At 37.7% G+C, this 214,646-nt stretch overlaps 8 protein-coding genes across 11 annotated transcripts; 3 read left to right on the forward strand and 5 right to left on the reverse strand.

Moving 5' to 3' along the window:
* The first annotated feature begins 6,797 nt into the window (after nt 1–6,797).
* Nucleotides 6,798–22,573, forward strand: LOC126820395 (solute carrier family 35 member F6). The gene is made up of 13 exons (XM_050548313.2): nt 6,798–6,893; nt 7,728–7,813; nt 9,590–9,657; nt 11,135–11,190; nt 13,066–13,127; nt 13,696–13,775; nt 14,029–14,164; nt 15,468–15,562; nt 16,453–16,497; nt 17,050–17,230; nt 17,657–17,739; nt 18,742–18,784; nt 20,039–22,573. Exons 1-13 carry the CDS (start codon nt 6,799–6,801, stop codon nt 20,239–20,241), a joined length of 1,233 nt encoding a protein of 410 aa, XP_050404270.1. The 5' UTR covers nt 6,798; the 3' UTR covers nt 20,242–22,573.
* A 1,673-nt stretch (nt 22,574–24,246) lies between these two features.
* Nucleotides 24,247–30,389, reverse strand: LOC126820376 (ATP-dependent DNA/RNA helicase DHX36). 2 transcript variants are annotated; one of them, XM_050548281.2, is made up of 2 exons: nt 30,146–30,389; nt 24,247–28,427 (listed from the first exon to the last, which is right to left on the reverse strand). In XM_050548281.2, exon 2 carries the CDS (start codon nt 28,417–28,419, stop codon nt 25,195–25,197), a length of 3,225 nt encoding a protein of 1,074 aa, XP_050404238.1. In that variant the 5' UTR covers nt 28,420–28,427; nt 30,146–30,389; the 3' UTR covers nt 24,247–25,194. The 2 variants fall into 2 exon arrangements, with proteins under 2 accessions (XP_050404238.1, XP_050404237.1); XM_050548280.2 differs by having other exon boundaries at nt 30,250–30,386.
* A 314-nt stretch (nt 30,390–30,703) lies between these two features.
* Nucleotides 30,704–36,529, forward strand: LOC126820389 (kelch-like protein 30). Its single transcript, XM_050548304.2, has 2 exons — nt 30,704–30,775; nt 33,609–36,529. The coding sequence occupies exon 2, from the start codon at nt 33,620–33,622 to the stop codon at nt 35,357–35,359; it is 1,740 nt and encodes a 579-aa protein (XP_050404261.1). The 5' UTR covers nt 30,704–30,775; nt 33,609–33,619; the 3' UTR covers nt 35,360–36,529.
* Nucleotides 36,530–37,451: 922 nt separating this feature from the next.
* LOC126820398 (delta(3,5)-Delta(2,4)-dienoyl-CoA isomerase, mitochondrial) lies at nt 37,452–47,750 on the reverse strand. The gene is made up of 8 exons (XM_050548315.2): nt 47,635–47,750; nt 46,256–46,415; nt 44,973–45,061; nt 42,801–42,925; nt 41,440–41,553; nt 40,733–40,875; nt 39,520–39,670; nt 37,452–38,359 (listed from the first exon to the last, which is right to left on the reverse strand). Exons 1-8 carry the CDS (start codon nt 47,663–47,665, stop codon nt 38,264–38,266), a joined length of 909 nt encoding a protein of 302 aa, XP_050404272.1. The 5' UTR covers nt 47,666–47,750; the 3' UTR covers nt 37,452–38,263.
* Nucleotides 47,751–49,792: 2,042 nt separating this feature from the next.
* On the reverse strand, nt 49,793–141,421 carry LOC126820372 (histone-lysine N-methyltransferase 2D). 3 transcript variants are annotated; one of them, XM_050548276.2, is made up of 46 exons: nt 141,277–141,421; nt 140,841–141,051; nt 134,780–135,236; nt 133,518–133,717; nt 131,905–131,953; nt 130,845–131,063; nt 129,157–129,290; nt 127,575–127,726; nt 127,027–127,189; nt 126,201–126,372; nt 123,436–123,741; nt 122,201–122,312; nt 121,678–121,753; nt 120,621–120,742; nt 118,308–118,445; nt 117,196–117,303; nt 116,525–116,632; nt 115,932–116,036; nt 115,006–115,187; nt 114,284–114,448; nt 113,202–113,314; nt 112,696–112,776; nt 111,527–111,730; nt 110,806–110,961; nt 109,663–109,764; nt 108,654–108,760; nt 108,026–108,245; nt 107,573–107,650; nt 106,952–107,077; nt 106,420–106,494; nt 105,173–105,530; nt 104,276–104,549; nt 103,633–103,683; nt 102,092–102,347; nt 100,119–101,200; nt 98,188–98,265; nt 95,077–95,266; nt 93,339–93,488; nt 92,533–92,717; nt 91,342–91,720; nt 88,968–90,646; nt 88,046–88,191; nt 86,959–87,161; nt 85,717–85,871; nt 83,186–83,341; nt 82,055–82,736 (listed from the first exon to the last, which is right to left on the reverse strand). In XM_050548276.2, the coding sequence occupies exons 2-46, from the start codon at nt 140,845–140,847 to the stop codon at nt 82,341–82,343; spliced, it is 9,975 nt and encodes a 3,324-aa protein (XP_050404233.2). In that variant the 5' UTR covers nt 140,848–141,051; nt 141,277–141,421; the 3' UTR covers nt 82,055–82,340. The 3 variants fall into 3 exon arrangements, with proteins under 3 accessions (XP_055957134.1, XP_055957135.1, XP_050404233.2); XM_056101159.1 differs by lacking the exons at nt 98,188–98,265; nt 100,119–101,200; nt 102,092–102,347; ... (31 more) ...; nt 140,841–141,051; nt 141,277–141,421 and adding exons at nt 49,793–53,628; nt 54,382–54,564; nt 55,385–55,501; ... (17 more) ...; nt 79,435–79,596; nt 80,563–80,644 and having other exon boundaries at nt 82,407–82,736; nt 95,077–95,353; XM_056101160.1 differs by lacking the exons at nt 95,077–95,266; nt 98,188–98,265; nt 100,119–101,200; ... (32 more) ...; nt 140,841–141,051; nt 141,277–141,421 and adding exons at nt 49,793–53,628; nt 54,382–54,564; nt 55,385–55,501; ... (18 more) ...; nt 80,563–80,644; nt 94,785–94,819 and having other exon boundaries at nt 82,407–82,736.
* Nucleotides 141,422–144,176: 2,755 nt separating this feature from the next.
* Nucleotides 144,177–166,405, reverse strand: LOC126820390 (aspartate--tRNA ligase, cytoplasmic). The gene is made up of 15 exons (XM_050548305.2): nt 166,087–166,405; nt 161,486–161,591; nt 160,326–160,491; nt 159,870–159,972; nt 159,152–159,254; nt 158,504–158,578; nt 157,815–157,983; nt 157,189–157,323; nt 155,936–156,083; nt 153,827–153,895; nt 152,859–152,979; nt 151,618–151,698; nt 150,637–150,748; nt 148,806–148,877; nt 144,177–147,874 (listed from the first exon to the last, which is right to left on the reverse strand). Exons 1-15 carry the CDS (start codon nt 166,122–166,124, stop codon nt 147,783–147,785), a joined length of 1,590 nt encoding a protein of 529 aa, XP_050404262.1. The 5' UTR covers nt 166,125–166,405; the 3' UTR covers nt 144,177–147,782.
* Nucleotides 166,406–173,310: 6,905 nt separating this feature from the next.
* On the forward strand, nt 173,311–182,114 carry LOC126820383 (zinc finger protein 236). The gene is made up of 6 exons (XM_050548293.1): nt 173,311–173,333; nt 173,812–174,291; nt 175,193–177,303; nt 177,641–177,789; nt 178,979–179,062; nt 181,223–182,114. The coding sequence occupies exons 2-6, from the start codon at nt 174,091–174,093 to the stop codon at nt 181,426–181,428; spliced, it is 2,751 nt and encodes a 916-aa protein (XP_050404250.1). The 5' UTR covers nt 173,311–173,333; nt 173,812–174,090; the 3' UTR covers nt 181,429–182,114.
* An 8,805-nt stretch (nt 182,115–190,919) lies between these two features.
* LOC126820388 (sperm-associated antigen 16 protein) lies at nt 190,920–208,199 on the reverse strand. Its single transcript, XM_050548302.2, has 16 exons — nt 208,053–208,199; nt 206,633–206,710; nt 206,092–206,159; nt 205,261–205,385; nt 203,372–203,509; nt 202,598–202,705; nt 202,139–202,326; nt 201,470–201,603; nt 200,683–200,816; nt 198,165–198,308; nt 197,237–197,337; nt 196,065–196,276; nt 195,645–195,710; nt 194,892–195,018; nt 193,742–193,806; nt 190,920–193,092 (listed from the first exon to the last, which is right to left on the reverse strand). The coding sequence occupies exons 1-16, from the start codon at nt 208,111–208,113 to the stop codon at nt 192,982–192,984; spliced, it is 1,860 nt and encodes a 619-aa protein (XP_050404259.1). The 5' UTR covers nt 208,114–208,199; the 3' UTR covers nt 190,920–192,981.
* Between the last annotated feature and the right edge of the window lie 6,447 nt (nt 208,200–214,646).

A 214,646-nucleotide genomic window follows, 5' to 3' on the forward strand; every position in this document is an offset into this window, starting at 1 on the left:
AATGGAATTTGAAATAAAAGTAGGTGGTAGCGCCACTGTCCGGGCAAAATGTCCCTCATGCACACTGTATGATGTACGCCCGTTTTCTTTATCCCGGTCGTTGCAGAAAAGTAGGACATTAAACGCCATTTCATTTCATTTTCATTACAGTGTGTACTACTACTACTGACTGCTTCTACTACTACTGCTACTACTACTACTACTACTGCTACTACTACTAGGTTTTATACCCCCTTGATCGTAGGATGCCATCGCAGGCTTATAGCAATCGGTATTTTCACTCTGTTTATTTTTGGTTCGCGTTCCATTAAGATCTAGACACAAGTTAATAATAACAGTCGTGAGTTCAATTACATAATCAATCAAATCACCCAGACAATAATTCTCTATCAATAAAAGGTCGTAACTAGCCGATATTTCGTGGAATTGATTGTGTCGAGGGTTTTGATTGGTCTTTAGATTTGTCGTTGGACAATCACCTACATGTTACCAATTCTTTTGTGTTTTGAAATAAATTTTTTTTTTTTTTTCATGACGTACTTAAAGATACATTATGCAAGAGCTAAATCTGTCTGTTGAAGTTCTCTCTTTTGGACATAAATGTTATCTAAATTATTAATTAGACATTAATTAACTTAACAAGACCATAATCAACTCTCGATATCATCGGATGCCTGCGATATTTAGTGGATTCAAATACGTTTTGTGCTCGATGCGGTTACCATAAAATTGGATAATTTAGTGTGTTGATTTGAAGTCGGTTTTTACCTATATTTAAAATTTCAGACTCTCGAATATAGCCAATTTTGGGATATAACATTACGTATTCGAGAGTTTAAAGATACATTACGCAAGAATGGGATAAAGAGCTGGTCGTTCTTGCTATAATAGTTCAAAAAAAGATAATGTAAAATGAATATGTTGAAAATTTCATTCAAATTACTTAATTCTGATCGAATTTATCACTGTTTGAAGTTTTGACAAGATGTCGCATAGATTGTTCATTGTTGTAGTAAAGGTACTTGTTAATCGAGACTAAGCCTAGATTCTCCATTTTTATATTAAATCATTAAATGGCGATCGTATTCCAATCCGTTTAAATCGCCGCCATTCGGTGGTGTAAAGAGTTGACATGCGAATAATAGTTTATAATAACGTTTGAAGCAAAAAAAAGAAAGACCCGCAATAGGAAAAATTATCTCTTACATAATGCATCTTTTAGCCAACATGAAATTAAATTACTAAACAAAACAGCTTCCATTTAATTTTTCGTGCGACAATTTGAGCTTGTCCTGCGTCCTTACAATTTATTTTAACCTTAATCAAGTTTAAGTTTCTTTAATAGGGTCCATAGGTTTACTCAAAATAAATTTAATTTAATTAAAGATACATTATGTAAGATTTAAATAAAGAACTAGCCATTCTTGCTATAATAGTTCGAAAGTAGATGATGTAAAATGAATAATTTGAAAATTTCATTCAAATTACTCTATTGCAAGCGAAGATATTAGCCTTTGAAGGTTTGATAGACGTGTGCAATAATTTCAACCACCGTACTGGTTGATCGAAACTATTTCTCGGTCCTCCATATTTGATTAAATCAAAGTATCGCTGAACCATTCTAATCTATTTAATATCGGAGAAATCTGATGCCATCGAGAGTTGATTAAGGCCTGGATCAGTTAATTAATGTCTAATTAATACTTTAGAAAACATTTCAGGCCTAAAGAAAGACCTGCAATAGGCAGATTTAGCTCTTGCATAATGTATATTTAATAAAAGAATCAAGTTAAGAGAATAATAACCATCTTTACAGATAAAATATAAAAAAAAACCCATAAAGATGTCATGTTTAAAAATGAAAGAAAACTATGGATTGTTTTGGGTAATTAAAGTTGTTTGTGGTTGCTTTGGGTAATTCAAGTTATTTGTGGTTGTTTTTGGGTAAATCTATGGACCGTCTTTAATCCTCTTCAATAGAAGACTTAGTCTCGCTTTAACTACGTCCATCTTATCAAGGCCTTCGCGTAATACCCCCTCCCCCTCCGTTTTTCGGCACTAATTTCGATTTGGTATTCACCCACCTTGTGAGCCTCGATCAACGCGAATACCAAGTCTCGCACTTTCCAGCTAACATGTCTACCCAGATGTAAAATTGGCAGACATTGCTTCAAGAACATGGTCTTTAATAGGCCTACTATAGACCACACTGATCAGCAGTGAATTTTCGGTAGGCCGCTACGATCACTGATAAGGATGACATCGATGCGACTTAATGAGTTCCAAATATTAACTTTTTTCTTCCGTCAAATTAAATTCTAAGACATTTTTTTTTTTTCATTTATTAGAAAAATAAATAAAGACGTGTGAATTGTTTGTAGGTAAAAATCATTTCCTATTTAGTGTAAATGGGTATTAAAATAAGTAAAATTCACCATTTAGCCCAAATCAGTAATGCACGCGCTATTGAGCCAATGATTGACCCCGCGTGATGTGACGTCACGTGTCGAAACAGTCATCTCTGTGAAACAGATTGACTATAGACCTGTGTGTAAACTTGTGTTGTTTATATTATTAATGTATCTTTAAACTAACTGTGATACGATTGTCTCCAGTCATTATTTATTTATAGACGAATAAACGACACACTGGGGACATATTATCCCTTATACGATTCAGATCTTTGTGTTTCGCCCACCGAGACAATTCACTTGTATAATATAGCACCATGGAGAGACCATGATCAGTTGATAATTTTATTCATTCCTATCTCAGTGAAGCCAGTGTGTCGCATATGAGACTGTAAATGATTGTCAACACAGTTTTGAGTTTAAAGGAACCGCCCCAGAGAGAGAGAGAGAGAGAGGGAGAGAGAGAGAGAGAGAGTTTAGCGTCCAGTCTACACTTAACTAGGTCACTTTCGAACAAAAACAAGCTATTTGGGCTATTACTTCACTTTTTCGGGTTTAATATATATATATGCATACTTTAAGCCACAGCGATGGGCTGTGCAAAATCTGGTAGTGCGCCTTTAAACAAAAACCGTGAATTGTGTGTGAAAGTCTCGCGAAAACATTTGTCCTAGTTGGTGGTGAAATGTTGTGTGATTGAGAACCAATATTCTTACTTGTATATACAAAGGCAAAACACACACACACACACCCACACCCACACCCACACGCTCCTCTAAAGGTTTTATAATAATTTATATTTTCAATAGAAGCTCAGAACCTCGTTTAAGGGAGGCAACTCTTCTAACGCACGCTCCTATTTTTGCTATAGTAACGAATCGATCTTATAGTACCTAATTAAAGTTAACGTGTATTAAACTATAAATAGACGTCATAGAAAATCAGTTGAACATTATGCAGGCCTTTCTTCGGGTCTGAAATGTTATCTAAATTATTAATTAGATATTAATTAACTTATCCAGACCATAATCAACTCAAGATGTCATCGCTAGCCTGTGATATTTACTGGATTAGGATCCGATTTCTGCTCAACTTTCATTAAATCATGAAGTGGATAATCGAGACTATGTTATTTATCGTACCGACTTTACTAATTATGATCGAGGCTAGGCCGAAAATTCAATCGCTAAATTCTCGGTTCAGAGTGAATCAATTTGACTGAAATTTTCAGCAAATTGCCTTTGCATTATCTAGGTTTTAACTACATGTATTATATAGTGAGTACTGCCAGCTCTTTATCAAATATTCCTTAATGTTTCTTTAAATAGCAAGCATTTGGAGAAAAAAAAACAGATGACGACATTTCCCGTAATATTTTTCTTAGGGGATTGGGTAATTGCATTACTTTAGATTCTTGCTTTATTTAAAATTTAGATAGATGTGTTTAAACATACAGTCACAAGCATTTAATATCACTATCCAAATCATCAGACCGTTTTAAGGCCAGCTCAGTTTTTGTCAAGGTGATTGAGATGTATTTAAAGTTAGCCCACGTGATTGTTAGCGAGATTGTAGGTTAGTGTTAGGGTAAGCATTGGGACTAGGTTAGGGTTAGGGTTCGGATTAGCGCTAGCCCTGTTTACATCTCATGACCAAACCTGTTTCACAGAGGATTACGAAAGTCTTCTAATATCTCTGTAAAAGATGACTGCCTTCAACACGTGACGTCACATCACGCGCCGTCAATCATTGGCTCAATGGCGCGTGCATTGTTTAAATAAGGCGTTACTGGTTCGTGCAGATTGGTGCCTTTTACTCATTTTAATACCCATTTACACTAAATTAGGAAATATTTTTTACCTACAAATACTTCAAACGTCTTTATTTATTTTGTAATACATCAAATAAATTGTTTTAGAGTTTTATATATCGGAGGAAAAAAGTTAATATTTGTGGATCATTAAGTCGCATCGATGTCATCCTTATCAGTGATTGTAGCGGCCTAGAGAATATTCACTGCTGATCAGTGTGCTCGTGACCTATGACGAAAAATTGAGCTGGCCTAATCATTTAGTCTAACCATGATCAGATTTATAAATAAGATAAATTGACAATAGTTGGGAGACAACCTGTCACGAGTTTTAGGGGGGTTGGTTAGTGCGTGCGCACTGTATCATAAGATCTTCTCCTGGTCCTCCGGTTTCCTCCCACTGCTAAAGACCCCTACGCGCAAGCGAATTATTCAAATAAGATTGAACCATGTGTTAGTCTCGAAATGACCTAGTTTGTGTCGAGTGGACGTTAAACCCAATTTTTTTCTTTCTTTTTTTCCGTTTCATGTTATAAAGCACCCGAACTCCAACATGATGCTTGCTTAAATCATGTTGAATAACACTGGGGGCGTTCCGATTAGGCTTCTCAAATCATTAATTATTCTATATTCCATAGAATTTTGACCTGTATACTCCAGTTCAATTACTAAATGCCATTGAAACAATTTTGGTCAGGGCTAGGGTTCAATAGATGCTACATTTTGACTACCGAAACGTTGTAAATTCAGTTAGTTGTTAATAATTACATAGTAATTATAATTTAGTCCCCATTTCAAATAGGACAGTCTTACTATGTAATAGTACTTTAGCGTGAACATAAAAATCACATAAAGAACAATTTGATTAAAACACAGTTCCTATTTCGTTTCATTTTATATAGTTCAAAATTTCGTTTTACTTGTCTTTACTACACTATGATCTGGAAGAGTTGTTGTCATTGACGTGTTCTGGATAGTGTTAAGGATTGCCAATGAAACGGTCTGTTACGGTGGGCTTTAGGCGTGTTTTGCACGGAACTGTGGGTAATCCATTAGAAACATCAATGCTGATTGGTTAATCAAATGTCTGATGTCATAGGGTCAAAAGTCGCTCGTATGACCTCTGACGCGACCTATCGCTACAACTTGTCAGATCTTCATGTAGTGTAGGCCATCGAAGGTATAAAAAACGAAACGAAATATAGATCTGTATTTTAATCAGATTGAAACAAGAATATTTGGATTTAATATTTAAAATTAATTTTAATTAAAGTAGCCAAGTCTCTAACTCAATATCATCCAAAAACATTGAAAACACAAATTATTTGTCAATTTAAATCAACATTGATGGTGTGATCTTACCGGGAAAAGATGGGCTTCTGATATCCAATATTTAAGACAAAATAAACGTTTTACCACTGGTACACGAATCGTGTACCACAATGTGTTTCAGCGCTATTTTTGATAACAAGGGAGTCGAAGAACGGGCTAGACATATTCTACCAATCTGTTTCACAGAGAATTCCGTCGCGGCCAAGCAAATATTCACTGCGGATCAGTGTGATATTCTACAAGTCATGTAAAACGGTGACGTTAATATTCTTATCTGGAGAGCATGCGAAATAAATACTACCGGTGTAGGCTGGAATAATCAGACGCTAGGGATTGCCATTCGATTGGGACTTCTGGCGTATTTCGCCGAACATAAAGAATTTCAAATTAGAGTAAAAACGGAAACGATTGAATGTGAATCAGTTTATATACATTCATATATCATTATTATATGCGTTGCGACCCATTTGTATCAATTTCTAGGTCCCAAATATAAGCGATTTATTAGGCCCGTTACATCTGAAAAAAGACATTGAATATTTCATTGAATTTTCTTATCCTATCCTAAAATGTCCTTCGATAATCCGTGCATAAATTTGGGCAAAATATGGCAGAATTTGTTTATTGTACATTAACTTCGACTGTAACTATGTTTTGCTTCTATTTTTGTCACACACACTAGTCCAAACATTTAATAACGCTAACATTGAAAAATAAAATCAATCCAATATCTGGTCTCTTTTTGATAAAAATCAGGTTGGATTTCTTTAAAGGCTCAATACCACTCTTGTTGTAACTGAATAATATGTCACAATCTTTATTCTGGTCAACAAATTGTACTATTTTACAATATTCCAATTAATTGGTGATGTAAATTTCATCTTAACACACCTAATTTAAAAAATTGGAAAAATTCAACTAAATGATTTGAAAAGCCTGACGTAAAGCTTTTTAAATGTGACTTGGATTTAAAAATATTTTTGAACCCTCTCGACAAGTAAAATAGGGTTTAATGGATAATTTACACAACAGGTAAGACACTAACACATCTAGTACTTAGAATAAGGCTATTTTTTATTTTCTGGAGCTGTCAAGCCAGACAGAGTGTTATTGTCCCTTTAAAGCAAGAAATGGGGAAATAACGCCAGCTCAATGGGGTTGGATACGTCCCCTGTGACAAGTCCCTGTGATCTATAGAGGTTGGAGCGGTCCTATCACGTGATGTGCATCACATGACTTTTCAAAATGGCGTTGACTTGTATCCAAGTTTTGTTGATGATTGGGATGCTTGTCACTGGGAGCATAAATACAATCAGTAAAAAGGCACAGAATGATTGCACGTGAGTAGAACAGGAAATGGAACGAAAGGGACTTTTCAAATTGATAATATCTGAGTGCTGACATGGTCTGTTGGCGGAAAAGAAAGACTTTTAGTCACTGACATTTGTGACCTCGTATGACCAAATTAGGTTTCAATTTCCTGTGTGATTAATAGTCAGCACAATACTGTACAGGGAATCGTTGCCTTCATTGTGGATTAGTGATCGGATTTTCATACAAATATTTTGTATTAAAATATGAGAGAGAGAGATGGGGTTTTAACCTCCACAGGACACAAACTATGTCATTTCGAGACTTGCACATTGTATCATTTAAGGCCTGTCATTGAGTCAAATGGCGTGGTTTCGAATCCCCGGTTGTACGTGACAAGGAGTAGGGTCGCCTGTCCAACCTCGTTTATTTTCTCCAGGTTCTTCAGCTTCCTCCCACTGCTAAAGACCCTTCAAACAAACAAATTATTGAAATAAAATTGAACCATATGATAGTCCCGAAACGACATAGTTTGTGTCGAGTGGACATTAAACCCCATTTCTCTCTCTCCCTCTCACTTCTGCTAGCTGACAGCTGAAAGGGTGCTTGTTTGCGTGAACAGAGTTAAACTGTTTTGAATATGATATCGACATAGGCCTACAAGTTTAGGAGGGACCTATGGAAGATTAGTTTTTTTTTGCAAACTAAATACGTTGCCTCATTAAATAAAGTTTTTATTATTATTATATTATTATAAAACATTTGAAATATTTCAGAGTAAAATATTTGAATTGAATTATTTCAGAGTAAAATATTTGAATTGAAATATTTCAGAGTAAAGTATTTGAATTGAATTATTTCAGAGTAAAAGGTTATCCTGGTAAAAATGGAACAAATGAAGAACATGATTTTGATCATCCTTGGTTTCAAACATGGATTATGTTTATAGGTAACTACCAAGATCTGTATCTTTAAAGATCCTCCTACACTGTCCACCGTCATGGATAAATCAGAATGAAAAGTGCCGAGAAACTTTCACTGATCTCACTGAACCCAGTCATTGTTGTTTGTATTTTAGAGGAGAGCCGCAAAAAGCTCCCCTTAATCAACTCCCTTAATCGCTCCCTTAAAAAGCTCTCCCAGTTTCGATAAGAAGAGTGATTTAGAAATTAAGGAGAGTGATCTGATATTAAGGAGAGTGATTAGTTGTGTGTACGGAAAATGATTCTGAAGATCAATAACTGCATGTTAGGGGGTCATTCCTGGATTCATAAATGATAATAAACCCCCCATAACTCTGTAATAGTAAGTGCAGGAGGACCGTACTACACGTAAAACAAAAATCTACAAGATAAACCTGCGGACAAGACAGCGATTTTCAATTTTAAGGAGAGGGAAAAAAAGCTCCCCTCGGTCGACATTCAGGTGAACGGCAGGCGCTTGAGAGCGATAGCTCGCCTTAAAAAACAATGACTGTGAACCACAGTGGCTCCTGCTCAGTTACTGTAACCTTAGTATTGTGTACACATTATATAGTGGTTTTACAAAACCTGAGCGAAGATTCGTAAATACAAGCCAGTTTTTGGATGCTTGATAGTTAGTATTTTTGTATTCTGAATATGAATATTATAATTCCAGTGGTGTATTGGTATGCTGAATATTTTCAATATGATATTATATCAAATTAATTAAATTTATTTCCTTGTTGAAAGTTTTAAATCTGGTTTAAAGTTCAACTATAAAGTCTGCATATCAAATCCTGAGTTACGGGGACAATTTATATAGCATATTACTTGGATTATAGGCCTATATAATATATCGTATCTCCTAGACTTTAGGCCTATATGATAATGCTCCTATACAATAGGCCAATATAATATATCTCCTAGACTGTAGACCTATATAATAGATTATATCTCCTAGACTGTAGGCCTATATAACATAACGTATATCCTAGACTTTAGGCCTATATGATAATGCTCCTATACAATAGGCCAATATAATATATCTCCTAGACTGTAGACCTATATAATAGATTATATCTCCTAGACTATAGGCCTATATAACATAACGTATATCCTAGACTTTAGGCCTATATGATAATGCTCATATACAATAGGCCAATATAATATATCTCCTAGACTGTAGACCTATATAATAGATTATATCTCCTAGACTGTAGGCCTATATAACATAACGTATATCCTAGACTGTAGGCCTGTATAATAGATTATATCTCCTATATAGACTATGTGCCTATATGATAGATCGTATCTCCTAGACTGTAGGCCTGTATAATAGATTGTATCTCCTAGACTATAGGCCTATATGATAGATCACATCTCCTATACAATAGGCCTATATAATAGGTCGTATCTCCTGGACTGTAGGCCTATATAACATAACGTATATCCTAGACTATAGGCCTATATTATAGATCGTATCTCCTAGACTGTAGGCCTGTATAATAGATTGTATCTCCTAGACTTTAGGCCTATATGATAGAACGCATTTCCTATACAATAGGCCTATATAATAGGTCGTATCTCCTGAACTGTAGGCCTATATAACATAACGTATATCCTAGACTATAGACCTATATGACAGATCGTATCTCCTGAATGTAGGCCTATATAACATAACATATATCCTAGGCTATAGGCCTATATTATATATTGTATCTCCTACACTATAGGCCTATATAATCTATGTCATATATCTACAGGTGAAATGTTTTGTTTGATTGGTCTGCTGATCGTTAGAAGAAAGGAAATACAGACATGGAAAAAACTGGTTTGTAATTTTTACGATCAGTTGGGTTTAAAGTTTGAGTTCAATATTCTGTACTTCAGACAGACACAATTTAACTAGTGATGGATCAATCATTGTTTGTATGGTTGACTAACAGAGTGGTCTGTATGGTTGAACGACAGAGTTGTCTACAGTGAGATCTGTATGGTTGAGTGACAGAGTCGTCTATTGTGAGGTCTGTATGGTTGAGTGACAGAGTGGTCTATTGTGAGGTCTGTATGGTTGAGTGACAGAGTCGTCTATTGTGAGGTCTGTATGGTTGAGTGACAGAGTTGTCTATTGTGAGGTCTGTATGGTTGAGTGACAGAGTCGTCTATTGTGAGGTCTGTATGGTTGAGTGACAGAGTGGTCTGTATGGTTGAGTGACAGAGTTGTCTATTGTGAAGTCTGAATGGTTGAGTGACAGAGTCGTCTATAGTTGTAATCTCCTGACTAATCCTCTTCTGTTTCTTCCCACTGATCAACACAGAAATGAAGATATATAATTACCATGACCTAGATGTTGAGTAGATGTCTAACCTAATTTCTCTTCTTCTGATACATAAATAAACTGTCTATACCATGGGTTGCACGTTGGCCGTATATGCCGGTCAAGACCTAGGACTATGGAAAATGACTGTAACTAGATCTGACCCAACTGTTATTTTGCAATCCGGAAAGAGAGCTTTTTTTTTCAAAACCCAATTTTCAAACATGGCTACGATCGACCTCCACTATGTAACTATACAATTATACGGCCAGTACAGAATAATGCACATGTATAGAAGCCACATAATTTTGTGTTTGGCGTTATAGAGTTGTATGCGTAGTCGTCAACATATTATATTGAGTGTTGTGTTGATAATTAATGATGAGTGTCTGGTGAAATGAAATGAAATGAAATGGAGTTTAACGTCCTACTGTTCTGCTCCTAACCTGGGCTAATGAAGACGGGCATACGCCATACGTGTGCTATGAGGGAAATTTTGCCCAGACAGCGGCACTACAACCTACTCTTATATCGAATTCCAACTGCCAAGGGATCTTTTACGTGCACGCCAATGTGTACACGGGACCTCGGTTTTCCGTCCCATCCGAACGACTAGACAGCTGTCAGCCCCTCCGTCCTGCATCACTGACAAGGGAGAATCACGCCGGAAAATGAGTGTCTGGTAGTAGAACAATAAAAGTTAATTGATATGTGGGAATCTAATCTAGACTCTATACAATCAGTTGACAAATTTTCAGTTCATTTTATCTTTGTAAATACTCAACAGAATTTAACTTTTTTGCGGGTTGGTATTCCTTTTTTGCGGGGGCTGGGGATGGTATTCCTTTTACAGATGCACCTTTCACACAATTATTACAAGATTAGAAATCTCCGAATTAGAAATTTTAACACGGTAATTTAGTTATTGAGGATATGGACAATGATATTCCACATTATATCTTTTATTATTTGTTATTTTTTTTTTTGTAGTCCAGTTGGACAGAGAAAGTGGGAGGAGCCCCATTAGAGCCACCAACCCATAAAAGGTTTGTCCAGTTATATTTACTAATAAATATATGGTATTAAAAATGATCCTGGTAAAACTATAGTATTAAACGATCATGGTAAATCTGTAGTATTAAATCATCATGGTAAATCTATAGTATTAAATCATCATGGTAAATCTATAGTATTAAATCATCATGGTAAATCATGGTAAATCTATAGTATTAAATCATCATGGTAAATCTATAGTATTAAATCATCATGGTAAATCTATAGTATTAAATCATCATGGTAAATCTATAGTATTAAATCATCATGGTTAATCTATAGTGTTAAATCATCCTGTTTAAACCATGTTTACATGTGATAAGGATGGGGTACATTCCCTAAATTCTCGAGGTAGCCGTGCATAGCTGTTACTGGAAAGTCAAATTTTGAAATCTTTGAATCCTACTGCTCCTCAACAAAATCCAGTTTTGGGGGAATCAAACCATATAAGAACTAGGTGAAGTTTTAAGTTTATGAAATGAAATGGGATTTAACATACGAGTTGAAATGAACCAACCAGATTCGATTACGACAGGTGTCATTATATGATCAAGACTGAGGCAATAAAGATACATTGGGTTATGTTATAGCCCGTTCAGACGCTTATTTTTAAACCAGTTCATAATCGCTGGGGTTTTTAAGACAGCATCGTGTTGCGTTCACACGTACTATAAGCCAAACCAGTTTAACTATTCTGACCTCTTCGGTCGGAGGTTAGAGTTAACTGCGCATGGGTGGCTTCATATTCTTTATTCGGTTCTCGCACGCTTTCGATAACATTGGCACTGTCTGACCCCAATATTTCCACAGGAATGTAACTAACTGCGTACTGCGCATGCTCAAAGCAAGCTGGAGCTGGGTTTTTTAAGTCAACCCGTTCAGACGGCTAAGATGAGCCAGTTTAAAATAAAAAGCCTTCTCGAAGACAGGTCGCGAGCAGGGGTTTTTAAACTGGTTTATTTGACCCACATCTGCGTTCAGACGCTTAAGTTAAACTGGTTTAACGATCCCCAGGGTTTTTAAACCAGTTCAACTTAAGCGTCTGAACGGGCTATAAGAGCTGTATCTGCCTATTGCAGGTCTTTCTTTAGGTGTCGGAGGTGGATGGCTGAATGGTCAGCATGTGTGCGCTGTATCATAAAGTCTGTTATTGAGTCAACTGGCGTGGTTTTGATTCCCTGGTTGTGCGTAACAAGGAGTAGGGTAGCCTGTCCGCAATCTGATTAACATACAGATCTATATTTCGTTTCGTTTTTTTTATACTTTCGATGGCCTACACTACATGAAGATCTGACAAGTTATAGCGATAGGTCACGTCAGGGGTCAAGAGACCGACTTATGACCCTATGATGTCAGACATTTGATTAACCAATCAGCATTGATGTTACTAGTGGATTACCCACAGTTCCGAGCAAAAAAAGGTCAAACACCCGACAGACCATTTGATTGGCTGACCCCTCATTTCAAGCAGAACACAAGTTAAATAACAAGTCTTCCAGATCCAAGTGTAGTAAAGACAAGTAAAACGAAATTTTGAACTATAAAAACGAAGCGAAATAGGATCTGTGTTTTAACCAGATTGGTAGCCTGTCCAACCTTGTGGGTTTTCTCCAGGCCCTCCAGTTTCCTCGCACTGCCAAAGGTCTCAAATGTTATATTATTAATTAGACATGTATTAACATGCCAAGCCTATGATCAACTTTCTAGAACATCGGATGATTGTGATTTTGAACAGACTGTAACACGATTGCAATTTAATAATTTAATTTAAAAATGGATAATCAAGATTTTGTTTGCTATCGTAACTATGGTAGCAGTGAAAATCGAGACTACGGTATTCATCAAATAGTCATTCTGTTTTATTACAGGGTTTTTCAGTGGATATTCCTGATTCCCACTGTGTGTGATTTGATCGGAACATCTTTAGCAGGTAATATTAGTTTAAGTATAAAATGTGTTGTCATGGATGGAGGAGAGGTTTTGATAAAATATTATTCATGCGAGAAAGAGAGAGAAATAGAGTTTAACTTCCAATCGACACTACCTAGGTCTTTTCGGGACTAACACATGGTTCAATTTTATTTCAATAATTCACTTGGGCGTAGAAGTCTTTAGCAGAGGGAGGAAACCAGAGGACCCAGTGAACGCCCATGAGGTTGAACAGGCGACCCTACTCCCGGGGAACCGGGGAATCGAAACCACACCAGTTGACTCAATGACAGACCTTATGATATAATGCGCACCTGGCCATAGCCACACCCCTTGACCATGTGACAAGAGTAAACATAGCCACGCCCCTTGACAACAACATGACAAGAGCAATCGTGGACACGCTCCCTTGACAATGTGACAATGCCTCTTTCTCTATGATAGCCTATGTTTTATGTTGTATATTACAGGTATTGGGTTATTATAGGTATTTGTATATTACAGGTATTAGGTTATTATATGTTGTATATTACAGGTATTGGGTTATTATAGGTATTTGTATATTACAGGTATTGGTTTGTTATATGTTGATGCTTCAGTATGGCAGATGTTAAGGGGCTCTATTATAATATTCGCTGGTATTCTATCGGTAAGTTGATGTTATATTATTTGCTGGTATAAGTTGATATTCTGTTACAATATTTATGTGTAATATCACTTAGAAATATATTTTAAAAAACAATAATGTTAAAAATTGTCACATTTGTTGAGGTAAACAAAATTCATAAAAATTGACTAACTGGGAAAATTTTAAATGAATGCTCCGATTGGAACTAACTTATGTTCAAAATTTTATTGTTTGAGGTTTGGAATGATTATTAAACTTCTGTTTTTATTTTCAGAAAGTATTTTTAAAGCGTAAATTAGTATTAAAGCATTGGGCTGGTATGTTGACGGTGATGATTGGTTTAGTGTTAGTTGGTTGTTCTAGTGTGTTTAAATCTAGCGGAGATAATAAAGGGTCTAAAGCCTTATTAGGTCAGTAAAATAAATAGAGAGAGAGATAAAGTTTAAACTCCCCTCAACCTCCACTTGACACAAACTAGGTCATTTCGGGAATAACATATGGTTCAAATTTATTTCAACAATTCGCTTGCGCATAGGGGTCTTTAGCAGTGGAAGGAAACTGGAGGACCTGGAGAAAACCCATGAGGATGGACAGGCAACCCTACAACTTGTCACATACAACCGGAGAATGAAAACCACACCAGTTGACTCAATGACAGACCTCATGACACAGTGCGCCCGCGCTAACCAATCGGCCATCCAACCCCCCTCCACTCAACACAAACTAGGTTTTTTCAGGACTAACATATGGTCCTATAAACAATTCCTGGAGAAAACCCATGAAATGAAATGAGAATGAAATGAAATGGGATTTAACGTCCTACTGTTCTGCTCCTGACTGGGCTAATGAAGACAGGTAGACGCCATACTGTGTGCTATTAGGAAAATTTTGCCCTGGCAGCGGCACTATGGCTTACTCTTATATTGAAATCCAACTGCCAAGAGATCTTTTACGTACACGCCAATGCATACATGGTACCTCGTTTTTTTGTCTCATCCGAATGACTAGACAGCTGTCCTTGTCAGGCCCAAAAACCCATGAGGTTATGCAGGTTTAAAGTGATTTGAAATTTAAATGGGGTTAAAAGTCCTAATTTTCTGCACCAGCCGTGCTATTAAAGACGTTTATTCCATGTATTGTGTAGACCTATATATGCCATGCAGTGTGTAGACGTATATATATGCCATGCAGTGTGTAGACCTATATAAATTATGTCATGCAGTATGCAGACGTATATATGAGGTGGACACAGCACGGTGCCAGGCACGACACAGTTGAATATTAGTAGTGTAAACGCTATCCGGTCTGACAACAATTCTTAGTACGGATTACAGCGCATGCTTCAAATGAACCATGACCTTTTCTACCACGAACTTTGACATTTCTGTCATCAGTTCTGTCAAAATGGCTGCCCAAACTAAATCAACCGCCATAATTGTTTTCATCCGTGTGATTTGCACAATTCTGGTTAAACATTTGGCGTGCCTAGTACGGTTCCGAGATCAGTTATTTTAGAGTAATCTAAACGTGTCAATTTCTTGAAATTTATCACGGGTTGGTACCATGCCGGGAACGGCACTCTTATCATGGCCAAGTGCAAACGGGGCTATAGATGCCACCCTCCTGACAAGTGAGGACCACAGGTTTCCTCTCAGCTAATGCCACGATAGTGATAATCATTATGCCTCTGTAACTCTTTGTTCTGTTTTTCAGGAATTGCTTTAATTTTAGGAAGTCAAGTTGTTAGTGCCAGTCAAATGGTTATAGAGGAAACGTTTCTCAAAAATAAAAGTTATCATCCTTTACAGGTATTGAGTTAATCTTTATACAAGTTATTTCACTGGAAATGAAATGAAATGAAATGGGGTTTAACGTCCTACTGTTTTGCTCCGAACTGGGCTAATGAAGATGGCCATACGCCATACAGTGTGCTATTAGGAAAATTTTGCCCGGGCAGTTGCACTATGGCTTACTCTTATTAAGAATTTCAACTGTCAAGGGATCTTTTACGTGCACGCCAATGTGCACACAGGACCTTGGGTTTTCGTCGCATCCGAATGACTAGACAACTGTCCTTAGCAGGCCCTCCATCCTACATCACTGACCCTTGCATCTGTTATCACTCGTCACTTCAGTCAGTTATATAGAAGGATAACTCATGTTTTCCTTTTGTGTTTGTCACTTCCTTTTGTAGAAACCTTCATTACGCATCTATCATAGCAATGATCTCTGTGTTAAAATTATATTTGGAACGTATTTATGACAGACACCAATTAATATTGTCCTTTAACACCCACCGATTGAAGGCCATTTTATCCGATGTTAATTGTACGTAAATCGTGTGAGGGGACCGCTGATTGATGTCGTAATTAGGAATATTCAGAATCCGGATTACTCAAAACTTTTTTGGCTGAAATAATAAGGAAATAAATCGGGACAGGAAAATGATGACGTAGTATTCAGATGTTGGATGTGACAGAGTCTACTGTACTTCTTGACTATATATCTTTATACAATGTTTATCAACATTTTTATGGAGACTGATGGAGAAATGAATCTTATAAGATATTTTTTGAGGTGACTGATGTAGAAATGAGTCTTATAAGACACTTTTTGAGGTGACTGACTGATGGAGAAATGAATCTTATAAGATATTTTTTGGGGTGACTGATGTAGAAATTGATCTTGTATATTTCAGGTCGTAGGTATGGAAGGTACATTTGGTTTTCTACTTATGTCTGTGGTAAGTAAAAATATATATAGTTATAGTAGTTTATATCTTGCTATGGGGGGTTGGATGGCCGAATGGTTAGCCCGTGCACGCTGTATCATAAGGTCTGTCATTGAATCAAATGGCGTGGTTTCGATTCCCCAGTTGTACATGACAGGGAGTAGGGTCGCCTGTCCAACCTCGTGGGATTTCTCCAGGTCCTCCGGTTTCCTCCCAGTGCTAAAATCAAACCATATGTTAGTCCCGAAATGACCTAGTGTGTGTCAAGTGGAAGTTAAAGCCTCTCTCCCCCCCTCTCTCTCTCTCTCTCTCTCTTGACATGGCCTTTATTGTGTTATGTACTGTGACATATATGGTAAGTAAATATATATGTGCTACTACGATCACAAGTTCTACCTGTGATATTACAGGCCGTGTTACCTGTAATGTATTTGATACCATGACCACAGGTTGATAATAATTATATATTTATAATTACAGGTTGAGTTACCTGTAATAATAGTTATATATTTATAATTGCAGGTCGTGTTACCTGTGATAATAGTTATATATTTATAATTACAGGCCGTGTTACCTGCAATGTATTTTATACCTGGACCACAGGTAGATAATAGTTATGAGAATAGTTTAGATGCGATATATCAGATGGGTAATAGTGTTAGATTGTTGATATTCTGTCTGCTGTATCTATTCTCCATTGCTTTCTACAATTATTTTGGTTTAGCAGTCACCAAATCTTTAACAGGTTTGTAACATTTACACATTCATTTCTTACTTATTTTAGAAATGAAATGAAATGGGGTTTAACGTCCTACTGTTCTGCTCCAACTGGGCTAATGAAGATGGGGATTCGCCATACAGTATGCTATGAGGGAAGTTTTGCCATGACAGTGGCACTACGGCCTACTCTTGTATAGAATTCCAACTGTCAAGGGATCTTTTACGTGCACGCCAGTGTATCATGTTTTTTATACTACTCTGATTACCATAAACTCGATGACTTGTATTTGCCAGGGGTGTTGGATGGCCTAATGATTGATCATACACAGGTAGTCAAGGTTGTAGTCTGTCTGTATTTATTTCAGATGTTCATAGTACATTGATTATACGCAGGTAGTCCGGGTTGTAGTCTATTAAATCGACAAATAACGTCTGTCTGTATTTATTTCAGCTGTTCATCGTACATTGATTGATGCCTGTAGAACTATATTGGTTTGGGTAGTCGATCTTTTTATTTATTACGCCTTTGATAAAGTAAGTACAAGGAATTAATGTTTATACTCAGACCAGTCTTAGAATTACTTTTACTTACAATCCCATCCTTTAACTTACAATCCCATCCTTTAACTTACAATCCCATCCTTTAACTTACAATCCCATCTTTTTACTTAAAACTCCATCCTTTTACTAACAATCGCATCCTTTAACTTACAATCCCATCCTTTAACTTACAATCCCATCCTTTTACTTACAATCCCATCCGTTAACTTACAATCCCACCCTTTAACTTACAATCACATCCTTTTACTTACAATCTCATCCTTTAACTTACAATCTCATCCTGTATCTTACAATCTCATCCTGCATCTTACAATCACGTCCTTTAACTTGGAGCCAATGTGAATCATTGAGTAAGATGTAGGCTCACTAACACGATCCCCAGTCTGTATGATTTTCATACACAACTTGTGATGTATTTTGTGTGGTTGAATAGTCCAACACATGGAATATGTCGTCAATGTAAGCCATTGACTCGATGAAACTATTAAGTGACTCGCAGCAGTGTAACCTGTCAAACCTTCTGTGATTTCTCAATATTTTTACTTCCGGTTTCCTCCGACAGCTAAAGACCTGTACATGCAAGTAAATTATTGAAATAAAATTGAACCATAGATTAGTCCCAAAATGACCTAGTTTGTGTCAAGTAGACGTTAAAAACCCTCCCTCTCTCTCTCTCTCTCTCTTCAATATTTACTGGTAAAAAGCCCTGAGCACATCTAACGAAATGTCAGGTGTTAGTCTCAACTTCACCCAGGAGGCTATACTTAACTTTCCATCGTTATACAACTTCACCCACAAGACTATACTTCACTCTCCATCGTTATACAACTTCACCCAGGAGACCATACTTCACTCTCCATCGTTATACAACTTCACCCACAAGACTATACTTCACTCTCCATCGTTATACAACTTCACCCAGGAGACCATACTTAACTCTCCATCGTTATGTTTATATTATTTTGTTTTATTTAGAATTTTGGTGAACCATTTGATAAACAGTATGGAATATTACAAGGTATAGTCGAATTAAATATCCATTATAACCTAATTAGATTTATATGACATATTATGCCTAATTAGATTTATATGAAGTATGCCGTGTTAGATTTAATTACCTCAATTAATTTAATATTCTTCATTGAATTAAAGTCTAATATTCTTAAACATACATTATGGAAGAGCCAAATCTGTCTATTGCATGTCTTTCTTTAAGCCTGAAATGTTATATAAACTATTAATTAGAGATTTATTAACAAAACAAGACCATAATCAACTCTTGATGGCATCAGATACTTGAGTTTTTAACTAGATTAAAACGCTTCCCCATTTAAAGATTTAATTTTAAAATAGGTAAGCGAGGCTAAGTCTCGAATATACCAGTGCACTGGTTATCCCTATGCACACATCATGTAAAAACTACAAACAGTAATAACTTGACTCAGAATGAAGTAATTTGAATGAAATTTTCAATATTTTCATTTTACATTATCTATTTTTGAGCTATTATAACAAGAATGGTCAGCTCTTTATCTAAATCTTACATAATGTATCTTTAATTAACTTAAACTCTAATATTTTTCATTGAATTACAGTCTAATATTCTTAATTGAATTAATGTCTAATATTCTGAATATACACAATTTGATTGGTCCGTAAGTTTGCATTAATGGTCTGAACACCGTCTAGGGAGAGGGGTTTAATATAGGCAATGCCTGTTTCCCAATCCCTATTCAGATACAAATCTGAATAAAAATATTGCTTTAAAAAAAACCCCACCCTCTTCAATGAAATGAAATGAAATGGGGTTTAACGTCCTACTCTTCTGCACCTAACCTGGGCTAATTGAAGACGGGCATACGCCATACAGTGTGCTATGAGGGAAATTTTACCCGGGCAGCGGCGCTACGGCCTACTCTTATATCGAATTCCAACTGCCAAGGGATCTTTTACGTGCACGCCAATGTGTACACAGGACCTCGGTTTTTCGTCCCATTCGAAGAACTAGGCAGCTGTCCTTGTCAGGCCCTCCGTTCTGCATCACTGACAAGGGGAAACCACGCCGGAAAAACGAGATGAACTTTCTTGGCCAATGCAGGGATCGAACACCCGACCTCCAGGCTAGCGAGCCAGCGCCTTACCCACTTAGCCACGTGATCCCCCGTCTTCAATGAAAATATGTCAGATGTTAACATAAACAATATAACAACACCTGATTTTATTCATATTAACGAATTTATTAATTCCGTTAAATTCTGTTTGTTTTTTTCAGTGGATGGTTTTATATTTTTAATGATTGGAACAGCTTTATACAACAATCTAATAGATTTATCATTTATACCTTGCTGTAAGGCGTCGGAACAGGAATTACAGGCCATCAATAGAAATCGCACGATACAGGATGACGATTCTGCTAGTGATGTCGAAGATGAGGAAGAACCGTTGATTAGAGAACGACCAAATGTTTATACTTAAAATATTTATAACCACGAATATCATATTCATGTTGTCATGGTGATCATTGAGCTTCCAAGGCAAGAAACAAGTTACCTGTCACAAACACTGACTCGGCACTGATTTGTCTTTTTCTAGTGTTATTATTTATGGTTCAACACAACTAAAATCATTATATTCCAGGCCTTTTCATTAATCATGCATTATACAAGAGCTAAATCTGCCTATTGCAGGTCATTCTTTAGGCCTGAAATGCTATATAAACTATTAATTAGACATTTATTAACATGACAAGACTATAATCAACTCTTTATGGCATCGGATACTCACACCCAACCGTGATAAGTATATACTCACACAGTTATCATAATATCTTTCTTAAAACATACATTATACAAGAGCTAAATCGGCCTATTGCAGGTCTTTCTTTAGGCCTGATATATTATATAAACTATTAATTAGATATTTATTAACATGACAAGACTATAATAAACTCTCTATGGTATCCGATACTCATGAGGAGTATAGCATCCATGTTATTCATTGTAACATTGTATTTATATACCTCCCAGTTAGTTATATTTATCAATTGTGAATTTTATGTTTTTAATATATACATTCATCCATCTGTGAATTTTACGTTATATATTCAGTTATTAGGTTGTTATGATTACTATTGAAGACACGTAAAAATGGCCGCATGAAGTCAAACAGAAACCAATATGATAAGATAGGTAATATAAGATGTTTATTGCATCAAAACGTCCGTGAAGGACAGCATGCATACATATACACTTAGACATAGTCATATACATTCAATAATACATATTACATAGACAACTCAATACATTCATACAAACAGTATACTTTATGTACAACTGTACATGTACATGTATATCAAATAGTAAGTGGAGGAAGACCGCACTACACACAAAACAAAAATCTACAATATGAACTTAGTAATATAGCTCACTACGGTTGTTTTAGGTTGTATCAGATTGATTTATTGTGTAATACTCGTACCATGTGTGTTCAGGCCCGTAACTAGGGGTTGCAAAAAGTTTTGGGAAAAAATAGATATACATTGTCCGTCAATATTACAGCACCCCCGAGAACACTACCCGCCCCCCTCGTTGCTCCAAGCTAGTTACGGCCCTGTGTGTGTTGTCTAAATTCTTGTATGTTAAAGTAGCTAAGTCTCGACTCAGTGGTTCTCAACCTTTTTTTGCCAACGACACACCTTGGAACACATGAAAAAATAGCCGCACACCTGGCTAAAATATATATGAAAATTTTTTTTGAATTTTGCAAAATAAAAACATGGCAACTCATAGACAGCATACAACCGTAGACAGAGACTAGTCATAAGACACATAGAATGACTCAAACTAAATAAAGAAAAACACAGCTATGAACTTATCAGTAGACACCAGTTAATACTCAATTGGGATCATGTGTTTTTTTGCATTTTCTTAGTGTGCCGTTCAAAATTCCACGGCACACTGGTTGAGAATCACTGCCCTAACTCAATATCATCAAAAGTCTTTGACATTGAAAACATGAATTTTTTGTCAATTTAAATCAACATTGATGTTGTGATCTCACCGGGGAAAAGATGGGCTTCTGATATCCAATATTTAAGACAAAATAAACATTTTACCATTTTTTACATGAATCATGTACCATAATGCGTTTCAGCGCCATTTGTAACAAGGGACTCAAAGAGAATGAGGCTAGACATATTCCACAAAACATGTCAAACTGAGACGCCATATTCTTATCTGGAGAACGTGCAATAAATACTATCGGTGTAGACTGGAATAACCAGATGCTAGAGATTGCCATTCAATTGAGACTTCTGGCGTATTTCGCTGAACATAACTGATTAGAAATTAAAGTAAAAACAGAAACGATTGAATGTAAATCGGTTTACATCCATTCATATTACATTGTTATATGCGTTGCGACCCATTTGTGTTAATTTCTAGGTCCTAAATATTAGCGATTTAGCTCCTATAATACATTTACTCTCATGTTGTAATAATTTTGTGTTTTTTGATAAAAGTATTGAATTTAGAAGAGGACATAGAATATTTCAATGTTTTTAGTGGCTACCTCAGTGTATATATAAGGTGAAACAGCTGCTGGTTTATTTTTTTAAATTTATATCATCATAATTTGTACATTTTATATGTTTGAAACTATTATAACTTGAACTCAGTAACTAATATGTAAAAATACCATTTCATTGTTGTATATACTGGGACTGCACCATGGAGCAGTTTCATTGCTCTATATATTGGGACAGTAACTTTGTATACTTTTTGTATATAAAATATTTTTTTCAAACTCATTATTTAATTGATTCTGTTTTTTTCCATAAATCTTTTGTTCTGTATGTTTATTTTTATACACCCACATTGAAATGTGGTCGCATATTGTCCTCACCCCCATCCTTCCGTCAATCCGGCTTCCACAATTGCCAGTGGACGCTCTAGAGACTAAAGTGAATATCTGATTAACTTTAAATTTATACACAGTGTTTAAGGTCATTTTTGATTACTGCCAGAGTTATGGCCCTTGATCACTTTGGAAGATCTTGTGGATGTTTTAGAGACAATAGTTATCATCTGATTGATTTTATATTTATACACCGTGTTTACGCCTATATATAATCGCTTTGATTGACATTAGATTGATACACAGAGTTTTAAGGTCTTGAGATGAATAAGTCTATTGATTTTCAATAATTTTTGAACAGCTAAATCCATGATATTAAATGTTTTGTATACTAAACGTTAGCATGGGCCAAACAAATTATAATGTTTTTCAGATAATGACTTGATGAGTTGTTACTCTTAATCAGATTTTAGTGTATTATAAATGTTTCATTACCGACAAATAAAAATATGCGACAACTCTTGTTGACTGCTCTTGTTGACTGCCCGGACGACTTTAGCTGCTGTTAGCATAGGTTTTGTTGCCTGGCAACCTATCTTTTTATGCGTGAGCCATTAACAGATTAAAACTGTAACATTAATAAAGATCTAATTTAAATGAGAAAAAAATTTATTGTTTATTCCAGTCAAATTAAACATGCATTATGCAAGAGCAAAATCTGCTTATTACAAGTCTTTCTTTAGGCCTGAAATGTTATCTAAATTATCAATTAGACATTAATTAACTTATCCAGACCATAATAAACTCTTGATGTCAAGGCTAGCCTTCGATGTAGGCTGGATTAGATTCCTATATGCCGCTAACGGCCAAAGATAATTAAATCAGAAAAAGTGGATAATCGAGACTATGCTGTTTATATTAATGATTTTAGTAATGATAACCGAGACTATGCAAAAATTTCACCGGCTTCTTTCTCGGCTCATAGTGGATCAATTTGACTGAAATTTTCAGCAAATCACCTTTACACTATCTAGTTTTTAACTATTATAGCGAGAAATGCCATCTCTTTATCTTATCTCCCATAATGTATCTTTAATAGGGCACCTACATAGTTTGGAAATCGCGGTTAGTAGATTTGAATGGGCATAATTTGACAATATGTAGATACTTCTGCTTGTGTTCACCTCTAGTAACCTACCATCTCTAGTGCTAAAATTGAAATGAAATGAAATGGGGTTTAACGTCCTACTGTTCTGCTCCTATTCTGGGCTAATGAAGACGCGTATACGCCATACAGTGTGCTACGAGGGACATTTTTCCCAGGCAGCCGCACTATCGCCTACTCTTATATCGAATTCCAACTGCCAAGGGATTTTTTACGTGAATTCCAATGTATACACGGGGCCTTGGTTTTTCGTCTCATCCAAAGGACTAGACAGCTGTCCCGATGAACTTTCTCGGCCAATGCAGGGTTCGAACACACGACCTCCAGGCTAGCGAGTCAGCGTCTTAACCAACTAGCCACCGTGGCTCCCTCTCTAGTGCTATCCCCTCCCCAACACTTCTCCAGTTATATCCCCCCCACCCATCTCTAGTATACATGTAATAACCCCCTCCCGCCCAACCGTGATAAGTACATACTCACACAGTTTTCATAATACCTTTCTTAAAACATACATTATACAAGGGATAAATCTGCCTATTACAGGTCTTTCTTTAGGCCTGAAATGTTATATAAACTATTAATTAGACATTTATTAACACGACAAGACCATAATCAACTCTCGATTCCATCTTATATATCTGAGTTTCATTAGATATGAATCCGATCTGCGGTTCAATGCCCACTGTTAATTAACCGCAAAAATGGTTAATCGAGACGTTCTTCATTATCGTTACAGTGGTAACAATGACAATGAGGTTTTCTGGGCACCGAGTGAAGTAATTTGACTGAAATTTTAAGCATATTCTATTTACATTATCTATTTTTTAGCCATTATAGTGAGAACTGTGAGCTCCTTAATCTCCTATAATGTATCTTTAATCTCCTATAATGTATCTTTAATCTCCTATAATGTATCTTTAATCTCCTATAATGTATCTTTAAGTATCTATGTTTTAACTATTATAGTGAGAACTGTCGGCTCCCAAAATACATCATTAAGTAAATAAACAACATTTTTTTTATTTAAAATGAATTGGGAGGGAGAGAGAAATGGGATTTAATGTCCACTCGACACAAACTAGGTCATTTCGAGACTAACATATGGTTTAATTTTATTTACATAATTCGCTTGTGCGTAGGGGTCTTTAGCAGTGGGAGGAAACCGGAGGACCCGGAGAAAACCCCGGAGGTTGGACAGGCGACCCTACTCCTTGCCACGTACAACCGGGGATTCAAAACCACGCCAGTCGACTCAATGACAGACTTTATGATACAGCGCGCGCATGCTAACCTTTCAGCCATCCAACCCCCCCAAATGAATTGGGTATACATGTGTATGTATAGCCTCTTTAACAACATGTTATGTTTAGTAATGGATAATCAAGTCTCAATTCACTTTACTGTAGTCTCTAATAATCAGCCTCTTCATCTGCCCAGTTTATTTGATCATCTTCTTTGGTGATTAAATCTATTATAACGTTCATCAATTTGGATTCCTTACTTCCCGTCGACCAATCAGTCGATCCTGGACGAGTTATCTTTCTTTCCAACAGACGATCCAACTGAAATCTCATATCTTTCACGAGTTGAGCAGTTTCGGGAGAGGCCTTGAAAACTATCCAATCATCAACAGACACACAATCACCCTCGTCATAAATTAGCCGAATATCCCCACCAAAAAACAACAGAGGATACGGAGAAATCGTTGTACAGTCGTGGACATAAATAGCACTAGTTTTTAACATCTGGTGGAAAATAACCCACCGCGATTTAAACGAACTACATTTTGCGTTAACTGACACGGGATGCATGGCGGCCTTTTGACCGCCTTTTAGATTCAATTTTACAGTCGTTGTCCCTTTGCCTGACGCTCTGGGTGTTTTGCCGATTTTTGCAACATTTGGATACAGTCCGGCACACACAACTGCTTTGATTAGACTCAGATTACTAGAATGGATGTTGGCAGACGGATCATTGGGATCCGAACTTGTAGTAAAACCAACTTCCTGTAAAAGTTTAGCCAGTTGTTTTTTCATCTCCTTTAATAACCTGAGAACATTTACCGACAGAAAGAATTCCCGACAGAATTGGTATTCGTTTCCATTGGATTTAGCTTTCTCCCATTTTTTAAGCGCGTTGATAAGGAGTATATGGTCACTATGACTGTCAGCGGAGAGCAGACGACGAGCTTCGTCTGCTTCCGATTCTTTACCAAGTGGCGTATAGAAAGCATTCTTATAACTCAAACTGGCCGCGACTGATAATACTGGATCGAGACATCCAAACATTGCTCCAAATAGAATCATTTTACCGGTATGAGGATCTACAGGCATTCTCGCTAGATGATATCCCAAGGGCAATAACTCCTCGTGCTTATCGAGAGCGTTCAAATCTTGAAGTGTTGTAATGGCATGATCTAGAGCTAGAATTGAAGGTGGTTCCATGGCTTTACTAACAAACGGTAAAATCTTTCCTAATTTCAGGATCTTTATTTGGAGACAGACTTCCTCTAGTCGCGTTCGGAGCATCTCCGGAGGAAAACAATCAATCATCATGGATTCTTCTTGTCGTGTGTAGAGACGATAACATACCCCAGGCTGCACTCTTCCTGCCCGTCCACGTCTTTGTTTGGCGTTGGCTAACGATACTTGTTTCGATTCCAAAGTACTCAGGTTGTTCTCGGGTTCGAAATCTTTAACTTTAATTTTGCCAGCATCGACCACGTACACAACATCGTCTATGGTGATACTAGTCTCCGCGATATTTGTTGCTATGACGATTTTACGTACACCAGGGGGAGGTCTATCAAAGACCTGTTTTTGGTTCACAGTTGGCATGAGGGAATGAAGGGGGATAATTCTAAAGTTACTAGAGTTGAACATTGGTTGATCCAACAGACATTTGTTTAAATTACTGATTTCACTCCAGCCGGGAACGAACACAAGAATAGCGCCATCTGGTTTGTTTTGAACAATATACGTAATTAAATTAGAAATTAGATTTATATTGACTTTATCCTCATCAGCCATCAAGTTGCGTAAACTACTGATTGTGTTATAAGAGTAATCTCCCTTTATTGTTTGCAGCCAGGATTCTTGAAGCTGAATTCTGTTTTGTGCCTCATGTTTCTTCAGTCCAAATAGGCGTTTTGGACGAGACTGAGCCGCTTCAACGCGATAATTAAGCATTTCTAAAACATCCTCAACAAAATATTCTTCAACGGGAAACGTAAATCCGGGGATATGCAGCATCGGACAGTTGTGGAAATATCCAGAAAACATCTCCGCATTCAGGGTGGCGCTCATTAGAATAACTTTAATGTCTGGTCTTTTGGGAAGAAGATCTTTGAGAATAATCATCAAAAAATCGGAGTGTAAATCGCGTTCGTGGATTTCATCAAGAATAACATGCGTAGCTCTGGTCAAGGATGGATCAGATTCAAGAAATTTCAAAACACATCCGGTTGTACAGAAGAGGATTGAACCGCGAGGTCTTGGCAAACGACTTTCTAACCTTATCATATACCCTACATCCTCTCCCCCACATCGGACCGCACGTTCTTGAGCGACCCTTTCGGCAACCGATATAGCACTGATTCTACGGGGCTGAGTACAGATGATGTGACACTGCGACCCGCGACCTTGACGTATTTCTTCATCCAAAATAAACTGGGGAACCTGAGTTGTCTTTCCGCATCCTGTCTCACCGCCGATGACAACCACCTGATTTCTAGCCAACGTCTCGATTATTTCATCCTGCATCTTAAAGGACGGGAGTTTTTCACGAAATTTCAACATTTTTTGATATTCTGGTCGCATATTTTTGTTTTCCAGTTCAGATTTATACAAACTATCCAACTCACTAGACGGACTGAAGGCGTAAAATTCACTGACGTCAGAGTCCAATTCGATGAAGTCTGATTCAAATTTAGAGAGTTCTACCATATCTTTAAAAGCTGAAATATCTAAATCTTCGTCATCTTCCTGTGTAAAGCGTGTATGAATACCTTCCGATTTATCACCGCTGTATTGTGATCCTATGCCTAAACCTTGCTGTGATGCCGCTGAATAACTACTGGAAGCTGCTCCCGTTTCCAGATTCAATGGTTCTGAATATTCTGATTTCTGATCACAGTTGTCGAACCAGTCACTACCGTAGGATATCTTTGTTTCAGTTGGCTCGTAGGAATTTTGTTTACTCTTGGATGTGGAATCCCTTAGATTGTAAGAATGTTTTTTTAAAGATACAGGTGGCTTGATGTCGAAATTATTTAAAACAGATCTGATTTCCTTTTCTTCCGTTCTGTTCATATGTACGACTGGTCTATGACAACGTTCTGTTTTTTCTTTCTTGGCCCTTGATTTGGCAGCATACCACAACCCAATATCTCGTCCCTTCAACCCAGGTGGTCTTCCTCTTCCTCCTCTTCCTCTATCCCCTCCTCCTCCTTCATGCCTATGACCTTGACCTTCTTCCCTGTCGTAACCTCTGTGACCTCCAAATTCATAGTCTCTTTGTTTATTTTCTGAATATTCCTTATCATTATATCTGTAGCCGCGACCTCGACCTTTGTATCCCCTGTAACCTTGACCTCTACGTCCATAACCATCACCATATCTTCCATAGTCCGACATGTCACAAACTGAAAAATAATGAAAAATAAAAACAATATTATTTCAGTAAAAAAGCTAAGATGAAATAAAATGGTGTTTAACATCCTACTGTTCTGCATCGACTGGGCTAATGAAGACGGGCATACCCCACACAGTGTGCTAAGAGGGGATTTTATATCGAATTCCAACTGTCAAGGGTTCTTTTACGTGTGGGGGGAACTATGCCAGAAAATCAAGAGTAAGTTTTTCGGCCAGCACTGGGAGCGAACATGGGACATTCAGGCTAGCGAGCCAGAATCTTACTCAATGAACCACTGTGCCCCCCCCCCCCCCGACCCCTTTGTCTAAAAGTGCTTAAAACTCAATTATCATTAATTACCCACAGGCTCTGCTACGGTGCATGAACCATGAATTGGGGATAGGCACTCTGTATTAAGCCTAATTCCTTTTACAACAGTCTTTCACGGGCAAATTTATAGTCTACAGATTGGTAATAATCCAACACTATATTAAATATACATTATGCAAGAGCAAAATCTGCTTATTACAAGTCTTTCTTTAGGTCTGAAATGTTATCTAAATTATCAATTAGGCATTAATTAACTTATTCAGACCATAATAAACTCTCGATGTCAAGACTAGCCTTCGATGTTGGCTGGATTAGATTCCTATATGCCGCTATAAAATGGCCATTGATAATTAAATAAAAAAAAAGTGGATAATCGAGACTATGCTGTTTATATTAATGATTTTAGTAATGATGACCGAGACTATGCAAAAATTTCACCCGCTTCTTTCTCGGCTCATAGTGGATCAATTTGACTGAAATTTTCAGCAAATTACCTTTACACTATCTAATTTTTAACTATTATAGCGAGGACTGCCATCTCTTTATCTTATCTCCCATAATGTATCTTTAATTGTAATTTCAAGTAGAATTTTGATATTAAAATACATAAACAAAATACGTTTGAATTAGTTCTCTATTATGAGACTCGCATCCTCCATCTGGCACTACGGACAATGGAAAACCACGCCAGAAAAACCCAGAGGGACTTTCTCAACTAACAGTAACACCTGGAGCGAACCTGAGATCTCCAGGCTTGTGAGCCATGAGTCACCAGGCTCCCTAGCATATAAGAGAGAGAGATAGTTGAAGTCCACAATACACAAACTAGGTCATTTCGGGACTAACATATGGTTCATTTTTATTTCACTAATTCACTTGCGCATATAGGGGTCATTAGCAGTCAGAGAAAACCTGAGAAAACCCGAGGTTAGACAGCAGGGAATCTAAACCACGCCACTTGACTCAATGACAGACCGTTTGATCAAACGCGCACCCATTCACCATTCGGCCACCCTACACCCCCTCTAGTCTATTAGAGAAATGGGCACACGACACAAAATCATTTCGCGACTGACATATGGTTCAATGATTCGCTTGCGCTGTAGGGGTATTTAGCAGTGGGAGGAAACCGGAGGGCCCAGAGAAAACCCGCGAGGTTGGACAGGCGACCCTACTCCTTGTCATGTACAGTGGGGAAGCAAAACCACAAAAGTTGACTCAATGACAGATCTTATGATGCAATGTGCACGTGCTAACCATTCGGTCATCAAACCCCCTCGTAAAGCTGCGAATCAAACCACACCACTAGTTGACTCAATGAAAGTCCTTGATCTAAAATGCAGCCATGAGACCATTTGATCACCCAACCCCCATAATATGGGCCATTTATCAACAAACCTTTTTAAATTTTGTCAGCTGATGAACTGGTGAAGTTTGATTTGTGAAAACTAAAATATGGTAGGTCTATTCATGGTAATCTACTAATGTATTTGATCAGGTACCTGGGGGAAAGAATTTGCTTCCAATAAAGCCACTTCCACTTCTATAAAAGACGAGTCGAAATGGAAACATTAATTATGATTAGGCCTAATAATCGAATTGTTCCATCTTACAAAAAGAACCCAGCGTTTCACAAACGGAACATTCCACATGGAAGCAAAACCTCGACCACGAGTTGTTTTTAATTTTTATCACACGAAATTTTATTGGCTAGCTATAAATAGCTTGTAATCAAATTTCTCGTAGCAAACATCTACGGTTATACAAAATTTTATGAGACTTAAATAATTTGCTTCCACAGCATATCAAATAATCGGGAACCTCGAATAATTTAATTCAACATTATTTATCGTGAAATAAAATCCTGCATAAATTTATCCAAAACTGCAAAAATATGAAAGACATGAAAATAAAAAATAAAATGTGACTTCGTTTTCCATCGACACCGTCTCGTGTGTAGCCTTCATCTTCCGTTTTGCTTCACCTTCAAGTTGGACATTTGACTTGTGTATGTTGGGTTGGTTACATGTAGGCCTACTTTTAGATTTTATTTAAGATGACAAATATGATATTAAACTGTATTCGAGAACCTGCGAACTGTAGGCCTTTCGGTACTGCTGTACCGAATACCATTATATTAATTAGGCGCAGCGCAATCAGACAATTTCAATGACCGGAGTCCGAGATTTTTCAGGCCCTTTTTTTCTGATTTGTCAGGCGGGGCTGACAAGAGATTGAAAGAAAAATATGCCTTGTCATTCGGATGGGACGATAAAATGAAGAACACCTGTTTACATGGGCATGCATGTAAAAGAAACCTTGGCCTTGACATTCCAGCTAGGAGTGGGGGAGTTTCATCATGAGCAAGTTGATTAAATTCCGAACTTTCAATCAATATTTAAGTCCAAATGACCCATTCAAATTCATGCATGCAGCCATTTGCAGGTTTTCTCCGGGCCCTTCAGTTTCCTTCCACTTTTAAAGACCCCTACGAGCAAGCAAATTATTGAAATAAAACTGAAGCATGTGTTAGTCCCAAAATGACCTAATTTGTGTCAAGTGGACGTTAAACCCCATTTCCCTTTCTCTCGATCACAGGTCTTGGCAGTGAATATTCGTCGGGATTTTCCCTTTGGCAGTGGTTTAGGATATTGGTCGTAGCAAGAGAAAACATATATAGTTGTTCAGATGGGAGGAAGAATTAAGATTCCTTGTGCACATTGGTGTGCACGTCAAAGAATCCTTTGGAAATTGGAATTCAAAAAAGAGTAGACTGTTTAGTGCTGCTGTCCAGGCAACATTCCTCTCAAAGCACATTGACATTGTATGGCTGTGTTCATTAGCCCAGTCAGTGCAGAACAGTAGGATGTAAAACCCTATTTCATTTCGATCGTTTCAGTTTAAATTTTACCTTATGCATGAGCTAAATCTGCCAATTTCAGGTCTTTCTTTAGGCCTGAAATGTTATCTAAATTATTAAATAGACATTAATTAACTTATCCAGACCATAATCAACTCTCGATGGCATCGCTAGCCTGCGATATTTACTGGATTATGATCCCATTTGCTGCTCGACTTCCATTCATAATTTAATCATGAAATGGATGATCGAGACTATGTTTTTTATCGTACAGACTGTAGTAATGATGATCGAGGCCAGACCCAAAATTCAATTGCTAAATTCTTGGTTCCGAGTGGAACAATTTGACTGAAATTTTCAGCATATTCCCTTTACATTATCTAGTTTTTAACTATACTATTCAAAAAAAGTAGGGGATATTTGATTTTTAAGTGTTATTAAAGTCACCTAATGAAACTGATGAAGAAACAAATGACAAAATGAAATGAAGTTCACATTCATCGATTTATTCCAAATGATCGTTAGACTAAGTAAGGCACAGACTGACCATTATAAGGGTAAAATGATACCCGGGGTCAAACAGCAAAGTTACCACAGCATCACAACCAAGTCAGTAACAGGTAAATCCTCCTCTGTTTGCCAAACAAGCATTGATCCGACGTGGCATACTCCTAATGAGACGTCTAAGATCATTTTGGTCCAGATTGTCCCATTCCTGTTGCAACGCAGCAGCAAGTTCTTGGACATTGGCAGGACGTTGATGACATTGACGTAACCTCTGTCCAAGCATGTCCCAGACATGCTCGATGGGGGAGAGGTCAGGACTCAGTGCTGGCCAAGGTAATGTGGTGATGTTCTGTTGTTGGAGGTAACCTGTAACGATCCTGGCCCTGTGACATCTTGCGTTGTCATCCTGGAAGATGAAACGGCGGCCATGACGTCGTGCGAACGGCACAACATGGACTGCCAAGATGTTGTCCCGGTAGTACTGGCCTGTAACACGCCCTGCAACAACATGTAAAGCCGTTCTTCCAGCAACAGTGATGCCTCCCCACACCATAACAGAACCACCCCCAAATAGATCATGTCTGATGACGTTAACGTCTTGGAAGCGCTCCTTTCGACGACGCCACACCCTCCTACGTCTGTCCAAAAAATCAACAGTGAACCTTGACTCATCTGAAAACATCATATTGCTCCAGCGTCGATTATCCCAGTGTTGACGATCCCTACACCAACGACGTCTTGCCTGAATGTGATGATCTCTCAAACAAGGGATCACGCGAGGACGTCGGGCGCGAAGGTGACCCCTATGCAGTCGATTCTGAATCGTCTGGCCACTCACTCTCACACCAGTGTCTGTTTGAAGACGAGCGCTGATCTGATTTGCTGTGATGACACGATTTCTCAAGGCCAAGGTACGGATAAATCGATCCTGGGCTTGAGTTGTCGCTCTTGGTCGACCTGAGCGTGGTCTGTCCTGTACAGATTGTGTATCACGGTATCTGGACCATAGCCTGCTTATGACAGACTGAGAAACATTCATCGTCCGCGCCACAACCGCCTGTGTTGTGCCGATCTGTAGCATGCCAAGGGCACGTAACCTTTCATTTTGGGTAAGCCGACGCATATCAAAATTTGTTTTCTGGTCACTAAAACAATTAAACTGATGTTTCCACCCTGGAATTCAATGCCACAGTGACTGTAACATTCAACGTCAGAGTCGTGCAAATCTTGGGTTGGACCCCCATGATGATCCCAAGCATCACCTGGATTCCATGCGGTAGCTATTGGTGCGTTTGGGCGTCACATGTAACTTGAAATGTTTCTTCTGTTAGGTTCTATAGTGACTTTTTTCGTAGTCATTTGCATATTTTAGTATTATGCCCCCAAAATCAAATATCCCCTACTTTTTTTGAATAGTATATTATAGTGAGAACCGCCAGCTCTTTATCTAATCTCCTATAATGTATCTTTAAATTAAATATTCATTTATTACAGAATTCAAGAAAATGTCGATAGAGGAAAGCCGCAGCGTCTTAGATGAGTTCAAAACTCAACAGTTTGTTTTCCAGAACTTTCAATTGTCTTCGTCAATTCTCAATCATTTTTACGAATGTCGAGAGAAGGATTTGTACACAGATGTCAAAATTAAAGTTGAGGATAAAATATTTTCCTGTCATAAAATTCTTCTTGATGCAGCGTGTCCATTCTTTGCGTCGTATTTCTCGTTTTGTAAATATCAGAAAGACAAGGACGATATGGTTGTTTTAAACGAAGTCAGTGCCGCGGCTTTTGGTCAGTTACTGAATTACATATATACATCAGAACTGACTATCACCTCGGAAACGGTCGTCGACATCCTTCATTGTGCCGACTTTTTGCATTTTAAGACAATTGTTAAAACTTGTAGTGGGTTTTTGCTACAACATATGAATTACGAAAATTGTTACAAAATTCACGAAATCGCTAATCGGCATCGGATGAAACATCTAACGTTACAAGCCTGGAATTATATCCTACAAAACTTTGAAAATCTGGCACAAACCGAAGATTTCTGTAAAATTCCAGGAAATGTTTTAATCAAAATTTTATCCAGTGATTTTCTTAAAGTGTCAGAAGAAAAGGTCCTATTAGCTGCCGTTGAGAAATGGATTTCGTATGATAATGAGAACCGAAGAGCTTTTTTACCTGAGTTAATCAAGTCTATACGTCTGGATAACCAGATGATAATGAACGTTTATCCAGATGTGAATCTAGATTCTAATTTTGAGAAGTTGGAAGAATGTAGTCCACGATTAAAACAAGTTCTAGTGGTGATCGGAAGAGATACTAATCAGTACAACCGTGATCACACACGATACAATATACTCTGGTATGATCCAGACTACAAACGCTGGGAAATGTTAACTAGTTTTCCATTTGATCGTCGTTATCTTTTTGCGGCCTCCGTTGTCGATAACAAAATTTTCTTAACTGGAGGTGTAGGCACGGATCTTCCTTTTGACGATCCTAACAGACTAGTCTACAATGAATGCTGGGAATATAATGTGAGATCATCCAGTTGGAAGGAGTCTAAACCAATGAAATTTTCTCGTTTTAATCATTCCTCGGCTGGTTTTCTCGGTTGTTTATATGTTGTGGGTGGGCGGGGCCAGCAGGGAAAATATTTTCATGCAGACGGTGCCCGGTATGATCTTGAAACTGATCAGTGGACGTTGATCGAATCATTGCGTGGCGTACAAGGGGTAGCTAACTCTGCATTGGTGCCACTCGACGGTCGACTCTTTCTCTTAGGAGGAATGTACAGCCATAAAACTGTAAGTAAAGATCTTGATATTAATACTTACAAAGAGAGTCAATATTACGATCCTGAGGACGGTTTATGGCATGAGTTACCCGCCCTTACTAGACAAATAGATCAGAATAAATTACACATCAACAGTCTGGACTGTTTATCAGTTGATGGATTTTTAGTTTGCGTAGATGACAATCAAGGGAAATATGTTCATACTTATAATCCTGTTACCAAGACGACATCCAAGTTCATACAATGTCATGGTTACCATAGGTATTCGGGTTGTGCCGTGTTTGAAAATAAACTTATTTTGATTGGTGGAATAGAGAGTCGATTTCAACCACATGACATGGTGCATTATTTTGATTTCACGAACCCTTCACAAGGCTGGACGATGATGCCTCCACTTCCTGTAGCGATGTCAAATCTTGTTTGCCTAACTATTTTTAAATAGTATAGTAGTGTTATAGTTACGAAAGCTCTGATTGTTAAAATGCTTAATTGATTTTGATAAGATCTGGATTATGTTACAGGACTGGATGATGATTTCTCTACTTTCTGTGCCGATGTCAGATTTTTTAACAGCAATGTTTAATACTAAAACCTGGTTGTTAAAAAAATGCTGAAGTAATTTCGATGATACACTGAGAATGTTTTTAGCACATTTTCAGATTCCTAGAAATTATCTTGGAAAAACATACACTATGGTAGCACAATTTTACTCTTTGATTTGGTTGATGATTACAAGAGGCATATTCTCTCGAACAAATAAATTATTAAACATACATTATGCAAGAGCTAAATCTGCCTATTGCAGGTCTTTCTTTAGGCCTGAAATGTTATATAAAATATTAATTAGACATAAAGATTTTAACTAGATTACAACGGTTCACTGTTTAAAAATTAAAAATTAAAAATGGGAAAGCAAGGCTAAGTCTCGAATATACCAGTGCCCTGGTTACCAATATGCACACATCTTGTGAAAACTACAAACTTTGATAACTTGGCTCAGAATGAAGTAGTTTGAATGAAATTTTCATTTTACATTATCTGTTGTTGAGCTATTATAGCAAGAATGGCTAGCCCCTTACCTAAATCTTACATAATGTATCTTTAATCATCCATCCATAGGTTTGTGTTAGACTGACTGAGTCATGTGATGATGACGTTAATAGTTGTGCGGCCCCTAAATATACAATCCTACAATACAGAGAGCTGTTGACATAAAGCGTGGACACAATAGCCAAATGATTCAGCCGAATCAATCGGGGTCGAAATTCGCCTAGTGTGTCCACTGTCATTCGGACGAATCAAACATGTTTGATAGATTCGCCTAGTGTGTGCGCTTCGCTGAAGTAATTGCCCGAATGTAGAATTTGTTAGCCAATCAGCACTCATCATCCACTCATATTGAGAAGTCATGTGATTGTCGCCGCCATGTTTAATCATGTGACATGAAATGTGATGCAATCGACTAGTGTGTCCACTGATTCAGGCGAATGATTCAGCTAATGTGTCAACTGCTTAACACATGTGGTTTGAGGGGATGTAGGAAACAGTAACTACACATTATATTATAACTCTTATTATTGGTATAGATGTTACAAGGTTTCAAGATATATGACCAATGTTTTTTTAACCCGATGTCATATTTGTTATTCAATTGTTATAATCTATGAAACAATATATTTAAATTACCAAGAACATGTTATTTTGTAGATGTTTTTAAATTGTTATAATCTATTAAAGAATATATTTAAATTATAAAGATGTTTATTGCGGTTGTCTAGGGTGTATGCAATTAATACACTCACTGTACAAAAATAGATTTAGAGAGAGAGGTGGGTTTAACGCCCACTCGACACAAACTAGGTCATTTCGGGACTATAACATTGTTTAATTTTATTTCAATAATTCGCTTGTGTGTAGGGGTCTTTAGTAGTGGGAAGAAACCAGAGGACCCGGAGAAAACCCACAAGGTTGGACAGGCGACCCTACTCCTTGTCACATACAACCGGGGAATCGAAACCATGCCAGTTGACTCAATGACAGACCTTATGATACATGCTTACCATTTGACCATCCAACCCCCCAAATAGACTTAGAGCACAGGCTTTCAAACTGTAGGCTGACAATGAGAATATCTTGCATTCTAAACCAACGTGGGCCGAATCTTGGTTTCAAACCATAAACCATGGTCTGACAAGACACTGTACACGCAATCTCATTTAAAATCCTGTTTCGTTTTTTATAGTACAAAATTTTGTTTTACTTGTCTTTACTACACTAGGATCTGGAAGAGTTGTTATATAACCCGCATTCTGGATGATGTGAGGGATTAGTCATTGAAACGGTCTGTCACAGCAAGTTTTTGGCTTGAGGTACATGGAACTGTGGATTAACAACTAGAAGCATTAATGCCGATTGATGATGTCATCGGGTCAAAAGGTGCTCGTATGACCTCTGATCTGACGCGAGCTTCCACTACAATCGTTCAGATCTTCGTGTAGTAGAGGCCATCGAAATTATAAAAAAACAAAACGAAATATAGATCTGTATTTTAATCAGATTGTTGTATTCCCGATGAGAATATCTTGGATTTTACACCCCACCCCCAACTTGTCGAGTAGTTTATGGGTTATGGCTCGCAGAAAAATAAAACTGACACAATTTAATTCTTCTAACTACAACAAAATATTTACGACCATTATTTTCCGTTTTTAGAAAAATAAAATATGAATATGATTATTTCTTTCATTACAAAAACAGACCTAACAAAAAAAATAGCCACCACATATTTGAATTTTACGAATGCAGGCTTTTGGTCCACATTGTCCTGAGCTGATTGTTTTAGTTTTAACTGATGAGGGTTATTCAAGGGGTGGTAAGCATGCTTTAAATCGTTTTTAACTGCAAGAGGGGAGAGAGAAATGGGGTTTAATGTCCACTGGACACAAAATAGGTCATTTCGGGACTAACACATGGTTCAATTTTATTTCAATAATTCGCTAGCGTATAGGTGTCTTTAGCAGTGGCAGGAAACCAGAGAAAACCCACAAGGTTGGACAGGCGACCCTACTACTTGTCAGGTACAGCTGACGCAATGACGGACCTTATAATACAGCGCGCATGTGCTAACCATTCAGCCATCCAATCCAACCCCCCAACTGCAAAAGAGGTAAGAATAAATTTACAAAGCTTCTTGGTGCTGCAAATCCCACACAATTTTAGACTGAACAACTGTAACTGGCTAGCCTCAATAATTTTAACTGTTCCAGAGATTGTTATTATTAGAAATTATTAGTCGGTTCTTTCCAAATGGATGATTCTCAAAAATAATTTATCAACAAAAATGTTTTTATAATTTAGAGAAGACAGCTTCTTTCTTTTCCATTCCTGCCGTCACTGCCTTCACTATATCTTCACTCTGTAGCATGCTCTGGTTCCATGTCGCCTGAAAGACAAATTATTTGATACATGTTTATGCAGTCAAAAGCATGAACAGACAAAGATTTACAACAACCTTGACCATAGCCAGCTTAGCTTGACAGGGGGATGGATGGCCGAAGGGTTAGCACATGCGCGTTGTATCATAAGGTCTGTCATTGAGTCAACTGGCAGGGTTTCGATTCCAAGGTTCTATGTGACAAAGAGTAGGGTCGTCTGTCCAACTTTGTGGGTTTTCTCTGGGTCCTCCGGTTTCCTCCCACTGCTAAAGACCCATACGCGCAAGCAAATTATTGAAATAAAATTGAACCATATGTTAGTCCCGAAATGACCTTTGTGTCGATTGGACTTAAGCTCCATTCCTCTCTCCCTCTATCGCTTAGCCTGACTTCCTGGGGCAGAACCGCAGCAGGACACCTGTTACCACTGTTTGTCGTGTATTTTGTACACGAGGAGCAGTCCATTTGCTGATTACACTATTTTGCTTTAATACACTATTTTGCCTAAAACGTTTTTTAGGACTTCGAATTCTGTCTTATGGTTTGGATTGTTCGTACTTGTTCGTTTTATTTTATGGTTAATCACGACCAGAAACACACCAAGTACAGTATGGTTAATGACAGCCAGAACAGGTATGTTTAATCCAAGAAAAGGCATACCCACCACAAATTTTCAATATATGAGATATACGGAAGGACGAACATTACTTTCTCCTCCGTAAATAAAAGCGGTACGAAAGGACGGACATACCTTTGTTCGGTATAAATGAAATGAAATGGGTTTAACGTCCTACTGTTCTGCTCCGATTGGGCTAATGAAGTCGAGCATACGCCATACAGTTTGCACTATGGCCTACTCTTATATTGAATTCCAACTGCCAAGGGATCTTTACTTGCACGCCAATGTGTACACAGGACATCAGGGTTTTTTTTTTGTCCCTTCCGAACGACTAGACAGCTGTCCTAGTCAGGCCCTCCATCTTGCTACACTGACAAGTTGAAACCACATCGGAAAATCACGATGAACTTTCTTGGCTAATGCAAGGATCACACACACAACCTCCAGGCTAGCAACGAGCAAGCGTCTTACCCAATTAGCCACCGTGAGCCAGTGTCTTACCCAATTAGCCACTGTGGCTCTCGTGATCGATATAATAATTAAACTTACCACATGATCGAGACCTTCCGGTACACTGTGATCGCGAGAATAAACCAAACTAATTTTACTTCCCTGTACAGCTATCGGACTTTTAGTTGCTATTAAACTGGCTGTATCCAATGCCCCTTCCACCATCGACTCTTTCGTGTCAAATATACGACTGAAGAATAAAATGGTTAAAATAATAAATGTGCAGGCTAATTGCTTTGTTTCTTTTTTTAACAGGCCCGGGGTAGTTAAGCAGTCAGAGCAGTAGTGTCATGTCAGTTGTCAGGACTCCCTAAACTTGAGGTAGTCGAGTCAATTTGTGCAAATTTTTAAAGATACATTATGATAAAGAGCTAGCCATTCTTGCTATTAGAATAGTTCGAAAATAGTTAATGTAAAATGAATAATTTTAAACATTCATTCAAATTACTCTATTGCGAGCGAAGATATTAGCCTTTGAAGGTTTGACAAGACGTGTAAAATTTCAACCACCGCACTGATTGTTCGAAGCTAAGTCTCGCTCCTCCATTTTAAATTAAATAAAAATATGGCTGAACCGTTCTAATCTATTTAATATCGGAGAAATCTGATGCCATCGAGAGTTGATTATGGCCTGGATCAGTTAATTAATAATTTAGAAAACATTTCAGGCCTAAAGAAAGACCTGCAATAGGCAGATTTAGTTCTTGCATAATATATGTTTTTAACGGAACAACGAAGAAAAAGAAATGTTAGATTTTACACCAAGAAATAAACACATGCAGGGGCCCAACACTGCTCTCAACAGCCCTAACCTCAAATACAATATTAACCATACATTATGCAAGGCCTGAAATGGTATCTAAATTATGAATTAGACATTAATTATCTTATCCAAATCATAAAAAACACTCGATACCATCGCTAGCCTGTGATATTTACTGGATTTTAATCTGATTTGCTTGTCAACGGTCATTGATGATTTAATCAAAAAATGGATAATTGAGACTGTTTTTTATCGTACCGACCTTTGTAATGATTATCGAGGTTAGGCCTAGAATTCTAAAGCTAATATCTTGGTTCAGAGTGGATCAATTTGACTGAAATTTTCAACAAATTGCCTTTACATCATCTAGCTTTTAACTATTAATGTGAGAACTGCCAGATCTTTATCTAATCTTCCATAATGCCCCTGTAACAAATAATTTCAGACGATTCAAAATTTTGTATTTCTGTGATTTTGAATTACTCTTACCTGACTAATCCAATCTCTTTTGCCTCATTAGAGTAGAATTTTCTTGCTGTATAAGTTAGTTCTCGAGCTAGACTATCGTTTCCAGTGATCTTTGGTAATCTTTGTAATGTTCCGACATCAGCAGCCAGGCCAATATCAACTTCCTATAAAATGAGAGGAAGAGAGAAATGGGGTTTAACCTCCACTCAACACAAACTAGGTTATTTCGGGGCTAACATATGGTCCAATTTTTTTTCTCAATAATTCGCTTGTGCTTAGAGGTCTTTAGTAGTGGGAGGAAACTGGAGGACCCTGAGAAAACCTGTGAGGTTGGACAGGCGACCCTACGCCTTGTCACGTACAACCAGAGAATCGAAACCATGCCAGTTGACTCAATGACAGACCTTATGATACAATGTGCACACCCTAACTATTTGGCCATCCAACCCCCCTCCTTGTCACGTAAAAGATGGGAATCCAAACCATGCCATTGAACTCAAAAACAGACCCTATGATCTTCAGAGCACAAGACATATCACTAGACCCTCCTCCCATCCCCCCAAGCAGCTAAATGCCCCTCCAATCCTCCAGACAGCTAAATGAGTCAGAAGTAGTAAGTCATTGTTTTATGATGTAAAAGAATTTTTAAATCTTTTTTTGCATGTTTCAACTTTGGATTGTACAAAACAACAAAACTCCCAGAAATAAACAACCAGGTTGAATGTTACCTTGATCTGAAACCAAGCATCAGATGTACAATATCTGATATCACACGCCGTTATCATATCAATACCACCGCCAACACATGCGTTATGTATAGCAACAATCACTGGTTTACTACACTGTAAAATATAAAAACAATCACTGTAAAATATAACAGCAATCACTGCAAAATACAACAGCAATCGTAACAATCACTGTAAAATATAACACCAATCACTGTAAATAATAACAGCAATCACTGCAAAATATAACAGCAATCACTGTAAAATATAACAGCAATCACTGTAAAATATAACAGCAATCACTGCAAAATATAACAGCAATCACTGCAAAATATAACAGCAATCACTGTAAAATATAACAACAATCACTGTAAAAAATAACAGCAATCACTGTAAATAACAACAATCACTGCAAAATATAACAACAATCACTGTAAAATATAACAGCAATCACTGTAAATAATAACAGCAATCACTGTAAAATATAACAGCAATCACTGTAAAATATAACAGCAATCACTGTAAAATATAACAACAATCACTGTAAAATATAACAGCAATCACTGCAAAATATAACAACAATCACTGTAAAATATAACAACAATCACTGTAAAATATAACAACAATCACTGCAAAATATAACAACAATCACTGCAAAATATAACAACAATCACTGTAAAAGATAGTTTTTATGGCAGCATGATTTCTTTATCAAGAATAATTCTCATTCTTTGGTTGTTTAAATATCTAAAATCTAAAATATAGGTATAATCATCATGCAGTTTAAAATTTACTTTCTTATGACTTATTTTTTGCAGTAAAATGAAATGAAATGGCGTTTATCCTCCTATTGTTCTTATCCGACGGGGCTAATTAAGACAGGCGTACACCATACAGTGTGCTACTCTTATATCGAATTCCAACTGTCAAGGGATCTTTTACGTGCATGCCAATGTGTACACAAGACCTTGGTTTTTCATCCCATCTGAAAGACTAGACAGCTGTCCATCCTGCACCAATGACAAGGGGAAACCACGCTGGAAACTCCGGATGAACTCTCTCGGCCAATGGCACAACCTATTTTTTTGCAGTCTGGCAATGTGTCAAAAGGCCTAAACCATGTAAATAGGACAAAAGCAGAGCTATTAAAATGGGGGGGAGGAGGAGAGGGATGGGATTTAACATCTGCTCAACTCTAAGCCGGTCATTCCACGACTAACATGATATCAATCTTTATATCCAGCATGATCAAAGCCTACACATAAACCATTTAGCCACCCACCCCTGATGAAAGAACTTAGGATCTAAAGCAGTACAGCCACCCACCCTCCCACTCTCAAATGGATAATGTTGGGTGATCTCACCTTTTCAATGACTGTAAATGTTTCTTGGTAAGCACGAATCAGTTTTCTAAAAATAAAAGCTTTCCGACTGACATCTGTATCTGACTGCATGATCTGAATTCCATCAAAATCCATCAAATCCAATCCTGAAATATGCGGTAGAGCCTACTCATGTTTGCATTAAATATTAAATAAGTATTAAAAAAAAGTAATTTTCTCAGCCAACCAGTGGCAGCGCCAGCCGTCGGTGATTGGAGGGGAAAAGCTGGGGCAAAGTCCAAGGTTAAGGGGGCAAAGGCACGAGCTTCAATTAGGGGTAGGGGGCCTCCCCCAGAAAATTTTGAAAAACAGGTTGCCGGAAAAGCAGTCTGGCAGTATTTCAGGCACTGATCGATGAGGTAAAGTGTCAAACGAACGGACTTGCGAATCACGACGAAGCCCACTTACGAGCGTCAAAGTAGGGAGTCCTCCCCCAGAAAATTTTGAAAAATAGACTGCCGGAAATGCTGTCTTACAGTATTCTGTCAGGCACCGATCGTCGAGATAAATAGATCTGCCCAGATACCGTTCGTCGCCTGTTCACTAGTTTATCCGACTAGAGAACAAAATGTCAAACGAACGGACTTGCGAACCTCAAGAGAGAGAGAGAGAAATGGGGTTTAGCGTCCACTCGACACAAACTAGGTCATATTTCGGGACTAACATGGTTTAATTTTATTTCAATAATTCGCTTGTGCGTAGGGGTCTTTAGCAGTGGGAGAAAACCCATGAGGTTGGACAGGCGACCCTACGCCTTGTCACGTACAACCGAGAATCGAAACCATGCCAGTTGACTCAATGACAGACCTTATGATACAATGTGCACAATGGCCATCCAACCCCCCTCCTTGTCACGTAAAAGCTGGGAATCCAAACCATGCCACTGAAGCCAACAGGGGGGGTTGGATGGCCGAATAGTTAGCCTGTGCACGCTGTATCATAAGGTCATCATTGAGTCAACTAGCTTGGTTTCGATTCCCTGGTTGTATGTGACAAGGAGTAGAGTCACCCGTCCAACCTTGTGGGTTGTCTCCGGGTCCTCCGGTTTCCTACCACTGCTAGAGACCCCTACGCCCAAGCATATTATTGAAATAAAATTGAACCATATGTTAGTCCCGAAATGACCTAGTTTGTGTTGAGTGGACGTTAAACCCCATTTCTTTCTCTTTCTTTTCCTAGCTAGCATTTTACTCACTGAGTCACTGCGGCTGGGTTTTATTCTACGACAAAACAAGACCCTACTCATTGTATCCTCCAAGTGGGGAATCTAATCCACACCACTTGACTCATTTACAGACCTTACAATCTAAAGCGAATGTCTCAGATCATTCGGCCATCAAACCCTCCTAAAATGAATGGAGAAAGAGATTTATTGGAATTTTAGTACGAGCCAAAAAGAATTCCCATGATATAAGCAATATGAAGTATTTCTAAACTGGAGGCACCCTATGACAGAACAATCTAGGTGTCACCAGATATACATACAATCACACACCACATAACACCCCTGCTACAAACAATCACACAGCACACCACATCACACAGTACACCACATCACACCCCTGCTACAAACAATTACACCACATCACATCCCTGCTACAAACAATCACATACCACATTACCCCCGGATACATACAATCACACAGCACACCACACCCCTGCTACATACAATCACACAGCACACCACATTGCACCGTACCCCTGCTACATGTACATACAAGCACACGACATTACACCCCTGCTACATACAAGCACATGACATTACACCCCTGCTACATACAAGCACACAACATTACACCCCTGCTACATACAAGCACACGACATTACACCCCTGCTACATACAAGCACACGACATTACACCCCTGCTACATACAAGCACACAACATTACACCCCTGCTACACACAAGCACACGACATTACACCCCTGCTACACACAAGCACACGCCATTACACCCCTGCTACATACAATCACACAGAACACCTATTTACACCCCTGCGACATACGATAACACCTCATTACATCCCTGCTACATACAATTGCACATCACATTGCACCCCTGCTACATACAACCACACAGCACACCACATCAAGCCTCTGCTACATACAATCACACAGCACACCACATCACACCCCTAATGGGGAGTATATCTCACCTGCTGTAAAGATTTTTCCTGCTCCTGTTAGCACGACAGCCCTACAATCACTATCTTCTGATATCTGGTTAAAACAGCCGACCATTTCCCTTTAAAATATAAAAACAGATTATAATCGTCTTCTATAATAATATCCTATAACTATTTTTATACTGGGACATAACGAAAGCCCATCAGATTATAATCGTCTTCTATAATAATATCCTATAACTACAGGTATATACCTTTTATTTACATGTGTATACTGAGACATAAAGAGAATGGGGTTTATGTCCACTTGACACCAGCTAGTTCATTTCGGGACCAACATATGGTTCAATTTTATTTCAATAATTTGCTTGTGCGTAGTGGTCTTTAGCAGTTGGAGGAAAGCGGAGGACCCAGAGAAAACCCATGAGGTTGGAAAGGCGATCCAACCAGGGAATCGAAACCATGCTAATTGACTCAATGACAGACCTTATGATGCAGCACGCACACACCAACCATTCGGCCATCCAACCCCCCCCCCCCCAACACTGAGACATAATGAAAACACATCACTGATTTGACTGGCAGTGGCGACCAGAAACAATGCAGCTGAAATATAATTTTTGTCAAGATCTTAGGCCGAACATCTACTAACACAAATTATGTAGCAACCCATGGAAGGTAAGAACAAGGGATTAAATAATTAGACGTCAGTAACACATTCATTTTTCTAACGTTAAGCTGTCTGAGTCCGGCACCAGCGAAAAGTGTCAGCCCTGATAAACCCATGTGGACCCCTGACAGGTACGATCATGCAGATCCTGTCCAGAAAGCCAGGATTAGAGCCTGAAGCTAACTTGCTAATTTCACCATATTTTCTCTGTTACAATAAGGAGGAAGTGGTTCAATCTGATTAAAACACAGATCCTATTGCGTTTCGTTTTTTATAGTTCAAAATTTCGTTTTACTTGTCTTTACTACACTAGGATCTGAAAGAGTTGTTATATTACCGGTGTTTTGGTTGAAGTGAGGGATTAGCCAATGAAACGGTCTGTTACGGTGACTCCTTGGCGTGTCATGCACAAAACTGTGGGTGAACCACTTGAAATGTCAACGCTGATTGATTAATCAATGTCTGATGTCATAGGGTCAAAAGCCACTTGTAGACCTCTGACACGACCTCCCACTACAACTTGTCAGACCTTCATGTAGTGTAGGCCATCGAAAGTATAAAAAAAATGAAACGAAATATAGATCTGTATTCTAATCAGATTGGAAGTGGCTAAAACTGATGTTAATGAAATTTTAAATCTAACCGCCAGAAAGCCTTGTTCATGGCATTCCTCTTCTCTGGTCTGTTCAACTCAACTTGGATGACATTTTCTCTCGGTTTCGTTACTTTTAATGTTTCAAAATTATAGGTGGATGAGCTACACGATCTTTTGGTAATATTGGACATAATAGGAGATGACAATCCTGAAATAAAACAAGTCCTTTTAATACACCATATCGTTGAAGTGGTTTCTGGCTGGGATGGAAGGAATGGAATGGAATGGAGTGGAAGGGATAAGATAGAATGGAATGAATGGATGGAATGGGAAGGCATGGTAGGGCTGGGAAGGCATGGTAGGGGATGGAATGGAATAGGAAGGGATGGAAGGACTGGGATGGGATGGAAAGGGATTCAAGATCTTCATTGATCAACAACCCAACACGGTACTTAAGTCATTTTAAGACCAACATATTGTAATTTCTTTTGGTTTATGTAATGAAAGACGGGAGAATTTTGTCCAGGCAGCACACAAAGGGCAGCAATGTCTCTGACTGTCATACCAGCCAAGGGCAGCAATGTCTCTGGTCAGTAACAACCCTGCACATAAATAAAACCTTGGCCTAGCAACAATGCATACCCATAGCGCATGACGTTACTGACTCAGTGTACGATATGCATTATGTAAGTAGTGCAAGTAGCTAAAGTTGTTTTTTTTTTTTAGCATGCCACGGCAGCTGAACAAACTGACGTCATGGGCTGGAATCGGCCCGCGGGCCGTAGTTTGGTGTCCCCCGATTTAAATAAATAGCCAATGCCATATTTTGGTCTCGAGATATTTTGAGTTGAAACATTCAGACAAATATGTAAAATATACAACAGTATAACTAGTATAAGAACTGACATTGATGAAAAGAAAGTGGAAAGATGCATTAATACAAAAATTACATAGGACTCTAGTAGAAAATACAATAAAATGGACTTTGCCCTGGGGGTAAAAATGGTTCAGCATAATAATCCATTCAATAGCCTAATTATACCAAATGGACTTTGCCCTTCACACTCCACAGGGCTTCAGTTTCTATGTGTATATAGGTAGTTGGCTTACCTAATACAGTCAGTTTTATAATTCTGATCCATAATAAAATACCAAATGGACTTTGCCCTTTGGTTTCTAGACAGTCAGTTTTATAATTCTGATTCATAAAATACCAAATGGGGATCGTTTTTATATAATTGCTTATTCATCAACTTATCAAATTCAATCAACTTGTTGTGATCAAAAACTGAAGTCTTAGAATTTGAATAAAAATAATAACTATCGTCATTATTTAGTGATCTGTATTGTTAAAAATTATTTTTTCAGCCAGAATTAGAAACTATTATTTAATTGCAATATAAATAAAATATCAATTAATTAATTACCCTTGAAAACTGCACGCAAAGATGTGTTCATAATAGATTATATACAAGTTACCAACCAATGTGAATGACTTGGTTGAAACACTACTTTCACTTCAAAACTTAGAGTTATCCCCCCGTTACAGTCTCAAGCCAAGAATGTGTAATTGAATTTCATTGGTTGTTAGAAGTATCTAGGGGCGTGTTTAATAAAGATCCCTTTAGGCTTTCAAAGATTTTGTCCCCTTGGACGAATTCACCCGAACTAAATTCAGACAATTAATTAACTTTACAGCATAGTTGCTTTTCCATCTCAAATAATGTATTTTTCCTGGACTTCGCCAAAAAGAGAGCGTATCCAGGAATTTTGTGTCTTTATAGATTGATAAATTTTATTACATAATAGGCCTACCCCCTTTTCGGGCAGCATGTAAATTATACATTACACAGTCAAGTGTATTAATACATTATAAAAGTGGATGAAAAATACATGTACACACAAAACATAAATGGATCAAAAATATATAAAAAGTGGATGAACATTTCATAAAAGTGGATGAAATGTACATTTATATACATTGAGTGAGCAGGCCTGTGTACAAAATATAAACCAAAGTTTTGAATATATGTCACAGTCGCTTGAACTAAACTTGAAGATGTCTTAAATTGTTGGTTATTTTATTTTTTGGGGTTTATATAGAAGTGGGTGCCACATCCCTTATTTTGAAAGCATGGATATTGCACAAAGTTGCTGAGTGTTTTTGCCAGAGCAATTAACGGCGGACTAAACATGTTTTCGATTGGGTCTCAAATGCCCCATGGCATAAACAATTGTCTTGCGGAGTTCCTCATAGCGGTTGGCCTCAATGAGAAAATGGTACTCATTTTCAACTTTCTGTTGAGGGCAGTTTGTGCAAAACCGCAGATGTGCAGGTATATTCTTGTAACGCCCTCTCTCTATTTTAAAGAGACAATAACACTCTTGCTGGCTTGAAAGCTCCAGAAAATAATATCTCTATCTAAATACCGTACTAGATGTTTAAGTGTCCTACCTGTTGTGTAAATTATCCATTACATCCTATTTTACCTGTCCAGAGGGTTCGAAAATATTTTTAAATCGAAGTTTCATTTGAAAAGGTTTACGTTAGACGTTTCAAGCCATTATGTTGAATTTTTCAAAATTTTTGAATAAGGTGTGTTAAGATGAAATTTGTATCATCAATTAATTGAAATATTCTAAAATAGTACAATTTGTTGACCAGAATAAAGATTGGGACATATTCAGTTACAACAAGAGTGGTATTGAGCCTTTAAGGGAATGTGTGCTTAGTCTAAGGCGGGACATGGCGGTTTTAGTTTTAAGATTTTTAACAACTTGCAGGTATGGCACCGTAGCATTGACATTCTTTTTAAGCCTATAAAATGTTTTTAGTTTCTGGGTATCTGAAGAGCATAGATTAGTATAAACTTCATCGAATTTGTTTTCAAGGCATTTAGTAATTTTCCATTCCAAAATCATCTATCGATGAAATATGAAATTAAAACCCATTCCGTGAAATCATCATTGATGAAATTAATAAAGGAACATCCATATCTGAGTTACGTTTCGCATTTAATAATCTCCAATGCAATAAGTCCAATGGACCCGATCTTATGCTCAATGAAATGCTCATGCCATCACGCGAAATCATGATCGATCAGTATTTAAAACTTTTTAATTTAATCTTATCGTCTATAATTCCTGAAATATAGCAATAATTACAGGGGAATAGCCCTTGCTAGTTGTTTGAGTAAATGCTTCTTATTAATCTGTTTCACAGAGAATTACGAAAGTATTCTAATATCTCTGTAAAAGATGACTACCTTCTGCGCGTGACGTCTCATATGCAGCGTCAATCATAGGCTTAATGGGGCGTGCATTGTTTACATATGACCTTACTGGTTCGGGCGGAATGGAGCCTTTTACTCATTTTTATACCCATTTACACTAAATAGGAAATAATTTTTACCTACAAATACGTCAAACGTCTTTATTTATTTTTCTCATATATAAAAAAAATCCACCCCCCACTGGTATCGAATCCTAGACACACAGGTGTTAAGCCATTAACCCCGCCCATGCAGGTGTTAAGCCATTAGCCCCACCCCTCCCCAGGTGAAGTGAGAAACAAGGAAGACTGAATATATTTATTATATTGAGGTGAGAATGGTTTATTTACATGTTTTTAGTTCAACTGTTTTACACACTCTATATATGGTAAACACGACACAAACAAATATATATATATAAACAAATAAACATAGTAACTATAGTAACAACAAGGACATTATTATTATTATAATTGGCACCAAGAGATCTAGAAGTTGGAGAATATTCCCAGTTGTGAACTTCAGGAATCAATATATGATCTTCCACAGGGGCCTATCATATTGGGCATCTCAAAGCTCTAATAGGAGAGCCCAATAGAATAGGCCGTTTAAATATATGATATACAGATATAATTAGTATTTATCAATAAAATGATGGGAAATGATGTTTCTACATACAAACTACTTGGTACTTACGTATTAATAAGATCTATATTTAAGCTCTGTTGCATAAAATATAAAAATACGCACAAGTTCAATGTAGATGCATTGTAAAATATTTTATATACGCGTATGCATTAGTGTTTTTTTGAAGAGTTTAATAAATAGATGGCCACATGTACTTTTTATTTGATTCAGACAGAATGAATAATTTTACTGCAAATCAAAGATCGAACCCATCCGATTCATTTTTTAATTTATTCCAAGAGAAGATAATTTCTATATGCTGCCATTTGTATGTAAAAAATTTACTGTGTAGATTTTTTATTTGGATAAAATATTCCCAATAATCTTTTTAGCGAAACCTAAAATCTCTCGACCTCGCGTCTAGATTCAAGATTTAATCTTTCTGCAATAAACTCTTGTTGTTCTGTATTCTGACGTAAAAGGATTATAAACAAACAAAAATGTGAAAACGTCCAAAGCTAAAAGCCAGAATCTATTTCTCCTTTATTGTTGAGTTATGTTCAGCGTTTAATATCTCTGTGCATATAGTTTATATGTTAAATTGCGTGTGCGTAAAATTAGAGTTATAATGTGAATATGACTGAACAATCAACGAGAAATAAACCCCTCTTACAAAATATTTAAATAATTTATAGACGATAAAACAAAATTCAGGGAATTGATCCAGAATAAATGGATAAATACCAACTATTATTACAACTTTGTATCAATTTCAAATATCTGAAATGGATAAAATAAAGTTTTAAATTAAATTTAAATGAGAATATGAATGATTCAATATATGGGCCTGATAACTGTTGAACAGGCCTATATATAAATGGCTACTCTACTACAAGTGGGCCTAGAAAATTAACAGGCCTGTATAACGTGTGCTGCACTGACATAGGCCTAGATATAAATGGCTACGATAGGCCTATATAACTTGATACTATATAAAATGAGTCTAAATGTAATGGACCTATAATTAATTATCATATATGTACTGAGCTATAATTGATATTATTATATAAACCTAGTGAATATATGAACACAATGTGTATAAATTATTATTATCATATATAACTTCATGATATTATATAATATATTATAAACATATACAAATAATCTATAACTATACCTAAATTAATCAACCTGTTTACATTCAGATATCCACCTGTTCACAATTAGATATCAACCTGTTTACAATCAGATATCCACCTGTTTACAATCAGATATCAACCTGTTTACATTCAGATATCAACCTGTTTACATTCAGATATCAACCTGTTTACAATCAGATATCAACCTGTTTACAAAACACCATGTTTTGTTTAGTTTTTATCTTGTATTCCATTAAAATATTGATGACTGTTCATCAGTCTCATTGCTGACGTTTCAATTTGATCCAATTTTTAAAATACATTTCAAATGCCAATTTATAAAACTATAAATGTAACAATACTTATTCTTTGAAATTTTAATTGAATGGCATGCCATATTGACTGACAGGATGGTTCTGCTGTCAGTCAATTTCACGATCGGTCAATCAAGACCAGTAAAACGTGTGTGAAATGAGAAGCCTGGTTTAGACATCATCATATCATTGTAAGATAAGTTATAGATTAGAATTTCTATATTGTGAATGTTTATTATTAATAAGAGAATATGCTGATCTTCACATTGAACCTTAGAATTATGTAAAAGTTTAAATTGTAAATGAGAAATAAGAGATTGCTGACTTTTAGGTCCCGCCTATTCAATATTTAAACGAATCTTAGAACACATCACAGGTGTATTCTTTTCTTAAACTGGTTATGATTGGTTGTTCCATATGATTGACAGACAAGTTGCCTTCATTGATTGGATTATTCCAGATGATTGACAGATGCCTTCATTGAATTATAAAACAAAACTATACATAAAATTCTCTTAACAAAAAGTATTGGTTTACATTTTAAAATTGAAAGTAGCGTCATAAAACTACCATACAAAGATATACAAATCACTTAGAATTTTCAGCAGATTGACTTGATTAAATGGAATTCAAAAATCAGGAAATCAAAAAATAAATCCTCATGATTTCCCGAGCTTAAAAGTTCACTAGATCAAGTCAACGACCAATCGAACAATCGAATTGAATTGTAAAGTTCACTAGATCAAGACAACGACCAAGGAAAGTAAATCGTAAAATAGAATTTAAATATAAGAAATTAAACAGTGATTAACCTGCAGTGAATAAAGATAAATTACAACACCCCTTTTATATAAAATAGACTGATCTAAAACAGACTATAATCAGTACCAAATTGAAGAATAGTCCACTACTCTTTAGGGGGGGGGGGGTGTTTCACCTACGTAAATATTAAATAGTTAATTACAATATATTATATTATAAAGATGAAAAACCAACATCGCGAATCAACATTCAAAATGGACAACTGTTCGTAAATGAGATACAAAATTGAAAAAAGTTCTGTTGTATTTTACGTACAAGATACATGGACCATAAAATGTGACAAATCTATTTACAAAAAAAAAAAAAAAACAAACAAAAAAACACACACCTCCACGTAATATTATTGCTTTGACAAAATTCTTTATGAAAAAGACTGAAATTTATTTACAAAATTGTCTTATAGATGTAAAAGTAGTTTGTAATTTCACTCCTGTTTCGATTCTCCGTATAAAAAGCTGTCCAACTACCCCGACTATATTAATATTAATAACTAATCACACTACAAATTCAACAACAAGGGTGTCAAGAGATACATTTCAAATTTCAAAAAAATGGCCACTTTCATGATATTTCTGAGAAATAGTGATTAAAATATGCAATAATTTAAATTACGAAATTTCCTGAAAGTGACCATAGAGCTCGAGAAGACAATAAATTTCTATTTTACAATGAATCTACGAATAAAAAAAATACAATGTATGATAAAGATATATAAAAAAATTAACTCTGAAAAAAAAAAAAGCTTATGTGAAATGTTGTCTTATGTACAGTTAATATAAATCCACCTTTCTCAATGACGTTATTCTATGTAAAAAGATTTAATTATTTAAAAAAAAACATGAACTGCATAGCACTATCGTTAAACTTACGTAAAATGAAATGTTTTATAAACAAAAGGATATATATCTGTTTATATAATTGAATAATGTACGTATATATGTTATGATGTATCCATAGTAACGGTGAAATCTAGGCAATATGATGAACCAAATCACCCACTTGAATAATAAATCATCTCTAGTATAAGTTTTTGTCGTTATAACAAATCTTTAACACTTGAGGTCCTGCTCTCGTATTGTCATTATTTACACAGACGCAGATATATATTTATTGATAAATTAAATGGAGAAAACTTCCTGTATTATTTTGTCTCTTTAATTCATCCATTTTCGACAGCAGCCCGCGCCGCAGCTACAAGGAATCTTGTGTTGGTCGTCTTCAAAATCAAATTTATAATCATACGTCAACTGAAATTATAAACATTTTATTATAGATGGAAATGAAATTGGGTTTAATGTCCTACTGTTCTGCTTCGAAGTTAGCTAATGAATACAGGCATACGTCATACAGTGTGCTATGAGGGAGATTTTGCCAGGACAGCGGCACTACGACCTACTCTTATATCGCATTCCAACTGTCAAGGGATCTTTTACGTGCACGCCAATGTGTACACAGGACCGCGTTTTTTCATCCCATCCGAACGACTCGACAGCTGCCCTTGTCAGGCCCTCTGTATATTGACCCCCAGACCACCGCAGTTCCCGAAATTACAAACATAATATATTTAAAGCACCGAGATCACATCATACAGATACTATTAAGCTTATGTCTAGCTCTCCACAATATTTCTCACAGAACTGACAAGTATTGTGACCCACACAGAGTATGCTGACTACATGAAGCTCATGTTAAGCTTATACCTAACTCTGAGGGAGCAAGAGAGAGAGATGGGGTTTAACGTCTACTCCACTCAAACTAGGTCATTTCGAGACTAACATATGGTTCACTTTTATTTCAATAATTTGCTCTGCGCATAGGGTCTTTAGCAGTGGGAGGAAACCGGAGGACCCAACGAGGTTGGAAAGGCAACTCTACTTCTTGTCATGTACAACCGGGGAATCGAAACCATGCCAGTTGACTAAATGACAGACCTTACGATACAACGGACACGGACTAACCATTCGTGACCCACACAGAGTATATTTAATGTTTTATCGTACCTCCTCTCCTTTGCTCAATCTTCGGTTTGTGATGATGATAATTTTACTGTCTTTTTCGAACGGCACGACTTCAGCTACACAGTTAGGAGCGCAGGAGTGGTTGATATAACGTGCCGGTCCACCAGCCATCGTGGCATCTATTACGCTATCTTCATCTATACGGAACATGTAGATACCGCGATTCTAAAACATAAAACATATTATTATATCTCCTCTAAATACAGATAAAACATCACCTTGATTCTAAAATATAAAACATATTATTATATCTCCACTAAATACAGATAAAACATCATCTTGATTCTAAAATACAAATTATATCATGATAGCCATGTCTTCAATTCATGTGAAATGAAATGGGGTTTAGCGTCCTACTGTTCTGCTCCGACTGGCTGAGGAAGACGGGCATACACCATACAGTTTGCTATGAGGGAAACTTTGCCCGAGCAGCAGCACTATAGCCTACTCTATATCGAATTCCAACTGCCAAGGGATCTTTTACGTGCACACCAATGTATACATGGGACCTCAGTTTTTCGTCTCATCTGAACGACTAGATAGCTGTCCTTGTCAGGCCCTCCATCCTGCACCAATGACAAGGGGGGAAACCATGCCAGAAAATCCTGATGAACTTTCTCTGCCAATGCAGGGATCGAACACGCGACCCCTAGAAATCCTGATGAACTTTCTTGGCCAATGCAGGGATCGAACACGCGACCCCTAGAAATCCTGATGAACTTCCTTGGCCAATGCTGGGATCGAACACGCGACCCCTAGGCTAGTGAGCCTAGAAAGTGGTGCTACAACCTATTTTTATTTTAAAAACTGACGGGATCTTTTACGTGCTTTCACTGATATACACAGGGCCTAGTATTTCCGTTACCTTTAAACAAAACCAGGAACTTTTATCAGTGAAAGCTGGAATTAACCTGGGTTAGGGCCATACTCACAGTCACCATTTTTACCCCCCCCCCCCATGCGCCAGTATTAATTATATATTTACCTGTTCTTCATACGTCTTCTCACGTCTGTTGGCCACTTCGTTACGTATTAAATCTCCGATATATTCTATCACCATCGTATGTTTCTCTAAATCTCTAGCAGCGTATAAACCCAGACCCTGAAATATAAACCCAAACCCTAAATAATATAATACCCAGCCCATGAAATATATCAGTATTATAACCATATTATAAACTATTATGTTTTAAAGTTAAATTCATTGAAATTTTAATTTACACATAAAAGCTAAACATTTAAGTGTATTTATCATATTTTAAATTTAATTTCTTTGAAATTCAAATTTTATGTGACATAAATTGACTGATGGTAAGTTTTTAGGATCGGTAATATAATGTGAAATATTCTATATTAAAAATACATTATGTAAGATTTAGATAAAGAGCTAGCCATTCTTGCTATAATAGTTCAAAAATAGATAATGTAAAATGAATAATTTGAAAATTTCATTCCAATTACTCTATTGTGAGCGAAGATATTAGCCTTTGAATGTTTGACAAGACGTGTGCAATAATTTCAACCACCGCACTGGTTGTTCGAACCTAACTCTCGCACCTCCATTTTTAGCTTAAATCAAAATATGGCTGAACAGTTCTCATCTATTTAATATCGGAGAAATCCGATACCATCGAGAGTTTAAAAATAGATAATGACAAATTACTTTATTCTGAGTCTCTGTCATCTGATGACATTGTGAGTTGATTATTGGCTTGTTATGTGAATAACGGTCTAAATAATAGATTAAATAAAGAAAACACCTGCAATAGGTAGATTTAGCTCTCACTTGATTTAGCTTAAACATACATTATGCAAGAGCTAAATCTGCCTATTGCAGGTCTTTCTTTGGGCCTGAAAACTGATCAAAATTATTAATTAGTCATTAATTAACTTATCCAAACCATAACCAACCCTCAATGTCATTGCTAGCCTGCGATATTTACTGGATTAGGATCCGATCTACTGCTCTACGCTCTTTCATGATTAAATCAAGAAATAGATAATCAAGACCTATGTATAGCGCCAGGCAGGGTAAGCTTACTCTTCTGGACACCTGTTACCACTGTTTGTCGTGTATTTTGTACACGAGGAGCAGTCCATTTGCTGATTACACTATTTTGCTTTAATACACTATTTTGCCTATAACGTTTTTTAGGACTTCGAATTCTGTGTTATGGTTTGGATTGTTCGTACTTGGTTTTATTTTATTATCGTATCGACTTCAGTAATGATAATCGAGGTTAGGCCTAAAATTCAATCGCTTAATGCTCGGTTCAGATCGGATCAATTTGACTGAATTTTCAGCATATTCCCTTTACATTATGTAGTTTTTAACCATTATAGTGAGAACTGCCAGCTATTTATCTTATCTCCCATAATGTATCTTTATGTAACTGTTAACTTTACACTTAAAGTTTTTCTTTTTCTTTTTATTAATTTAGATATTGTGTCAATGAAGCATATAATAATTTCAATTCAAACCTTACCTGAATTCTGGATCTGTCTAAATACACGTTGGTTTTCCATTCGGTCTTCAGACGACGATATTGTTGAGATTTAGAATGAACAAACTGTTTCATATATGGTGAGTTGACATCACCGGTTACCCCGGTAACAGACGATGGTAGGGAGCGAGTTGAGCTGCTGGTTTGTAAGGCATGAGGTCTAAAATTAAACAACAGATAAATGTTCTAAAACTTGAAAACACCACGATAATTTTTGTGAATTGAATTACGTCAGATTAATGTAACGAAATGAAATGAAATGAAATGGGGTTTAACGTCCTACTGTTCTGCTCCTAACCTGGGCTAATGAAGACGGGCATACACCATACAGTGTGCTATTAGGGAAATTTTGCCCGGGCAGCGGCACTATCGCCTACTCTTATATCGAATTCCAACTGCCAAGGGATCTTTTACGTGCATTCCAATGTATACACGGGACCTCGGTTTCTCGTCTCATCCAAAGGACTAGACAGCTGTTCTTGTCAGGCTCTCCGTCCTGCATCACTGACAAGGGGGAACCACGCCTGAAAATCTGGATGAACTTTCTCGGCCAATGCAGGGATTGAAAACCCGACCTCCAGACTAGCGAGCCAGCGCCTTACCCACTTAGCCACCGTGATCCCCAGATTAATGTAACATCTCTAGGACAATTATTATAAAACAACATCATCTCGTCCACTCAACACAAACTAGGTCATTTCGGGACTAACATATGGTTCAATTTTATTTCAATAATTTGCTAGCGCGTAGAGGTTTTTAGCAGTGAGAGGAACCCGGAGGCCCCGGACAGGCGACCCCATTCCTTGTCACGTACAACTGGGGGAATCGAAACCATGTCAGTTGACTCAATGGCAGACCTTATGATACAACGAGGAATGCACTAAACATTCGGCCATCCACCCCCCCCTGGTTATTATAAAACAATGACCGGCCGTCCACATGACAAGACAAGTGACACTAGGATAGTCATTATAAAACAACATTATCTCATGTTAACGACTACCCTCCCCCATGTTTGTAAACATACCTTCGGAAATGAGTTCTAAGTTTTGGTTCTGTTCTAGCGGAACCAGTTGGGTTTATGGCCAGTGGCATCTCAATTAATGGTGATCGGCCAAATTTGAAACTGTAGTCTTTCAGTAAATCTGTACCGGGAAGCTGGAAAAACAACACAAAATATTTATATTAAAATCTATTTTATTCATTTGAAGAGCGACCACTATAGTGTGTGTTATCTAAAATCTCCTGGAATTGACAGAGGGAATGAGACCATCTGTTTTAATATCGTCTGATCAAAAAGTAGAGAAGACATAATTTTTTAAACAATATAAAGGGCGATAATCCAGATGGAATTTTATAAAACACTAAAAATAAATAATAAAATGTAGTGAGCAAACATCTGGATAATAAATATCTCCGTGAAGCAAAACAGAGAGAGAGAGAGAGATGGTGTTAAATGTCCACTCAACACAAACTAAGTAATTTCGGGACTAACATATGGTTCAATTTTATTTCAATAATTCACTTGTGCGTTAGGGCCTTTAGCAGCCAGAGGAAACCGACAACCTAGAGAAAACACACAATATTGGACAGGCGACCCTACTCCTTGTCACGTACAACCGGGGAATCAAAACCACACCAGTTGACTCAATGACAGACCTTTTGATACAACGCTCACGCGCCAACCATTCGGCCAACCCCCCCCCCCCACACCCCCCACAGAAGCAATATAAAACATGTGGATGACATTTCAATATCTGATCATTTACAACACAAATCTAATAATCGAGTCAGAAACTCTACTCACCGATTCGAGAACTTTTACGATGTTGGTTTCCGTTAATCCAAACATTTCCTCTCCCGTAACAAATGATGGATAAAGTTTTACAAGGTCGTTCTTTCGCTTCATCCTCTCGATTGGTTCAAATACATTCATCCAGGCACCTGTTGATAGACAGAATACCAATTATGGATACCTCATTGAATCTTCTGGCCCCAATATCACAAAGCATTCTCAAGACTTCAGTTAAGAATTTACTCAAAACTGTTCGCCCTATTTTAACTAAAATATAGCTCTTTATAAAACTTTTGTTGTTTTACTGTATCAAATACGTCAATAAGAAACTATGTACAAATGTTTGTGTTTCTAGATCAAAGATATTTTCTCATAAACAGTGATTGAAAGTGGAGTAAATTCTTAACTTAAGTCTGAGAATCGAAACCACCCCAGTTGACTCAATGACAGACCTTATGATACATTCGGCCAAAATAAATCTTGGGCAGATTTAGCTCTTACATAATCTATGTTTAACTTCGTGAGAGAATTAAATATATAAAATTTACCTTTAGGATTAGAATCTTTGATGATGACGTCGTCAAATCCTGATTCGGTTATTTTAATGACAAATTCAGGTCGGCCTTCTTTATCTTGTATATAACAGGTGTATCGACATCGTTTATATAACGCCCTCATACTCCAATAAAATCGACTAGTACGGAATCCCACAGGATAAATATACTCCCGGGTGTTAAAGTTATTTGTCTGGATCTGGTGTGGTAATAGTTGTCCGATACAATGTAACGTTAACGATCCGACACGTAAAGTATGGTTTCCTTCCTCTTGATGGATCATACTGTAATATATAAACAAATAACTAATAATGTAGCACAGATCAGAAATTTCCTCGATTCTGATTGCTCAAAAAGTATTGAGAGAGAGAAAGAGAGAGAGAGAGAGAGAGAGAGAGAGAGAGAGAAATGGGGTTTAACATCCACTCGACACAAACTAGGTAATTTCGGGACTAACATACAGTTCAATTTTGTTTCAATAATTCGCTTGCGCGTAAGGATATTTAGCCATGGGAGGAAACCGGGACAGGCGACCCTGCTCACATACAACCAAGGAATCGAAACCACAAAAATTATGGTCAAATGGCCAATAAAACACCTCTATTTTAGCAAGTTGTATAAAATATCACTGTGTACTTTTTTTCATTTTTGTGCCGCCACTGGGTAAGACGATTTCCTTTCTGTACCAAAGACTGAGGAACTTTCTCACCGATGATAAAAATTAAAGGAGAAATTACCTGGCTATCTGTCTGTCGTCATCACGATTGATATAAACACGTCTGCTGACTACGAGTGACGTCAGTTCATCTTCAACATGTCCTTTAGGTAAATGATTCGGACACAGAATTGTCTGAAATACAGATACATATATATTAAAATAACTACATTTAACAATATCATTATTAATATATTAAAACCTGTTATTAATATATTAACCAGCAGTTGCCAGGCAAGATACGCCAACATTTTCCAAGAGATGGACAAAGAACAAGCTCAATAAAAAAAGCAATTTTTCGTACAATCAGGGGCCATAATCGATATACGTAAATATCTACAGGAACCTAGATCTTAGGATATAAACATATTTAAAGTTTCATCAAAATCAGATAAAAATTGTCAATTTTCCATCTCATCTGAACCACCAGAAATTCTTGCCAGTCTCGGCAGTCCCACAACTGGGGAAAGCACGTTGAAAAACCCTGAGGAACTCTTCTGGCCGACACTGATTGAACCAGGGATCTTCTGCTTCGCAAGCCAGCATCTTACTGACCTAGCCACCATGACAACCCTCATCTTGGAAGAACATACAACCAACATCCTGCTGCGTGAGCCAGTGACTTACCCACTGAACCACTGTGGGCCACCCCTCATTAAAATTAATTTGTATATTTTCACTGGACTTACTTTATCTTGGAAGAACATACAGCCGACATCCTGAGCACACGGCAGATGATACGAGTTAGCACATCGAACTTTAAAACAGCTCATTGTAGCTCCGACCTTTCTACATCGTGAACATTCTACCGTTAATCCCCGTTTATAGGCGATATCTACGGACATCAAGGCCCCGTTTAACGTCTCGTAAACTTCACTCGACCACAGGGAACAGTTTAAATGGGCCCATTTGTCTACATCCAGATTCAGCAATCTGCAAAATTACAAAACAATAAGAATTGAAACAAATACTTGAAGAATATGCAACTGCTTTTCAAGTCTCGGATGGCTGAAAGTTACAAAATGAAATGGGGTTGAACGTCCTACTGTTCTGCTCCGACTGGGCTAATGGAGACGGGCATAGGCCATACAGTGTACTATGAGGGAAATTTTGCCCGGGCAGCAGCACTATGGCCTACACTTATGTTGAATTTCAACTGATGAGGGATCTTTTCTGTGCATGTCAATGTATATAGCCAATGAAACGGTCTGCTCCAGCGAATTCTTGGCATGAGCTGCACGGAACTGTGGGTAACCCACTAGAAACATTAACGCTAATTGATTAATCAATGTCTGACATCATAGGGTCAAAAGCCGATTGGATGACCCCTGACACGACCTTCCACTAAAACCGGTCATATGTTCATGTAGTGTAGGCCATCGAAAGTATAAAAACATGAAACAAAATATAGATCTATATTTTAATTAGATTGTTTGTAACTTATCTTATAAATGAAATAAATAAGTTATAACAGTTGGTCAGAGCCTATAAACCATTTATAAATATCACAACTCTTCTAGATCCTAGTGTAGTAAAGACAAGTAAAATGAAATTTTGAACTATAAAAAACGAAACGAAATAGGATCTGTGTTTGAATCAGATTGACAAATGCAAGAATTTTGTTACCTGCTTGGTCCATCTGGTTCACCATCACCCACAAGACCACAGAAAGCACAGATTCGAGTATCTTCAGGCATCGGATCTGGTTTATAGGCTAAAACTAACTTCGCCCATAACTCCTCGATCTCTATAGTCGAATGTTTTTTGACTTTGATCAGACACTCGGCTGATTCCAGATCCCAATATTTCCATCGGATATCTTTCCATTTCTTCACTAAGGGCTGAAAATACGAAAATATTTATACATATCATGATGGCAAACGAGAAGTTCCCAACTTGAGAATCCCAAGAAAGAGGACTAGGTCATTTTGGGACTAACATATGGTTCAATTTTATTCTAATAATTTGTAGTATCTTTAGCAGTGGAAGCAAACCGTAGAAACCAGAGTAAACCCACAAGCTTAGACATTGCAACCCTACTCCTTGTCACATACAAGCGGGGAACCTAAACCCCACCACTTGACATAAAACAGACCTTATGATAAGAAGCAAATGCCTCGGTCCTTGTGTGTAGCAGAATAAGGTTACGATCCACAGACCGAGGCATGCCCTGGGTTTATTGACCCAGTACACACGTCCAATGCGATGTGAAAAGCCTGTACTAAGATGAGAGAGAAAAATAGGGTTTATCGTCTACTCGACACAAACTAGGTCATTTCGGGACTCACATATTGTTCAATTTTATTTCAATAATTTGCTTGCTCGTAGAGGTCTTTAGCAGTGGGAGGAAACCAGAGGACCCAGAGAAAACCCATGAGGTTGGACAGGCGTCCCCTACTCCTTGTCACGTACAACTGGAGAATTGAAAGTACGGCAGTTGACTCAATGCTCCTTGTCATAGAACAACCAGGGAATCAAAACCACCCCAGTTGACTCAATGACAGACCTTATGATACACTGTGCACGTGCTAACCATTCGGCCATCTACACCCCCTGTACTAAGTTGATTTAAATGGCCATGTGGGAAGCCTGTACTAAGATGATTTTAATGGCCATGTGGGAAGTCTGTATTAAGTTGATTTAAAAATAAAACTTACTTTTGGTGGTTCGGATGAAATACTGGACATTCTCTTCAACTTTCTGTTCATCTTCTCCTCAAGTTTGGGTTTAATCTGAGGGCTGAGAGTATTAGGGGACAGACTGTCTTTAGGAAGGGTTATATTAGGGGTTAATAATGGAGTGGTAGGCGTGGTAGGTTGGGTATGACTAGATGAACCACTAGGTGGCGTTGTATTTATCGATAAAGCAGATAAGGTGTTACGAGGAGAAGCTGTGGGCGTTGATTCCACGCTCTTGTGCTCTACGATGTTTCCGCTTTCCTTTGTTTCCATGGTTTGGTTTGATTGATGGGTGATGGAGAACTGCATGTAACAATTCATACTACAGAATGTTACATCATCCCCTTCCGATTCCTGCTCAAATAAACAAACAAAAAATTATAACTCCAATCTTTTCTTGATTTTATAAATTATAAAATGGGGTTTAACATCCCAGTTTTATGCGCCGACTGGGTTAAACATAAATTATGCAAGAGCTAAATCTGCCTATTTCAGGTCTTTCTTTAGGCCTGAAATGTTATCTAAATTATTAATTAGACATTAATTAACTTATCCAGACCATAATCAACTCTCGATGTCATCGCTAGCCTGCGATACTTAGTGGACTGGAATACATTTTTTGAAAAGTAATTAAACGTAAAAATGGATAATCAAGACTTTGTTTTTTTTATCGTACCGACTTTAGTAGTAACAATGATCGATTCTAGCCTAAAATTCAAAAGCCAATATCGCGGTTCAGAGTGGAGCAATTTGGCTGAAATTTTCTCGTACAATTAGGGAATCGAAACCACACCAGTTGACTCAATGATAGACCTTATGATGCAGAGCGCACGTGCTAACCATTCCGAACTTCAAACCTCCCTACTTGACCGATGACTTTTCGACGTTCTCTGTTCATATGGACCCTGGGTGTATTACCAAGTGTCTACATTATAAATTACGTTTAACTTTAAACAAGATAAGATTCAAACCTGCTCCTCCTTAGTTAAAACTGGTAAATCAGCTTTCTTCTTGATGATGCCAGAACTGATAACCACGACATCACAATGACGACAAAACTTAGGTTTAGCTTTTACTAGAGAATGAATACTCAGGGCTTGTTCCTTATCTATTAAAAATAAATTATTTTATAAAATATCTGATTTTGCTGTAAACATAAAACATTTGTAGAAGACAAATGGGGTTTAACGTCCACACGACACAAACTGGGTCATTTTGGGACTAACATATGGTTCAGTTTTATTTCATTAATTCGCTTGTGCGTAGGGGTCTTTAGCAGTAGGAGGGAACCCTCAAGGTTGGACAGACGACCCTACTGTTTGTCAGGTATAACCTGAGGAATCGATAACTACACCAGTCGACTCAATGACAGACCTTATGATACAACACGCATGGGCTAACCATTCGGCCACCCACCCACCCAGTATCACGTTTAAATACTTCTAATTAAGGCTTTAATTTTATGTTTTTTAAAATTATTTAACTTACGAGTCATCTGAACTTTATAGGACTCAGGCGATGGAGTTCTTCTGACTTCATACGTTGGGGGTATGGCAATCTGTAGTAGATCAGCTATCCCAGCAATCACACCTCCAATATCCTCAGCAGCAGACGCTGATAAGGTCAAGGTCACCGATACTTGTTGGTCGGTGTTAGGATCAGTGAATGGACTAACTAATCCAGAAGTTATGGGTAATTTTGTCGTGATCATTTCATCTCCTTTCGTTAGTCCTGGGCTTACTTGTGTTAGTGCCACAGAGTTTTCAACTTTTGGGTCGATCTGTTGTTCCGCCTCTTCTTTCACTTCGTCTGATTTATCTTCGAGTTTTATTCCTGGTTCGGACTTGATAGGAATCGGATGAATGAGCGGAACAAATGGTGACGTTTTCCCGTCAATTGACAAGGCAGCAGGTTCAATTGGTCGTAAAGCGGGATAGTCGCCGTCTTGTTCACCGAAACCAAACTCAGGCGACGATGAGGAGATAACTGTGTCAGGACTATCACTGAAATAAAGAACAACAAATTTTAGTACATATTTGCGATTCGTTTAAAAATGATGATACTTATAATGGGCTTTCTTCACATTTTTTAAAAAAAACTCCTGGGAATGCATTTATGAGTCAGTTATAGTGAGAGAGAGAGAGAGAGAGAGAGAGAGAGAGAGAGAGGGTTTAAGTCCCTTCGACACAAACTAGGCCATTTTATTTCAATAATTCGCTTGCGCGTAATGGTCCTTAGCAGTGGGTGGAAACCTGAGGACCCGGTTGGACAGGCGACCCTACTCCTTGTCATCAGTTGTAGTATTTAACGAGATAAGGATGGAGAACAGAAGTTGTGACACAATGACAGTAGAATGGGGTTTAACCTCCACTAAACATAATCTAGGTTATTTTGGGACTAACACATTTAGCAGGAGAGTAGGAGAAAGAAGCCACACGGTGAAGTTTGAGTGGGAGACGGTCTGTTGCGGCGAGTTCTTGGCGTGTGGTGCATGGAAAAGTGGGTATCTCACTAGGTAATGCACTAGAGACATCAGCGCTGATTGGTTAATCAAATGTCTAACGCCATAGGTAAAAAGCCACTGCTATAACCCCTGATGTGACCTTCCACTACAACCGTCAGACCTTCATGTAGTGGACGCCAATGAAAGTATAAAAACATGAAGTAAAAAATAGATCTGTATTTTAATCAGATTAGTTTGAGATGTAATTAATGCGCTGTTTGTAAAACTTACCTTTTAATATCAGCAAGTCTAGAATCTATTCTAGGATGGGGAGGTAACTCTAACTGGTTTTTAGTAAGACCATGTGATAATAGAGCACTGTGTGAAAATGGTTTATCAGGCATCAGTTGATATCTCTGTTGTTCTAATACACCTTCTATAATAAATAATTATTATAAAACATGGACACTAGTAAATAAGGAGAGAGAGAGAGAGAGAGAGAGAGAGAGTTTAACTTCCACTGGACACAAACTAGGTCATTTTGGGACTAACATATTGTTCAATTTTATTTCAATAATTTGCTTGCCCATGGGGGTCTTTAGCAGTGGGAGGAAACCGGAGGACCCTACCCTTTGTCACATACAACCCAGGAATCGAAACCACATAAGTTGACTCAATGACAGACGTCATGATATAGCGTGCACGTGCTAACCATTCGGCCATCCAACCCCTCGGAATGTGATTAAACATCTGCCATAAATTCAATCTGATCGTGGTCACTGTCTCCTGTTTCAGAAGATCAGTAACATCAGTTGCACCAAAGTTCCACGAAAAATGTCTTCAAAGTTGCAACACAGTGTCTAACACATGATACAATTATATGGAATACAAGTTACTTGAAAGATTTCAGCAATGTTACGACAAGGGTTTTTTCATCTTTATCAAGCATATAGCCAGTAATATAACACAGTGTCAAAAGCATATAACCAGTAATAAAACCCAGTGACTGCAGCATATAGCCAGTAATATAACACAGTGTCAAAAGCATATAACCAGTAATAAAACCCAGTGACTGCAGCATATAGCCAGTAATATAACACAGTATCAAAAGCATATAACCAGTAATAAAACCCAGTGACTGCAGCATATAACCAGCAAATGAAAATAGGGGCTGCCAGGCAATGAATTATACGCCCCCACAGATGATCAGACAAACAACAATATTCGACCACATTTCAATGTGGGTGCATTAAAACTGACTATATGACTTATTCCAATCTGTTCTTGTATACTGCTTGACAATGAAACATACACACACAGACATGACAGGTGACATGACATATTCAGTCAAGCTTTTTCAATGTGTGTGTATTAAGTCAAAAATATTCTTTTGTGTACAGATTTTCAGGAAACCCCGTAAAATTTTACCTGGTATGCTACTCTCTAATTCTCCTAAATATCGCCTACGTGATGTTTTCTCTAGGACGGGTAAAGTTCGTAAAGATTGTGGCGACATCTGTGATAGGATAAAATGTCCGTAGTAATCGGGTATGTTCTCCAAGACACCTCGACCATAAACACCGGTTAGCATAGGATCTACATCAATATAAAAATAGATACATATTTCATAGAAGGTAAATGTTAACGTGAATATTCATGACCATCTGTATATATAATTAGTAATGAGTTTTATGAATATTCATATGAGAAATTTATTTTGTGCTTATGTGTAATTCAATCTAATAATTACTGTCTTACCTTTAGATAACGCAGCCCCTTTAATGGGAACGATATTAAAACTAGTCTCTAGAACTGGTTCCTGGAGCTGAACCGGTGCCATGCTGCGAAGCTGCAGTAAAAATGTATCAACCAGAGATTCCATCTCATTTTCTGGTCCCACACCAGCTTTTACTTCTTTAGATAATTTTGATTTCCTTCGTTTTTTCACGACACCCGGCATGTCCATATTGCCTTCCAGTTTCTTTCTACGTTTTGGTTTCGTTTCGTTGGGTTGACCAACTTTTTTCTTGGCTTTTCGCATCTCCTCGTATTCTCGACGCTTTTGTTCGTACTCCTGTTTGCGTTTTTCTGAAATATAACAACAGGCAAATATTATCTCACTTCAATCAAGATACATGTAATAAATTAAATATCTCATTTCAATAAAAATGAAATTGAAATCGAGTTTAACGTCCTACTGTTCTGCTACGAACTGGGCTAATGAAGACGGGCGTACACCATACAGTGTGCTATGGCCTACTCTTATATCAAATTCCAACTGTCAAGGGATCTTTTATGTGCATGCGAATGTGTACACAGGACCTCAGTTTTTCGTCCCATCCGAACTACTAGACAGCTGTCCTATTGTTCTGCTCTGCTCCAACTGGGTTAATGGGAGACGTCATTTCGGGACGTAACAAATGGTTCAATTTTATTTCAATATTTCGCTTTCGCGTAGGGGTCTTTAGCAGTGGTAGGAAACCGGATGACCCAGAGAAAACACATGAGGCTAGACAGGTGACACTTCTTCTTGTCATGTACAACTGGGGAATCGAAAAAACAGTGCGCACGTGCTAACCAATCGGCCATCCACCCCCTCCTCCATATTTCATAGAAAATGAATCAATAACGGTCAAAAAACATCAAAAATCAACGCACTTGAATATTCTTGTAATAAAAACTTTAAAGAAATCAAGCAAGGTCTAAACTAAGAATAATCCATAAAATTTGTATAATTTACCCTCACCCATAAGGGTATCTTGTTCTGCAGCTGTTTTATCCGTCCAGTCTTCCATTGATCTTTCTGCTTCCTTGCACAGCGGCATTTCTTCGATCATCTGCAACTGTCGCTGTTGTTCTGGTGTCAACTCAGGTAACGCTTCATCCGTCTGTAATATAAATAGGATGGATTGCTTTAGTTTGTTGCAAAATATTAATTTACTACACCATTAATTGAAAGGTCGGATCAAAGGTCGCGATTGTCCAGTACTGGCTAATTTCATCGGCCGAAAGTGCTTTACTTTCAAGATACACGTCTTACTCCCTGATAATATACTAGTAAATGATCTTACTCCCTGATAATATACTAGTAAATGATCTTACTCCCTGATAATTTACTAGTAAATGATCTTAACCCCTGAGAATTCGCTAGTAAATGATCTAACCCCTGAGAATTTGCTACTAAATGATGTTACTCCCTGAGAATTGCTACTAAATGATCTTACTCCCTGAGAATTTGCTACTAAATGATCTTAACCCCTGAGAATTTGCAAATAAATGATCTTAACCCCCTGAGAATATGCTAGTAAATGATCTTACTCTCTGAGAATTAGCTAGTAAATTATCTACCTACCCCCCCCCCCCCACACCAAGAATTTACTAGTAAATGATCTTACTCCCTGAGAATTTGCTAGTAAATGATCTACCCCCCCCCCCCCCCTGAGAATTTACAAGTAAATGATCTACCCCCCTTGAGAATTTGTTAGTAAATGATCTAACCGCCTGAGAATTACTACCAAATGATCTTACCCCCTGAGAATTTGGTGTTTCTGATCTGGCCACCATCTGCGATAGATTATGACCACTACTTGTAGCTAGAAGTTGTTTTAATAAAACATTCTGGGTTGATCTTTGTTCACCATCCATTTCCTCTCCTGCAGCTTCTAAAATAAACAAACATGTCTTCATTAAAATCACTATATAACCCTGACCCCTCAGACATAATGATTGATATTTGAAGAGCTCTATTCCAATGGCACATCAATTTTAAACAAGTTCTTTTTAATAGCAATCACATTCGTCAGTCGTCCACTCTAGATGCAACTAACAAAATAGTTGAAATTTAATATGCTTGTTTGTCTCGCCAATATAAATAAGATATATAAAGCTTAAAAAAGATTGGATGATTAAAATATTCAGTAGAGTCTTCACAAGAAATTGTGGATGACGAACCAATGGACCGTGGACTTATTGACCAGTAGTGGTGGTCATAGTACTTACCTGCAGCTCTCAGTTCTTCTGCTAATCCTGGTTCTTGTTTGATGTTGAGGCAGCTTGGAGGAGTGCTGGAAGCTGGACTTGTCAGATGAGGACTTGGAGTGGAAGCACCGGATGACGACGTCTGATTAATAATAGCAGATGGCATATTGGCAGACGACACAAATTGTTCCAAGTTTGATACAGCTGGTGATGTGGAAGGATGAAGAGGCATGGAAGCAAAGGTGTTTGTGAGCTGGTGCGATAGTGGAGGAGGCTGTGGACCATGTTGGTAAGATACTGAACCAATAGTTGGTGACAACTGACTAGCAGCAGAGGCTCCAGGATGGTGGTAGGCCATGCTTGTATGAGGTCCAGCAACCATTCCTTGTGAATACGGTGGCATTGAAACACTGTGGGATAATGGAGGACGGGTTGAAATACCAGGATGACCAGGATTAAAATTATGGGCAGCTGAAGACATAGGATGTTTCTGAGATGCAGCATCTTGCTGTGCAAGCATCTGTCGATGAAGATCTGACATATTGGAAGGAATATTGTTCATCTGATGAGGACCACTTGCCCTTGGTGATGGATATGGTTGACGAATTTGTCCTGGCATAGACTGAGGTACAGAAGTAGCCATTTCTGAAGAAACATTTGGATGCTGATGGTGACTTGTTGCCAGATCCATGTTCATCATAGGTCTTTGCTGACCCATTCCCATTGGCTTTCCAGATGACTGGTTGTGCATCATGCGAATCATATTGGGATCCATGCCCGGATGCCTGAATTGCATTTGCTGTGGATCCATTGGGTTTCTCAACTGGTATCTTTCTTGACAATCTGGGTCTTGTCCCTGTCCTTGACTTTGGGATGGCCGCATCATCATTCTTTGTTCCATGCCTGGTCTCATCATAGATTGATCAAACCCATGGACCATTCGGGGTCGGAATTGTCGAAGGTCAATACCAGGTGGTAGCATTCCAGGTCTCATCATTCTCGGATCAAATCCATGTCGAAATTGAGAAGGGTCTTGACCAGGTCTAATCATCCTTGGATCAAAACGCATCCTCATCATTCTAGGATCCATACCACGAGGAAACATTCTTGGATTTGTCCGTGGTCCAAGAGCCGGATCCATTCCAGGAGGCATATTATGTCTCGTAGGGGAATTTCCTGGATGAGCAGAAGTAGGCACTCCAGGCCTTTGGGTCATCAACTGATTACTAACAGACCCTGGTGGAAACTGAGGAGGTGTGCCAAGATGTCCCGACGTGTGAGGATAAGGAGGTGGTGGTCCTTGTGGCATAGCAGGTGGTGTGATTGTTTGACTTGCTAAAACAGGTTTAGTGGATTCAACTGATGATACAACTGAAGTCTGACTAGAAGATGGTGTGGACTGAATAGTAGTGGACGCTTCAGTACCACTATCCACTTGAAAGGGTTGAGAGGAGATAACTGTAGCTGATGTGACAGCTGATGATGGTGTGGAAGCTACTGATGATGATAATGGAGTGGATGATGGAGTAGATGCAGTGTTTGAGACAGTAATATCTGATGTTACTTGAGAAGATAATGCAGATGACTGAGAAGATGCTGGATGAATTTCAGGAATTTTAGCTTCTTCCTTGGTTACAGTGGTGGCAGTAGAGATTACTGGTTCAGGAGTCATGGCTTTGTCAGCTTGAATATTTGTTTCGGGAGGCTTTGAATCTGGATCTGGTTTGATAGATTTAAGAGAAGCAGCAGCAATTTCTGAACTAGCTGCTGTACCCTCTTGTTTATCTTTCTTCTGAGATTCTTGAAATTCTTTCATCGGTTCACTCACTAGGCTTTCATCCATAGGTTCTATTTTAACAGTAGCTTCTCCAGGAATCTCCTTTCCATCTTCTGTAGGAGTATCTTTTAAACCTTCTGCAGTTTTCTGCTTCAGATCTTCTGTGGTCTCCGTAGTTCTTGAGGAAGAATCCTCAGACTGTTGAGGAGTGAATGTACTTATGGATGTTGTATCCTCACTGATAGTTGTTGAAGCATTTGTCTCAATTACAGTCTGAACTGTAATTTGATTTGCAGAAGTTGTCACATTTATAATTTCACCACATGAAACAGAAGCACTTGATGTAGAAATGATGCATGGCTGTGGTAATGGCAACTCCTCACTGGCACTCAGGGTAACATTTTGAAGAGTCCCTGTTACAACCGTGGCATGAGATTCATCCATTTCTAAAGATACATCAGCACTTCCAATTTCTTCTTTTATAGTTTTACTTGCTGCTTCAGCACCACCAGATGATTCAGACGATTCACCAACTTCTTTTGACTCTGTCACATCTTTAAAATTCTTCTCTTCCTCTAATGGTGTCGAAGTCGATTCTTGGACAGTTGAGGGATCAACAGCAGCTGGATGATCTGTATTCTCAGAAGTTTGTTGATCTTGTTCTGAAGGCTGATCATTTTTATCTTCCATCCCCTCATTATCATCCTCATCATCAGTACCACATCCATGTCCATCAATACATTCTTTCTTCTTAGGAGGATCTTGTGAAGTAGCTGAACCAGTTGCTTCAACAGAACTTGGTGTAGAACTAGAAACAACTTGCGTTTGTTGCTGGCCAGAACTTTCTGCTGTTGAGTCTATAAGAGCGTCTCCAGTTGTAGCACTTGGTGCCTCAGTTGGGACACTCGAGGACGATGTTTGGACAATTTCCGTTAAAGGAGACTGCAATGTGGTTTCTGATGCTGGCTTGGTTGAAAGTTGAGTTGTTGATGAAGACAAAGTAGTAACAGGTGGAGTTAATTGTGAAGATGTTGGCTGCCCTTCTGAAGGTTTTGGTTTTATCTGATCCTGTGAGACCCGACAAAGCTGCTCTGATGATGGTTCTAAATTTTGTTGGTGTGAATCCAATTGTGGTCGAGAGCTTTTCATGTCAGCTTCAGATTCTAAAACAGGTATTCCTTGTCTTACATTAACATTGGAGCCTGGTATTCTAGGTCCTAAATTTGTATGTGGACCCTGCACCATGGGATGAGGGGAAGGTACCATTTGTCCTAAATGAGGATGACGAGGATTGAACTGAGGATGATTTCCTTGAATAACATTAAAAGGAGCACCAGGTCTAAAATTAGGATGAGCCATTGGACCACCTGGTCCTTTGTTATGTTGGAAGCCTGGAGCTGTGCCGGAATGGGCTTGAGCCATGGTAGTGTGCGGGCCTGATTGAACTGATCCTTGTAACACTGAAGAACTTGTCAGTACTGGACCTGAAGATGATGCTGGTGGTTGTTGTGGTTGTTTTGGTGGTGCCTGGGTTGTGGTGGAATGAGGCCCTTGGGAAGAAGCTGGAGAAGTGGAAGTAGCTGGTTGACCAGCTGTAGACATTGTAGGTACAGATGCAGCTTCTCCTTGAGATGCTGAAGACTTTTGTTGAGCTAATGCTGCAGTATTGCTGAGAATCTCCAGAATTCTACGTTCAGTTTCTGAATGTGGTTTAACTGGAAATTCAGGTTTAGATGTTGTTGGTGTGGAACCAGGCTGATTTCCCATATGACCTGCAAAAAAATTTCACATAAACATAGTTTCAATAAACTGACTCTACTAAGACAGGATGATATATCAAGCATTGACCGAGAGACTTAGAATCATTCGTTAAACTAGAAAATTGTAAACTGAGTACTTATAAATCAGAATGTAAAAATGCTACATGATTCTCAATAATTTGTGTCTTGTTTGGACACAATCACAGAAATATAGATCTTAGGTTCAAGAAATTTGCACAGTGATGAGCTGAAACATGCACAGAGCATTTGAAAGACAAACAAAACATGCATGAAATACACAGGGTGATGCCATAATACATATTTTGTATACATTGTCGTATTTGGGCAATATAGAATAAATACATATTTAGCATATATCTATGCTCCAAAACAAAATGCCCTTTTAAAGACAATTTTATTGTTCTGATTTGGAACAAGAATTAAAGTGCACGTATCAATGTGGTTTAATTTTATTTCAATAATTCGCTTGCGCGTAGAGATCTTTAGCAGTGGGAGGAAACCGGATTACCCAGAGAAAATCCTTGAGGTTGGACAGGCAATCCTACTCCTTGTTACATACAACTGGGGATTCGAAACCACGCCAGTTGACTCAATGACAGGCATGGTCGCTCAAGGACCAGTTGGTGGTCCAAAAATTAATCTCTGGGAGAAGTAAATTCAGCTGGCCCATCACCAGTTAACAACCGACCCTAGACCACTAATTTATTGTATACAAAAGATTTACCACATCATAAATCATAGTAACACATCAGATGAAACATATAGGCCTACAGTTCAGTTTGACTCAAATCAATAAACCTTTGACCCAAATCAATAGGCCTACATTACATTTTGACCCAAATCAATAAACCTACATTTCATTTTGACCCAAATCAATAGGCCTACATTTCATTTTGACCCAAATCAATAAACCTACATTTCATTTTGACCCAAATCAATAGGCCTACATTTCATTTTGACCCAAATCAATAAACCTACATTTAATTTTGATCCAAATCAATAGGCCTGCTTCATTTACTCAAATCAATAGGCCTACATTTCATTTTGACTCAAATCAATTGGCCTACATTTCATTTTGACCTAATACTGGACTTGTTTTAGGTAAAGTCTCTCATTACAAGATTTTGTCAGACAAGATATGTTACGCATTTTTGATTAACTCCTGATGTAATAGGATACAGGGTGATTGGCAACTAAGAATAGCAAAGGTGGGACAAGCCAACAGATTTGTGTAGCTGTTGGATTTGTTTACAAAGAAATTATTATAGTTCTTCAAATGGCAAATTTCGATACCAGTTAATCTAGACCCGTGATTCTCAACCAGTGTGCCGCGAGATCTTCCTAAGTGTGCCGCGAAATTTTGTATGGCACACTAAGAAAATTGCTCACTAAATAAAGAAAGAAGCCAGCTATCTGAAATTCGAAACACTGCAATAAAGTATGTTCATAGCTGTGTTTTTCTTTATTTAGTTTGAGTCATTCTATGTGTCTATGACTAGTGTGTGTCTACGGTTGTATGCCGTCTATGACTTGCCATGTTTTTATTTTGCAAAATTCAAATATTTTTCATATATATTTAGCCAAGTGTGCCGCTATTTTTTCATGTGTTCCAAGGTGTGCCGTTGGCAAAAAAAGGTTGAGAAAAACTGATCTAGACAGACAATGGTCACAGCCTGGACATCGCTTAATCATACGATCTCTGTTAACCAGACTCGTTTCCCTTCCGTGTCACAGTTCAAGGTCATGATAAATGAGATAATCACTGGGTAGATCAAGGTGGGTTTTATATGATGCCCGTGTCACAGTTCAAGGTCATGATAAATGAGATAATCACTGGGTAGATCAGGGTGGGTATTATATGATGACGGCGAGAATTCTCTCATCATAAAGTCACAGGTTTTATTTCAAAACAACAAATTACTTCAGTTTCAACCTCTTCACTGAAGATCCAAAGAGAACGAATTTGGCAATTAACTTGAACATTACAGCAGTCTGGTTCCTACAGAATCAACTGGACATCGAAAATTGTCTCAGAAATTCCAATTAATGCTAAATTATAAATTTTTTCCAAAAATTACTTCTGGATTTTTTTGTGAAGTGAATTTTTAATTAAGATGACTTTGTTTAATTAAATCATGAATCGCCAGAAAAACAGAGCCAGAAATGAGAGCAGACTTTAGATTTTTTCATCACAATGAATTCATAGTTATATTTTAATTTCAAATTTCTTGACATGAAAGAATAAAAATATATTGAGACGTGATCCTCTAGGAACCAGTTCCTAGATTTATACATCACAATGTGTACAAAAAGATTTTTCGTTCAGTTAAAAATTTATAAATAAAAAAAACACATATTTCAGTTACCAAAAAATTGTTCGTCTTTATTTTTTGTTGTTTTTTTGTAAATTCTGCTATCATTGATGAGAGTTATTCCCCCTTGATGAAAGAATTGTAAACATGTTATTTTATACCTAACAAAGCTGCTTGATTTGGTAGCGAGGGAGGTAAAGGTTGCGATTGGGCGTTCTCCAAATCATCAGCTTTCTTTTTCTTTCGTCGCTTTTTGGTTTTTTCTTTTCCCGGTGTTGCGCCCATCTCAGGGGGAAGGGTAGCGGGAGGAATACCGAAGCCTGCAACAGCCACGTTCAATATGAAGCAAAATGATGGAACAGCCTCCAATAATTTGTAATTCAGCACAGCAATCACAGAATATAATCAACCAAGAGAATTTTAAATAAAACACTTCCGCAAAACTCTCTATCTTATAGATGCATTATGTAAGATTTAAATCTCACGATGGTTCAAATCCATTTAAACCTCGGCCATTCTATGAGAGAGAGAGAGAGAGAGAGAGAGAGAGAGGTTTAAGGTCCACTCGACACAAACTAGGTCATTTCAGGACTAACATATGGTTCAATATTATTTTAATAATTCGCTTTAGCAGTGGGAGGAAACCGGAGGACCCGGAGAAAACCCACGTGGTTGGACAGGCGACCCTACTCCTTGTCATGTACAACCGGGATGCCATCCGATGAGCTAGGGAGTTTATTATTGGCTAGTCGTGTGAATAAATGTCTAAATAATAATTTAAATAACATTTGAAGCCATAAAAAAAGACCTGCAATGGGCAGATTTAGTTCTTACATAATGCATCATAATTCAAAATATATCTCTTTTAAATCTAATTTTGATAAGGAAAAAGATCAATCAGGAAAAAAATCAAATCAAATTTTTATTTTTTTAAACAAATGAAAAAAAGAGAGTCTTTGCTGTGTTTTATTTAAATTCTATTAAAACTGTAAAAATAACTTATAGTAGCTGACTTTTAAAATTTATAGTTTTACTGTTAAATTATGATTAGAAATATCATTAGTTTCAGTTCTAACATAGAAAAGGTGTTAATTATTTCTATGCATAAAAATAAAAAGCGTGCAAAAAGAAATAAGTTAAACAAATGTAGAAATAATTAAAACTATAAATTGACTAATGATTTAAATCAGCTAGCAAGTTATCATTACAATTCTAATTCTCCAAAAAAAATAAAAAAATAAAATAATAATATAAAAATGAGCACATGCAAAAACAATGAAAATCAAACAGAATCAAATATGGTAAAACAAGCCTTGCTTTAAATAAGAAGTACGACTATATTACATCAACTAGGGAAGTCATCAGGCAATTGTCATGTAATATCTAAAATTTGAACTGCCAAGGGCTCTTTTACGCGTCTGCAAATGTGTAATCAAGTTGACCTTGGGGTTTTTTTTTGTACCATGCAAAAAAACTAAACACACTTTACTTATGAGTTTGCAGGCATCACCCATGACATGTGTTAACTGGACCAATATGGTTAAAACACAGATCCTATTTCGTTTTGTTTTTTAAAATTTCATTTTACACTAGGATCTGGAAGAGTTGTTATATAACCCAAGTGAGGGATTAGCCAATGAAACGGTCTGATACGGCAAGTTTTTGGTAACCCAATAGAAACGTCAACACTAATTGTTTAATCATATGTCTGACATCATAGAGTCAGATCTTCATGCAGTAGAGGCCATCGGAAGTATAAAAAAAAAAAAAAAAAACGAAACGAAATATAGATCTGTATATTAATCAGATTAGAACAGGAGTGGTAAAATCCCTAAAGTTCATCTGAACCCATGTGGGGATTCGAACTCAAGATATTCAAGTAAAGATATGAATCGAAGAGCGAATTTTGCCTGAGCATTTTTTTTTTTTCTACTTTTCTCGAAATGTCAAAAGCCAAGAGCTTTTACATGTGGTTCTACATCAGATAAATGGGTGTTTTATCAAATGAGAGAGAGAGAAATGGTTTAACGTCCACTCGACACAAACTAGGTCATTTTGGGGACTAACACATGGTTCAATTTTATTTCAATAATTCGCTTGCGCGTAGGAGTCATTAGCAATGGGAGAAAACCCACAAGGTTGGAAAGGCGATCCTACTCCTTGTCACGTACAACCGGGCAATCAAAACCACGCCAGTTGACTCAATGACAGACATTGTGATACAGCGTGCACGTGCTAACCGTTTGGCCATCCTTCCCACCCCCGCCCCCTTTTTCAAATGAAAAGCAAAGCTTGTTTAGCAACTGAATATGCTTAATGTGTGCAATTGTTAGTAAAATTTTGGGTCTGGAAATAAATTCATTCGGATTGTTAAATAAAGTTAACGAGGGAAGTGTATAATAATAAATATTTGCACATGTGCCAAACATAGGGAAAGGAATGCAGATAAACATTGAAGGCGATAGAAAAAAAGTTTTACATCCACTCAACACAATCTAGGCCACCTTGAGACTAACACAAGGTTCTATTATGTTTTTATTTCGGTAAACTGACTTGCGCCTAGGAGTCGTTATCAATAGGAGGGAGAAAACTGGAGAACGCAGCACGAAAACTCACAAGGACAGACCCTACTGTCACGCTACACCTGCATGCAAAAACAACATCTACTATTTTATTCAAAGACAGACTCTAAATTCTAAAGCACATGCATGTGAACTCCCAGCCTCCCAATTTATACGAAAATTATTTGAAAGCCATAAAAACTAAGCAATCAGTTGAATAAATTTGTATCCAAAGATTATCATAATTAGGGTTTATGGGGCTGGGACCATAATGGTCATATTTGATTTGGGTTCCCAAAACACATTTTACAACTAAAAGGTTGAAATAAAAAAAAAGGTAAGCCTGAATTCAACTTAAAACAATTAAACAGTAAAAAAAGAAGCTACTAAATCATGGTTAAAGCATGGCATCTGTTTAAAACCAGAACGAGGACTGGTCAGATATAATGTCACAGAGAAGAGAGAAATGGGGTTTAACGTCCACTCAACTCAAACTAGGTCATTTTGGGACTAACACATGGTTCAATTTTATTTCAATAATTCGCTTGCGGGTAGGTGTCTTTAGTAGTGGGTGGAAACCGGAGGACCCAGTGAAAACCCACGAGGATGGACAGGCAACCCTACTCACTGTCACGTACAACTGGGGAATCGAAACCCTGCCAGTTGACTCAATGACAGACCTTATGATATAGCACGCACGTGCTAACCATTCGGCCATACAATGTCACAGCATCTTAAATTCTATGCCAGTTTTAATAGATTTACGAATTATGTACTGTGAAGCTTGCTTGGTTGAGAACATATCAACTCAAAAGTAGAAAATTTCAGCAACGTCATACAAATGTTGACAATCTCATCAGCCTTTGTAACGTTACAGGATTTCAAACAGATGCCTTAGGTTACTAGTAATGACTGGCGTACACATGGCAAGTTTAGACTTTCAAACTTTTTGGAAAATATCAGACCCATGTCATAGACTGATCGTCTTCGTAGTCACGGTGATTTTCAAAGAGAAAGAGATAGAAATGGGGTTTAAAGTTCACTCGACACAAACTATGGTCATTTCGGGACTAACATATGGTTGAATTTTATTTCAATAATTCGCTTGCACATAGGAGTCTTTAGCAGTGGGAGGAAACCAGAGGACCTGGAGAAAACCCACAAGGTTGGACAGGCGACCCAACTCCTTGTCATGTACTGTCTGTTACCTGAAACAGTCCCATGAAATTTTGATATTGGTGTTTTAAAGTCTAAAATAGTCTTGTGTATGCCGGGCTTATACATTGTAGCTACTACCACTAGGGGCCGGGTATCATTCAGATTTGATGAAAAAAGGAAAGAAACTGAGCTTACCATCTATAATCTAATACACATATTCAGTTAATAGATTACCATGCAGAAAGTATTAAATACCATCAAGATTCATCAAATAACGCCCAGTTTGTGCTACCGTTTAGTTTAAGAAACACCATTTAGTTTTGACATCGGTCATCTAGTTTATGACCATTTAGTTTAGTTTTGATATTGGTCATCCAGTTTATGAACATTTAGTTTCATAAACTAGACAACCGATGTCAAACTAACAGTAGCACAAACTGGGCGGTTTTTGATGAATATTGATAGTATTTAACACTTTCTGCATGGCAATCTATTAACTGAATATGTGTATTAGATTATAGATGGTAAGCTCAGTTTCTTTCCTTTTTTCATCAAATCTGAATGATACCCGGTCCCTAGTGTACATTACAAACAAAAATTAATTTACAACACTAATGTCTACACATGGTTTTATAATAATAAAATTCAATATAATTAAAAACATATTTAATATCAATTATTGAAATTCCACAATAACTTAAACTGTGGAATAATGGTGAAGATTATTTCCCACCGTAATATAAATAATAATAATACAAGCAAAGATAACTCTATCTTACCTGGATGCATGGGATTAAAACCCTGAAATCGCGGATCTCCCATCTGAGCCCCGGGTATCCTGGGATACATAGGTCCAGGTTCGGGATACGGAGGAGGGGGAGGGGGTGGAGCCTGTCCATGTTGCTGCTGCGCTGGATCGAATGGTCGAATTATTTCGGGTACTACAACAGAACATAAATCAATAAATTTCAGTTAAATACACCTACACTCAAATAACAGTTTAATTACACCTACACTGAAATAACAGTTTAATTACACCACCTACACTCAAATAACAGTTTAAATACACCTACACTCAAATAACAGTTTAAATGCACCTACACTCAAACCACAGTTTAAATACACCTACACTCAAATAACAGTTTAAATACACCTACACTCAAATAACAGTTTAAATAAACCTACACTCAAATAACGGTTTAAATACACCTACAATACACCTACACTCAAATAACAGTTTAAATACACCTATACTCAAATAACAGTTTAATTATAAATACACCTACACTCAAACAACAGCTTAAATACACCTACACTCAAATAGGTACAGCTTGGGACACCGGTCAAATTTAAGTTGTTGGAAAACGTATCACATATATTGAGTTAGTTGCTAGGCCTTAAGGTAGGGGATTTTAAGGGCTTTTAAACACAAAATTAAACAGTTTTATTCTCCAAAATATTATCGAGATTGACCCTTTAAATACACCTCACTCAGGTACTTTCCTCAGCCCACAGCGAGACTGAACATGGAACCTCCATATTGAGAACCAATGTCTTATTCACTGAACCACCACGGCTCGTATATTTTTTTTTTTTTTTTTTTAAATGGGGTTTAACTCCACTCGACACAAACTAGGTCATTTCGGGACTAATACATGGTTTATTTTAAATTTCAATAATTCGCTTGCGCGTAGGGGTCTTTAGCAGTGGGAGGAAACCGGAGGACCCGGAGAAAACCCACGAGGTTGGACAGGCGACCCTACTCCTTGCCACGTACAACCGGGGATTCGAAACCACGCCAGTTGACTCAATGACAGACTTTATGGTACAGAGCGCACGTGCTAACCATTCAGCCACCCAACCCCCTCACGGTTCGTATAATGAATATAAATATTTGTCAGACTTACCAGTAGGAGCTTCTCCTATATTAATCTGTAACTTCTCCATGTGTTCACGTTCCTGGAACGCTTCACTGAATGGATTATTGTCCTAGTAAAATATATCATATCATATATCATCATCAGCACCAAAAGAATGGAACAAATTACCTCTGGAAGTCCAAAATAGTCCAAACTTGACTATATTTAAAGGAGCTAAATCGCTAACATTTGGGACCTAGGAATTGACAAAAGTGGGTCGCAACGCATATAATACTGTAATATAAATGTATATAAACTGATTTACATTCAATGGTTTCCGTTTTTACTCCAATTTCAAATCAGTTATGTTCGGCGAAATAAGCCAGCAGTCTCAAGCGAGTGCAAATTTCTAGCGTCTGGTTATTCCAGTCTACATACGCCGTTTCATTTAGTGCAATGTGTCTAGCCTTGTCCCTCTTGATACAACTGGGGCTGAAGCGCATTATGGTACACGAAAATGGTAAAATGTTTATTTTGTCTTAAATATTGGATATCAGAGGCCCATCTTTTCCCGGTGGGATCACAACATGAATGTTGATTTAATTTGACAAATAATTCGTGTTTTCAATGTTGAAGATTTTGAATGATATTGAGTTAGAGACTTAGCTACTTTAAATGACGTCTAAAAACCCTGTTATTTAACCAAACTTTTGAACTATAATTTAATTGTTTCACTTTCCATTTGTATATTGTAATTTGACTATTGTTTTGTATGTATTTTTATAATCATATCTACATTGTAAAGCGCCACAGAGCTTTCAGACTGACTGAATATTCAGCGCTATAGAAAACGATTATTATTATTATTATTACATCACATATCATATCATTTTTATTGAAGTATACACAGGACCTCGGTTTTTCGTCTCATCAGAATGACTAGACAGCTGTCCTTGTTAGGCCCTCAGTCCTGCACCACTGACAAGGGGAAACCACATCGGAAAATCCTTATTTACTTTCTCAGCCAATGCAGGGATCGAACACCCGACCTCCAGACTAACGCGTCAGCATCTTACCCACTTAGCCACTGTGCCCTTCCCCCCCTATGATACAACCCATGAGGTTGGACAGGCGACCCTACTCATTGTCACGTACAACCTGGGACTCCAAACCATGCCAGTTGACTCAATGACAGACCTTATGATACAGCGTGCACGTGCTAACCATTCGGCCATCCAACCACCCCATTAATAATAAGAAACGATATTTTTACAGATAGACAAAGAATTAGCTAGATGAAGTCAGGGATCAAGACAAGAAACCAAAACCAAGACGATCACGAAAGACATGATCTAATACGCTCTCACATCAATAAATCATAAAGGATGTTTTAGAGATTGAAGAGGAATAAATCTGATCAAAATACCGATCTGTTTGTTTCGTTTTCTTATATTTTCGATGGCTTACACTACATGAAGATCTGACCAGTTGTACTGGGAGATTGAGTCAGAGCTCATATGAGCGGTTTTGGACTCTATGAAGCCAGGCATTCATTAATCAATCAGTGTTGGCGTTTCTAGTGGTTTACCCACAGTTCCATGCATGGCACGTTAAAAACTCGTCATAACAGACCGTTTCATTGGCTAATTCCTCACATTAACCAGAATGCAGCTTATATAACAACTCTTTCAGATCCTAGTGTTGTGAAGACAAGTAAAACGAAATTTTGAACTTTAATAAACGAAACGAAATAGGATCTGTGTTTTAACCAGATTGAATCTGCTTGGTAATCTTTATGGACATGATCCAATATGCTATCCCTAGAATCAGGGACCAAGAGGAATAACCCTGCAAGATGGAGATGTAGTGATATAGAGAAGAAGGCAACTTACCCCGACTACAGTCATTGCAGCTGGAGGTTTAGGAATTGCGGGTATCGAAGGGTTGGGAACAGCAGGATTAGCCATACGTAACCTACTCTGCATATATACCTCATACTCTTGCCGAGCGCTGGGACTCATCCGCACAGAGTTGTTCCCTGGTCCTCGTGGAGCACGGCCCGGCTGATTCGGTCTCGGTCCTTGAAATCTTGATGGTGTCGGCATTCTAGGCGTGGCACTTATACGACCTCCAGGGGACATCTGACCCTGAGCTGGAGGTGCCATTTGAGGGGAAGCTATTGGTGTTGGGAAGTTTGGTTGCCAGTTTCTACCAAATTGTTCCTTCAAAAAAAATAAAACAATTTAATATTATAATTTGTTTCTACTAAATATCTATTTGTTCTGTTAAATATCAATTTGTTCTGCTAAATATCAAATTTGTTCCAGTAAATATTAATTTGTTCTTCTAAATATCAATTTGTTCTGCTAAATATCAAATTTGTTCTGTTAAATATCAATTTGTTCTGCTAAATATCAATTTGTTAAAGTTAAAGAGAATTATTTAAATAAAACTGGTACATATGTAAGTCCAGAAATAAACCTAGTTTGTGTCGAGTGGGTGTTAAAACACCATTTCTCTCTCGCTCACTGAACACAAACTGATCTTTCTTTATCTTAATAACTTGATTTCGTAATGGGCGTAAACTGATGACACTGGGAACCCATGTCTGGCAAGCAACCCTACAACCTCTCAATTCAATATATTAAAAAATCTGGATAACCTTGCCTACCTTTTGTTTATCACGGTAATCTTGTAAAAGTGACTGATGATTGCGTAATTGTTTACGATAACTATCCAGTTGTTTTTGTAGTCCCGATTGTTCAGTCGAAATACGTTCTAACTCCAACACATCTTGTGGGTTTAATTCATTACCAATCTTACGAGCCTAAAAGCAAAAAAAGAAAAAAGAAGATGACTAGTCATCAACATCAAGCGCCCTTGCACTTGTTTGGAAGAAATAAGGAAAAATAACTTGTTTATGCTATTGGTAATCAATATAAAAATGTATCAGATTTCGCAAACAGTGTCACTGGTCCTAATATTGTGGCCCTGTTTAGTAGATATTGCTCTCTATTTCTGAAAACAAATGACTGATTGATATTTACTAGAAGATTTGAGATAAGTTATGACATTGAGCTCTGGTTTTAAAAATTAGACATGACTACATAGAAAATAGAGATATTTTGCACAGAATTTCATACTCTGATCACAGTAGCTCGGCAAGGCACGGTCGCTACTCCCTGTAAGGTTTGCAAAACAACCTCTGCCTACCTCAATTAGCTGCTGTATGTTAAACAATAAACTTATACATCAGAAAATAAAATACTATAATAGGTTAATGTTTGTACAAAGTTTCAAAAAGATTTCTTGAACAGATAATAAAATATGCTCCAGAAACAAAATCAGGATGGAAGGCTGGATTTCAGAAAATAAAATAATGGGTAAAATTATTTTACAGGTATCTTGAACAGTCAAATGTGTTTCCATGGAAAGACATAAAATTATCAAATCTAAGAAATTCAAAATAAGTGCCATGAAAATATCTTGAACGATTTATGAGAGATGCTCCAGAAACAAATTTGTACACCAAAAACTAAGTAAAATTTGTTTCCATGGAAACACAAAAAATATAAATCTCAGAAATTCCTAAATAGCAAAAGGCACAACTACTGTAATAGGTTGATGTGTGTGCAAAGTTTCAGAAAGATATCTTGAACGTTTTATGAGATATGCTCCGGAAACAAAATTATACACCAAAAACTAAGTCAAATTTGTTTCCATGGAAACACAAAAAATATAAATCCCAGAAATTCCTAAATAGCAAAAGGCACAACTATTGTAATAGGTTGATATGTGTACAAAGTTTCAGAAATATATCTTGAACGGTTTATGAGATATGCTCCGGAAACGAAAACGGACGGACGGACCCCATTTCAATATCACTCCCTAACTTCGTTCGGCGCGGGATAAAAAAGAAATTAGGACTGTTAAAATTTTTGTACATAATCATATGAGAAAGGCCTGGCAAGGAAAACTATTTAATCATACCAATGACAGACATAGACAAACCTGCTTCAACTAAAACCGTTTTTCCTATCTTTTAACATCCCTTAAAGATACATTAGGCTGACCTTAAAAATATCTTTGTTTCGCCTAACGCGACCGACTAACTAAAACCACCCCCGACTTAAATTATTTTATTGCACTTTTCCGCGATCTTTTTATTTTATTTTGTGTGTCAACCTGAAATATATCACGAGAGTTATTTCCCTTTACTATGGCTATGGTTTGATTCATTATTGAAACTGGTTATTCAAGACGAAAGCGTCATAGGTGTCGCTTCTCAACAAAATGGTTGCAGACGAAAGCACGTCCATTCCCACGAAATGATTCTGCCTCTATGTCTGTTGGCGTCGTTTTAAACATGACGACGATATTTTCAATATCCGTTTTCGAGAAAAATAAAGGCACAACCCGCACGATCGTTAAAAACGTGTTGAGGGAGTTTCAAATGTGAGTTTGTCGCAATTTGTGTGCGAGTCGTGCATCAAGAAAAATCCCGATGTCATTGATTTGTTTGCCAATAAAAGAAGACGAATGTTTGCACCCGGAAAATTATCAAGCTGTCAAATTAGCTCTTAAAAAAAAAAATCTGAAAAAAAACCCGACCTACCGACCCTTCTCCTTGATTGTGGGTCGGGTTTGGTGAAACAAAGATATTTTTAAGGTCAGCCTTATGGGAGATTAGATAAAGAGCTGTCAGTTCTCACTATATAATAGTTAAAATCTAGATAGTGTAAAGGCAATTTGCTGAAAATTTCAGTCATATTGATCCACTCTGAATAGATAATTTAGCGATTGAAATTTCGGCCTAGCCTCGATCATCATTACTAAAGTCTGTACGATAAAAAACATAGTCTCGATTATCCATTTTATGATTAAATCATGAAAGTTGAGCAGCAAATCAGATCCTAATCCAATAAATATCGCAGACTAGCAATGAGCTAAAGAGTTGATTATGGTCTGGATAAGTTAATTAATGTCTAATTAATAATTTAGATAACTTTTCAGGCCTAAAGAAAAACCTGAAATAGGCAGATTTAGCTCTTGCATAATGTATGTTTAATTTCAGAAAGAGCACAGATTTACCGCTTGTATCTGGCTTGTAACCGCCCTAATCTCACAAAAAAGTAGAAATTTACGTATCATTGTCGATCTTGTAACCGCCATAAAGTTATAAAAGTTATAAATGAAATTTACCTGTCGTTGTCGAGCTTGTATTGATCGTTTTGCCCGTTTTTGTTTCTGTGTTTGTTGTTCAAAGAGTTTGACTTGCATCTCGAGGAATTGACCCTGTTTCAACAACCAATCTTCATAGGGTATTCTCTTCGGGTCTAATTCACCGGGCATATCACCTGTGAATAAATTCATTCAAAATCTATACAAATCCATCGGCCTTTCATGTGTAAGACACGCTTTTGCTGCTGCACCTCGACTTGATTTCAGGAGAGTCATTAAACATGAAGGACTGATCCTTTATCAAAACAAAGTCATTGAATTGGAACTGATTTCTGATAAATGACTTTTCAATTTAACTATTATTATTATCGCTTTCTCCTTGAAAATGAACAAAGGTTTATCTCGACCCCCGCTAGGGTTAGATACTGGGATATTCTAGTTCGTATAACTACCACAGACCCTTATCGTAATAATCAGGTAGAATTGATAACGGCATTGCTTCTTATCATAGAGAGAGAGAGAGAGAGAGAGGTTTAAGGTCCACTCGACACAAATCAGGTCATTTCATGACTAACTTATGGTTCAATTTTATTTCAATAATTCGCTTGCGCGTATGGGTCTTTAGCAGTGGGAGGACATTGAAGGACCCAGAGAAAACCAACGAAGTTGGACAGGTGACCCTACTCCTTGTCACGTACAACCGGGGAATCGAAACCACAAAACAGTATCATCAACTGAATGGATCCATATAGTATAGTATCCAAACAACACTTTTGAGTTGCCATGGCGAAAGGTTGCTGACATTAATGCTAAGTTAGTCTCTATTGAACTCCTGGCTGGTGTGAAATGAAATGGTGAGGAAATGGGGTTTAACGTCCTACTGTTCTGTCCCTACTGGGCTAATGAAGACGGGCATACGCCATACAGTGTGCTATGAGTGAAATTTTGCCCGGGCTGTATCAATATGACCTACTATTATATCGAATTTCAACTGCCAAGGGATATTTTACGAGCATGCCAATGTATACACACGTCCACAGTTTTTCGATCCAAAGGACTAAACAGCTGTCCTTGTCAGGCCCTCCATCCTGCACCACTGACAAGGGGAAACTATGTCCGAAAATCCCGATGAACTTTCTTGGCCAATGCAGGGATGGAACACGTGACCTCCAGGCTAGCGAGCCAGCGTCTCACCCACTAATTCCACCGTGGCTCCCCTCTGACGGCTGGTATATGACTAAAAATAAATACAGGTTAACTTACCACTAGGGGGAGTGACTGGTGGTTGCGGTGGTAACATAGCCATTGGGTTGATAGGAGATTGCTGTATGCCTGGTGACTGACCACCGAATGGTGAAGGAGTTCGAGGACTTAGTTGACTGACTGGAGGTCGAACAGGAAACTGTGAAAACTGCTGAGTCATCATATCAATTGGTTGCTGGATACCCTGATCAGGCCCTGGCATTCTAAATAAAAAAACAAAAGAGATTTTTTTAAAAATAATTTTAACAACTGGGAGTTATAAATAAATTTGATGGTTTGGATTACACGATGACACACACATCTGATGAAAACAAACAATAAATGAATTGAGGTTCTACTGTTCTTGCTTGTTCTCGCCTAATGGGAAGAGAGAGAGAGAGAGAGAGAGAAATGGAGTTTAATGTCCACCTGACACAAACCGGGTCATTTCAGGACTAACATATGGTTCAATTTTATTTCAATAATTTGATTGCACATAGGGGTCTTTAGCAGTGGGAGGAAACCGGAGGACCCAGAGAAAACCCACGAGGTTGGACAGGCTACCCTACACCTTGTCACGTACAACCGGGGAATTGAAACCACCCCAGTTGACTCAATAACAGACTTTATGATACAGTGTGCACATGCTAACCGTTCGGCCATCCAACCCTCCAACAATAAATGAAATGAAGTGAGGTTTAAGTCCTACTGTTCAGCTCGGACTGGGCTAATGAGAGAGAGAGAGAAAGAGAGAGAGAGAAAGAGAGAGAGAGAGAGAGAGAGAGAGAGAGAGAGAGCAATGGGGTTTAACATCCTACTGTTCTGCTCCCACTCAATAATTTACTTGCGCATAGGGTTCTACAGCAGTGTGAGAAAATCGGAGGACTCAAAAAAAGTCAAGCAGGGAATTGAAACCATGCAACTTGACTAGACCATTCAACCCCTCCTGGGCTAATAAAGACAGGCATACGACATACAGTGTGCTATGAAGGAAATTTTTCCTGAACAGCGGCAGTACAGCCTTTTTTTAAACTTAGTATATAAAAATGACTTTTGTTCCAAACATAGGTAACAACAAAATAAACCACACCAAGCAAATAAAAATTACCTTTGTTCCATTCTGATTGCCATGCCTGGTAAACCTGGTTGCATACCTGGGCGGGGCATTCCTGGCATCATACCTTCAGGTGTCCCAGGTATATCTCTACGGGCGATCGCTTGTTGCTCTGCTTGACGTTTCTGTTCTTTCTTCTCCTTCATCAAAAAACATTTTACTCATAATAAATATCACAATAAATATAGCTTTTTAAATTCTAATGGGAGAAAATTTGGAAGCACAAGAAAACAAAACAAGAAGGTAGATATACTACAATAGAGATGGAAAGAGAGAAATGGGGTTTAACGTCCACTCGACACAAACTAGATCATTTTGGGAATAACACATGGTTCAATTTTATTTCAATAATTCGCTTGCACGTAGGGGTCTTTAGCAGTGGGAGGAAACTGGAGGAACAGGTAAAAACCCACGAGGTTGGACAGGCAACCCTACTCCTTGTCACGTACGACCGGGGAATCGTAACCATCCCTTATGATACAGCGCGCACGGACTAACCATTCGGCCATCCAACCCCCCATACTACAATAGGCTGATATGTGTAAAATCGTTTCATAAGGATATCTTGAAAGGTTTAAGAGATATGCTCCTGAAACAAATGAATCGGAAAAAAAGGGTCCAGTTCACGACCCTCCTTTTAGTTTTATTAGAGTGAGGATGCCGCTGATTTTACACAGATGGTCCATAGGACATTGTCACAGACGTTGATCTGCTGACATTGTCCATGATGAATCTCAACCAAATACACATGCAGTTAGATCCATTTTAGGGATACATTAAGGAAACAAATGCATTATTGGGTGTATTTTTTTTTTCTTTTATTGGGTGTTGTATTCGTAAAAACTTAAAACACCTTTGATCTCTAAATGAGATGGTCGTAAATTCCCAAAATTAAAATATACAAAGATGGACTCACTTCTTCTACCAGTTCATCCAGTAGTGTTTGAGGTTGAGCTGCTCCTGGTGGAAACATGCCAGGTCTTGGCCCCCCTGTAAAACCAGGAGGACTGGAACGAGGTCTTGGTCCTACAGGTCCAGGGAATCCAGGCGACCCTGGTGCAGCTTGATGTGGTCCTTGCATCCTCATTCCAGGAGGAGGTAACCGCTGTCCTGCATTAAATCGTGGTGAACCTGGTCTCATGTGCATCATGGGTCTCATTCCTTGAGCGGCTAATTGTTGCTGAAGAGCTGCTTGTCCCATATGAGGTCTCTCTGGTCGATAGAAACCTTGGGCTTGGGAAGATGGGGGCATCCCTCCAGGTGACGTTGGACCTTTACCCATTTCCATAAGACCCTGTTGGATCTTCTGTATCATATGCTGTGGTCTTGTATCAAGGGTTGGAGATGTCATCTGTGGTTGGGTCTGACTTACATTTCCTTGAATATGAGAAAATGCTATCCTAGGATCTTGAGAAGGATCCATTCCTGGGAATGGAGATCTCATACCTGGTCCAGGTGTTCTCATGGCATGCTGAGCTGCTGCTGATTGTCCATACAGGATGCTGTTTGGAGAAGGTGTGAGTGTTCCTCCTCTTGGCGGCATGTAGGGTTGTCCATATGTTCCCTGAGTGTATTGATTGGTTGGGGTGATAGTCGCTCGTGATGCGTGCTGCATCGGGAATGTTTGACCTGGTGTGGTGGGCTGCGAGACAGAATGCGAAGGAGATCCATAGGGTACTTGTCCAGGCCCTGGATGGCCGAACTGAGGTTGAGAGACGTTGGGTCCAATTTGAGGGAATGGTGAGTGAGGACCTGAGGTAGTTGATGCAAACGGTGAGAGCGGACAAGATGATACTGGAGGACTGAATGGTGAATGAGCTGAACCTGCTGGGAAGGGAGACAACTGTTGGTCTGGGTTCATGGGTTGACTCATCGGAGATAGAACTGGTCCCAGCATGGGACCAAATGGACTGTGCATCCCTGGTGTTCGTGGAGATGGCTGACCACTTCTGGGAAGAACTTTAGGAGAATGTAATCCACTGGCATCTGGGTTGGACAGTGGTATTCCAATACTGGGAGACTGATGGGGGCTGGCAACATGATGTAAAGGTGAAGCCATTCCAGGGCCAAAATGAGGCCTTTGACCAATCAGATCTTGTTTGCTTGCCTCTTGACGACGTGCCTCCATATCTTTCCGTAATGCTTCAACAGTTCCTGCTAAATTCTGAATCTCCTGTTTTTCAGCTTCATCCATTCTATTCTCTACAGGTTTAGTGCCTTGTAGCAGAGCTGCAATATGACTCACACCAACAGGACCTTTACTTTTGTCGCTGGATTTAGATGTCCCTGCTTTCACTTCCTCTCCATCTTTTCTCTTCTGGCTAAATTCTAAAAATTTGGACTGGAAATCTTTAGATTCTGTTTTATCGTCTTCTGTTTTAACAGTTGAGGCCTCTTCAGTCTCTGCTGGTTTCTTCTCTTCTTCTTTAACTTCAGTTTTCGGTTCATCTTCTTCTCTCGGTTCATCTCTAGTAGGTGGTTTTTGTTCGTCCATGAAATCTAAATTTTCGTCTAACAGATTACTCTCTTCCTCTCCAAGTATTTTATCCAACTCGGGATCAGTGAATCTCAGAATATCAAAAGTTCCATCCGCACCTAAAAATTCAAATAACATCAGCATATAATTATAATACAGAGAGAGAGAGAGAGAGAAATGGGGTTTAACGTCCACTCGACACAAAGTCATTTTGGGACTAACACATGGTTCAATTTTATTTCAATAATTTACTTGCGCGTAGAGGTCTTTAGCAGTGGGAGGAAACAGGAGGACCCGGAGAAAACCCATGCGGTTAGACAGGCGACCCTACTCCTTGTCACGTACAACCGGGAAATCGAAAAACACCGCCAGTTGACTAAATGACAGACCTTATGATACAGCGTGCACGTGCTAACCATTCAACCATCCACGTACCCTCATTGACAGACAGTCTGGTGATCACTAGTCCAGGGCTTGGACTTCAAACTTTTGCTTACTGATCAATTTTTAATGCATCTTAAGTACCTCTGATAAGCAAGATATTTCTAAGATTATGCCAATTTCTAACATTACACGTTATTACAACATATTTTTAAGTGCATTTACACATAAAAACTGTAAATAGAACTGTATATATTATGTTATAAGGTTCAGTAATTTGTAAATCAAGGGATCTCTGACGTGCATGTCAAAATGTCCAAGGAACTTGTGAACAACAAGCAGTCGTTTCTTGTCCCATAACACTGAGAACAAACTGGTTACTGAGTCAAAGCCACGTGGCTCCCCTGGAAACAATGTAAACACTTTTACTCACTCAGTAAATCATCGTCAATTAGTTCATGTTTATCATCCTCCGATGATTGAGATGGTTTTGAAACTTTGGGATCAATATCAGGTAGATTTATCTCCCCTTCTGGTGGTACCACAGGCGTCACAGGAGCTGCCGATTTTAACACAGGGTTTGAAATCATAGCTCCGGCACCGGCTGGTCGGAAAACATCGTCATCAGAGTTAGTTCCTTCTGATGTGGGAGGGAATGGTATGCCAGGACCCTGAGGAGGAGGAGGAGGACCTGGTGGTCTGAATACTTCTCCTTGTGGTTGGGGTCCTGGTAGACCAGGTGGAAGCTGACCAGCTTGCTGGGCTTTTTGTCTCATCTGTAAATATTGGGCTCTACGTTCAGCTATCATTTCCTGAAAACAATGAAGACATGTATATAGAGAGAGAGAGAAATGAAATGGGGTTTAACGTCCTACTGTTCTGCCCAACTGGGCTTATGAAGACGGACATAATCCATACAGTGTGCTATGCGGGAAATTTTGCCCGGACAGCGGCACTTCGGCCTACTCTTATATCGAATTCCAACTGTCAAGGGAACTTTTACGTGCAAAGAAAATGTGTACACAGGAAATCAGTTTTCCATCCCATCCGACGACTAGACAGCCGTCCTTGTCAGGCCCTCTATCCTACATCACTGACACGGCGGATGTAGAAAGAGAGAGTAATTGAGATTAACGTCCACAAGATACAAACTAGGTCATCACGGGACTAACATGTGGTACAATTTTATTTCAATAAATTGCTAGTGCTAAGGGGCTTTTTTTTAGGAGTGGTAGGAAATTGAAGTCACTCAACTTGACTCAATGACAGTGTATATGACCTGAAGTGTTGGTATTTGATCACTTGAAAGATATGTGAACTGTACTACTGAGAGAGAGAGAGAGAGAGAGAGAGAGAGAGAGAAGGTTTAACGTCCACTCAACACAAACTAGGTCATTTCAGCACAAACATGGATCAATTTTATTTCAATAATTTGCTTGCACATAGGGGTCTTTAGCAATGGGAGGAAACTGGAGGACCCTACTCCTTGTGACGTACAACCGGGGAATATAAACCACGCCAGTTGACTCAATGACAGACCTTATGATACAGCGCGCAAATGCTAACCATTTGGCCATCCAACCCCCCTTTAAAAAGAATGAGTGAGTGTGATATAATACAATACCTGTGTCATGGTTATCTGAGGTGACGCAGGCCTTGTAAATCCAGGGTTACTGCCATCTGGTGATGGAAATGGTCTTGGGGGCATCCCTCCTGGACCTGGGGGTCGCATCCTCATTCCTGGTGGAAACCCTTGCCGTACACCATCTCCAAACTGTCCTGGGGTTCTCGGATGGAAACCCTCACCATCTACAAATACAAATATTGTTAAATATACTAGCCTTATTCTAAAAAACATAAACTTAACCTCATATATAGATAGAACTCAATGAGTGTATCACTGCGCAAGTATTCCACTGTTAGATTATCTCAAAAAAAAAAAAAAAATCATCATCAACAATGACGTCAAAATCCATCATAGGTTCCGCCCCTTTTTGCGACAGTATTTTGTAAAAAATTGTCTGGATAGTCCAACAGCAGTATAGCCTACTTTTATTTCAATGAAATGAAATGGGGTTTAACATCCTACTCCGACTGGGCTAATGAAGATGGGACTATGCCATATAGTGTGCTATGTGGGAAATTTTGCCTGGGCAACAGGACTATGGTGTACTCTTATAACAAATTCTAACTGCCACGGGATCTTTAATGTGCACACCAATTTATACATGGGACCTTAGTTTATCATCCCATCCGAAAGACTATACTATATGTTGTCCATTGTCAGGCCCTCTGTACGCACAACCGATAAGAGCAAACCACACTGAAAAATCCTGATGAACCTTCGCAGCCAACACTAGGATCGAACCAGGACCCCCCGGTTAGCGAGGCAATGTCTTACCGAGTCACATGATAGATAAAAGAACAAACCTGGCGTAAATTGTCCTGGTTGTGGTGGTCGAACCAGACGCTGTCCCACTGGCCATTGTTCATGCTGCAGTGTCATGGTTGAACCCTCGGTAAACGGTGGTCTAGGGCCTCGTTCTGGACCCATCCCATAACCTGGCATTCTTGGCATACCTGACAACATATATTTTATAGATATATTCTCCTGGCAACTTTATTATTATTCAATTAAGATAATTAGGAGATCCAAGACGGCGGGACAAGTTAACTTCTTACGAAATGGAAGAATTTCTATACTGTACTGGAATAATCCAATATCGCCTGGAAATAAGGCACCTGTCACAGACAATGTCAGGCACAGATTCAGGCTCTGTCAGGCACTAAACCTCTGGTGCCTGACATTTTGTCCGTCACTGATTTGTCTTTTTTATTAATATTATTAATACATGTCCGGCACTAAGATGAAAATGTCAGGTACTATTTCATTAGTGTCTGAAATTTTGTCAGGTACATCTAAATCCATTATTTCCAGGCCTGAATATCAGTGAAACGCTTGGGGATCCAAGGAAAATTATGGAAAGGTAACATAAAAAAAATGAAATGGGGTTTAATATCCTACTGTTCAGCTCCGACTGGGGTAATGAAGACGGGCATACGCCGCACAGTGTGCTATGAAAAAATTTTGCCCAGACAGCGGCAAATTCCAAATGTAAATGGTTCTATTACCGTTATACAACTTCTCGGCCCACACAGGGACAGGCGACTGGACCACCTTTTACCGTGCCACTGTTCAGTTAGAGACTCAATTTGAAGATATTTTAGCATGCATTAAGTTATGGAAGGTCAAATTTTGTCCGATGAGCTAAATTAATTGCTTGCCTAAAAGATAGGTTGCTAGGCAACGAAACATACGCCCACAGCAGATAAATCGTCCAGGCAGTCAACAAGTGTGGTCGCATATTTTTACTTCTTTCGGTAATGAAACATTTATAATACACTAACAACTCATGAAGTAATTATCAGAAAACCATTAGAATTTGTTTGGTTTTTATAAAGTTCTGCCCCATGCTAACGTTTTGTATACAAAACTTTTAATACTGTATCATGGATTTAGCTGTTCCAAGTCATAAAAATTCATTGAAAATCAATATACTTGTTCGCCTCAAGATCTTAAACTCTGTGTATCAATCTGAAGTCAATCGGATATTAACTTTGGCCTCTAGAATGTCTACATGATTTTTCAAGGTGATCAAGGGCCATAACTTTGGCAGTAATTATCAGAAATCTTTGAAAATCAATAGGATTCTTCGCCTCGTGACCTCAAACACTGTGTATAAATTTAAAGTCAATCGGATATTAACTTTAGCTTGTGGACGCCGGACCGCCGGCCGGCCAGACGGACGGGGGCGACAACAATATACGACCACATTTCAATGTGGGGGTATAAAAATAGAGGCTTCTAATAAATACCTGGATGTCGTGGCGATCCATCAGGTGTCCAGCCAACAGGTCAATTGGATATTAACTTTAGCCTAAAGAACGTCCACAAGCAATTGTGGACGCCGGACCGCCGGCCGGCCAGACGGACGGGGGCGACAACAATATACGACCACATTTCAATGTGGGGGTATAAATATAGAGGCTTCTAAAAAATACCTGGATGTCGTGGCGATCCATCAGGTGGCCAGACGGACGGGGGCGACAACAATATACGACCACATTTCAATGTGGGGGTATAAATATAGAGGCTTCTAAAAAATACCTGGATGTCGTGGCGATCCATCAGGTGTCCAGCCAACAGGTGGCGCACCAGGCATCTGCATCATTTTTTCACGATCTTCCAGCTGTTTCCTCATCTGGCGTTTTTTGGTCTGATGTGCGAGAATTTCACGTAATTGTTGAGGAGTTGTTGCCCCTGGGGTAACTCTGTCCATGTCCATTCCTTCCATACCCTGAACAAAAATATCAAATAAATGTGATACTTCGTCATTTTATAACCATGTGACAAAATAATCTCATAACTTAACTTTTACCCACAATACCCTCCAATTGTACCAATTTCTATCAGAGAGAGAGAGAGAGAGGGATTAACCCCCACCCACTCGACACAATCTGGGTAATTTCAGGACTAACATATGGTTCAATTTTATTTCAATAATTCGATTGCACGTAGGGGTCTTTAGCAGTGGGAGGAAACAGGAGGACCCGTAGAAACCCCATGAGGTTGTATGTGACAAGGAGTAGGGTCACCTGTCCAAAGGCTTGGGTTTACTCCCACTGCTAAAGACCCCTCTGCGCAAACACATTATTGAAATAAAGTTGAACACGTGTTAGTCCTGAAATGACCTAGTTTGTGTTGAGTGGACATTAAACCACATTCCTCTCTCTATCTCTGTTGGATTCTCAATGTCATAAGGATTGAATTCCAGAACGGTCAATTGAGTATTTTCTGTGTGTATATATATATGATATAATATAGTTGTATAATATAATAAGGAAGGGGTTCTGGGGGACATGACAATGATATAATACAAGGGGAGGTGGGTGGATTATTTATATCTTTATATCAGTTATAACACATACCGAACCGTGCATTATATCAATATATCACATATCTCTATCAGGTTTCTACTTTTTCTGCACCAACTGGACTAATAAATACCCCAATACCCACCCAATCTCAGACTATATCCCCAATTACCCGAGTATGAGGGTCCCGACCCCATTTTCCAGACAGACTGACAATCCAGACCACCCTCTCTGCTCCCTTCCACCCCAATATGACTAGAGATGAAGACCATTCACCATCCAACTTATCTACTATCCATATACAACTCCATGTGTCAGTCTGTATTACAACTGTTTCCCTTCAATCTAATTAAAATACAAATCTATATTTTGTTTCGTTTCTTTTTTAATACTTTCACTGTCCTACACAACATGAAGACCTGACTGGTTGTAGTGGAAGGTAGTGCCAGGGGGTCATACAAGTGGCTTTTGACCCTATGACATCAAAAAATTGATTAACCAATCAGCGTTGATATTTTTAGTGGTTTACCCACAGTTCCGTGCACCTCACGCCAATCACTCACATCATCCAGAACGCGGGTTATATAACAACTCTTCCGGATCCTAGTGTAGTCAAGACCCGTAAAACAAAATTTTAAAAACGAAACGAAATAGACTCTGTGTTTTAATCAGATGGAAACACCCATCAGTAATAAAGCAGTGCTTACAACATCTACCACATTACAATATATATATAACAAACAACATCAAATCTTCAAAATACCTGGCAAGGTTAATGTCCCACTATCACGACCCGTGCTACAATTAAAATCGTGGTTTTAATCGTGGAGTAACCGTGGTGATCCTATCAGGTCTTATCCTATATTGAGGTGAGTCAATGCGCCACCCATCGATATTCAACGAGCCACTGCACCACCCACAGGTATTGGCACTCGATTCGTTTTGTCTTAACTTAAATTTTGGGTATCTGTTCATGGTAAGATAACGACATCAATGTTGCAATGCCAAAGACTGTGGATGATACTGAGTTAGTGACGACTTTCCTCCTTTAAACTCCATTCCATAAACCTATATTTATTTTTTTTATGTTGATATTTGAAAGAACGGGCTGCGTGGGTGATGCAGGACGTGGGAGCACGTGCCCAGTTAACATTGATCGTTAGATTTACGTTAAGTTTACGTCATTTTGGTTAGCGTCCAATAATGGTAAAGGTATTGTAAAGATTTGGATGTTATTTGCTACGTTACATGTAAATAAAGCTGTCAACACCAGACTAATAGAGTTAGCTACATCGGTACACACAGAAAACTCATCAAATATAGTAGATGATGAAGGATTGTAAATATCACGAGTAGGTGATCAAGGAACACTTTTCAGTTCTAAATATCGCTAATATTAAAAAACATAAAAGAAATACTGGTAGGTTCTCTAGAAAAAATCTTCATAATTACCCCAAACTATCAAAAATATTTTTATCTATTTTAATAATTTTTCAACAGAGAAAAGCATCCACTCCAAAATTGATGGTATTAATTCAAGACCTTTTCTCCAAAGATTACAAGCATCTTTAACATTACTCTAATTCAATATAAATTTAATCAAATTGATTGATAGGTAAGCTTTCCAACCATCCAATTTTACTCCCAGACAGTAAACAAGAGCCCTAATCTCATTTTTGACTAAATATTATTCAACTAAATATAAACTTAAACATACATTATGCAAGAGCTAAATCTGCCTATTGCAGATCTTTCTTTAGGCCTGAAATGTTATATAAATTATTAATTAGACATTAATTAACTTATTCAGACCATAATCAACTCTCGATGGCATCGATTTGCTATTCGACTTCCATTCATAATTAAATCATGAAATGGATAACCGAGACTATGTTTTTCATCCTACCGACTATAGTAATGATGATCAAGGCTAGGCCAAAAACTCAATCGCTAAAATCTTGGTTCATAGTGGATCAATTTGACAGAAATTTTCAGCAAATTGCCTTTACATTATCTATTTTTTAACTATTATAGTGAGAACTGCCAGCTCTTTATCTAATCTCCCATAATGTATCTTTAACTAAATTGACAGGTAAATAAATGCAAGTTCTCAAGCTGGTCATTTTTACTGCCAGACAGTCAAGACCAGTAAATATCACTCAAACAAAAGCCCCCTAATCATCATGGCATTTTTTAACTAAATATTTTGGGAAAGTTTTATTTTCAAGTTGAAAACAATCAACACCAATAATGTTTTCCAAATAATGAAAAGACAAGTTTCAAATATTTTGGTTAATCAAATCTGTTTTTTGTTTTTTTCTGTGTGTACCAACGTGTGACTTACGACTAAGTAATGGTTATGAGAAAGAGGCCAGACTCCGCCAGGATAATAAGATTCCCTTCTGTCAATCAACTGCTGTAACTAGTAGCAACGAAAAATAAAATAAAAACAACTACAAAAAAAATAAAGTAAAATCTACTAGACGTGTAACCATAATCAAACTTCTCTTCTTTCACATGTCACAAGATTGTCAACACTACACATTGTCCATCCTGCTCTTCCAGGATTCCAAACAGGACACCAATTTTAAATGGATGAAATGAAATTGGGATGTCCACTCATTTTTGGGACTAACATAAGGTTCAATTTTATTTCAATAATTCGCTTGTGCGTAGGGAGGAAACCGGAGGACCCGGAGAAAACCCACAAGGTTGGACAGGTTACCCTACTCCTTGTCCCGTACAACCGGGCGATTTTAAATGAATGAAATGGAATTAGGGTTTCATGTCTGCACCAATCGGGCTGATGAAAACAGTAAAGAGTTTAACAAAATTCATGGCTCACTACATGTATAAAAAAGATGAGAATACGCCATTCAGTTTGCCATGAGGGAAATCATACCCAATAAGCAGCGATACAGCCTTTTCTCATTTTTTTTTCTCCAGATAAATAGGGTTGGGAAAACCCAAAGAACATTCTCGGCCAATACCAGGGACCTTCGAGTTTGTGAGTCAGCCAGTGCCAATTAACTTATTACAGTAATTAAATGCGATCCAAAGGCAACTTTAGGGAATGTGATCGTGATCCAAGATAACTCTCAGACTCTTCACAAAATGTGATCGTGATCCAAGATAACTTTCTGACACTTCACAGAATGTGATCGTGATCGAAGATAACTCTCAGACACTTAACAGAATGTGATCGTGATCGAAGATAACTCTCAGACACTTAACAGAATGTGATCGTGATCGAAGATAACTCTCAGACTCTTCACAGACAGAATGCGATCATGATCCAAGATAACTATCAGACTCTTCACAGAATGCGATCATGATCCAAGATAACTATCAGAGTCTTCACAGAATATGATTGTGATCGAAGATAACTCTCAGAATGTGATTGTGATCGAAGATAAGTTTGACTAAAGTTAAACATAATTTATTTAATCTATTCTACAATTAATATCACTGTTGTTAATAACACATGTATCTATATCTACTTGTATTAATTCTATATTTTAAAACAGTAATCCACAACCACACAGAGATAATTAAATAATATATTGTGATTTAAAGCAACCACAGTTTACGGGAGAACCTTACAGAATCCCTAATAATGTAATAGGAGCCTTGTTATACATATATAATGATGTCTAAATTAAACAAGTCTAAGAGAGATTGTTAATGAAATTGGGGATTAACATGTTACCGGGGTAATGAAGAGGGCAAAATGAAATGGGGTTTAACGTCCTACTGTTCTGCTACAACTGGGCTGATGAAGACGGGCATATGCTATACAGTGTGCTATGAAGGAAATTTTGCCCGTGCAAATGGCCTACTCGTGTATCGAATTCCAACTGCCAAGGGATCTTTTACTTGTACACGGGACTTCGAATAATAGAACGCATAAGTTTTTCTTGACATAGTTTCACATCGAGGGTGCTCAAATCAGATTGTATGCTAAATCTTAGATCAATTGATCAACCCCCTATCTCTGGGATATAGACCTTTAAATGTTTAATCTACAAGGATGGACCAAGTAAGACACTGCGTAATATTTTGATACATCACTCAGGCTAATACCCTCGTGCCATATCAATATATCAATACATGGCATGTCCATTCATATTATTCCATTATTATTTCTTTTTTAAAGCTTCTTAAAATTATAAACGATGCTAAAAAGCGTGTGACCTATTTCTACACAGAAAGCTTCATGGTGCAGAACTAATCAGCATGCGTAAAAAAATAATTAATCTACACACACAAACTTACCATGGCTGATTCGGGATAATTAACACCTGGTCTACCTACAGGACGATATTGAGGCATTCCACCTTCACTACCACCAACACTAACTGGTCTAGACATGGGTGATCCCATTCCAGGATGAGGGGTACCTGGTTGATGACTGTATGGATCTGGTTGACTTTGTGATCGAACTAATGGATGACGGAACTGACCTGGTGGCCCCTGTATTTGGGAAGGGTCTGGATGCCGAAGAGGTCCAGGAGCTCTGGATGTTGGTGAATGCATCGGTGATCCCATTCCCACTGACGATCGTGGTGTCATTGGAGGTTGTGCATAGGGATCTTGACGTGGAGACAATTGGGGATGCATAAATCCTTCCGGAGGAGGGGGTCCGGCTTGATTAAAATGATCAGGTGTGGAAGTTGGTCGAGGTGTTGACGGTGCATGACCATATGGATCTTGTGTCGATCTTGGTGTCTGGCTGAAAGGGTCTGTGGAACCCGTAGATGGGCTTCTTGCTGGGCGAAACAAATTGTCTCCTGTACTGTCAACGGGTCTCGGAGTCATAGGCTGACTGAAGGGATCCCCAGCTTGAGAAGTTTTTGGGGTCATAGGAGGTTGAACTTCTAATAAAGTTGCTGAGATGCCAGCTAGGTCTGGAGGAAGACTTCTGGATGTGTCTGCAGCAGATCTTGGTGGACCCGGATTGTAGGAATCCTCCGCAGGGGTCGGTGGATGCGGGGTACTTGGATTAAATGAATATGGATCGGGTGATGGAGGAGGCATTCTGGGACCAGCAGCACCATCAGGTCTTGGAGTCGGGGGATGACGAGCGTAAGGATCTGATTCAGTACTGGGATGACGTTGAAGACCTCCTTGGTGATATCCTGGTGGAGGCATTCTTGGTGGATGATTTAAAGGTCTAGTTGGTGGTCCACACGTGGGGCTGGGTGGGGGGAACGCGTAGGGGTCGGAATTCTGTCTCTGTAATCCACCTGGAGATGGCTGCGATTCCGGCTGTCCCCCTGGCTTCTGCTCATCACCCCAGATCGGTGGCAGGTTCATAGCTCCAGGACTGTGTAAAGGACTATGGAGAGGACTTTGTCCTAAAATAAAACAAGATGTACATAATGATTTTCAGCTGATAGTCATTTGAGGAATTTTGAATCTCTTGCAAACTACAAGTTGAATATTGGTCTAAAAACGATTCAAAATAAGATAAGATATATGGGACCTCGGTTGTTCTCCCATCTGAACGACCAGACAGCTGCCCTTGTTAGGCCCTCTGTTCTGCATCACTGACAAGGGGGGAATTAAGTCGGAAAATCCTGATGAACTTTCTCGGCAAATGCAGGGATCGAACACCTGACCTCCAGGCTAGCGAGCCTGTGGTATTGTTTTTAAACTGATATTAGATTGGTTGTGAATATGATAGAATAAGTAAAGGAGAAACTCCAAATCTATTTACTTCGTTAATTGCTAGGCCCTTCATCCTACACCACTTATATGCAGGAACCACGCTGGAAAAATCCTGATAAACGTTCTTGGTCGACACTGGGATGGAACACGGAACTTCCAGGTTAGCGAGCCAACATCTTACTCACCAAGCCACCGTGGCTTCCAGATAAAACAGTAAAGGAGAAACTCCAGATATAGAGAGAGAAATGGGATTTAACGTCCCCTCGACACAAACTAGGTCATTTCGGGACAAACATATGGTTCAATTTTATTTCAATAATTCACTTGCACGTAGGGGTCTTTAGCATTGGGAGGAAACCGGAGGACCCGGAGAAAACCCACGAGGTTGGACAGGCAACCCTACTCCTTGTCACATACAACCGGGGAATCAAAACCACGCCAGTTGTCTCAATGGCAGACCGCATGATACAGCGTGCACATGCTAACCATTCCGCCATCCAACCCCCCCCATCCCAGATATATTTGACAGACGGGCTGATAGGGGTTCACATGTGGTTTAGATGAAAATATTGACTTACCGTCTGCTGGGGATATTCCTGGCATGACTTGACGATTAGGACTAAGTGGACCGGATAGATCTGGTCTAGGTGACATCATAGCTTGTTGTGGCGGCATGTTGGGATGACCTCCGGGTGGGGGAGGATGCATGAAATGTTCTAATCCCATTTGTTGTCCGGGTGAGTGAAGAGGTGGGGGAGCTGGGGGTGGGGGCATTACTTCACTATCGTGTCTCAGTTGAGCTTCTTGTCGCCGTTTTAGTTCTTGCGTTACCTGCTGAATAACAGAAATATCAAAACATTGAATTTCATCAATATTCAATTTTATTCATGCTAATTCTTCTTACATTCACGGACAAATAAATCTTTTCCAAGGATGCAACAGACAGTGCTCTCATAGGATTCTTTTATGTGCACTCAAATATGTACAGAAATGAAATAGGGTTGGTTTAACGTTTTACTGTTCTGCTCCTATACTCGGCTAATGAAGACGGGCATACGCCATACAGTGTGCTATGAGGAAATTTTGCCCGGGCAGCGGCACTACTGCCTAATCTTTTATCGAATTCCAACTGTCAAGGGATCTTTTACATGCACGCCAATGTGTACACGGGCCTCGGTTTTTCGTACCATCCAAAGGCCTAGACAGCTGTCCTTGTCAGGCCCCCCTGCACCACTGACAAGGGAGAACCACCAATGTGTACAGGAAGAACTTCTGTTTTACAGATCATCTAAATAACTAGGCACAATAACGTGAAAACTGACATAAAAAAAATCTAAAAGTTCATCAGGCCCATGTCTACAGCTAGAATTGAGAGAGAGAGAGAGAGAAATGGGAGTGAACTTCCACTCGACACAATCTGGGTCATTTGGGGCTTAACATATGGTTTAATTTTATTTCAATAATATGCTTGTGCATATGTAAGGGAGGAAAACAGATGACCCGGTAAAGTTCCACAGAGTTCGACAGGTGATAGTTCCAATTGACCTCCTGTCCATTTAACTCAGTTTGTGTTTAACCCTAACACAAAATGCTTTTTATAGTCAAACCTTGGACCTTATAGTCAAAACTAGGACTTTACAGTAAAACCTTGGACCTTATAGTCAAACCCAGGACCTCAACCCTAGAATCTAGTAGTCAACCCTAGGACCTTATAGTCAAACCTAGGACCTTATAGTCAAACCTTGGACCTTATAGTCAAAACTAGGACTTTACAGTAAAACCATGGACCTTATAGTCAAACCCAGGACCTCAACCCTAGAATCTAGTAGTCAACCCTAGGACCTTATAGTCAAACTTAGGACCTTATAGTCAAACCTAGGACCTTATAGTCAAACCTAGGACCTTATAGTTAAACCTAGGACCTTATAGTTAAACCTAGGACCTTATAGTCAAACCTAGGACCTTATAGTCAAAAGGCCAGTGCTCTATCGTTCCACCAATGCCCCTAGCCATGTGGAATTAACCTCCTACTGATGTTGTTCATTTAACGCCGTGATTAACCCTAACCCAAACCCTAACCTAAAATCTATTTTTTTATAAGATCAGACCTATTACTTACCCTTTGTGCTTTTTGTACACGGCTACTTGTACGATTCTTTCGAGCTTGAGCCTGAAAACAAAAAAATAAATTGTAGTATTTTACAGACAGACTACCGAGAGAGAGACTACCCGGAGAGAGATTACCCATAGACAGACTACCCATAGATAGATTACCCATAGACCGATTACCCATAGACAGATTACCCAGAGAATTGACTACATACAGACTAGTCAGAGACGACTACCGAGATACAGTTGTATTTTAAATGTTGATCAATTAAACATACATTATGCAAGAGCTAAACCTGCCTATTGCAGGTCTTTCTTTCTAACTTATCTAGACCAAATTCAACTCTCGATGTCATCGCTAGCCTGCGATATTTAGCAGATCGGAACACATTTTTTGAAAAATAATTAAACGTAAAAATGGATAATTGAGACTTTGTTTTTTATCATACCGACTTTAGTAATGATGATCGAGACTAGAGTGAAGCAATTTGACTGAAATTTCCAGCAAATTCGATTTACATTATCTAGTTTTTAACTATTTTAGTGTCAACTGCCAGCTCGTTATCTAATCTTCCATAATGTATCTTTAAATAATTCGAACTACTCAGATAGTCTCTATGAAACACATAATTAATATTGTTAATAGAACTAACCAAATAAGGTGCTTTTTGATCATGTGACAATTTACGCCATAACTTGGCAATCTGTTTGGCTCGTTCAGGCCATTCTGGATACTCCTGTATAAGTGTAGGATAATTTGTGTTGACAAAAAGGATCGAAGATATAGTAGCGTTCTCTCCCAGCTTCTCGTCTGCTTCCCATTTCAATATATTTCTTCTACTTGAACCTAGTGATGACCCCTCTCCGTCATCCAAACCCCACATGTTAGGATCGTTACCATAGGAACCACCAGTCATCTGTTGAGGGCTGTGAAGTAAAGGTAATAAAATTAATAGTAACAAGAGAGAGAGAGAGAGAGATAGAGAGAGAGAGAGAGAGATGGGGTTTAACGTCCACTCGACACAAACTAGATCATTTCGGGACGAACATATGGTTCAATTTTATTTCAACAACTCGCTTGCACGTAGGGGTCTTTAGCAGTAAGATGAAACCAGAGAACCAGAAGAAAACCCACAAGGTTTCCAGTAGTATTCTCATCGCTCACTAATAAACAACAATATTGTAATCTGTATACTCCAGTTCAATTACTAAATGCTATTAAAACAATGTATGTCAGACCTGTGTTTTTCATCTCATCCAAATGACTAGGCAATGTTTCTTGCCAGGCCTACAACTTGCCAGACACTCTCGTCCTACAACTCGGCACTTGGCAGGACTTACCGTCATACAACTTGCCAGACTCTCTCGCTCAACAACTTGCCAGACCCTCCCATCTCATCCCACAACATTGAAAAGGGAAAACCAGGGGAACTTTCTCGACCTTCACCGTGATCTAACCTGGGACATCTTGTTTCGTGAGCAGATGCCTTACCCCTTAAACCACTGTGGCGCCCAGCATGACATAAAACAAATGAAAACAGTGAACTTACATGAAATTTTGAGGAAAACCAAGTTGTGGTATATTCTGTAATGCATCGGGAGACAATCCTGGAGGTGTTGAAACCTGTCGAGCTCCAAGAGGGTCTGACCCCATTCCGTGATTTGGAAAGGGCAGGGGAGGTTGTGAAGGCATTCCTGGCGGCTGATGATGTCCCACTGACGATAAACTTTGTCCCATTCCCGTCAGTTTGATCATGGATCCTGGGATTGAGGCAGGGTGTAATTCTGGTAACGGTCCACCATCGAGATTCTTTACCATACCACTCTGCCCTAAACCTGATGGACCTGGAAGACCTGATGTATGTGGCTGAAGACCTGATTGTCCAGGTAGATTGTACTGACCAGGACCTAAAATTATGAAAGAATGTCAATAATGGCTGAATCTTAAACAAAGGATGTCTTTAATCATAGCACAAAAACATGATAATTTTGTATGAATGTTTTTTTTATACATATCAGATTTGTGAATACATATACACAGTAAGTTTTATAGTTTTAGCTGTTCCAGTGATATACATGCAAATTTTGGGGGGTAATTGGAGACCTTAATATCTTGCTTGGGGGAATTCACTTTGGAGACTTTAATTCTTTTTTTGCTCTGGGCAAATTCAGTTTGCATCCATAATTGTTTATTTTTAGAGGTAATTTACAAGATGCCTTTATTTATGACCAATAATCTCCACTACAATCTGATAAAAACACAAATCCTATTTCGTTTCGTTATAGTTCAAAATTTCGCTTTACTTGTCTTAACTACACTAGGATATGGAAGAGTTGTTATCATTGAAGTGTTCTGGACAATGTTAGGGATTAAGTCAATGAAGCGGTCTGTTACGGCAAGCTTTAGGCATGTTTTCCACGGAACTGTGGGTAATCCACTAGAAACATCAATGCCAATTGGTTAATCAAAAGTCTGATGTCATAGAGTCAAAAGCTGACCTCTGACACGACCTATCCCTACATCCGGTCAGATCTTCATGTAGTGTAGGCCATCGAAAGTATAAAAAAACGAAACGAAATATAGATTTGTATTTTAATCAGATTGTCTCCACTCCACACCAGAAACAATCCTAGCCATAGCAACACATCCTTGTTGTATAGGCATAGCAACAACTAGACTCATCCTTGCTGTGTAGCCATAGCAACAACTAGACACACTCTTGTTGTGTAGGCATACAAACAACTAGACACATCTTGTTGTTGGCAACGAGAAAAAAATATATATATATATATATACCTTGTTGTGGTCTGTTACCATCATGGCCACCACCAAATATACTCTGTACAGCCTTCGGATCGATCTGTATCAAACCTGGGAGAGAGAAAGACGGGGTTACAAAAAAACTCAACAATTATCATGGTTAATCTAAATAAATATATCGATCGAGCAGGGGTAGCCAGGGATCTGTATTAAACCTGGGAGAGAGAAAGATGAGGTTACGATTAACTCAACAATTATCACAAATAATCTACATGAAATATATTGATTGCAAATCATGGTTAATTATTTTGAAAAATAATTAAACGTAAAAATGGATAATTGATTCTTTCTTTTTTATAGTACCGACTTTAGTAATGATGATCGAGGCTAGCCTAAAATTCAAAACCTAATATCTCGGTTCAGAGTATATTCTACTTATGTTACTATTATCGTGAGAACTGTCAACTCTTAATCTTATCTCCCATAATGTCCCTTTAAGTGCACTGCCGTGGCCATCCTAACCATGCAAACTGCCCTGTATAATTATAAATTATTTATCTGTTTTTACCTTCAGATAGAATTCTATCAACATCAAGGTTTTTCTCATCTAGGTGTGGATCTAGCAAGTTATCTAAATTATCTCCTCCCTCTGTTTTATTATCAACGGAATCTATGGAATTTGTAATATCCAGGTCTGTAAACAAATAAAGTTTTATCGTCAACAGAATCGGTAAATAAATAACAGAATCGGGGAAAAGAAAAGAGAAAATGGGGTTTAACATCCTCTTAACACAAACTAGGTCATTTTGGGACTAACATATGGTTCAATTTTATTTCAATAATTCACTTGCATGTAAGGGTCTTTAGCAGTGAGAGGAAACCGAACAGGTGATCCTACTCTTTGTCACGTACAACCAGAATCGAAACCACGGTAGTTGACTCAATGACAGACCTTATGATACAGCGCGAATCCAACGGCCATCCAACCCCTTCAAAAGAATCGGAACTATCCATACATGTAAATATACAGCTAGTTTTATTATGATTTGATATATCTTCTCTCAGACTGAAAAAAAAGGAATGTCAGTCCAAAAATATTTACAGAGATGATGAACTGACGATCAACATCTATAAGGCATAAAAATAGGCTTATTACCTTGACCATCATCTAATATATGTAAAATATTACCTTGACCTTCATCTAATATATGTAAAATATCCTCATCATGTTGGAAATCTGGTAATATATCTTTAAAATCACCAGCATCTACAAACAAATAAAATATCTCAGTTACTATCATGGCATTGAAACTTTATTCAGAGGGAGAGAGAGGGAGAGGGCTGGGTTTAAACTCCACTTGACACAAACTAGGTCATTTTGGGACTAACATATGGTTCAATTTTATTTCAATAATTTGTTTGCACGTAGGGGTCTTTAGCAGTGGGAGTAAACCGAAGGACACAGAGAAAACCCACCAGGTTGGACAGGCGACCATACACCTTGTCCCGTACAAACAGTGAATCGAAACCACACCGATTGACTCAATGACAGACCGTATGATACAATGTGCACATGCTAACCATTCGACCACCCAAACCCCTTTCATGAAGTACAAGAGGAAAATAAAGTTAAATGGCGTACCTAGATTGTGTATATCATCACCATGTTCAGTTGACGCTTGACTCTGGGTTTCATGTTGACTTCTCGCTCCAATATTACCCCCTTGATTAATGGACGGACCCTCTAACAATAAAGGGTAAGGGGACATAACTCTGAACTTATCATGGTCTGTTTCTGTTTCGGCCAACGTCTCCTTGTTTTCTTTCACGTGATCCAAAACTTCACGACCAAAAAACGCTTCCTGAAGGCAGAAATATTATAATTGTCATAATAAACAAACTGTTTCATAATAACAGACAGAAAGCAAACTGGATCAATAATTGTTATTTAAAGGAATTTGATGTTTAAACATGGTTTGTCTATATACGAAGTTACAATGTTTTGACCACATAGGTGTTGTTAATTGTAACCATTAAAACCTGGTGGGTGTTGTTTATTTTGTCAGGCCTTCTGTCCTGCATCACTGACATGGGGAAACCAAGTCGGAAAATCGCAATGAACTTTCTCGGCAAATACAGGGATGGAACATGCGACCTCCAGACTAGCAAGCCAGCGTCTTACCCACTTAGCCACCATGTCCCCCACCAAACAATGTTCAAACAATCGGAGATCTACTTTGATTTTAATTGTTGACAAATCGTTACATTACCTGTAAATATGCTGGAAATTTTTCTTCTAATTTACTTTTCTTTGATACACGTTTCTTTCTCTGTCTCTTGAACACGCCATCTTGACCTTCCACTGACCCTTCATCAACTAAAATATTGAAAGATAAAGACATGAAATAATCTTTGTTGACCGTAACAAACTGGAAAACAATTATAGGACTGATCTTAAACGAAATGAAATGGAGAGAGAGAGAGAAGAAATGGGGTTTAAATCCACTTGACACAAACTAGGTCATTTCGGGACTAACACACGGTTCAATTTTAATTCAATAATTTGCTTGCGCGTAGGGGTCTTTAGCAGTGGGAGGAAACAAGAGGACCTGGAGAAAACCCATGAGGTTTGACATGCGACCCTACTCCTTGTCGATTGCAAGCTTGGAATCGAAACTACGCCACTTTACTATATGACACATGTTTAAACCATTTGGGGGGGGGGGTTGGATGGCTGAATGGTAAGCGTGCGTGTGCTGTATCATAAAGTCTGTCATTGAGTCGACTGGCGTGGTTTCGAATCCCCGGTTGTACGTGGCAAGAACTAGGGTCGCCTGTCGCAAGCGAATTATGTAAATAAAATTAAACCATATGTTAGTCCCGAAATGACCTAGTCTGTGTCGAGTGGACGTTAAATAACATTTCTCTCTCTCTCTCTCTCTCTCTCATTTGGCTAACCAACCCTCCAGGATAATAACATATATTTTAGCTGATCTACAACCGGGGAATCAAAAACATGTCAGTTGACTCAATGACAGACCTTATGATACAGTGCACAACCGAACCGCTCTTAAAGTGGAACCAAGCTGAATAATCATAAGGAACTGGATCAAACTCTAGCCCTCTTGGTAAGCTAGCCAAGGCCTACTCACATAGCCATCATGGCTCCCGTAAATAATTTTAAAGGAAAATCATAGAAAATGTATTTTATTCAATAAGACCAAGTAATAAAACCATGCTCATCTCCCCCATGTACAAAAAATAACCAGTAATAATTACCTTGAAAAGATTGATGGTCATCGGCAACCTCCATTGATGCCGACATTTGGCGTTTATATGAAGTCATGCGAGATCTCTGACGAACTATAAATCCTCCAACACCTGATAAAATATAATATCAATAATAATGCTAGGTTCCCACTATCACGATTCGTGCTATGATTGAAGTTGTTGCATTAATTGTGGAGTAATTGTGGTGATCCTATCAGATCATATATTGTGGTCAGTCGTAGCAATCTTCTTGATCGTATCGAAACGTATCTGAACATATCAACACGTACCAGATCGTGGACTCAATAAGGACAATCCTATAGTAACGCATCGCACGACAGTAGTTATATTCCACAGAATCGTATCCTGGGTAAAACGATTGTGGTAGCTTAGAAAAAAGTCTGATACCGCCTGGAGAAGTCTAATCATGTCTAATGCATTAAACAGAAAACTAATATAATGTTGGTAGCTTACAAAATCTAGAGTGTCATTGTATATCAGAGAGAGAGAGAAAGAGAGAGAGAGAGAGAGAGAGAGAGGGGTCTAACCTCCACTTGACACAAACTAGGTCATTTCGGGTTAAACATATGTTTCAATAATTTTATTTCAATAATTTGCTTGCGTGTACGGGTCTTTAGCAGTGGGAGGAAACCGGAGGACCCGGAAAAAACCCACAAGGTTGGACAAGCTACCCTAATCATTGTCACGTACAACCAAGGTATCGAAACCACACCAGTTGACTCAATGACAGACCTTATGATACATTCAGTCATTCAAACTCCCGTTGTACATCAAGTTGTCATTCATTTGATACTTGAACCCACTGGAACAACACATGCTCTCCAATCAAAGTTATACCTTCGACAAGTAAGGGGAGTGCATTTCATTATCAACTTTTCTATTCCCACTGTCTTCCTTAGAATTAATGTTTTCCAAATACAAAATATTTCAAGAGTTTAGACTATTAATGAATTGAATTTCTTTAAAACAAAATGTTCCAGACTAAAATAAGGCAAATACTGACTTACAGACCAAACCCAATAAAAAAAGTAGTTTGCAAAAAAAATAAAATAAACCATAACAGCAATACAAAATTACGAAAATTATCAATACTCATTTTTATCCATTATTTTAAAATTTCCAATTACGAACCTATTTGTCTTCTCTGTCTCTTTTTCGTTCCATCTTTATTGAAGCCTTCTGCAGCCATAGTTGCCATGGCACCAGCCATAGGATTCTGTCCCGGAGGTAATACGGGTGGGGACAGTAACGACGACTGATCCTGACCTTCTAATAACTCGTCTCCTTCTGAAACAAATTGTTGGGTTTTTTAAATTTATGCAAACAAAACTAAAAGTTGGGAATAAAGTGCAATATTCGGATCCTTGGATCCTGGGGTGTTACACTAATCTTGTGGGTGAAAGTGAAAAACAACCATTCTCCATCTCATAAAGGCAGAAGAACTACAACATAAGGGAGACAACTTATATCCACTTAGAATAGGTTTCTGACCACAATATTTAATATACCACTATATGACAGAAGTCACAGCGTAGAGGGTCTTTAGCACTGGGAGTAAACGGGAGGACCCGGAGAGAACCCATGAGGATGGACAGGCGACCTTACTCCTTGTCACAAACAACTGGGGAATTGAAACCCTGCCAGTTGACTCAATGACAGATCTTATGATACAACACAAACGTATTAACCATTCGGCCATCCAACCTCCTTTGAATTTTTAAAGAAAAAATCTCTCACATGATTCCAGTGGCTCTTTTTTATTTACCAAGACCATGCGGAACTGCAAATCAAATCAGTGTGGTCTCATTCACTATCAACTCTCCTTCCTGTGAGGACATCGACAATAACCTACCTTTATCATCATCACCTTCCTGTGAGGACATCGACAATAACCTCGCTACGTTAGGATGACGGATGTGGGTCTCGGGGTCAGATTTCTTCATCCTGTTCCGTCGCTGTATAGGTTTACGAGGCATGTGTAAGGCCAGATTTTCCAGTTGTTGCATTCCAGAGGCAAACAGGTAGACACCATCAACCAGATATTGTTTAGGTGGTTCTAGAAATTGAAAAAATAAACAGATGCTCATATCACAATCAGAATCAAATATTCAAACATAACTAATGAAATTTGAACCATATTTTTCGTACTATAAAATGTTGAATAATGTTCAATAACTGACATCAAATGATATTCAAAAATAAAAAAAAACAATCACGGAAATCACTGATTTAAAAGATTAAACATACATTATGCAAGAGCTAAATCTGCCCATTGCAGGTTTTTCTTTAGGCCTGAAATGTTTTCTAAATTATTAATTAGACATTAATTAACTTATCCAGACCATAATCAGCTCTCGGTGTCATTGCTAGCCAGCGATATTTAGTGGATTAGGATCCGAATTTAATCATGAAATGGATAATCAAGACTATGCTTTTTATCGTACTGACTTTAGTAATGATGATTGAGGCTAGGCCGAAAATTCAATCTCTAAATTCTCGGGTCACAGTGGATCAATTTTACATTATCTAGTTTTTAACTATTATAGTAAGAACTGCAAGCTTTTTATCTAATGCATCTTTACTAGTTTCTGGAAATCTGAAAATCTATCAAAAATTGATCATTTCAGCAGAATGGAATATTCAAAAAATGACTTAGAATATCTGAACAGTAGAATCAGCTTTTGAGGTTTTTAAATTTAACACATCAGATTAATATGATAATGTACACAGTCAATGAAGTTATCTTAATCATTAACAAGTACGACAGGCCAAGAACCAAGGTTGTCGTTTTGCCGTTATCCAGGAATTAAGACATCCTATCAAAGATCAAAAGTCTGTCAATAAGTGGGCAATTGTCCAAGGAACATGTATCCCAATTTTCGTGCCGATCATACTTGAATTCGTTGAGCCTTAGGCCTTTTTTGATGAGTGTTGCCCCAAAAAACAAGATGAATAGATCTTTGGGCTCAGTTTCTGTTAATATATTTACCTGGTTCTCTGGGTATAGGTTAATATATTTACCTGGTTCTCTAGGTATAGGTGGAGGTGTGGGTGGTTTGATTTCTTTAGGTTCAGGAGGAGGTGGTGGTGGGGGAGGGGGTACTGAAACAAAACAATGAAATATGTCACACAGGTCCAATATTTCAACTAGTATAAATAATGTACGCTTGGCACAATGCCTGTACTATTATTTGAAACATTATTTGATATAATGGTACGCCAACATCAAGGATTACGTCACATCTGTATTTTAAATTACTGTTAATTACATATTCATAACACTTAATTACCTCTGCCTCGTTAAAAAGGAACAGATCATCTCAATTTTTGATATAACATTAGAGAGAGAGAGAGAAATATGGTTTAACGTCCACTCGACACAAACTAGTTCATTTCGGGACAAAAACATGGTTAAATTTTATTTCAATAATTCGCTTGCAGTGGGAGGAAACCGGAGGACCCGGAGAAAACCCACGAGGTTGGACACAACATTAGAACGAAGAGTAAAAATTAGTGCCGTTACTTACAAGGGCCTGGTTGTCCTGTTTTTGGGCGACAAAATAAACAATGATATCCGTAATCAGCCGCTAATTCTGCTTCATCTTCATTCTTTAAACCATCGCAAGCAGCATGTAACCACCTAGAATAGTAACAAATATTCGATAATTTCAACTATAATATTTAACGGATATATCCTTTATAGGCCAAGAGTTCAAATTTATAATCTTCAGCCAATGAAAATGATCTAAAATATTTACTTCTGGTTAAAAAGCGTGCTGCTGCGGAAAAATGACTTTTCAAGGGGACTTAATATTACAGTTTATTATGTAAGCGGTCTGTTCTGCTTTGAACTGGGCTAATGAAGGGAATTTTACTCGGACAGCGGCATTACGGCCTACTCTTATATCGCATTCCAACTGTCAAGAGATTTTTTACGTGCACGCCAATGTGTACATGAGACCTCGGTTTTTCAACCCATCCAAACGACTAGACAGCTGTCTTTGTCAGTATAGGCGTACGAGCTGGGGGGGCTGAGCACCAAATGCTGGGAAAATTTGGGCACACAATTGTACTTTGTAAAAGTTGTATAAAAAAATATTGTGTTCTTGAATGCGTCCAATAAAACAGCGAATTTAAATTCAGAGTGTCTATAGTTAGGCAATTGAATAGAAATCTTAAGACTCGAACCCTCTATTGTTTGGAGTACAGTAAGCCACGAATTACAGTTACATAAACAACTGTTTTTAGTTGTGTATATTACAAGTAAATAAAATTTAGTTCTCTTTTATTGATGATTAAGAAATTAAGAACTTATTCATCGCAAAAGAGATATTATGATTATTATGTAACATACTAACCTAACTACATTTTTGGGGCACCAACCACCACCGCCCCCCCCCCCCCAGTAAAAAATTTCCCCGTACGCCTATGCTTGTCAGGCCCTCGGGCCTGCATCACTAACAAGGGGGAACAACGCCGGAAAATCTGGATGAACTATCTCGGCCAATGCAGGGATCGAACACCTGACCTCCAGACTAGCGAGCCAGCATCTTACCCACTTAGCCACCGTTCTTATAAAACAAACGACGTTACAATGACAATGTATTACCTGTCACATTGAACACATTGTATGATGATCTCTTCCTGTTGATACGAGCGACGACAAGCGGCACAATTAACTTTACTAGCACAAGGTCCACACTGGGTATAATTATTCTTCCAATTACAACCAAAACCTGGAGTCGTAGATCCACAATTTAAACAGTTTACACACCTGAAAATAACCATCAAATATCTTATTTACCTAAAATATACAATACTGAGAGAGAGAGAGAGAGAGAGAGAGAGAGAGAGGGGGGGTAACGTCCACTAGACATAAACTAAGTCATTTCGGGACAAACACATGGTTCAATTATATTTCAATAATTCGCTTGCACGTAGGGGTCTTTTTAGCAGTGGGAGGAAACCGGAGGACCCGGAGAAAACCCATGAGGTTGGACAGGCGACCCTACTCCTTAACATGTCCAACCGGGGAATCAAAACCACACCAGTTGACTCAATGACAGAGCTTATGATACAACGTGCACATGCTAACCATTCAGCCATCCAACCCCGCCCCCCCCCCCCCCCCGAAATACTAAAAGGAATGAAGATAATAAATCTGAGAATCTATATATTTTGAAAATTCATAAAATGAAATTATCTTAAGCGTCATGTGCACGCCAATGTATACACGGGTCCTCGGTTTTTCGTGCCATCCAAATGACTAGACAGCTGTCGTTGTCAGGCCCTCCGTCCATGGATATTATTTAAATAGAACATGTAACTCACCATTTACATTTCCAGTTTCCTTTAGGAACATGTTCTAATGGTGGTTTTAAACAGTATGTATGATAACTGATATCACAATCATCACATAGTAATAATCTTCCTTCATCATCTGGCTTACCACAACCTTCACATACAGTACAATCTAAACATCGCCATCCTTTCATTAATATCACCTTGGTTACCTGAAATAACAATGAATATATCACCATGGTTACCTGTAATAACAATAAACATATCACCTTGGTTATATGAATAATAAAATAATATCACCATGGTTACCTGTATAACAATAAACATATCACCTTGGTTACCTGAATAACAAAAAAAACTATCACCTTGGTTACCTGAATAACAATAATATCACCTTGGCTACCTGAATAACAATAAAGTTTAAACTACTAGTCAGTTTGTTTTCAGGAGGTTTAAATGAAATGGGGTTTAACAACCTCCTTCCAACACAGTGATGTTTACAACTGTCAAGAGTACGCCCATGAGAACAAACAAATAGATGCCCTTTCCTTGGTCAAATGTCCTGACATCGGGAAACCAGGCTGTCAAATCCTGTGTAGTATTTGCTAACCTGGGACCTTCTAGTTAATGAACGTGCCACTGCAGATACACTTTAACTCTAGCACAATAAGGATGACAACATTGTATTTACCTTAACTTTAGTACAATAAGGATAACATTGTATTTACCTTAACTCTAGTACAATAAGGATGTATTTACCTTGAATCTAGCACAATAAGGATGATGACATTGTATTTACCTTGATTATAGCACAAGAAGGATGATAACATTGTATTTACCTTGATTCTAGCACAATAAGGATGATAATATTGTATTTACCTTGACTCTAGCACAATAAGGATAATAACATTGTTTTTACCTTAACTCAAGCACAATAAGGATAACATTGTATTTACCTTAACTCTAGCACAATAAGGATGATAACATTGTCCACATTGAGTACAGCCGATTAATTTACCATCTTCTTCAGTTCCAAAACTTCCACAACTTTTACAAACATCCTGATAAACAAATAATATAAAAATACAAACACCCTGATAAATAAATAACTAGGTCATTTCGAGACTAACATATGGTTTAATTTTATTTCAATTAATTGCTAATGCTTATGTGTCCCAACCCTCCCATCTTGATAACAGAGAGAGAGAGAGAGAGAGAGAGAGAGAAAGGGGGAGGGGAAGAGAGAGAGAGAGAGAGAGAGAGAGAGGGGCTTTAATATCCACGCCACACAAACCAGGTCATTTTGGGACTAACATATGGTTCAATTTTATTTCAATCAATTGCTTACGCTTATGTGTCTTTTTCTGTGGGAGGAAAACTGGAGGACCCAGAGAAAGCTCACTAGGTCGGACAGGTGACCCTACTCCTTGTCAAGTACAAATGTGGAATTGAAACCACGCCAGTTGACTCAATGGCAGACCTTTTGATACAACGTGCATACGCTAACTATTCCGCCACCTAACCTCCAGGATAAAAACAAATGTTATACCTGATCTAGACTGAAGGGATCTTTAGAATTACAGAGCATTATGGTTGAAGGATGATCATCACCACTGTCATCACTTTTATCATCTTTAGATGAACCTGTACTAATTATCTATAAAATATACACAAAATATCTATAATCGTCTATAAAACATACAACAGATATTCACATCAAAATAATAGTATATACAAAATATACACCAGATATTCACCAGATATTTAAATATAGATCAGATATCAGAATTCAGATATAGACATCAAAAACCTATTTTTAACGTGTGGTTTAATTGTCGAGAGCGAGACATTAAATAATATATTGAAACAACATAAGGGGCGTCAATATATGTCTTAAGTTCGAGACCATTAAACAACTTAAAATACTGAAACTCGCAAGTGCTTTGCAATGAAATACGTCACACGGGTTCAATATTTGAACTAGTTACATTGGCACATTGCCTGTACTATTATTTGAAATAATGGTAAGCCAATATCAAAGGATGACGTCACATCTGTATTTTAACATCTGTTATTGTTGAAACTGTAATTGCTGTATATTAGGAGATAAAATTCTAGCTAGAACAATGAAAGGGCTGCATTCTTAAAACGATTTTTGTAAATGTAACTCGAGGATGGTAATTTAGTGAATGTGAAAGGATAACGGTAATATCTACAAACCTGACTAGTTGGTGTTCCACCACCAAGTTTGATTTTAACTTTAGGTCCTCGTCTTTTGTCACCATATTGTATCGGATCACGGCGCCGCTTCTCCGAGAATGGTCGGCCCTAAAATAAACGGTTGTAATTTCATCAATCTTCATTCTTATTCATAATTTATACAAATTAAACTGTCAATTCATCAAACTAATTCAGAATCCTTACGAGATTCTACAATATTTCACTCTTTTGTTTTTAGAATTCAAACTGCCAAGGCATCTTCTGTTTACACTGTCAATTTGTGGTCTAAACCCTTATGTTAGTTGACATGGGGATCAACTAAGTGGGTAAGACGCTGGCTCGCTACCCTGGAGGTCGGGTGTTCGATCCCTGCATTGGCGAGAAAGATCATCCAGATTTTCCGGCGTGGTTCCCCCTTGTCAGTGATGCAGGACGGAGGGCCTGACAAGGACAGCTGTCTAGTCATTCGTGTATATATTGGAATGCACGTAAAAGATCCCTTGGCAGTTGGAATTCGATATAGAGAGAGAAATGGGGTTTAACGTCCACTCGACACAAACTAGGTCATTTCGGGACTAACATATGGTTTAATTTTATTTCAATAATTCGCATGCGCGTAGGGGTCTTTAGCAGTGGGAGAAAACCGGAGGACCCGGAGAAAACCCACGAGGTTGGACAGGCGACCCTACTCCTTGTCACGTACAACCGAGGATTCGAAACCAAGCCAGTTGACTCAATGACAGGCTTTTATGATACAGCACGCACGTGCTAACCATTCGGCCATCCAACCCCCCGGAATTCGATATAAATGTAGGCGATAGTGCCGCTGCCCGGGCGAAATTTCCCTCATAGCACACTGTATGGTATATGCCCGTCTTCATTAGCCCAGCATAGGAGCAGAACAGTAGGACGTTAAATCCCATTTCATTTCATTTCATTTCATTTAAGTTGACACAAGTTGTCTCCCTTATGTTGTAGCTCTTCTGCCCTTGGAATTCTAATATGGAGAATGGTTGTTTTTCCTTTTCACCCATGTGACTGTGTAACACCCCAGGATCCAAGGATCCAAATATAACATCATAGTAACTTAATAAATATATTGTACAACTCACCCTTGGTCTACCAGATCCAAATTTTTTCTTTCCTGCCACACCCAGTTTTCCACGATCTATTAATTTACCCTTGCCACCGTGACCTTTGCCGCCCTGAGGTGGTGTTGGATGATTCGATGTTATCGCTGGTGGTAAACCCTAAAATAAAATCATGACATGAATTGTATTTTTCGGGGTATGCGTCCAGATTTTTTTTCCCTCAGAAGTCAAGTTTTCATCTACTATGTATCGACTTAATATGGATTGAGGTAAAAAATTGATACCCCCCTAAAAAAAAAAAATTTTCAAAACCTTTTGCTCTTTAATCGGTTGGAAGAATCAAGAGAGAGAGAAATGGGGTTTAACGTCCACTCGACACCAGGGCTCACGCTGTCGGTTGCCAAAGTCGCAATTTGCGATAAAAATATGAAACTGGCGATTAAAATTTGATTTTGGCGATAATTTTGGCGATAATGTTTTGCGGTACTGGCGATTCTTTTTGAGAACTGGCGGAAAAAAATCTTAAAATTCTAATCATATTTATCCTAGCTGGATTAACCATTAATTGATCGAGTGTCAATCAACTGGCTGATAATCCGGATTGCGCGTCAAGGACTAATACTAATTAGTTGTCTTGGATTAATGATTAGTAGATTGATAATTGCCATGATGTATATAAAGCCTATGGCAAGTCATTATTTACTTCTACTGATTAAACCAAGCGGTGATTATTTGATGTTTCGTTTCATCTTAAAAAAAATGGTAATACATGTAATCAAAATGGCCAACAGATCCTTTCGAAGAGACTTAAATATTTTGATAGTTGAACTGTGGCTTCATATACGGCATATACAAGCATGCCGATCGGATATCATTATTTCAAATTATATCATCACCTGGTCGAAAATGTAAGAAAGAGTTGAATAGCGACGATTCTTGAGCGAGAAACCATTTCGCCATATGTATCATATTACCGTCGCAAAAATGCTCTAAAGGTGAACGACGGGTATAATTGTAAACATCTCTTACAAATAAAATCAAAATTTATATCGTTCTATCAGGGATTCAGATTCTGATACCTTTACGGTACCTGGAAATAACTATAGGCCTATTGTACACGCAACACATAAATTTACTGAAAATATATTGTGCAGTACGGTGTTCAAATAGACTAAATTCACCCCCCCCACCCCCCAAAAAAAGATCTTCTTAAATCCACAGTTGTTGTATATTGTATTGTATATATCGGTAATTGTATTAGAATGTTAATAAGCCTAGCTGAGACATAAATTCGTTGGATGTTGTCCTTTTTATCATACATTTTTGGCAGATAAAATTTCTAGTTGGCGGAAAAAAAATATGAACATTTTTTTATATAAAAATCATCATCCATTTTGGTGGAAAAAAATTGAAAGCCAGTGTGAGCCCTGCTCGACACAAACTAGGTCATTTCGGGACTAACATACTGTTCAATTTTATTTCAATAATACGCTAGTGTGTAGGGGTCTTTTACAGTGGGAGGAAACCGGAGGAGTGGGAGGACCCAGAGAAAACTCCAGAGGTTGGACAAGTGACCCAACTCCTTGTCACGTACAACCAGGGAAAAAGTCAAACCGTAATGTTTACCCAACTCCATAGCATAATATTACTAACACTATACCAAAGACTCATCGACATTTGTAAACACACACAGCTTATTTAACATTGATTTACAGATACAACCCCCATTCAATTCATACCAATAAAGCCTAGAAAATGCCATTAAAACAGAATCCTTCTTCCGACACTGTCCGAGAGAAAGCAAGTAACAGACTAAGCGTGTTAAACTCAAACATGCTTTCTTAACATACTGCCATAAGAACAGAACAAAGCACATGTATAACTAGGCATGTAGATATAAATTGTCTACAGATAAATAAAGAGTAATCAAACTTATCCACAACTGACGGTAGAGATGACTGGTTAGTTATTTGATTTAAAGATTTTCTTCATTTGAAATTCTGGTATTCTGTAGCCAATCGTAAGAGGATTATTTATAATGCTAGGTTCCCACTATCACGATTCGTGCTGTGATTGAAATCGTGGAGTAATCGCGGTGATCCTATCAAGTCTTATCATATATTGAGGTCTGTCATACCAATCATGGAGTCATCGCGGTGATCCTATCAAGTCTTATCATACATTGAGGTCAGTCTGAACAATTGCGTTGTCCGTATCGCAACGTATCCAAACATATCTGCACGTAGCAGATCGTGGACTCAATAGTAACAATCGCACGACAGTGGGAAGCTGGCATTATCAAAGATATATTAAACTTATCAATGTGTTGTCTACCTGATCAATAAGACTGAAGTCGAAGTCCATGCTAGAATCTTCATCATAAATAGATTCCTGGGAGCTGGCTGTTAATAAACTCTCATTTAAAAACGAGTCTTCTTTTATCAGAGTTTCAGATTCTGTAATAAATAGAGTAGAACGTTAAACCCCATTTTATTTCATTTATACAAGGCAGGGTTGTTAATCCATTTTGAAACAAAGCGACCAGAATTGGGTTCAAAGAAGTCCAGACAATCTGAACAAAACACAGTTTAACAATTTTATACAAGGCAAGTATGACGATAAATCCCATTTTATTTCATTTATACAAAGCATTAATCCATTTTGAAACAAACCGACAGAATTGGGTCAAAAAAGTCCAGACATTCTGAACAAAACACAGGATAGGACAGAGTTTAAAGTCTCTTCAACACATGTTGAGCCAAATGTTTATTTTTTTTCTATGATCCAGTGTGCAATGCCAGTAACAAGAATTTTACCCATTCTTCATTGAATTCGAACTGAATGGATTTTGTTTTTTTGCAACATTCAAATAACTAGACAAATCTTTGCTAGTCAGCGCTATCCGAGACAAATGGGAAACTTGATAAGAAATGCTATAATTTTTCTGAGCTCCCAGAAGAAAACATGACAATATGTAGGCCATTATTATTACTATGGTTACTCAGATTTACACCTATTCTTTTTAAATTCCAACTGCCAACAAATTGTTTCCAATATTTCAGCCAAAGGCATGGTGTCAAGTCTAGAACACTTGATACCACACCTCATAGAGAGAGAGAGAGAGAGAGAGAGAGAGAGAGAATTCCAGGACTAACATATGGTTCAATTTTATTTCAATAATTCGTGTAGGGGTCTTAGTAGTGGGAGGAAACCGGGGGACCGGAGAGAAAACCCATGAGGTAGGACACTATTCCTTGTCACATAGGGGTCTATAGCAGTGGGGGATAACCGTAGGACCAGGAGAAAACCCATGAGATAGGACAGATGACCCTACTCTTTGTCACGTACAACCGACCATACCCCAGAGAAGATATTTGTATATATAATTTACCTTTTAATTGAGGAAAAGCTTCAAGTGATTCCTCTTCAGCCAGTGGTAGGGTAAACGGACCAAGATCCATTTGTTGCTAGAATATAAATATAACAAATATCTTTATATAAAACACATCTTTATACAAGAAATTTGGATGGCAATCGAAGGAATTCAGATAAACTAAGGCATTCATAAGCAGTTTAGATAAATTAAGGCATTTAGACAGCAATCTAAGGAATTCAGATGAACTTAGGAATTCTGTTAAGCTTAAAGAAAACAAAGGAATTTACAATCAAAAATGCAAAATACTGGCAGTATCCGAAAGTTGATTATGGTCTTGTCATGTTGTCATGTTAATAAATGTCTAATTAATAGTTTATATAACATTTCAGGCCTAACGAAAGACCTGCAATAGGCAGATTTAGCTCTTGCATAATGTATGTTTAATGTCTAATTAATAGTTTATATAACATTTTAGGCCTAAAGAGGCTATGTTTATTGGGATGATTTTGTCTGTTTGAGCAGATTATATTCAACCTACCTCTTGTTCCTGTTCAATACAGACGGAGCAAACATACTCTGTAGGTCGGCCATCTTTTAATTTCTGTAATATTGTAGCATCGATAGATAGATCACATTCGCTATGAACATATCTGAAAAAATAATATTACTTTTAAAGCTGAGGCACTTTAGATATGTTTGTAAATTTTGTTGATATATAAAACAACTGAAGCTACTGTTTAACACTGAGAACAAAAGGTTTGCATTATTACAAACCAAATCAAGGCTTTAATGGTTAGTGCTAAAAGATAAGGCCAGATCAATTTTTGGTCATAGGTTATGAGATGTTAACAGGGCTAGCACTCAACCAAGAGCCTCAAATTTATTCTTTTTTCTTCAGAAATCAAAATATCAGAATACCAAAAGCGACACCGAAGGGAGACCATCAGCACCAAAAAACAGCGAAATCAACTTTGTACATAAACCTGATGTATTGCATGTATTTTTAATAAAACAAGGAAATATCACGAACCAAATTTTCATCATCCTAGGTCAGTGCTTATGTGGAGACTTAACCTCTCCCCCAAATTCTTAAACCTAACCCTGGACCTAGTCACAATGCTTACCCTAACCCTAACCTACAATCTCGCCAAAAATCACGTGCCCTAACCTTATTTACATCGCAGCGACCTTGACAAAAATTTAGCTGGCCTTAACAAATAGATTTAGCCAGGTATAACGTCTTATTTTCCCACCACCAAGCGTGCCAATGAAGACAGGCACAAGCCATGAAATGTACCATGAGGCAAATTTTCTAACAAACAGAAGCACTATGGCCAAATCATACTTCAAGTTCCAAATTCTTTAATGCGATCTTAATCTTTAAGTATCCTCTTATCGTTAATGTGTTTCAAATAGTATACAATCGATTTTTCTGTCTCATCCAAAGGATTAGACATCTGTACCAATCGACAAGGGGTGGAAAACAAAGTTAGAAAATCAGAAGCAAAAATCACATAAAAAAAGGAAGAGTCCAGGGTAAGAACGATCTAAGTCACATGTTTGTCTTTTCGCATAAAAGGCAAAACAGACTTTTGGATGAGAATTCTTTGACGCGAACAACTTCAAAATGATGTTTAATACGAATCATAATAACCAGTACAACAACTGACTTATACAATTTGCTACCAGATGGCGATATTAACTGCGGTTCGTTGAAAAAGTGACTTAGATCGTTCTTCCCTGGGGCTCTTCAAAATTTTTTCTCCTACTTACTTTTTACATTTATTGCATGGTACCATTGTTTTATTATGAAAATGACGATAAGCTTTTCCACACAGGGGGCAGCACAAGCCTTTATTTCTTTGTTGATAACAACTATCACAAACAGAATAATTGAGATGCCATCGTGAGCTGGGTCCATTACCCGGAGTTCTCGCTCCACAGTCGCTACACACTCGACAGTTCTTGCACTTCCAGCCATTTTTAGGTATGGTCGTCATGGCTGGTTTTAAACAGAACGTATGGTAGCCTTTATCACACGTGTCGCAAACTAGCATTTTACTATCATCACCAGGATGTCTGAAATATCAACAACGAAAAAATGAATGAATTCAAATAAAATTTTCGGCACAAACCCATATTCCTGAAGCAATGGCCTGAGAAATCCCTCTCTGGCCATTGCTGGATTGGCTTCTGATACTTAAGCTTTTGAGGGAGTGTGTCTATTCTTCCCGTTCAATCAAATCTATCCCAAGTACAGCAAAATGACAGCCCTTCGTTTAATCTGGAGTCTTCCTTAAAAGTGATTTACGGTATTAAAAACGGCAAAAGTATTGTTCGTCTACAAGCAGTATTGTTTACAATGTACAGTAGCCTAGTTTGTCACGCAATTAGTTTTTCTGCAATAATCTGCTATGCACTGGGTAATTGGCCGCAATAAATTTCATGAGTCATGACGTAACGTCATGTAAACATATCTGATATTGTTACGCAGTTAGGTATTGGTTGTTAATTGGACTATTGACCAGTCATAAAGTGGAACAGAAATTTGCTTTCATTACAGCAGTGTGAGTGGGATTAGGTCTAATCAAATGAAAAACTGCGAGAAGTATGGCACAAACCAGGCCTTATGAAGACACCATGCGGGAAATTTTGTCTCCACATGAAGTGAATCCAAACTGTTACGAGTTCTTTTATATGCATGCTTGACCTCAGTCTTGTTCCTCTCAGCCCTCCTCGCCCTGCACCACTGACATGGGCAAACCACAAAATATCAAGATGATAGTGCGTAGGGGTCTTTAGCATTGGGAGGAAACTGGAGGACCCAGAGAAAACCCAAAAGGTTGGACAGGCAACCTCACTCCTTGTCGAGTACAAGCGTGGAATCGAAACCACGCCAATTGACTCAATGACAGACCTTATAATACAGTGGGCATGTGCCATCCAAACCCCCCTCAACATATACTATTCAAAAAAAGTAGGGGATATTTGATTTTTAAGTGTTATTAAAGTCACCTAATGAAACTGACGAAGAAACAAATGACAAAATGAAATGAAGTTCACATTCATCGATTTATTCCAAATGATCGTTAGACTAAGTAAGGCACAGACTGACCATTATAAGGGTAAAATGATACCCGGGGTCAAACAGCAAAGTTACCACAGCATCACAACCAAGTCAGTAACGGGTAAATCCTCCTCTGTGGCGTGGCATACTCCTAATGAGACGTCTAAGGTCATTTTGGTCCAGATTGTCCCATTCCTGTTGCAACGCAGCAGCAAGTTCTTGGACATTGGCAGGACGTTGTTGACGTTGACGTAACCTCTGTCCAAGCATGTCCCAGACATGCTCGATGGGGGAGAGCTAGGGACTCAGTGCTGGCCAAGGTAATGTGGTGATGTTCTGTTGTTGGAGGTAACCTGTAACGATCCTGGCCCTGTGACATCTTGCGTTGTCATCCTGGAAGATGAAACGGCGGCCATGACGTCGTGCGAACGGCACAACATGGACTGCCAAGATGTTGTCCCGGTAGTACTGGCCTGTAACACGCCCTGCAACAACATGTAAAGCCGTTCTTCCAGCAACAGTGATGCCTCCCCACACCATAACAGAACCACCCCCAAATCGATCATGTCTGATGACGTTAACGTCTTGGAAGCGCTCGTTTCGACGACGCCACACCCTCCTACGTATGTCCAAAAAATCAACAGTGAACCTTGACTCATCTGAAAACATCACATTGCTCCAGCGTCGATTATCCCAGTGTTGACAATCCCTACACCAACGACGTCTTGCCTGAATGTGATGATCTCTCAAACAAGGGATCACGCGAGGACGTCGGGCGCGAAGGTGACCCCTATGCAGTCGATTCCGAATCGTCTGGCCACTCACTCTCACACCAGTGTCTGTTTGAAGACGAGCGCTGATCTGATTTGCTGTGATGACATGATTTCTCAAGGCCAAGGTACGGATAAATCGATCCTGGGCTTGAGTTGTCGCCCTTGGTCGACCTGAGCGTGGTCTGTCCTGTACAGATTGTGTATCACGGTATCTGGACCATAGCCTGCTTATGACAGACTGAGAAACATTCATCGTCCGCGCCACAACCGCCTGTGTTGTGCCGATCTGTAGCATTTCATTTTGGGTAAGCCGACGCATATCAAAATTTGTTTTCTGGTCACTAAAACAATTAAACTGATGTTTCCACCCTGGAATTCAATGCCACAATGACTGTAACATTCAAAGTCAGAGTCGTGCAAATCTTGGGTTGGACCCCCATGATGATCCCAAGCATCACATGCATTCCATGCGGTAGCTATTGGTGCGTTTGGGCGTCACATGTAACTGGAAATGTTTCTTCTGTTAGGTTCTATAGTGACTTTTTTCGTAGTCATTTGCATATTTTAGTATTATGCCCCCAAAATCAAATATCCCCTACTTTTTTTGAATAGTATATTAAACAAACTTCAATATATTGGAAAGCATGATTTTTTTGAAAATGTTTGACAACAATCAAGTAAAAGATTTGTTGACTAACCGGCAAGTTTGACATATTTTACAGTTTGGACACTGCCACCCTGCTCGTACGATGGCCTTGACCTCTACTGCCGGACATAAACATGTTCCGTGATAGTGCATACCACAGCTGGTACAGAACAGTTGTTCGGCTACGTTACCAACGGAACTACATAAAACACAAATAGCACTTTCTGAAAATATAAAAATATTACAACCATTAGAAACAGAATATTATGTCAACCATTATAAATTACCAGTAAAAAAAAAAAAAAAAAAAAAAGAGAGAGAGAGAGAGAGAGGGAGAGGGAGAGGGAGAGAGAGAGAGGGGGGGTTATTAACCACTCTACATAAATTTGAGACTAACATGGTTCAATTCTATTTCAATAATTTGCTTGCGGGTAGGATTCTTTAGCAGTGGGAGGAAACCGGAGAAAACCCACGTGGTTGGACAGGCGACCCTACTCCTTGTCACATACAACCGGGGAATCGAAACCACGCAAGCGGACTCAATGATAGATCGTATGATACAGTGCGCACATGCTAACTATTCGCCGTCCAACCTCCCGAAATTACAAGTAACAGGAAGAACAGGTATTTGGCGTGTAATTTGTTTTTGAACCAAGAACTATTTTACTGTTGGGATGACGCTCTTCAATAAAAAAAACCGGAAACTTGTTCTTTGCACAATTTTGCATCCTTGATCTTTATTATGACATCACAAATCCAAGAGATGGCTGGTTTCTGGTTCATAGTACCGTCCTACCTGTTAGAACTGCACACAACTATTTATATGATAATTTAATATTTTTGTGGTGAATACAATCAAAAAAAGTTTTCTAACTCACCAATTGTCTGTGCATGTTGAAGATGAAGAGGACACCATAATGATAGGGAACTATAATCTTGGTATGATCCCCCAGCAGCTGCACACGGATAATGATAAAACAAGCTACATTCGTCATCACGACATAATAATGATGCTCCATAACGATTGCAGTAGTTACATTTCTATAAATAGAAGCAAATACCATATGAAAAATACAATCAAATAAATACAAAAATAAATTAAATAGAAAAAATATAATGAAATATATATAAAAAAAAAATAAAAATAAAATAAATAGCAAAATAGCAAAATACAAAAAAAATAAATAAATAGAAAAAATACAAATAAAAAAAAAGAAGAAAAATAATACAAATAAATAAAATATAAAAATACAAATAAAAAAATAAATAAATAGAAAAAAACAAATACAAATAAAATAAAATAGAAAATTTTTTCTTTTTAGAAAAATAAAAATGAAATAAAATAGAAAAATGCAAATAAAATAAAATAAATAAATAGAAAAATACAATAAGATATAACAATATGATAAATATTTTTAAAACTTACACGAGTGAGACCATCGAAGACAGCTTTATCTATAAACAATAGATTACTTCCATCTTCACCTCTTCTTACACCCAACGATATACTACCAACATCATCATTTCTTCTTACTCCTAACGACCACCTAGCACAACATTGATGAGCCCAAACATGACCTTAAATATAAACACACAACAAATTAATCATTTTCTTTGAGCGGCATTTAGAAATGAAATTAAATGAAATGGGGTTTAACGTCCTACTGTTCTGCTCCTATACTGGGCTAATGAAGACGGGTATACGCCATACAGTGTGCTATGAGGGAAATTTTGCCCGGGCAGCAGCACTATCGCCTACTCTTATATCGAATTCCAACTGCCAGGGAATCTTTTTACGGAGCGGCATTTAGCAAATGAAACACGTAATAAATACAAAAACATAATATGGAAAAATTTACTAGTTTAAAGGGGCATTATGGGAAATTAGATAAAGAGTTGACAGTTCTCGCTATAATAATAGTTAAAAAATAGATAAAGTAATAGAATATATTGAAAATTTCAGTCAAATTGCGCCACTGTGAACCGAGATATTAGCTTTTGAATTTTAAGATAGCCTTCTTGATCATCATTACCAAAGTCGGTGCGATAAAAACAAAGTCTCGATCATCTATATTCACATTTAATTATTTTTCAAAAAATGTATTCCAAACCACTAAATATCGCAGGCTAGTGATGCCATCAAAGGTTGATTATGGTCTGGATAAGTTAATTAATGTCTAATTAATAATTAAGATAACATTTAAGTATACAGGTCACAATTCTATGGATTACAATTACTGCTTATTACTTTCGACGTTTCGAGTAGGCTTCTCTAGTCATTATCAAGCTATGATGATAATGATAATGACTAGAGAAGCCTAGTCAAAACGTCGCTCAGTAATAAGCAGTAATTGTATGCCATAGAATTGTGACCTGTATACTCTAGTTCAATAACTAAATGCCATTGAAACAGTTTATCAGTTTAACATTTCAGGCCTAAAGAAAGACCTGCGATACAGTTAGTATTTGAGTATATATAATAAATAAAATTAGTATTTGAGTATAGAGAGAGAGATAAATGCGGTTTAACGTCCACTCGACACAAACTAGGTCATTTCGGGACTAACATATGGTTCAATTTTATTTCCATAATTCGCTTGCGCGTAGGGGTCTTTAGTAGTGGGAGGAAACCGGAGGACCCGGATAAAACCCACTAGATTGGACAGGCGACCCTACTCCTTGTCACGTACAACCAGGGATTCAAGTATTTGAGTACATGTATATATAGTAAAGATAGTTAGTACAATGTATTTGAGTATATATAAGTTGGTATTTGGGTATATATAGTAAAGATAGTAAGTACAATGTATTTGAGTATATATAAGTTAGTATTTGAGTATACATGTATATAGTAAAGATAGTACAATGTATTTGAGTATATATAAGTTAGTATTTGAGTATACATGTATATAGTAAAGATAGTTAGTACAATGTATTTGAATATATATAAGTTAGTATTTGAGTATATATAATAACGATATAGTATTTGAGTATTTATAAGTACCAACCTGTTGGTTCGAACACATGACCTAATTCAACATCTTCGGTGAACCCAACCTGAGACAATTCATCGATAACATGACATGAGTTCGGATCTTCTTCACCACCAAGAGACAGTTGACGAGGTGAACGACTTCTCTCTCTGATAAAACAAAACAAATTCAAAGTTTTATATCAATAAGAAATGAAATGGGGTTTAACGTCCTACTGTTCTGCTCCTAAACTGGGCTAATGAAGACGAGCATATGCCATACAGTGTGCTATGAGGGAAACTTTGGCGGGGCAGCAGTGCTACGAGTTACTCTTATATCGAATTCCAACTGCCAAGGGATCTTTTACGTGCCCGCCAATATTGACACGGGACCTCGGTTTTTTGTCCCATCCGAACCACTAGACAGCTGTCCTTGTCAGGTCCTCCGTCCTGCATCACTGACAAGGGGAAACCACGCCGGAAAATCTGGATCAACTTTCTCAGGCCAATGCAGGGATCGAACACCCGACCTCCAGGCTAGCGAGCCAGTGTCTTACCCACTTAGCCACGTGATGATCATGATCCCCCATGTACATGTACAATAAGGTAATGCTAAAATTCCCCAAGCAACGAACTTGACAAGACAGTATAAAATCTGAGAGAAATGAAGTTAAATATCCACTTGAACAAACTAGGTCATTTTGGGACTAACATGTTTTAATTTTATTTCAATAATTCACTTGCGTGTAGGGATCACTAACAGTGGGAGGAAACCAAAGGACCGGAGAAGACCCACAAGGTTGGACAGGGGACCCTACTCCTTGTCATGTACAAGCGGGAAATCAAAATCACATCACATGACTCAATCGCAGACCTTATGATCTAGAGCACACATTAAGCAACTCGGCCACCAATTATTATCAGATTAGTTTTATTTTTGTATTTTGGTCCCCAACCTATCACTGAGGTCTGATCTTGCCTTCACTGTAAAAGGGATTGTTAAACCAATCAGATGTATTTTTAATACGGAGTTAATTCATTTTGACGATGATTCTCTCATCTTTATCTAGCTAGACTTGTTTTTATAACATTCAACAAGGAAACAAAAAGAACAGTCCACAGTGCAACTGACTTTTTTCTATCTCCTACTGATCACAGATACATTCCATTCCCTGTATTGATCACACATTCCATCCCCTAAAACAATCACAGATACATTCCATCCCCTATATCGATCACAGATACATCCCATCCCCTATATCAATCACAGATACATTCCATTCCGTACCAATCAGAGATACATTCCATCCTGTACCGATCACAGATACATTCCATCCCCTACTGATCACAGACACATTTCATTCCCTGTATTGATCACACATTCCATCCCCTAAACCAATCACAGATACATTCCATCCCCTATATCGATCACAGATACATCCCATCCCCTATATCAATCACAGATACATTCCATTCCGTACCAATCAGAGATACATTCCATCCTGTACCGATCACAGATACATTCCATCCCCTACTGATCACAGACACATTTCATCCCCTATATCGATCACAGATACATTCCATCCCCTATACCGATCACACATTCTATCCCCTACTGATTACAGATACATTCCATCCCCTACTGATCACAGTTAATGTTCAAAATTACCCCCACTTTAATGTAAAATTGTTTTCCTCAATAGAGCTAAAATATGCTGAACATACCTGCAACCTTTCGGTGGTCCTCTCATTCTACGCCATGTTAAATGCTGCTTCGGGCTTTTCTCTCTGCCCTTTTCATCGTACTCTAAAACACTACGATTAGCTTTAGGTAATATGTTAGCGAACACGTCATAACCTTCCGTAGGTTCAAACTGAACTATCCTTCCTTGACCCAACAAACTCTTCTCTCCGCAAGCACAGAATGCACAAATATGAACAGGCCTGAAAAATGGACAACAATTGTGATTAAATTTCAATGATATAAAATTTAACTTTAGAGTTAAACCTTGTGGGGATCTTCATTGGAGAAGGCAGTTTTTATTGAGAACATTTTACTGTATTTCACAATTTGTCAAGCCCACATTTTCTAAGAAATGAAATGAAATGGGGTTTAACATCCTACGCTTCTACTCCGAACTGAGCTAATGAAGGGAAATTTTGCCCAGATAATGGCACTACGGCCTACAGTTATCTCGAATTCCAACTGTCAAGGGATGTTATTGGCGCGCGCGGGACCTTTTTTAAATACCATCCGAACATCTAGACAACTCTCCTTGTCAGGCCCTCTGTCCTGTATCACTGACAAGGGGGAACCACGCCAGAAAATCCGGATGAACTTTCTCCGGCAAAGCAGGGATCGAACAACCGACTTCCAGGCTAGCGTCTTACCCACTTAGACACTGTGGCATGGTTTCGCCTTGTCAGTGATGCAGGACAGAGGGCCTGACAAGGACAGCTGTCTAGCCTTTTCGATGGGACGGAAAACCAAGGTCCAAAGTACACATTGGCCTGCACGTATAAGATCCCTTGATAGTTGGAATTAGATGTAATAGTAGGCTGTAGTGCCGCTGTCAGAGAAAAATCTCCCTCATAGCACACTGTATGGCATATGCCCGTCTTTATTAGCCCAGTTTGGGGCAGAACAGTAGGACGTTAAACCTCATTTCATTTCATTTCACAAAAATACAAGCTACACAATTAATCAAATAAAATGGGGTTTAATTTTCTAAATTTTCTGCACAATGTACTGTTCCGAAAAAAGACCAAGAATTAAGTTCCTTACCCTTGTAATTCCTCTTCCATTTCTGCAGCACCAACAGATTCAGATAAAACTACAAACAGAAAAATTATAAAAATTTATTCATTTAATAATTAATTCAAAACATTTACTTAAGTTTATCGAACATAATATCAGTTTTTTGAAAGTATCAACAAAATGGTCCTGTCTGAAATCGAACCAGGGAACCCAAGCAATAAATCCACACACCGCACCTACATGTAGTGTGCCAAAAGGAATTCCCCACAACCATGTACAGACAATAGGGAAGAGGGGGAAAGAGAGAGATGGGGTTTAACATCCACTCGACACAAACTAGGTTATTTCGGGACTAACATATGGTCTATTTTATTTAAATAATTCGCTTGCGCGTAGAGATCTTTAGCAGTAGGAGGAAACCGGCGGACCCAGAGAAAACCCACGAGGTTGGACAGGCGACCCTACTCCTTGTCACATACAACCGGGGAATCAAAACCACGCCAGTTGACTCAATGACTGATTTTATGATACAACGCGCTTACATGTAGTGTGCCAAAAGGAATTCCCCACAACCATGTACAGACAATAGGGAAGAGGGGGAAAGAGAGAGATGGGGTTTAACATCCACTCAACACAAACTAGGTTATTTCGGGACTAACATATGGTCTATTTTTATTTAAATAATTCGCTTGCGCGTAGAGATCTTTAGCAGTAGGAGGAAACCGGCGGACCCAGAGAAAACCCACGAGGTTGGACAGGCGAGCCTACTCCTTGTCACATACAACCGGGGAATCAAAACCACGTCAGTTGACTCAATGACTGATTTTATGATACAACGCGCTTACATGTAGTGTGCCAAAAGGAATTCCCCACAACCATGTACAGACAATAGGGAAGAGGGGGGAAAGAGAGAGATGGGGTTTAACATCCACTCGACACAAACTAGGTTATTTCGGGACTAACATATGGTCTATTTTTATTTAAATAATTCGCTTGCGCGTAGAGATCTTTAGCAGTAGGAGGAAACCGGCGGACCCAGAGAAAACCCACGAGGTTGGACAGGCGACCCTACTCCTTGTCACATACAACCGGGGAATCAAAACCACGCCAGTTGACTCAATGACTGATTTTATGATACAACGCACTTACTATTCGGCCATCCACCCCCTCTGTGCCATTAATTCCCCACGACCATATATAAACAACCAAGAAGAGAACAATCTAAAGATCAAGGAACAATCACACTATATATTTATACGTTACTAGCGGATAACCTGGCGCCGATGTCATTCCCTGGTCGGAGCAAACCCCATACTAGCAGATAACCCGGCCCTGCTCATGTAGGCACCTAGCCGATGTCATTCCCTGGTCGGAGCAAAGCCCATACACCAAATGTCAGCCTCAGGCCAGCCCTAGTGTACCCGACAACCCTGAACAGACCTACGACAGTCACAAATATTTATAAGCTACTAGCAGATAACCTGGCGCTACCCAGGTAGGCCAATGCACCTAGCCAATGTCACGCCCTAGTATAGCCGCCAACCCTGAACAGACACAAACGACAGTCACAAATATTAGTATAGATATGCAGACATCCCTGTAACGTGTATATATAAAGAACAAGAAAGAAGAGTCCTTACCTCCAGGTAAATCAAAGCCAGTTGTCTCCCCTGAAAAGGGAGAATGTGACGATGACGAACCCAGATTACTACAACTTCCAGAATCCATCAGATCTGGTTGAATGGCTGATGACATCACTGGAGCTGTAAATGCCTGTCGGAAAGTCAAACTCTGGTAAGATGCAGGACGTCCACGACGTCCACCACGAGGGCGAATTCCGCTGAAAAATACAAAACAAGATCTTTACTCCTAGTAGACCCATGCACATGATTGATATACATGTTGTTCTAAATATGTTTTCTAGTCCAACACCATAATCAACTGAAACAGAACAGCTTTCAATTAGACAACAAAGGTATGCTTGTACACTGCTCAGGTAATAAAGAGAGAGAGAATTGGGGTTTAACGTCCACTCGACACAAACTAGGTCATTTCGGGACTAACATATGGTTTAATTTTATTTACGTAATTCGCTTGCGCTTAGGGGTCTTTAGCAGTGGGAGGAAACCGGAGGACCCGGAAAAAACCCATGAGGTTGGACAGGCGAGCTCAGGTAATAAACCTTTTTAATAGAGAGAGAGAGAGATGGGGTTTAACGTCCATTCGACACACAGCAACTGCAACCGGCATGTAGTGTGCCAAAAGGAATTCCCCAAAACAGGGAAGAGGGAGAAAGAAATGGGGTTTAACGTCCACTCGAAACAAACTAGGTCATTATGGGACTAACACATGGTTCAATTTTATTTCAATAATTCGCTTGCACGTACATGTAGGGGTCTTTAGCAGTTGAAAGAAACCAAAGGACCTTGTGAAAACCCACGAGGTTGGACAGAAGACCCTACTTCTTGTCATGTACAACCAGGGAATTGAAACCACGGCAGTTACTCAATGACAGACCTTATGATACAGCATGCATGCACTAACCAGTCGGCCATCCATCCCGCCCAAACCCCTTTTAATGTCATCCCAGTAAAACAGTATAAAAAGGTAGACATTATTTTAATAATTTGCTTACACACCAAGACACCAACAAGTAAAATGAAAACTAATTCAAAACTTCACGTCGATTTACAGGTGTTTAGCAGTGGCAGGAAACCAGATAAGGAGCAAACCCACATGGTTTTAGGCGTCCACCCCCACTTGTCACGTATAAGTCTGGTATCAAAACATGGACACATGACTCAATGACAGACCTTCTGATCTACTACGAGCTCATCAGACAACTTGACCAATGACTTACTCGGCTCCCACATTAAGGCCTACAACGAACTTAAATACTTACACTTTACGAGGTATTGGTGATTGTCCATCTTTTCTTGGTCGTCCAGGACCGCGTTTTTGTTGAGAAATAAATAAAGGAAGCTCGGAAAACTTTTCACCAGTTGGTGGCGAACTGAACAGTCCGAGGGGATGAATAGAGGATCTACCAGGGGAAAGACCTACTGGAGTTAAAAGAGGGTTTATGTCAGAAAAATTTGAATAATCTTCCGAATCCCCTAAATAATCTTGATCAAATAATCGGGGGTCGTTTGATTCATCAACTAAATAAGGGGATTCTTCGCCAAATCCAGGGGGAGTAACTCCAATATGACCAGCATCAATGTTTACAGGACGGTGCAACGAAGCAGAATAATCTTCGTGGGAGAAGTTTGTAAAATCACTGGGGATTAGTGGTTGATTTAAATCTAATGACTGGTCCCCAACATGATGTGGTACTCTCCGGGGATCGTTATCATTATCTGAAATTAGAAAACACATTTCTTTTTTTAAATACACATATACATGCAAGCCTGGAAATAAGGCACCTATCACAGACAATGTCAGGCACAGATTCAGGTTTTGTCAGGCACAAAACCTCTCGTGCCTGTCATTCTGTCCGACACTGATTTGTCATTTTTACTGATATTATTAATACATGTCTGGCACTAAGTTGAAAATGTCAGGTACTATTTCATTAGTGCCTGACATTTTATCGGTTACATGTAAAACCGTTATTTCCAGGCCTGTGTACATGTATCACTGTAATCCGGGTATTGTTTAATATCGTGTATTTAGCACTTATTTCTTTCACATTCATTAAATATCAAATCTTTGTTTAAAAATTCGTAAAAATCGTTTAAAATCACAAAAAATCATCTAATTTGTACTTGTGTCCAGTTTAAAGTTGACCATTCAATTTTAAAAATATGTGTCCAATTTACAAGGGTTCAATTTTTCGATAACTGTTAAAAAATAAACAACCCAATTGGTTATTGATGTATAATGATTAATTTTTGAACAGTGGTCAGGAAATTAAATACTTGTAATTTGGACACTCATTATCAAAATTGAATGGTCAGCTTTAAACTGGACACAAGTACAAATTAGAATAATTTGGGTGATTTTAAATGATTTTTACAAAATTTTAAACAGGGATTTGATATTAAACAAATGTGAAAGAAATTAGTGCTAGATAAACAAGATTAAATGATAACTGGGTTACAGTGTATGTAGTGAACAGTTTATAACAAAATTTTCAAGATATGGAAGAAAATGATTCAATTTAGAATTTTTGTAATGTGTCCTATTTCTAATATTATTATTAAGCGCAAGAAAACTGCAGCACACATAAGCAAGCAAAAACCCAGTAAATATTTTATAACAAAATTTTCAAGCTACCTGAACAAAATGAGAAAGAAAGAGAGAAATGGGGATTAACGTCCACTCGACACAAACTGGGTCATTTTAGAACGAACATATGGTTCAACTTTATTTCAATAATTTGCTTGTGCATAGGTCTTTAGCAGTGGTGGGAACCGACGGACCCATAGAAAACCCATGAGGTTGGACAGACATACAATCGGGAAATTGAAACCATGCCAGTTTTCTCAATGACAGACCTTATGAAACAATGCGCACGTGCTAACCATTCAGCCATCCACCCCCCTGTCGAAGAAAATGATTGAACTTAAGAATTTCTGAATTTTTGTAATTAGTAAATACATGTAAGCCTACAGCAAAACCGCACTCAAACCCAGAAGACAGGACACATCGACATTGCAAGTCAAAAATAATAACAGTAATATTAAATTAATGGATTCGAGAATCAGCCATAAGAGTCTACTGCGCTCAAAATGAAAACAAACTCCTTAAATTAAGCTAGCAACATCAAGGGTAATAATTCAAGAATTTAAACAAATATAGGTACATGTATAATTAACGATGGCACGTTTTTGGATAGTGTCACTATGTAATGATATTTTACCTTGAGCGATAAAAACCATTGATTCAAATCTGAGTCAAAATAAATTTTATGGCCTGAAGCTCTTGATTATCGGCAACGATATCGTCTAGTCTGCTTGTCACCCAGAAATATGAAGGCAAAGTCGACTTGTGGGGTGGAGACAGCTTGATCAAGTAGTAGAGAGAAATGGGGTTTAATGTCCCCTCGACCCAAACTAGGTCATTTCGGCACTAACATACAGAACACCAAGGAAGTTGGACAGATGATCCTACTCCTTGTCACGTACATGTACAACCGGTGAATCGAAACCATGTCACCTGACTCATTGACAGACCTTTAATACAACCATTCGGCCATCGGATCCCACTGATTAAGTCATACTTAAATGCGCGTATCTAGAAATGGTCATTTAGGTTGAACCTGATCGACTGTCAGGCACTAGTACTTGATATTCATGACTTTGTGCCGGACATTTATTAAAAATATCAAAATCACAGATAAAAGGCAAATCTCTGTCAGACAAAATGACACCAGATACATTGTGTTTGATGACAATGCCTTACTTCAAGGAGGAGTTCAATTCTCCACAAATTTCATGATCTCACTCCTTACCCTTAGTGTGAATAATGTCAATTCTACTGTAGTGAGACCCCCTATCAGTGGTGCAAGATGGAGGAGAAATGAAATGAAATGGGGTTTAACGTCCTACTGTTCTGCTCCCACTGGGCTAATAAAGACCGGCATACACCAAACAGTGTGCTATGAGGGAGATTTTGCCCGGGCAGTAGCACTATGGCCTACACTTATATCAAATTCCAACTGCCAAGGGGTCTTTTACGTGCTTGCAAATGTATACACGGGATTTGTTGGGGTTTTTTTGTCCCATTCCAACGACTAGACAGCTGTCCTTGTCAGGCCCACCATCCTGCACCACTGACAAGGGGAAACCAAGTCGGCCAATGCTGGGATCGAACACCCGACCTCCAGGCTAGTGAGCCAGTGTCTTACCCACTTAGCCAATGTGGTTCCCCAAGATGGAGTAGGGGGATCTGACAAGGGCAGCGTCTAGTCAAGTCTACTGCCCTTCATATACAGAATATGTACATTTTAGATACCATATAGGGTGAAAACTTCAGGTCATAATGACACAGTGAAGGTTAGTGTTAAAATTTAAAACATGTAAATAACACAACTTCTAACGTGAGAAAATCAAATTAAACAACAAATTTAAATAACCTCAAAATTTGTGAATTGTAAGCAGAAAAAAATATAAACAAAAAAAGAAAACCTTTAAAATTTGACAACTATTTAAAGATACATTTCTTCCTTTCGTTTCTGGAGTTTCACGTTCACTTCCACCAAGGGTGATATCGTAGTCAAGTATATTTCTTTATATACATTATGGGAGAGTAGATAAAGAGCTGACAGTTCTCATTAAAATTGTTAAAAACTAGATAATGTAAAGGGAATTTGCTGAAAATTTCAGTCAAATTGATCCTCTCGGAACCGAGAATTTAGCGATTGAATTTTCGGTCTAGCCTCGATCATCATTACTAAAGTCGGTACGATAAAAAACATAGTCTCGATTATCCATTTCATGATTAAATCATGAATGAAAGTTGAGCAACAAATCGGATCCTAATCCAGTAAATATCGCAGACTAGCAATGCCATCAAGAGTTGATTATGGTCTGGATAAGTAAATTAATGTCTAATTAATAATTTAGATAACATTTCAGACCTAAAGAAAGACCTGCAATAGGCAGATTTAGCTCTTGCATAATGTACATGTATGTTTAACAAAACATTATGCACACGAACAATATTAATTGGGTTTGGTCCTAATCTTAGTTTCATCTCTAGCTTATTGTATCGATATCGGAAGATAAATCCACTTTTATCTATACTGTAGATTTAAAAATTTCAACTCACAAAATAAAACAATATTTATTATATTCAATCAAATTGATAATTTTAACCCAAATCAAAGGTGTCTAGTTACATGTACGATGTTTATCAAGGGAAATGAAATGGTATTGATAGTCCTACAATTCTGCACTGAGACGGACATACCTGTATGCCATACAGTGTATTATGAGGCAAATTTTCCTCGGACAGCATCGCTGCAGCCTACTCTTTATTTCAAATTTGATTTATCCGCAAAAGAAAGAGAAAGATATCTTTAAATAGAAATAGGGTCACATGACCTCATCCAATCTGTTATCCCTACTTTCAATTTTCGTCCAGTTTAGCCGACTAATTTTTTTTTAAAACCACAATAAAAGACGACCCTTATAATTTGATCAAATTTGTTACTGGGTACAGATGATGTTATTAACAACAATTGAATATTGCTTTTTAGAACAAACAAAAACGTTTTTTTTATAGAAGTCACCTAATGTTACTATACCATATAGGGGGAAGAACCTAAAAACAAAGATATCAAGATATTCTTATAAAAGGAGCCATTCAAATTCATCTTGTCACTGATTTCACTAACTAGTAGTCAATCAACCGACTGTTCGATGATTCATGTTCCATTCAATTAATGGATTATACAGTATGTACGTACATGTATTTCAAACAATTAAAACCTCAAAACACAAAAAGAGAGAGAAAGAGAGAGAAATGAGGTTTTGCGTCCACTCAACACAAACTAGGTAATTTCAGGACTAACATGGTTCAATTTAATTTCAATAATTTGATTGAGCGTAGGGGTCTTTAGCAGTGGGAGGAAACCGGAGGACCAGGAAAAAAGTCAGGAGGTTGAATAGGCGACCCTACTCCTTGTCATGTACAACCCGGGAATCGATATCACAGCATTTGACTTAATGACAGACCTTATGATACAACGCGCATGCGCTAACACATTCGGCCATGCAAACAAAGTACCAGTAAATACAACTTAAACTTATTGTCATGTGTAAAAACTGATTTATAAATAGCGAAAATGATAAAAATTGTCACATTTTGAATAAATACATGCAAGGGGGAACCACGCCGGAAAATCCTGATGAACTTTCTTGGCCAACACCCATAGTGAACTTGAGACCTACAGGCTTGCAAGCTACAATTACTTAATGAGCCCTCGCAGCTCCCCTTTTGTTATCAAGCTACAAGCTTATAACTGTGGAAGAGCAACATTAGAAAACTAGTCCCAGTACATGTATATTTCAACTTGCAATTTTAAGTAAACTGGCTAAATACAGACTACTTCGTCAAATATTGGCATTTAATTTAAATCCTGAATGCCATTTTTATTGCCGATGTCCTGTGATTCTGTGACTGTTCGTATATATCCAAAGATACTATGTGCATATATACTATATTTGAATTCCTGTTTAATTAGATGTAGATCAACAATGCATCCTGTAGTTTACATCCTAGACAGAATAATCCAGCCTCTTTTACATTTTGTTACCCAACTCTTTATCTTTCCATAGCATTATGCTGGATTTCAACTAGGTCTTTTATTTAATTGGTTGACCTATTTTCCTAATTGTATTTTCACTTTGAAACTAAAAAAAACATGCTAAAATCCAGCAGAGTGCAATGTCAAGACTTGAGGTAGATAAAGTATGTGTAAAAGATTGAGCAGTTAACTCTGGCTTAATATTTGGATTGATTACTTATGCACGTTTAAAGTACACAGGGATATTTAATAGTTAAAACTTTTGTTTTTCATGTGCGTCCAATTTAGCCGACCAATGCATAACTGACATTACCAATTTCAGTCTCTGGTATGCGACATATCATTGAACGGAATCGGAAGTTATCAGAGGCTAGATTATACATGTACAGTCTATTTGGATCCTTGTTCATTGGGACTCAAATATTATTATAGCAGTATACTGTATAGGTCAATGTGAAGTTTTTGAGAAATAAATAAATAAAATACAAGAGCAAAGTAAAACTACAAATAAATGTGTCAGTCAGCCAGACTATATAATAAACCGAGGACAAATGTCTAATTAAGCTCAAGCTTGATATTGTAGGCTAGCATTATTAATTGCAGGAAATAGGTTACTACTAGTATATATTCAGATAACAATTTCCACACAGAATCTGAGAATTACCCCCCTCTACAAAAAAATGGTTAAAAAAGGCAAATGATAACATACCGTCCATTTATATTATTAGTTAAATTAACACGACATCCATTCAGAATATACAAATTAATGTATATATCTGCAACTTAGTTAATTTGGTTAGACAAATTTAGGGGAAGGCCGCCACGCCGTGAGACAATGATCGCTCCTTGCCAATAGACGTGACACAAATTTCAGCCATAAAATTTTTACGTCCACAAAAGTTACAACATCTAATAAGGATCTGAAAATAAAGAGATACAAAAAATAAACCAAATTAGCTTGAAAAGAACCAGGTTAAGAAAGTGACGTGTGGTGCACAAAAAGAGAAAATTGAAAGTGATATGTAACTCAAGGAGGGTTTAGATTTCTATTCGCCCGGGACAATTCCTTTACTTGACGTACAAACCTAAAACCATCCGAATACTCATTGTCAATCACCCGATTTCAACCTGCTTTTTCTACTTACCAATTTTATCTATGTACAATCCAGTTGATTAAAACGCTACACTATTCCCACTAATTCATGATTCCAATCCAATATAAAAATTCCTAATTTGAAATATGGTAAATAATGTGGTCTAAGGGGGAATAAGGATGAACTCCCCTTTCAGATATCGGCCATTTTTGTTAGTAATTAGGTCATAACATTACCGCGCCAAAACATAGGTCTGTGTAATTAGTTTTAAAATGAACAAAACTAAAAAAGAATTTCCTAAAGCAAATGAATAAATCTATGGACTTGTTAATACTTTTGTAGGAAAAGTCATTAATGAGTTTCTATGGCTTTTAATTAAATTGGGTCATTAACTTTCAATTGGCGGAGTAATATCTGTGTAATATCGGCATGAACTAAAGAGGATTCAATCGTAGAAGAGCGATCTGAAGCGTCGGTCTTTTTCCAATTTTTAGCAAATTTTATTAAAATAATTACGATGAAAGTATCTCAGTTTGGACAAATAATCAAATTCTATACGCACACGTGCATCGGTGTATGCGTTTTGAATAAACGACGCAGTTAGAACAAATCCGATTGGGTATTAATTACTCTCGTGCACAAGCTTGTTTGATTTTGACCTCAATTAACAGGGAGCGGTTATTGCGAATTATATCAGGTCAAAAACTGAAAGTAGAAAAATGCAACAATAAAGCATGTTTTCTTGTCTGTTTGTTTTTGTTTTTTTGTTTTTTTTATCATGGACACGACTCCCCAAAAACTAAGATTTCTCCGTGTTTGAATAGAATTGTATTTTTCTAATCTAAAAAAATAAAACGAAAATTATTCTGTTGGTTTAATTTTTAAATAAATGATGTAAAGTGTTCTTACACTATCTTAGTGGGTAGAAAGTTTGGGTGGCCGATTTGTGTAAGACACGCACTTTAGATCATAAGGTCTGTCATTGTGTCATGTGACATCGTTTTTATTCCCAGCTTGTATGTTACAAGGATTAGGGTTGCCTGGCCAACCTTGTGGGAGGGGTTGAATTTCCGAATGGTTAGCACGTGCATGCTGTATCATACGGTTTGTCATTGAGACAACTGGCATGGTTTCGATTCACCGGTTGTACGTGACAAGGAGTCGTCTGTCGAGCCTCAGGGGTTTGGATGGCCGTATGGTTAACATGTGTGCGCTGTATCATAAGGTCTGTCATTGTGTCAACTGGCGTGGTTTCAATTACCCGGTTGTATGTGACAAGGAATAGGGTCGCCTGTCCAACCTCGTGGGTTTTCTTCGGGTCCTCCGGTTTCCATATCACTACTAAAGAACCCTACGTGCAAGCGAATTATTGAAATATAATTAAACCATATCTTAGTCCCAAAATGACCTAGTTTGTGTTGAGTGGACGTTTAACAACATTTCTCTCTCTACAACATCGTGGGTTTTCTCCGGGTTCTATGGTTTCCTCCCACTATTAAAGACCTATGTGCAAGCGAATTATTGAAATAAAATTTGTATTGAGTGGATGTTAAACCCTATTTCCCATTCTCTATAAATAGTAAGCCTACATCCACTGCCTCATGCTTAACACTCTTCACTATATATAACCATACAAGGTAGTATTTGTTCCGACGTGGTTTCCCTTGTCAGTGGTGCAGAACGGAGGGCCTGACAAGGACAGCTGTCTAGTCCCTCGGATGACACGAAAAACTGAGGTCCCGTGTAAACATTGGAATGCACGTAAAAGATCCCTTGGCAGTTGGAATTCGATATAAGAGTAGGCGATAGTGCCGCTGCCCGGGCAAAATTTCCCTCATAGCACACTGTATGGCGTATGCCCGTCTTCATTAGCCCAGTATAGGAGCAGAACAGTAGGACGTTAAACCCCATTTCATTTCATTTCATTTATTTGCATTTCAAAAGTCTGAGCCCTGGTCCACAGTCTGCCTTCATTGCCCTGTTGGTGCGGATAAGTATGGGCTAAAATAAACTCCATTTCAATTCCCGGTGTGCAGTTTTAATACGTTTCTAATAGATATTGAGTGAAACTTGACACCTGTAAATTTGATTCTGTACCTCATATTGGATATCTACTCGATACAGGACCCCTTCTCGATATGGGACCTCTTCTCGATACGGGAACCCTTCTCGATATGGGACCTCTTCTCTCTACCCTTCACATTTCAAACACATCAGATGTTAACTCGCAAACCAGGAGGTCATGTGTCCAATCCCAGTGTTGGTCGAGAAAGTTCATCTTGATTTTTCGTGGTTCCCCCTTATCAGTGGTGCAGGACAGCGGGCCTGGCAAGAAACAATGTATAGGCATTCGGATGGGACAAAAAAAAAATCGAGGCCCCATGTACACATTGATGTGCATGTAAAAGAACCATTGACAGACCTTATGATACAATGCACATGCGTTAACCATCCGGCCATCCAATCCCCCAATATTTAATACGTGACTGGCACAAAATTCAAAATGTCATATAGGTCTACAAGTTGAATAGTGCCTGATATTATTTCCAGAATTGTTTGCCAACAAGATAATTAAATTAATTTAGAGGTGGCATGATGTTAAAACAAGAAATGGTAATACTATTGCATTTCTCTGTACAACGATTGTTCCCTGTAGGTCTGAAAAGGTTATCTACAATAGAGGTGGTGTGTGTAGAATCATGAGGTCTAAAAATTAAAGCCAGCTGCAGATTTTGTCAAGGTCACGAGATGTAAATTGGGTTAGGGCTCTGATTGTTGATAAGATTGTGGGTTAGGGCTAGATCTGTTGACATCTCGTGACCTTCGACTAAATCTGCAGTTGGCCTTAATTTTTAGACCTAACCCAAATGAATGTGTTTCAGTCATCCAACCCTTTGTATTCCAAAAACTGGGACAGGCATAGGGGGGCCCATTTCAATATCTCAAACATGTTCATTTAAATTTTTATTACAATATATTTTTCCAATTTACAAAAACAAATTCATTTTCACATCAATCAACAAACAATTGTTTCATGTATTTCCGATAAATCGTAATCATAGCTAAATAATCATGCAGCATGAAATTAATATTATTGAAATTTTTCATTTCCCGACAAAATGTTTGCGAAATTTTTAAAAGAAAACAAATAACATGTAATGAATTAAAACAATTTACTTTCTTCAACTGACAACAGACAAACCTGTTCACTATAGATTCATTGGCCGATTCAGAACTGATGAACCAGCAAATTTGCATATTAGATTCTGTAACAAATTATTATTGCTACTATTCTATTTAAACATACATTATGCAAGAGCTAAATCTGCCTATTGCAGGTTTTTCTTTAGGCCTGAAATGTTATCTAAATTATTAATTAGACATTAATTAATCAATCCAGACCATAATCAACTCTAGATAGCATCGCTAGCCTTTGATCTTTAGTGGATTATGAGCAGATTTACTGCATAACTTTCCTTCACGATTTAAGGATTAAATGGATAATCGAGACTATGCTGTTTATCGTACTAACTTTAGTAATGATGATCGAGGCTAGGCGGAAATTTCAATCGCTTAGTTCTCGGTTCATAGTGGATCAATTTCAATGAAATTTTCAGCAAATTGCCTTTACATTATCTAGTTTTTAACTATTATAGTGAGAACTGCCAGCTCTTTATCTTATCTCCCATAACGTATCTTTAAAGATGCATTATGGAAGATTTAAATCTGCTTATTGCAGGTCTTATAACTAGCTTAAAATTTTATAAAAAATTAACATGACAAGACCATAATTAGCTCTCTGGGCCTTCGGATCGCTCTGATTATTAAGTAGATTTGAATACAGCGGCCATTTAAGAGCTAAAGCTAAATCTTGTCAAAACTTCAAATACTCATAACTTTGCACAATCGGTCAAAACTTCAAATACTCATAACTTTGCACAATCTGATTAAAATACAGATCTATATTTCGTTTCGTTTTTTTATACTTTCGATGGCCTATGCTACATGAAGATCTGACAAGTTATAACCATAGGTCACATCAGGGGTCAAAAGACCGACTTTTGACCTATGACGTCAGACATTTGATTAACCAATCAGCATTGATGTTATTAGTGGATTACCCACAGTTCCGGACAAAAAAGGTCAAACACTCGATTCGACAGACCATTTGATTGGCTGACCCCTCATTTCAAGCAGAACATGAGTTAAATAACAAGTCTTCCAGATCCAAGTGTAGTAAAGACAAGTAAAACGAAATTTTGAACTATAAAAACGAAACGAAATAGGATCTGTGTTTTAACCAGATTGAATCTCCCATAATGCCTCTTTAACCTGTATTCTCACATGTTCAGGTTTTACTCTAAATACACCTGAATTTATTTTTTCGCGGAACACAATAAAACATATTATTCTTCTAATTTCAAACTTGTAACAAACAAAATATCAACAACAAAGCCACAGGTATCCAACAATGTATGATCCCAATAGAAACTATCATGGTGGAATCAGGTATTTCAGGTGCTCCTTAGTTAACAATATTCATAGTACAAAGAGAGAGAGAGAGAGAGAGAGAGATGGGGTTTAACATCCACTGGATACAAACTAAGTCATTTCAGGACTAACACATGGTTCAATTTTATTTCAATAATTCTTCTGGCACGTAGGAATCTTGATCAGTGGAAGGAACCCGGAGAAAACCCACGAGGTTGGACAGGCAACCCTACTCCTTGTAACCTACACCAGGGGAATCGAAACCATCCCAGTTGACTCAATGACAGACCTTATGATACAGCGTATTCATAGTACATAATTCTACAGATACAGTATGGTACATAAAGAAGGATGTTTCACTGGAACAATATCTAATATACAAATAGCTTTAATCATAGAAAGACACACGGTTTAAATTCAAATCAAGAGTTTTTTTAATATTGAGCGAAACATGATATATTGACACAATCAATCAAATAACCCTACACAATAGTTTAAAAATATATATCACCTTAATATACAAATTAGTCATTCTGTTAGATGTTAGGCCTATTGAGCCTTATACAATCTAAACTAAAATATGTTAAAGGCTCAATACCACTCTTGTTGTAACTGAATAATATATCCCAATCTTTATTCTGGTCAACAAATTGTACTTTTTTTACGATATTCCAATTAATTTGTGATACAAATTTCATCTTAACACACCTAATTTAAAAAATTGGAAAAATTCAACTAAATGATTTGAAAAGCCTAACGTAAACCTTTTCAAATGTGACTTGGATTTAAAAATATTTTCGAACCCTCTGGACAAGTAAAATAGGGTTTAATGGATAATTTACACAACAGGTAGGACACTAACACATCTAGTACTTAGAATAAGGCTATTATTTATTTTCTGGAGCTGTCAAGCCAGCAAGAGTGTTATTGTCCCTTTAAGAAAGCAGCTTTTTCATTGGATAAGAGCTACAATTTGTACTAGAATTGTAACTGTCAACCAATGAAAAGTCTGTTTCTTATTTGTAAATAAGGCCCCTGATTTTAATATGATTTTTTGCCCCAATATTATCTCCCTTTTGTCATAAATCTGTATTCACCTGATGTCCAATGTCAATCAATCATAAACTTTGTAATAAATATCTTAAATAAACTAACTATCCCTGTGTATTGATGTAAATATTAAAATCAACTTGGAAGCCCAATAAAAAGCTTTCACATTCATTTTTGGTGAATTTAAACGATTTTTACGAATTTTTAAACTAAGTTTTGATATTAAATGCATGTTAATAGAAATAAGTGCTAGATACACAAGATTAAATGATAGCCGGGTTACAGTGTTAGTATCTTTCAGAAAATGTCTATTTTCTCACAGCTTAAACCACGTTAAAATTACATTCAAATTGATTACTTAACGAAACCAAAATATCAAGGGGAGATAACCTTCTGACTTGGATTCAGTTGGATTAAAAATTTTACCCAATACTTAGAGGTGACGATGGCATTTTTTATATCGTCTGCAGCCGATGTCAAATATTTCAGAATTTTATGTTCATCATATCTTCGTAAGTAATACAATTTGATTAAAACAGAGATCCTATTTCGTTTCGTATTTATGGTTTAAAATTTTGTTTTACTTGTTTTAACTACACTAGGATCTGGAAGAGTTTTTATATAACACGAATTCTGAATGATGTGAGGGATTAGTCAATGAAACAGTCTGTTACGGCGGGTTTTAGGCCTGAGGTGCATGGAACTGTGGGTAACCCACTAGAAGCATCAACAACCCCTGACGCGACCTTACTACAACCAGTCAAATCTTCATGTAGTGTAGGTCATTGAAAGTATAAAAAAAAAAAAAAATGAAACGAAATATAGATCTGTATTGTAATCAGATTGTAAGTAATACACAGAAGTGAACCAATTTTAGAGATTCAACATTCACAATATTTTAATTTCGAACAAATCTTATATCTCTCAAACGAAGATGAGTGACTTTAACAGTTTCAGACATTTTGAAATGTAGTAGATTAATTGAGGCTAAGATAAATAAACAATATAACAATAAATTAGGGCGTAAGTCGTTTAGGATCGCGGGGAAATAGAGATGTTTTTCGAACGTTATCCAGTCCCAGATATAACATCAGTACTCGTTCCATACCTGAAAAATACACCAACAATGGCTAAATTGTTAAATTCTCAAATGAAATGATTTGGGAATCAAGAGAAAAGATCAACGTGAATAACTCTACTTGCCATCCCAGTGTTGTAACAAGCAGGACTATCAAAAAGATAGAGAATAGGGTTGAACATTCACTCTACGAATGAAACGGGATTTAACGTCCTACTTTCTGTACCAACTGGGCTAATAAAGATGGGCATATACAGTGTGCTCGGGTTGATATTTTTCCCGGACAGCAGTGCTACTGCCTACTCTTATACTGATTTTCAACTGTCCTGAGTTAAGACCTTGTTTATTCGTGCCATTCGAACAATTATACGCTGTGCATTGGCCGGCCGGCCCTCCATCCTACACCACTGACAAGGGGGGAGAGAGAGAAATGGGGTTTAACATCCACTCAACACAGACTAGGTTATTTTGGGACTAACATATGGTTCAATTTTATTTAAATAAAGGGGTCTTAAGCAGTGGGAGGAAACATAGGGGTCTTTAGCAGTGGGAGGAAACCAGAGGAAACGGAGAAAACCCACGAGGTTGGACAGGCGACCCTATTGCTTGTCGTGTACAACTGGGGAATCAAAATCACACAGTTGACTCATTTACAGACCTTATGATACACCATGTACATGCTAACCATTCAGCCATCCAACCCCCTTTGCAATGAAATGTGTTTTTCGTCGTCTGTCCTATGTTACATGAACCCTCTCTGCATGATATATCAAAATATGGTTCTTACTTTTTGGCACCTACCGGGCTAATGAAATGTGGTTTAACATCCTACTTTCTGCTACGACTGGGCTAATGAACACAGGCATACGCCATACAGTGTGCTAACCATTCGGGACACCCCCCCCCCCCCCGATCTATAAAAAGTTTCAGACCACTATTTGACCAGAAAAAGAAATCTTACCTATTCCACCACCAGCATGTGGTGGGGCTCCATATTTAAAGGCATCTATATAAGCTTTTATTTTGCTGACATCTGAAAACAACCAAGATTTAAAAAAATCAACATCATGATTTTAAAATATAAAAAATTGTCACATTATTATTTTTTTGTATCAATCCATGAAGTAATTATGAGAAACAATTAAAATTTGGTTAGCTTCCTGTTCTTGGTCTAACATTTATTATACAATCAGATGATAACTTGTGTGAGTAATCGGTGTAATGTTCAAAATCTATATATCGCAATATAATATGTCAGTGCATACTTGCAGAATATCAATCTGTTTCACAGAGTATTACGAAAGTCTTCTAATATCTCTGTAAAAGATGCTGCCTTCAACACATGACGTCACATCACGCGGCGTCAATTATTGGCTCAATGGCGCGTGCATTGTTTACATAAGACGTTACTGATTCAAGCAGAATGGCGCCTTTTACTTATTTTAATACCCATTTACACTAAAATAGGAAATAATTTTTACCTACAAGCACTACAAACGTCTTTATTTATTTTACAAATACATAAAAAAAAAAGGTTTAGAATTTAATTTGTCGGAGGAAAAAAGTTAATATTTGTGGCTCATTAAAGTTGCATCGATGTCATCCTTATCAGTGATTGTCGCGGCCTAACGAAAACTCACTGCGGATCAGTGTGGCAGAATATTAGGTTAAATAAGCGTTTAATCAGGTCTTATTACCATCATGTAGAATAGTATATAGTGTCTAGTAAATCAAGTCAATTGCTTAGCAACCTAGCGGATGTTGAGAACATGTGCAAAAGGGAAGCTGAAAGTGTGTGATGTGAGCAGGTGACAGCATACTGTTTTCTACCGCAGTCCGTTACGCAACGTTTCGCTACATTATATCAACTTTATGTTGGACATTTGATTATCTATGTATGTATCTAAGAATGTGACCTGCAACCTTTGAACTTTTGTGTTATATGTGACAGTGAATAAATAGTTGTTATTGTTTTCAGCATCGTGTTTCTTGGACATGTCACAGGTTTTCGAGCATGTATACATGTAACGATATGCTGAAAAGGGATAAGACAGCGCGTGTCATGTGAATATTTTAGTGAAGTCAACATCATCGAACTAGTCTTCGCCCACTCCCTATACAATCGGGAATCATTGACCATAAACACCGTGATCACATGTCAAAACTTTGGAAATGGTTCAGAATTAATATTTTCATGAACATAAACGCTGTGTATAAACTTCAAGTAGATTGGATGATGATAACATAAGAGTGACAAGGGTTTTCGTTAGCGCTAGAATGATGCATCAGGCCTTTAAATTAAAAGAGTAGATAACTATAATAGTTAAAAACTAGAAAATGGAAAGGGAATATGCTGAAAATTTCAGTCAAATTGTTCCACTCTGAACCAAGAATTTAGCGATTGAATGTTAGGCCTGCCGTCGATCATCATTACTAAAGTCAGTACGATAAAAAACATAGTCTCGATTATTCATTTTAGGATATAATCATCAATGAGCGTTAGAGTAGAAGATTGGATACAAATCCAGTGAAAATCCAACACATAAGACGGCATGGAGAGTTGATTATGGTTTAATCATTTTCACTGCATGCAATACCTAATCCAGTAAATATCGCAGGCTAGCAATGACATCGAGATTTGATAATGGTCTGGATAAGTTAATTAATGTCTAATTAATAATTTAGATAACATTTTAGACCTAAAGAAAGATCTGCAATAGGCAGATTTAGCTCTTGCATAATGCATGTATAATTCTGCTCAATAATAACAAACAACAGAAACTGAATATTACCTATTTCATGTTCCTTGGCCCGTTCCATCAGGAATTTTGGGTCATGAATACGTTGAGCTCCTGATAATATTTCTTCACCTCTCATAAACATGTCATACGAGTTGGACCATTTCTATCAATAAAAATAAAATTAAAACTTACGAAAGAAATCACTAGTATTATTTGGAAATTAATTCATGATAAATATTCTTTGTGGTATATTGGGGACCACTTGCACCAGACTACTATGATATATAATATTGATTTCCAAATGCCGCAAGGCCCGCCCCGTCCTGCACCACTAACAAGGAGAAACTATGCCGAAAAATTCTGATGAACATTCTCGGCTAATGCAGGGATCGAACATGCGACCTCCAGGCTAGCTAGCCAGCGTCTTACCCCCTTAGCCACCATGGCTCCCACCAGGCTAATGAAGATGGGACAGCCTATTCTTATTTCAAATTCCATCTGTACAAAGAACATCATTTTTTTTTCTTCCTATACGACTGACCCTTAGTTACCAGTCTCTCTGTCCTGCACCATCACTTGTTTAAGCGGGTAAGACGCTGGCTCGCTAGCCTGGAGGTCGGGTGTTCAATCCCTGCATTGGCCGAGAATGTTCATCAGGATTCTCCGACGTGGTTTCCCCTTGTCAGTGATGCAGGACGGAGGGCCTGACAAGGACAGCTGTCTAGTCCTTCGGATGAGACGAAAAACCGAGGTCCCGTGTATATATTGGAATGCACGTAAAAGATCCCCTGGCAGTTGGAATTCGATATAAGAGTAGGCGATAGTGCCACTGCCCGGGCAAAATTTCCCTCATAGCACACTGTATAGCGTATGCCCGTCTTCATTAGCCCAGTATAGGAGCAGAACAGTAGGACGTTAAACCCCATTTCATTTCATTGCACCATCACTTTCTGGGCTTTAAATACTCCACCATCACAAAATCAACGAGACAAAAAAAAGAGACTAGATTAGTAGATATTCTTAGCTACTTACCTTATTGTTAGGATCAGGCATGGTATAAAATGGTCGAACAGCCAGAGGAAATTTATCTAGGATGAAGAAATCAGTATCATACTGAAAATAAATAACAATAATTATTACCTCCCTTGTCCTATATTATCATGGGAAAATCCCGAATGGATAGAATTACAAGCTTGTCATATGGAAATCAGTATCATACTGAAATAAATACCAATAATATATTACCTCCCTTGTCCAATATAGCCATAGGGGGTGCTAGATTGTCAGTCCGGAACGTCCTGAATTGACACAATTGTCACAGTTCTGCCAGTCCCGACAGTTGCGATGATGTGAGTAGAATCGTGACGTATTCTAATTGAGTGGGGCGGAATTCAGTCCTGTCACAGTTCTGTCAGTCCCGACAGTTGAGGTGGTGTGTGTAGAATCGTGACATATTTTAAGTAACAAACATATTTCAGCTGTCATGATTGGTTGAGATATTTTTTTATGCAGTCGGCACATGTGTTGTACTCTGAGATTCTCCTTTTCACTCGATTAACACTATTTTTGGAATTAAGAGAATTTAATTCCGGAACTTTCAATCGAGTATCCCCACAATGACATCAGCCCTCCCCCCCCAAGTACTGCTGATTAAGTAATTTTGTAATCATAACAGAACAGAATAAAAGATAGATTTAGGAGATGGTTGATTGTCAGTTTGGAACGTTCCGAATGGACAGATTTACAATTGAGTGGGGCAGAATTCAGTCTTGTCACAGTTTTGTTCTGTCAGTCCTGACAATGGAGGTGGTATGAGTAGAATCGTGACGTAATGAAACACAACGAATATGTTTCAGCTGTCATGGTTGGTTGAGATATTATCTAAGCCATTTGACACACGAGTTGTTACCCAAAATGCCCTTTTCACTCGATAGTTAACTATTTTGGGGATTGAGAGAATAAAATTCAAGAACGTTCAATCGGGTATCCCTGTTTAGACAAAAGAGCATGGTACTGTAATAAGAACCCACCCCCAGAACATGTATGCCATGTCAACTGGCTCCCCGGACCATATACCCTAACCCACCTGTTGTTGCCTGCAGGAACCGTATACAGTAATATCTATTTCTATGGCAACATGTGTAAACAAGGTATTTCTATGGTAACATGTGTAAACAAGGTATTTCTATGGTTACATGTGTAAACAAGGTATTTCCAGTAACGTCAGAACCCAAGATGACAGTGAAATGATTTAAATCAACTAACGAGTTTACCTTTGCTTTAACCAGACGACCCAGTAATTTTTCATTGGGCGTGCTCAGATCTTCATCTTCCTCCATTTCTATCCCAGCAGACCTCAACATCTGAACTCCTTCGCTGTAATCTAGTCGTAAACTGATAACAAATAAAACATGTTTAATTATTTCTAAGAGTTAACTTTCAATTTAACAATGTACATATGATGCAACTAATGGAATTCCTATTTGAGGAGAGAAATGGAGTTTAACATATACTCGACACAAACTAGTTCATTTCGGGACTAACACATTAAAATATTCGGTCACCCATCCCCGAATTTCACTTGATTTGATTTAAGAGATATATAGTTGAAATGCTTGTAACATGGACGGGAAATATTCCTTTGTTATTTTCGTTGAATAGGCAGATTGTTTTCCCTCTAGCAGGCTGGCTGGAGCATAACCGTGCAATAACTAGACATTTTCAATGTTATTACACACTTTTGCTAGTTTACGCTAGTTTTAGTAGAAATCATGTAGAGAAGTGGGGGGGGGGGGGCGGGGGTGTTTCTGTGCAATAACAACGACCATGTTAAGTAGTTGTCAATGTTAAAAGCCATTTATAGCACGCTTCATTCATTAACAGGTTTAACACCTCAACCTACGTCGTCATGAAAACCGTGCTATAAGCATGACTTGTCCTGTGGATTTTTGGTTGAAGCAGTCAATATGCCAAGCTTTTTCAGACTATATCGAATAAATCACGTCTAAATGATTAAACAGAGCTAAATCTGCCTATTGCAGAGAGAGAGAGAGAGAGAGAGAGAGAGAGAGAGAGAGATGGGGTTTAACGTCCACTCGACATTATCTAGTTTTTAACTATTATAGTGAGAACTGCCAGCTCTTTATCTAATCTCCCATAATGTATCTTTAACATAAGCATTTGACGTAAATCAAGGTGATGCATCTAACTATAATAGCCTATGAAATAAATCCCTTTTTACCTGGGTTCTAAAAATTTAAAAGGTTCAGCGGGAAATTGTTTATGTACCATTTCTATTTCTTCAACAAAACTACAAAATATACATCAATATATATATATATATATATACAAACATTATATATATACAACTACAAAACATACATCAATATATACTCTTCAAAATATACATCAATATAAATATACAAACATTATATATACAAAACTACAAAATATACAATAATATACTCTTCAAAAAAGTAGGGGATATTCAGAAACAATACAAAACTGCAGAAATGCACTTCAGTTTTTATTAGAGGTAACCAGTGTATGTTAATGAAAGGCCATTTGCCTAAACATGAACATAAACAGTTCATATGGGCGGCTTATCTGACAGCCCCATTTCACTCGCAAAGAGATACACTGTCAAAAGTGAAAATGGACGTTTTTAATTTTTGTCTTAATAATGAGTAATTGCTCCACCAATCCTCAGATATTCATCAAATTGTTGTGGCATGCTCCTAATCTGACCTGCTCCTCTTGCAGTGCCACGGCCAATTCTTGCAGTGTTGCCGGTTGATGTTGACATCGACGAACATGTCTCCCGATCAAATGAAACGTAACACACTAAAGCAAAGATATGTTAAACAGTAAATCTTATGCAAGAACCCATAGGAGAGCAAACATGTCAAATTTGACAATGAATCCCTCCCACGTGTATGGCACTACTGCGTGTCGCATCTGCAGCTCAGTGGTTCTGTTGGGGCGATAAGTTCTTCATTTGTGAACATACTCTCAAAGCATGTCAAGTGTCCATGACTATTTATCATATCACAACCTGCATAGGTATTTGCATTTCAATATCCCCTACTGTTTTTGAAGAGTATATATATATATATACAACTACAAAATATGGAAAGCATTTCCACAAACTCTTCTTTAAATTTGAACTTCCAAGGGGTCTCTTATGCGCACACCAATGGGCTTCTTCCCATCTGAACAACAAGACACTTTCATGGTCAGACATTTGGCACAGTCTCATTGACAAACCCCGTGATCCACACCAGTAGTCATGACAACAATGGGGTTTAACATCCACTGGACACAAACTAGGTCATTTTGGGACTAACATATGGTTCAATTTCATTTCATTAATGCGATTGCGCGTAAGAGGTCTTTAGCAGTGTGAGGAAACCGGAGGACCCAGAGAAAACCCACGAGGTTGGACAGGCAACCCTACTCCTTGTCATGGACAACCGGGGAATCAAAACAACACAAGTCGACTCAATGACAGTCCTTATGATACAGCACGCACGTGCTATCCATTCGGTCATCAAACCCCCCAATAAACCATTTAAATGAAATGAAATGAAATGAAATGGGGTTTAACGTCTTACTGTTCTGCTCCTAACCTGGGCTAATGAAGACGGGCATACGCCATACTCTTATATCGAATTCCAACTGCCAAGGGATCTTTTGTGTGCATTCCAATGTATATACACAGGACCTCGGTAAATCGTCCCATCCGAACGACTAGAAAGCTCTTCTTGTCAGGCCTCCATCCTGCATCACTGACAATGGGATAAACCATTTAACCTTGTGATCTAAAGCGCAAGTGTTAAACCATCTGGCCACCGAATATCCTTTAAATTTCTACCCACACGTACATTACGATACCTACTGACCCTAGACAATAAAACGGAGGGCCTGACAAGGACATCTGTCTAGTCCTTCGGATGAGACAAAAACCGAGGTCCCGTGTATATACATTGGAATGTACGTAAAAGACCCCTTGGCAGTTCGAATTTGATATAAGAGTAGGCGAAAGTGCCGCTGCCCGGGCAAAATTTCCCCCATAGCACACTGTATGGCGTATGCCCGTCTTCATTAGCCCAGTATAGGAGCAGAACAGTAAGACATTAAACCCCATTTCATTCCATTTTCTAGACAATAAACTACCAACTTTTGTTGTAACCCTATATATATAGAACAAAATAGGTTTCCTATAACGAAAACCCAAAATAGCTTTCCTGTCACAAAATAGGTTCCCTATCACAAAATAGGTTCCCTATCACAAAATAGGTTTTCTATAACAAAATAGGTTTCCTATGATCCTAGACAATAAACTACTAACTTTTGTTGTAAACCTTTGAATATAGAACAGAAGAGGTTTCCTATAACATCTAAAACTTCATGATAATGATAGCTAAATGCCATCTCCATATCTAGACCCACAAACTCTGTTAAATGACGATGTGTGTTAGAATCTTCTGCTCGGAAAACTGAAAGTAAAAATAACATTATTAACTTGTATGTTCCCTTTTTTCTGTTTCAATGAAGTGAAGTTTTTCTTCCAACATCTGCTAGTATTTCACTAATAAGGATCACATCGAGTAACACGTTTCTTCAACACAAATTTTTCTAAAAAAAGATCAAAACCACTGAACCCAATTGATCAGACGCTGTATATTGTAGGCCATGTGTTCCAACTAAAAAATGACCTGTAATTTGCATCACAATAAAACAATGGCCACTTGACCTGCAATTTGCACGCAAGTCTAGAAATAAGGCACCTGTCACAGACAATGTCAGGAACAGATTCAGGCTTTGTCAGGCAATAAACCTCTGGTGCCTGTCATTTTGTCCGGCACTGATTTGTCTTTTTTCATTGATATTATTAATACATGACTGGCACTAGATTGAAAATGTCAGGCACTAGATTCAGGCTTTGTCAGGCACTAAACCTCTGGTGCCTGTCATTTTGTCCGACACTGATTTGTCTTTTTTATTGATATTATTAATACATGACTGGCACTAGATTGAAAATGTCAGGTACTATTTCATTAGTGCCTGACATTTTGTCAGGTACATTTAAAACCGTTATTTCCAGGCTTGTTTGCACGACAATGTAACACATTTGATGTGTGATCGTCTTTGAGCATTGAAAGTTTATAAAAGAAAGCAGATTCATCCTACGATTGTAAAGACAATTAAGTTCACATGTAAGTTTATGATGATATTAATAAAACAAATTTGTTGTTTTCATTTTAATTATCTAGAACACTTAAGGGAGATAACTTAAGTTGTCCTAGACAATTTTGTTCACATAGAAGATACTCAAGTGAAAGTGAATGTTCCTGAATTGAATTCTCTCAATCCCAAATACTGGCTACAACACAGGCACCGACTGAATAAGAAAATATCTCAACCAGTCATGATAACCGAAACATGTTTGTTGTGTTTAATCATGTCACGATTCTACTCACATCACCTCAGTTGTCGGGACCGACAGATGCGGTTTCAATAATGCCCATTCGGGACATTCTGGACTTATAATTGAGCATCCTCATAATTATTTTCTTAGATGATGAAAGGGAGATAACCTACCAGCACCAACTGTAAAAACTCTGTCAAAATCTCCACATATGGCCATTTGTTTGTAGAGTTGTGGAGACTGGGCCAGGTAGGCCTGAGTTTTAAAATAGGATACAGTAAAAACATTTGCTCCTCCTTCTGACGCAGCTACAAACAGAATAAAAACAATATGAAAGATTCATTATGTAAGATTTAGATAAAGAGCTGACCATTCTTGCTATAAAAGCTCAAAATTAGATAATGTAAAATGAAAATATTGAAACTATTTGTAGTTTTGACAAGATGTGTGCATTGTGGTTACCAGGGTACTGGTATATTCGAGACTTGGCCTCGCTTTCTCATTTTTAAATGGCGAACCATTCTAATCTAGTTTAAATCTCAAGTATACGATGTCACGTACAACCAGGGAATCGAAACCACGCCAAAATAACCTAACTAGCTGTTATTCAATTTTCACTAACATGTCTATTGTAATTTGTCTTTCGAAATTTGTCATTGCATTTGGTGAGACCAACAACCTCACTAACTCCCCAGATATTAACCCCTAGGAAACAAAGGATCTAAAAGGGATACGAATGAAATGCAGTAAAGTCAATGTTTTTAAATTAAATCAGTGAACTTAACAAAAGATTCCTCACCAGATATTATTTTTGGCGTATGAATTTCTACGAAACCTTCTGATGTGAGGTAATCACGGAATAATCGACAGACGCCTGCTTCAATTCTATATATAGCTTGACTAGTTGTGGTTCGTAGATCTAATATTCTGTTATCCAGACGGGTGTCGGGATTTACTGTCGCTAGTTCCTAAAATGAAATCAAACTGAGTCCTTTAAAATCATAACATAAAGCAATGAAATCAAATGAAATGGGTTTAACGTCCACTCGACACAAACTAGGTCGGGACTAACATATGGTTCAATTTTATTTCAATAATTTGCTTGCGCGTAGGGGTCTTTAGCAGTGGGAGGAAACTGGAGGACCCAGAAAAAACTTAAGATGATACTGAGTTAGAGACTTAGCTACTTTAATATTGGTCTATTTCAATCATATTGGTGTACACATGATATAAGACTAGCCTGCAGCGCTGACGTTCGAGCACACTATATGGTGGATGCCTGTCTTCATTCGCCCAGTCGGAGCAGAACAGTCAGACCTTAAACCCTATTTCATTTCTATTTTATCGAGCACCATTTAACAATATTTGTTTCAAGAAATCTAATATGCAATGCATGGATTTTAATTAGATTTTAAATAGTTGATTTATATTTGAGAAGAAAATTATCAATGTAGTATTTTAGCTGTGAATATTAACCAATGAACTTACCCCGTCACCTTCTCTTCTGCTAGCATCTTCAATCTGTAAGGGTAACTGTGGTGCAGCAGAACTCACCACCCAAATCTACAAAATTATTTATAAATTTTATTCCAACAGAGAGCGAGAGAGAAAGAGAGAGAGAGATGTTTCAAGTTTATAGATTTTGGGACTAACATATGGTTCAATTTTATTTCAATAATTCACTTGTGTGTTGGGGTCTTTAGCAGTGTGATGAAATCGGAGGACCAAGAGAAAACCCGGAGACAGGCGGCCCTACTCCTTATCATGTATAAGCAAGGAATTGAAACAACACCACTTGACTCAATGACAGATCTTATGATTTAAAGTGCACATGTTAAACTAATAGACCACACAAACCCCTAAATACATAGCAGACGGGTTGGCGGAGAGAGGGAGAGAGAAATGGGGTTTAACGTCCACTCGACACAAACTAGGTCATTTCGGGACTAACAAATTGGTCAATTTTATTTCAATAATTAGCCTGCATGCAGGTGGTTTACCAGTGTGTGTGTGTGTGTGTGGTGGGGGGGGGGGGGGCATGCAATCCAACTTATGATCTAAAAGGCATACATTAGACCATTCATCCACCGAACCTCGCATCAAATGATGGAAAACTATATTTAACACAAATATTACCTGCTCAGCGTGTAATTCAACATCTGTCTGTGAACAGGATTCAATTTTTTTATTTACTGTTCTCACCAGACCTTCTACATCAACTATAGACTCTTTGTTTATCCTGATTGAAATAAAAAAATATATTTCATTTTTAACCTGATTCAAACAAAAAATATATTATATTTCTATTTCAAACTAGGTCATTTCGGGACTAAGATACGGTTTAATTCTATTTCAATAATTCGCTTGCGCGTAGGGGTCTTTAGCAGTGGGGGGAAACCCGAGGACCTGGAGAAAACCCATGATGTTGGACAGGCGACCCTACTCCTTGTCACGTACAACCGGGGATTCGAAACCACGCCAGTTGACTCAATGACAGGCTTTATGATAAAGCGCGCATGTGCTAACCATTCGGCCATCCAACCCCCAAATTGGGGAGAGCGAGAGAGTGTCCAAAATGCATTTTTCTTAAATATTTCTTTAAATCGAAAAAAAACAACCCACACCCTGAATGAAATTAACATTTTCTTTTAATAGGATATTATACTATACTGTACATAAACTTAAATGCGTTTCCATGGCAACATAAAAACTTTTCAACTCACATTTTCTAATTCGCACAGTTACAATACACACAGCAGTACAACATGATTTCTGAGGTATTCCTTGAATTCATTTGGCACTGTTTAAAAACTATTCTAACATCGTAAAGTAATGCATTTGTTATTTTACTTACGAGGCAGCAAACTTGATCATTTGTTTACTGACTTTATCACCAACTGACAGAAGAGCTTGTATCGACCATTTCTGTTGGCGAATCACAAAAAAACACTGTTTACCTGCCAAAATACAAATTCAAAACAAAAAAGGTAATAAGTGATATGAAATGAAATGGGGTTTAACGTCTTACTGTTCTATTCCGAACTGGGCTAATGAAGACAGGCATAAACCATGCAGTGTGTTATGAGGGAAATTTTGCCTGGACAGCGACACTTTACGGCCTACTCTTATTCCATATTCAAACTGTCAAGGCTTCTTTTACGCGCAGGCCAATGTTTTCCGTACCATCCAAACAACTAATATGTTGACCCTTGCCAGCCCCTTCATCCTATGCCACTGACAAAGGGCCCGCCCCCCACCCCCACCGCTCCTCCATAATCCAATTAATGAACAGATTAACCTGAATCCTTACCTTTACTACGACTAGTATGTAGACGACCACGCACCCATATTTTTTGATTGGATAATTCTGGGGTCAGCTGACTAACTTTCTGAAGTTTGCGATCAACTTTAGAAGCTGATTGGATAAGAGGAAAGTTGCCATAGTTTTCTTTCGCATAGTCTTCACTCTCTGTCTCCTAAAAAATACGAAATAAATTACAATTTGTAAATAAACCAAGCCTTTAACATTTTTGTCTACCAATCAGCCAAGTAAGACGTTAAACTCTATTTCATTCATAAATATTATTAATTCTTTATCACATCACATCAATTTGGTAGAGTTATCTACCCTACATATATATATATGTATATCATATCCCTTCGATTGTTAGAGTTATCAGCACTGATGTTTCTAGTGGTTTACCCACAGATCCGTGCATCGCACACCAAGAACTCGCTGTAAAACACTGTTTCATAGGCTAATCCCTCACTTCAACCAGAACACCGGTAAGATAACAACTCTTCCAGATCCTATTGTTGTAAAGAGAAGTAAAACAATATTTTGAACTATAAAAAATAAAACGAAATAGGATCTGTGTTTTAATCTGATTGTAACATAAAAGGATGACGTCACCATGGGCGTCACACATGGGGGGGGGGGGGACCCCCCAATTGTATTTCTTCGGGGGTCTGAATATACTTGGACCCCCCCCCAAAAAAATATTTACATAGTAAACCCTAACTCCTATTTATTTACAACAATTATTAGGATTAGTTAAGATTCTATCTGTATAAAACCTGTACATATCCCAATATGGTTAATACTGCTAAAATAAAACACAGAGATAATCATCCTTGAAACATGACGTGTGAAGTGAAAAGTAACTGTGTTCCATAAAATTGTGTCTAGTTAATTTTTTTCTGCCACTTATCAGAGTTAATCGCATGTAGGTACCCAAAAACCAAATATTCATCGCCCGCTCAGCCAGCCACGTAACCATAATACTTTGCACGTGGTGTCTTGGTAGACAGCAAACGAGTTTTGTAGACAGCATGGCCACATGGTGTTTGTTTATATTTTTAGGGGTTTTAAAATAGGGTTAGGGTTAGGGGTTAGGGTTGCGGACCCCCCCAATATATATTTCACGACTACGCCTCTGGGCGTCACATCTGTATTCTAAAGACACTTACAGTTGTTTGTTGTTTTTGTTGTTGTTTCTCCGCTTTCTTAGCAGCTTTTTCAGCTTCTTTCTGTTGTTTTTTTAAACCTTTTTTAGAAGTGGGTTTCCCATCCAACCTATAAACATTGACAAATAATTTAATCAACTTTTATTTACCTTACACGATGACATAATTATTAATTATACCTCAGATACCCAATCAATCAATACACTGAAAATCTTCCTGAGCTTTTGACGACAATTCTTACAATTACAAATAAAATACTGGTCAGGGGCGATCTGGGTTCTTTACTAAATTTAGTAGGTTCAAAATTACGAGAAAATAAAGTTAATTTCATCATCTAAAAGCTTGCCCAATGAAATATCCCTTGGAGTAATAATAATAATAATAATTTAGTAGGTGCAGAATTACAAGAAAATAAAGTTAACTGGTTGCCCAATGAAAGATCTTTAGTAGGTGCAGAATTACAATAAAATAAAGTTAATTTCATCATCTGTTTGCCCAGATCTGAAATGATGTAATATCTCTGTAATGTCCTGACAATAAAATTCAACTATCAACCAACTTAAAGAAATCATTTAATTGTAAATATTTGTGGAGTTGATCACAGCGCATAATGTGCTATGTTTTTGAGGTTACTTTGCCCCTTCCGAGTTTTTGTGACCCCTCTCAAATGGCTAACACCATAATCAACCGGTGTAAAACCTGTGTTTCATATGCTTTTTATTTCAATAATTCACTTACATGTAGGGATCTTTAGCAGTGGGAGAAAACAGGAGAACCCGGAAAAAACCCACCAGGTTGGACAGGCAACCCCACTACTTGTCACATACAACTGGGGAATCGAAACCACGTCAGCGGACTCAATGACAGACCTTATGATACAATGCGCACAAGTGCACGTGCTAACCGTTCGGCCATCCACCACCCCACCCCCTAAAAATAAGAACCAGCGGCTGCCAGACAGGACATGCGGCACATGCCCACATTTTGCAAGTGAAGGATAGAGAACAAGCTAAAAACAAACGAGATTTTTTGTACAATCATGGGCAATAATCCAGAAAGTTATGGTCTGAAATGCGCAAATATCAGCAGGGACTGAGATCTTTGGGACATAAAAATATGTTTTAAAGATACATTATGGGAAATTTTTATAAGGAGTTAGCCATTCTTGCTATAATAGTTCAAAAATAGATGATGAAAGAAGAATATATTGAAAATTTCAGTCAAATTACTTTATTCTGAACATAGTTATCACCACTGTAATTTTTTACTAGAAATGGGATTGAATTGCATCTTCACCGATTCTTAGTATGGCCGATCGTTTGATTGACAGGCGTTAACTCCACCTACATAATCTCTGCTGTCTTTTGTCCGCTCTCATCATATCCGAATTTGTGTTTTACCTTTTTGGATTTTTGTAACAATTGGACAAAATGAGTGAGAGGGTAAATTTTCATTCTTACTTGTATTTTGGGCATGCATTAAATCAATTGAATATAGGACATAATATTATAATACAATTATGATAAATCTATAGGTACCGGTATACACCAGTGGCGTCGTGCCTATTGGGGAAATAAAAATATTTTTATTGATATTATTAAGACAGAAGACCTGTCCGTCTGTATTAGTCATCTCACGGTTTCCAGGAATTGTATAATTTGTCATTATCTGTGTTTAGTTTATCGCACTTTAAATAGTTTATATGTCATTTGTTAAGGCATCGCTCAACAGCGGACTCGCTTCGTACACTCTATCATTTAGCCTCGATTCGGGAGTATGACGTCAATGTAATGGTTAATCTCCGCTCACGACGCCATTTAAAATTAAATCAGTCAACGAAATCCTGTTTAAATCCAAGCTGAATCCAAGCCATCAGTGGGTCTACAGAGTTGATTTTGTGCTGTTGTGTAAATAAAGATCTAATTTATAATTTCTATGACATCTGAAGCCTAAATAAAGACTTGCAATACGGTAATCAGATTTAGCTCTTGCATAATGTATGTTTAAGTTTCACCAAAATCGGATAAAAATTGTGACCTCTACAGAGTCCACAAACAAATTGTGGACGGACTGGCAGACGGACAGGGGCAACGACACTATACGTCCACATAAAATATCAACAGGGACTGAGATCTTTAGGACATAAAAATATGTTTTAAGTTTCATCAAAATCGGATAAAAATCGTGACCTCTATAGAGTCCACAAACAAATTGTGGGCGGAATGACGGACGGACAGGGGCAACGACACTATACATCCACATAAAAATGTGGGCGTATAAAAAAAGTGGTAAAGAGTGAAGTTTGATAGTAATCCTACAAGCTATGAAACAATTAGGATTAATACGAATAAAGTTAATAAATACTATTTAAATGTATGATTATATATCAGAAAAAAACCTATCTATTTTTAGAAATCAATGATAAGTCATGTTTCATCATGGGTGTCTGCCATAAATACGTGTAATTTTACTAAAAATATGCTAATGAGTATGTTTTCTTCTTATAATCTCATCGAGTAGTAATTTGAACATTTAATCTTAAAATCGCTAGACTTTTTAATTTGAGTTGAAACTAAACGTTGATTTGATGTTGAAATAGTTACATGTATAATGTCCACTCGACAGAAACTAGCTCATTTCGGGAATAACATATGGTTCAATTTTATTTCAATAATTCGCTTGCGCGTAGGGCTTCTTTAGCAGTGGGAGGAAATGAAATGAAATGGGGTTTAACGTCCTACTGTTCTGCTCCTATACTGGGCTAATGAAGACAGGCATACGTCATACAGTGTGCTATGAGGGAAATTTTGCCCGGGCAGCGGCACTATCGCCTACTCTTATATCGAATTCCAACTGCCAAGGGATCTTTTAAGTGCATTCCAATGTATACACGGGACTTCGGTGATTCGTCTCATCCGAAGGACTAGACAGCTGTCCTTGTCTGGCCCTCCGTCCTGCAAGCAGTGGGATTAAACTAGAGGACCAGGAGAAAACCCACATTGGCATGCACGTAAAAGAACCCTTGGCAGATGGAATTCGATACAAGAGTAGGATGTTGTGCTACTGTCCGGGCCAAATTTCTCTCATAGCACACTGTATAGCGTGTATGGCGTATATCCGTCTTCATTAGCCCAATTTGAGCAGAACAGTAGGACCTTAAAATGCCATTTTATTTCATACTCTCTCCATCCTCTAGACAGTAAATTTAGCGACTAGACAAAGGCATGTAAAATACAAATGTTGTCAAGTCTATTTTTGTAAATAATCAACATAACATCTTATATATATGGCAGACGTGCTAAAATGTTTGTTTTGTGAATTTTGGTTATCGCGAGCTCGTGTATGTAGCCAGTTCACGGTTTACAACAAACATGTCTCTAACCAGATTAGCAACTTGACTTCAAAATTCCATTTTTATACGAAACAAACGTGTGTATTTCTTAATCATAAATAGATTCTGTTTACCACGTTGAACTTGAAAAATACTTGTCAAAAGAACTTAACTTTCGCAGCAATAAAAATAAAAGGACATCTCTGAGTGGTATGATCGGTTTAAGGCTTGTATTGGACAACCCTTGACACGACTTAATTGGTGATTAATGTTTAATTACGATGTACATGTAAATTTTGATATTTTTAATATTCGGCGACGTTCTTATAAAACACAGAAAAAAACGATAAAAAATATCATCTAAAATTATTTTTGTTTGTGAATGACCTTTCAAAGTAAGAATTTTTGTTTGTCGACAGCACCTAAAATGATAATCATGATGAACTTTCTCTGTCAACACAGGGATCAAACACAGAACCTCTAAGTCAGCAAGCCAGCGCCTCACTCGCTGAGGCACATGGATCTACATGTATATTGTATTTTTGATGCATTAAAATGTAGACATCAATCTTGGAAAAAAAATTCTAAAAACCAAACTTAATTTTTCTTTTTTATAGAAATGACAAATGACAGAAAAAGAAAAATGGGGTTGAAGTCTACTCGACACAAACTAGGTCATTTCGGGTCCACTCAACACACAAAAACTAGGTCATTTTGGGACTAATATGGTACACTTTTATTTCAATAATTCGCTTGCTTGTAGTAGGTGTAGTTGACTTAGCAGTGGGAGGAAACTGGGGACCCGATGCAAACTGAGGACTTGGAGAAAACCCACGAGAATGGACAGGTGACACTAGACCAGAATGGAAAACATGTCACTTGACATCACTTGACTCAATGGCAGACCTTATGGTCTGACCACATAGGCCTACAATTCGGCCCCATCCCCTAACTTTATTGTTTTGTGAATGACATTCATGAATCATGAAATACAACAATTAATAATATTAATAATATCCACTAAAATCAATTCAATTGAGAAATTAATTTGATTTAAATCTATATATTTTTGTCAGACGATGTCACGATGAATTGATTAAATAATAATATGATGTCGATCCACGCAACAGACTTCCTTATGAATCGTGATGACGTAAAGTAATAAAGCAAACGGTAAATCACATTAGCCAACTCAAAGAGTCAAGTCAAACGTCAACATTTGCACATACACACATGGTTTTCATTCGCGCTATCAATAAAATGCATTTTTTACCCAATAACTTCTTCTCCAGTAGTTTTCTCGGTTTCCATGGTTAAAGCTTTGCCGGTGGGCGAATAACACGTGTTGTGATTGAATAATGAAGTAACTGAACCGCAACAATGTTGTAATCTGTCTCATGCAATGGACTGGACATTAAACTCGCGCAACGCACACACGTGCCAATCCCAGCATACACCGCTCAAGATGGAGGTGAAGAGAAGGGGAAGTTTAGGTTGTTGGTCTTATTTTCATTGAAATTCCGCCAAATGTATTTGTTTACTATTGCAAGTTTAATATTTGGCGGACGGATCCATCAGTCATGTCTCGCAGAAAACAATCGAAGCCCTCCCACGTGTACAGTAAGTGCTATTATGTCTTCAATTATATATTTTTTCCTAACGGTAAAGTTTTCTGGGGCGTCAACTGTTTTAGCATGCACGCACGCCATTACGCGTGCGCACGTGACGTGTGATCTATGCGTGACACATTCCTGAGCTGTGCTCGTGACCTCTTGAATACATGACTGACTCTGAAAACTGCATAAATAAGCAGTTCGAGTTTTAAGTAATAAACTTGGAGTTATTTTTATCCTCTCGAACGAAATCACCGGAGTTGGCACGTTTCAGTACGTGCGCAAATCTCTCCGCTACCTTGGAGTGCATGGCACATCGTCACCGATTCATTTTTGGACAGCATGCATGGCTAAATACGTGCCTGACAGCTAAAACTTCAGATTCAAAATGAAAAACTTCAGACTTATCTCTCAAAACACAATCCTAGCTAACCCATTTTAAGTTAACTTATTAGACTCGAGTTGAGTTTTGTTGCCCGTGCAGACGAATTATTTGAGTTGTTTGTTGGCAATCTCTTTGATGTCTCGGCCATTTACCGATAGAATCCAGTGATATTTACGGACATTTTAGCAGGTGAGAAGAGTCATCGATTTATTGATTTTATCCAATAACTTGGAATTTTATCTGATTACCGGTAATTGAATGATTGTCTATTATTAATTTTATACTGGTATGCTAATATTTTAAAATGAAACTTAATTTAGAATTTTTAGGCCACAGTATTGGAAGATTCAGAATTTGTGTCTGATTATTTGGTATTTTGTCTGATTACTTATAATTTCTGTAAATGATAAATTGTATGAGATAGACTATATTTATAAAGGGTAGGCTACCAATATTTAAAAAGGAAAACTAAATTATTATTATTAAGCTTCCATGTAGATAAGATTTTTATCGAAACATCCATTTAGGACAACATACAATATAAACATGTAAATATATTTATAACATTATGACAAATAATATTTACAAATAAGACAACCGTAATTTTAATCTAGCTTATAATTATAATATAGATTTACTAACAGGACAACGGTATGTAATGTACACATTTACCTCAAACGGGTTTGATAATGACACAGCCTTCAACACAATTATGATGCATGGGTATAAATATTATAAATACATAAATTTTTGACATTGAAGATTCATAATTTTTATCTGTGGATTGTGATTGTTTGAAACGATGCAAACTAAATATAATTTCTGTTCTATTGAATGATTTTATAAATTAATCTGGTTAAGTGGAATGACATGAACTGGGCTAATGAAGGTGGGCATACGCCATACAGTGTGCTACAAGGGAAATTTTACCCAGGCAGTGGCACTATGGCCTACTGTTATATTGAAATCCAATTGTCAAAAGATCTTTTATGTGAATGCCAATGTATACATGGAACTTCAGTTTTTCATCCCATCCAAACAACTAGACAGCTGTCCTTGTCAGGCCCTCCATGCTGCACCACTGACAAGGGGAAACCACGCCAGAAATCCCAGATGAACTTTCTTGGCTAATGCAGGGATCGAACACACGACATCCAGGCTAGCGAGCCACCGTCTTACCCACTTAGCCACTGTGGCTCCAATATGTTTAAAAAATTTATTCATGTATAGCTGTAAGTCATAGACTTATAGGTTATAAATAGCCTTTTTGGCCAAAATTTCCTTCTTTGCGAGAGAGAGAGAAATGGGGTTTAACGTCCACTCGACATAAACTAAGTCATTTCGGGACTAACACATGTTTCAATTTTATTTCACTAATTCGCTTGCGCATAGGGGTCTTTAGCAGTGGGAGAAAACCGGAGGTCCCGGAGAAAACCCACGAGGTTGGACAGGCGACCCTACTCCTTGTCGCGTAATCCCTCATAGCACATTGAATGGCATACCGTCTTCATTATCCCAGTCTGTGCAGAACCATTCTACGTTAAACCTCATTTCATTTCATTTTATTTATAAATATAGCCTATAATACAACAATGGTAACACAAGACATACAAATTCAGAAACCTTAAATAAGAAACAGCTTTTAAACATAACATACTACATAATAGTAACACAGCATGTAGATTGTAGACAAATTCATAATGGTGTTTTAAAATGATGTCAAATAGTATAGTTTCTGTTATATTTAAGAGGCGTTGGATGGCTGAATGGTTAGCATGCGCAGCATGCACAGCATGCGCGCTGTATCATAAGGTCTGTCATTGGTCAACTGGCGTGGTTTCGAATCCCCGGTTGTACATGATAAGGAGTAGGGTCGTCTGTCTAATCTTGTGGGTTTCCTCCGACTGCTAAAGACCCCCCACTGGACTACGTGCAAGCAAATTATTGAAATAAAATTGATCCATATGTTAGTCTCGAAATGACCTAGTTTGTGTTGAGTGGACGTTAAACCACATTGCTCTTTCTCTCTCTGTTATATTTAATAATTTTATGAATTAATCTATTATAATATGGTACTGTAGTACATAGGGCCCATGATAGGGGCCTCTACACATTGTTTAAAATCTGTTAAAATTTCTGCTACAGTTCCTGATACAATCATGCGACACACCTTCGAGTCACCCCTTAACCCGGGATATGGAAAAAGAGGGAAATGGGATTTAACTTCCCCTCAACACAAACAAGGTCATTTTGAGACTAACATATGGTACAATTTTTTTTCTCCATAATTTGTTTGCACATAGGGGCCTTCAGCAGCAGGCACTACAGAGACCTGAGGGGCTGGAGAAACTTACGTTTAAAGTCCACTCGACACAAAGTCCACTCATTTTGGGACTAACATATGGTACAATTTTATTTCAATAATTTGTTTGCATGTAGGGGTCTTCAGCAGCAAGCAGAAACCCAAGGTTCTGGAGAAATAGGTTTAACACAAACTAGGTCATTTTGGCACTAACATATAGTTCACTCCTGTTCACATGTAGAGATCTTTCTTTAGCTGTGAGTGGACCCGGAGAAAACCCATGAGGTTGTAATGGCGACCCTACATTTTGTCACAAACAAGCTTAGGATTGAAACCACATTACTTCACCCAATGACAAACCTTATGAGCTAAGGTATGCACATTAGACCGCTCGGCCACCCCACCCCCCCTTCCCTTTGCTGGATGAACAAAGTACACATTAAGAAAACAAATTCGTTGGGGGTAGGGGGCTGAAGTGACAAGGCACAATTTGCATTTTTATCCAAAAATAACAAACTTTTCATGGTTTAATCAAAGCTATAAATTAAATGTAAAATAATAAATTTGAATAACGTACACATATTAGCGTGGAGTATACTACAGTATTAGATATTGTCAGAAAACTGCTAAACGCAGCCCTTGGCTTGAATCAAAATGTCAAGTGAATACAGAGTAATTAGTTTTGATTAAAAAGTTCAAGAAAATGCTGCTGATAAAATCTTAATTCCCAAAATATTCTATAAATCCATCACCACCCCCACCTAACCCTAACCCTAACCCAACCCCTAACCCTAACCCACCATTTAAAAATATGTTTATAAAGTGTCGAAATATGAAATATATATATATTAAAATTATTTTCTCTTTATTATCAGAAAATAAGGGGGGGGGGGATGGCCGAATGGTTAGCATGTGCGCACTGTATCATAAGGTCATTGAGTCAACTGGCGTGGTTTCGATTCCCCGGTTGTACGTGACAAGGAGTGGGGTCGTCTGTCCAACCTGGTGGGTTTTCTCCAGGTGCTCCGGTTTCCTCCCACTGCTAAAGACCCCTATGTGCAAGCAAATTATTGAAATAAAATTGAACCATATGTTAGTCCAAAAATGACCTAGTTTGTTTCAAGTGGATGGTAAACACCATTTCTCTCTCTCTCTCTCTCTCTCTCTCTCTCTCTCTCTCTCTGAAAATAAGTATTTTACAATGGAAACAATGCAATATTTCTTTAGACATTTTTTTCAGTATTAGTTTTAGATAAACTTTAAATGAGAAAAAACGGAAAAGTATTGGGCATTAATTGACACTTCACATGATTAGATAAATTTATGGGGTTGACAGCCAAAGAGAAAAAGTTAACAAAGAATTTGGTTTAGGAACGTCCGATTGCATGTTCAGGTGAACGCATGTTTAGTAAATACAGACAAAGCGAGGGCATGCTAAAAGCACATGTTTAGACACCGCATTCCGTTCACTAAACACACACCGGAAAAACAGTAGGAGAAGACACCACATAGCTCTTTCTGACATCCTGACAAGACATGTTTTAAAATATCTCGAGCAGATTTCACGTGTATGTTGTTCGTTGGAACCTACATGTTAACCAGCAAGTTATTAAATATAATATTTTCGTCAGTGGAGATAGAATTTTGACTTGTACATGTAAGTAGCCTACTATAAACCACTAGAAGACGATGATCAGTTTTATATATGCCTGCTGATAATTTATTTATAAAAATGTTAGTTTTATTTCTTAAAGATACATTATGTAAGATTTAGATAAAGTGCTGGCCATTCTTGCTGTAATAGTTCAAAATTAGATAATGCAAAATGAATTTCTTGAAAATTTCATTCAGATTGCTTCTATTAATTAATTCAACCATAGAAAGATAATTACCTTATATTTAATTAATTCAACCATAGAAAGATAATTACCATATAATTAATTAATTCAACAAATATAATTACCTTATAATTAATTAGGGGTTTCGATTCCCCAGTTGTAAGTGACAAGGAGTAGGGTCGCCTGTCCAACCTCGTGGGTTTTCTCTGGGTCCTCCGGTTTCCTCCCACTGCTAAAGACCCCTACGCGCAAGCAAATTATTGAAATAAAAAATTAAACCATATGTTAGTCCCAAAATGACCTAGTTAGTGTCGAGTGGATGTTAAACCCCATTTCTCTCTCTCTCTTTCTATAATTAATTAATTCAACCATAGAAAGATAATTTGAAGTTCTTGCCAGACCGTGGTGACAGTAACATCACTTAATGTAAACAAACATTATTTTAATAGCCAACCTTTTTAAACATACATTATGCAAGAGCTAAATCTGCCCATTGCAGGTCTTTCTTTAGGTCTGAAATGTTATATAAATTATTAATTAGACATTAATTAACTTATCCAGACGATAATCAACTCTCGATGGCATCGCTAGCCTGCCATGTTTATTGGATTACGTTCTGATTTGCTGTTCGACTTCCATTCATAATTAAATCAAAAAATAGATAATCGAAACTATGTTTTTTTTATCCTACCGACTTTAGTAATGATGATCAAGGCTAGCCACAATATTCAATCACTAAAATCTTGGTTCATAGTGGATCAATTTGACTGAAATTTTCAACAAATTGCCTTTACATTATCTAGTTTTTAACTATCCTGACGTCCAAAAGAAAGTATACACACTAAAAGTATGACTAAGTTTTGTTTAGATTAAAAACATTTGATAAAGCATTACTGAGTTTGTCTCTTGCGTCCAAACTCAACATTTCTAAGCAAAATAAAAATGTGAAACAAATTGACATTCTACCCTAATACCGTATACCATGGAAAAACGACTTTGGTTGATGCAGCACAAAATGCACAGTGTATACTTTCTTTTGGACGTTAGTATATTATAGTGAGAATTGACAGCTCTTTAACTAATCTCCCCAGCACCCACTTTGTTTTCTTTTTAGTTTAGTACAAGGCTGTCTCCTCAAAACATCCATAATTCTCTTGCAAAAACACAATTTGAGTACTGAAACGATTGATCAGCATTTAGTGAGAATATGAGAATATTAATTATTCATCTGATTTCTCCGTTATATTCTTTCCCAACGTCACAATACCTTTGATTTGAAATTATTTTAGATATGATAAATACCCTGTGTTGTGATATTAAATTGAGAGGGGTTGGGTGGACGGATGGTTTAAATCATAAAGTCTGTCATCGAGTCAAGTGGCATCGTTTCCATAAACCCCTTTTACACCACGAAGATTTAGGGTTGCCTGTCCAACGTCCTGCGTTTTCTCTGTGTTCTCTGGTTTCCTCCTCGTGCAAGCTTATTATTGAAATAAAATTTAACCATATGTTAGTCCTGAAATGGCCTGTTTTGTGTCAATGGTCTTCAACTCCTCTCTCTCTCCTTTGAAAATCTATGAAATTTAACCATCTCTCTCTCTCTCTCTCTCTATCTCTCTCTCTCTCTCTCTCTCCCCCACTCTATATCTCTCTCTTTCTCCCTCCAGCCCCTGGGTTCCAAATCTGTTCCCTCTCCCCCCCCCCCCCTCTCTCCTGAATCTCTAATGCAAAATATAAAACCCATTTGATAAATAAATTTTGTGGGTTTTTTGTTTTTCAGATGACTCAGATGAGGATGATGACAAGAAACTGGAGATTGACCTCAGTTTGGTAAAGAAGGAAGTCAGTGATACGGAGCAGACGGATGAACAGGAAGGACAAATATCACAACAACAACCACAGCGCAAAAAATCAAAAAGAGGCCACAAAAAACGTGCCCTGAGAAAAAGTCCCCGTAAACAGAAGAACGATACAGAATCTGAAGAGGAGACTGAGGACGAGAGCGACGATGATTCTGATGACATTCCAAATTCTACAATCGATGACGTTGATTCGCCAACAGACAGGAATCTTGAACTAGAATCCGTTGATGAAGATACGGCAGCCAATTTATTTTATATGATCGCAGCTCATCCGAAAATAAAGGACAGAACTTGTGAATTTTGTGGAGCCGTTAAACCAACACCAGCAGCTTTACAGCGTCATCGTCGTAAACATACGGGCGAAAGACCGTTTGTCTGTCAGGTTAGTAAACTTACAGGCGAAAGACTGTTTGTCACGTTAGTAGGGGTGAAAGACCGTTTTGTCAAGTTAGTAAATTTACTTGTGAAAGACTGAGCTAATGAAGACGGGTATACGGGCGAAAGACCGTTTGTCTGTCAGGTTAGTAAACTTACAGGCGAAAGACTGTTTGTCACGTTAGTAGGGGTGAAAGACCGTTTTGTCAAGTTAGTAAATTTACTTGTGAAAGACTGAGCTAATGAAGACGGGTATACGTCATGCATTAGGCTATTAGAGAAATTTGCTTGAACAGCGGTGTCTCCGTCTGCTCTTGATCAAAGTCCAACCATCATTGGTTCTTTTACATGTACGCCAATGTGCACATGGCTTATAGAGAAATGGAGTTTAACGTCCACTCGACACAAATTAGGTCATTTCAGGACTAACATATGGTTCAATTTTATTTCAATAATTCGCTTGCACTTAAGGATCTTTAGCAGTGGGTTGAAACTGGAGGACCTGGAGAAAACCCACGAGGTTGGACAGGCGACCATACTCCTTGTCCCGTTCAACCGGGGAATGACAGATCTAATGATATAAAATGAATTTGATGTTAAAATTAGCAAGTTTTATTTTCCAGGGTTGTGGTAAAGCTTATAAAGCGAAGAGAAGTTTACAATTACATCAACTAACATATCATCCAGATCTGGTAGAGAAACAAAAACAGCAGACGTCGTTACGAGCCGAACAAATCATCCATAAAACTCCCATAAATCCAGATACCAACTCTTTATTATTGGAGGCGTTAAAATCTCGGGCTATTCACACAGACGACGTTCAGCCTCCTCAGGGTGAGAAGACAACTACCTCAGATGAAACTGTTGCGGAAAGCGCTGCGAGTAAAAAAACAGACAATAGTATGATGATAGCCCTATTAAACGCCGGACAGTTTAACAATAAAACAGTGGTCAACGGGGTGGAGGAGAAGAAGACGGCGACCAGTATGGACGACATATATTCTGATCGTGTGTGTAGGTTTTGTGGTAAATATTTTGGTAAACCCAGCGAGTTGAAAAGGCATCAGTTGGTGCACACAGGAGAACGTCCCTACAAATGTGAGGTAAGTACTGTATTTAAATTGATAATTTGGATACATCAGACAAAAAGCTCCAATTACCACAATCCCATTTCTTATTTATCCGGTTGTACGTGACAAGGAGTAGGGTCGCCTGTCCAACCTCGTGGGTTTTCTCCGTGTCCTCCGGTTTCCTCCCACTGCTAAAGACCCCTACGCGCAAGCGAATTATTGAAATAAAATTAAACCATATGTTAGTCCCGAAATGACCTAGTTTGTGTCGAGTGGACGTTAAACCCAATTTCTCTCTCTCTCCCTCTTATTTATCCGGTACCTGTTACCTAGTGCCTAACATTTTGTCAGGTTAAAAACTAAAACCATTTTGTCTTGGCCTACATATAAAACCGTGGTAACAGGTAGAGCAGGGCTATTCCAATTAAAACATTTTGTTAGATCAGGAATTGGTCCCAAAGCTCTATACATCATCTTGTTGTTTTTTAGGGTTGCCGATATTCTTTATCAGGCCGAAGCCCCACCAATTCAAGTACGATCAACATGAAACTTGACATGCTTGTTTCTCCAACAAATGTGGATCGATTGATGGGGTTGATTTTTCGATATGTCACAAATCCAAGATGTCAAGGATGATGTCATGGTGGGTTCCTGGCCCCTATATTACTTCGCCTGTCTAGCCTCGTGGGTTTTCTCCGAGTCCTCCAGTGTCCTCCCACTGCTAAAGACCCTTATGCACAAACAAATTATTGAAGTAGAATTGATCCATGTTAGTCCCAAAATGACCCAGTTTGTGTCAAGAGAAGGTTAGACTCTCTATCTATCTCTCTCTCCATATATAATATTACTTGTTTCTGAATGAGTTTCCAAGTTGGAACAGAACAGTAGGACGTTAAACCTGTTTCATTTAATTAATTTTTTTTTTTTTTTTTAGTTATGTGGTAAGGCCTTTAAGGCCAAAGGTAGCATGTTGTATCATCAAAAGGCAGCCCACGATGTCGATATAGAACTTAGCGATGGACTAGAAGAGCGATACCTCAAGTTAAAAAGTCGCGCATTGATGAAATCGTTGTTCGTCAAAGATCGGCTGCTAGAAAAAGAGCGAGCTATAACTGCTGAACATTCTCACATTGATTTATTAAATACCAAAGACATTAAAAAAGAGATCGATTCTACATTCCAGCTTTCAGCAAACATTCACACCGACAAATATTTACGTGCGGGATACGCCAGTCAATTTAGTCCTGGAATCGGACGACAGTTTTCTCACGGTAGTGACACGTCACCAAGTAACGATAAGGGAATGGATTGCGATGGCCCAGAACTAGGGATGAATGAACATGGTGGATATAGACTCGATCGAATGACAATCAAAAATGAAACAGTTGTTGTTACACGTATCGATGGTGTAAACAAAGAAACGGGGAAAGATACCTCCGTGTATAAATGCTACATCTGTAAAAAACTTTTCCCGACTTTAAGCAAAATCCAGTGTCACATGTCCATGCACTTTGACCTTGAACTTACAACCTATCAATGCCAATCGTGTGACGAATCTTTTGATTCGAAAGTAAAGATGATGGAACACGCTAAAATCCATCAAACAGTCGAACCCGTCGTCATGAGCGACGAAGACATGGACAATGAATCAGAACACGAAAAGGAGAGTGTCGACGAGAACTCAAATAACTCCACCCACCACAAATTGACAAATGAAAATGGTCGTAAGAAATTTTTTGTTAATTATATGACCGGGTTGTATGAATGTCGATATTGTCGGAAATCCTTTTCTCGGGAATTTCTGCTTCAGAGACACGAAAAGATTCACACGGGACAAAAAGGGATTTATTGTAAGGAGTGCGGTAAGGGCTTTACGGAACCCATGACCTTACATCAACATCTGGAACAATTTCACGGAATTCCCAGTAAATCGTCCGTTCTCGTTATCCAGAATAACCACGAAAATTCCAACAGCAGCCACAAATCACAAGATGAAGGAAGGAAGATTGAAATGGAAAAAGGGAAGGATGAAATGAAAGGAGGGAAGGATGAAATGGATAGAGTGAAGGAAGAAGTGAAAAGAGAGAAGGATGAAATGGAAAGAGAAGAGCAAATTGACCTTGATGAAATTAAACAAGAGCCAACAGAAACTACCCAGGAAGACGAGAAAACCTCAAGTCAAACAGAGAAAGAACCTCAAAAACGTGATTTTGAAACGGCCAGACAGTTGCTTGAAAAAGAGGGGTACCGGGAGGAAATCACTGTCGTCATGCCTGCAGAACCCCCAGCAGACCAACTTCAAGGGAATACATCAGATTCAGGAAATTCCAATGCACCGTCAGAACATTCTATGTCTGACACCGAAATAGATGATGGAGCAGAAATCAAAAAGGCACCCAAAAGATCGCTGATGTCGTTTTGTAAAGATGGTCCTCAAGCGAAGTCTCGACGAAAAGCTGCTCAGCCAACCAAAATAGAGAACACAGATGATGAAGATGCTAGCAGCGTTAAACTTGAAGTGAAGGAAGAAACCATAGACGATGTTGAACCAGCGATGTCGATCAGTTCAACTGCTGTTTTAGCGGCAGCAGCTTATTCTACAAGCACCATGGTTGCGCTTAATCCTCTCTTATTGGCAAGTTCTATTGCCGCGGCAACATCTAACCATGGAGTCAACCGCTTCATTCGTGCTCTGCCTGCTTCGGGACTCATTGAAGACTCAGATCAAACGATTCCAGTAAGTCTGCCGATCTCTATACAGGTTCCGGGGGAAGGTCAGACAACTTCCAAGGCATCACCTCCGAGCATGACCTCCACTACGAGTAAATCTTTCTCGTCTCCCGTGGAGCAAGATGGGTTGTTTGGATTCCCCCGAGTTCAGTGGAACCCTAATTCATCGAGTGAAAGTGGTGGATCAAGTTCAGGGGGATCAGGTTGTGAAGGGAAGGGGGGTAGAAGAACCAACTGGCATCATTCCACACCAGAAGATTTGGCCGTTTCCACAGATGGAAGAAAAGTTACATCTCTTTCTAGAACACATTCCAGGTAGAATAAAATTCTTTACCATTCTTTAACATACATATTCCAGGTAGACATTCTTTAACATACACATTCCAGGTACATGTAGAATAACATTCTTTAACATACACATTCCAGGTACATGTAGAAAAACATTCTTTAACATGTAGAGGGGTTGGGGTGGCCTAGTGGTTTAATGCATGCACGTAAAATCATAAGGTCTGCCATTGAGTCAAGTGGCTAGGTTTTGTTTCCCTGCTTGTACATGACCTCACGGCCCTCGTTCTGTTTCAATATATTACTTAATGTCTCGCTCTCTACCAATAAACAATACATAATATTTTCTATATTTGTATATTTGCAGACTACATGTTGTGAATCAGCCCGTTAATCGCGATAATTTATGTAAGCCGATAGTTTTACCAGATGGTCGTTATGTCTACAGATGTGACGTGTGCAGTAAGGACTTCCTGTCCTTCTCAGACGTAAACAGACACATGGACTTTCATGAAGGTAAATATATAACAATTATACTATCGATCATTAAGGACAATTATACTATCGATCATTAGGGACAGTTATACTATCGATCATTAAGGACAGTTATACTATCAAATCACCAAGGGCAATTATACTATCGATCACTAAAGGCAATTATACTATTGATCACTGAGGACAATTATACTATTGATCACTAAGGGCAATTATACTATGATCACTAAGGGCAATTATACTATCGATCACTAAGGGCAATTATACTATTGATCACTAAGGGCAATTATACTATGATCACTAAGGGCAATTATACTATCGATCACTAAGGGCAATTATACTATCGATCACTAAGGGCAATTATACTATCGATCACTAAGGACAATTATACTATCGATCACTAAGGACAATTATACTATCAATCACTAAGGGCAATTATACTATCGATTACTAAGGGCAATTATACTATTGATCACTAAGGGCAATTATACTATCGATCACTAAGAGCAATTAAAATTTATGAAGTAAATATACATCCATCAATCACAAAGAACAATTAATATCTGTAAGTTCATAAATACAGAATGAATTGAAATAGGGCTTGTATATATGTAATAACCTGGCTAGTGAAGACAGGCATATATCGTACAGTGTGCTATGAGGGGAATATTTTACCCAGACAGCAGCGCTACAGCCTACTCTTACATTGATTTAGGACTGTTAGGGAGTGTATAACTTGCGACCATTGGTACATGTATCTGTACATACCAGACCTCCTAACCATACAGTCTCATATATGACACCCACTGCTACTTACAGCCAAGTGAGAAGTGGTGTTTAGAGAGAATAAACACACTCTGCCTTCACGAAACACCATTTGTTCAATCCGCTAATATGGGTCTAAATTTTAAATACAATCTATCAATCTAAAGAGGACTGCACTATAAGTTTCAAATTACTCTTCATTAAGTCGATAACTATGGTAACACTGTCATTTGCTTGGTTCTAAAGTCGATAACTATGGTAATGCTGTCATTTGCTTGGTTCTAAATTTGATAACTATGGTAACTCTGTCAGTTGCTTAGATCTAAAGTCGACAACTATGGTAATGCTGTCAGTTGTTTGATCTAAAATCAATAACTACATGGTAACGCTTGGTTCTGATCAACTTGTTGTTGAATCTAATAAAGATAATGTTGTTTTTTTTAAGATATTCGTCCGTATAAATGTGGTTTTTGTGATTATTATGCTCGGACCAATTCTCAACTTAAAGTTCATATGATGAGGCACCAAGGTAAGTACTTTACATCTTCTTAAATTTATGTGTCTTCAAATCTTGTAAATGCCCCATCGTACAGTTTTTCTTGTTCAGTACAAATTTGTCCATTCCTCTATCTTTTGCACCAACCCTTCTGCTATTCATTGAGGGAGGTGTGTTCTAATGCACACTGATCTGCAATGAATATTCATTAGGCCACTACAATCACTGATGAGGATGACATCGATGCGCCTTAATGAGTCACAAATATTAACTTTTTTCCTCGACAAATTAAATTCTAAAACATTTTTTTTATGTACAGTAGAATCTGTATGAGCAGCCACTCCTATTCAGCAAAATCTCCTTGTAAGCAGTCACGATAAATTCCCCCTGTAAAAATTCTGTTGTTTCATCTCTTTATTCAACGGTCACTCCTCTAACGCGACCAGCGGTCACTATTTTACTAATAAATTCAACAAAACATCGCCCATTCAACGGCCATTGTTGAATGATACCATCTTGTCGTTCTTTGTAACCCCCCCGCTAATCCCGTGAGTAGTAGTTAATTAACTGGACCCAACTGATCAGGTAAAATGAAATGTAAAAATAAAAAACAATCAACCCGGGATATCTGTTAATTAATCTTTTGTTTTATTAAACGACTAGCCTGATCATTGTTTTCACGCATAACGACACATTATTTGATACTGATTGAATAAAATAAAAGTACCGAGTTTTGTCACGATCATCATCTCTTTTCCATTGTCACCTTGTTGTTAAACAGACGTTTTAGCACCTCCTATAATATCACATACAGAGTTACACCCCCTGTAAATAGGTGATAAAATCAGCGATGGTTTTTTGTTCATGTGCTTTTTTGATAAAATAAAATTAATTCATCGATTTTCTTCACAAAAATGGATAAATATTATTGAATGCATCACAATGGTAGACAGTAGTATCGAAGGTTGGTACAAAATGACAAGTTTACAGAAGTTATGTCCGAGATAGATTTGAGTAAAGAATTTTCGTTCGGCGCAAGATTCAGCGACGGTCAAATTTACCGATGCAAGTATTGATGTTCGCTTCCAATGCATCCAAGCGTAATATTTAATTTATGTCAGCACAAAAAGCACCGAGATTTTATTAAGAGGCCACTCCCGTTAAGCGGTCAGTTGTGAAAATTCCCTTGGGTGGCTGTTTAAAGCAGATTCTACTGTATTAGAAAAATAAATAAAGCTGTTTGAACTATTTGTAGGTTAAAATTATTTCCTATTTAGTGTAAATGGGTATTAAAATAAGTAAAAGACACCATTCTGCTTATGTACACAATCCACGCGCCATTGAGCCAATTATTGACGCCATGTGTTGAGGGCAGTTATCTTTGCAGAGATATTAGAAGACTTCCGTAATCTTCTGTGAAACAGGTTGTGTCAAATGACTTAACATGTGCACATTAAATCATAAGGTCTGTCATTGAGTCAAGTGCCGTGGTTTCGATTCCCTGCTTGTACGTGATAAGGAGTAGGGCTGCCTGTCCAGCTTTGTGGGTTTATTCCTGGTCCTCTGGTTTCCTCCCACTGCTAAAGACCCCTACGCACAAGTGAATTATTGAAATGAAATTGAACCATGTAAGTCCCAAAATGACCCCTAAATAACATACTTGAGTTTTGTCCTTAAGGGCGTTGAGTAATCTAAGATACGCACTAAATTATGATAAATAAAGTTGGTATTTTTTTGGTGATTAATTGTCATATCTTACGAACAAAACTTACAGATTTAAAATGTGCCTTTTAGATTACTCGATGCCCTTAAATGACATTTAGAAGTAGAGGTATAATATATTTATAAAAACACAACTTTAAAGATTTATTACTTCTTGGTTTATTACATGTAGGCTTCATGAGACCGGGGTGCGCCGTCTCAATGCCCATAAGAGTCTATGGGGCCCATGAATGTCAAAAATCAAAATTAAAATGGGCAATTAGGCATGAATTTTTTATTGTTACTTTGAAGCTTTTATTAACAAAAGTTTCAGTTTATCGCAATCTGATAGTCAATCATTTAGATATGACTAGTGTTGGAAAGGAGGGGAAGGGGAGGGGGGCAAAAAATGTCTCGCCCAGCACCTTTTCTTTCCCTATCTTACAGGTATTTTCATCAAGCAATGTAAGAGTAATGATTTTTGTTTTTCAGGTATTCGTGAATTCTGCTGTAAGCTATGTAACTATAAAGGTGTCACCCAATCAGATTTAAATCGTCACACGAAATCACAGATACATATGTTGAAAGCTCGTAACGAATGTCAACATTGTGGCGAGGGTTTCGTTACAAAGAATAACCTGGATAAACACGTGGACAGTAACTGCTCATTAAAAGGTCATCCATTGGGTAAATTATAATCAATATTCACACGATCGCGACCTTTGACCCATTTCATTTACAATATAGTCAGTTTCATGTATCCAATTATTATGATATACATTAGTCTGTTTCATATATCCAGTTCATTATCCATTTTATAGCAAAGGTTGTAATGATATGCATCCATAATCAACATATAGTCTGTTTCATAATTCTGATTTGTAATCCAAATCCAGGGTTTGTTTCATAATTCTGATTTGTAATCCAAATCCAGGGTTTGTTTCATAATTCTGATTTGTAATCCAAATCCTGGATTTTAGTTTCTGTTGTATTGGCCTGTTTTGACTGACTGGTAGTGAAACTGACCAGTTGGAGAATAAACTTGTACTTATCTATTTACAAACAATCTGATTAAAACACAGATCCTATTTCGTTTCGTTTTTAATAGTTCAAAATTTTGTTTTGCTTGTCTGTACTACACTAGGATCTGGAAGAGTTGTTTTATTACCGACGTTCTGGTTGAAGTGAGGGATTAGCCAATGAAACGACGAGTTCTTGGCGTGCGATGCATGGAACTGTTGGTAAACCACCAGAAACGTCAACACTAATTGATTAATCAATGTCTGACGTCATAAGGTCAAAAGCCCTCGTACGATCCCTGATGCAACCTTTCACTTCAACTGGTCAGATCTTCATGTAGTGTAGACGATCGAAAGTATAAAAATACGAAACGAAATATCGATCTGTATTGTAATCAGATTGATTGATGTATTTCTTTAATCAATGTACAGCCTCATAATGAATTATATTACACTGTATATCGTGTCACCAGACTCGATGTACATATAATGTTAAATTCAGAATTCATTATCCGTATGTGTATACATCGGAAACATTTCACATCCCATCCACGTCATTCAATCATAATTCCTTCAATATTTTATGATTTAAAAATAAAAATACATTTATCAACAATCAACCAATGAAGTTGTTTATCCAGTCGTATAATCATGTATATTGTCTAAACTCTCATCATATAGTCATATATTTTAGTTTTTAATCTTACGGTTGTATTATTACTTATAGTTTTTAATCATTCAGATATTTAAACAAAATTAGTCAGAAATTGTACAATGTAAATGAATTTATAGGGTTTTTTTAAATGATTCAGATTTTTAAGCAAAATTAGTTAGAATTGTAACCTAAAAATGAATTTTTAGTTTTATTACTAAATAGAAGTATTTGATTATGTGATCGGCTCTGCGCTCAATAGAATCAAATGCCAAGTTAAGTTAAAAACCGCTTGTAGCTAACCATAGTTCAGTAAACCATTACCATGCTTCTCATGGCAAACATTACCAAGCTAATGATCTGCTGAACACAAGCCGAATAAAATCTAATCACTGTTTTTAATCAGGCCATTTCTAGATTTTAGTTTTCACAAATTGAGTAGAAAATCTTTTATTACATCATTTAATGAAATTTATCAATGTCCTAATCCAATCAATTCAATATATGTGTGACTTAATTGTATTGTACACCCGCTTCCTCCGAGGTGATATCGCAGACAAATCAATATCTTCATATTCTCCAAATATCACAAAAATTATGAAAATTACAGAAATTTTCCACAGAGCAGGTACGGGACAATTATTATTAACTATAAGCTGACAATAAACTTCCTGGACGTCTCTTTCTCCCTAGCTATGGTATATTATCAGTATTATGAATTTTATCAAAATGATTTTTGGGGAGTTGTACGAAGTTTAACTAGTCTCTTAAATTTTCTTTATTCCGGATGGCCCCTTTGTCTGGCACAGTTAGCCTTATAGCACACTGAGGGGGTTGGATGGCCGAATGGTTAGCATGCGCTCTCTCTCTCTCTCTCTCTATAATTCTCTCAAACCTTCTGGGTTTTCTCCAGGTCCTCCGGTTTCCTCCTATTGCTAAAGACCCATACGCGCAAGTGAATTATTGATGTAAAATTGAACCATGTGTTAGTCCAAAAATGACCTGGTTTGTGTCGAGTGAATGTTAAACCTCTCTCCTCTCTGTCTCCCTCTCCCTCTCCCTCTCCCCAACCTTGTGGGTTTTCTCCAGCTTCCTCCCACTGTATAAGCTAGGGATTGAAAGCACGCCATTTTATGCGGTGCGAAACGGAATCTAGATGTAAATATAATATTGTTGGTAATCTGCTATACTGTAATCTGTTGATAAAAACAAATATTGTGATGCATTAAGATCCCAATCAATAAATAACACCCGGTCATAGGGTTACCACCTCATTGTCAAAACTATGGGCCTTATCATTTGGTCCATGGTCAAAGTAACGGGCCTTATAATAGGGTCCATGGTCAAAGTAATGGGCCTTAATACAACAGGGTCCGTGATCAAAGTAATAGGCCTTAATACAATAGGGTCCCTGGTCAAAGTAATGGGCCTTATGATAATAGGGTCCATGGTCAAAATAATGGGCCTTATAATAGGGTCCATGATCAAAGTAACGGGCCTTAATACAATAGGATCCATGGTCAAAGTAATGGGCCTTATTATAATAGGATCCATGGTCAAAGTAATGGGCCTTATAATAATAGGGTCCATGGTCAAAGTAATAGGCCTTATGATAATAGGGTCCTTGGTCAAAATAATGGGCCTTATAATAGGGTCCATGATCAAAGTAATGGTCCTTGTTACAATAGGGTCCATAATCAATGTAATGGGCCTTATTATAATAGGGTCCATGGTCAAAGTAATGGGCCTTATGATAATAGGGTCCATGGTCAAAATAATGGGCCTTATAATAGGGTCCATGGTCAGAGTATAGTTATTCCAATCTCTTTTTCTGCGATTATTTTAGAAATGATTTATTCTGATTTATACTAATATACTTGTTTTCATCGTCTGCTTTCACACCTAGTGGTGGGGCAGAAAGGACAGAGAAACGAATCCTTAGAAAATTGACTTTTTAGGGTTCAGCTACCAAAGTTAGATTATATATTAATTTGCATGTATTCTATGACCTTTGACCTGTTGTTGTTTTTTGATTGGTTAGTTTGTTATATTGTTAGCGAATCATGTGATAATATAAATGGCTTGTGATTGGTTGGTGATAAGTAGAAGTGTTGTATAATATTGTTGGTTTATGAAGGCCAGGGTACACTATGAGATTTTCGCGTTTGAACAGCATTGCGAATATTTTAGCAGCATTTCCCCAGATCTCCCATTGTGTCTGTATCTTCAACTATTTTCATAGTGGTGCAGGACGAGAGGGACTGACGAGGGAAAAAAGAATCTAGTCGTTTAGATGGGATGGAAAACCGAGGTTCCCCTTTGTACACAGAATTTGATGATGGTGCAAAATATCCCTCAAAACACACTGCTTGGTGTATATCTATCTTCATTAGCCCGCGGGGGGGGGTGGTGGGGTGGGGGGGGGTAGATGGCTAAATGGTTAGCATGCGCGCGCTGTATCATAAAGTCTTGTCATTGAGTCGACTTGCATGGTTTCGATTCCCCGGTTGTATGTGACAAGGAGTAGGGTCCAACCCTCGTGGGTTTTCTCCGGGTCCTCTGGTTTCCTCCCACTGCTAAAGGCCCCTACGCGCAAGCGAATTATTGAAATTGAACAATATGTTAGTCCTGAAGTGACTTAGTTTGTGTCGAGAGTGGACGTTAAACCACATTTCTCTCTCTCTCTCTCTCTCTCTCTCTCTCATTAGCCCAGTTGGTGCAGAAAATAGAATGTTAAACCCTGTTTTATTTTTAGATAGTGGACAGAATTTATTGTTTATTAAGAAATCTCAATGTTGTCGCAAAAATACCCTAGTGTACCCTGGTCTACATATTGTATGTTTATAGTTTGTGGGTTTTACGTAACACGACAATCAAACATGGCATTCACCATTATCTCGTGTTCTGCATTAATATAGGTAAAATATTGTACTTAATTGAAAAGTTGTTGAATTTTAGTAACGAGTTTAATTAGCCAACCGAAAATAACCATGTGACAAATTTAAGATCATTAAAGTAATTACTGTTGATTAGTGAGTGTCATTTACTTAAAAAAGACGAGAAATTTCCTAGTTTTAATATCGCTTATTAACAAACAGTAGTCCATATTATTGTAACATGTGTGTTTTATGTTCAGTTACTTTAAGATCATTGAAACAGTTGACTAATACATTACAGTTATATTGCTATGTAACTATGTTAATATCTTATACAATTTAACTGCTGCCTTGGTTAGGTTCTCGTAAATATTATCATATGCATGTCGTAATTTCACGGATGGATTCAAATGGAGGTGGCTGCTCCCTTGCACTTCCTTCTCATTCTGTGTCTATGTAACCATAAATTAATTGACCCCTTTAGGATTGTATTCAGTAACTGCATAGAGCAATAACACATATTGATGGAGAAACAATAACTGATTAATTTGGCTGACGTTTCCAACTGGCTTGAAAATATTTAAACAACACTTTTTAAAACGTCGCCTATATTTATTAGTAATTTTTCCTCCAGAAATGTGTTATATTTCATCTGTGATTTTTAATTGGATGTTTGTTTAATGAAATCAAAGACCAATCAAAGGACATGGCCCAATCAAACCTGTAGATTACCTGTAGTTTACCTGTAATTAATGAAATGCAATCTATTGATCAGGTTTCAGACCACTGACTCGTGAATCATAAATTGAATCCCAAATGAATTATTTGTATATATGTTAAAAAGTTTTGTTTTAAATTTGTAAAGAAAAACGATGTGTTTTTTAAAAGAAAGATTTATTTCCTGTTAAAATGTTGTTAGAAAAATATAAATTTTATTAGACAAGAAAGAACTCTTCTTGAATTGTATATTTTGAACTTTGTGTTTTTAAAATAATTTTAATAAGACTGTTACAGATGACTCTATTATTCAGAAATCTGATTTTGATTTTTTTTAAAGAATTTTTAAAATGATATTTTATTATATATGTTATACTGTTGTTTCACCATTCCAAATTTTAACTTTATTATTTTAATTTCTTTGAATTTTCACAATTTTTGTACACATTTTTAATCAGAAATCTGTTTATTGATGACAAGGGTCCCATTACCCTCAGTGCATGTAAGATTTACATTAATGCAAATCACACATTTTATGTTTTAGGGACTGTGGCATGACGTTTGGTTTCAATTCTGTTTATTTGGAATGTACCCCAGCCCGCTATAGATAACCAGGCCTCAAGTTCACAAAGCATTCTCAGGCTTAAGTTAAGAATTTACTCAACTTTCAATCACTGTTTATGAGAAATATTTTTGATCCAGAAACCCAAAACTTTGCACGTAGTTTCTTATTGATGTATTTGATACATTAAAACAACAAAAGTTTTATAAATGGCTATATTTTACTTAAAGTAAGGCAATAATTTTGAGTAAATTTTTAACTTAAGTCTGAGAATGCTTTGTGAACTCGGAAGCCAGGTCACTGCCCTAAACTGGCTGTAACAATTGGTTTGTAATAGTTATAAAATAGAACCATTTTAACAGACGTTCATTGTTAACCCTTTATACTTCGTCATTATTTCACACATTCTGGTTTTACATTAATCTCAGATAATTAACAAATTGAATTTTATCGCATTTTAAATTTGAATTATTTTTATCCACAGATTGTTAACCCCTTGGTTTCAAAACCTCACCATGAATTTGTTATCTTCTCTGATTGCAGATCAATCTGTTATATTTTTCTGTTCACTTACCAAAGATGTTGTTATAGCTTAATAGAATTTTATTCACCTTATTCTTTCTTTTATTTGTCAAAAAACAAAAAAAATAGAATTCTATGCATGTTATTTTGTTTCTTTTGTCTTAAAACCAAAATACAAATAAAACTTTTTTTAAAATCTTTGTTTAAATAAAACGATAAAATAGTTTTTAGTTGAAACCGATAAATTTGTAAAATGAAGCATATTTGAATTAAATATATCTGTATTATTGTTTTCAATATAAAACCCATGAAATATTAACTTTAAGACAAAGTCATTCTTTAATTAATTAACTACATGTAACTCTTAATTATATATTAAGCCACAGTATTTAGTGGGTTTGCCAGGAAACATATCCCATGCCTAACATATAATGGTTGTACTGTAAACTGGCAATTTTGACAACTGGGTTGTTTTCACTGGATATCAACATTATAGTGAAGCCCTGGTGTAAATTATAATTGGGTCTTGCTCGTACAATTTGAATTCTAATATCAGTGTTACATGAAATTGTAATCTATGTGGGTGTAGTCCTCATGAATGTATTAATATTGAAACTCTTTAAAAATGTCTCTATATGTTTATATGGTAGTTATTATATAAATATACAGGGAGCACCTGTAGTTATACATATATACATATACAGGGGGCACCTGTTGTTATATGTATATATATATATACATACAGGGGGCACCTGTTGTTATACGTATATATATACAGGGGGCACCTGTTGTTATAGATTAAATCAAACATCCTATGTATCTATATATATATGTATGTTTATATATTAAATAGTGATATTGTGTCCATAGTTGTTTAACCTCAAAATATATTATAATATAAAAAATATAAGTTAACATTTTAAAATATCATCACCACATATTAAACAAAGTAAAGTTTATTCTTATTATTTATACAGAATTTTGTTGTTTTTTCTGCTGGAAAAGGGTTGTTTCTATGACAGCATCACCTTGGGAATGGGAAGTTACTACCATGGTGGCGCTGTTGTCATAGAGTTACTCCCCAGATGTCTAGATGTTGACATGCTAAATCTATTTGTTAAGGTCGGCTCATTTTTTGTCAAGTTTGCCGAGATGTAAATAATGTTAGGGCACGTGATTGTTGGTGAGATTGTAGGTTAGATAAGCATTGGGGTTAGGTCCAAGGTTAGGGTTGGGATTAGCACTAGCTGGCCTCAACATTCAGGGGGGTTGGATGGCCAAATGGTTAGCACGCGCGCACTGTATCATACGGTCTGTCATTGAGTCAACTGGCGGGGTTTTGATTCCCCGGTTGTACGTGACAAGGAGTTGGGTCGCCTGTCCAACCTGGTGGGTTTTCTCCGGGTCCTCCGGTTTCCTCTCACTGCTAAAGACCCCTATGCGCAAGCGTATTATTGAAATAAAATTAAACCAAATGTTAGTCCAGAAATGACCTAGTTTGTGTCGAGTGGTTAAACCCCATTTCTCTCTCTCCTCATCATTCAGCACTAACCGATGTTGACAAAATTGTGATTGTGTTATTGTTGTTGCCATAGAGAGAAGTAGTGGAGACTCAGCTTCCAATTATTACTGGCATTGTTAATCATTCTATAACCACTGTTCCTGTACACTCTGATTAAAATACGGATCTATATTTTGTTTCGTTTATTTTTACTTTCGATGGCCTACACTACATGAAGATCTGACCGGTTGTAGTGGAAGGTTGTGTCAGAGGTAATACAAGCAGCTTTTGACCCCATGACGTGAGACATTTGATTAACCAATCAACATTGATGTTTCTAGTGGGTTACCCACAGTTTCGTGCACCACACGCTAAAAACTCGCCGTAACAGATCGTTCATTGGCTAATCTCTCACGCCATTCAGAACACGTCAATGATAACAACTCTTCCAGATCCTAGTGTAGTAAAACGAAATTTTGATAAAACCAAGTAAAACGAAATTTTGAACTATAAAAAACGAAACGAAATAGGGTCTGTGTTTTAATCACATTACTTAAAGGGGGTTGGATGGCAGAATGGTCAGCACATGCACGTTGTATCTTAAGGTCTGTCATTGAGGCAGCTGCCGTGGTTTTGATTCCCCAGTTGTACGTGACAAGGAGTAGGGTCACCTGTCCAACCTCGTGGGTTTTCTCTGGGTCCTCCCATTGCTAAAGAACCCTACGTACAAGAGAATTATTAAAATAAAATTGAACAATATCTTAGTCCCGACATAACCTAGTTTGTGTCAAGTGGGACGTTAAACCCCATTTCTCTCTTTCTCGTGTCTGGTATGCTTAAAGTCAACTCCTATTTCACCATTGTTTTAGAAACCAAACCTTGACCCTGATCAGCTGTGCAAGAATTACCGACCGGTTTCCAACTTACCATTCATTGGCAAGTCTATTGAAAGAGTTCTGGCTTCTCAAGTTTTGAATTATCTGTCTTAAAATGATTTACACGAATAGCTACAATCTGATTACAAATGAGGCCACAGCACAGAGATGGCTCTACTGAAAATTAAAAACGATTTTGACCTGGCACTGGATAGGAATCTAGCTGTGCACAGTGCACCTGATATTTTTGGATCTCAGTGCTGCCTTTGATACTATAGATCAGTGATTCTCAACCAGTGTGCCGTGGCACACGATCTTCCTTAGTGTGCCTTGAAATTTTGAACGGCACACTAAGACATTGCGAAAAAACATGTGATCCCAATTGAGCATTCAACGGTCTCTACTGGTAACTTCATAGCTGTGTTTTTCTTTATTTACCAGTAGTTTGAGTCATCCATGACTAGTCTCTCTCGGCGGATCTATGCCGTATATGACTTGCCATGTTTTTATTTTGCAAAATTCAAATACTTTTCAAATATATTTAGCCAGGTGTGCCGCTATTTTTTCATGAGTTCGAAGGTGTGCCGTTGGCAAACAAAGGTTGAGAACCACTGCTATAGATCATATTATTCTATTTCAAAGGATGAAACGTCCAGTTGGAATCTGTGGTGCCGTGCACAGTATTGGATACAGTCATATCTTCAAGATAGAACACAACAGGTGCAAATAAATAGGTCTGTTTCTCAACCCTGTACTGTTATGATATGTGTTCCACAAGGATCTGTATTGGGACCTCTACGTTTTATCCTATACATTCTTCCAATTGGTCACACCATAAGAAAATATGGGGTACAAGACCACGGCTTTGCTGACGACACCCAAATACATGAATTCTTTCAGCACAACAACTACCTTGCTTCCAGGGATTCTTTTAGTAGCCTAGAGGCTTGTCCGAAAGACATACGAGGAAAACCAGACATGGGCAAACACTTAACGATGACCAATCCAAATCTCTTGTCATATCATCAAAATCAAAATCTAGTAAATTGGTTAAAGCAATTTCCCTATCTCCTAAGAAGCAGGTTAAGAATCTTGGCTATGTGACCGATGAACTTATGTCCCCAGTTTCCCAAATCAGTAGTATCATACGGAAAATGCATCTTCAAATGAGAGCTATTTCGATAATACGCTTTAAGCGAGGGTTCAATTTTAAGCTCTTGTGAATGTGTTTAAATTAATTTATTCTGACACTGCACCCAATTATTTACAAGAACTATTTGATTTCCCTTATGTACCAGAACAACATCCATTCTCTCAAATAACAGAACAACTTCCATTCTCTTATATGTAACCATATTCCTGAAGCAATGGCCCAGATTAGGTCTAATTAAACAAAACACTGCCAGGAGTATGATATGTAACATAACAGGTCCCACTCTCTCAAATGACTGAAAAACTAAGTCAATATTTGTATGTATTTTAATTTATATAAAAGAAATCTTCCTCTGTTTTAAATATTTGCTACAGTTTACATCAAGACAGAAAATATAATATATCAACACTTTCAACAAATATCAGAACTTGTAAATTATAACATATTAAATTATAGCACACAAAAAATATGTAATATCTTTACAATTCATATATCCACAATTTTAATGTAGATTTGAGCCTCTTTAAATCCACTGATCATCCTTTAAAGGGTTTACATTTCCTTTCAGAGAGACAGAGAGAGAAATAGGGTTTAATGTCCACTCGACACAAACTAGATCATTTCGGGACTAACATATGGTTTTTAATTTTTATTTCAATAATTCGCTTGCGGGTAGGGGTCTTTAGCAGTGGAAGGAAACCGGAGGACCCAGCGAAAACCCATGAGTTTGGACAGGCAACCCTACTTCTTGTCAGGTACAACCGGGGATTCGAAACCACGCCTGTTGACTCAATGACAGGCCTTATGATACAGCATGCATGTGCTAACCATTCGGCCATCCAACCCCCCCACATTTCCTGTCAAATTACAATATTGTGAATATTGAATATTGTGAATATTGAATATTGTGAATATTGAATATTGTGAATATTGAATATTGTGAATATTGAATATTGTGAATATTGAATATTGTGAATATTTAATATTGAATATTGTGAATATTGAATATTGTGAATATTATTTAAATTCATTCAGTGTTTACGGACCATATAAACAATTCACCACCACTTCTAAATGTTGGGTAGAATCAGTTATGGGATTTCGCCCATATATTCCGGACATGTCCAACGCTATTTTCCAAACGTCCTAAATTGTCCAACCAGGAATATGCCCAATCGGACATCAAGACATGGTGAATAATAAAGGTAGAATCTTTGGTTGAGAGATTATCTACCATTGATATGTTGATTTTGACATCTTAATTAAAGTAGCTAAGTCTCTAACTCAATATCATCCAAAATCTTACACATTGAAAACACGATTTATTTGTCAATTTAAATCAACATTGATGTTGTGATCTAACCAGGAAAAGATGGGCTTCTGATATCCAATATTTTAGACAAAATAAACATTTTACAATTGGTACCATAATGCGTTTCAGTGCTATTGGTAATAAGGGACTCTAAAAACGAGGCTAGGCATATTCCACAAGTCATGTCAAACGGTGAGACTATAATTCTTATCTGGAAAGCAAGCCCAATAAATAATATCCGCGTAGACTGGAATAAGCAGACGCTAGAAATTGAAATTCGATTGAGAATACTGGCGTATTTCGCCGAACCTAACTGATTAAAAATTACAGTAAAAACAGAAACGATTGAATGTAAATCAATTTATATACATTCATATTACATTATTGTATGCGTTGCGACCCATTTATCAAAATTTCTTGGTCCCAAATATTAGTGACTTAGCTCCTTTAAGCATGGATTAAGCAATGACAAATTTAATACTGTCCCAAAATTGTAAACGCCGATCAGTAACTTTATCAGCAACTTTAACAGGTAAAAGAATATCTTTATAACTTACACATGCTTAATTTGCATGCTTAACTTGAATGATGTAATTGTGTATGCATAATATGCATGCTCAACTTACACATGCATAACTTACACATGCATAGCTTACACATGCATAGCTTACACAAGCTTAACTTAGACATGCATAGCTTACACAAGCTTAACTTAGACATGCATAGCTTACACAAGCTTAACTTACACATGCTTAACTTACACATACATGACATGCACATGCATAACTTGAATGATGTAATTGTGTATGCATAACATGCATGCTTAACTTACATATGCATAACATGCACAAACTTAACTCACACATGCATAACTTACGTGCATAACATGCACATACATAATCTGAATGATGTAGATTAAGATTTCTTTAAATTATTTCCTTCAACTGATTTAATGTAAATAAATAACAAATACAGGGAAACTTGACATAAATATAAATCACAGTTTAAATAATAAATAAATATCTAATAAAATTTAAATATGATTGACAAGTGTGGATGTTTTTAGGACCAGATGCGAACCGTACAGTCGCTGCCACCAGATATCATAAACTCTCCACTTTGATCAAATAACGCACACTGTACCGCATCTTCATGACCATATAAGGCAGTTATCTGAAATAATATACAAGTATATTGAAAACCATGTACTCAGATTCAGAGACGGAGAGAGAGAGAGACGGAGAGAGAGAGAGAGGGAGGTTTACGGTCCACACAACCAACACAAACTAGGTCATTTCAGGACTAACACGTGGTTCAACTTTATTCCAATAATTCGCTTGCACGTAGGGGTATTTAGCAGTGGGAGGAAATCGGAGGACTCAGAGAAAACCCAAAAGGTTGTACAGGTGACCCTACTCCTTGTCATGTACAACCCGGGAATTGTTCAGAGAGAAAAAGAGAGAGATGGTCAGGGAGAGAGAGAGAGAGATGGGACTAACACATGGTACCGGTTTATTGTACACTTTGTTTCTGACCCTAATATACCGCCTTTCATTCCAAGCTAGCTTTATCAAAGCTCCATGACCCATCTTTCTGTCTCTGTCAAAGAATATGTAGATTATTTCAGTTGATTACGTTGCTGATACTTTTTTAACCAAGTCCTCCCATGCCCCCCAGCTTACTGAAATATCCTGCTGCCATCAATGATTGCTGCTGTATTTCGATTGAGAAGTCTGAACACAATTCAATTTTAAATTTTTTCTTGGATAAATTCATCCTACATTGAAAGGGATGTCAAAAATGAAAGAATGAAATTACTCACTTGTCCTGAAGCAAGTTCATACATTTTAATTGTACTGTCATTACTGGAGACACCCAATACACTGCCTGTAACGATAAAATAAACATTTAAAATTAATATCTTACTAAACATTCATAGAGATGAGGTTGAGTGAGGTGGGAACTATTCGTGGAGATGAGGTTGAGTGAGGTGGGAACTATTCATGGAGATGAGGTTGAATGGGGTGGGAATCATTTGAGATTAGATGAGGTTGAGTGAGGTGGGAACTATTAGTGGAGATGAGGTTGAATGGGGTGGGAATCATTTGAGATGAGATGAGGTCGAGTGAGGTGGGAACTATTAGTGGAGATGAGGTGGGAACTAATAGTGGAGATGAGGTGGGAACTAATAGTGGAGATGAGGTGGGAACTAATAGTGGAGATGAGTTGAGTGAGGTGGGAACTATTTGTGGAGATGAGATGGAGTGAGATGGGAACTATTTGTGGAGATGAGGTTGAGTGAGGTGGGAGCTATTTGTGGAGATGAGATGGAGTGAGATGGGAACTATTTGTGGAGATGAGGTTGAGTGAGGTGGGAACTATTAGTGGAGATGAGGTTAAGTGAGGTGGGAACTATTAGTGGAGATGAGGTTGAGTGAGGTGGCAACTATTCGTAGAGATGAGGTTGAGTTAGGTGGGAACTATTCATAGAGATGAGGTTAAGTGAGGTTGGAACTATTTGCAGTGATGAGGTTGAGTGAGGTGGGAACTATCTGTGGAGATGAGGTTGAGTGTGGTGGGAACTATTTGTGGAGATGAGGTTGAGTGACATGGGGTTGGGTGCGGTGAGGTTGAGTGAGGTGGGAACTATTCATGAAGATGAGGTTGATTTAGGTGGAAACTATTTGTGGAGATGTGGTTGAATGGTCCACAAACCTGGAAAAAAGGGAGAGGGAGAGAGAGAGAGAGAGAAAGAAACAGGGTTTAATGTCCATGGTTAAATTTTATTTCAACAATTTGAGGTTTTACAGGCGATCCTACTCCTTGTCACGTACAACCGGGGAATTGAAACCACGCCATGACAGACCTTATGATACAGGTTAACCATTCAGCCATCCAACCCACCTATATCTAATGCCAGTAATGGAGTAGAGTTTTTGGGTGTATGGTCTATATATATCTAATGTTTTTACCTGAAGGATCGAATGTCACATGATTAGCAGGATGTGGACCGATATCCACAGACACCATTTCCGATACATTTCTTACATCCCATAATTTAAATATACCATACGAATCACACGATGCTACTGTATCACACTGAAAACAGAAAATATTTGTAAAGAAATTGCTTTATATTTATATGATCTTGGCAATAAATATTCAAAATAAAGCTGTCAAAACCAAAAAATGACATTATTCACACAATCAAATGATGTTACAACAATCAAATGATGTCACAACAATCAAATGATGTCACAACGATGTCACAAAAATCAAATGATGTTATAACAATCAAATGATGTCACAACAATCAAATGATGTCACAACGATGTCACAACAATCAAATGATGTCACAACAATCAAATGATGTCAACTGTCAACTGATGTAACAATCAAATGATGTCAACTGATGTAACAACAATCAAATGATGTCAACTGATGTAACAACAATCAAATGATGTAACAACAATCAAATGATGTAACAACAATCAAATGATGTAACAATGGACAAATGATGTAACAATGGACAATGGACAAATGATGTAACAATGGACAAATGATGTAACAACTATCAAATGATGGCAAAGGTCCATGATGTCACAAGAAATATGTTGGATACAATTAAATGATGCCACAATGAAGTGGTTGGAACCAATCAAATGACATCACCCATGACATCATGTAAATCAGTGGGTTTGAGAAGAAAATTTGGAAAAACTTACCCGTAAATTAAAAGCAGCATGATTAACAGAATTCATGTGTCCATAGAATGTTTGAGTACACAAACCCTGTAATAAATATAAAATAAATATAAATGAAGCAATATAAATCATTTAAATGAAATAAAATAATGGTTAGCAAGCGTGTGTTGTATCATAAGGATAAGGTCTGTCACTGAATCAACTGGCGTGGTTTTGATTCCCCGGTTGTGCATGACAAGGAGTAGGGTCGCCTGTCCAAACTCGTGGGGTTTTTCCATGTCCTCTGGTCCTCCGGTTTCCTCCCACTGCTAAAGACCCCTACGTGCAAGCGAATTATTGAAATAAAATTGAACCCCAGTTTGTGTCAAGTGGATGTCAGACGTTCAGATGGAACAAAAAAACGTTATAAAAAGTTTTAAGAATAAAGAATTATATATTTACCGTTCTTGCATCCCATAATGATAAAGTTTTATCTGCTGATGATGTCAGAAGTATATTAGAGAATGGAACAAACTGGATGCTATTAACGGAATCGGTGTGACCTCGTAACGTGTAGCGACATCGTAAACTATTTAAATCCCATACTTTAGATGTGTTGTCCATAGAACAGGTGGCCAGGAAATCACCACATGAATGCCAGCTACAATTCCATACTAAATAACAAAACAAAATCAAAATATATAAACTGGCATTCACTTGGACACAAAATAATATTTACTAACACATAAAGCAGCTCTTGTAATAGACATACTGACCGGCCTTGACTGACTGATTGGAAGTCATATTAACTGGCTTTGACTGACAGGCAGTCATATTACCAGTTTTGACTGACTAGCAGTCATATTGACCAGTTTTGACTGACAGTCATATTAACCGGCCTTGACTGGCTGGCAGTCATATTGACCGGCCTTGACAGACATATTGACTGGATAGAGAACTTACCTCTCACAGTCAATCTAACATGTCATAATTAAAATTTCAAAGGCTTTAAAACACAATAAAATTAATTTTATAGTTCTTATGTGTTAATATTTTGGATGAATTAAGAAACAAGCTGAATCTGCACAATCCCAGACGATTACGGTCTATTTTTAAAGTTTTAAATAACTAAAATATTCTACATTATAATAGAGAGGTTGCGCAACTTTACACGTACAGTTTTTGTGATGTATTATGTGAAGCGCACGTCATAAAAGTGTGTCCGACAGATAGCAGCCTCCATAACTGTAAGTTCACAACACTTAGCTAAACCTTGTTTAATTTCTATAATCCAGTCCATAATTTTTCTCTGAATCGTTTTTTTTCACGAACTAAATCCACAGAGAAGACCCGCTCCTTCATGTAGACAATATAAGAAGAGGCTCAGACAAAACATTTGCGTGCTTTAGTAATCTCATCTTCAACAATCTATCCGTGACGAAGGCCTATCGAGATCATGGACCAAGTTTGTGTCGCCTCCTATATATACTAAGTGTAACTGTAAGTGTGAATTTAGTGAAACGTCATAATGTACAGTTTCCACTTACACTTATCTAAATGTAAATGTAAGTGTGTAACAGTTAAGTTGTGAAACCTCTCTATTACATAAATCAGACATGTTTAAATATATTTACCTGCCAGCATATGATCCACAAATGTATGTACACATTCTCCTTTAGCAAAATCCCAAATTTTAACGGTTGTATCACCACTAGTAGTCGCTAGTTTTGCTCCCCTAGAAAACAAAATAGATGAGACATTAAAAATTTACCTTGACGATATGTAATCAAATTATTATGTACCAACCATGCGATGTTAACATCAAATAATGGACATAATCAAATACTAGAGACAACCAAATGTTAGAGACAGTGAAATGTTAGAGACAACCAAATGTTGGAGACAACCAAATGTTAGAGACAACCAAATGTTGGAGACAATCAAATGATAGAGTCAATCAAATGTTAGAGACAACCAAATATTAGAGACAACCAAATGTTAGAGACAACCAAATGTTGGAGACAACCAAACGTTGGAGACAATCAAATGATGTCACAAATGATGAAGACAATCAAATGATGTCACAAATACTAGAGACAATCAAATGATAGAGACAATCAAATGATAGAGACAATCAAATACTAGAAACAATCAAATACTAGAGACAATCAAATGATAGAGACAATCAAATGTTAGAGAAAACCAAATGTTGGAGACAATAAAATGATGTCACAAATGATAGAGAGAATCAAATGATAGAGACGATCAAATAATAATTAGATGATAGAGACAATCAACTGACAAAGAGACAATCAGATGACAGACATTCAATTAATAGAGACAATCAAATGATGTCACAAATGATAGATTGTCAAATTAATAGTCGAGACAATCAAATAATGAGACAATCAAATGATGTCACAAATGATAAAGACAATCAAATGATGTCACAAATGATAAAGACAATGAAATTATGTCACAAATGATAAAGACAATCAAATGATGTCACAAATGATAAATGATGTCACAATCAATAAAAACCAACTGAGATTATTAACTTACCCTGGGTGGAAGTCACAACTAGACACCCAATCTGTATGACCTTCACCTGTCATTATTATGTCACCACTTGGTACCGCCCACATCTTCCACGTATTATCATCACTACTGGTTACAAGGATCTGTTTACGTGGATGAAGAGCAACCCTGAAATACAAGGAAAGGATTTCTTGGAATAATATTGTTAGGTGCACACAATTGAATACTATTAACTGGTACAGGAGTTGGATTCCATGCTCCATCAGGTCTCCGATTGGCTTATAAAAATGGTTCGCCCAACAATATATACGCTGGACACTGGTACAAGAGTGAATTTGATCACCAGCGAAAAATATTTGGACGAAAATATCTTACATGCTAGATAAGAGCGATTGATCGGGCGATTATTTCGAGCGATTTTAAAACTTAGCGCGATTCAGCGAAAAAATGCGCTCATCTGCCACCTTCTTTACCTAATAACATTAGCTTCAGTCCAAACATTTAGCTATAAGTAGGAATAAATGTTTTGTGCACAAGTCAGCTTACTCTTTCCAGAAAGCCAGAGAGAGAGAGAGAGAGAGAGAGAGAGAGAGAGAGAAATGGGGTTTTGACGTCCACTCGACACAAACTAGGTTATTTCGGGACTAACACATGGTTCAATTTTATTGCAATAATTTGCTTGCGTGTAGGGTTTTTTTAGCAGTGGAAGGAAACCGGAGGACCCGGAGAAAACACAAGGTTGGACAGGCGACCTTACTCCTTGTCACGCACAACCAGGGAACTGCAAACACGCCAGTTGACTCAATAACCGACCTTATGATACAGCGCGCACATGCTAACCATTCGGCCATCCAATCCCCCCCCCCTTTTGAATGTTTTACATGAGACAGGGTATGCTTATTCTTTCTAGACCATCTGATATCACCTAGTCAAGATATATAGTATTGATAGGTGCTGTATATGAGACAGGGTGTGCTTACTCTCTCTAGAACACCTCATACCACTTGATACATGTATATAGTATTGATAGGTGTTGTACATGAGAGAGGGTATGCCCACTCTTTCTAGAACCCCAGATACCACTTCCGACTGCGATATAAAATATTATATAACAAACTTTTGTAGTACTGTTGTGTTTATATACCAGGCACCAAGTTCACAAAGCATTATCAGACTTAAGTTAAGAATTTACTCAACTTTCAATCACTGCTTATGAAAAATATCTTTGATCCAGAAACACAAAACTTTGCACATAGTTTCTTATTGATGTATTTGATACATTAACAGTCCTTCATGTTTATAAAATTGTGCGGGAGCCATAAAAAGCTCCTGATACCTTGAATATATGCAGTTTAAAAGTAAACAAAAACTGAAAGTAGTTTATTAATCTCAATATTTAGGAGAGCGATTTAGCTAATTTACAGGAGTCTTTAATGACTTCTTCGAAGGAAAGCCGACGTGCGTCGAGAGGAACAGGAGCAAAAGCTCCCCTTAAACGTGAAGGACTGCATTAAAACAACAAAAGTTTTATAAAGGGCTATATTTTAGTTAAAATAAGACAAACAATTTTGAGTAAATTCTTAACTTTAGTCTGATAATGCTGTGTGAACTCGGGGCCTTGTTCTGATCTCCCTGCACATGTTGTATTAACAATAATATATTTACCCGCTAACAGTAGGGGTTTCAGGTCAAAGTTTCAAATGACAGAAAAAAATTTTTTAAAAATATTTTGTGAAAATATACATAAAATGCTACCCAAATTTTTTTATTTCATCAAAATATTCTAATTAGATCCAAAGTTATGGAATTTTAAAATCCGAGATCGACGTCAATAATGTAATCAAAATGTTCTATACCAGTCAATGCGTGGCATGGCACCAAAATAAGTGCTTTTCAGTCATATTTGAGTGACGTCATAAGCGGTATTTTCCCTTCAGAATCGCTAGTACCAATTTTAAACCTGAAATCTGCACGTTATTGTCAGCAAAAATTTATTAAAATCGTAATAATTTGAATGATAATATGTCAAATATTTATAATCTGGATGATACCTCAAGAAGGTTTTTTTATATTTAGTCGAAATTTGGCAATTTTCAGTCATCAAAACAGATAAATCCCATTTTCTACGGGTCTACTTGTCCGATCACGTGGTATCAACAACCATAATAACCACAAAAATGTTTTCTATCGTTTGATTGGTTCTATATCAAAATCCCCCGGTAACTAAGCTGCGGATTCACCAATGAAGTGAGTCATAGCAATGGAAAATCTCAGGTCGTGTGACGTCAGAGCGGTATTTTCCCGCGAGCGTCTCATGTAAACAAACGGTAATTTCACTTACATTTCGATAATTTTTTAGCCTGAATCTTTGCAGATATTGAGATTGATATTAAACTATTGCAATACAATTGCTAGTAATGCATTTACATAAAATAGTAATTCAGAACCGTAGATTGAAGTGGGCTATATTTCAGCCGCTGGCTGTCCGATTTCACGCTAAAGTCACGTGACCTGAAACCCCTATTAACAGTAATATATTTACCCGCTAACAGAATGACTGTGTGCCTGTATCGTATTCGAGAGACGGAAACCACCTGTTCTACTGATGTGACTTGGTGCTGCCTTGGAATTTGACAGGTAAGGATTGACACCTGTATCAACGGGGAAAACAGAATCCTGAAATAGACAATTGTAATTAAATTACTCCTTTGTTTGTAAAATTACTCCTTTGTTTGTAAAATAACTCCTTTGTTTGTAAAATTACTCCTTTGTTTGTAAAATAACTCCTTTGTTTGTAAAAATTACTCCTTTGTAAAAATTACTCCTTTGTTTGTAAAATAACTCCGTTGTTGGTAAAATAACTTCTTTGTTTGTAAAATTACTCCTTTATTTGCAAAATTACTCCTTTATTTGTAAAATAACTCCTTTGTAAAATTACTCCTTTGTTTGTAAAACAACTCCTTTGTGATTTACTGTATTGAATAGCTAGTGAGGTGAGAATTGGGATACTTGATATACACTTTCTATTTTATCATGAACTATTCTATAAATATGACAGATTTCTGGTACAAAACGACACATATTGAACTAAAAAAAAACAAAACATCAACAGACAGAATTTCAATTTATATCAAAATACAAAGTCTAATGTATTACAAGTACTCTTTATTGTTATTCAGCTGTAGGATCGCTTCCACCATTCACAAAATTTCATTTATCACTGAGCGAAGTTTTTATAAATTAACAATTTCTATTACTATGGTTACATGTAGAAGAATTTTTCCTGGAAAAATGGAGGATAGATGTGTGGAGGAAATTTTGCTACTTACGTTGGGATATCGTTTAAAATCTTCTGGTAATAATTGTATATCACATTCTGATACCTTCTCTCTCTCTAAAGCCAACGCTCTCTGTGTTGGTCCCAGTTCTTCTACCTGCTTATCTCCTTTTACTGATCGTTTATCTATACATACAAAATAAAAGGAAATCGGGTTTAACGTCCTACTGTTCTGCTCCGAACTTATCTAATTAAGACGGGCATACGCCATACAGTGTGCTTGAGGAACATTTTGCCCGGACAGCGGCACTATGGCCTACTCTTATATCGAATTTCAGCGGTCAAGGGATCTTTTACATGCAAGCCAATGTGTACACAGGCCCTCTGTCCTGCATCACTGACAACGGGGAACCACGCCGGACAATCTGGATGAACTTTCTCAGCCAATGCAGGGATCAAACACCCGACCTTGAGGCTAGCGAGCCAGCATCTTACCCACTTAGCCACCGTGACCCCCTCTATTAATACACTTTTAAAATGGTTCTAATTTTGTTAAAGTATTTAATCACATAATTTATGGATTGTTCACTACATTTGTTTTTTGAGGAGCCACATGAGCAAAAATTTTAGCTCTTGTCCAATAGATAGGATGAATTTATAAAATATCTTAGAATAAGATTTTTTGATAAAGGTGAGCAACTAAAAGAAACAAACCACCAACCTTGTAGAGACATGGACGAAGTTCCTTTAAAGGACTCCATAGATTTTAAGGTACTCTGTAAACCATTAACCTGCCCTACGACTCTGTCTCTTTCTAGTTTAGCCAACATCTTCTCCTTCATGGCCACCTCATACTTCCTCTTCAGCTGGTGTAAAGTTGGTTCATATTGCTGATAATGTCTCTTTAATCTGAAATTTAATCAATCAAATGAACAATGCTTAAAGATTGTTGCAGGTATTTGCAATTTCAGCAAATTCCTTTTACATTATCTAGTTTTTAATTATTATAATGAGAACTGCCAGTTCTTTATCTAATCTCCCAATCAGGTCATTTGAGGAGTCATTTGAAAGGAATGTCAGGAAATCAACCGTAAGAATTATTCAATGCCTGTCGTACGACTATCTCCATCAGTTGAGTTTATAGAGGAAAGTAAACACCATTTTGTTTCATTTCACTTACCTTTTAATGTCATCAATAAATTTATTTTTCTCCTGGACGACACGTTTATGATGCATTCTGTGATAATCTCTCTCTTTCCTCAGTTTAACATATGTTTCTTTCGCTTTACTGAAACCCAAAATAAAACATGGTCATTTCTGTTTTAAAACAAGAAAAGAGAATCAAAGGGAGTCTCTTTTTATTGCAAGAATTCTATGAGATTCTGTTCCATCCACCTGTGTCACAATCAATACAAACATTTGCCTAAGGAGGAAACTTGGAACATGGAATCACTGAATCAGCAGGGTTATAATCAACCCTTAAATATAAGGCACCTGTCACAGATATTCAAGATTATCAACACAATTCGTTTAGTGCATGTCTATTATCAGAATTCTTAAGTATATTAAATATATATGTCTGGTATAAAGTACAAAATGCCAAATACCAGTTGATTAGTGCTATGACTAAAATACTAGTTGATTAGTGCTTGATCAAAATACTAGTTGATTAGTGCTTGACTAAAATACGAGTTGATTAGTGCTTGACTAAAATACTAGTTGATTAGTACTTGACTAAAATACTAGTTGATTAGTACTTGACTAAAATACTAGTTGATTAGTGCTACGCCTAAAATACTAGTCGATTAGTGCTCGACTAAAATAACTATTTCCAGACCTTGTTATATAAAACACCGCATTGGTAAGATGCACTGGATCAAGATTTTATAATAGCCTTCAATTTTATTCATACTTTTGTTATCTGAATTCGAGTATCACAAAATAACAGACTTACAGGGCAGCGTTTCTATATTTATCTACTTCTTTTTTCAAGAATTTGATTTCGTTGTCGAGATCCTGATTCCTAGCGTAGATATCTGGTACAACATCAATATCCTCTTCATGTAATAAACCTTTCCCTTGTAACTCGTACCTTTAAATAAATACACATAACATATAGTATCACGGAACATACTTCCATGTAATAAACCTTTCCCTTGTAACTCGTACCTTTAAATAAATACACATAACATATAGTATCACAGATCATACTTCCATGTAATAAACCTTTCCCTTGTAACTCGTACCTTTAAATAAATACACATAACATATAGTATCACGGAACATACTTCCATGTAATAAACCTTTCTCTTGTAATTCGTACCTTTAAATAAATACACATAAAATATAGTACCACAGATCACACTTCCATGTAATAAACCTTTCCCTTGTAACTCGTACCTTTAAATAAATACACATAACATATAGTATCACGGAACATACTTCCATGTAATAAACCTTTCTTTTGTAACTCGTACCTTTAAATAAATACACATAAAATATAGTACCACAGATCACACTTCCATGTAATAAACCTTTCCCTTGTAACTCGTACCTTTAAATAAATACACATAACATATAGTACCACAGATCACACTTGGCCGCAAGTCTGGAAATAAGGCACCTGTCACAGACAATTTCAGGCACAGATTCAGGCTTTTTGTCCGGCACTGAATTGTCTTTTTTAATGTTATTAATAATACATGTCCGGTACTAAGATGAAAATGTCAGGTACTATTTCATAAGTGCTTGACATTTTGTCAGGTACATCTAAAACCGTTATTTCCATACCCACACTTGGGTATTTTTCTTTATCACAGCTTAAATACACATTATGTAAAATTAGATACAGAGCCAGCCATTCTTGCTATAATAGGTCAACAAATACAAAATAAATATATTGAAAATTTCATTCAAATCACTGTTTGTAGTTTTGACAAGATGTATGCATTGATTGTTTATTATTGTAACCACGGTACTGGTATATTCGAGACTAAACTTTGTTTTTCCATTTTTAAATTAAATCATTAGGTGGCTGAACCATTCTAATCTACTTAAAGTTAGAGCCATACGATGGCATCGAGAATTGATTTAAGTCTTTTCATGTTAATAAATGTCTAATTAATAATTTATATAACATAATAAAGAAACCCTGCAATAGGCAGATTTAGTTCTTGAATAATGCATCTTTAAGCATAAGCTACTTGAGTATAAAAAGACCTCCATGTATATCTAACTTTTTGTATTGTGTTAAAGGTCACTGGAAAAAGCTTCATAAATTTATAATGCAAGGCATTATGTCAACATTTCCTTTCCATAAGTATAACATAAACCCGAATGTCAGTATTAATATTACCTGCAGCGGGTAAATTTCAACGTTAGTAATTTTCCGCCGTTCTCTGTGGGTAGTCGTAACTTTCTGGCAAAAAACAATCTGTGACGTCATTTTAGTCCTTCTGCTCATAGAAATATAGACAAGAATATGAGCACTAAAATGACGTCTCGGATTGTTTATTGACGGAAAGTTACCACTACCTATGGAGAACAGTGGAAATTACTAACATTGAAATTTACCTGTTGCAGGTAATATTGGCATTCCCCTTCGTGTTATACTTATGGAAAGGAAATGTTGACATAATTACTTGCCTTATTTAAAAAATTTGAAGCTTTTCCAGTGACCTTTAATGGTTAAATACTTGAAATATCTAATTACATCGTATCCAAATTGATCTACTTTTAAAAGTCCTCCAAACTGTTCAGCTTGCTACCATATTTGGCAATTTAGTTGTTTTGTTCTCTTGAATATATAGGAAATAAATAAAAAAATGTAAATTGTTTTCCTACCATTCTGTTTGGAAACAATCCAGTGTTCGTCCCATTCCCATTCGGACAAGAAAATTTCTCACAAAATCATCAACAACTTCTGGATGTTGGGTAACAGACGGTCGAGCTGTGCTTTCTTTCCGAACCTGAAACAGAAGGGTTAGGGTTGGGTTAGTTGTTAATACAGAATAGTATTTCCAATTTACTTAAATCAAGACATTACAGTCATTCTGCAAGAGAGAACAATTTGTCCTGACAGTTGCAGTAGATTATTATACAGCAATGAAAACATGGCAGACTTTCTAAATTCTCTGAATACCATGCTACACAATATTAAGATGCACATGAGAGAACAATTAACTGCTTTATGAGGAATAGGTGGAAATGTCACTCTCTTGGCAAAATTCACCTTCCTAACATTGTATTTGAGTTGATGGAAAAAGTTAACTGTATATTGTTAGTCCTACATGATGGAAGTATTGTGTAAGTGATAAGAGGGAGAGATAAATGGGGTTTAACGTCCACTCGACACAAACCAGGTCATTTCGGGACTAACATTTGGTTTAATTTTATTTACATAATTCGCTTGCGCGTAGAGGTCTTTAGCAGTGGGAGGAAACCGGGGGACCCGGAGAAAACCCACGAGGTTGGACAGGCGACCCTAATCCTTGTCACGTACAACCGGGGATTCGAAACCACGCCAGTTGACTCAATGACATAAAACCCCCCGTGTAAGTGATAAGTTTAGCTCTATTTCATTCATTATTATGTAAGCTTAGATTATTATTATTATTATTACTACTATTACATCAATATCAGTTATTAAAATATGAAAGGATTTAAATAACTCACAGCTGCTTCAGCATCATCCTGAGATTCTCGGATTGTTCTAACAGCAATATCTAAATTCTCTACTACTTCTATAATAAATAAATAAATTAAAATATATATTTCTAAATAGTTTATTAAAACAACAGTCAATAATATAAAATTAGAATATGTCCAGTTTAAAAGCCAGGAACCATCAGGCACATTCCCACTGGTGCCTGTCATTTTGTTGGTCACTGATTGTTATTTAAAGGTAGGCCTATATCAGGTACTAGTTGATTGCTAGTAGGCCTAAATGGGATTTTATCAGGTCTCAAATCATTATTTTCCGTCCTGCTAATTCTCTTTGAACAAATCCACCATCAACTGTCAGTATTTGAATTATACATAACCAAGGACATTAAAATCTTCAACACAAATCTGACTAACCTATATTCATAAGAATATTTCAATATAAGTACCGGTAATCTTAATTGCATTAACAGAATATTCCAAGTATATAAGTAATCTAAATTGTTTTAATAAAGTTTAACAGAATATGCCAAGGTAAGTAACTCTGACCTACCATCAACAATAAATTCTTCATCAATAGGAACCTCCTCATATTGGAATTCATCATCAGAATCAGCTAACAGTTGCTCCTCTAAATAACTGGTTAAGGTTTGTTTTTACTTAACTGCTCAAACTACATATTATATAGATTGAATCTTAAATTCTTTGTTTTTAAAAGAATTAATTTTTTATTTTCAATCTGAATGTTAACTTCACTATGGGCAATGTGGATCGATTGTAGCCTAGTTTTCATTTACATTTTATAAAAAAAAATATCCGCCAAGTAACCATCTTTGAGTTTCATGCTTTCATTATTTTGTGATCAGTTTTACTCATGTCAGGTACGATTACACCACTTGTGACATCACCTTGATGAAGAGAGAGAGAGAGAGAGAGAGGGGGGGTAAAGTCCAATCAACACAAACTAGGTCATTTCGGGACTAACATATGGTTCAGTTTTATTTAATTAATTCGTTTGGGTGTTGGGGTCTTTATCATAGGGAGGAATCCGGAGGCCCCGGAGAAATCCCCTGAGGTTGGACAGGCGATCCTACTCCTTGTCACGTACATCCCGGGAATCAAACCACGCCAGTTGACTCAATGACGGACCTTGTGATACAACACATGCACTAACCATGCACTAACCAGACACCCCCACTCCCCCCTTGATGGAAATGACATTTATTGATCATCATTTTAAATTCAAAATACGATACTTAATATTAATAAATGTTAGAGTTAGAGGGCTTAAATTACATTGGCTAATTCCACTTAGAACTTCTACGAGAAACAGTTAGTCGACTTGTCTATAGACTAATAGAGGGGTTAACGTACATCCAATTCCAATGAGAACATCGCAGATAAATGTTTGCTCAGAAATTTGCCAGCGAGGCCAGTCATGAAAAACTGGTCCAACTTACGGCAGGTTGAGATTCGACATGTACCTTAATATCACAATAATCACATGCTGTGTGCAAAGCGGGGTAAACATATTCTTATTTGTTGAAATAACATAACTGTATGGATAACAATCAATAGCCTAATAATAAAAAGTAAAATCAGAAAAAAATGTCTCCTACTTTTTCCTGTTTTTGTTGTAACTTTTTGTTTTGTTTTTGTTTTTACTTTTTTTTAGAACGTAGATATTCATTACTTTTCGGCTCCGCCATCAGTATTTTGTCTTCTAGGCCTTATAAATTCTTTAATTATCTTGATTTGTTTTGTCGGCTTTTACTTTTGCACTTTACGTTTGACCAATCGTCTATTCATTCATCATTGTGATGTCACAGATACAATTGAAAACGATTTATTTCACTAAATTGTCTTGATATTGCAAAAAAAATAGATTTTCCACTTTTGAAGGAATAAAAAGAGTATATTTTCCCGCAATAAAAATATATTTTATAATATAATTGTTGAATTAAAAAGGATACTTTCCAGATAAAATTTGTCCGATGCTTCGTTCGACGCCATCTTAGTTGTAATAGTTGTCATGGGAGTGGTCTCGATTATCCTGACTTAATGACCCGTTATAAACTAACGGTAAATATGACTGGATGTTTACCGCTATAGCAACCGTTACATTTTGTTCTCCTTTTAGAAGAGCATAATCTCAGGGGAGGCAATTCTTACCCAATTTTCATCGCCGAGCCCACATTTCAAGTTATGCACCAAGACTTAAATATTCCGTAGATAAAAACAACTTTCATGTCTAAATGTTTATCAAGATTTATTTGTGATTTGATTTTCTTCCTGGTTATGGGTTGGAATATAAAGCCGTCATGAATTATTAAACGCTCGTGTACAATTGTCAGCTTTTTTTTTACCATCCTGGAACAGGATAGGAACTATGGAGGAAATAATATAATTATAACACATTATGATCATAAATCAAAATCAAGCACAACCAATCCAGCGGTCAAATAAACAGTCCAGAAGAGGAATTCTGGGCCCTTATTCACCAAAACTTAAACTAAGATACAATCGAAATTTTAAGAAATACTGCAATTCGATTGGCTGACCAGTAAAATCAATTTGCATATATCCAATGAAGTTGCAGTATTTCTTAAAATTTCGGTTGTAACTTAGTTTAAACATGCATTATGCAAGAGCAAAATCTGCTTATTACAAGTCTTTCTTTAGGCCTGAAATGTTATCTAAATTATCAATTAGACATTAATTAACTTATCCAGACCATAATAAACTCTCGATGTCAAGGCTAGCCTTCGATGTTGGCTGGATTAGATTCCTAAATGCCGCTAACGGCCATTGATAATTAAATCAGAAAAAGCGGATAATCGAGACTATGCTGTTTATATTAATGATTTTAGTAATGATGACCGAGACTATGCAAAAATTTCACCCGCTTCTTTCTGGGCTCATAGTGGATCAATTTGACTGAAATTTTCAGCAAATTACCTTTACACTATCTAGTTTTTAACTATTATAGCGAGGACTGCCATCTCTTTATCTTATCTGCCATAATGTATCTTTAAGTTTTCGTGAAAAAGGGCCCAGCACAATTGAGTAACAAGGGCAAGCGGAGAGTCGCAATGATTATTCCGTTCCTTTTAACGGGTGGCCGACGAAGTAAAATGCTTATGAGTTTGTGTTTCCTCTTTGTCAGTGTTGCAGGATGGAGGGTCTGGCAAGGGGCAAGGGACAACGTAGTTGTTCGGATGGGACAAAGAGCCGAGGTCCCGTGTACACATTGGCGTGCACGTAAAAGATCCCATGCCAGTCGGAATTCGATATAAAAGTAGAGTGACGCTGTCAAGGCGAAATTTCAATCATAGCACACTGCATAGCTTATGCCCGTGTCCATTAACAGGACGTTAAACCCCATTTGTGGATAGTGTGATGACAAATAATCCAACTGGTAGAGTCCTTAAATATGTTCATTAATTAAGAGTTTAATAGGAATGCAATCATTCTGCACAAACATAGCCTACTACTGTATCTACATTGAGAATAGAACTCTGCCCAGAATGGCCACCACATTGAAAATGTACTATTTTGTTACGTGGTTCTAATCCGCTTTACACAAAATCTAAATAAACTTTTTTCAATTTCAGTACATGTGAAAATGGCAGAGGAATAAATAAATCTCAAAATTCTAGAAGTATACTCAGTGTTTTCGACTAAAATCGTCGATGTAGGAAATAAAATGTCGGACAACTATCTTCGTGTCTGTTCCCAAACGGAGCTAATTTTAGACAGACGGAATAGATGTGTATGGAATATAATAAGAAACATGCACAAAAAAATAATCAGAAAATAATCGTGTCTCGCTTCCAGTGCCAGATTTAGATGAAGAGAAGTCGTACGTAGGTTATTCTTCTTATGGGGCCCCCTTCCAATCCCCGATCCTCACGACTAGAGGAAGATGTGACCCCTCCCCTTGGTGTAATAATTAAAATGGAAGTGTAATTTACAAACCATCCTTGAGAGGGTGATGCTTAATCTACACCCACAGGTGTAAACTATTTAGATGTAACATTACAGTGTCTGGAGTGCATCAGGCAGGTTACACTATTGGAAGTGGCAACTAGTTTCCACCAGAATTGGTGTAATGTTCTACACCAGTAGGGTGTTATTGGGTTTACACCACTAAAGGCTAGGTGTTCCCCTTATTTAGGTGGCAGCTAAATTGGCACTCGAATTGGTGTAAACTTCCTTTATTATTTTTAGCTGTGTAGCTATAAATATTTCCGGCACTGCTCGATTCGACATTATCTCATTGCAATACGACACCGTATCATCATCAAAGAAATGTAAAGTCCACACGGGTATTTCAAACACGTATTATCAGAAACCACGAAGGGTGCTTTTAAGACAATTCTCAAAACTCAATTTTTGCTGAAATCTACAACTATTTCATGTGTGAACGCAGGCCTCCTTAAATTCGGCAGGCGACGCGGTGGCTCAATGGCTATGACGTTGGTGGCTCGGTAACCTAGAGGTCTCGTCTTCAATCTCGGTGTTGACCGATATAAAGGTCATCGGAAATTCCGCCATTGCCCCCCACCCCCTTCCCTGTCAATGGTGCAGGGCGGAGGTCCTGGCATGGAACAACTGTCGATACTGCAATTGAAAATAAGATTTGTGGGACAAATATGGTAACTTATGTGTTTAATGTTATATATCCAACGAATCTCCTGGAGCTATCAGGAAAAGAATTAGGCGTTTGCCTATCTAAAATCATAGTTCTGGTATTAGTACCTCGGGTTTCGACTCATCCAAACGACTAAGCATATCATCAGTCCACTAAAGCCATCCCTATCAGGTCGGAACGGGTGTTTAAAAAAACAAAGCAACAACGAACAGTCCGCTGGAGCCATCTCTGTCAGGTCGGAACGGGTGTTCAGAAACAAAACAAGGGACCATCTCGTCGAGATGGAAAGGGGCCTTTTATACAATGGGATGTCGGAGTGGTGTGGTCTCCGGATATATAACTGTAATATGTTTTGAAACATTGAATTACACGTAGACCGACAATAATTTGCTAATAATCATTACAAGAAAAGTGAAATAGATTTCATAACAAGAAAGTAATATTTATAATGATGATATAACCGTTGTATAAGTTGAATATTAATGAGAGGGGTCAGAGGTCAGGGTATATATTATAACTAACGGAGATATGACCGTCTGACTTTAAACCAGTTAAATATTATCTCCTGGACTTTAATCATTCAGGTTAATTTCATTTTAATAAGCCACTTTCTCGGCTATTTTATCAATGATTACAAAAGAGAGAGAGAGAAGAGAGAGAGAGAGAGATGGGTTTAACGTCCACTCGACACAAACTAGGTCATTTCGGGACTAACATATGGTTCAATTTTATTTCCATAATTCGCTTGCGCGTAGGGATCTTTAGCAGTGGGAGGAAACCGGAGGACCCGGAGAAAACCCACGAGGCTGGACAGGCGACCCTACTCCTTGTCACGTACAGCCGGGGATTCGAAACCACGCCAGTTGACTCAATGCCAGGCCTCATGATACAGCACGCGCGTGCTAACCATTCGCCCCCCCCCCCAATGATTACAAATCTTTTTAAATGTATGTTTGTACTGTATATGTTTCTATGGCTTGTCTTGTACACGCTGACAGTTAGCATGTATTTTTGTCTATACACAGCTGTAATCCCCTGCAGGATGTCCAACCATTGTCAAACCTATAATAGCCTGACTACAAGGGCGTGGTGACCCATGATTTTCTACGAGGAATAAGATCCCCTCCTGGCCCCCAAAATACAATATTTAAATGTGTGTACGGGGCAGGGGGGGGGGGGGCTTCCCAGTGCCACCGGGTAAAACTGGGCTATGTGGAACATACTAGAGTGGATCTGTAGCATATATGACCCATGGTATATGTTTGACACTGGTTAAGCATTATGATTATGATTATAATGTTGAAAACCGTATTGATATCACGTGATTTTTTTTTACATTTGGGAGAGACGCAAAACCTCAAGGGGGCGCAAAAACTCAAAACCATGACACAAAGCTCGTTATTGCGTCCCTCTAACTTAGCCCCTGTCTGACTCAGCATGTTCAATACAGCCTAATATTTCTCACCCTAACCAACATGGATATAAATATTGTGTTTTTGCGCCCCCAATAGAATCTTGTTTCTTATGCTAAATCATAGATCACCACGCCCTGCCCCCACCTCCACCCCCATTCCGTGACGGTGGGGTATATTAAACATAGATTATGCAAGAGCTAAATCTGCCTATTGCAGGTCTTTCTTTAGGCCTGAAATATTTTCTAAATTATTTATTAGACATTAATTAACTTATCCAGGCCATAATCAACTATCGATGACATCGGATTTTTCCGATATTAAATAGATTAGAACAGTTCAGTCAAAATCTAATATCTTCGCTCGCAATAGAGTAATTTGAATGAAATTTTCAAATTATTCATTTTACATTATCTAGCACAGTGTCGGTCTAAAGATGAATTTTTGCTTTAATCCGTAAATCCACTGAAAAAAAAAATGTACATTAGCCTTTAGCAGATTGTCCTAATATGTTTATTGGGTTGTTTTTTTCTCGACGATTGGCCCTACAAATGGATATCATAATATCAAATGTGTAGTACACTGACGGTTGCAAGATTACAATATTTTTGCAGCGTAGTTCCCACTTGTCAGCGGTGCAGGACGGGGACTCTGACACGGGACAACGTCTAGCCGTTTGGATGACACAAAAATCCGAGGTCCCGTGCACACGTTGGTGTGCATGTAAAAGAATCGTTGACATAGAAGAACAGGAGGCGATAACACCGCTGTCCTGGCAAAATTTTCCACATGGCACACTGTATGGTGTATTCCCTTCTTCATTAGCCCAGTCGGTACAGAGCAGTAGGAGGGTTCACGGTGGCTAAGTTGGTAAGACGCTGGCTCACTAGACTGGAGGTCGGGTCTTTCGATCCCTGCATTGGCCGAGAAAGTTCATCCAGATTTTCCAGCGTGGTTCCCCCTTGTCAGGGGTTCACGTTGGCTAAGTTGGTAAGACGCTGGCTCACTAGACTGGAGGTCGGGTCTTTCGATCCCTGCATTGGCCGAGAAAGTTCATCCCGATTTTCCGGCGTGGTTCCCCCTTGTCAGTGATGCATGACGAAGGGCCTGACAAGGACAGCTGTCTAGTAGTTCGGATGGGACGATAAACCGAGGTCCCGCGTACACATTGGTGTGCACGTAAAATATCCCTTGACAGTTGAAATTCGATATAAGAGTAGAACGTGGTGCCGCTTCCCTGGCAAATTTTCCCTCATAGCATGTATGACGTATGCCTATCTTTATTAGCCCAGTTCGGAGCAGAACAGTAGGAAGTTAAACCCCATTTCATTTCCCAGAGCAATAGGAGGTTAAATTCCATTTCATTGTAATCTAGTTATTAAAGAATGTTCGATAAAGATATCTCGTTAGCTAGCCTTTAATTTAGATACATAGTGATTGTAATGAGTTGATAAAATTAGATGATAATATTACTAGAGACATGGTAACTATAGTATTACTATAGATCTACTATTACATAGGATATTGATGGTACTATATACTGATAGATACACATTCCATATTACTAAAGACCCGCCGTAACTATACATCTACTATTACACCGGGTATCGACGGTACTATACACATTCTATATTACACAGCATTCCAGTCTCTGTTTACATTTCTCGTGCCCTGTACCAGTATTAAACTGTTATACTTATATAGATAAGAGAAATTGCGTATATACTGGTTTGTGCATAACTGTATTGCCCCCCCCTCTCTCTCTCTCTCTTCTCTCTCTCTCTCTCTCTCTCTCGGTACGGTAAAAAACATAGTCTTGGTTATCCATTTCATGATTTAATCATGAATGAAAATTGAGCAGTAAATCGGATCCTGATCCAGTAAATATCACAGGCTAGCGTTGACATTTAGAGTTGATTATGGTCTGGATAATTTAATTAATGTCTAATTAATAAGTTAGATAACATTATTTCAGGCCTAAAGAAAGACCTGGAATAGGCAGATTTAGCTCTTGCATAATGTATGTTTAAGCTCTCTGTTAATCCCTTGCTAGGTACAATATTGTTTAAGTTGAATCTTTAAAAGGAGGGAGGTTGGATGGCCGAATAGTTAGCGTGTGCGCGCTGCATCATAAGGTCTGTCGTTGAGTCAACTGGCGTGGTTTAGATTCCCCGGTTGTACGGGACAAAGAGTAGGATGACCTGTCGAACCTCGTGGGTTTTCTCCGGGTCCTCCGGTTTCCTCCCACTGCTAAAGACAAAGAGTAGGGTGACCTGTCGAACCTCGTGGGTTTTCTCCGGGTCCTCCGGTTTCCTCCCACTGCTAAATACCCCTACGCACAAGCAAATTATTGAAATTTAATTGAACCATATGTTAGTCCCGAAATGAAGAAACCTCCATCAAACCATTATCATCAAGGTGCTCACGTTTACTGAACAACCCTTTCCCGGCCCCTGATGATTTCTTCAAATGTTTTCTCGTTTTCCAGTTTTAACTTTATC

Source organism: Patella vulgata, chromosome 5 (assembly GCF_932274485.2).
Source record: "Patella vulgata chromosome 5, xgPatVulg1.2, whole genome shotgun sequence".
NCBI classification, from domain to species: domain Eukaryota; kingdom Metazoa; phylum Mollusca; class Gastropoda; family Patellidae; genus Patella; species Patella vulgata.

What these genes read in the sequence shown, in the direction of transcription:
- LOC126820395 (XM_050548313.2), top strand. Translation starts at nt 6,799, where the DNA reads ATGGCGTTGACTTGTATCCAAGTTTTGTTGATGATTGGGATGCTTGTC. An exon ending in AGGGTCTAAAGCCTTATTAG is followed by an intron (nt 14,165 to 15,467) that starts GTCAGTAAAATA and finishes TCTGTTTTTCAG; the next exon opens with GAATTGCTTTAATTTTAGGA. An exon ending in ACAGTATGGAATATTACAAG is followed by an intron (nt 18,785 to 20,038) that starts GTATAGTCGAAT and finishes TGTTTTTTTCAG; the next exon opens with TGGATGGTTTTATATTTTTA.
- LOC126820376 (XM_050548280.2), bottom strand. Translation starts at nt 30,319, where the DNA reads ATGTTTCCATTTCGACTCGTCTTTTATAGAAGTGGAAGTGGCTTTATT. An exon ending in AAGCAAATTCTTTCCCCCAG is followed by an intron (nt 28,428 to 30,249) that starts GTACCTGATCAA and finishes ATTATTTTTCAG; the next exon opens with TTTGTGACATGTCGGACTAT.
- LOC126820389 (XM_050548304.2), top strand. Translation starts at nt 33,620, where the DNA reads ATGTCGATAGAGGAAAGCCGCAGCGTCTTAGATGAGTTCAAAACTCAA.
- LOC126820398 (XM_050548315.2), bottom strand. Translation starts at nt 47,665, where the DNA reads ATGAACACATCTTTGCGTGCAGTTTTCAAGG. An exon ending in AGGAAAAATCTTTACAGCAG is followed by an intron (nt 42,926 to 44,972) that starts GTGAGATATACT and finishes CGCATATTTCAG; the next exon opens with GATTGGATTTGATGGATTTT. An exon ending in CATTTACAGTCATTGAAAAG is followed by an intron (nt 41,554 to 42,800) that starts GTGAGATCACCC and finishes TATATTTTACAG; the next exon opens with TGTAGTAAACCAGTGATTGT.
- LOC126820372 (XM_056101159.1), bottom strand. Translation starts at nt 95,263, where the DNA reads ATGGAAGGAATGGACATGGACAGAGTTACCCCAGGGGCAACAACTCCT. An exon ending in ATTACCGTGATAAACAAAAG is followed by an intron (nt 82,737 to 83,185) that starts GTAGGCAAGGTT and finishes TTTTTTTTGAAG; the next exon opens with GAACAATTTGGTAGAAACTG. An exon ending in CTATAAAGTTCAGATGACTC is followed by an intron (nt 63,754 to 64,133) that starts GTAAGTTAAATA and finishes TATTTTTAATAG; the next exon opens with ATAAGGAACAAGCCCTGAGT.
- LOC126820390 (XM_050548305.2), bottom strand. Translation starts at nt 166,124, where the DNA reads ATGGAAACCGAGAAAACTACTGGAGAAGAAGTTATTGG. An exon ending in TTGAATTACACGCTGAGCAG is followed by an intron (nt 158,579 to 159,151) that starts GTAATATTTGTG and finishes ATAATTTTGTAG; the next exon opens with ATTTGGGTGGTGAGTTCTGC. An exon ending in GGCCAAGGAACATGAAATAG is followed by an intron (nt 148,878 to 150,636) that starts GTAATATTCAGT and finishes GGTTGTTTTCAG; the next exon opens with ATGTCAGCAAAATAAAAGCT.
- LOC126820383 (XM_050548293.1), top strand. Translation starts at nt 174,091, where the DNA reads ATGATGATAGCCCTATTAAACGCCGGACAGTTTAACAATAAAACAGTG. An exon ending in AACGTCCCTACAAATGTGAG is followed by an intron (nt 174,292 to 175,192) that starts GTAAGTACTGTA and finishes TTTTTTTTTTAG; the next exon opens with TTATGTGGTAAGGCCTTTAA. An exon ending in ACACATGGACTTTCATGAAG is followed by an intron (nt 177,790 to 178,978) that starts GTAAATATATAA and finishes GTTTTTTTTAAG; the next exon opens with ATATTCGTCCGTATAAATGT.
- LOC126820388 (XM_050548302.2), bottom strand. Translation starts at nt 208,113, where the DNA reads ATGACAACTATTACAACTAAGATGGCGTCGAACGAAGCATCGGACAAA. An exon ending in AGTTGTGACTTCCACCCAGG is followed by an intron (nt 197,338 to 198,164) that starts GTAAGTTAATAA and finishes TTTGTTTTCTAG; the next exon opens with GGGAGCAAAACTAGCGACTA. An exon ending in TGTGACATTCGATCCTTCAG is followed by an intron (nt 193,807 to 194,891) that starts GTAAAAACATTA and finishes TTATCGTTACAG; the next exon opens with GCAGTGTATTGGGTGTCTCC.